This window comes from Rhipicephalus microplus, chromosome 8 (assembly GCF_043290135.1).
Source record: "Rhipicephalus microplus isolate Deutch F79 chromosome 8, USDA_Rmic, whole genome shotgun sequence".
NCBI classification, from domain to species: domain Eukaryota; kingdom Metazoa; phylum Arthropoda; class Arachnida; order Ixodida; family Ixodidae; genus Rhipicephalus; species Rhipicephalus microplus.
This window is the reverse complement of record NC_134707.1, coordinates 81,775,014-82,063,371: the sequence shown is the minus strand read 5'-3', so window position 1 is coordinate 82,063,371 and position 288,358 is coordinate 81,775,014. Positions and strand designations below refer to the sequence as shown.

The following is a 288,358-nucleotide window of genomic DNA, read 5'->3' as shown; positions in this document are numbered from 1 at the left end:
AAAAGTTGGTGATAATGAAAAACGATGGTGGACATGTATGGCATTAGCACAAGTACCTCACACGTTAGTACCCTTGCGTGCAAGGGCCGTGAGGCAAGTGCTTTCCTGTGTAGCCACCGCAGCAAAAACCTCTCTAGAGAGGTCGTGCTACGGTATGCCCGGGTAAATGATATGAAAATTATGAATTTTGTTTAAAAACGCTGATAATGATTTGTGCCTAAAAAGCGGTTCCCTACCGACGAACATTGCAGGGTGTAAAGGTATATGTTGTCGGTAGGATAGTGGGAAGTGTTGTCTTCTTAGAGTGTCTAAATGCTTACATTGAATTAAAACGTGAAGAACTGTTAATGCCTCACCACATTTATCACACAATGGTGGATCACCACCGGACAAAAGATGTGTGTGTGTCGTGTATATGTGTCCTATCCTGAGTCTTGTTAGTGTTACCTCTGTTAGACGTGATTTTGATACTGGTGGCCAATGGCCAAGGTGTGGCTTGATAACGTGTAGTTTGTTTTGTGTGTGTGTATCCCACTTGCTCTGCCAGTAGTCCCTGAGTTTTCGTTTGAGAGACGGCTTAAGATCAAGGGCCGGGATTGATGTCGGTGTAATGGCGGTGCTTTCGTGGGCGGATGCAGCAAGCTGATCCGCCCTCACGTTGCCTTGGATCTCACGGTGCCCTGGCACCCAGCACACTACAACATGTTGTTTGAGTGTGTAGAGTGTGCACAAAATGGAGTAAAGTGAGAGAAGGACCGGGTGTTTTTGTTTTTTAAGACTGCAGAGCCGTTACCACACTGAGGGAGTCTGTATAAATTACTGCTTTTTGTATTTGTAATTGTTTGATGTGTTTAGCTGCCACAAGTATCGCGTAAGCTTCCGCTGTGAAGATACTTGTGTGTGGATGTAGAGGGCCAGCATCCGAAAATGATGGGCCAACAGCAGCGTAGGACACAGAGGAGTTAGTCTTGGAGGCATCTGTGAAGAACTCAGGACGTGTGTATTTGTGTTGAAGTTCCAAGAAGTATGTTCGATTATGGGCAATAGACGCATGTTTTGTAACTTCTAGGAAAGACACATCGCAGTCTATAGTCTGCCACTGCCACGTTGGCGGGTATGCTACAGGAGCCATTAAACTGTGTTCAAGTGACACTGCAGTTTCTTCAGCTAGACACTTCAGGCGAACTGAGAAGGGCTGCCTCATCGAAGGCCTGTTTTGAAACAGAGTTGAGCTCGACAAGTCATTAATTGTAGAGTATGAGGGCTGCTTCTTGTCTGCTTTCACCTTAAGGAAATAAACAAAGGACATGTAAGTTCTCTGCAGATGAAGCGACCACTCATTTGACTCAATATAAAGGCTTTCTACGGGGCTGATGCGAAAAGCACCCGTAGAAAGGCGGATGCCCAAATGGTGCACGGGGTCCAGCATCTTCAAGGCACTTTGAGTAGCAGTCTGATAGACAACGGCCCCATAATCTAAGCGGGTGCGAATGAGGCTTCTATAGAGGTTCATGAGGCACTGCCTATCACTACCCCACGTAGTACGTGACAACACTTTTATAACATTCATGGCTTTTAAACATGTTGTTTTTAAATACTTGATGTACGGTACGAAGGTCAACTTGTTGTCCAAGATTAAGCCTGATAATTTATGCTCGGCTTTGACGGACAAACGTTGCCCGTTCAGTCGAATGTCAGGTTCCGAGTGCATGCCTCTCTTTTGAGAGAACAAGACACACGTGCTTTTTTGTGGGTTAAGTCGAAATCCGTTTTCATCTGCCCATTTAGAGACCTTATTTGAACCCTGCTGAACCTGCCGCTCACACATGGCCAAGTTGCATGACTTGAAGCCAAGCTGAACGTCGTCGACATATGTACAATAGAATATATTGTTGGGAATGGACAAGTGCAAAGAATTCATTTTGACAATAAAAAGTGTGCAACTAAGCACGCCACCTTGTGGCACGCCTGTTTCCTGGACAAATGTTTGGGAGAGCACACTGCCCAGACGGACACGGAATGTCCGGTTTGACAGGTAACTTTCTATTATATGAAACATTCTTCCGCGCACACCAAGGTGGGACGGGTCTCTTAGAATTCCGAAACGCCATGTTGTATCATAAGTTTTTTCGATATCGAGGAACACAGAGAGAAAATATTGTTTATGGACGAAGGCGTCTCTGATCTGTGCCTCGATACAAACAAGGTGGTCTGTGGTGGATCTACTTTCTCGAAACCCGCACTGAAATGGGTCGAGCAAATTATTCGTTTCAAGAAAATGTACAAGTCGGCAGTTTATCATTTTTTCGAAGACTTTGCACAATCAGGTTGTAAGTGCTATAGGCCTATAACTCGAGGGTAAAGAAGGGTCCTTGCCCTCTTTCAAATCGAGAATAACAATAGCCTTTTTCCAGGAGGTAGGAATAGTGCCAGAAGACCAAATAGCTTTGTACAAACAAAGTAAGGTTTTCGGGTTTCCTTTGGTAGGTTTTTTAACATTTCATACATCACACGGTCAGAACCTTGGGCAGAAGTACTGCAGGAGTTTAGAGATGTTCGGAGCTCAGCTAGATCGATTGATTTGTGGGGTTTAACGTCCCAAAACCACCATATGATTATGAGAGACGCCGTAGTGGAGGGCTCCGGAAATTTCGACCACCTGGGGTTCTTTAACGTGCACCCAAATCTGAGCACACGGACCTACACAGCTCAGCTAGACTGAAAGCTTGGTTATATGCCTCGTATCTAGTGGATTTGTGTTCGAGTTTCTGCTTTTCTATTCTTGTTCTGTATATTTGGAAAGTGTCAGTATAGTGAGACGAGCTGGATACCCGTTCAAAGTGTGCCCCGAGGAAGTTTGCCTGATCTTCCAAGGTATCACCTTGAGTGTTTACGAGTGGAAGTGTGTGTACTTGTTTCCCTGCTACTCTACCGACCATGTTCCAGACTTTGGCCTCTTGTGTGTATGAATTGATCCCTGACAAAAACTTCTGCCAGCTTTCTCTTCTGGCCTGCCGACGTGTTCTCCTAGCTTGACACTTTATTTTCTTGAAGGTGTCAAGATTTTCGGCTTTCGGCGAGTTCCGAAGCAGCCTCCAAGCTCTGTTTTGCTGTTTGCGCGCGTTTCGGCATTCAGAGTTCCACCATGGCACACGCCGTTTTCCAGGGTGTCCATTTGTTTGTGGGATGCATTTTGTTGCAGCATCAATCAAAAACGCTGTGAAGAAGTTGACAGCAACATCAATGTTCAAAGTACATATGTCATTCCAACCTAGACGAGCGATGGTATAAAACTGTTCCCAGTCGGCTCTGTTTATGAGCCACTTGGGAACACGTGGTGGACATTCAGTTACTGTATTTGTGCTCAAAACTACGGGGAAGTGGTCACTTCCGTACAGATTACTGACGACTTTCCACTGGAGTAGAGGCACAAGAGATGGAGATACTATGCTTAGGTCTATGGAGGAGTAGGTGTTATTGGCGAGATTATAATAGGTTGGTTCTTTTCGATTTAGGAGACACACGCTCGACGAGAGAAAGAACTGTTCGATCAGTCGACCTCGCGCGTCATACCGAGAGTCACCCCATAGCCTGCTATGCGCATTAAAGTCTCCAAGAAGAACATAAGGTTCCGGAAATTCATCAATTAAAGAATGTAAATCACGTTTTTGCAGCTGATAGCTAAGAGGAATGTAAATAGTGCAGATTGTGATCAGTTTATCAAAAAGAAGCGCTCGAACAGCCACTGCCTCAAGGGATGTTTGGAGTTGTGTGTGCATGCAATTCCTTGATTCACTATGATGGCAACACCTCCGGATGATGTCATGGCATCATCACGGTCCTTTCGAAAAATAGCGTATTTACGTAGAAACTTTGTCTGTTTTGAATTAAGGTGTGTTTCTTGTACACACAGCACTTTTGGTGAGTGTTCGTGTAAGAGTTCTTGGATGTCGTCAAGGTTTCTGAGAAGGCCCCTGACGTTCCATTGTATAATTTGAGTGTTCATTGTGAATGTAAAATAATGCTGTGTGTACGAAAAGCGAGTGGCTGTTTAGACGGGGAGTTTGAGTTCACTTAACAGGGCCGTTACCAGGCCCTGTTATTTGCTTTTTTGTTTTTTTGGCGCGCTCCAAGGAGCCACGCCGCTCTTTCGGCACCAAGGGTGCCGACGTATCCATTGCCTCTTCGGAGGCACTGGATGCCCGCACGTGCGAGCTGGTGGTTCGGATTTTAGGCCTCGCCTGGTGAGGGGAGGCCTTGAGAGCAGAGGACCCTGGAGTCTCCGGCCTCAATTCGCTAGGAGGCGGAGTAGACTGAACTACTGCCGCCTTGGGGGCAGGTGCCACAGCCGTCGGCTCGCTCTGCGCTGGCCGAAGGAGTGACGAGGGCTGGTGCGGCGTTGCCCCCTGACGCGCCGCATCAGCATATGTAGCGCCATAAAATGGCGACACTCTTCGTCTTGCTTCCTTGAATGTGATATTTTCTTTAATTTTCAATGTAATGATTTCCTTTTCTTTTTTCCAAAATGAGCAAGACCGTGAGTATGCGGCATGAGTTCCGCCACAGTTCACACAGTGTGATGGTTCTTCGCAATTGTCAGAATTGTGGCCTGACACTCCACACTGTGCACAAGTTTGGTGACCACGACAGCTTTGTGAGCCATGGCCATACTTCTGGCATTTAAAACAACGACGTGGGTTAGGTATGTATCGTCTGATCGACGTCTTAGTGTACCCTGTTTGAATACTTTCTGGCAGATTACTGGAAGCGAACGTGAGTATTAGGTGTTTTGTTGGTGCTACCTTGTTGTCTCTTCTAATGGTGATCCTTTGTACATTGGTCACATTCTTACTCTTCCACCCCTCCAGAAGTTCCTCTTCAGTCAAGCCGAGCAAATCAGCATCAGATACTACTCCACGGGTTGTGTTCATGGATCTGTGTGGCGTTACAGTGATGGGAGTGTCACCAAAAGTTGAAAGTTTCTGTAGCTTTTCAAACTGTTCTTTTTCTCAAACTTCAAGGAGGAGGTCTCCGCTGGCCATTTTGGTAACTTTGTACCCGGCTCCTAGAGTTTCTGTGAGACATCTGGCTACTACAAAGGGGGATACAGTTCTGGCTTGCTTGCTGCTTATCTCACTATGTATAACATGAAAATGGGGGAAGTTTTCAGTTGATCGGTTGAAAAATCCTAATTCTTCGGTGCGTACGCGCATTAAGGCGGTACGATCACTCAATAATGGAAATGCTCTATGCATGCCAGTTTAATTTTCTTCAGAAGCGTTGACGGCCATCCACCACGGAGCCCAACGAGGGGACGCTACAAGTTTGCGCGTGCTAAAACCTGCAGACGCCCGCCGTACAACGCTACTATAACCCAATGCGCCTAGACCAAGGTAGGCTATTTGCACAGGGTTAACCCTAGCCGCCAGGAAGTTTGGAAGTAAACAGAAGAGAGGAGAAGACAGGACAGATAAAAAGTGAGAAATAAAGACGAAGATGTAGGGAGAGAGAGATAGGAAAAGGCGACTGCCGATTTCCCCTGGGTGGGTCAGCCCAGGGGTCCCATTCTGGTGGGTGGCCTGGGACTAATGTGCATAAGAACTTCAATTCCTTACATGAAAACCAACCATGTCGAGGGACTGCTCTACAGTGATCATTATCAATGCACAGTAGCGATCACCAAGGATTTTATTCGGAAGACCTTAGGGCAAGGACAGGACTTGACCCAATTTGGAGGCGACGTCATTGGCTATGTGGCAGCTACCCGCAAGTACTGGACGAGGAACCTGCATTCAAGTTTTGATGACAGGCCGCTGTCCCAATGTCCCGCTGCCTCCGGTTCAATGGCGTGGCTTGGCGAGAGGACAATGTTTCTGAAAGGAAAGGAGTTTATTGACCTAGCCAAGTTTCACATTGCCACAATCTCCAATTTCACCCGCCTTCAACGTGGCCAGAACATCTCGAAACCCAGTCGCGCTGGATGTGACAAAGACGAGTATTTGGGTCATATTTTGTAGCATTGACACCGTACACATAAAAAAAATACAACGTCACCACATTATAGTTAGTTATTTGGCGAGAACGTTAAGGAAACAAGAATGGCCTGTTCGTGACGAGCCGCATTACCAAACATCGCAGGGTACAAAGATCCCCGACTTAGTGCTTTCTAGAGACGGCCAATGTGTCATTTTTGATGTCCAGGTCGTGCGTACGCTAGCGAACCTTTCGGAAGCACACGGGACTAAGCAAGCGAAATATAGAATTGCCGATATGATAATGAAAATAACAGATGCGACCGGCGCGTCCACCTATCCGACTGCGTCATCAGTCACCTTGGCCTACCGTGGAACATGGGCAAGTGAGTCTGTTAAGATTCTGTGGGACTTGGATTTGGGACGTGAACATCAGCGGACTTGGGTTCAGGACGTGAAGTTCATTAACGATCAACGGCGGTTATAAACCGACTTCGATCAGCACGTGTTGGAATTACATAACCCCTTTGCCGCAAGTGCGGCTTCTTGGCAACTGAAGCAGAGTTGCTAATTGATACCTCTGCCTTATCAGATTTGAATATAACAGTAATCTTAGGGCTGCCTCACTCTATGAGTAGGTGCCCATCGATGATGTTAATAAAAAAATAGGCTTCAAAGCACACACGATACGTGATCCAGCTCCTAAGAGCGTCGTCGAAGGCCGGGGATCCAGATCCCATTACTCTGGTGTCAGAATCGAAGTGCAATCAACGATCCCATCTTCGTCGCCACTGTATCATCGTACATAAAGGCGAAGAAAAGACACTTCAAGACGAGAACAAGAACTGAATGCTTCTGTATTTATACCCTGGCCAGGAGCCACAGCATGCACCGTGGCTAGCAGCGAAGACACGTGGTGTCGGCATGCTTCTCGCGTCTGCATCAGATGATCAACGGTATCTCACAAACAGTCACGGATTTTCCGAGCCTGTGCCGCAGGAAGCGTCCCGAGTCTCACGCCATCCTTGTCGCGAGAGCTCCATGTCCCGGGTTCAACTCTGACCCTCTATAGTTAGAAATCTTCATGCGCTACAACGCAAGACCAACGCGTCTCACGGTACACCAAAACCAAAAAGCAATGCAGTGGTGGCTAGCGTTTGCTACGAGACGCTTTAGCCACTTATGTTGAACTTTTGCGGAAAGTGCAACAACATTACGAGTACATTATTGAGCAAGAGAAAGTCATTCGAACCGCATGTATACCAACTGAAGTGCTTCAAGATACCGCAGCTTTAAAAAAACACCGGATTTGTCTGGAACATATCACAATAAGGAAAACCCACTCTATCAGCTTAATAAGGTATTGTACGCACCCACAACCTTATGTCCCTACTTCCTTCACTGAAGACTTGGTAACCGTATACTTGGCGAGCCATGAAAGCCGTGTATTTAGCCACCCGCAATGCTGACGTTTAAACCATGCACGCAGGCGTGCTTGATTCGCCGAATCACTTTTAAACATTTCATTGTGGCTCATACGCACTACGAAAATCATCTGATACGGTTGCTAAGCAAAGAAAAAATAGACACCAGTAAATAAGCACTGAGAAATAAACGTTATTTGTTGTTCTCTGCGAGAATATCGATGATGTTTAGAGTTTAATGGCGCAAGGCCGACTAAGGGCAAAGAACGCCAAACAGAAGTGATTACATTAAAGTGACAAGGAAGTAAAAGAACATCTCAGTAAAAATAAACAGGAAGTAAAAGAACATCTCAGTAAAAATAAACAAAGTAAAACACAACGTAATGAAAGATGACTGGTCTAAAGGGCCAGGTTGTCAAGCATGATAAGAAATGAGATGTAAAAATTTCACGTCGGTAAGAAATTCTAAAACGCGTTTGACTGAAAACAGTGCTTCGTCTCCTATGAAGTGTGACGGGTGTGGTGGAATATGTCGCGTGTGTAGTTGTGGGAAGTATTTGCGTCGTGTTGTGTCAAGTGCCTTACATTGTATCAGGATGTGGATCACGGATAGGGCCTCTCCGCACCTGCTGCACAGAGGTCTTGGAGACCCAGTGAGAAGGTGCGAGTGCGTTGCATGAGTGTGCCCTATCCGTAATCTGGCCAAGGCGACTTCAGTGTATCTATTACGTGCGTCGGTGGTGTATGGTCCCAAATGTGGTTTTATTACGTGTAACTTGTTGTCTGTTTGTTCACTCCAGTGTGTTTGCTATGTTTTACGAAGTTGTTGTCTGATGTGTGGTTTCACGTCGGTGTAGGGTAATGTGGTTATGTCTACTGTATTTAGGAGTGTAGCAGCAGCAGCCATTCGATCCGCTGCTTCGTTCCCGGCTATACCACAGTGGCCAGGGACCCAACAAAGAACCAGTTCAAGGTTGCGTACATACACAGACATAACAGCTTTGACAATCAGATTGACAACATGGTTTTTCGAAGGCATTGTTGACGACAGTGCCCGCACAACACTGAGGGAGTCTGTATAGATAATGGATTGTGAGATGTCGCTTTGAAGTATATGATTAACAACAAGAAGAACACCATACGCCTCTGCGGTAAAGATACTAGTATGACTATTCAGCGTTTTAGTGACACTAAGGCCGGGTCCATGCGCAGCGCAGGACACAGAGGTGGCAGTTCTAGAGGCGTCCGTATAAAATTCAGCACATTGATACTTATGCTGCAGATGCAAGAAATGCTGCAGAATAGCACATGTGGGAGCTCGGTTTTTATCTATATGTGTAAAAGATGTGTCACATAAGACAGCGCGGAGATGCCATGGTGCTATAAAATCTGTTGGAGAACTTTGGATGGTGTCTAGAAAAGAGACAGAAAGCTCTGACGCTTCCTCTCTAGCTCTGTAGGAGAAAGACGCAGAGAACGATGGTCGGTTTAAAAGGAGTTCAGTCATGGACGTATCATAAAAAACTGATTTAAAAGGATGGTGAGGCATGGATGAAAGTTTAAAAGCATAAAGGAGATCTGTGTATGCTCGCTGACGTTGCAGGTTCCATTTGTTACACTCCACATAGAGGCTTTCGACCGGACTAGTCCGGAATGCACCACACGCCAGGCGGAGCCCCAGATGGAGTACCGGGTCCAGCATTTTGAGGGATGTTTTACTTGCTGACCCATAAACAACGCTACCAATCGCGAACCTATTAGGCTGGTAAAAACACGTAATAAAAGTTGTTTGTCAGCACCAAAAGAAATGTGCGATCCGCGAGAATATCGGTCAGTGGAAATCAGTCCGCGATTCCACTATCGCGGGCCAGTATGCACAAGTAACGCACCCCCACGCTTAATCAAAAACGTCAACACATTTCTTATTCTTCATCGTCTTGTTCTCCTCCCGCTTCTATCGTTCTGTTTCTATTTTCCTTCATCATCACCTCCATGTTCATCAACTATAACAAACACTATCTTCATAATCGTCGTCGTTCACGTCTAGTATCAGCAAGTATATTAGGGCTATAAAACCCTACATCCCTAACCACCGAGGTGGGCGAGTGGCTTGGGCATTATAATAATAATAATAATGACTTTATTTCGCATCAAGGATACATGATGCAGGAGACCTGCAGAAAAAGCTGGTGTGATGCCAGCTTGACAAGGCCGCAGGCCCCCCTTCCCCCTCCCCGAACACATCGCAGCAGCGGTAACACTTTCATAAAAAAACATTCGGGATCATACGCGTAAAATAAACAGGTCTATGACAAGAAAGAAATCATCAGTGTACATGTGTGATGAAAAAGAAACGTCTAATGCTTAAACAACAACAACAAAAAATCTATTTCAAAAGATGCAAAAAATGTTGGCGTATTTACCTTAAAAAAAGGAAGCATTTGCGTAATGCATCCGAGCGAAGCATACAAACATGTATACAACAAAAATGAGCAATCAACACTGTACAGGTGTAACATATTGGTACATATGATGCTATTTAGTTAGTTAGTTATGTTGGGTTTTGTGGCGCAAGAGCAACTAAGGCTATGCTGCACCAGACTCATGGTGAGAATACTTACAGCAAACAAGGCTATGACAATGACTCTGAAATGTCTTAACGGCGATGACATATGAATATAATGAGCGGTGAAGCGTGGCTGTATAAAGGCCTAAAAGGATTGGCTCCGTAAACGCGTGAAGTATATATCTCTTCTAAGATTATGTGTGTGATGCTCGGGGTGGTCAATGTGTATGGTTGGTGCATGAGGTTATGTTAAACCGTAACGGCTTTTACATAGCACTAATACCATACCCGTGTCCTTATACTAAAGGGCAGGGAGGCAAGTGCCTCATTGTAAATTCGAGCTGCAGCAGATGCCTCTCCGAAGAGGCTGTGCTACGAGTCACATCAGTCAAGTTTTGCCATGTCTAGCGGTAGCATAGTTTAGTGTAGTTACACCTTGTTCAGAAGTTGTGCTTCATTTAAAAAGCTGATCACATCAGCTATAGGTATTAGGGCGTCATCGCCCAAGAGTAGCATTGGATGAAAGGGAATATTTAACCTGTAAAACATACGGAAATGTTTTTCTCTTAATGTTTCCATATGTGGGCAAGCTATTAAAATGTGCATTACAGTTAGTTGCTCCTGACACTTATCGCATGTTGGGGCTTCTTCGCCTGCCAATAAGTAATTATGTGTGATGTGCGTGTGACCTATTCGTAGTCGACATATAACTACTTCGATAAAACGCGCTTGATGAAGACAGGTGTTCCATTCACCAAGAACAGGTTTAATTAGGTGAAGTTTGTTGTTTTGTTGTAATTTCCATTCCTGCTGCCAGTGAAAGGTGGTGGCCCGGCGAACAGCTTGAATCCCATCTCTGGCAGGTATGTTGGTTTTCGACTCGCGCATCTCTTTTGCTGTTGCAGCTAGTTGGTCTGCCCTTTCATTGCCTGGGATCCCGACATGACTCGGGACCCAACAGAGGCGTATGGTGTGGTCATCAGGTGTGTGGGATAGCATGTTTAAAATATCGCCTATGAATGGCTCATACTGAGATTTTAATTGAGACTTTTCAGCGCGCTTAACGAGTCTGTATATATTACGGCTTTTTTTATGTTTTGAGCTTATAATGTATCGTACTGCCATCCATAACGCATAGCACTCAGCGGTGTAGATGGATACGAACTGCGGTAGTCTGGTTATTTGCTCGTGTGTTGCTCCTACCACGCTGCTTCCGACATAAGCAGATGTCTTCGAACCATCAGTATAAAATTCTTCGTAAGTGTTGTACGTTTGTTGTAATGTAAGGAATTCTTGTAGTATATGTTCACGTGGGGTGTTTTGTTTTTTTATATGTGTGAGTGAAAAATTTAGGAATTTGGAGAAATCACTCCATGGGGCCAAACTGGGTGGCCTTCTGGCAATGGAGAGTGTCTCGTTAGGAATATTCAGGGCATGAAATTTTTCTTCAAATCTTAGTATTAGTGGCTTAATTACGTTTGGTTTGTTAGCATAGTGTTGTCGTAGGTCAAAGCGTGTGACAATACTGTGGCATATATGATCTGGTGAAGAACGAACTCTAGGGACATACGTGAGCATTAGTTTCGTTCTCCTATATTCCAAGGATGGTTCGTTACTTTCGGCGTATAAGCTCGAAATAGGTGAGGTTTGACAGGCACCTGTTCCGAGGCGTAACTTCTTTGTTATGGATTGGGTCTAGGCGCTTAAGGTAAGAGTCTCTTGCTGAACCGTAGATTATACTACCGTAGTCTAATTTGCTGCGTACTAAAGAGCGGTAGATGAGCAGGAGGCACTTACGGTCGGAACCCCAGTGCTTTGGGGACAAGACTTTGAGGACATTGAGAGCGCTGTTAGATTTCACCTTGAGATTATTAATGTGTGAAAGAAAATTGAGCTTCTTATCAAATACGACCCCCAGAAACTTCTGTTCTTGTTTTATTGGCAATACTGTTTCGTTTATTTTCAGTACGGGGTCTGGTTGTAAGCCTCGTTTCTGGGAGAACGCTACAGCAACCGTCTTTTCCTCAGAAAACCGGAAGCCGTTTTTGTTAGCCCATTGTGTTAGCTTGTTTAGTGCTATTTGAATCTGTCGCTCGCACGTCGCCATGTTAGATGACCGGCACGCTATTTGGAGATCATCCACATATAGTGAGTGCATAAGAGTAGATGGTATGACCTGGTTCACAGAGTTCATTTTGACGACAAAGAGAGTTGTGCTTAAGACACAGCCCTGAGGCACACCGTTCTGTTGAGTAAAAGTTCCTGAAAGTGTGGTGCCCAAACGAACCTGAAAAGTTCGGTTCGATAGGAAGTCGGACAAGCAGTCGAGCATCCTTCCGCGAATTCCAAGATCTGCCAGGTCTCGTAAGACACCGTACTTCCACGTTGTGTCATATGCCTTTTCAAGATCGAAAAATACTGCTAAGCAGTGCTGCTTGTACAGGAAAGCTTCTCGTACTGTATGTTCAAGGCGAACGAGGTGATCGGTGGTGGAACATCCTTTCTTGTAACCACATTGGTGAACATCTATCAAGTTATCGGTTTCTAGGATGTATGTTAGCCTAATATTAATAACGCTTTCGAAGGATTTCGCCATACAACTTGTAAGTGCTATGGGCCTGTAGCTTGTTGGTAATGTAGGGTTTTTTCCGGCTTTAAGAAATGGAATTATAATGGCTTTTTTCTACTTTCTTGGCATTCTTCCAGTGATCCAAATAGCGTTAAAGAAGTGCAGCAATGCCTTCACCGCTTCCTGGGACAAATGGGCGAGCATTTGGTAATGTATTTTGTCTGGGCCAGGTGCTGTTTTTTTACCTTGAGAAAGCACTCTGTTAATTTCCTGCAGGGTTAAGGGGGAGTTGTATGATCTGTCGTGATAACCTGTAATAGGAAGCTTTTGCTTTTCTGTAGATTGTTTATGTTTTAGAAAAGCTTCCGAATAGTTTGCTGAGCTCGAAATAGCGCAAAAGTGCTGCGCTAGCAGGTCTGCCTGTTCGCCTAAAGTTGTCTGGATGCCAGGGGTTGAGAGAATGGGGATGGTATATGAACTGTAGTTGCCGGTAAACTTGTGCACCTGATCCCACATTCTTTTAGATGTGATGGAGCTGTTGATGGATGAAATGTACTTTTTCCATGAGAGTTTTTCAGCCTGCCTGCGAATAAATCTTGCCTTTGCTCTCGCCTTTTTAAATGCTAGGAGGTTCTCTCCTGTGGGATGTTTACGAAAAATGCCCCACTCCTTTTGTTGCATTTTTTTAGCTTGTGTGCACTCTTTTGTCCACCAGGGTTTCAGTTTTTTCTTTATAATGCCGGAGGATTGTGGTATAGTTTGTTCGGCTGCCGCAAGTATGCAGGCGGTGACTGTCTCGTTCATTTCCTCTATGCTTAGGCCATCAAGCATCTCTTTTTTTAGGGCAGCTTTTTCAGTGAACAGTGGCCAGTCTGCCAGATGTAGTTTCCAACGCGGTGGTCGGGATTGAGTGGTGGGTAGGGTTTGTGTTAATTTTATGAGAGCAGGCATATGGTCACTGCCGTAGACATTATCTATCACGCTCCACTTTAGTTCGCGAAAAAGAGAAGGTGAGCACAGCGCTAGATCTAAGCAGCTAGTGGCTCCCGTGCTTGGGGAGCAGTAGGTGACGCTACCAGTATTTAAAAGACATACGTCATTGTTCAGAATAAAATCTTCGAGGGTTTGTCCTCTGGTGTCAGTTGTACTGCTTCCCCAAAGCATTCCGTGCGCATTAAAATCCCCTGCAATAACAAACGGTTCAGGCAGTTGGTCCAAAATATGCTCTATATCTTTAATTGAAAAATGCGTGTGTGGGGGGATATAAATGGAACATATGGTAATAGTTTTGTGAGCTAAAATGGTGACGGCTACGGCCTCGATGTGACTGTTGATGGTGATCTCTCTCACTGCAATTCCACTTTTGACGACAATAGCCACGCCACCGGACAACCGGCTAGCGTGGACGCGATCGCGACGTACTACGGTAAAACCTCTGAGGAAGTTGGTGTGTTTTTCTCCCAGATTGGTCTCCTGTAAGCACATAGCCATTGGAGAGAGACTACTTAGCAAATCTTTTATGTCACCTATGTTGTGAATTAGTCCTCTACAATTCCAATGGAGAAGAAAAGCCATTTTGGGCAGTGAACTTGAGCAGAAAAATGGAGTAAGAATTGATTTGTTGGCAATAAAACCTTGGTGACATGCGTGTGATACTAAAGTCAAAACAGAACGGTACCATAACCTTTCAGGTTATGGAAAACGAAACTTATTTTACAGGGCTTTTTGGAGGCCCTGTAATTTGTCTTTTGTCTTTTTTGGAGCGGTCGAGAGAAAGTCGCCGCTCTTTCGGCGCTGCACGCGCCGTTTGACTGGCAGTTGCGTCCATAGCTTCATGAGAAGCGTTGGACCATCGCTCTGCCGAGCGATCCCTGGGCGTTGTGGGCTTCGGCTCAAGATACGAAGCCTTCAAACCCTCTACACCGGACGTCGACGGGGTTCCCGCAGTCTGCCCGTTGCCTTGGCTCGTGCCAATGCATGTCGACGCCCGTGGTGGGGCCTTGTTGAGTTAGGCCGGAGCAGCCTTGGCTGCTCCCGCAGTAGGGGCAAGCGGCGGTCGCTCCAGCACGCTGAGCGTAGCTTGGGCAGCCACCTGATGCTGTCGTGGTGCTGCCCCCTGTTGCACCACTTCAGCAAATGATTTTGTTGCATAGAAAAGGGAGACCCGATGCCTTGCTTCGCGGAAACTGATGTTGTGGGTGACTTTAATGGTAATAATTTCTTTTTCTTTTTTCCATGCTGTGCAGGATCTAGAATACGCCGCGTGTTCTCCATCGCAGTTCGCACAGTGGGGTTCGGCCTTACAGTCATCATCTGCAGAGTGGCCTGTGATACCACACCGTGCACAGGTAAGCTGCCCACGGCAACTCTGAGAAGCATGTCCGAATCTTTGGCACTTGAAGCAGCGCCCCGGATTCGGAATGTAGGTTCTCACAGACAGTTTTAGATAGCCGGTAACTAATTCTTGCGGTAGTGTGGAGCACCCAAAGGTCACAATTATGTGCTTGGTTGGAATTTCTTTGTTTTCTCTTCTCACTACGATACGCTGTACGTGAACGACGTTTTCGTCCTTCCAGCCAGCCAGAAGCTCATCATTTGTTAGGTCTTTTAGGTCGTCGTCTGACACAACGCCTTTGACAGTGTTCATCGTTTGGTGCGCAGAGACGGTTACGGGCTTGTCCCCAAATGCTACTAATTTTTCTAGTTTCTGAAACTGTGTCTTGTCTTTAACTTCCACTAGCAAGTCTCCGCTTGCCATCTTTGTAGCCTTATAGCCAGTTCCGATAGTCTCGGTTAGGCACCTGGACACGAGGAATGGGGAGATGTTGCGAGCTTTTTTGTCCGAGCTTTCGCAATGAATAACGTGGTACTTAGGGAAATGGTCTTGTTTTTCTGAAATTGGCATTACATTTGCTTCGGTGCGCCACCTTTTGAAGGGGCGATCAATGGATAAGGGGTTTCGTGATCCCATAGAAAGTGCAGTTCCTTCAGTAATGGCGCCTACCACCCACCACGGAGCCCAACAAGGGGACGTGGCAGAACATGTAAACATGTCTGCGCAACGCCAGTAGTACGCCACTGCCATAACCTAATATATCTATCCAAGTTTGGATATTTACACCAGGTTAACCCTTGCCGCCAAGAAAAATTGGAAGTAAAATGAAGTGAGGAGAAGACAGGAAAGATGTAAAGTGAGAACAAAAGACGAAGATGTAGGGAGAGAGAGATAGGAAAAGGCGACTGCCGATTTCCCCTGGGTGGGTCAGCCAAGGGGTGCCGTCTACGTGAAGCCGGGGCCAAAGGGGTGTGTTGCCTCTTCCGGGGGGCCTTAAAGGTCCAATCACCCAGCGTCAGCTCAACCCCCAGGATCCCCTTTTCCCCGGACACGGCAAAGCCACGCACGGCTAGGCGTGGGAGGGAGCCGAAGCTCCCCCGTTAGCTCGGGTCCGTGGTGTCGCTACACACCAAACGCCTACTTGCGCAAGCGCCCCTGCGGGCCATATGATGCTATAAACAAATAATTTCGCAAAGTGAAATACAGGCGCATTTGCCTTGCAAAACACAGAAAAAAAGCATCATAAAAAGAAGAAATATGCCTAAGAGACCAAGAAACATATCATGAAAAAAGAACACAAAGCAGTATACAAAATACACGTCAACAAAAACAAAAATACAAAAATACATTCTTTAGAAATTACAAGTAACAGAAACGAGTGATCATGACGTCTGGAGGAAATGATTCCGCAGTTGTTTAAAGGTGATTTTTTCTAAGTCAATTTCGTTATCCCTAAGTTCATTTAGTAACCTTGGAAGTTTATTTCCCAACGATTGAAGACTGTATGTGGTTCTAAAGGTTCGAACAGTCCGCACTTCATTTTTCCGGGTATTATACTTAGGCTGGTTGAGTATTAAATCTGCCAACTGCTTTAGAAACGGGTTAGAGTTTTTTATGTCTTGCTTATATTTCTTGGACAGAAGAAAATCATACATTTTTATTACTGGCATTAGGTTGTATTTTTCAAATAAGGAACGAGTATGATAAGTATGTGGCACGTTCTCTACCACCCGTACAAACCTTTTTTGCAACATATGAAGTTTGTTTATGTTTTCTTTAGAAGTTAGAGCCCAAACTAGATGGCAGTAATTGATTCTTGATAAAAATAAGGTATTGTAAATTAACAACAAAATATTCCGAGGAAGCAAGTGCTTGTTTCGGTACACAAGGCCGACTATCTGAGAGACCTTCGTAGCTAAGAAGTGTATGTGGTGATCCCATGATAATGATTCTTGAAATATTACTCCTAATATTTTAGGAGAAGGGACTATCTCGACAGGGGGTGGAATTCAAAAAGATCGTTTGTTTTACAATTTCCGCTTTATTTTTAGTATAAAATAACATAGCCTTAGTCATGCAACATTTATTTTTAGACCGTTTTCTCTTGTCCATTTTTCTAATCTAATCAGCAGTAGATTTGCATGTGTCATTAATTCGTTCACTGATTTTCCTGTTAAAAATATATTCGTATGATCTGCATATATTATAAATTTTACGTTAGAGGAGATGTTCACGATATCATTAATGTAAATATTGAAGAGCAAAGGTCCCAAAATGCTTCCCTGTGGAACTCCTGCAACGATTGACAAAGAATCGGAGTTGCAACCACCCAGGCTAACAATCTGATTACGGTGTTGCAAATAAGACTGTATTGATGATCCCACCGTTCCCCGAATACCGTACCGTTCCAGTTTTTCTATAAGTAATTTGTGGCTAATGTGGTCGAAAGCTTTCGTAAAATCGACAAACAATCCCAACACAACGTTTCCCTGTTCGAATTGCTGATAAATGTACTCTTTCTGTGCCATGAGAGCATATTCTGTACTGAAACCTTTGCGGAAACCATACTGCGAGTCATGAAGCAACTGAAACTTCCTTTCAAAATTAGTCAGCCATTTTAATATTAGTTTTTCTAATGCCTTCAATAGGACTGGCAGAATGGACACAGGCCGGTAATTCGACATGTTATTTCTATCGCCTTTTTTGAAGAGGACGGTAACGCGTGCAACTTGCATTTTAGTGGGAAAAACAGCCCGGCCAAGACACAAATTGAATATATGCGTTATATAAGGAAGAAGGAATATAATGACATGCTTTATAGGTTGAACTTGTATCCCGTCAATATCAAGTGCTGTACTGTTTTTTTCAAATTCAAAACTAATTCTTTTACTTCATTCTCACTTGTCGGATCAAGAAAAATGGTACTGTCGATAAATGGGACCCTTCCAAGGTTACTACTCACATCACATTTTTCTGCGACATTTACAAAATATTTAATGAAAGTGTCGGCCAAGGGTTTTCCTGATATGACCTCGCCGTTAAGATTCATGCTATGTACTGAACCCGTGGACACATTGCGATTAAAGAGAGAATTTAGCCTTTTCCACATTATATCTGAACACCCAGAAACTGAACTAAACATATTGTTATAATATTCTTGTTTTGCCTTTTTGAGATCTTTATTTAGGCGATTTCCTTTAACCTTGAATTCTTTAAACAATTTAGGGTCTTTCGTTTTAAGATAGCGGCTAAATAACATATTTTTCTTGTATTCTTTTCCGAAGTTCCCCGTTGATCCAGAGTTTACGAACTTTCCTGTTCTGCTTTGTTTTAACCAGAGGAAACGAAGCAGTATAAATTGGCTTTAGTATGTTCAAAAATTCTTCGTACGCCTTGTTTGGCTCATTCATTTTAAGTATATTCGTCCAAGGAGCCCTCAAAATCTTCTCTGAAAATATTTTCAGAGTTTGTTCGTTTATACGCTGGGTGAAAAAATGTGTTCGGTTTGTTTTTGTCACATAAGTGTTTCCTACAACAAATGTATATTGGCAAATGATCACTCAAATCTACAGCAATAATACCAGCCTTGAGGTTTTCTGTCGATATATTTGTTAAGAACAAAATAATCAAGGACGAAGACATTTGTGTGATTCTCGTAGGGACAGTGATCATAATTGAAAAACAATGAGATTTCAGCAAAATATCAAGTTTTTGTACTATAGCTTCCTGTTTGAGCATATTTATGTTCATGTCACCGCCACACACAACGTCTCAGCGATTTCTGTTAGTGAATGCAAAAAACGTGTCCAGGTAATCCAGAAAGGATGCCGTTTCGCCATTTGGTGGTCTATAACAAACGGCAAGAACCACATTTTGTAGTTTAACTGATAGAAATTCGAAGTCATTGCAAGAGTGGGTGAAATTTTGAATTAGGTCACAGTCAAGGACTTTTTTCACAAGAATACATACGCCACCGCCACGACCGGAAATTCGATTAAGGTAGAACGTATTGTACAAGGGCAAGCGAAACACGCTGGCTTCATCTGTTGACCATGTTTCAGTTAACATTATGACGTCGAATACATGATTTAATTGTTCGAAAAAAAGGCTAAGGTCGGACTGTTTATTATTTACCGATTGCACATTCAAGTGAAAACATTTAAACGAGTTTGAATAGAAATTTCCTAAACTCTGCGAAAACGCTTCCGGAAGCACATAAGAATCGTTTCTTACGCAAGCCATGTTGAGCCGATCATTTCTTCTTTCTTTAGCTTAGTTTGTTTAGATCACTAGCATTTGCGATGCGTATGGCTTTCTCCCCATCAGCTTTACGCACTAGAACTTTCCCGTTTGAGTGCCATGCATACTTGAAGTTCGCTTCTTTAGCCCAGTTCTTTGTCTCAAACAACAGCGCACGCGCTCTTTTGGTCAGGTTTTCCGTCGAGAAGAAGTGCTCATTTAGGCTGCTCAGTTTCTTTCTGTTTTTCCACCAGAAATCTCGGTCCGCTTGCTTCGCAAAACGACAGATAACGACCGGCGTCTTATCTTTTCTGGGCGGAAGCCGATGAATGGCAACCACATCACTTTCTGCGAGTGGCGGGAACTGGTGTTTAGTTGCCATTGCATTGATCGCTTCTAGCAAGTTTTCATCTTCCGTTTCCTGTATTCCATGGAATTCTAGGTTGAGTCTACGGCTCCTCCACTCAAGATTATCTACTTCTGCCTGCACTTCAGCTACTTCTTGGTCCCGCATCTCAACCTTTTGAAATCTGCGCTTAAGGTCCTTGACGTCACGCTCGTTTTGTTCCGTATTTTTTTTAGTATTTCGTCGTATTTCTCACTCAAGTATTGCACCGCGTCCTCAATGCTCTCAACTGTTTCTTTGAGCAGTACTAAATTATCCAGCTTGTCGTTAATAGCTTTCATCCAAATTCTGACATCTTGCATGTCGGCCTCACTGCCCGGTTCTTTTGATTCAGCTGATGCTGCTCGCAACCTCGACCGTCTACAGGTAGGGCAGCGCCATGCATCGCAGTATGCCTGCCCTTTGGACTTGATAGTTGCTTCAGAAATTCCAGCACATTTGCCGGCGTGAAATGCTTGACAACAGTCGCTACATTCAATCCATACGACGTCCCCAGTGAACGGCTTATCACACACAGAACATGTTCCATCTCGGGGCATAGTTGCACAAAGCGACAAAGGAGAACAGTAGTTTACACAGCAGCACCAGATAGCAGCAGTAGTTGCGGCACAACCAAATTTACAGCGGGCATAGAAACAGCACCAACCTGCGAAACAGAAGAAGAGACCGTGTTCGTTTATGCCGTTCTTTCCGCCGCAACCGCTGCTGCCAAGTGGTCTCGGTGATGGCTTAGTCCTCCCTTTAAGAAGCCCAGTGGCTGTACGGCGCAGGTGCGGTAGAATTCATCGCAGGGTAGTTGGGCACAGGCGCAGCGGAGCTTGTTACCTCTCCTTCGCACCGACGGCGATGTGCATATGGACGACGAAAAATGCGCACGGTATCTGACAAATGCCAACAGCCTGCGAAACAGAAGAAGAGACCGTGTTCGTTTACGCCGTTCTTTCCGCCGCAACCGCTGCTGCCAAGTGGTCTCGGTGATGGCTTGGTCCTCCCTTTAAGAAGCCCAGTGGCTGTACGGCGCAGGTGCGGTAGAATTCATCGCAGGGTAGTTGGGCGCAGGCGCAGCGGAGCTTGTTACCTCTCCTTCGCACCGACGGCGATGTGCATATGGACGACGAAAAATGCGCACGGTATCTGACGAATGCCAACAGCCTGCGAAACAGAAGAAGAGACCGTCTTCGTTTACGCCGTTCTTTCCGCCGCAACCGCTGCTGCCAAGTGGTCTCCTTCATTGCGCTGCTCGACCCCCATTTGGCGAGATTGAAACCCGGCCTCGGGGGCTGTATACAGGTGGAGGCTGTATACAAAAATGCCCGTTGTTACACCCTGTAGTCCTCCATGGCAGGGCATTGTTAAGTTTGACTTGTTAAGTTTCTGTTTGATGGGTTCGGGGGGGGGGGGGGGGGTTTCGTGGTCTTAATACCGTACATCCCACTACTCTTCAGCTGAGCTGGCCATAAGACCCTGGTTGTTCCCTATTCACTTAAATAAGGAAGAATGGTTTCGTGCCGCGGACTGCTCTCGAACGATAAACTAAATGAAAAGTCATACCGGGAATGTGCGAATGTTCATATTCTACTAATTTTCTGCAACGCATGCGGCTGCGGAGCTGATGAAATGTAGAGGAAGATGTGGACAAGGTTTCACGGCTTGCTCGGCAAACATTTTTGTTTGTTGGTAGTATTATTTATAAACTACTATTCAGATTGGCTTCATTTTCATTTTAGTTTCATTTAAGTATCCTGCCGCCCGGTTGTTGGCCCATTCTCCTCTGTGGCTGAGCGCCGTCCATCAGAGGTCATTATCATCATCATCACTAACAGCAACAACAACCAAATATGAGATCAGCGGGCGCATTACGTGACAAAATTTCAAGAGAACCATCGGGGTGAATGAAGAAAGCTTTTTGGCGTTGTGAGGCATGGTCTTCAACGCGAAGAGTCCTTTAATTCCTGTGAAACCCGAAGCGAAACGCCAGTTCTTGAAGGCCGTCACAGAGCTTGGCTGCAAGTGGAACAACTCCGAGGGCTTCCCAACAGCTGTGAGGTACAGGACAGTTCATGAAACTCTGTACACCAATGCACCGAGGCGTTGAACGTTACTTCGTGCGTTATTGTTCCTCCACGTGCACGCTGGTTATCATCCGTGTGCAAAGTGAAAGGACTATAACGCAGTTCAGGTTCGAGAAGATATGCGAGGCACTCGAATGATGGAGACACTGGCTGCCTTGCACACACTATTCTCGCACAGTCATACGCTCTATAGAGGTCATAATGCATATATTAAGCATGAATACTACAATGAAATGCACTCCATAAAATTCTAGCTAATCAGTCGTTTAAGCATCAAAGCTTCAATTGACCGGTACGCGTGTGGCATCCAATAAGTGCAAGGTTTTTTTCCTGTTGAGAAGTATGGTACACGTAAATAGAAATATTTCCGTTCCTGCTAAATCAATTGGATATGAAAACTTTAATGAACATTGTGAAATTGGCTGCTCTAAATATGAAGGAAGAGAACCTCGACTTACAATTTCATATTTTCTTGCTGGTCTATTTAGAAACCTTTTATAAAAAAGAAACTTCTCCAGAATCAAGTTGATACAGTCACACATGTTCTCTTTTCGATACAGTATCCGCAATACCAATTGTTATATTCGAAGTGTGGGATAACATAACTTTAATGTTTCCGCACTGAAGGTTCTACAGCGACTGCCCCTGAATCGGGGCACACACACAGTTTTCTTGCTTATTTTGGGCGAGAGTGTTCTCATCGCTGGCGCCCGTGTTTGGAGGCATCGCCACGACGCGCAGGCACAGAAGCGGCACCGACCCGTTTCGCCACACCGCCCCCCAACGCAGATAGGATCCATTAGGGTTGAAGAGGTTTGGGGACCCGCAACTGGCGTCCAAGGCGAGTGGTGTAAGGTGCGAGCCTAGGCGTTGCGGGCTGTTGTCGGCGAATTACGGGAGGCGTGTGGGGGTACGGGAGGCGTGTGGGGGTTGGTAGGCTTTTGGGAAAGGATGTATGATGGCTTTAGGCGGTCGATGGAAACGCGTACATCCTTTCCACTGATTTGCAGGGTGAATGTTTTGTTGTCGCAACAGATGACTTTGTGAGGTCCGGAGTAAGGCGGCTGGAAAGGTGTGCGTACGGTGTCATCGCGGTGGAAGGCATGCGAGCATGTTGCCAGGTGCTTGAACACGAACGAGGTCGGCTTGGTGTGGCGAGCCGCTGGTGAGGGGCGCAGGGCGCCCATTGTCCGACGGAGTCGAGCGACGAAGTCTGCAAGATCCGAGCTGGTTACATCAGAGGTCGGAGCGGAGAGAAGTTCTCCAGGCAGGCGAAGCAGCTCCCCGTAGACGAGTTCCGCGGGCGTGGCTTGAATGTCTGGCTTGAAAGTGGCGCGCAGACCGAGAGTGACGGCGGGGAGAGCTTCGAGCCAGGTTGAGTGAGAGTGGGATATGATGGCTGCCTTGAACTGCCGGTGAAACCGTTCAATCATTCCGTTGGCGCAAGGGTGGTAGCTAGTTGTCCGTGAACACTCGAACCCGGTAGAGAGCCCAAGGAGCCTGAAGAGATAAGATTCGAATTGCCTTCCTCGATCGGTGGTGATTCGACGAGGAGTGCCGAAGCGTGAAACCCAGCCGGAGAAGAAGGCTGATGCGACGTCTTCTGCGGTGATCCTTTCGAGCGGCCTCACCTTGGGCCAACGAGCATAACGATCGATGGCGGTGAGGCAATAGCGGTAAGGGCCGGCAGGTGGGAGGGGGCCAATTATGTCGATGTGGACGTGCTGGAACCGTTCCGTCGGGAGGGGGAATCCTCCGAGTGGCAACGTGACGTGCCGGGTGATTTTGGCGCGCTGGCATTGAATGCATGTGCGTGCCAAGGTGCGGCAGTCCCGTTGCATTGTGGCAGTCCCGTCGTGACAGGGCCATGCGTACCGGTTAGTCACGAGGCGTGTAAAAGCTCGGATGCCGGGATGACTGAGGTTGTGGAACTAGTTGAAGAAGCTTTGGCGGTGCAAAGAAGGGACGTATGGTCTCACTCGTCCTGTTGATATGTCACAGAGAGAGTCCATTGACCCGAGGATGGTAACTTTTTTAAGTTGAAGGGAAGGGCCATTCTCGAGGAGCTGCTGGAGTTCGGTGTCCATTTTCTGAGCTTCGGCGAGGACGTCGGTTTTAACGGTTGGTAGCTCGACAGCCGAGACGCGAGAGAGTGCGTCGGCGACCACGTTTTCCTTTCCGCTGATGTGGAGGATATCTGTGGTGAATTTAGCGATGAAGGACAGCTGGTTCTGCTGGGCCGGTGGAAGTTCTTCGCGGAGTTGGGAGAAGGCGTGATAGGTTTATGGTCGATGTATATGGTGCAGTGCTGTGCCTCAAGAATGTGGCGAAAGTGTTGAACTGCTTCGTAGATGGCAAGGAGCTCTCTGTAGTAGGCTAGCCAGGTCGTCTCCGCAGGGGGCGAGGTTGCATCGCCGATGCTGCCGGAAGGCAGGGGTGGCTTCGGGGAAGAGAGTTTCTTCCGGAAGAATGCCAAGGGGCGCCAGTTTTTTCCCACACGCTGCATGAGAGAGGCTCCGACGGCGGTGCTAGAGGCGTCTGTGAAAAGACCCAGGAGCGCCTCTGCCTTGGGATGGAAGAGCAGCGTAGCGTTGCAGAGGGCAGTTTTGCAATCTTCCAACGCTTGCGTTAAGGCTGGGGTCCAAGTGACAGGATGGTTGCCGCGTTGGCCGGCCAACGCATCATGGAAAGGGCCCTGATATGTGGCTGCTTTAGGCACGAAGCACCTGTATATGTTGAACATGCCCAGAAAACGGTGGAGGTCTTTCGCTATGGCAGGCAGCGCGTAATTTTGCAGTGCCAGGATGTGGTAAGGCAAGGGTCTAGTTCCTTCTGAAGAGGTTTCATGGCCAAGAAACGGGCCGACGCGGGCGCCGAGCGTGTTCTTCCGAACGTTTATGAGTAAGCCGTGTTCGTCGAGACGCTGGAACACTTGACGAAGGTGTTGGCGATGTTCCGTTTCGTTGCAGGAGAAGATCAAGATGTCGTCTATAGGTAGACAAAACAGAAGTCCAGGCCGCGGACGACATCGTCGATGAAGCGTTGAAATGTTTGCCCCGCGTTGCGGAGACCAAAACTCATGAAAGAGAATTCGAATAGGCCGAAAGGCGTGATAATTGCGGTCTTTGGGACGTCATCCGGGTTTACAGGAATTTGTGTGTAGGCCTTTATCAGGTCCACCAGTGAGAAAATAGTGCTGCCGTCTAAGCGGTGTGCAAAGTCCTGTATATGACGGACGGGGTACCTGTCGGGAACGGTGCAGGCGTTGAGGGTGCGATAATCTCCGCAGGGGCGCCAGCCATTGGTCTTCTTTGGTACCAGATGAAGCGGTGAGGCGTAAGGTCCCTCCGAGCGGCGGGCAGTACCTTCGTGGAACATGGCTTCGAATTCGGCCTGCGCGATTCATAGGCGATCCGAAGCTAGCCTACGGGCACAGCATGAGACTGGGGGGCCGGGAGTAGTACGAATGTAGTGCACGGTTGAGTGGCGCACCTCTCGCGGACGCCCACTAGGTCGAGTCAGGTCGGGAATATCTGCGAGAATGTCGTGGTATGGCGACTAGTTCCCAATGGTGAGTGCCTTGACGTTAGGCTGTTGGGTGGTCGCACGTTGGCCCGACGTGAAGAGGCCTGTTGTAGCGTCGATAAGTCGGTCATATCGGCAGTCAGGTAGAAGATTGTAGTACGCCAAGAAGTCGGACCCGATGATCAGCTCTGCGACGTCGGTGATGACGAAATTCAATTGAAAATCTAGACGCAGGTTTTTGAAGTTGATGTTAAGGCGGAGCGAGCCGTAGGTCTTGATGATCAAATGGTTCGCCGCGCTAAGCTCAGAGGACGTGAAAGGACGCTTGTCACGCAGGCAGGTTCGGGGAAAGCAACAGATGTCGGAGCTACAGTCGACGAGGAGCCGCCGCTTTGTGACTTGGTTGGTGACGAATATGCGACGACCTCTAAGTTGTCAGGTTGCGGCCGCCTCTATGGGCTGCCGTTGAAGTTTCCTTGACGTCCAGCTGAGCAAGGTGGTTGACATATCCGGGATTTGTCTCAAAGCGGCGATGGTTGTAACAGGGGCCGTTATCATTTCCGTGCGATGAAGCGGCGTTGTTTTGGCTTTGGGAGCGTTTTTGTGGACGCAGCTTTGGGCTCCGATCCAGGCGCCTTTGAATTGAGTCCAGCTCACGGGTGATTTCGTCGACACGGCGCGCGAGCTCGCTGCTGGACAAACGGGTGTCAACGGCATTGATGGTGAGAGGCGATGCTGGCAACGAAATCTCGACAGTTTGATTAGCGATGTGAGAGAGCTGGTCCAGGGGCAGATTCGGCTGCACCTGGAGGATGGCCTGCGCATGTGAGGGTAGACGCTGAAGCCAGATGATACGGAGGAGGGAGTCGTCGACCGGGGTGCTGCCCAAGAGGTCACACATGTAACGCAGGAGCTGCGATGGCTTGTGGTCACCGAGTTCCTCGTACTGAAGTAGGTGACGCACCTTCTCGTCTTGTGAAGGTGAAAGCCACTGGATCAGTTCCCTCTTCAGATGTAGCTAACGGTCATCAAACGGGGGATTCACAAGTATATCGCGAACCTCAGCCTCATAGCGAGAGTCTACATGGGCGACGACGTAGTCATAACGCGTCCGGTCTTGGGTGGTGCGTGCCGTGGAAAACTGAGCCTCGACTTGAGCGAACCACACGTCACGCGTCTCTACCCAAAACGGCGGCCGCAGCAATGGAGGCGCCCGAGGTGGCAGGGACCGCTGGAGCGAAGTTTTGGGGGTGTGACCCAAGTGGGGTGGTGCATGGTCAGCGGACGAGAGTGCTTCATTTTCATTGCGCTGCTGCTGTTCCCGGAGCTGCTGCTCTTGGTTCTGGATCACTTGCTGCTGGGCCTGCAGTTGTTGTTGCAGTTGTTGTACTTGTTGTTGAAGGGCAGCAAGGGTTTTCTCGTCAGCCATGGTGGTGCGGTACGTTCGTTTTCCGAGTCACCAGATGTGGGATAACATAACTTTAATGTTTCCGCACTGAAGGTTCTACGACGACTGCCCCTGAATCAGGGCACACACACAGTTTTCTTGCTTATTTCGGGCGAGAGTGTTCTTAAAGCTGGCACGCGTGTTTGGAGGCATCACCGCGACGCGCAGATGCAGAAGCGGCGCCGACCCGTTTCGCCACAAAGTATTGACATTACTATCAGAACTCTTCACTTCGGCTTCTATTACATGCTGAAACGCGGAGTTAGAACAAGTTCATATACTTTTCTACACCCTAACTTCGCTTTCACCTTGCACCGTCTTTGTCACAGACGAACACATTGCGTGGTATGAGCTATCTATGGAAACTTTAGATGCTCTTTTTGCCACATTCATGCAGAGCTCTATGGCCGTTGTCGCATAAATATACAGCAGATTTGAAACTCTAACGTAGTAAAACTCGTGCTTTCATGTAGTACATTGGAACATTTTTTAAAATTTTTACATGCACATCTGAGCGGCAAAAACACCTGAAGAGAATTAATGCACGTGCAAATCTAGTTATTCTCAGGTTGTGCTTTAGATGAGACGTTGGGCTGAAGATGGCGTGCTTTAATGATAACTAAACACGACGGTTTACTTCACGTGCTATGTTAAGGTGGGTACAAGGATCACACGGCGCTCTAGCTTCGCTTTTGAACAAATAATCATCTACTTATTATGCGCTTAACATTCGCAATTGATTTCTCTGGAACCGTCTGCCAAATATAAAGTCCCTGTTTCTGGAAAATCAGTTACCGCTATTCCCGCGACATTCTCAAGAAGTGGGAGCCCCAGAGTTGGCTCTAGTTTGGAAGCTCGTGTCTGTGCATATGGTATTTAATGCTTTTTATTATAATTATTTCACACCCCAAAAATAAAGCTTTATGAAGGTTTCTGCATTTTAGAGCAATAGCTGCACTATACTCTCGGAACAAGCAAAGAATACGCCTCGCTGTGTGAATCTGACATTAAGGCTCAACCAAAGTCAAACGAACAACTCCTTAGGATGGCTCTTTGCAGCAGCTATATGGGCTCTGGCGTCGTCCAAGTTTATTGGGCGCTTGCATACAGGTTTCCATTGATGCCAAGCACCGGCTGTGCGCCGTGTTGCGGTTCAACACAATGGCTACGTTGCTGCCGAGTGTAGTCTAAGTGCGTAGGCTTCTCATCGTTCTTTAATAAGCAACGACATACAACCAACGACCACTGCGATCAGCCTAACCCAAATAAACTAAATCGAGCAATCACCTACACACTTAGTTTTGACGGCGTTCCATTATGGTATATTTTAAACAGCACGAGTGGGAAATGTATTCACACATGTACCCACATGCATTCACTCCAACCAAAGGCTAGTCCATCTATCCCTCCGTAATGAACTCAGTCAAGATTCCAACAAAGAAAAAGAAATAGCACATTTTAATGACGCGAGACTGTTCGTTTATTGATTCTCTATACACCACTTGGAACTGTATTTCTTTCTTGGTTTGGTATCAGCCTTTCGGTGTTATATCGGTCTAATCCTTTTTTTTTTTGCCAATTGCTAACACATAGGTTTTGCATTTGCCTATTCGTAACATGTTAGTTTTCTATTTGCCCATTGTTATTCCGAAAGGCTATTAAAATAACTTTTGCATCAGTGTCTCAGAAAGTTGCATGTCTAACTTCACTCACAAGACCCATAATTTTCCACCTCTCCACCACAGACGAAACGGGGATAAAAGAAGCCCGTGACGAAGTATGTTCTAATAATCAAAAGTACAAGCGGTTCTTCTGCCGCTTCGGGATGTCGAAGATCATGAGGGCAATAAAGGCGGCCATCACCATTTAGATTTTCTAGGTTTCTGACGCCAGGCCCCGAGACCCAAAAGCGAGTGTCTTGATACCTGCTATTATGCAGACAGACCTTCGTAGAAGCTGAATACCTTTGAGCTATACGGGGGCGTCGTACTACGCGCAGCACAAATTTCAAGAAGGAATTTTGTACTAAATGAAAGCCTTTGTTGAATTTTGTGATTGTGGATTAGAAGCATTCCTTACGACAAGGTATTAAGCGAGAAAAAGAGTGCCAAAATGTCATGCCGAACTTTAGTTCCGAATGCCACAGGCGACGCCTTCTATGAGGCATTTCGAGACGCTTGCGAACGCAATAAACATGGTGTAAGAAGCCATGACGATGCCGCTCAAGAAGAACGTTCTAAGGAAAGCTGCGTTCTGCCAGAATGGTCTACGCACCACTTACACAACTTCCAAAGAAAACTGTGCGCGTAGCTTGAATATTCAGTTCGTGCTCATTCAACAAGATCACTTAGCAGTGGTCTAAGCTTGAAGGAACATTAAAAAAATTAAGGCAGATATGCTCTTGAAGTGCCTACATAGAACTGCCGGCTGTCCGTCCTTCTTTCCTTCTGCCTCACTCTTTTTTCCTCCACATGATATGCTACACGTATGTAATATACCATACTGCTGATTATATCATACTAGGCTATAGAATACCATACTACACTATCATATACCACACTCTAAGAAGTAAAGGAGGAAAAGTGGTATCATAGTTGCTCTTTTAGAGGAGTAACTAACTTTCCACAGCCATCGCATTCTTTTGGGAGTAACTATGAAGAAGTAATCGTGCTCTCGTGATTACTCCTCAAAGGAGAAACAGTTCGCAAACGAAAATGAGTTTTTTGGTAGGTTTAGCTTACCTTTTGAAGTGTGTACTGGCAATTCATTAGAGGTACAACCGATAGGCAAGCATGACATTCAGAATTCAATTTCGGAAAATTTGCAGCAAAACCAAGGGATTCGAACTCGCAACCACTCAATCAGCATGCGCGTACGCTAACCACTACACCACAGCATGCTACGGCACCGTCTGAAAGGAAACAGGCTTGTGTAGGCACCGATGGGTCATTTGCAGACTGCGCGAACGTTCTTGCAGTTCTTCCAAAAACGGGCGCTTTAATCCACAAGGGGAAAAGTGACCCTCTTTGCCATGCTGTGTGCAATCTTTTGCGCACATTTCGTCTTTTAGAGGAGCAAAGATCCCTCTTCAGGGTAACTGCGCAGTTTGTCCTCAATTTTTAAAGCGTATACTATACTACACTATACCGTATTATACAAGTCTATGATATGCTTTACATACGGAGTCAACCAGACTACGTGGACTTCGACACTGCACACCACGATAAGCTATCAGATAATTCATTGTGAACTCTTGTTGCTACATTATTGTGATATCACAGGCACTCGCCGTGCTGTGTTGCGATCAGCGGCAAACTGCGAAAAGATATTGTAACGAATTCACTGCTAGTTTGGAGTAGATTAACTCTTAATTAAAATTTAATGACTAAAAAAACGACTTTCGCCAGGTGAGGCGATTTACGACAACGACGACAGGCATCGCGTCTTCGTAAATCTGCACGCCCAGAGGTCAGCCTAACGCACGTACAGAACACCCTCCGTCTCATCAGCATCGGTTCCAGAGACAGCAAGGGGTGCGACAGCCACGAATCGATGGCCGTAGTGCACAGGTACTCTCAGTAGCAAAGCAAGTGCATTTCAACACGAACTGCGTTCTCGGTGGGTACGATTCTGCTTTGCCCCCCTGGGATGATGTTGAATAATAATGCGGATCAGAACAACATAGAGTGGTCCAGACTTCATCGAAGTGTGCGAGTCATCTTGGCCCCCCTGGAAGGATGTTGCAGAATAGTCTCTTGGAGCGGGCCAGGCTAACGAAGAGGACGAAGTGGAGATAGACACGCGCTAGGAATGGACAGCTGTTTTCGAGTTCGGACGCGAGAGAAGAAGTCGGAGATATCACCATCGGACACCGTCGGAGAAGCGGCAGTAGCTGGCGCTTTTGATTGCACGTCCTGTGAGAGGGGATTGGCCACACTCATCACCTTTTGTTCCTTATTAGCGGTAGACTTTCTTTTTGCTGATTTTTCAGGAGCCATCAATGCCGCTCTCCGGTCCCGGCCAGGGCTCGCCCTGGGCGGCCAGTCGCCCTGCTGAATCGGTACCACTGGAGTGTTTCCTCAAGAACGTCGTAAGCAGTTTGCCTGTCGCGCTTGTGCCCACTGATGGTGGAGCCATTCGGTTGAGTGAAACGGAGGTGTTTCAAGAAGAGCTTCGCAACATAAGCGGTCATTTTCTGGACATCTCGGAGGTGAGGCGTTTCGGCAAGACTGGCATACTATGCAGGTCTTCAGATATTCAATGCTTAACAGACTTACTGGCCGCCAGGAGATTTGCGTTCATTGCTGTTCGCGCTTTTATCCCCCCTCATCTTGCTTGCGTGAAGGGCATTGTTCGTGGTGTTCCAACTAACATTAGTCCTGAAGAATTCTTAAAGATGGCCTCTCCAGCTGGCGTGATATCTGTCTACAGATGCACCAGACCTGTAGGTGATACGCGAGTCCTTACTGAAACCGTCATCTTTACCTTTGCTGGTCTCACACGCCCCTCTGAGCTGAAGGCCTGGCCTTATCTATTCTATGTAGAGGCATTGACACCTCGCCCACTGCAATTCCGTAAGCCCCGCCGCGGTGGTCTAGTGGCTAAGGTACTCGGCTACTGACCTGCAGGTCGCGGGTTCGAATCCCGGCTGCGGCGGCTGCATTTCCGATGGAGGCGGAAATGTTGTAGGCCCGTGTGCTCAGATTTGGGTGCACGTTAAAGAACCCCAGGTGGTCTAAATTTCCGGAGCCCTCCACTACGGCGTCTCTCATAATCATATAGTGGTTTTGGGACGTTAAACCCCACATATCAATCAATCAATCTATCAATCAATGCAATTCCGTAACTGCTGGCGATTTGGAAATAGCGTTAACGCTTGCAGGTCCTCATTGAGATGTGCGGATCGCGGTGGGGCACATGCCGCATCAAATTGTCAGGTAGACAACTGCAGGTGTTGCCTATGTGATGGAGCACACACAGCCACGGACAATAGCTGCCCTGCTCGAGAACGTGAAGCACAAATTTCAGATATAATGGAGAAACGCCGTTGTTCTCGGTCTGAGGCAGCATCCTTCATTAAAGAGTGCGAAGTGGGGTACGCTGCTGCTACGTCACGCCAGTGTGGGTCAATTGAAGCGACGGTCGCTTCCACAGTGTCGGCAGCGATAGATAAGGCCATGCCGATGATTATGGAACGGCTTTTCAACACCTTTGCTGAAGGTCTGACCGAGATGCTCGCCGCCAGGTTAAACAGCCTTATTCCCTCCTTCGCTGCACACACTGTCACGGTCCAGGGTGAAGCTGCGCATCTAGATAATGAACAAAATAATCGGCGTCATGAAGACGTTACCCCAGAAACGCTCGTCAGCGCCCAGTCGCCGACCCCTGTGGGGCCCAGTGGGTCGTTTGGTGACATGAGGCTTGGTAATATCATTCATAAACGGCGCAATGCTCCATTGTCTCCAACAAGTTTGCCAATGTCGAAACCAAAAAAGTTATGACTTATACCAACAACGAGCAGGACATTTTGCGTTCTGCAGTCGAGTCAACTATAGTAAGCCCATCATAGCGCCTCTAAAAGTTCTCCAGTGGAATTGTCGTTCCGTATCTTCCGCTTACATAGATCTTATTTATCTCATACAGCAAACAAATCCTAATATAATTTTACATCAAGAGTCTTGGCTTTCAGTAAACTAAACATTTACTCTGAAATATTTTCGATATTTTAGACTGGATCGGCCAGGTAGAGGAGGTAGATTATTGGCCCTAATATCTTCAAAAATGTGTCATCATGTTATTGTAACTTTTGAACATATTTGTCTGGATTGTGAATTGTTAGGAATAGATTGTTTGTTACCTGACTCTAACAGGATTACAGTGATTAATGCTTACTTTCCGAATGGAGTAACACACACAGATCACCTGTGACCCCTCACCCTGATTACTCTGGCAGCGACAACACTAACTTAGACGCCGAGTTCTCTATTGAAGATGTGCGCCGAGCTATGCATGAGCTCAATGGCCGCTCAGCCCCTGGCCCCGATGGCATCACCAACAAGCTCCTACGCAACCTGGACGATTCTTCCGTCACTTACCTCACTGACACTATCAACGAGATATAGAAAAAGGGTGAGATACCCGATGCTTGGAAACTAGCTCACACGGTTCTCATACCAAAACCGGGAAAGGCGCCGAGCCTAGATAACCTACGCCCCATATCTCTCACGTCGTGCGTGGGCAAAGTGGCTGAGCACGTCGTCCTCAACAGGGTTGGTCGATACCTCGAAGATAACGACTATATCCCGCACCACATGATTGGCTTCCGACCAGGGTTATTCACTCAAGACGCCATGTTACTCCTAAAGCATCAAATTCTAGATGGCGGAAACACTCGGGACACTCGTGCAATACTCGGTCTCGATTTAGAAAAGGCCTTCGATACCATAACGCACTCGTCAATCTTGAAAGCGATCGCAGCCCTCGGCCTAGGTCATCGATTTTACTACTTTATCCGCTCTTTTCTCACTCGGCGCAGAGCCGTCCTCCGCGTAGGAGACCTAGTGTCGGAAGAAGTGGAGCTCGGACAGCGGGGCACTCCTCAGGGATCCGTCCTCTCACCAACACTCTTCAACCTCGTGATGATCGGGCTTTCTGAACGACTTTCGAAAATAGACGGGCTAAATCACACTATCTATACGGATGATGTAACCATATGGTGCTCCACAGGGTCGGATGGCTTCATTGAGTCCGCCCTGCAAGAGGCTATCGACACCACCGAGTCTTACCTCGACCACACCGGTCTCAGGTGCTCACCTGCGAAGTCGGAGCTGTTGATATATTTGCCCAAACGCCGGGGTGCCAAGCCCAAAGGGTGGAAACCTCCGGCGGAACGCAATATCACCCTCCACACCAGAGATGGTCGTACTATACCCAGGGTAGACAACATCAAGGTCCTCGGCATGATCATCGAGTCCAGCGGAACCAACACCCAAACAGTACACAAGCTCAGGACTAAGACTGAGAATGCCATACGACTCGTACTTAGAGTAGCCAACAGGCACCATGACCTCAAAGAAGACAACCTGCTGCGTCTCGTACACGCGTTTGTTTTGTGCCATTTTACGTACATTGCCGCTATACACAAGTGGCTACGTGCTGAGCGCGATCAACTCAATGCGCTTATTCGCAAGGTGGTCAAACAAGCCCTTGGCCTCCCTATCACCACTCCAACGTACAAACTCCACGAGCTTGGCGTACATAACACGCTAGAAGAGATCGCCGAAGCTTAGGAACGTGTGCAATTGACCCGACTCACTACAACCAAGACGGGCCGCCATATTCTGCGCGAGCTCGGCTTCTTCTCCTCGAGGGCCAGAGTTGACTCTAATTCCCCGTGAAATCCTCGACCTTATTACGATCGCTCCCATACCACGAAATGTACACCTCGAATACAACAGAGGCAGGCGCCTTGCGCGGGCGACCGCCATTCTCAAGCGCATAGACATGGAAGCGGACAACGTCTCGTTCGTGGACGCCGCTGCCTATCGCAACAACCAAGCCTTCGCCGCGGTCGTGGTATCATCCGCGCATCAGACTCTTAACTCAGCCTTAATCCTCACCCGAAACCCCGAAGTAGCGGAGCAAGTAGCTATAGCTATAGCTATGCTCGACAGCAAACGGTAATTCATCTACAGCGACTCCAGGCCGGCCATCAAATCCTTCGAACGCGGAGTCATCTCCGACCAGGCGTTACGTATCCTGCGCAATGCGGACCCGAGTGCCCTGAAGCACCACACTGTCATCTGGTTCCCGCCCATCTCGGCCAGGTGCCGGGTGCCCTATCCAACCTCAACGAGATCGCCCATGATGCAGCGCGCGCACTTACCGAACGCACTGCCACAGGGCAACCTCATCTTGCTGGGTTGGATACCAATCGGGATGCAACAATTACGTACAATGAAATTACAAAGCACTTTTACTTGGAACACCGCATTTTTCCACCCCCACATCCGAAACTTAACCGACCGCAGGCATTAACCCTACGCCTATTACAGACACACACGTACCCAAACCTTGCCACGCTTCACGTTTATTATCCCGATGCATACCCCAGCGACACATGCCCATCATGTGGACACACAGCGACACTCGAACACATGCTCTGGGAGTGTAGAACAACTCCTCCCGACTCTACCTCAAGCAAGTGGGAGAGGTCCCTCAGGAGCTCACTTCTCGCCGACCAGCGATGGGCCGCCCAGCAGACCCACGAAACGGCCGCCAGGTACTCCCTGTCGGTCCCTACGTGGGAGACGCCCGCTACGCGCTAAGCGCGTCCTGCAGGACCGAAATAAAGTTTTTTCATTCATTCATTCATTCATTCACACAGATCACCTAGATTGTGTTATCAAGAATTCTTCGTCAAATTCAATTTTATTGGCTGGGGATTTCAACTCGCATCACACTTCATGTGGGTTTCAAACAGATGGCTGTGGCAAAAGATTGTGGAATTGGTTGCAGGATAATAATTTTCGCTGTCATAACTCTGGACAAGTTACCTTTCTACGCGGGATAAGCTCATCAACATTAGACCTAACATTTTCGTGTGACCAGTTTATGATTTCATCGTGGGAAACGTTAGATAATGGGACGAGTAGTGATCATGTACCGATTACCTATGAAATAATGCTACCACAACTTACCTCTGCTATCCGGCAACAACGGTTCACCAACTATAAAATTTATAAAACTGTTTTAAACTCCGCGCTTTCGTCATTGAGAGGACGCGTCGGACAGCAACGAGCTGCTTCAGTAGTAGCGTGTCTAAGTGACTCTGTCTAGCCGGCAGAGTTTTCTGTTAAATACGGCAGCACACCGTCAAAGTCAGCTTGGTGGAATGAAGATTGTACGCTTGCGTATAGGCGATGTAAGGCTGCTTGGAAACGTTTACGCCACAAACATACTCCGAAAAATTGGGGAGTTAAACGCAGCGCTGTTTAAACGTACAGTTGCTATAGCTAAAGATAAACACAATTCTGACTTACATTCGCGTTTATCAAAACCTGATAAAATATCTGCCCTGTACAGGTTTCTACGGAACAAAAAATTGATGCAGGTACCAGCATATTCGCATTCAGTAGTGCTGTCTCCTAAAGAGACAACAGATTTGTTAGAAGGCATCGCGCAAGGACTTGAAGCGCGTTTCGCTTCGTCATGCTTGAGACCAGTGACATTCAAAAGCGCAACCTCGGACTTTCGGGAAGTCACTATGGCGGAACTGGCAGATGTCATACTAACTGTAAAGCAAGCGGCTCCCGGCCCAGGTCAGATTACAAACTCTATGATTAAATTGATATTCAATTCTCATCCCGATGAGCTTTTGAATATTGTTAACTGCTCCTTACAGCACACATGGATTTCAAGTGCATAGAAAATTGCTAAAGTTGTGTTGCTCCGAAAACATCCAACTCTCAGATATGTCCTGGATAACATTCGGTCAATTTCGCTTACTTCACACCTAGTTAAAGCAATTGAAGGAATTCTTCATAGAAGGCTCATTGAATTCATCGCTCGTCAGGACATCCTTTCACCAAGGCAAGTAGGATTTAGACAGGGGTGCTCAATATGGTCGGCTCATGTTGATTTGGAAAGCCGAATTCGCCTTGCAAAAGTATCTGGTGAGCTTTCTGCATTAGTCACGTTAGATATCGCAAAAGCCTATGATAGTGTGGAACACAGTACATTAATTTCAAGATTAGTGGACTGTGAGGTGCCCAAGTACATTATATCTTGGGTTCAGGAGTTTCTCTTTCAAAGACAATTCTTTTGTTGCCACGAGGGAATTACTTCTGCCTGATATAAGCAAACAAGAGGTGTTCCGCAAGGATCAGTCCTGTCACCTCTTTTATTTATTTTATTATTATCATTCATTCCCGTTCATAAAAATGTTCCTCTTTACGTCTACGCCGATGATATTGCTTTTTCTCGTCATCCCGAAATATCAATAGTTTGTATGAAATCTTACAGTCATACTTGAGTGAGCTTGAGGTATGGCTTGGCGGGCTGTCTTTTTCACTTAATGTTAGCAAATGTGCTCTGCTTGTATTCCCTCTATCTATTCCCGTATTTATTTCACTGCATTATCGAAATGATCTGATTCCACGAGTAACAGCGCTAAAATATCTTGGCATTGTTTACGTGGACATTTTAAATTGGCAGCAACAAATAGAATCAAACACCCGTAAAGCAGAAAGCGCCCTAGGATTGCTACGCTGGTTTTGCAATAAGAATTCAGGGATGCGCAGGGATACGTTACTTATGATCTACAAACTTTACGTACGCCTAATTCTGGAGTTTGGTGGTGTTCTGTTTTCTGGAAGTGCTGAGTACAAATTAAGACCTCTTATATTGCTAGAAAGGCAAGCTCTACGGCTGTGTCTAGGGCTACCTAGGTGTGTGGCGAATAGCGTTCTTTATTTGGAAGCTAGAATAATTCCACTTGATGCTATATTTCGACAGCTTACTGTGCAAACATTTTTAAAACTTTACGATGCGCCCCTCTTCTGTTCACAGACAGTTTTCATCAAACATCCAGTTTCTTTCTTTCAGCGCCCGTGGTTTCGTTATCAAAGACCTCAAGTCATTTTCGTCGAATCTCTGTTATCAAATCTTCACGCTTCCCTCTCGCATTTAACTCCCCAAACCGAAACCTCGGTGCCAGTTGACTTAAATTTCAATGACATTTTTCTGAAAAATGCCAAGTTACTTCCAAAGCATGTTCTGGAGGGCCTCCTTCAAGACCATCTCAGTAATTTTCCTAAACACATAGTAATTTCGACGGATGCAACGCAAAATCTTCAGAAGGCTGCAGTAGGTATTTTTCCTCATAAGCTTAATTGGTCTTTCGCGCTCCGATTGCCTGATTCACACCAATTTATCTCGCAGAAATCCTGGCTATTACATTGACTCTTCGAAAGCTAAATTATCAGCAATCAAAAGCTATTATTATTTTGAATTCTTTGTCTGTATGTACATATTTAGCATCCGCAAAGCAGTCTCCTCTTCTCAGGATATTTTGGTCTCTCGTACGGCATAGCTTATCAGAAGTTCGGGTTATTTGGGTCCCCGGGCATGCTGGAATTGTACTAAATGAAATTGTCGATTTGCTAGCATCGGCATCTTTAAATTTCCCGGTGGGGCTAGTAGCCCCACAGTTTTCTTTTATTACTGCCGAACGATTCAAACGCCTGTTAATCTTAAAAATCAACGAAACGTCTCTCCTACAATCTGAAGAATTTTGGCACTTGCAATTCACATGGAACACCAGAAAATGCCTTTCCCGTCAATGTGAGGTGACCCTCGCAAGCTTTCGCTGTAGAGTTCCTCGGTGAAATTTTTATCTCAACAAATCACGATTTTCATTAACTAATCTATGTGCAGTTTGCAATGAACCGGAAACAATAGATCACTTTCTTCTCACATGCCGCCGCTTCGCCTCACTGCGACGAGTAATTCTTGAAAGACCGATTGGTATGCTCGGATTGCCAGTCAATACATCCAACCTATTATCGTTTTGAGCCAGTCAGTTTGGTGTGGGCCACAGTCTGTTAGCGCTACATAAATTCATTCAGGCAACCGGAAGGATACGCTGCTAGTGGTACTGCCAGATATATCCAATTCTTTGTCCCCCTTCCTCATTCTTGTTAATTTGTTTTATATATTCTTCTTTATCGCATTCTTCTGCACTTTTTTCACGTTTTTAAGGAAGATTATCATTGTTACTATCTAATTTCTCTTTCTTTTTTTCGCAAGCGTTGTAAAAAAATTATCTATTATGAGGCCAATCCCCCATGTGGGTATGAGCCAAGATATCCCAGGTGACAAGACAAGGAAAGACAGCTTGGACTCCATGCAGAAGAAACTGGTTTGCGGACCAGTTATTTTGTTACAGCCACTATCTATTAAGACAGATATTGGTGGTTGGTATATTAGAGTAAAAAAAAATCCTACATCACTAACTACTAAGGTAAGATAAAACTCCGCCTCAGGGCTGTATGCAGGTGGGTGCTGTATACAAAGATGCCGATTGTTACGCCCTGTAGTTCTCACTGGCAGAGTATTGTTAAGTTTGACTTGCTAAGCTTCTGTTTCAAAGGCTGGGGAATGTTTTTCGTGGTCTTTTTATCATACATCCCACTATCATTCTCTAGATGTGCTGGCCAAATGACCCTGGTTGCTGCCCAGTCGCTTAAGTGAAGATGAACAGCTTCATGCCACTAATCATTCTCGTACGAAAAACCAAATGGAAAAGCATGTCAGTAATGTGCGAAGGCTTAAATTCTAGAGAATGTGTGCTACATAATGCGGCAGTGGAGCCGATAGAATGTAGAGGCAGGTGTAGACAAGGTGAGTTGCCATAAACAACAACCAAACCAACCAAACCAACCAACCAAATATCAGACCAACGGGCTCATTACGTGACGAAGTCTCGACTGAACGATCTGGGGGTATGAGGAAACCTCTTTGACGTTTTAAGGTGTGGTCTGTAACGCGAGGAGTCGCTGAAGTCCTGTGAAACGCCAAGTGAAACGCCGGTTGTTGAAAACTCTGAAGGAGGCTGCAGGTGGAACGACGACGAGGGCTTCCTATTGACAGTGAGGAGGTATAGAACAGTCTATGGAACTCGGGAACTCAATGCACTGAGACCTCGAATGAGCAAGTTTCTCGGCACATTATTTCTCGTCCACGAGCGCACCCCATGTCAGCTACCATTGAGCAAGGTAAATTTGCTAAAACAGTTCATATTCGAGAAAATGTACGAGGCACTCGCATTTTGGGGACATTACCTGCCTTGAGCACACTATTCCGGCACAGTCATAAGCTGTATAGAGGTGGTATTGCCTATATTTAGGTATGATAGCGACACGCACCCAATACCCATGCTAAGTTACCTGCCGTTTAGGCATGCACGAGAAACTGCAAATGATTGACGCACGTGTGCCATTCAATAAGTTCAATGTTTATTTCTGCACAACGAGACGGACGCTCCGCGTGCGCGGAAAACCCTCCGTTCTTTGAGATGGCTGTGGATAAGAAATCATTAACGAACTATGTGAAGGTGGTTGGTTTGCATATGAAGGTAGCGAGCCTCGACTTATAGTTTGATGTTTTTTAAATGCGAAGCATTTCTTAGCGAACTTCGGTGACTTTGAGCGTCTCTCTCTCTCTCTCTCTATATATATATATATATATATATATATATATATATATATATATATAGATATATATATATATATATATATATATATATATATATATATATATATATATATATATATATATATATATATATATATATATACACACATATTGTTACGAATAAATATAGCACCTGGTACTATATAAACTCTTTATTTAGGGCGAACTTGTGCCCATAAACTCAAAGCTAAAAATGGTCAGCCAAGAATGCTTCTTGCTCGCTGACTCCAACTTCGTCGGTCTCTTCCTCTGCCCCTCGAGTCTCGTGCCGGTCCCGTGGCGTAGCATCGTGGCGCGTGCAGGACGGCGTTCCATGGCGCGGCTTTCTTGCTACTTGCTTGGCGGCTTTTACGAACGCGAATTGTGGCAGCGTCTTCTGCGATGTTCGAGCTGTGGCATTAGTCCCCCTCCTAGCACGCATCGCCCCGATACGTAGATCCAGCTGACAGTTTCTAAACAATAGGACTTGTCCTTGTGTTAGACGACGTGAGTCAGTTCACTTGTTGAGTTCCTGTCGTAGTACGGTTTCATCCGTACTACATGGACAACTTCCAGGAGATTTCGGCGTCGTGTTGTGCATACTTGACCTTCAGGGATCACTTCGTAGTTTAATGGGCCTAGCTGACGAAGAACCCTGTAAGGGCCGAAATAGCGCCGCATAAGCTTTTCTGATAGGCCACGTGCACGTACAGGCGTCCAGACCCACACTTGGTCTCCAAGGGAGTACTGAACATCCCTTCGTCTTAGATTGTAACGGTGCGCGTCGACGTCCTGCTGTTGAATTATGCGGTTCCTTGCTAGTTGTCGCGCCTCTTCTGCCCTTTCTACATATTCGCTTATGTCAGGGTCCTCTTCATTGGTGCTGTTGACAGGCAGCATCGCGTCTAATGTCGTTATTACTGCCCGACCATAAACAAGTTGAAATGGCGTGAAGTGGGTTGTCTCTTGTGCTGTGGTATTGTATGCAAATGTAGCATACGGTAATATGGTGTCCCAAGTCCGATGCTCGACGTCCACATACATCGCGATCATGTCAGCAAGCGTCCTGTTCAGCCTTTCAGTTAACCCGTTAGTTTGCGGATTGTATGCGGTAGTTCTTCTGTGGTCGGTGTGCGTTAGCTTCATGACAGACTGTACTAGCCTGGCAGTGAACGCAGTTCCTTTGTCAGTTATAAGAACTTTAGGTGCGCCATGTCGCAGCACTATGTGGGTCACAAAAAACTGAGCCACTTCATTTGCCGTTCCTTTTGTGAGAGATGACGTCTCGGCATACCGGGTCATGTAGTCGGTTGCTACAACTATCCAGCGCTTCCCAAACGATGACATAGGAAATGGTCCTAGCAAATCCATTCCGACCTGCTCAAACGGGATTTTCGGTGGCTATATCAGTTTCAAAAGACCTGCTGGTTTTAGGGGTGGTACTTTGCGTCTTTGGCATTCTCGACATGATCTTACGTATTGCTGTACTGAATCCATCAATTTTGACCAGTAATATCTCTGGCGGATTCTTGCCAAAGTCCTACTAATAAGCTACTACTAAAGTACTACTAAAATACTACTAAATGCCCAAGTGACCTGCCGATGGGTCATCATGACACGCTTCTAAAATTTCCGCTCACAGTGATGATGGTATCAGCAGTAGGAACGTTTCACCGGTGTGTTGAAAGTTTCTCTTGTAGAGAACGTTGTTGCGGAGGACGTAGGAACATAGTCCACGGACGAAAACTCGCGGTACTTCGACTTGCTGCCCCTCTAAGTATTGAATGAGCAGAAGTAATTCTGGGTCCATTCGCTGATCATGAGCCATCTCCGTCACATTCACAACTCCAAGAAACGCGGAGTCTTGTTCATGCTCAGGAGACAAGGTCTGGACTGGTGCTCGTGACAAGCAGTCCGCGTCATTGCGCTTGTGGCCAGACCTGTAGACTTCGGTGATGTCATATTCTTGTAGACGCAGACTCCATCTAGCAAGTCTTCCGAAAGGATCCTCGAGGTTTGCAAGCCAGCACAATGAATGATGGTCACTGATGGCTCGGAATGGTCTACCGTATAAATATGGACGGAACTTACTGATGGCCCATATAACTGCGAGGCATTTCTTTTCCGTAGCTGAATAATTATACTCAGCTTTCGACAGAGTGCGGCTTGCATAAGCAATAACTTTTTCTTCCCCGTTCTGCCACTGAACAAGAATAGCACCGAGGCCAACGTTGCTGGCGTCCGTATGAATGTCTGTTTTAGCATCTTCGTCAAAATGAGCGAGTATGGGAGGTGACTGCAAACGCCGTCGTAACTCAGAGAAGGCGTCTTCTTGCTCTTGGTGCCAGATAAATGATACACCTTCCTTCGTAAGCCGTGTCAGTGGTTCCGCAATCTTGGAGAAGTTTTCAACGAAACGCCTATAGTAGGCACAAAGCCCCAGGAAACGTCGCATAGCTTTTTTGTCTCTTGGCCTTGAGAAATTTTCAACCGCAGTGATTTTATCAGGATCTGGGCGGACACCGTGAGAACTGACAATGTGCCCGAGGAACCGAAGCTCCCAGAATCCAAAGTGGCACTTTTCGGGTTTGATCGTAAGTGCAGCCATACGAATGGCGTCCAGTACCGTTCTCAATCTCTGTACGTGCTGCTCGAACGTAGTGGAAAAAATTACTATGTCATCAAGATAGACAAGACATGACTGCCATTTGAGCCCGGAGAGCAGTGTCCATCATCCTCTGGAAGGTAGCGGGAGCAGAACACAAACCAAATGGGAGTACTTTGAACTTGTAGAGTCAGTCGGGTGTCACAAACGCCGTCTTTTCCCGATCTCGTTCATCGACTTCTATTTGCCAGTACCCGCTCTTTAGATCCAACGATGAAAAAAAGTGAGCATTGTGCAGTTTATCCAACGTATCGTCGACTCGTGGGAGTGGGTACACGTCTCGCTTCATGACGAGGTTGAGTTTTCTGTAATCAACACAGAACCGCATGGTGTTGTCCTCCTTCTTCACCAGTACTACCGGCGATTCCCATGGGCTTTTGGAGGGCTGTATGACATCGTCGTCGAGCATCTCCTGTACTTGCTTTTTTATCGCCTCTCTTTCTTTCGGGGCTACTCGGTATGGATGCTGACATACTGGTCTAACATGCCCTTCGATTACAATGCGGTGCTTTGCTACAGGTGTACGTCCGACTTTCGATGAAGAGGAAAAACACTCTGCGAATTCCTTGATCAACTCCACAATCTGGTCTTTCTGCAGAGATGAAAGCTCTCGGTCAATACCTATTTTCTCGAGGACACTGTCCACTGTTGAGGGTGTAGTCGGTACTTTTCCTATGGTGCAAACATCTGAGACTTGTACGTAGTCATGAAGTGATACTATGGCTGCTCCCTTCGCCACATGCTGTACCTCGTTGGTAAAGTTAGTCAATAGCACATCAGTATATCCGTTCCGCAGGTTCACTAGACCTCTCGCCACGCGTATCCCCTTTGTGAGTAGCAGTTCGATATTTCCATCAGCTAGTCCGGCATATTCAAGAAAAACGTCGCTTTTCACAGAAACTGTCCAGCTGCTACGTGGCGGCACTGTCACACCTTCATGCATAATACAAAGAGACAAAACAATTGGTTGCTCCGCATGACACACGGCAACAGCGTTCTCTGTAGAGAAAGAAACTTGAGATTTCTGCAAGTCGATGATGGCACTGTTCGCTTGCAGGAAGTCCATGCCCAGAATTGCCTCACGGGAACATTCGGGGAGAACAATAAAGCTGCAGACGTACACATGGCTTCTTATTCCCACTCTCGCTGTGCACATTCCTATGGGGCTGACTAAATGCCCTCTGGCGGTGCGTATCTGCGGTCCGGTCCAATGAGTGAACACTTTCTTCAGCTTCTTTGCGAGCATGCTACTTATAACTGAGTAGTCTCCACCTGGGTCTATTAACGCTATGGTTTCGACGTCGTCGATTCTGACTTGTAGCTCGGATGTCACGTCACCATTACTGCGCTTGTCCGTCATTGTGTCCATGTCGTCATCTGATCCGGTTAGCGATGGAGGGTTTTCAGTTTTCCGAAAATCAGCGGCCCTGCCTCCACAGGTCGCTGGTTCTAGTTTTCCCGTCGAGGGCTTGGTGAACGACGCCTCGGGAAAGTAGATGATGGGTGTGGACTCGGCGACCTATTGCGCATTGGTGCAATCGACCGCGATTCATGTCGCTGAGTGTTTGGATATGCATAGCGCGAAGATAAATATTCTTCGATTTCGTAAGGGCGCTCACCGTTACGAGGGCAGGGTGCATTCACTGGGAAGCCACGTAGCCCGACCCGACGGTAGTGCCATGTCCTATAAAGATAACCTGCCTCCCCACAGTGGTAGCAGAGGGGCCGCCGGTATGCCGTGTGCCATACATCACTTGTGCGGCGTCTCGCTTCTGGCATCGGCGGTGGCGTACTGCGAGGAAAGGTCGGTGGCATAACGGGAGCTTGTGCAAAGCTCCGGCGTCTCATGTCTTGCCGTACGACTTGCGCGTATGACAGCTGTGGCTGAGGTTCCAATTGCGTGTGGTGTGGCACCTGAGGCTGCGGTTGAATAATTGCTTGCCGCAGTTCTTCACGTACAACGTCCGATATTGAGGGCATCGCTGGAGGACTTTGGGGGAGTTGCAGTTTCTGGAGCTCCTCCTTAACAATGGCCCTCACCATTTCCCGGAGGATGTCAACGTTGGTGGGCAGGGTTGTTGACTCCGCCCTGACTGAAGAGACGCTGAAGTCTCTGTTGTACAGTCGTGCACGTTGTTGTAGTGTCCTTTCCATGGTCGTTGCCTCGGACCGGAACTCCGCCACAGTTCGCGGTGGATTACGCACCAGGCCTGCAGAGAGAGAGACACAAACATCTTTATTATGTAGGTAGAACAAAAAGCATGGGAGGGACCCCTAGTCCGGGGTCCCTAGGACGACTCCGGCGACGTGTCGAGCCCGTTGTATGATGGCTCGCAGAACCTCGGGAGGTCCGTCGCGGAGGGCGTCGTCCCACAGCTCTTTTTTGCGCAGCGGGCGGAGGAGCGGTGGTAATGGAGGGAAAAGGTTTGCCGTGCACTCGATAGTGACGTGGAAGATGGAGGGTGACCCGCCACAGCCCGGACAATTGTCGGCATAACAGTGTGGCCAGAATTTGTTCAGGGAGACAAGATTAGGAAAAGTGTCGGTTTGCAACTGGCGTAGTGCCACTGCTTCCTCTCTCGAGAAGGATGGTGGTGGCGCACGGTGAGTGCAGCAAACGCTTCTATAATGACGGAGAATCTCTCCGTAACGCAGCAAGGGATCCCCCCACCCTGAACTGGTCATTTCACCACGCCGGGCCGCCCGGAGGGAAATATCGCGGGCTGCTGCATGTGCGCGTTCATTGCCCGGCAGCGAGGCATGACCAGGGGTCCACATTAAGTGAATGCGGGAAGGTGTGACTGAATCATTTTTCGGGATCTGTTTGAGAATTTGTTGTGCCGCTCTCGGAATGCCATGTCCTGATAGGAACGCCCGGCATGCCTGTTGCGAGCCCGTCAGTATATACACTTCCCCTGGGACACGAACGGCGTGTCGTATGGCGAGAGCAACGCCGAGAATTTCTCCGTACGTGACATTAGTGCCGCGCATTGCAGCAGAGTCCTTCAGGGATTCAGTGCCATCCAACACTACGGATGTATAGCCCTCTTGAGTGCGCGCCGTGTCTGTGTATAGAGCCTGGGATTCTGGGATGTTTTCGAGCATGCGGTTAAGGTATCCCACACGAGCTTTGCACCGTCCTTTGTCATGCACTGGGTGCATATTACGCGGCAAGAGATGAATATTCAGTACCTTACGTAGGGCGGGTGATAAGGTCGTTGGGCGGGCTTCAGGTTGAAGTGGTGGGACAGAGTACCCTAACCGTGCAAGGAGATAGCGGCCAGTACGTGTGAGCAAGAGGCGCTGGCGGTGACTGACCCGATGCGCCTCTAGAAGTTCTCCTAGTGTGTTATGCGTTCCTAAATTAAGGAGACGGTATGTGGACGTATAGTGCGGTAGGCCATGGGCTAGCTTTGTCGCTTTACGAATGGGGGCATCAATGCGAAGTTGTTGCGCTTGGGTCAACCGCTGAAAGGGAAGATGGTATGTAAGACGGCTGATGATGCATGCCTCCACCAAGCGCAGCAGGTCCTCTTCTCGAAGACCCGAGCGCCTGTTAGAGACCCGCCTGATCATGGCCAGAATTCGCTCAGTTTGTCGGGATAGAAGGGAAACAGTATAGTTAGACCTGCCATCCGCCTGGACGTGTAGGCCGAGGATGCGAGCACGGCTGACCTGTGGTATGGGTATACCATCCACGTGTACAGTGATGGACGGCATAGGTGAGGGGCTGCGGGAACGAATGATTATGAGCTCCGACTTTTGCGGAGCACAATTTAAGCCCCCTTTTCTCGCATACTCAGAGACAGTGTCAACTGCTTGCTGCAGTCGCTCTTGGATAGCACCGTCGCAACCGCGTGTACACCAGATAGTGATGTCGTCCGCATAAATAGCGTGAGCGACATCGGGGATCTGATCGAGAAGCCGGGGGAGCCCTGCAAGCGCGATATTGAATAGGGTGGGGGAAAGAACAGAGCCCTGTGGTGTCCCATGCCCTACAAGGCGGGTTGTACCTGATCGATGCGGCCCGATTCCGATGGTAGCTGTGCGATCGCGAAGAAATGCGCGAATATAGTTGTACATACGAGCCCCACAATGCGACTCTGCAACATTACGAAGGATAAGTTCATGTGCAACATTATCGAACGCCCCTTTGAGATCTAAGGCGACAAGTGCTCTCGTTTGGGCGCGCGACGGTGGTCCTAAGACTTCCTCCCGTAATTGTAAAAGGACATCTTGGGCAGACAAATGAGCTCGATATCCGAATTGTGTGTTAGCAAAGAAAGAGTGTTCTTCCAGGAAAGGTTGCAGGCGCCGCAAGAGTGCGTGCTCCATTAGCTTACCAATGCATGATGTTAGAGAGATGGGCCGTAGATTTTCAACTTTTATAGGTTTACCCGGTTTGGGAATAAGTGTAATGTCAGCATGTCGCCACGCTTGGGGAAGTGTGCCTTCGCGCCAGTATTCATTAAAGATATGGGTAATGTGGTTGATATCCGTGTCACTCAAGTTACGAAGGGTGGAAAATCGGATTTGGTCCGCTCCTGGAGCCGTGTTTCGTCGTAGGTCTTGTAGGACCACCCGCACCTCGTCCGGGGTTATGTCGGCATCCAGAAATTCATTCTCCTCACCCACATACGGGTAATCAGGGTATTGTGGTGGCGGGCCTATGGGATTGAATTGATGTTCTAGTTTCGTGAGGAGCAAGTCAGGATCATCCCGGTACTCGTGCATTAAGATGTGCAGCTGCTGAAAAGTTTTTCTCTTTGATGTGTTGGGGTCTGTGAGCGAACGTAGTATCGACCACGTTTTAGCTGTGCTTAATGTGCCTGAGAGGCGGTTGCAAAATTGTCGCCAGTTATTACTGGTGAGGGACGCTGCGTACTCCTCGGATTCCCGTGTAATTTCTTCTATATGTTTCCGAAGTTTTCTGTTGAGGCATTGTCGCTTCCATCGCCGCGTCAACCCTCTCCGGGCGTTCCAAAGATGAAGTAAATGCGAATCTATGTCTGGTGTCTCAGTTGTGGTACGCACTGTACGCGTGGTGGCCTCAAGATCGTCAGCGAGAGACTCAAGCCATCGTTCGTAGCCCTGGCCCTCAGGCGGGTCTTGGCGGCGTTCCCTGAATTTTGTCCAATCTGTAATGCGCACACTTCGCTCTGGCCTGCGAGCACCTCGTAACGACAGGATGGTTGCGACAATATAGTGGTCACTGCCAAGGTGCTCTTCTAAAGGCCCGTGCGCTACGACTGGGCCAGTATTGCGCACAAAGGTAAGGTCAGGACAGGTGTCGCGAGAAACACTATTGCCTATACGAGTGGCGTGCTCTGGGTCGGTGAGCAGTGTGTATCGCATATTACAGATGGAATTCCATAAGCGGGTTCCCTTGGCTTGCGATTTAACGTAACCCCATGCGACATGTGGAGCGTTGAAGTCACCACATACCACACAAACCCGTCCAAGGCTGCCAAATTCTTTTAACAGACGGTAAAAACAGTGTGTACGCGAACGAGGGGAACTGTATACATTGAGGATAAACAAACTGTCGCCGCGTTTTCCTTGCGTAGTAACTTCCAATATTTGATGAGGAATGTCGCTACTCGTCGTATGCATGCGATATGTAATGCGTTTCGAGACTAGGGCTCCCACAAGAGGTGAGACACCCGAGAGTGGGCTGTAACCGGATAATGAAGGGGTGCAATTGGGTTCCTGCAAGAGGATGACATCCGGAGGGTTTGTGGATGTGGCAACGTACTGTTGCAAGGAACCTCGTTTTTGACGGAATCCCCTACAATTCCACTGCCACACCAATAGCTGTGGCGGGTCACGCGGCGCCATCATCATCACGAGAGGAAGCAGAGGGGCGTGTATAGGGATGTGCGCGTCGGTTACCCCCGTTAGAGTTACCCACGTTTGAATGTTGCGGCCGAGAGATGTGGTAGGGTGGCAGGCTGGCGCTGTAACTGCTAGGTTCAGGAGTTTGTATGTTATTATCTCGCGCGAGAGTACGTTCTATACATAATTTCACTTGCTCCGTAATTCCTATACGAAGTTCTTCCATCTGCCGTTCGATTCGGTCGAGGGCCGCCTGCATACTTGTACCCATGTCTGCCACCAGCGCGTCTATTTGTTTTTGCAAGTGCTCAAAGCGTGCCTCCATGTCACGGCGTAAACGGGCGATTTCTACCAGGGGATTGGGAGCAGAGGATGAGGTAGTGAGAGGGGACGGAGTAGAAAGTGAAGTTTGGGCTATAACGAGCTGTGGGAGATCCGCCGCTCGACTTACCTCCCGAGGTGCCTGTGTGGATGTTTTTTGCGCCGAGATTCTCTGCGTCTCCGTGGGGGCCTGGGCCACCTTGGCAGAGGCGTTGGTAAGCAGGGCCTTCTTGTAGGATTGTTGTGAGGGTGGTGCAGTTTGGTCAGGAGGGCGTTTCTCGGGCGGCCGCATTGATGCTCCGCGGGATCCGGACCGAGACTTGGAACGGGTCTGGGATTTGCGACGGGATCTCGAGCGAGACTTCGAACGCGCTCGCAGTGTCCCCTGAGTCGAGACTTGTGAGTGTCCAGTCGTTGCCATATCTTTGGAAGCAGTAGATGTGCTGGGGGCTGCAGTTAACGCTGTTCTTTCTTCAGAGCTTTGCGCACCCACGCCTTGTTCGGTGTCTGGCGAGCGCGCCGTGGGCAGTTTGGGTCGGATGTAGGATGGCTTCCGTCGCAGGACCTGCAGTGAGGGGTGCACGGATGCGACGGGGCTGGGTTGTCAGTCCCGCATGTTGCACAAATAAGCACGTGTGGCGTGGGACAGTGGTCAGCCCAATGACCGAGCCGGTGACATATCTTGCAAACCAGTTGGCAAGGGCGATGAGGGTAGCAGCGGAGTTCGGTGCCGTAGAATCGCACATGGCGAGGCACTTTCAATCCTTCAAAGGTGACTTACGCAACGTTGGTCTACCCCATCATTCGTGCTTGAAGAATCTGGGTTCCAGGTGTCAAAAGCTCGTCCACTAGCGTGGACGACGGCATGCCGGGTACAAGACCGGGAACAATGCCCTTGCATGAGTTGTCTGGGGCAGCAAAATACGTTGTGATAGGATACACTCGCTGACCAAGCCTTAGTTCCCGCACCTTATATAATGCGTCGGCAACATGTGACTTGGGTGTGCTTATGACTGCCAAGTTCTGCTGGGGCCGCAGGCGGAATATGATGTTCTGACGATCTTCGGTGCTCAAGCCTGCCACGCTCTATAAAGCGTTGGCGAGTTCTGGGCGCGTCCAACTATCGAGGCAAAGTCCGCCGTGGGGTCGCAGAATTATCTTTACATCGTGTAAAGGAAGCGGAGGCGGATTCTGATTCTGGCTCCGCTTGCGTGTGGTTTGCTGAAAGGCATAAGGAATGCTCAATGTATCTTCGGGGGGTTGCGCCTCGGCGTGCATATGGCGGGCGCGTCGCCTGTGTTGGACCGTCTTCCAACAACCTCCCGCGTCGTTGTCCGTGTTGTCGCAAAGAGTAGTGTCCTCCTCCATCCTTTCTCCGGGCGGAGTGTCGACTTCAGGTTGTTGGGAGAAAGAATTGGAGACAGCAGGATCAGTTGCCGGCCTCGCAGTATTCGCCTCGGGTGTCTGCGCTGCTACCGAGGGACGCGCGTCGGCGTTCGCCGTCGACCACGGCATTTCATGTTCGTTGGAAACTGTCGTGGAGGCAGTCAAATGCTCCATTGAAACAGAGCGGGTAATAGGCCGAACGCCCTTGGCGCTCAGGTTGAGAAAACGTACCTTGGACGAGCTGGTAGATGGGCGTTCCTGGCTCATGGTAGGAAAAACACGCCTGGACGGCTATGGCCCCAACAGGGGCGGCTGCCTGGGAACCGCTTCAGAGCTGCAGAGACGTGGGCAGCGGCAAAAAGCAAACGCACAGTAGCGAAGTCGTTGGCTGCTTGCGACGAGGAACGCGGCAACGTCGTAGATTCACAGCTGGGGAGCGGGCATGGCGGAACGCGCCGTAGTCGAAGGAGCCGAGAGACGAGCATCCGCACTCCACGGTTGCCAGGGCTAGAACCCCAGGTCTGCAAAAATCTCTTCTTTGACTCCGAGCATTATGTGCCGCAACTTCTTCTCTTCGGCCATGTTTTGGTCGGCTCGGCGGAAGAGCCGCGACATGTCTTTTATGTACATGGCCACGCTCTCGTTATTCCGTTGGTTCCTTGTCTGAAGAGCAGCCTCTGCCTTCTCTTTGCGGTCCGTGTTGGGATAGGTGGCGATTAGCTCTCGTCGGAAGTCGTCCCACGACAGCAAGGACGCTTCGTGGTTCTCAAACCGCGTACGTGCCGAATCTTGCAGGGCGACGTAAACGTAACGAAGTTTTCGGGCTTTGTCCCAACCATTCAATTGTGCAACGCGCTCGAAGCCTTCAAGCCAGTCCTCGGCATCTTCAAAGGTCTCACCGGGGAAGACCTCTGGTGTACGTGGCGAATCCACAATGAGGTGAGATGGAGATGGTATCGACTGGGTGGCCATCGCAGTGACGCTTGTGCTTGAGGTCTCGACAGGTCTTGATGGGTCAATTAGGGGGCCAAACTCGGGCTGCTCACCACGTAGTCGGCGACTCGTGCGTTGGTGCACAGGTGTCGATTCTGCTGGCTCCAATCTTGTGGGATCTGGGCTTCTCTTCCTTACCTGTGGTGGGCTTGGAATCGTACCCAGCACCTCGACCAGATTGTTATGAATAAATATAGCACCTGGTACTATAAACTCTTTATTTAGGGCGAACTTGTGCCCGTAAACTCAACGCTAAAAATGGTCAGCCAAGAATGCCTCTTGCTCGCCGACTCCAACTTCGTCGGTCTCTTCCTCTGCCCCTCGAGTCTCGTGCCGGTCCCGTGGCGTAGCATCGTGGCGCGTGCAGGACGGCGTTCCATGGCGCGGCTTCCTTGGTACTTCCTTGGCGGCTTTTACGAACGCGAATTGTGGCAGCGTCTTCTGCGATGTTCGAGCTGTGGCAATATATATATATATATATATTGTAACGACGAGAAATAAGAGACAACGCCTTTGCTGCAGGCCGGCTGTTCTTATTCTGCTTCCTCTTCCTCCGCTTCCGTAACCCTGCCTCCCCTTGCCTGAGCCCCACTATTTATTATCATTACACTCGGCCCCGACTGCGAGCCTCGTGGGCTACCGACAATGTCTCCGGTGGGCGGCATTGACTATTCCGGGGTGGCCGGGCTCGGCCAAGCTGATATTTCACATGGAAGTTTGTTGAAGGAGATTCCGGAGGACGACACTGGCTGTGACGTGATGGTCGGTGCAGGCGTCGTCCACGATGGGGCCAACGCTGTTGACTTGGACAAGATGCCGCTAGCAGGAGATACAGGCTCCTGCAAAGTGGCCGCGTTGGTTTAATCTCGTCGGTTTGAGCATCCTGTCGCAGTCGTGTTACAAATGCTGGAAATAGTCCACGCTGCACCGTCACCTGCTGCACTGAGCGTCGACGCCTGCGTTGCTTGCGGTGTGGCAAGGGGCGTCGGGGTGTCTTTGTAGTCATCTGAGAGCCGAGTTCAGGTTGCAGCTTGAGAGGCAACGCGTGCTCTTGCAGCACTGCCTTTGTCGGACTCATGCTCAAGCTGCTTATTCCTATAGTTTCACGTGCAGTAGAGCCTTCATTGTCAGATGACCTGTCACTAACCGGAAGTATTACCTTCTCTGGTAGGTCTTTGCTGACAGTGACTTTGAAGGAGGCGGCGCTTAGCGTGTGGCAGACGTCCGCACACTCGGCCACAGACTGACGTGATATCAGGAGATGTCGCTTCGAAGTGAGGGTCAACACTGTAGGGTTGTTCGTCCCAGGGTAGGTGGTTAAATTGGCTGTCGGGAAGCTGCAAAATACAGCTGAAGCCGCGAGGGTGGTCTCCTTCTGGGATCTATTCTCGGTAGCGGTCGCGTAAGACTGGGTGGTCGTGGAGAGGTGATGGTGACTCCGTCCAAAAGCAGCTATGAGCTTGTCACTCCAGTCCACCCAGGATGTCTGCCGCACGCCTTCGTATCGATGCCAAGCCGCGGCAGCATTCCGAAGGCGGTCTATGGCCATGCCCCACTTCTTTTGGTCCGTCCACGCTGCGTGATCTCCGACAGCGTTGACGGTTGCCACCCATTCCTTGGCATCGTCCTGGAAGCCGCGAAACTCCGGTAGCTCGAAGGAAATCGGCGATGGCGGGACTGCGGGCAAAACTCCGAAATGTGCCCACGCCAAGCAGTTCACTTGCTCTGATACCTCCGTGAGAGAACGCCCGAGATTGCGACGGTTCTCGGGCGAGCTTACCTCGAAGTTTTGTGAGGCGGCCGCAGCCAACATGGCATTGAGTGCGCACAATGTTGGCAAGATGGCAGGACATAGCTGGGAGCTCGACGCTATGAGGGCGTTGGTCGTGACGCGGAGTTGCGCGATGGTATGCTGCAGCTCCGCTGCGCTGTCGTGTGATCCGCACGAAGAGCCAAGGCCCGCCTCTGCGGAGGATACAGTGACTGCGGTACTCGAGGTGGTACAATTGCTGACCAAGGACGCGTGGACGGCGTCCCTTGGAAATCCAGCTGTGGTAGGAATCGTGGACATGGGTTCCAGGGCGCTGGAAGCGTCAACGACGTTCCCAGGCAAGCGGAACCCGTGTGATGAGTTGTGACCTGGTACTGTGGCGTAGATGAAGCGGTCTTGCGCCGCCGGGTAGGCCTCGACGCCGTACACGGTGGGTGCTTGAAGCGCCGACAGGTTGCCAGGTATGGAGGAGGCATGTACGCCATCCCTAGGTGAGAGAGGCCCGTGCGCATGGTTGCCGCGACGTGTCGCGTCCCAGGACAAGTTTCCCGGAACCACAACGGAGGCCTGGACGCCATCCGTCGGTGCTGGGATCGATGCTGGCCGCGACGGACGCCTTGCGGGTTCCATCAGCGAAGAAGCGTGACGGCGTTCCTTATCGTGAACTGGTACCGGTAACGGGTGCTGGAGCCGCCGAGGAGGCCTTGACGCCGTCCCCGAACGGTGGTGTCAGTAAACAGCTGCCGAGGAGGGCTTGACGCCGTCCTCAAGCGACGCTTACCGCGGCTGCACGTCGGCGGGCGTTCTGGATGACGAAACCGAGACGTAAGCCGTTTTCTTCGTCGACTGCGCCATTGTAAGGACGAGAAATAAGAGACAACGCCTTTGCTGCAGGCCGGCTGTTCTTATTCTGCTTCCTCTTCCTCCGCTTCCGTAACCCTGCCTCCCCTTGCCTGAGCCCCACTATTTATTATCATTACAATATATATATATATATATATATATATATATATATATATATATATATTGTAAAGGAGAGAAAAGAGACAACACCCGATTCTGGGCCACCTGTTCTTATTCTGTACTTCGTGTTCCTCCTCCTTGCTCTAGCTATCCGCGCGCCAAAGCGCCAGCGTCTTTCTTGGTCATGACACTCGGCCATGACTGCGCGCGCGCGGAGCTGGCGGCAAAGTTTCTGGTGGACGGCACTGGCTGCCTCGAGCTGGTCGCTCTTTTGCACGTCACGATGTCTTTTGAAAAAATGCTGTGGACTCAGGTGGCGGGCACTGGCTGCCCCGTTGAAGCCGACGCTCTCGGCCGCGATTTGGTCCCGGTATCTGCCAAAGGTAGATCTGGCGGTCAATATAGTGGCTGCATCTTGGAGGTCGGCCTTGGCCACGCTGAAACTGGGTGCCAGAGTCTTCCACAAGTCTATCGGGAGGTCGAGACTGGTTGCTGTCTGCATCTTGAGCGCCAACTTTCTCCTCATGATCTTCGTCAGTGACACCGGCAGTGGTTACCTTGGGCTCTACCGGCGCCATCACCGTAGGCGGTTCAAGCATAGACGATGCTGGTGTCTCCACTTGCCTCAGTAAAGGTGATATTGGGGCTGGCTTCTCTAACTGAGCTGTATGAGGACTGGTATCAGCCTCTTCCACTGACATGTTGGCATCATGTACCGGCACGGGTACTGAGAGCAGCAGTGGCGTGTCGCACCTGTGTCTGACGTCATTCGTAGGACAGGCGAAGAAGCTTTCTGCCGCGCGGCTGGAGGGCTCCGAGGAACCTTTGAGGTGTTGCTTCACTTCGGCTTGGTGTGCGAATGGGGTTGCGTCAGTGAAGGGCAATGCAGCACAGTCGAGATGATTCTCTGTGGCTGTTTCTTCGGAGTAACGCCCTTCAAGAGGTCCGACTTCGGTAGTGGCCTCTGGCCGCGGTGAACTTGCTTCGGGAACTTCTCGTGTGGTAAGCTGCAGCGCACAGCTGCAGCCTCGAGGTGGAAAGCCCCTGGAGATTGCTCCTCGATACCGGCCAGGTTGGACGGGGTGGTGGTGGAGAAGTGGTAAGGAATACGACCGAAAGCAGCTATGAGCTTGCAGCTTTACTCAACCCATGACTGCTGCTTCCATCCTTCATACCGGTGCCACGCCACTGCACCTTCTCTAAGACCGTCTACAGCCACGGTCGATATCTGAGATTCCGTCCAGGCCTCGCACATTGCTAGCACGGTGACGGTTGCCACCCAGCTGTCGGCGTTGTTCCGGACCCCGTCGAATTCCGGCAGTTCGTAGGTGGACGGCGATGGTGGGGCGGCACATGAGAATGCAGATATCACTGAGGCAACGCCGTCCAGCTGGTCTGAGAGCTGCAGGAGGGTGCCCCAAAGCTGCCTGCGTTGCTCCAATGGGCTTGCCTCAAGGTCGTGCAAGGCAGCTACGTCCAACACGGCGTTAGTGACACGCAATTCTGACAACATTGTAGGAGCTCGCTCGGAGATTGACGCTGTCAGTTCGTCAGTCTTGACGCGGAGTAGCGCGATGGTACGCCGCAGGTTCGCGGCGCTGTCGTGTGTGAAGTCTGAAGCGTTGGTGATCGCGGTCTTCGAATGAGTAGCGGTTGCAGCCCTCACGCCGGTGAGGTTGACGAGCAGAGAAGCCTGGACGTCGTTCCCTGGCAGCTCGTATGTTCAAAGAGCGCGGCAACGGCAATGTAGGCCATGGGAAGCGTGAGCGGCATTCCCAAAGGACAGGAGCCGGTGCGGATCCATGCCGTGAAATGGTGGCAGGGTGTCGATAAGGTCATGTCCTACAACCGCAAAGGAGGCCTGGACGCCGTCTACTGGAGGTTTGAAGGGTAGCTGAAGCGACGGGTGGGACCCCATTGCCAAGGAAGCGTGAACGGCGTTCCTCCATGGAGAAGCCCGCACTACCGACGAACCACGAAGACACGTACCGGTGGCTTGCGGCAGAGGGTTCACTTGTCGACTTGCGCTGACGGCCGAATTCATAGCCAAAGACGCGTGGATGGCATCCCTTGTGAAATGATACCGGTAACGGGTACTGCAGCCACCGAGGAGGCCTTGACGCCGTCCCCGAACGGTGGTGGCAGTGGCGGCAGGTGAACCGCTGCCAAGGAGGCCTTGATGCCGTCCTCAAGCGGCGCTTATCGCAGCTGTCCTGGATGACGATGCTGGGACGTAAGCCTTCTTCTTCGTCGACTGCGCCTTTGTAACGGAGAGAAAAGAGACAACACCCGATTCTGGGCCAGCTGTTTTTATTCTGTACTTCGTCTTCCTCCTCCTTGCTCTAGCTATCCGTGCGCCGAAGCGCCAGCGTCTTGCTTGGTCATGACATATATATATATATATATACATATATGCACATATATATGTGCGCTTCCTTTCTCGCTACGTCTATATATATATATATATATATATATATATATATATATATATATATATATATATATATATATACACACACACACATGATTGGGTCAAGTGACAACCACTTCAGCTACTTTAAGCGTATCTCTCTCTATTCTCTCTCTCTCTCTCTCTCTCTCTATATATATATATATATATATATATATATATATATATATATATATATATATATTGTAGTGAAGAAGATGAATGCTACTCAGAAGGGCAGGGGGTATGACTCAGTCGGTGAAGAAGACGACGTTTGGTTGGCTGGCGACTCAGGCTGGTTCCGCCATTACCACTTGACGTGTCGTGACCGCTCTCCTGTTTTATAAAAGAGTGCAACTCTAAAACGCCTCATTATAATTGGTGGAGGTGCTGGGTAACGCCTAATCCTGGAACTGCGAAACCGTACGTTGCCTCCAGTTGCTACGATGTCCACGGACGATGATCAGCACGCGGCCGCCTCGGCTCCAACTACTGCAGCTCCTGTCTGTCTCGGCTCCTTTCGGCAACGCGATCCACCTACCTTCAGTGGAACCGATGACAAAGACGCGGAAGACTGGCTCGACGAATACGACCGGGTGAGCAAGCACAACAAGTGGGACGATGCACACAAGCTTACTGTCGTCCAATTTTATTTGACCGACGTCGCCAGTCTGTGGTACCGTAATCACGAGAGAGACCTCCCCACCTGGTCGGCCTTCCGAACGGCGTTTGCGGACTTAATTGGCCGTCCAGCACTTCGCAAACTACGGGCCGAACAGCGCTTGCGTACCAGGGCTCAGCAGAATGGTGAGCATTACACCAGTTATATCGAAGATGTGGTCGACCTTTGCCGGCGTGTCAACTCGGCCATGACAGAAGCCGAGAAGATCAAACACATCTTGAAAGGCGTGACTGACGACGCATTTCAGATGCTTGTCGCCAAAAGCCCACAAACGGTAGCGGAAGTGATCCAACTGTGTCAGAGCTATGATGAGCTCTGGAAACAGCGTGACACCACTCGTCGTGCTACCGCGCCATGTGCAACCATTTCCGCTTTAACGTCGGCTGGCTCTATAGATCACACCACTTTGCTTCTCGAGATCAAGCAATTTGTACGGGAGGAGGTCGCACGCCAGTTGTCCCTCGTGCCTTATGCCTCCGAAAGTGCCCCATCTACTTTAGCGCCATCAATACAGCGAGTAGTCCAGGAGCAAGTGTCCGAGGCGCTACCAACAGCTCACGCACCACCTGTGGCTGCTCCATTGACCTATGCCGAAGCACTGAACGGAACCCGACGTCCACCTGTCGCGAACGGCCACGTTTCTTTGTCGCGAACGCCTACGTCCACGCGTCCTTTTGTCGTACCGACTGAGCCTATGTACCAGGCTGCCCGTCCTTTCTCCCGACCACCACCTCGACGCTTTCAGAAACCTTGGCGCACTCAAGACAACCGCCCCATATGCTTCGCCTGTGGAATTGCGGGTCACGTGGCACGATTTTGTCGACGGCGTGAGTTTTTCCTGCATGACGACGTCAGGCCCAACAATTATGATTTACCCCCACGACCGGAGCCGGCTGTATATGGCGAGACTACCACCATGGACACATTTTCACCTCGCCGGAACTTCAACAGACACCGGTCGCCTTCACCTCAACGCCGTTGAGGTGAAGGCGACCCGGATGTTGCTGAGTCAACGACGATGTCACAAGCTGCTAAATACACGGAAGAGTGTCGTCAGCTTGCCCGCTCCTTCACAAGTGCTGAACAGCAACGCCAGAAACACCACCGCGATAGCCCGACGCCTCCGGCTTCTTATGCATCGGATGACCTTGTCTGGCTTCGCATCCCTTCAACCAGCCCTGGTCTCTCAACGAAACTGATGTACAAGTATGACGGACCTTACCGTGTGGTTAAACAAACTTCACCCGTCAATTACATCGTGGAGCCGCTTGAACAGCCCCACGATCAACGACGCCGTGGACGTGAGACCGTCCACATAGACCGGCTAAAACCATATTACGATCCTTCTATTGTCTCCTGCCCATGAGTCGCCAGGATGGCTCTTTTCCGGAGGGGAGGAAAATGTAGTGAAGAAGATGAATGCTACTCAGAAGGGCAGGGGGTATGACTCAGTCGGTGAAGAAGACGACGTTTGGTTGGCTGGCGACTCAGGCTGGTTCCGCCATTACCACTTGACGTGTCGTGACCGCTCTCCTGTTTTATAAAAGAGTGCAACTCTAAAACGCCTCATTATAATATATATATATATATATATATATATATATATATATATATATATATATAGCCACCTACGACTTTTACCTCTCCTGGCCGTTTCGTTAACGGTATCGATACGAAACTTGGTATGGCGTAACATGACTGTATCAAGAACATATTTGAATAGTCAAACATTAAAATCATGACATGTATGTCATGATTTAAATTTCGTGGCCCTGCAGCTCTTGCGGTGGTTTCGTTCACATCGCATGTTGCAAAACTGGTACGGTACGACATGACTCCATAGCGAACACAAGCGACAGATCCCAACATGAAAATCATGACATGCCTGTCAAGTAACAACACGACAACATGCCACGCTAATGATGCGCTCGCGGCCGTTTCGCTAGTTTCACATGTACCAAGCTCGGTATTACGCGATGTGAACAGACAACATTGGTAAATGACACATCCAAACGTGATAATCACCAGAATCGAAAGTTTGGCTAGTTGGATATGCATGGTATAACTGTCAGTTCAAGTGCACGAATAAACAGAAAAGAAGAGAGAACAAGCGCTTTTTCGCTGTTTGTTTGTAACAACATGATTAAGAAACTTAAATTTGAAGGGAACCACTCCAGGCGTCGTGATGATAGTAGGAAAGGTAGGAGGATAGCAGTGATTCCTTATCTTCATAAGACATCGCATGAACTGAAGCAACTCGCTAATTGATATAAAGTCGATGTGCTTTTCTCAGCCAAAAGCAAACTGCAGTCCATTTGTTCACGCATGCACAGAGAGTTTCCGCAATGTCGCATTAAACACAGCAAAAGGTTCGTGGACTGCGCAATGGGCGTTGTTTACATGACTCATTTTAGCTGCGGTAAAGTGTACATCGGTCAGTCGGGAAGGTGCGTCAATGTTCGTCTCAGAGAGCACGATTCTTCTTTGAAATCCTTGGGTGCATCGCATCTCGCGGCTCATTGCAGAAAGTGCGGTTGTTATCCTCTTTTTTCAGGATACTGAAGTGGTTTTTCGATCTAACAATCAATTAACTCGTGAGTTGACGGAAGATTTTCACGTAAGAAAAAGAGGGGAACAATGCCTCAGCCAGCCTTCGGTTTTGCTGCACGATAAAGAGTTCCGAGATTATGTTCCGAGATAATCTTTTTTTCTTTTACCCTGTGTTTTCGATGTGCCACGGGTGTACTTTTATGCCTGCTCACGCATGCGTTGTTTCTTGATTGTCTGTTTATATATTCTTTCCTTTCTAATAAACAGTTTGGTTGCGAAAAAGCGCTTGTCCTCTCTTCTCTTCTGTTTATTCGTGCGCTTGAACTGACATTTATACCGCGATAATCACGAAATGCATGTCATGTAACAACATGACTACATGCCACACTTATGATGCACTCGCGGCCGTTTCGCTAGCTTCACATATGCCAAATTTGGTATTACGGGACGTCAATGAATGATGAAGGTGTGTGACTGGTGCAAACATGATAATCATGACATGCGTGTCATATAAGAATATGACGACATGCCACAGTCAGGGCGCCAATATATTTCGACGTGATGTGGTGCGCGAGCTCGCCGGCGTTCATTCGTTGCGTCAAGCCGCCATTTCCACGCCAGGCGCCGGTACTGCCATATACTCGCAGACGCGCACCGCGCTGTGTTGCTTTGACGCATGCGCGTTTCAGCATGTTCGGCGTCCCTCCGTCACGAAAACAGGGAGACGCGGTGTTATCTGTGTGAAGCATCGGCACAAAATGCAGCATGTAGCACTTCGTGCTAGTTGCCGTCGGGCCGCGCCAACGGACGCTGGTCGGGCCAGTCGTGCCTGGCGTCAGACTATAAAGTGCTCGCGTTTTGCTAACGTACCGTCGCTGTGCCCAGCTTGTGTGCGTGTCAACGCTACGTAGTAGTAATTTGGACTTTTCACGACGCGCTTGCGGCAGTTTTACTAGCTCCACATAAAACGAATTTGGCGTTACGTGACATCAATGGATGACGAAATATATGACTGATGCAAACCTGGTAATCCTGACATGTGAGAACATAAAAACATACCACGCTCATAGCGAGCTTGCAGCAGTTTCGCTAGTTCCACGTATACTAAATTTGGTATCACATGACGTGAATAAATAACAAAGGTAAACGACGCATTCAAACATGATAATCATGAGAGGAAAGTCATGTACGACATCATTTACCTCCACCTTGTAGCATTGTGCTGATTTTAAAATGACATGCCAACCTGTCTCATTCGTTGTTTGCATATCGTAAATTCCCCCATTACGTGGGATCTGCCAAATGTTTAGTCAATTTAGTATATTAATATTAAAAAAAAGTACGAAGAACTCCAGGGCAAAATTCATACACTTAGAGATTGGCCGCTAGGGGTCTTGGAGTGCAGCAGCACTTCGCTTCGGCTCCTAACCGCGAGAGCGAAAATTGCCAATCGCTGGTATCTCGAGTGCTCTCAACAACACGAATGCCTTCATACAGGTGAGTGCTCTCCACTAACCCCTCTTGAGGTTTCGGCGAGCCCCAGGAGGGCCACCAGGCCCAAAAAACCAGGCCCCGTCGCGCCACCGCCGTGCTAGGCCTTGCGACGCGTCGCGCCGCAGCCTCCTCACCTTAGGCCAGCATGGAGGTTCGAGTACAAGGCACGGACATGGACCCAAGCCAGTATGACCCTCGGGACTGGACTCAAGTCCTCAGAGCCCAGGCAAACCTCCGGGAAACACGAAACGCGAGCCACAGTACGAACGCCGATCCTTCTGTGCGAGAGACGCCGAGCCAGTCGCGCGAGACTCCGCAGACCGCCACAACTCCCGGGCTACAGAGCTCTTCGACGCAGCTGCGCGTTCTCCATACAACCGCCCAAAAGATCAAGCAACTACCACCCCTTCCACCCGACGGATTTAAAGTGGTGTTCCGCTCCCAGGGAGGCCTTGACCTTACAACGCTCCAGCCACGCTACCTCCTCACCGCTCTCATGCAGGCCGCTGCGCTGACGGACCCATCTACGCCGACCCGCCGGATTCACCCTGTCAATAACACTTGCACAGTGTCTGCGGTGAATGAAAAGGACGCGCTCAAGCTTGTGCAGCTACAGCACATCACCTACGACAAGCATGAGTATGCCATGACGGCATACATCGCACCCCCCGATGGCTCAGTCAGGGGTGTTATTACAAACGCCTACTGGAAGGAATCACCACAAGAACTACTCGCGGACTTGATCTCCCGCAACCCCCACGAAACTATACTAGACGCTCGACGAATGGGACTCACGCGATCGATTCTCATTACCTTTGGACAAGCCACCGTCCCATGAAAGATTGTTTATGGTGGAGGACTGCATCTGTGCACGCCCTATACACCAAGGGTCGAGACGTGCAGTAACTGCCGGACCAAAGGCCGCCGCACGGATGTATGCATACAACCTAGGACGCACAGGTGCCCCAGATGTGGCCAATTACACCCGAAGGAGGCAAATCCAACGTGTAATCCAGTCTGCATCATCTGCGAAAGCCCACATCTGTCGGGGACCCGGGAGTGTAAGCACCGGCACCTACCTAAAGTAACCAGGCCCAAGTCACCACGTGAACCACGATCACAGGAAGGAGTAGACCACTCACTATGCGGTGCAAGCACCAAACGCTCTGAGCCACATGCCGGCCAACGAAAAGGGCAGTCGAAGAGTTCCGACCAACCTACATGGGCGGACAAGCTGAAGACGCCCAATGGGACCAGACCACCGGCAACCAACACTCCGCCTGCCCCGGACCCCCGTGACCAGGAGCTCCGGGCCCTGCGTGTGGAGGTAAGCCGTCTCACGACCCTTCTAACACAAAGCCCTACTCCCCCCTCACCTCCTTCGCAACAGCTGTCCCCAGAACAAGTCACCCCACCCACTGCGCAGTCACCCAACAGCCCCGCCACACACTCCTCACCCCCCCTTAAAAAGAAACACAGCTCAGACTCAGTCGACGATTATCAGGCTGACCTAAGAAACTTGGAAGCCAAATTTGACGCCAAATTGGTAGCGTTGGAGGCGCGCATCGAAGCTAAATTTTCAACGATAGTCGAGCAGCTGTCTACTCGTTTTGAGCAACAGATGGATGCACTATTCACACGCCTAACCCAAACTCTAGAAACTAGGTTTACGCAATTTGAGACCCGCCTTCAGAGGCTCGAAACTACCAGCTCATCACATGAGGGGTCTTCACCTACATCTCACACACACCTGCTCCTTCTATTTCACTTCCACTACAGCAACAACAACCAATCCTAGCTCCGCCCACGCTCCAATATGGCGGGTCGTGATACTTCTACCCACCTATCACTAATCCAATGGAACTGCCGCGGCTTTCGGGGCAAGCGCGCACCGCTGCAGCTTTTAATACCTGCCCTCCCTGCCATACCCAAACTTCTTTTGTTACAGGACACGCAACACCAAGCCAAACTTCCAAGTTACCATGCAGTACACTCAGACCCCACTGACACTCCCCGAGTGTCCACACTTATTCATCGCACCCTTACCTACCAAGAACACACAATCACCTCCTCCACTCCGTGCGTCCTCATAGAACTCATCCCCACGAAACTTAACACACCTCCGATTTTTATAGCCAATATCTACCACACGTCACGCCAGGCCATGGCCCCTCTCGATGTGCTATTGCAGAGAATTCACCGCATCGCGGGCCGAAACCCCCTACTCATAGGCGTCGATTTTAACTCTCAGCATACAGACTGGGGTTATCGGTACACCACAGCACGGGGTCGCAGGCTTTGGACTACCATTCAAGACTTGCGCCTCACTACACATAACAACTTTCTCACACCAACCCGAATCGGCAATAGCGTAACAATAGACACTAGCCCAGACCTCACACTCAGCCGTTCTCTCAAAGATATCTCATGGTCTCGTACACAACACACACTTGGAAGTGACCATTATATTATCGCCATACAAATACCTCACACACCACACAGACCTCGACTCCTCACCCACAATCTGATTCACTGGGACGCTATCCGATCCGCTCGTCGGGAACTCCCCAATACCCCGATACAAGACATTGATCATTGGGTCTCATCTCTCCTAGATGATATAACCGCACACACACAAAAGATTACCACACCACCCAACACCCCTACATTGGACACTCGCTTAGCCCACCTCTGGGAGGCGCACCACAGCATACTGGAGAGATGGAAACGACAGAAACATAACAGAACGTTAAAACGCCGACTGGCTACGCTACAGACACAAATAACTGCGCACGCCGAGGAGTTGTGTCATTCCAACTGGGGTCAGGTGTGCAACAGCATAGCTGGCAACCTCTCTACCAAGTACGCATGGCACCTCCTACGGCACCTTATCGACCCTACACACTCACGCACAACGTCACAACATCACATTACACGCCTACTTCACAACTCCACGCTTTCCCCTGACACCCTTCTGGACCAACTACGCACAACACACATGGCACCCGGCACCTCCTCCCCTCTTCCGCCCTACACGGGAGCCCCGAATGAAGCCCTGGACAACGACATATCGGAGCAAGAGGTCCGTATGACCCTCCAGAACATCCGAACAAGCTCTGCACCGGGGAAAGACGGGATAACTAAACTCCATGCTCCGTAATCTGGATGATCAATCGATTGCACAGATTACAGATTACTTTAATAAATGCTGGAAGGAAGGCACCTTGCCGCAATCCTGGCGCCATGCCAAGATTGTATTCATCCCTAAACCTAACAAACCCCTTACCATATCAAACCTGCGCCCCATTTCACTCACATCGTGTCTCGGGAAGCTTCTCGAGCACGTTGCTTTAAACAGACTGACTCAACACATGCACGACCACAACCTATACCCGCACAGCATGGTGGGCTTCCGCCCGTGTCTCTCCGCCCAAGATGCCATGCTTCAACTGACGCACGACATTCTTGATCCTCTCATCCCCGCTCATACTAAAGCCGTCTTGGCCCTGGACTTAACCAAGGCCTTTGATCGAGTAGAACACCGAGCGATCATGGCGGCTCTCTCCCCCCTCAATGTGGGCGTTCGTATGTACGCCTACATACAAGCCTTCCTAACAGGACGCACGGCCGAGGTTCATATGGGCCCCCATGCGTCCCCTCCATATACCCTCAGTGGTGTAGGCACTCCGCAAGGTGCGGTCCTTTCCCCTTTTCTCTTCAATGCCACACTCATTCCCTTAGCCCGCGCTCTTCACAATATCCCTCACCTTCACCACACCCTCTATGCAGACGACATCACACTGTGGACCACCCACGGTAGTGATGGCGACATAGAGGAAACCTTGCAAACCGCCGCAAACATTACACAACAACACGCACAAAGCATTGGTCTCTCCTGTTCCCCGGAAAAATCTGAGCTGCTTCTCATATGCCCTTCACCACGTACTCTTCCCACTGCCCCTATCACCGTTACTCTGGACGGGCGCCCTATCCCAGAGGTCGACACAATCCGAATCTTGGGCCTTCACATACAAAATAACGGCCGTAACACTTTCACTATCCGGAAACTCAAGCGGGTGACGGATGCGCTCTCGCACCTCGTCCGCAGAGTTTCTGGAAAACACTATGGCATGAAGGAACACGATTTGTGTCGTCTCATTCATGCCTTCATACTGAGCCGCTTCCTTTATACAATCCCGTATCTCCGACTTCGACAAGAAGAAATAGCCACCCTGGGTGCCATGCTTCGTAAAGCCTACAAGGTGGTCTTACACCTCCCCCCTAACACACAGACCACTAAACTTCTTCAGCTTGGGCTCCATAACACCACACACGAACTCATTGAGGCCCACAGACGAGCGCAATACACTCGTTTAGCTCAGACTTTCACCGGACGCTACATACTTAACACCCTCAATATTCACATACCAGCAGCCGACCCCACACTTCTACCAATCCCCCGACCCATACACACACAGATAATAGCTAAACCTCTCCTAAGAAACACCCACGTTACCTACCATTCGGCCCACCGCAAGGTCCGTGCAAAAGCTCTCCACAAATACTACGGCTCTGAAGAGGACACCGTATGGGTGGATGCAGCTTGCACGGGCGACGACGCGGCAGTTGCAGTCGTTGATCGCACACTCCAACCCATTGCAACTCTCCACCTTCCTCCTGCATCCACCCCGGAATCCTCGGAAGAAGCGGCGATCGCGCTTGCCCTCGCACACACTGATGCCCGGTACGTCCTTTCCGACTCGAAAACCGCTGTCCTAAATTTTGCGCGAGGACGAGTCCACGAGAGCGCTTTCAGAATTCTCAGCTCGCCCACCGAAAACCCGGCCCGCCATGTGGAGCTGATCTGGGTGCCGGCGCACTCTGAGAATCCCGGCAACGAAGCCGCCAATGACCACGCCCGAGGTCTCATCAACCAGGTGGCGGCGGAATCGGAGTCAGGCTCTTCCAGGGAGCGCATGCATTCATTCAACGAGATCACCCAGTCATATCGCGCCGAACGCCAGCTATACCCACCACCCCACCAATCCCTCAAAAATTTTCACCAAATATTATGGCGTCGCCTTCAGACCCGCACCCTTCCCTCCCCCCATTTTCTTTCCCGCATTTACCCGGGAGCGTACCCCCACCCCGTCCTGTGCTCAATGCACTCACCCCCACGCTAACCTTACCCACATTCTCATGGAATGCCCGGCGGACCCTCCCCCGCGGGGCCCGGAGCCACTGACCACATGGGAGGAATGGGAGACCTTGCTGCGCTCGACGGACCCGGCCAAGCAGAAAATCGCCACTGACCGGGCCGCCCACGTCATGGAACTGCATGAACTCATGAACGCACAGCGCAGTGGGGTCGTGCGGGGACCCTGGGACGTAAGTGCCCAAATCCCTTGGTCTAATAAAGTTTTACCTCCTCCTCATACACTTAGACAAGTTTTCGTTCAGTGCAGTATAGGCAATGTCAAATGCTATTTGCAATACTGACGATTACATTATTAACTTCAGCTTTGACTACATGGGGGAATGCCGGCTCAGGACGATAATTCAGTTGATTTTTGTACATTTTAATTTAGCTTTCCCTTTTCGCCATCTTCGTCACACGTGAACGACATTGCGCGCCACGAGTTGTGTAAGGAAAGTTCAAGATCCCTTTTTGCGTATTCATGCAGAACTTGATTGCCGTTGTCGCAGAAATATAGAACAGATTTGAAAACATAATTTATTGAAACTCCTGCATTTATATGCCACATTAGAGCACCCATTCATTTTTTACATAAACATTTGTTCAAGTAAAGACCCATGAAGGCAATTATTTGTATTCCTACGTATAAATCAAATTACTCTCAGTCTGTGCTTGAGAGGGGACATTTGGCTGTAGCCCACATGAGTCAACAGTAGCCATACACGAGATTTTACTTCGCGTGCTTAGTGAAACCAGATCTAGGAATACCATGACAATCCAGTTGCGCTGGTGATTATAATAACGATCCCATGAATATGTGCTCAGCAATCACAATCTTCAACTCCAGAAAACGCTCCTTGTGCTGGCAACACTGATTGAAAACAAAAAACAAATTTGGCTACGCTATACGGGGCCAATGCGGCACTTGCACTTGGCGCCGTGCATGCCGAAGCTAGTTGATTATGGCGGCAGATCGCCTTGCTTCATCGAAGGTGAAAAAGTGCCGGCCGCGGAGCACGCCATTCTCATCGGCATAAGGATTTCACTGGCGAAACAGGGGAAATAGTCACGCTATGCGCGCAAACTTTGAGTCTGTTCGGCGAACTGCATAAGAAGAATAAGAATAAATAAGAATAAGAAGAATAAGAAGAAGGTTAAGAAGAAGAACAAGAAGAATAATAGGAAGAAGAATAAGAAGAATAAGAAGAAAAAAAGAATAAGAAGAATAAGAAGAAGAATAAGAAGAACAAGAAGAAAAATAAGACGAAAAAGAATAAGAAAAAGAAGAAGAAGAAGAAGAAGAAGAAGAAAAAGAAGAAGAAGAAGGATGTGAGGAACTAGGCCGCAGTGCACAATGGGTGTTTGCCATTTTATTTAAGGCGCAAACAAACAAACCTTGAGCTCGGTGGTACCATGACCACATTTCGACATTATTTGTTCGTTTGAGCCGTCGAGAAGTTGACACATATCCACTCTGAGGGTTTGGCCAATTTTTTAGTATTAAATTTTGTAAACAATTTCAATAACGCTGAATGGTATTATTTAATGGTGTTTTTTGTTTTTCATTCAAATGTTGTGCGTATTCTCCCATATAATTTTAGTTAAGGGTATGACCCAGAAGTGTTTAAATGCGATTTGGCGAGCCAGCCACGTCATAGTGGTCCACATTCACAAACTGATACCGGGAGTCCTAGACATTTTAAGGGGTCACCGCAAGTCTTTTTTCATCGCTTTGATGGCTCACCTGCTGGGCCATCTCGACAATTTGCCTACAACGCAGTCAAACCATTCTGCAGCACCGCACTCGCAGCGACTCGGCAAAGAGAAACCACACGGTACCTCGAGTGTTCCGGCAGATGTCCTGCGGAATACGCCCTCTGAGATCTCTGTGTTGACCGGACGGCTGTAAGCTTTGTAACGTAGTGTTTCGGCCATGTTAGTACATCACATTTAGCTTTTTAGCGCACGAAAAAAAACACAGACTGAAAAAGGCGGGACAGGCACTACTTGCAACAATGTTTACTCCAGAAAAAGACATCTTATATGCATATATAAGGCAAGATAGACATTCCTTGTATACAGACAACCATATACGGGCAGCATCGAGCAGAGGTCATCTGACCCGTGAAATAATCGAGTCTGAAAAGATTGATATGCTGGCAGATAACTATTTCAAAATCGTCAATTGTCCTTTGATGCATCAGCCTATCAACGGAAAGATATGTGAATTTACACAGTGCGTGCAATCACGACTGAAAAGTGATGTAGCCATATATGGTTGCCTTTGCCTGGAATAATTGTTGCAATTAGCGCCTGTCCCAACTTTACCTGTTTGTGTGCTTTTTCGTGCTCTAAAAAACAGCAGTGTCTCTCTAACCAATATGGAAATCAAAATAGACTACTAGACTGCATGCACACAGAAGTAACGCAATCACTGTGCTCTCACAGACCTGCTACAAAGCTTCGTTGCCGTTTTCTAACTGCCGTGCACTAAACAAGGAATCGGCAATGATCTTCGATGAAGCTTTATTGACCTATAACGGCACCTTGAGGACATCGCACACCTGACAGCGGCATTCCTTGGCGAACATTCCAAACAGCTTAACCAGGGTTCGAATTTCTGAAAAAGCAACATGATATATACATTGCGCATTTGGCCAAGACAACTCCAAGGTGAAAGGTATTGTTGGGCTCGAACTTCGTGCGTTCCCCGAATACCTTATGTTACCCACCCAGCGGCCGGCGACCCCTCGCCAACAAGGAAGCAGGGCCACCGGAATGCGGGACGATGACTGTCTGCTGGCCACAAAGGACGCGACAACTCCCGTGCCGCTGTCGGGCTCAATTATGGCGCCTTACAGGAGACGGAGCCAGGCTGCAGGTGGCCGGTACACGTGAAAGGTACGCGTGGAAGGTACACGTAAGCATCCGCCGGACAATCAGAATCAGCGGAGGCGACGGCATTGGTGCAGGGGCCAATTGTATTGATGGCCTGTCAACCCGGCATCGCGGGAACTTACTCGGAGGCGCTTTTCCACGACCTGGCAACACCCGTCGTCGACCATTCCGGGAACCAGTGTGAAAGAAACCCGAGTTACGGCGGAGAACTGATGAGTGGGCAAGAGGCGGGGAATCTTCGAGGTTGTGGCGAGGAGAGACACATCTGTGCGTTCCGATTGGACTGTAAGAGTGGTGCGTTACGATTGGACTGTAAGAGTGGTTGAATGGGGAGACAGGGGATAAAACCAGGGGTGCAGGGACAGTGGGGGGAGAGAAGAGAAACGAATAAACGTCTCTATATCCAGATGATGTCGGAGCGGTCGTTTCCTCAAGGTGCCAGCAGATGAAAAGTTCTCGTCTTCGGCTTCCTTGGCGGCAGCAGCAAATGTCGCGCAACAAGCGAGAGGCGAGTGGAAAGAACCAAACGGAACGTAACTGGCGCAGTCGGCAGGGTCTGCATGGTTGAACTGAGGAGGACAGCGGGGAGCGACATCGGCCAAGACTGACGCCAACCACCTTTAACTGACTATTACGCTGCGGGATCAACAAAGCAACGCTAGTCCACCGGATTCCGAGGAGGAAGAGCGCACCGCAAGGCTACTTCAGGCGGGTACCTCTTGATTTTCTGTTGGGCGCAGGCGATGACAAAGCATTACAACTTGCGAGACAGCAAAAGGGACAACTCGGAAATGAACAGGGACGGGGCAGGAAACTTGCAGGCGTTCGGAGTCGCCGACAGCGGCACGGGGGGTCATGGTAGTGTCACGTCAGATACGGCATCGGAACAACAGCTAGCGCTGCTCCAGCTTCAATTAAAAATTGCTGAGGCGGAAACGGAGAAGCGGCGTTTGATGCTGGAAAGCCAGCGGCTACGAGCCCGTAATAGGGCAGAGTCCAATGAGAGCGATGACAGCGTAGCGCTCGGCGGAAGGTCAGAGGAAGACAGGCGACTGAAATTCGCAAGCTTGTTAAGGGGTGTACTGGCACCAATGCCGAACCAAGAGGCGCTTGCGCCAATGTGGTTCGAGGATGTTGAGGCAACGCTCGAGTCGTATGAAGCTCCGAGTGAATGGTGGGCCGGGCTAGTTTTGCCACAGTTGAGTGAAAGGGCACGCGGGCTGCTGTGCAGGCTTACAGCAGAGGAGCGCAAAGCTTATGTTAAGCTTAAGTCAAGCATTTTGGAGGGTCTCAGGCTTTCGGCGGCGGAGTACAAGAGGCTGTTTGAGGGATCGAAAAAGGGAGAAATGGAGTCCTGGGATCAGTTTGCCGTACGCCTTGAGAATTATTTCGATTACTATGTCCAGAGTTCAAAGGTAGGTACGTTCGAGGAACTTAAGCAGCTAGTCGTCGCGGATCGCTTGAAAGAATGTTTGAGCCCGGAAGCGAGAGCGCATGTCATTTGTAATCAACATGAGTTCTTTTTGCTGCCCAGTGGCGTGGCTAGCCTCGCCTCGAGATTCGAGGAGAGCGAAAAGTGCAAGGCAGCACAAAAGAAGGCAAACGTAGAGGAGTGGGAAAAGAAAGCTAAAACAGCGGTAGATACACACACGGACAGAAAAGGGAAAAGGCGATGTTTTGAGTGTAATGGTGCAGACCACATTGCCAGGAATTGCCCAAATAAGGGCTCAGGTGCAAGGCAAAACACTAGGCCAGCAGGACAACAAAACGGTCCAGTGGTCGCGAGGGTGACGGCTCCTGCATTCGGGTCAGAAATAGCAATGGCAGACAGGTTGTGGCAGCGCAAAGAGCAGAAACAACCCTCACTGGAAACTGTAACGCTTAAGAGCTCAGGTCGATCATTAAACGCCGTGGTAGACTCAGGAGCGGAGGTGAGCGTCATCAGAAAGGCAGTGGTACCTCAGTACGATGGTACGGGTTCGCAGATAAAGTTGACGGGAGCGTTCGGGCAACAGGTAACCGCTGAGTTGGCTTACGTGCCGCTCGTAGCTACTGAAGGAAGTCCTTACGTGATGTCCGATTGATTGATATGTGGGGTTTAACGTCCCAAAACCACTATATGATTATGAGAGACGCTACGTGATGTCCGAGGTGGTGCAGTCAGCCGTGCTTTGTGCAATCACAGATAAGCTGCTAGACGGCACCGACGCGCTGATGACGCCCAACGATTACACACAGCTTCTCGAGGAAAGGGTTAAACGTGACATAGTGTCAGACGAGTGTTCAGCAGTCGAGGAGACCGAAGCTATAGTAGAGCTGTCAGATGAGGCATGCGAGGAGCAACGGGCGATGGCAGGCGTCATAACCGCGGAGAGCAACAGCGAAGGTTCCGAGCCGGTCAAAAGCAAACGACAGGAGTTTCGTGAGGCTCAGGAAGCAGACCCGGATTTGCGAGATGTTTTGGCGCAGGCAAAGGCCGGAACGCATGGCATGCTCGTTCAAGACGAGCTGTTGTATGATCAGGAACACCGCGCGGGTCGCATCTGCAAACAGCTAGTGCTACCATCGCACAGGCACAAAGAAGTGCTGAAAATGGCTCACGATTCACCATGGGTAGATCATTTAGAAGAGCGGAAAACACTACAACAAGTGAAAAGCTCATTTTACTGGCCGCAGATGTCGCGAGATGTAAAGGAGTACTGTAGGTCGTGCCATGGATGCCAGGTGAAATCGCCGACGAGGCAGATAGATGGGGTTTCGATAAAGCCCCTGGCCAGGCCCAGCGCGCCGTTTCAGACAGTAAACATGGACTGCATCGGTCCTATGGTACCCCCTTCGGCTAGAGGTCACCGCTATGCTCTTTGTGTCATAGACTTACATACCAGATGGCCAGAGGTGGTATGCCTTCGTTCCCTAATGGCAAAGGCTACATGTGACGCGTTACTGCAGATATTTTCTCAACACGGGGTGCCAGAGACAAGTTGCTCAGATCAGGGCACCAACTTTACGTCGAGGTTGACACAGGAGATGTTGCAAAGACTTGGGGCAACTCCGAGATTTCCCACGCCCGATCACCCGCAAAGCAACGGCTCCCAAGTAACCACGGATATCCGTTAGGAATACGTCGGGACGTCCGTCTCGGATATTCTGGACATCCATCAGATATCCGCGGACGTACAATGTACGTCCAATGGACATACTGTGAATGTACAAAGGTAACAAATTTGTACGTTCGCTCGTCATCCGTCTTGGACAGCCGACACAGACATTAAAAGGACCATCAGGGGATATATTATACATATACACAGGTACATATATGTTCATAATAGATATGTATATTGATTTCTTATTCATTGTGCATAAATAATCTACCCCCTAATGGTCCTTCGAATGTCCATGCGGCCTGTCCGAGGCTGATGTTGAGTGAGCACAAATACCTAGCTATATATATATATATGTGTGTGTGTGTGGTAATATCGAGGGTCCTTGAGGTTTTGTGCACTCTCGCAATTGATTCCTGAGCGTCTTTCACAAGAACCCTTTTGCTGCAGATTAAATATCAAAGCGCTAAAATTATTTCTGGTGCAATGCTAAATTAAAACAAGATTCATGGACACAAATAAGGTGACGACTAGGGATCCGGAGTGCCAATTACCAGCTGTGTATTGATGGTATAAGCTAGAAAAAACATTCATGCACAGCGACGTGAAAGAGTACAGCGAACTTTCGTGCCACTGTGCATGCTTAGAAGCTTATTTGTTTTCAAGCTTTTACCATCGATAAAACAGAATAACATATGTTTGGCAAACTTAGGCATCAACTTGCCCAGGAACAAGTGCTAAAGCGTAAAAAGATTGGGCTCACACAAGGTCTCAGATGCAATAAAATGTTTATTATCATTAGGTCAAATCATGTACTCTAGTAATAATGAATAAATAAATTAAGCAAACACTAATTAAATCAAGTACGATGTTCAAGTTGAAGTGTTAACACAATGATGAGAATAGAAGCACAACTCCACACAATTCTAGCAGTGAAGGTAATACAATGAAAGAAGTTAAGTGTGATTATTTTATTTTGTAATATCAAAATTAAAACTTACAGGGTCATAAAGACACAAGCTTTGGTACAAACAAAAAATGTCAAGAACATTTAGCAAGAAATAAAGGTTTAAGTTAAAAACTGACAAAATCCAGTATGATGCAAAACACCATTCCAATACAATACTGCAGAACAGGCGACAAATATGACTGTTGCAAAAATACAAAAACAAACATGAAATGGGAAATACCAAAAAAATGTATCAGACAAATTCACATCATGGAAAGCACAGGGCTGAATTCCATCACATGCTGAAAATGGATGACACAGTTTTATTGTTTATTAAGTACAATAAACATTAATCATACATAAAACTGTCATTCGCCCGGAAGCATTTTAGAGCTCTACATAGAACAATGCAATGGGACAATTAAGATACCCTTATGACATGAATATCTCTTAAACACTATGAACAGTCCTCATATAGACATCAGTTTTAATTCAAGCACAACCAATACACCTCTTTATCTTTGGAGAATGTGAATGTTTATTGCACAATAGTGGCTGTTTCGTTTCACTGCTAGCACAATATGGTGACCAAATAACTGTCATATTAAAGGGGTAGTGCCACCATTTTTTTTGAAGGACAGTTTACTCTGCCCTACAAATCTCCTGTGTATATAGATAGCTCGGAGCAAGTGTGAAGTACAGCAAATGCCGAGATAGATTATTTTGGAATTAAAGCCAGAAGGGTGTCTTGAAGGGCCAGTTGATACACGATTTGCATGAGCGCATGACTCAAACTATGTACCTAAGAGACGACAAAAATTAATTGTCTTTCCTGTGCTAAGCAAAGCACCAGGAAATACCCAGCACAAGACAAAAAATTTCCACCATCCCTTACGCACGCGGTGCGAGCCATGCACTCAAGATCGTTAGCAAAGCAGGCGTAAGGCTTTCTCGGCAGCCTATGCGAAAAAGTAAAGTAACCCCAAAGAGCATGCGTGCATAAAGAAGCACAGGACACAGTACGAGGAATGCATTAACAATGTATTACGACATTCCGTTGTCATGTGGCTACACCTATGCTGGACAGACCAGTCAATGTTTGAACGATCACCTGAATAAGCACCCGTTCAATCTCAAGACTTCAACAAGCAGCACCTTTGCAGCCCATTGTTCCTCGTGCAGCTGCACCCAGCTCTTCCATAATTGAAAGATGCTTTCACGATGTCATAACAAGATCGAGTGCGAAATCAACGAAGTCTTCCATATTAGGAAGAAAGGACACGTGTGTCAGTGAGCCTCCACTTGCCCTCCTCGAAAAAGAGAACATGTTTCTGAGCTGTTAACTTTGGACATTTTGACTCGTGAGAGATTCATCTTGCTTTTCATCTTTACGAGCAAGTGTTGTAGTCCTATTTGTTTTTGCAGCTCTATATTTTCCCGCGTAATAAACACACACACAGTTGTTCCTCAGTTCCATTGTTCCTCAGTGTTGTGCGGTCATTCTTTCTTCGTCCCAATTTAGTGCCATTTTTCCCTCAGTACTAGTAAAGCCAATTTTCCCAAGGTGCACCTCGCGACATCGACACTAGCTTGACGTCAGGCTACAGTACTAATTCAGGCGACATCATACAGGGTACTCGCCTGGCCATGGGAACATCACAATTTCTTGCTCCAGCATGTGAAGAGCTCATATCGCGACTTGAGAGTACAGTAGGAACCAAGACTAGTTTTTAATAACATGTTGTAATTACTTTTTCAGGGAGCACTTACACTTATTTTCTAGGATCAGCAGTGCTTGGCTTAACATTTAACGCAACGGTGGTATAGTGTCTAAGGTACTCAGCTGCTGACCCGCAGGTCGCGGGATCAAATCCCGGCTGTGGCTGCTGCATTTCCGATGGAAGCGGAAATGTACGCCCGTGTGCTCAGATTTGGGGGCACGTTAATGAATCCCAGGTGGTCGAAATTTCCGGAGCCCTCCACTACGGCGTCTCTCATAATCATATGGTGGTTTCGGGATGTTAAAGCCCATATATCATTTAACGCAAGAAAACAACAAATTAAAACTTTCATGTAACAATCACATAAAGGGGAACTCCGGCGTTTTTTCGATAATAACTGATTTCAATAAAACTTTAAACATGTGTTTTCATTGGTACCGTGATAATATGTGCCAAATTATGCACCCTAAGTCATTCAGTTTCTTGGAAAACAAATTTTAAAATTAGTAGCCGATTCTGCAATCACACTAGTAAACTCAGGCCACCCTGTGCATGTGACGTAAAAGCCTACTCTTTTTGGAAAACCCTGCATTCCCCGGCAGACAGATGCAACGTGCGCTTTCTTCTACGAGGTGACAACGCTAGCACAGTTCAGTTTTGTCAGCTGTATACAACGAGTTCGTCATCGTTGATGTCGGTCTTACAATATTGAGCAACAAGAAAATCGATTCGGGGCATGTCAGGTGCTTCACGCGCCGGCGGGACGAAATCAAAAAGCGATGCTTCTGCGCTGAGATAGTAGCTGCAATCATTGCTGAACTTGCCACTCGTAAGTTCAGACGCTCTGGCACAGCTTGCTTCTGCGTCGATATCGCCAACTTGCCTTTCGCGCATCAGAAGAGGAATGTGAGCTATGTGTGCACCCTAGCAAGCCGTGGCGGGGTGTAGCCGATCTCGTGACGTCATCAGCGACGAATTCTCGAGACGTCATCTGATACCCACCATGGATGACAGAGCAGCTTCCCATTTTGGTCTTTGTTTTGACTTGTCGCTTATTGCTTAATTAAATTTACTGACGAGTACCTGGGCAAAATTAACCACCTTAGCCTTTGCAGGATTGTCAATACTATTTGAAAACAGCATTATCTCAGTAAGGTCGAAAATGCACCGGAGTTCCCCTTTAAGAAAACAAAGCATCTCTTCATAGCAAAGCGGTGTGTCAAAAACTGTTGAAGGGTAATCTATCCCAAGTGCAATCAATTATTCTTTTAGTGCCCTCAAGACAGATGAAGCAGTGGAATAGTAACAAATTTTCCGTGCCAGGGTAACCTAGCAACCTTGCATACATTTCTTAATGGCCAACATTTAACACCAGAAAGCTGTGAAACCACAAAAACATCAATGGTGCCAGAAATAAATGGCTTCTCATACAAGTTTTCTTTTACTTTGAATTCACGGCCAATGATGCAGGGCACCTTTCGGCACATATGGTGCTAACAACACATTAAGGTGAGAGAATTGTCTGTGCTTTGCAGGCCCAAGGCGTTATGTCTAGAGGACCATTTAGCCAAGCATTATGCAACTTTTTCGCAATCCCCAAACACAACAGGTGCATATAGTCCAGTGGTGCAGAGGTCACACAGTCTATGGCCAGTGATGTTAATACTGATGCGCCCCGGTGATGGTCAGAGTCAATCTGACGCCTGAAAGAATCATCCGTACGCAAAGTGGATGACGTAGTAGGGAAGCTGAGTCGACTGTTTCTGTATGTACCCTCAGCTGTGCACTTAGGACACCCAGATTAACCTGTATGTCCTTTAATCTGAAACACAAATGATCGTGCTGGGGCATCCAAAACAAAACACTTCAAAGAAACATCAATTAGGCGCCCATGAAAAATCATTCCTTGGGAAAGAAGCTGTTGCAGGTCACTGACAAGTTTGTTGAGAAACTCATTGGCTGAAGCAGGCTTTCCTGGGCCTGCGAAAATTCCAACTACAAAGGGTGGTATTCTTCGATCTTCACGAATCATGCACTGTATGGGCCACAACTGCATGGTGAAACTTTTGGAAATTGGCAGCCCGTCAATGTTAAAGGCAAGAAAAACATGACTGCCTTCATAACGTGCTTTTTACAAAGCATTCTCGAGGCTTTTCTGTAGCCCAAAGTGGCAGTAATGTCCCGGTACCATTGAACTGACAACAGGTGCACGCTGTGTATCTCTAGGCGTGGCGAAAAGAGTATGAGCGTCGCTAGGCAGAGATGAAGAATCGAAAGTACTGACCTTGAGAATTTTTAGAAGAGCGGACAAAGCTGTATGAGTAACATTTTCTTTGATGACCCAACTGCGCAGTGACACAACAAAATCTTTGTGCTTTGACAATGCATCAGTGGAAGATGAACAAACAGGTACCTCCGGGACTCCGCTTACAGGAGAAGGCACATCGCTGAGTTGCATTGGCGAGCCTTCGGGTTCAGTGTGCGATGCTCCCGTGGACGAACAGGGTGAACATTTTGTAGGCGATGTGTCCGTTGAGTCACTTTCGGTGACGCGAGGCGAACTGCCCTCAGGGGGCGCCGAGCTGCAGCAATCCACCTGAGTAGCTGCTGATGTAGCCGCAGTGTTTTCGTCAGCCCCAGGCACGCAAATGCTCGCACACTCACTGGGACAGCATGTGTTACTGCATGCGCGTAGTGTACCACACGCACTACTGCATTGTTCGAAGTTCCCGATTCCTTCAGACGTTGACGGCTGGCTGCCGGCTTGAAATCCGAAATCCCGCGAAATATTGCCTTTGTTTGCAATGACGCTTTCTTGCGCGTGTAAGACTTTTCCTTCGCTTTAGGCATGCTGGCACCTGCGACGGAAACACATTGTAGTACTCATACGAAGTTTTGAAGTCTTTGACTGTATTCTTAACAAATAAATAAATGTAGCTGTCTTACCTCCGTAGCTGGGGAAGAAAATACAATCGTATCTGCACTGGCACTACAAGCACGCCGCCATTATCTACAGAACTAACAGAACAAATCCAGTGGCTTGGCTTGACTGGGCGATGGCTCGCCAAAGGAAACTTTTTTTTTTTCTCCGCTGTTTGGATAGATCACCGTCAATATAAACGTCGTTAAAGTAGCTTTATAATATTTAACAATTAGGCGGTGTATTACAACCGTTTCTGATGATAATTATTATCAAATAACCTGAATTGGAAACGCCATTTTTGTGACTTGTTTCAGTTTTTGAGAGAGACATTTGCGACGCGGCAGCAGTGTCATCGCTAGCACCGCCTTCCTCCGTGGTGTACCGCATGTAACTATTACATTTGTCGGGTTGTCGGGTTGCGCTCGCTCCGTGGCATTTATTTACCTAAAGTATTCTTACACGTGATTTGTAATACACGTTCAGCAGTGAAAAGTTAGTCTATTGCATGATAGATTGAGTGTATGGTTTCATTGTATATCTTTTGCTATAGTGGTCAACGGGATAAAAAAATTTAATTGATTTCATGGAACAATTATTTTAAAAACTGTTGGTCACTTTCCGCTGACAAAAACTAGTAAGATAAGTGCACGATATACTACAAGCAATGCACAGTATACAACATAAGTTATACGAGCACATATATTTTTAACCCTGACAAAAAGTGCACATGCCTTAAAAAACCCTGAACTAGATGCTATATTTTTTTACGTTTAAAAATAAGATTGATATGTGGGGTTAACGTCCCAAAACCACCATATGATTATGAGAGACGCCTACGTAGTGGTGGGTTCCGGAAATTTCTACCACCTGGGGTTCTTTAACGTGACCCAAATCTGAGCACACGGGCCGACATTTCTGCCTCCATCGGAAATGCAGTCGCTGCCGCCGGGATTTGATCCCGCGATCTTTACGTTTCAAATGACCGTCGCATTCAGTTCAGAATGCCGTGAAAATTAAAAAAAACAATACCTCATCCTTGAAGGGCTTTCTGGTTTCCCCAGCGTGTGTGTTGGCCTGGGCATCGGCATGCGAGTCAGCTCATGCCATCCACGGAAACTGTCTGCTCACAGATACACACATACGCCACTACTACGGCCGCTATACAAGGAGATATGAGCTTTAGATCTAAAAGCAGATCACTTGTGGATCACCATACGCAATTAAAGCCCCACTATTATCACAAGATTTAGAAAATTTCTGATGACTGCGAGCATAGGATATGCTCATGCACTGCAGTATTCCAAAACTAATTTCAATTCTCATGTGTTCCAGTCGAGCACTGGAACGGCACGTTCAAAAAAAATGCTTTCTCACATAGTCAGCGAACATGGACGCGAGTGGGATAGGATGATTCCGTTTGTCTTATGGGCATATCGTGAGGTCCCACATGCGACTACAGGGCGGTCACCGTTCGAGCTCATGTACAGGCGGGTGCTGAACGGGCCCCTATCCATTCTCAAAAGGACTTGGTCAGGAGACTGGAAAGTGCCGGAATCATTGGGTATGCCAGCAGCGGAATATCTTGCGAAGCTCCGAAGTAGTTTGGAAGAAGCTAGCGAAGGAGCCGCCCGACAGAGTGAAGTCACTCAGAAGGAGTACGTAGGATGCTATAACTTAAGGGCCACAGACAGTTTGTCACAGGGGACCAAGTACTAAGGCTCGAGAAGGAAGGAGAGGGGAAGCTAGTGGTGAAGTGGAAGGGACCGATCACGGTGGTCTAAAAACTGCGACCGTACAGTTATTTCGTTGAGCTCGAGGACGGTTCACGCAGAATCACTCACGCTAACATGCTTCGCGCATATCACGCTCGAGTAACTGCAGTAGGAGTGATATTCGAAGGCGATCCAGAGAAGGTCAGGGCGATAAAGGAGATCCCGGCTCCCGAAACAAAGGGACAACTTCGTAGTTTCTTAGGGCTAGCCAACTATTATAGGGACTACGTGCCCGAGTACTCCAAAGTCGTTATGCCTCTGACTAACCTAACAGGCCGACGTATTACGCAGAAATTAACTTGGAATACAGAGGTGCAGGAAGCTTTTGACAAGGTGAAAAACTGTCTAGTGCAGGCGTCGGCGTTGCAGGCACCAGACCCGGGGAAAAAATTTATCCTCGCCACAGATGCATCCGATTACGCCGTTGGTGCGTGCCTGGCACAGCAGGATCTGGTGGGCAAGGAGCGCCCTATCGCTTTTCTGAGCAAGAAGCTTAGCCCGGCTCAGACCCGATGGGCCACAATAGAAAAGGAAGCTTATGCAATCATTTGGGCACAGGGGAAGTTGGATGTTTGGCTGTTTGGCGCTAAAATCAAGGTGATTACCGATCATAACCCACTCAAATTTCTGACTCTAACCACTCCGCAGAGCGCTAGGCTGACACGCTGGGCGTTGGCACTACAGAAGTATAACCTGGAAATTGGACACAAAAAGGGATGTCTAAACGCTAATGCCGACGTAATGTCGCGGTTAGTGACTTCTAACGATGACGCAGAAAAGGGACGGCGAGTTAAGGGGGGTGTATGCTTTGTTAGCGCGTGCGCGCGACGGAGTCAACGAGGTACGAGTGACAGTTGGTGCCTCGCGTGTCGAGCCAGTGAACATGTGTGCATATGTGGTTGTGTTTGTGTCGCATGTCATAGATACAGTGCAACACAGTTGGAGGGGAGGTGTTGGGCTCGAACTTCGTGCGTTCCCCGAATACCTTATGTTACCCACCCAGCGGCCGGCGACCCCTCGCCAACAAGGAAGCAGGGCCACCGGAATGCGGGACGATGACTGTCTGCTGGCCACAAAGGACGCGACAACTCCCGTGCCGCTGTCGGGCTCAATTATGGCGCCTTACAGGAGACCAAGCCAGGCTGCAGGTGGCCGGTACACGTGGAAGGTACACGTGGAAGGTACACGTGGAAGGTACACGTACGCGTCCGCCGGACAATCAGAATCAGCGGAGGCGATGGCATTGGCGCAGGGGCCAATTGTATTGATGGCCTGTCAACCCCGCATCGCGGGAACTTACTCGGAGGCGCTTTTCCACGACCTGGCAACACCCGTCGTCGACCATTCCGGGAACCGGTGTGAAAGAAACCCGAGCGACGGCGGAGAACTGATGAGTGGGCAAGAGGCGGTGAATCTTCGAGGTTGTGGCGAGGAGAGACACATCTGTGCGTTCCGATTGGGCTGTAAGAGTGGTGCGTTACGATTGGACTGTAAGAGTGGTTGAATGGGGAGACAGGGGATAAAACCAGGGGTGGAGGGACAGTGGGGGGAGAGAAGAGAAACGAATAAACGTCTCTATATCCAGATGATGCGGAGCGGTCGTTTCCTCAAGGTGCCAGCAGAGGAAAAGTTCTCGTCTTCGGCTTCTTTGGCGGCAGCAGCAAATGTCGCGCAACAAGCGAGAGGCGAGTGGAAAGAACCAAACGGAACGTAACTGGTATGATCCTTCTTTTTTATTCAAAGTCGATCTTACTCACATGCATGCACGGAGCCACGTCAAAATTTCTGTGCATGCTAAAAGTTGTGATTGTATTTCTTAGGTGATTCTTGAAGAGAAAAGTGAGCCCCGTAACTGTCTGCATCAGAGTGCGACAGCTCAACAGTGGCTCACGAGGGATGGAGGCAAGGATAAATTAAAAGAATAGGACTAAATGTACAGAGATATGAAGGGGAAAGTAAAGAGTGTGGCGCAGGGACAGCGACACCCAAAAGCAAGGAGAAGATAGGAAAGATGTCCATCTTTTTTATCTTCTCTGGTCGCTGCAGTCTGAGGACGGGGCACCACTCAGCAAAAGCTCTTGTCGGCGGCAGGAGACGTAGGGCGAGCCTGTCGGCCAGAGTAGCGCTGTCATCGGAGATCATGAGGGCACAACCGGTCGGCACGAAATCCAGAGAGCAGGTCATGTAATTGCATTTCATCGAAATTCATGTACTATACTGATCGTGTCACTGGATTGTATGGCTATAGTGTACTAGTAGGCACTGCACTGTATTATAGTCTATCTATAGTGCACTATAAAATGTCGAAGCTGTTGTACCTGAAATAAACTCTAGATGCCGTGGCGCTTCTGGTGTGTCTAGTGGCAGAACGACATTCCATTTATTCACGCTGAACCCCGAACAAAGGCGCAGAAAGGTAGAGGAAAGCGGTAACGGGTCCCAGGCACACCGATGCGACCGAGATATTACACTGGTTGGCACACACTCGTTGCATCGCGTGAGCTCGGGGATTTTGGACGCGGCGTCGTTCCCTCTCCCTGTAGAGAGCCTGGGTTTACAGTTTCGCGTAGCCACGCACCCTCTCTCTCTATGTAGCAAGAGGGCACGATGAATGCGTGTGGTCAGGCCTTTAGCAACACGTTTCGTTTCTGCGTCGCTATCGCGTACCAACATACTCCACAACTCACTCACACACATATACAATAATATACATGGTGAGCAATAGTTGTCTGTGCCCAAAGTTTTAACACCAAACCCCAAGCCATCAGTCCTCTTGCCCGCACCGTTCCAAATCCGCGATCAGTTGATGTGTTCACCAAGGAAGTCGTGAAGTCCCAGTGGGCCGCCGTCGAGCGAGGATGGCGTCACGGTTCAATTGTGGTGTGTACTCGCAGACAAGGACAGTGCAGAAGGCAGAGGCCGCCGAGGTTCCCACCCTCGCCAGTGTATGGCACACACGACAGCTCCACCTCCACATCATCCCAATCATTCGGGTGTGTATTTGTCCGCTGCCCCCTGTTTTTTTTCTGCGTCTTGGCACGGCCATATAGCGCGAGGAATACTGCAGGCTACGTACACAACTGAGGTCAGGAATGGGGTCTCCTACCAGCCTAACAATTAAAGATCAGCGCGTGGTTCTTTGTGTACCGTGGCAGAGAAACATACCTCTTCTGCTAGTAAACAGCGCGTGGCTGTATTTGTCTTGCCAATTGTCGGGTTTGGGGGCAATCAAGCAGATAATGATCAGTTCCATCGCAAACTGCTCCGCACGAACAGACCGGTTCTGGAAGCAGGTTAAACCTGTGAAAATAGAAGCGGAACCGACCACGCCTCGTAGAGGGGTGATGGGGGCTTTGTTAGGTGGGAACCAAAGAGCTGCATCTGAGACGTCGGGAATCCATTTCAATAGGTAAGTGTCGGCGTTATTATCCTTCCAGTCGAGCTCCCAGCGCCGAAGTTTCTGCCTTCCTAAGGCACTGCGGACAGCCCTCGGAGGGAGGGGAGCCTGCTTCATGTCACTCGATCGGGCCACATGTGCAGCGAGAAAATCAGCCAGTTCATTGCCCTAATGCCCCTAATGCCCTTGCACGTGATAGAGTGCAATAATGCCCTTGCACGTGGTAAAGTCCCTAATGCCCTTGCACGTGGTAGAGTGCAATCGAGATGGCAGCTGAAATATCCCGCAAGATAATATTTAGTTATCGGATTCACGGGTCAGTAGTCCAGAAACATGAGAGTGCCTGGAGCAGGGACAAGCAATCCGTGTATACACGGACAGTGGCGGCCGAGCTCTTGTTCTTTAGTTGACCTAACGCCCCAATTAGTGCGATGACTTCGGTGCAATAAGCGTTTGTGGCGTGGTCGATACGATATACCGGCCTACCTATGTGATTCGCTCACTCAGGCCCAGCACCACGAATGAACACGACAAACGCACTTTCTGACAACTTGAACAAATGCGTGTTGCTGACTTTTACGCTGAGTAAATACGAATATTCGTGTCTTCCGCTTCATTGCCTAATTAGCTAAATTAGAATTCTAAAGCAACAAAGTTTGGCGAAAGAAATCAAATTAGAAAGCTATAGATTGGTTCGCCAAACGTCGGATGGATAGGCTGTGCCCAATAAGTAAAGACAACCATTACCAGTCTGCGAACAACCTAGACTAGGCTGACTAATGTGTAATTGGGAGAGACAAACTGGCCCTCAGTGCTCACTTCTACATCATCAGGGTCGCACAAATTTTGAAGCTTCACTAAGATTTACAAAGGTAAAATTGACCAAACAGACAATAATAAAAAAGCTGTTGCATTTCATGGTACACCTAAGCTCATTTTCTACTCGGACTCCTCGAAAGCACAGTCGCCATAGTCGCAAACTTTTGTTTACCGAAGAAACAAAGTTTATACAACACTAAGAGAGCTCGTTTTGTCAAACTCGATTTTATCGAACACATAACAGAAAAAAGCCGGCCAACAAAAATGGACAGACAAGCTGGTCAATAGAGAGAGACCTGTCTTTTTTTTTTATTTGTTGGCCAGCTCGGTCTTTTCTTTTTTCCCGTTATCCGATGGGCCTGTTTGAGTATTTGAGTACTATACAACACTACTTTGTGCATACGGACTAGCAGAACAATCCCGGTGCACGTTCATTGAAATTGGTGTGAGAACCATTAGGGTGATGGCAAAAGAACTGACTCACTCGCAGCCGACGGGCTTCACACGTTAAGGTGTGCTCAATTGGCTGAGCCAAGTGGCCAAACTATGTGCAACTAAAGCATACAACATCTCTTCATCATCTTCGCATTCCGTTTTGTCGACCACTATTGTCCTAACATGATGGAACTGCGACGCCCACACGACCCTGTTGTATGCGGCTGTTTGCATCTGTGCCATGAGAGACTAGGACTTTTTAAGTGGTCATTCCTCCTGTACTTCCTTCCTTGCTGTTGCTTCTGTACCATGTTGATGCCACCACCTGCAATAATTCCGTATAGAGCTTGCATGTCACGAGCGTCTTCGTTCGCTTCTTCAGAAGCTAAGCCAAATTCTTCGGCCTCTTCACGAGTCAACTTCGTGCGAACCAGCAAGCACAGGCACGCATTATAATACAGAATCCAGCAAATGATTCAGTCCCGCAACATACGTCCAAGTTTTGTTTTGAAATTGCAGTTTACAACTAGTCTTTTTCGATCAGCAATGCAGTCCTGGACGCTTTCTTGCTCTTCTTGCCTTCAGATGAATAACTCTCGACTATTTCGTTTGCTTGAGGGTCGTTATGGTCTTCTAGACAGTTTACAACGTCGCCATGCGTCAAAGCTTGGAGCAGAGGACCCCATGTGGTGTCCTTGCCAAATCCGGATGACGCTGTCGTTCAATGACGAAACTCGGCGTTTATCTGCATCGGTAATTGATTGATATGTGGTGTTTATTATCACAAAACCACCATATGATCATGAGAGACGTCGTAGTGGAAGGCTCCGGAAATTACGCCACCTGGGGTTCTTTAACGAGCACCCAAATCTGAGAACTTGGGCCTACAGCATTTCTGCCTCCATTGGAAACGCAGCCGCCATAGCCGGGATTTGATCCCGCGACCTGAGGGTCAGCAGCCGAGTACTTTAGCCACTAGACCACCGAGGCGAGGCTATCTGCGTCGGTAAACTCGTTGCCCATCAGGCTTGTTTGTCGGCACGGCCCCATCCGGCTCTCAAGTGCCTTCTGTGCAAACCGCGGCGGTTGCGCACGGATCTTCCGGCGGCAACAAAGGGTCAAAATGGCGGAGCACGGGCGCAAGACCAGGACGTCGGTGGATCCTACCACCCGACCTATACTCGGACTCTGAATCTGAGAATGAAAATGAGGACCGCGCGTTCTGCGAGGGTGTCTCCGCTGAAATTCCTCCCCTCACACACATTATTGGTGATACGATGATGGTGGAAACAAACACAGTTGCGGACAATGAGATGGACCGCTACGCCTGCCCTGAATGCGGCAGATCCTTCACGTCGAAAATTGGCCTAAGCCAACATAGACGTCATGCACATATCGAGGCTTATAATGCTGACATCGATATTGAGCGATCCAAACCAAGATGGTCAAGGTAGGAAGGGTACCTTCTAGCAGTCTGTGAAGTCCAACTCCAAAAAGAGAGTCTAGCAGTCTGTGAAGGCCAACTCCAAAAAGAGAGTGGTCAAATATCAACCAGCGATTGGCGAGCAGAATTCCGACAAGAACTTCCGACGGCATCAAGTCTCGCAGCCGGCAAGTGTGCTACCAGAATCTGGTGAAAGAACTGCAAAATAGGAGAGATAGTGACGATCAAAGCCAAGCCAATTGTGGTTCTTCGTCAATGTATATACAGGCTAAAGAGGATACAAGTGCTCCGTGCAACACTATCTACTATCTTCACAGGTGGACCCCCCCCCCTTCCAACTGCTATATGTGATGAGCTGGAAAAATTGGGGAGGGGGGGAGAACCGCTACCTCGTTTCATTCAAGCCTTCAGACTTTAGAAATTAACAAAGAGGTTCCTGGATGGATAGAACGTTGCAATGGCCCTCAAAACTTACCTGCTAAGTGTCTTCATTACAGTAAGGAGGGTCCAGAGCGGTCGCACGCTGGCTATGACTGATGAAAACGGTCGTAAAGCAAAGAAGAGAGTATGCGCACTGCCAAAACCTCTTCAGAAAAAATCACTCGTTTTGTATTCGAAACATCCTGGATGAAGCCGGGTCATCGTCTGATGAAGCCGGGATCTGTACGCCCGTGCTATGCTCCTTTAAAGGGTTCTCCTGAACCTCCTGATCCTCCAGAGACGACTGTCATTATTATTGTGTAATGCCCGGACCATTTTAATTCCAAAAATGTCTGGCGCTTCCTCGGCTGCATTGCATCGCCCAATCACAGTCTCCCGCGCTGTTGCATATGATTTTGATACATTGTCTAATGTCAGTGATTCTACTCGACTATCGTCAGAGAGCCTTCATTCCGGCAGACGGATGTGCAGAGAACCTCCTGTTACTACAAACAGTCATTGACGAGGCGAAGCATAAGCTTAGGCCCTTGGCCATGGCCTCTGTTGACGTAGCAAAAGCATTTGACTGAGTCGCTCACCTCGCTATTCTCCAGGGTATGAGACAAAAAGGAATATCGGATAGTTTCTATGCGTATGTCTCAGATTTCTGTGAAAGAGCCACTACGGTACTCTCATGTGGCAACCAGTCTAAGGTGGTCCAACCAAAGAGAGGGGTAAGGCAGGGATATCCACTGTCACTCCTGCTCTTTAAGCTGACACTGGACGAATTTTGCGAAGAGCTGCCAAGTGATATTTCTTTCAAAGTGATGGCCAGGCAATGTCAGCAATGGCGTTCGCCAACGATATTATTTCATTGGCAAGTACAAGGAGTGGGCTGCCATACCCGCTATATAGACTAGAAGAACATCTTCAACGATGTAGTCTCAAGGCGAACGCAACCAAGTCAATGACCTTAACGATAATACCCAGCGGGCGAGAGAAGAAGGCAAAGGTCGATACCCAGAGGGTATACAGGATAGCAGGTGAACCTATTAGGAACATATTCTATACAATAGTGTGGAAATATCTGGGCATACGATTTGATGGCACAATGCCCAACAACAATACAGTGAGAAACGACCTTCGTATATTACCAGCCCACTTGGCAAGGACGGCTTTAAAGCCGCAGCAAAGGTTGGTTGCCCTACGATGCTATTTGCTTCCCCGCCTGATTCATAGGCTTGTGCTGGGCCCGATATCCGCCAAACTGCTAAAAGCACTGGACAAAATCGTCAGAGCTTCAGTCAGAACCTGGCTGTCACTGCCACACGATGTTTCGATTGGGTTTCTCTACGTCCCCATTCCAGTGGGTGGCCTGGGACTAATGCGCCTAAGATTTTCAATTCCTTACACGAAAACCTACCGTGTCGACCGACTGCTCTACAGTGATCATTATCAATGCACGGTAGCGGTCACCAAGGATTTCATCCGGAAGGCCTTAAGGCAGGCACAGAACTTAACCCAATTTGGAGGAGACGTCTTTGGTTCTGTGGCAGCTGCCCGCAAGTACTGGACGAGGAACCTGCATTCAAATTTTGATGGCAGGCCGCTGTCCCAATGTCCCACTGCCCCGGGTTCAATGGCGTGGCTTGGCGAGGGGACAACGTTTTTGAAAGGAATAGAGTTCATTGACCTAGCCAACTTCCACATCGCCACAATCTCCAATCTCACCTGCCTTACGTGGCCAGTACACCTCACAACGCAGTCGCGCTGGTTGTGACTCAGACGAGTCTTTGGGTCATATTTTGCAGCGTTGCCACCAAACACATCACCAAAAAATCCAACGTCACCACATTACAGTTCGTTATTTGGTGAGAAGGTTAAGGAAAAAAGAATGGCCTGTTCGCGAGGAGCCGCATTACCAAACATCGCAGGGTACTGAGATCCCCCACGCAGTACTTTCTAGAGACGGCCAATGTGTCATTCTTGATGTCCAAGTCGTGAGTACGCTGGCGAACCTTTAGAAAGCAAACGAGCTAAGCGAACGAAATATCTAATTCCTGATATGCTAATGAAAATAATAGATCCGACCAGCACGTCCACCTATCTGACTGTGTCATCAGTCACCTTGGCCTACTGTGGAACATGGGCAAGTGAGTCTGTTAGGATTCTGCAGTACTTGGGTTTGGGACGTGAACATCAGCGAACTTGGGTTTGGGACGTGAAGTTCATCAATGGTCAACGGCGGTTATAACCCGACTTCGATCAACACGTGTTGGGATTACTTAACCCCTTTGCCGCAAGTGCGGCTTTTTGGCAACTGAAGCACACTTCCTAATGGGTGCCCCTGCCTTATCAGAGTTGAATATAACAGTAGTCTGAGGGCTGCCTCACTCTACGAGTAGGTGCCGAATGATGATGTTAATAAAAAAATAGCCTTCAACGCACACGATACGTGATCCAGCTACTAAGGGCGTCGTCAAAGGCCGGGGATCCAGATCCCATGGTGTCAGAATCAAAGTGCAATCAACGATTCAATCTTCGTCGCCACTGTACTATCGTACATAAGTGTGAAGAGAGGACACTTCAAGGCAAAAACAAGAGCTGAATGCTTCTGTATTTATACCCTGGCCAGGAACCGGAGCATGCACCGTGGCGAGCAGCGAAGACACGTGGTGTCGGCATGCTTCTCGCTTCTGCATCTGATGATCAACGGTATCTCACAAACAGTCACGGATTTTCCAGGCCTGTGCCACAGGAAGCGTTCCGAGTCTCACGCTATCCTTGTCGCGACAGCTTCATGTCCCGGATTCAATTCAGACCCTCTATAGTTAGAAATCTCCATGCGCTACAACGCAAGCCCAACGCGTCTCACGGTAAGGAACACGAAAATCGCACAAATCGCCGGCAAAAAGCAATACAGTGGTGGCTAGCGTTGGCTACGAGACGCTTTAGGCCACTCCAGTTGAACTTCTACGGGAAGTGCAACAACATTTACGTGTACATTATTGAGCAAGAGAAAGTTTTTCGAACTGCATGTATACCAACCGAAGTGCTTCAAGAGGCCGCAGCTTTAAAGAAACATCGGATTTGTCTAGAAGATATCACAATGTGTAAAACCCGCTCTATCAGCTTAATAAGGTATTGTACGCACCCACAACCCGATGTACCTACTTTCTTCACTGAAGACTTGGTAACCGTATACTTGGCAGGCGAGCCATCAAAGTCGTGTATTAAGTCACCCGCAATGCTCATGTTGAAACCATGCACGCATGCGTGCTTGGTTCGCCGAATCACTTTTAAACACTTATTTGTGGCTCATACGCACTACGAAAATTACCAGATATGGTTACTAAGCAAAGAAAAGAAAGACACCAGTAAGTAGGCACAGAGAAATAAACGTTATTTGATGTTCTCCGCTAGAATATCGCTCAGTGGAAATCAGTCCGTGATTTCATTATCGCAGACCAGTATGCACAAGCAACGCACCCCCGTGCTAAATCAAAAACGTCAACACATTTCTTATTCTTCATTGTCTTGTTCTCCTTCTGCTTCTATCGTTCTGTTTCTATTTTCCTTCATCATGACCTCCATGTTCATCATCATTAACAAACACTATCTACTTCATCATCATCGTCGTTCACTTCTAGTATCAGCTAGTATATTAGGGCCAAAAAACCCTACATCACCAACCACCGAGGTGGGCGAGTGGCTTGGGCATTGTGCTGCTCGACCCCCATTTGGCGGGCTAAAACCCGGCCTCGGGGGCTGTATACAGGTGGAGGCTGTATACAAAAATGCCCGTTGTTACGCCCTGTAGTCCTCCATGGCAGGGATTGTTAAGTTTGACTTGTTAAGTTTCTGTTTGAGGGGTTGGGGTATTTTTTTCGCGGTCTTTTTACCGTACATCCCACTACTCTTCAGCTGAGCTGCCATATGGCCCTGGTTGTTGCCCCATTCATTTGAATAAGGAGGAATGCTTTTGGTCAGCGAACTGTTCTCGAACGATAAACCTAATATAAAGCCATGTCGGGAATGTGCGAAGGTTCAAATTCTACCTTATTTTCAGCAAGGTATTGCGACTGTGGAGCCGATAGAATTTGGAGGAAGATGTGGACAAGGTGACTTCCCAACATCAACAAGAACCAAACATGAGACCAGCGGGCGCCTTACGTAACAAAATCTCCAGAGAACCATCCGGGTGAATGAGGAAACCTTTTTGACGTTGTGAGGCATGGCCTCCAACGCGGTGAGCTCTTCGAGTCCTGTGAAACACGAAGCGAAATGCCGGTTCTTCATAACCGTCACAGAGCTAGGCTGCAGGGGAAACGACTCCGAGTGCTTCCCGACGGCTGTGAGGTACAGGACAGACCATAGAACTCAGTAACTGAAGACGTCGAGACGTCGAACGTTGTTTGGTACGTTATTATTTCTCGATGGGTGCACAGGGTATCATTCTTGTGCAAAGTGGAAGGACTATACCTCATACGCCCTACGAAAATTACCACATACAGGTATTAAGCAAAAAAAATCCGACACCCGTAAGTTGGTACCGAGAATAAAAGGTTTATTAGATTTTCCCCGCGAGAATGTCTGCCAAGGGAAAACTTATAGTGTGATATCCCATCAAAACGCCCCGAATGCATAGGTAACACCCCCGTGCTCAAGAGCGCCACCACATTTATTACTCTTCATCTTTTCCCTTTTTCATCATGACCTCCATCATCATCATTGACAAAATTTATCATGTTCATCGTCGTCGTCGTGTATATTTATCACCAGCAAGTACACAGGACGAAAATACCATACATCATTAACGTCTGGATCATCTTATGAATGTCACTGAGGTAGTTGATGCGACTGGAGAAGCAGCGGGAGGAGCAGAAGGTGTCTTAAAGGAAGCTGAACACTTGTCCATGGATACCCTTGGCACGCAAAATAACACCGCTAACGACGCCAGTGAAAGCAAAAATGAATGCAATGCAGCAGACGAACAGCACTTGGAAGGCCTTAAAGACAAGCCTCCTGACAATGAGGAACAAGAAGGAATGGATAGCAGTCAGACAAGGAAGCGCCAGGCACCGGTCACCGATGAAGCAACAACGAGTTCACTAGACACGACAGAGCAAGTGTCTTCGTGTGGTCCACGTGTCTTCTTTGAGGACCGAGAGACGCGCCGCCTATGCCAGCGTCCTGAGGAATGTGCTCCTAAAAAGTGCAAAGGAGTTAAAGCCACAGGTTGCCCTGTGCCTCAAGGTGACCTACAAAAGTTCTAAGATATCAAAATGGCTACCGCGCTAACATTTCCCATGTGTGTAGTGACACTCAACGTACGTGGCTTGAGGAATGTAAGGCGTCAGTGGCAGTTGCGCCACGTGCTTGAGCAGTACAACATTGATGTATTTGCAGTGCAAGAGACTAAGATTTCCGCTGCTCGTGACGCCGATCTTGCACTGGAAGTTTTCCGTGATTACAATTTATACATCAGCCCAGCACGTGGTGCATCCGCTGGATGCTTTTTATTAGTTAGAAAGCACTTGAGTCATATTTTGACGTCACTACATGCTGATGGGGAAGGACGCCCCATTTGTTGCGGCTTATCTTTTCATTCCCATAATTGGAGGTGTATCTGTGTCTATGCTCCCTCTAAAGTGAATGAAAGGAGTTCTTTTCTCCTTTCTTTAACTTCGCTACTCAACACTGACAGAACTTTAGTAGTTTTTGGAGACCTTAATTGTGTTTTTGACGCTAGAGATCATTCATATATAACAAATCGTTGTGATGCAAGTGCAGCCTTACTGCAGAAACTATTGAATGACCACAATTTAATAGATGTGGGAGCGCATGCACATTCCTCGGTGAGGTTCATGCACTTTCAAGGCATCTCTCATGCTCGGCTTGACCGTGTATAATTATCTCTAAGCTTATGGTCTCACATTCATAATTATGCTGTAAAGCCCATATTTCTTACAGACCACTGCTTGGTCACTGTTTCTTGGGGTCCTGAAAATTTTCGTAAAACACCTCTAAATTGGGACCTATGGAAGCTTAACGTACAGTTGTTGCGCGAAGATTGTTTTGTTAAAATAGTAAAATAATTGGTACTATAGGTAACACAGTGTCGACAGCTGCCAATTTTCGCTCAATGGGAAAGGTTTAAAGAAAGAGTCAAGTATCAGGCAATTAGTATTTCATGCGAAATAGCGCAAAGAAAAAAGCTGAAAAGCGCTATCTTTATGAATTACTTCATACGCTCCATACTTTTGAAAGTGAACAGCCGGGATTGTACGTGGATGAGATAAATGTGATTCGAGCACAGATACAAAAACATGATACAGATTTATACAGAGGAGCTAAGATTCGTTCCCGTGTTACCCATTTCACTGAAGAGGAACCAACTAAATAATCCCTCAAAGATGAAAAGGAATATGCACTTTCTAAACAGATACTGCAAATTGAGTCGCGGGGTTCCCTTTGCACAGAGTCATGTGAAATAAGAGCCGCATTTGAAGATTATTACAGATGTTTGTTCACCGCGGCTGAGCTTCGGGAGAATTTTGAGGAAGAAGCTGACCACTTCATTGCCCTTGTGCCTCAGTTACAAGATGATGATAGGCTCCTTGTAGAGGGGCCATTAACCAGAGAGGAAATTAGATTTGCAATAACAACATTGCAGAAAAACAAAACTCCTGGCCCAGATGACCTTAGTGGTGAATTTTAAATAGCTTTTCAGGAACTTCAATACCTTTCCTTGAGCAACTTTTCAAAGAGGCTTATGACCGTGGTGAACTTCCTCCTCCTTTCTATCAGAGCCTTACAACATTAATCCGAAAAATTGCTGATCCTGATGCATTAAAGGGAGTTAACGAATACAGGCCTATATCGTTATGTAACGTTGACTACAAAATATTTGCTAAATTGTTGGCAAATCGACTACAGACAGTGATTACTAAATGTGTAGGTGACCACCAAACATGTGGAATTCGTGGTCGCTCTATACAGACAAACATTCATATTGCACATTCAGTTCTTGAGTGTATAGATGGTAGCATGGACCAAGTAGCCCTCCTTCAAATAGACCTTGCAAAAGCATTTGATAAGGTACAGCATGCTTTTTTGTTCCGGCTCCTAAGACACCTGCAGTTGGGTGATGTACTATACAATGATATCTCACTCTGTTATAAGAAGTGCACAACTAGGCTAATTGTGAATCGCACACTTTCCGATATAATAGAGTTAAATTCATCTGTACGTCAGGGATGTCCGCTGTCACCTTTGCTTTTTGCAATTTATCTGGAACCATCATGTTTAAGTGCGCTTTTAAAGTCCAGCATATGAGGCTACCAATATGATGCTGAAGAAGTTAAAGTTCTAGCTTATGCAGATGACATTGCCTTCTTTTGCGCTGATAAACCCAGCGTTCAAGAAGCAGTCAATGCTACTTTACGTTTCTGTGAAGTCACTGGCGCCAGCATAAATTTTGATTAAAGTAGAGAATTTTGGCTAGGCATGTGGGCTACAACTTCTTCGGTATTCGCAAATATTCATTCGAATGCGACTCCTATAAAATACCTTGGTGTGCCTCTCGATAACTATCGTAACAGAGGCCCACACTGGACCACTGCAATAACTACGATCTGCCGAAAGGTGGCAACATGGCACAGACGGGAGCTTTCCATTTTTTCCAGAGCGAAAGCGTGCAATATATTCCTTGTATCGAAGCTTATTTATATTCTGCAGGTGTTGCATTGCTCTTGGGTACACATTCAAGCCTTTCATAGGATATTTGCCTACTTTATTTGGAGCTCTTCCTGGGAACCCATGAGAATAGACAATCTTTTTCTTCCACTTGAAAAGGGTGGCCTCGGCCATGTGCATTTGTTCGTGCGACAGTTGGTGTTGCGATTTTTCTACCTCAAGGATGTGTGCCACCCATTTCTATTAGCGGTTCTTCGTAACCGTCTATGTTACCACCTTCCTTTTATTCATCTCACAACAAGCGTTGCTAAGGAATTGCCGTTGCGGGGATTCCTAAAAGATATTGTTGATACTGTCAGTTTTTTGAAAGCCAGCTTTACCTTAGAGTATTTGTATACTATTGACAGAACAAATTTAACCGCTGCACTTGTGAATAACCTTTTCTACGAACCTGTTTATCGAAAGCCATATCTGCTTCTGCCTGGTCACCATGTATTTCGTGTACGTAGAATGTGTATATCTCCTTCAGCGAAAACATTTTTCTTTAAACTGCACACTTCCACGCTGCCGGTGAAAACATGGCTGAATGAAAAATCATACGTACCCTGGACAGTGAATTGTAGACTCTGCAACCAACCTGAGATTATAGAGCATTGTTTTATTCATTGTCGTGATGCTTTTTATTTTTGGGACATTCTAAAAAGAACGTTAAGAAAAGAACTTCCAATCACAGCCCATGGTATTAGGTTTCTTCCGTTCAAAAAGAGTCTGACTGATAGTACTCCTTACGACTTGTTTATGTTGTTAGGACTTTATTCATTATGGAAAAGTCGTATGATTGATAGACATGTCGAGCCACCACGGTCGACAAGATCTGTGTTCCGAGAATCAGCTGCTCAAGTGCACAGTGTTATCGAGACTTTTGACCCCGTTCCGGAGTGGCTTCCCGTTCTTGATGCTTGTGTGTGTTTGCCTGACTTCTGATGAAGTATGTTCTGTGTACTTTACTGGTGATAGTTTCACTCATTAAAGAAAAAAAACACCAAGGTGGACTAGTGGCTTGGGCTTTGCGCTGCTCTACCACAATTGGCGGGCTAAAACACGACCTTGGGGGCTGTATACAGGCGGAGGCTGCATACAAAAATGCCCAATGTTACGCTCTGTAGTCCTCCATGGCAGGGCATTGTTGAGTTTGACTTGTTAAGTTTCCGTTTGAGTGTCGGGGTATTTTGTTTTTCCTTTTTTTTTGTGGCCTTTTTACCATACATGTCTCTACAATTATCTAGCTGAACTAGCCATAAGGCCCTGGTTGTTGCCCCGGTCATTTAAATGAAGATGAACGGCTTCGTGCCGCGAAATGTTGTCAAACGAAAAACTAAAAGAAAAAGCATGTCAGCAATGTGCGAAGGCTTAAATTCTAAAAAATTTGTGCTACGTAATGCGGCAGTGGAGCCGATAGAATCTAAAAGAAGATGTAGACAAGGCGAGTTGCCAACAACAACCAAACCAACAACGGAATATCAGACCAACGGGCTCATTACGTGATGATATCTCAAGAGAACGATCTAGGGGAATGAGGAAACCTGTTTGACGATTTAAGGTATGGTCTGTAACGCGAACAGTCGCTGAAGTCCTGTAAAACGCGAAGTAAAACGCCGGTTGCTGAAGACCGTCACGGAGGCTGCAAGTAGAATGATGACGAGCTCTTCCCATTGGCTTTGAGAAGGTACGGAACTCGGGAACTTAATGCGCCGAGACCTCGAACGAGCAAGTGTCTTGGCACGTGTTTGCTCGTCCACGCACGCACAACATATCAGCTACCATTGAGCAAGGTAAAGGTACTATATCAGTTCATATTAGAGAAGATGTAAAAAGAACTTGCATTTTGGGGACGTTGCCTGCCTTGAGCACAGTATTCCAGCACAGTACTACGCTGTATAGAGGTGGTATTGCCTATATTTAGGTCTGATATTATCAGCGACATGCACTCTGTACCTATTCTAGGTTACCTGCCGTTTAGCCATGCACAGATAACTGCAAATAGGTGAAGCATGTGTGCCATCCAACAAGTTCAATGTTTATTCCTGCACAACGAGACGGACGCTATGCGTTGATTGATTTGTGGGGTTTAACGTCCCAAAACCACCATATGATGGACGCTATGCGTGCGTGGAAAAGCTGCGTCTCTTGAAATGGCCGTGGATAGGAAATCATTAACGAACTATATGAAGGTGGTTGGTCTACATATAAAGGTATATAGCGAGCCTCGACTTCTAGTTCCATGTTTTTTAAGTGCGATGCGTTTCTTAGCGAAATTCAGCTACTTTCAGCGTATCTATCAATCTATATCATCTAGCCGCCTGCGACTTATAGCTCTCCTGGCCATTTCAATAATAGTATCGATACCAAACTTGGCATGGCTAACATGACTGTATGAAGAACATATTTGACTAGTCAAACATCAAAATCATAATAGGTATGTCACGATTTTAATTTCATGGCCCTGCAGCTTTTGTGGGGGTTTCATTCACATGGCATGTTGCAAAACAGGTATGGTATGGCATGACTGCATGGCGAACACAAGCGACAGACCCCAACATATAAATCATGACATGCGTGTCAAGTAATAACATGACTACATGCCACGCTCATGATGCGCTCGTGGCCATTTCGAAAGCTTCACATGTACCAAACTTGGTATCTCGTGATGCAAACGGTGACATAGGTGAATGGCACATCCAAACATGATAATTACGACATGCGTGTCATGTACCAACATGACTACATGCCACACTTATGATGCACTCGCGGACGTTTCGCTAGCTTCACATATGCCAAATTTGGTATTACGTGACGTTAATGGATGATGAAGGTATGCGACTGGTGCAAACATTATAATCATGAGATGCGTGCCATGTGAGAACATGACTACATGCCACAGTGTAGGCGCCAATACATTTCTACGTGATGCGGTCCGCGTGTTCGCGGCGTTCATTTCGTCGCGTCACGGCGGCGTTGCCACGCCAGGTGCCGGTCCTGCCAAATACTCGCAAGCGTGCGCTGTGCTGCGTTGCTTTGACGCATGCGCGTTTCGGCATGTTCGGCGTCCCTCCATCGCGAACAGAGGGAGACGCAGTGTTATCTGGGTAAAGCCTTGGCACCAAATGCAGCATGTCGAATTTAGTGCAGGTTGCCGTCGGGCCGCGCCGACGGACGCTGTTCGGGCGGGTCGTGCCTGGCGTCAGACTTAAGAGGGCTCGCGTTTTGCTAACGTAGCATCGCTGTGCCCAGCGTGTGCGCGTGTCAACGCTATATTTGAGTATAATGGGTGCTTCACGATGTGCTTGCGGCCGTTTTACTAGCGCCACATATATCAAATTTGGCGTTACGTGACGTCAATGGTTAAAGAAATATATGACTGATGCAAACCTGGTAATCCTGACATGTGAGAACATGAAAAAATACCACGCTCATAGCGTGCTTGCAGCAGTTTCGCTAGTTCCACGTATACTAAATTTGGTATCACGTGATGTGAATATATGATAAAGGTAAACGAAACACCGAAACATGATTATCATGAGAGGAAAGTCATGTACGACATCCTTTACCTCCACCTCATAGCGTTGTGCTGATTTTAAAATGACATGTCTACCTGTCTCATTCGTGCTTCGCATATCAGAAATTCCCACAGTAGGTGGGATCTGCCAAATTTTTGGTCGATTTAATAAATTTATACTAAAAAAAGAACGAAGAACTCCAGGGCAAAGTTCATACACTTAGACAAGTTTTCGTTCAGGGCAGTATAGGCAATGTCAAATGCCATTTGCAGTACTGACGATTACACTGTCATCAGAATTATTAACTTCGGCTTTGACTACATGGGGGCACGCCGGCTCAGGACGATAAGTCAGTTGATTTTTCTACATTTTATTTAGCTTTCCCATTTCACCATCTTCCTCACAGGCGAACGACATTGCGCGGCATGAGTTGTGTATGAAAACTCTTTTTCTGTATCTCTTTTTGCGTATTCATGCAGAACTTCATTGCCGTTGTCGCATAAATATAGAACAGATTTGAAAACATAATTTAATAAATCTCCTGCATTTATATCCCACATTTGAGCACCCATTCATTCTTTACATCAACATTTGTTCAAGCAAAGACCCCTAAAGGCAGTCATTTGTGTTCCTACGTATAAATCAAATTACTCTCAGTCTATGCTTGAGAAGAAACATTTAGCAGTAGCCCACGTGAGTTAGCAGTAGCAATACAGGACATTTTATTTCGCGTGCTTAGTGAGACCACTTCTTTGAATGACATGGCCATCCAGTTGTGCTGGTGATTATAGTAACGATACCATGATTATGTGCTCAGCAATCACAATTTTCAACTCCAGGAATGCTCCTTGTGCAGGCAACACTGATCGAAAGAAAAATTTTGGCTACGCTGAACGGGGTCAATGAGGCACTTGCGCTTAGCGCCGTGCCGAAGTTCGTTGATTATGGCGGGAGATCGCGTTGCTTTATCGAAGGTGAAAAATTGCCGGCCGCAGACCACGCCATTCTCATAGGCATAAAGCATTTCACTGGCGAAACAGTGGAAATAGTCACGCTGTGCGCGCAAACATTGAGCCTGTTCGCCGAACTGCATCAGATTTACTTCAAGCTGAAAACCTGTCTAGCAAACCCGTGTTTGAAGAAGGCAAACGATCCTGCGAAGCGGGCCTCTCAGAAAGGTGCTAGCACTATCACGCTGCGTTGCTATACTGTGACAGGCAATGCCTCAACAGTTCTTGAGTTCTGCGATGCGACTCACGCTGCCGGTAGTGTCTATTCTGTTGAGTTCCGTTGTCCTGTCAAGAGCTGAACGTGCGTATAATATATATATATAGAGAGAGAGAGAGAGAGAGAGAGAGAGAGAGAAAGAGAGAGAGAGAGTCAAGTAGATCCTCCATGAGCAGTCACAACGTGGTTTATTTCGACGTTTCAGCCAGAGTCTGGCTTTCATCGGGATTGAGGGTGCAGTTTGTTGGTGCTCATCTTTGTACAATCTTCAATTAGAGGGGAGAGAGAAAGAGGAAGAAAAAAAATGAGAATAAAAGGTGGACTCCCGTGGGTGCCCCCTTTCACTTTTCCTTCCCCTTCCCTTTCTCTCCCTTTCGTCCTTTTCACCTTTAGGATGTCTGCGGTCTGTCTATCCTTCCTTTCACTAACGTATTGTTCCCGACCAGAAAGCGCCGCATGGCTCTTGTGGTTCGGTGTGTGGGAAAAGAGCTTTTTTAAGAAGTTTAAGCCTTTAACTACTCAGCGCCACGTCGACATCTCGACGTTGAAAGAAGGGCGCCGCGTATTGCCGCAGAGGCTGGCAAGCGGGTGCAATGTCAATTCTTGCCCGCTTGTGGATTATGCGTGCAGTAGGGGCCTCCCGATTGTGCACAGGCTTGCTGTTGGGTATGTCATGCTTGGCACAATTGATTGGATAGTAAAGTATAAACAGAAACAGACGACAGCTGTACTTAGGAAGAGTAGTTACACTTGGAAATATTTTGAGTTGTCTAGTGCCCTTCGGAGCTGCATGTCGTGAACTGAGTTATCATTTTCGTTATTGTCGTTATTCTTTTCTAATAATTTAATTGCTGCAAGAGTATCCGCATTCTCATTTATTCTTCTATGGAGGGTGTTAAATCGGTGAATAAGGTATGACTCTCGTTGTTCACGTTCTCGTTTGATTTAAATCCCGTCTCTAAGAGTGTTACTGATAGTTTGCCGAATGCATGGTCGGAAAGATTGAGATGTTTTAATAGAGGTAGACTTGGGGATAATTTCGCTAGGGCTATGTGATTATTGAAGCGAATGTTAAATGGTGTTTCTGTTTGTCGATGTACTGCATTCTGCACACGTTGCATTCGAGTAGGTAAACCACATTGGAGAAATCGCATGTTAAGTTTCCTCGTATGTTAATCGAAAACTTGGATTGTGTGCTAGTTGGTTTGTGTGTTTCTTGCATCGCTTGACAAACAAGACTTCGTGACTTTAAACAAGGTCGGCATGAATTATTAGGGGGTGAGTTATTGATTTGAGAGTGGACAAGTGTGTCTTTGAGGTTGCGTGGTCGTCGGTAAACGACGCCAGGAGCGGATGGGCATGCTTGCGCGTTTTAGACATTCACTTTGTTCCAGATTGCTGTAATGTTGTTCAAGGATTTTGTTCACGTTGGGGAAGTTTGTCCTGTTAGTTAAGCAGAAGATTGTTCGTTGTGGGTCTTCTTGCGGTGGTCACTTGATAAGTAGGTCATCATGCTTCAGTTTTTTCGCTTTTTGAACGACGTCATGATTTATACGGGGGGGGGGGTATTTTTGTTTATAGAGCACAAGTTTTAGCCTGTGTGAACTCGAGTCTATTGAGCAGATTCGCTTAAACCGGTGAACCTCGCTGTATGGAATACTGTTTTTACAGTGGCGCAGGTGATCGATTTGGTAATGGAGGTACTGTTGTCGATCCGTTGGTTTGCAATATATGGTTGTAGAAAGCTTGTCTTCTTCTATCGTGATGGTAACATCAAGAAAGGTTTTGGTTGCTTGCGAGTAGGTGTGTGTGAAGTGTATGTTCGGATGTACAGCGTTGTAGGTGTCGATAAAGCTGAGAAGTTCATCCTCGCTGTGGGTCCAAATAAGAAACATGTCATCTGTGTATATTCAGTATAACAGTGGTTTCAAGAAACTTTGTGCGAAAAATTTGGATTCTAGCTTTCCCATAAAAATATTGGCATAATTGGGTGCCATTTGGTGCCCTTAGCGGTCCTGCTGATTTGTCAAGAATATCTTTGGTTAAATTCGAATGAATTTAATTCGAGGACCATCTTCGTCAAAGTTGCGATAGCAGATAAATCTGGGGTGTTAGATGGTTTATGGTATGTGTACACGTTTTGTAATGCAGCCATGCCGTCGTCGTGAGGAATAATTGTATAGAATGAGAAGACACCAAGAGTAACCAAGTACGAGTTTTTCGGCACACAGACACCTGCAATGTCTCGAATAAAATGTGTGGTGTCTTTTATGTACGACGCGAGGATGCATGGAATGGGGCTCATTAGTTTGTCCACGTGTTCTGAAATGGGTTCAGTAACTGTACTTATGCTTGATATGATTGGTCGACCTGGGTTACCGGGTTTATGAATTTTGGGAGGATGTAGAAGCTACCTGGACGAGGGTATGCTGCTCGCATTAGTTTGTGGTCAGTGTTGGTTATGTTTTCTGCATCCAGCAGTTTCATTAGTTCTGTTGATACGATACATTTGTATTCGTCTGTCGAATCACCTGGGAGGCATTCAGAAAGGTTTGAGTCGTCAAGCTGGCGGTATGCTTCTTGTAAGTAGTTGGATGTATTAAGAGCTACAATTGCTCCTCCTCTGTCAGCGGGCTTTATTGTAATGTCTGTCCCAGATGCCAGACTTCTCATACTCTTTTTTTTTTTCAGATTTTTTCAAGTTTTCTCGTTTTCCTTTCTGTCTGTGGTATTCGTGTAGTAGGATACGAATTGTTTTACGATGGTGGATTGTTTCGTGGTTAGAAGGCCTGTCCAATAAATATCCGCGCAACCTTAAGCTTCTAGCGAAGTTGTCGAGGTCTCGGAGCAAGTGGAATTCATCGAAAACTTTTGTGGTCGGGCAGAAGCTTCGTCCTTGAGATAGCAATTTTTCTTCATCAGGTGACAAAGTCGTGTCGGATAGGTTCACAACCAGTGTCAGAGGGTGTGTTCATAGATGGTGTCAAGAATGACAAGACGAAGAAAAGAAGAAGAGGAAGAAGTTGTCTTGAATAGGTAATTTAAACGCTGTAATGAGAGAGAAAAAGACGAAAAAAAGGAGCGCGCGGGGACGCCAGATCGGAACAAGAGGGCGCGGGGCGAGTGAGGAACAAGAGAGCTGGGACGTGGCGTTCGAGGGGCCAAGGGCTGCGGAAGTTCAAACTGGGTCTCACTCCAGGCTCCCGCCCGAGCACCTGACTTGGCGAGCAGCTCACAGAGCAATCGCGGATCCTGGTCTGCAGTTTCTCGCCCGAGCATCGCTCTCGGCGAGCAGCCTCGGAACCACCGCCGATCCTGGGCTGCAGTTTCCCGCCCGAGCACCGACCTCGGCGAGCAGCCCCGAATCTACCGCCGACCCTGGTCTGCAGTGTATGCCGCACGAGCACCTGCCTCGGCGAGAAACGACTGGAGCTACCGCTGTAGTGGTTCTTCAACATCGTCGCCACCGTTGAGCACCGATACGGCGTGTGATCACGTCTGAGAGGGACTCCCAGCGGACCGGAGCGCAAGACTTAGAGAACGCAAATGGAATCGGACGTTGAAACACGCGTCATTAAGAAATCTCCTTTTCTGTGTTTTTCAACGTGTGCGTGTTTTTATTGTTGTTTTGTTTTGGGATTTTTATGGTAATGAAGTGGGAGTTTCGTTTGGTACCATCAGCCTCTACGGTTCATTTGGCAACGCCCGACAAGCGAACCAGGCATCGGCATATACGCATGACAGATGGGTGCTCGTTTGTACCGTTAGTGGTTTCCTGGGTGGTGGTGTTGTAGTAATAAGGGACTATATCAGAAAACGCGGGCTTGGGCACATGTTCTCTTTTGAGTTTATGAACTTTAGTGGTCATAATGGCTTAGTATTTATTCTGTTCAAATTCTGTTAACCGGGTGACTTCTTCGTTCGATAAAGTGTTGTAGCGGAGAATGGTGTTGGTCATAGCGACCAGTTTCTTTATCTGCTTATCACTGTGATTGAGAGCGATTTCTGTTTATTTATGAGATGCCTCAAGGAGAACATTTGTTTATGTTATTTGGTCGTGTTCGTTTAGGTTTGTAGCGGCTAGTGTGAGGAAGAGTTTCATACCTTTGATGGCTATTCAAGCACGAAGGTGCACTTGCGTTGTTAATTTATGCATTTCATGTCTAATTCATTTGTCAGCAAGTTTTCGTAACTTAGGAAAGTGGCACTGCTACTGGGAAGCGATGAGCTGGACTTACCATATTGAGGTCAACCTTCCTTTGGGGGCGGAGATGGCACTGATGAAGTCTGCAGATTGTAGTTATGCCCGGCAGGCCTTCGTCGTCGTAGGAAGGATTTCGGCGTTGGACTCCCGCCGAACGTGTTCATAGGGAGTTCCGGTCCCGTGGTCTGCAATAGAGATGATGATGATATATGTTGTTTAATGGCGCAAGGGCCATTGATGGCCAAAGAGCGCCAGGAAATGATATCGAATGAGAGCAATGGTTATGGTAAATGGCTGTAAAAGGGCCTAAAATTCTGTGCTGTAAAGATGCATAAGACATATATTTATTAAAATCATGAAAGTGAAGGGAAGCATGCCTGGTGAGAATGAGTCTTTAGTTATCATGACATCATAAAATAGGAGCGTTATATTAGCACCGATTTCTCGCCAGCACCCTTGGTACCAAGGGCCGGGAGACAGGTGCTCTTTTGGATATAGCATTCGCAGCAGCAGCCTCAGAGGCCGTGCTACTGATCACTTGAGTAGATAACATGGAAAGTATTTATTTCCTTTAAGAATGCATTCAATGCATTATATTTAAAAAGAGGTTTGCGACCAATAAACATAGCTGGGTGAAGGGGTATGTGTTCCTTGTACGCTAGTGGAAAATGTTTTTTCCGGTAAGCCTCTAGCTCAGAGCATTCAAGGAGTATGTGAAGTACGGTAAGTGGAAGGCCACATCTGTGACAGCTGGGTGGGTCACCACCGGACAAAAGGTGTGTGTGCATGCTGTGTGTGTGTCCTATTCTAAGCCGACAGAGACTGACCTCTGTACGGTGCATTTTCGACATAGGTGGCCAGTTATCGAGGTGTGGTTTAATCAAGTGTAACTTTTTATGAGTTTGTAGATCCCATAACTTCTGCCAGTAAGCCGTGAGCTTTTTCCGTATGTTTGGTTTTAGGTCCATTATAGGGACAGCAACTGAAGAGTTGGCAGTGCTTCCAGTAATTGACGTGGCCAGCTGGTCGGCCAACACATTACCTCTGATCTCGCGGTGTCCTGGCACCCAGCACACGAAGATATGTTGCTTGGAAGCATAGGCCACGCAGAGTATTGAATAAAGAATTACAATTATAGGGGTTTTGTGTTTTTTTATTTTTTCAACGCTCTTACGACACTCAGGGAGTCTGTGTATATAACTACTCTTGGCGTATTCAATTCTTTGATGTGTTTAACGGCTACGAATAACGCGTAAGCCTCGGCTGTAAAAATGCTTGTGCTGGTGGACAGAACGCCGGCATCCGAGAAGGATGGGCCGACCGCCGCATAGGACACGCCAGTATGGGACTTGGATGCATCAGTATAATATTCTGGACAGTCATATTTATGTTGCAGCTCTAAGAAATACATCCGAATGTGTATGGGGGAGGCATGCTTTGTAACAGCTACGAAAGATGTGTCACAGTCTATAACCTGCCACTGCCATGGCGGGAGCCGCAGAGCAGGGGGGCTGAGGTGGTATTCAAGCAGCGGGACATCTGTTTCTTCAGCTAGGTCTCTAACATGCAGTGAGAAAAGGCGTGCCATTGTGGGCCGATTGCAAAAAAGTTGAGAGCTGGACAGGTCATTGATGGTGGAAAATGCGGGTTGCTCACTGTTCGCATTTACTTTAAGGAAATATATGAAGGAAGAATATGTTCTCTGCAGATGGAGTGACCACTCGTCCGATTTTACATAAAGGCTTTCAACTGGGCTTGTTCTAAAAGCCCCTGTGGACAGGCGGATGCCTTGATGATGAACAGGGTCCAACATTTTCAGAGCGCTTGGCGTGGCAGAGTGATAGACTATTGCCCCATACTCAAGGCGTGAGCGTATAAGGCTTCTATACAGATTCATGAGGCACTTTCTGTCACTGCCCCACGTTGTTCGTGACAGTACCTTTAGGATATGATTGATTGATATGTGGGGTTTAACCTCCCAAAACCACCATATGATTATGAGAGACGCCGTAGTGGAGGGCTCTAGAAATTTAGACCACCTGGGGTTCTTTAACGAGCACCCAAATATGAGCACACGGGCCTACAGCATTTCCGCCTCCATCAGAAATGCAGCCGCCGCAGCCGGGATTCGATCCCGCGACCTGCGGGTCAGCAGCCGAGTACCTTAGCCACTAGACCACCGCGACTGGGCACCTTTAGGATATTCATTGTTTTCACGCATTTATTTTTAATATGTTTTATGTGCGGTACAAAGGTTAACTTTGCATCTAAAATTATACCTAGGAACTTATGTTCTGTGTTTACGGGTAGACGCTCACCCTTAATGACCACTTTAGGGTCAGGGTGCAAGCCTCTTTTTCTAGAAAAAACGACACAGGTGCTTTTCTGTGGGTTCAGTTTGAACCCGTTTTCATCAGCCTATTTGGACACCTTGATAAGGGCAAGCTGAACTTGTCGCTCACAGATACCAAGAGAACACGATTTAAAACCTATCTGCACATCGTCGACATATGTTGAATAAAAGATATTACGTGGGATGTACAGACGGAGAGAATTCATTTTTATCATAAAGAGCATACAGCTGAGCACCCTACCCTGTTGCACTCCGGTTTCCTGTACAAATGTTCGGGACAGAACGTTACTCACTCTAACGCGGAATGTACGATCAGACAGATAGCTTTCAATGACACTAAAAATATTACCGTGTATATCTATGTGTGAGAGGTCTCTCAATATTCCAAATCTCCACGTAGTATCGCAGGCTTTCTCCATGTCGAGGAACACAGATAAGAAAAACTGATTATGAACAAAAGCCTCATGTATGTGTGCCTCGATACGTATAAGATGGTCGGTGGTAGATCGGGCCTCTCTAAACCCACATTGGTATGGGTCGAGCAGTTTGTTTGTTTCTAAGTAGTGGAGTAAGCGGCAATTGATCATTTTTTCAAATAGTTTGCAGAGGCAGCTTGTTAACGCTATAGGTCTGTAACTTGATACAGTAGAGGGATCCTTTCCCTGCTTCAAAATTGGAATTATAACAGCCTCCTTCCAAGAGGAGGGGATCACACCCGAAAACCATATGTGATTATAAAGAGAGAGGAGGGTTTCTTTAGTGTCGGAGGGTAGTTCCTTCATCATCACGTACATTACATTGCCAGAACCTGGGGTAGATGTATTACAACAGCTGAGTGCTGTTCGCAGTTCTGCTAAGCAGAATGGTTCATTATATGCCTCATTTCTTGTGGATTTTCTTTCTAACTTTTGTTTTTCTCTTCGTGCCTTGTAATTCTGAAAAGATTCGGATTAGTGTGAGGAGCTCGATGTGTGTTCAAAATGTGTGCCAAAAAAGTTGGCTTGATCCTCCAAGCTTTCCCCGAGGCTATTTACTAGTGGAAGGCAATACGTTTGTTGGCCCTTAATTTTTTTTACCTTATTCCACACTTTTCCCTCATTTGTGTATAAGTTGATACTCGATATAAACTTTGTCCAGCTCTCTCGTCTAGCTTGTTGACGCGTTCTTCTTGCCTGCGGTTTGACCCGCTTGAAATTTTCCAGGTTTTCAGCTGTAGGGGAATCGGAAAGCAACGCCCATGCTTTGTTCCGAGTGGTCTGTGCTTTCCTGCATGCGTCATTCCACCATATGACTCGCCCTTTTAGAAGACATGCCGCTTGTTTTGGCAATACATTTAGATGCGGCATCAAGTATAAAAGCTGTAAAATACGTGACAGCGTCATCAATGGTCAGTGCAGACAGCTCAGTCCATGTCATGTGTGTAAGAGTTCTATACCCTTTCCAATCAGCTGAGTCAATCTTCCATCGAGGAACCTGCGGGGGTAGTTGATCTTTGTTCGGCGCACTCAGGATGATTGGGAAGTGGTCACTCCCATAAGGGTTTTTAAGAACGTTCCACTTAAAAGCAGGTAAAAGGGACGGTGATGAAATGCTAAGATCTATGGAGGAGTATGTGTTGTTTGCAAGGCTAAAATACGTAGGCTCCTTTATATTTAAAAGACATAAACTAGAAGAGAAAAGGAACTGCTCAATGAGACGTCCTCGCGCATCACAATGAGGATCGCCCCACAGGACATTGTGTGCATTAAAATCACCTAGAACCAGAAACGGCTCTGGGAGTTCATCTATTAATGATTCTAGATCATGTCTGTGTAGCTGTTGATGCGGTGGTATGTGCACAGAACATATGGTAATGAGTTTATTAAAAAGTACAGCTCGAATGGCCACTGCCTCAAGGGCCGTTTGGAGCTTCAAATGCTGGCATGCTATACTTCGATCAGCTATAATGGCCACACCGCCAGATGGTACGACAGCATCCTCCCGGTCTTTTCGGAAAATAATATATTGCTGTAGGAAGTTCTTGTGCTTAGGAGTTAAGTGCGTTTCTAGCACATATAGCACTTTCGCGTTGAACTTACTCAGAAGTTCTTGGACGTCATCTAAATTTCTAAGTATTCCCCTCACATTCCACTGTATGATGTTGTCCATAGTGGAAGAAAAAAAGGAAGAAGTGCTTTGTGCAGAAAAGACGGAGATTAGCTCATTTTACAGAGCCTTTGTCAGGCCCTGTAATTGGCGTTCCGTCTTTTTTGCGGCGGTTGAGAGAAGCTCGCCGCTCCTTCGGCGCTTCCTGCGCCGTTCGGCTTGAACTGGTGTCCATAGCCTTTTGCGAGGCACTGGACGCCCGCTCTACAGAGCGATCTGTGCGTCGTTTAGACTTCGCCTCGATTGACGAAGTCTTTGTCCCCACCCAGCTGGGGGTCGATAAAGCCCCCTTGGCCTCGTGATTGCCCTGACTGCTGCCAGAGCTTGTAGAGGTCACTGGTGTGGACAGGCTGAATGTGGGCAGGGCAGCGCTGGCTGCTCCTGCCGTAGCGGCTTGTGGCGTTGGCCTCGGCACGCTAGGCGCGGTCCGGGCAACTGCCAAGGACCTTTGTGGTGCCGCCCGTCGTTGTACCACTTCGGCAAAAGGTGTTTTTTGTGCCAATGTTAACGACATCTGTTGTCTTGCTTCCCTGAATTTGATATTTTCCTTTACTTTTATAGTTATTGTTTCTTTTTCTTTTTTCCAGGCTGGGCACGCTCTGGAGTATGCAGGGTGACTACCTTCGCAGTTAGCACAGAGGACCTCATCATGACTACATTCATCAGCACTGTGACCGGTTGTGCCACACTTAGCACAGATCAGCTGCCCTTGGCAGCTCTGGGATGCATCACCAAATCGCTGGCATTTAGAACAACGCCTCGGGTTTAGAATGAAGGGTCGGACATGGAGTTTTATATAGCCAGTTTCGAGAGTCTCAGGTAAAGTGGTTGAGTTGAAGGTGAGTATTAAGTGCTTTGTTGCTATTTCGTTGTTGTTACGTCTGATTTTGATGCACTTGACATCTATTACACCTTGGTCCTTCCATCCATTAAGAAGCTCTTCTTCACTCAGTGTCATCAAATCTTCGTCTGATACCACGCCCTTCACTGTATTCATGGTACGATGTGCGCTCACAGAGACGGGGATGTTACCAAAGGCTACAAGGTGCGAGAGTTTATTGTACTGTTCCTTTTCTTTTAATTCAAGAAGCAGATCTCCACTTGCCGCCTTCGTGGCCTTATAACCGGTTCCAATGGTCTCTCTCAAGCACTTGGCCACAAGGAAGGGTGAGATTGCTCTAGCTTTTGTAGATGATTGTTTGCAGTGGAGGACATGGTATTTTGGTAAAGTTTCTCTATTTTGGGGCCAAAGTAGTGAAGTTACGTCGGTGCATACCCTTTTCGAGGCACGATCAGTTAGAGAGGGGGTCGAGGATCCCATGAGAAAATGTGGATTTTTCGGTAACGGCGCCTACCACCCACCACGAAGTCCAACAAGGGGACGTGGCAGAGCATGTGGGCATGTCTGTGCAATGCCAGCAGTACGCAGTTACTGTCACCCAATGTGGTTTACCCTAGTTTGGATAGCCACACAAGGTTAACCCTTGTCGCCAGGAAAATTGGAAGTAAACAGAAGAGATAAGTAGGCAGGGCAGACTAAAGTAGAGAGATAAAGGCGAAGTTGTAGGAAGAGAGAGAAAAGAAAAGGCGACTGCCGATTTCCCCTGGGTGGGTCAGCCCAGGGGTGCCGTCTACGTGAAGCCGGGGCCAAAGGATTGTGTTGCCTCTGCCGGGGGGCCTTAAAGGTCCAATCACCCAGCGTCGGCTCAACCCCCAGGATCCCCCTTTCCCCGGACATGGCAAAGCCACGCACGGCTAGGCGTGGGAGGGAGTCAAAACTCCCCCGTTAGTTCGGGTCCGTGGTGTCGCTACACACAAAACACTTGCTCTTATGCAGACGCCCTTGCGGGCGGTCTGCAATAGAGGGACGCGGCTTCGTAGTTCAACAGGCTTCCCTTTGAGGAGTGGTGAATTGGTGCTGTCGTGTAGTGCTTTTGGTCTTGACATCTGCAATAGAGGGACGCGTGCTGGCTGTCCAGCAGACTTCCCCCCTAGTAGTGGTGCGCTGTTAATGATGGTGAGGGGGTACTTGTGACTTGCGGAGATCACAGTTTCGCCGATTGTCGGAAACTCGTCTGTGATGCGATTATTAACACTTTCAAAAACAGGATTTAAATCAAACCAAGAACGTGAACAACGAGAGTCATACCTTATCTACCGATTTAACACCCTCGATAGAGGAATAAATCAGAATCCGGGTTCTATTGCAGCAATTAAAGCATTGGAAAACAATAACGGCAATAATGAAAATAATAACTGAGTTCACGGCACTGCAGCTGCGAAGGGCACTGGACAACTCAAAATATTTCAAAGTGTAACTACTCCTCCTAAGTACAGTTGTCGTCTGTTTCTGTTTTTAGCTTACTATACAATCAATTGTGCCAAGCATGACATGCCCAACAGCAATCCCGTGCCCAATCGGGAGGCTCCTACTGCATGTGTAATCCAGAAGCGGGCAAGAATTGACATTGCACCCACTTGCCAGCCTCTGTGACAATACGCGGCGCTCTTCTTTCAACGACGAGATGTCGACGAGGCGCTGACTAGTAAAAGGCTTAAACTTCTTTAAAAAGCTTTTTTTCCCCACACCCACCTGCCAGAGCCATGCGGCGCCATCTGGTCAGGAACAATACGTTAGTGAAAGGAACGATACACAGACCGCAGACATCCTAAAGGTGAAAAGGAGAAAAGAGAGAGAGAGGGAGGGAGAAGGTGAAGGAAGAGTGAAAGGGGGCGCCTTGGGGAGTCCACCTAGTACTCTCTTTTTCTTCCTCTTGCTCTCTCTCCCTTTATGATTTAAGATTGTACAAAGCTGAGTACCAACAAACTGTACCCTCAATCCTGATGAAGGCCAGACTCTGGCTGAAACGTCGAAATAAACCACGTTGTAACTGCTCACAGAGGATCTACTTGACTAGTTGTAACTCTACGGCCACTGAACCACCATGCCTGTATATAGATATATATAGATATACATATATATACATATACACATATACATACATATATATACATATATACTTGTACACATATATACATACACATATATACAAATATACATACCTACATACACACATATACAAATATACATACCTACATACACACATATACATATATACATACCTACATGCACACACACACACGCACATATATATATATAGATATATACATACGAGAGCGACCTTCACGGCACGTTTGCGTGCGCATATATATATGACCATGTGTGTGTGTGTGTATATATATATATATATATATATACACACACACATGTGAAATAAAAATTACCACAGTTTAGTTTGCGAATTGGTAGCCGTATACGTCTTGTGCAGAAAACGAGTACAGGCGAAAAATACGCACTTGACGCAGACAATTTCCTAAAGCGCTTGCTTATATAAACAAACTATGCTCCGTGCTTAGAGGAGCCTGAATATCGATAAAAATGTACACACGATACGTAACGATTTACACACCGATAATTAAGTCGTCGCGAGTGAATCGATAAGAACATACTTTCGTATGGTATTGGTCACCTGCTTTCCAATGCGTCAGTTTCCGATTCGCGCCGTTCTCCATCGCCTGTCGTCTGCAACCTTCGAGAAGAGATAGAACGATACGTTACCATCTTTCCACAGCAGTGTCACACATTGCGGCACCCTTCAATGGTCATTGAACATCGCTTACTTCTTTTTGGGGTTCACACACACGGCATGGCGAAAACAAAGAAACTATGCAGCCGCTTCTCAAAGTGCGTAATGTGGTTACATATAGCTTCTTTCAAGGTCGACTCTTGGCGCCATTTCCAGGCGCAGCCACCAGATGGCGAGCACTTTGTTGGAGACGCACATTTGCTGTCTCTGGAAGAGTATATGCGGATTAAAATTTCCGGATCCTGGGAATCAAGCTAACACAGCTGGCACGATATTTTCTATAATTCAAAGCCTTATAGTCAGCTCCAGGTTGAAACCTCATATCTTAGTACATGGTAAAAGGCGTTTTGTATGATTCTTTTTTGCTTGCTACATTGATCTGGAAGCGAACGCGCCTGGGCGTTCAATGCCACGCACAACGCGCGATAACACCACGCCCAGCCCATGAGCAGAAGCACATATGAGCGGCATTTCTTTTTGTTTTTCGTCATACAGCAACAACACTATATTTAGCAACTACTTACACTGCACGAAATGTCCAGCACACATACGCGACCATTGCAATATACCCCATTTGCGTAGAGGCTATTGAAGTGGTGTTAGTTGTCCAGCCAAGTTAAATAAACATCTTGCATTGAAATTTACCAAGCCCAGAAACGCCCATAACAAGGTCACAATGTAGGTTTGCGTGCTTCAAATACCGCTTTCACATTGCCCGCTGTGGAATAAAGACCGTGTTAGTCTATCTTGTGCCCCAGGTTTAATGTGATTTTTCAACGTATTTCACCACATTTACTCGGATTCCATGCTTGCGCAGAGCCTTTACAACTTCGTTCGTTCAACTGTAGCACTCTGTTAGGGTTTTTACAGCAATAAGTACATCGTATAAGTAACAGGCTGTGCCAGGTATGGTTTGCGAAACCTCATCCATGACTGCCTGAAACATTGAAGGTGCACTCTCAACGCCGTACGGCGACCGCCGGTATATCTAAAGCGACGCATGTGCGTCCTAACAGTTAGAAGTTTTTCAGCACGCTCATCTTACTCCAGCGGTAAATACACTTTGGCCAAGTCTAACACAGTGAACACAGTTCTTCCGACTGGGTACGCAATAATGTCACCTGGAAGAGGTAAGGAATGGTGATCTACATCAATGGAGTTGTTCACACTGACTCTATAGTCTTAGCCACTTTTCTTGGCCAAAATAACTAGCGGCGTCGCTCATGGTGCTGTGCCGCACCCGATAAATTACTCCACCCTTCTCTAGTTTCATCATTTCTTTTTCGCCTTGTTCAGGTAAAGCATACGGTACAGGCCTGGCTCTACAGAAAATAGGAATTTCATACTCTTTTGTGGAAATGCTATACCCCTGTAATAACACCTTGCTCTGCTTGAAAAGCCACACCCTACTGTTGTTTTAATGGTTCTACAGCTTCTAGAGCCTTTACGGGCCCAACTGCTTTAGCTTCAGCTCAACGTCGTGCAATTTCTGCATGGCATCGAACCAGTTCACTTTTGTATTTTCAAGACTATCAGACCGAGAAGCACTGCCATGAGCACACCTTCATACTTGGTGACGACAAATATTTTACAGGACGAAGAAGACGAAGAAGAAGTAGAACAAGAAGACAAAAAAGAAGTAGAACAAGAGGAAGAAGAAGAAGAAGTAGTAGTAGTAGTAGTAGTAGAAGTAGAACAAGAAGAAATAGTAGTAGTAAAAGTAGAACAAGAAGAAGAAGTAGTAGCAGAAGTAGAACAAGAAGAAGTAGAAGAAGAAGTAGAAGTAGTAGAAGTAGAACAAGAACAAGAAGTACAAGAACAAGAAGTAGAAGAAGAAGAAGTAGAACAAGAAGTAGAAGAAGAAGAAGTAGAAGAAGTAAGAGAAGTAGAACAAGTAGAAATAGAACAAGTAGTAGTAGTAGTAGTAGAACAAGAAGTAGAAGTAGAACAAGTAGCAGTAGTAGAAGTATAACAAGAAGTAGAAGATGTAGAACAAGTAGTAGTAATAGAAGTAGAACAAGAAGTAGAACAGGAAGTAAAACAAGTAGTAGTAGTAGAAGTAGAAGAAGTAGAAGTAGAACAAGTAGATGTAATAGAAGAAAAAGTAGAAGAAGCGGAATAAGTAGAAGAAGTAGAAAAAAAGTAGAAGAAGTGGAAGAAGTAGAAGAAGTAGAAGTAGAAGACGAAGAAGAAGAAGAAGTAGAAGAAAAAGCAGAAGAATTATTACACCAAGTAGAAAAAGTAGAAGAAGAAGTAGAAGAAGAAGAGGAAGAAGAAGAAGAAGAAGAAACGTGGAAAACGTGGCCACAATGCACAGCGGGTGTTTACCATTTTCTTTAAGGTGCAAACAAACAAACCTGAAAGAAACCTTGAGCTGGGGTGGTACCATGACCGCATTTCGACATTATTTGTTCGTTCGAGCCTTAGAGAATATGGCACATATTCACTCTGAGGGTTTGGCCAATTTTGTAGTTTTAAATTTAGTAAACAATATGAACAATGCTGAATGATATTACTTACTGGTGTTTTTATTGTTTTGTTCAAATTTTGTGCGTATTTTCCTGTAAATTTAATTGAGGGCATGACCCGGAAGTGTTTAAATGCGATTTGGCGAGCCAGCCACATCATAGCGGTCTGCATTCACAAACAGCTACCGGGATTTCTAGACATTTTAAGGGGGCACCACAAGTCTGATTCCATCGGTTTATTGGCTCACCTGCTGGGCCGTCTCAACAATTTGCCTACAATGCAGTCAAACCATTCCACAGCGCCGCACTCGCAGTGGAGATACCTCGAGTGTTCCGGCAGATGTCCTGCGGAATACGCCCTCTGGAATCTCTGTGTTGACCGGACGACTGTAAGCTTTGTAACAAAGTGTTTCGGCCATGTTGGTACGTCATAGTTAGTTCCTTAGCACACAAAAAACACAAAGACTGATAAAGACGGGACAGGCACTACTTGCAACAATGTTTACTCCAGAAAAAGGCATCATATAAGCATATATACAGGCAATATAGACATTCCTTGTATACAGGCCATCATATACAGGCAGCATCGAGCAGAGGCCACCTGACCCGCGAAATAATCAAGTCTGAAATGTTTGATATGCTGGCAGATAACTATTTCAAAATCGTCAATTGCCCTCTCATGTAACGAGTCAGCCTGTCATCGGAAAGATATGCGAATTTACACAGTGCATGCGATCACGGTTGAAAAGTGATGTGGCCATATATGCTTGCCTTTGCCTGGAATAATTGTTGCAATTAGCGCCTGTCCCAACTTTACCTGTTTGTCTGCTTTTTCGTGCGCTAAAAAAACTGCAGTGTGTCTCTAACTAATATGGAAACCAAAATAGACTACAAGACTGCATGCACACAGAAGTAACGCAATCACTGTGCGCACACAGACCTGCCACAAAGCTTCGTTGCCGTGTTCTAACTGCCGTGCACCAAACAAGAAATCGGCTATGATCTTCGATGGAGCTTTATTGACTTATATTGGCACCTTGAGGACCTTGCACACCTGACAGCGGCGTTCCTTGGCGAACTTTCCAAACGACTTAACCATGGTTCGAATTTCTGAAGAAGCAACATGATATATACATTGCGCACTTGGCCAAGACAGCTCCAAGGTGAAAGGTATGATCCTTCAATTTTATTCGAAGTGAATCTTATTCACATGCATGCACGGAGCCACGTAAAGATATCTGAGCATGCTAAAAGTTGCAATTGTATTTATGTGATTCTTAAAAATAAGAGAAAAATGAGCTTGTAACTGTCTGCATCAGAGTGCGACACGTCAACAGTAGCTCACGAGGGATGGGGGTAAGGATAGATTAAAAGAATAGGACTACAGGTACAGAGATAGAAAGGGAAAACTAGACAGCGTGGCGCAGGGACAGCGACACCCCAAAGCAAGGAGAAGATAGGAAAGATGGACACGGTCACTGCAGTCTGAGGACGGGGCACCACTCAGGGAGAGCTCTTGTCGGCGGCAGAAGAGGACGTAGGGCGAGCCAGTCGGCCAGAGCAGCACTGTCATCGGAGATCACGAGGGCGCAACCAGTCAGCACGAAATCCAGAGAGCGAGTCACGTAATTGCATTTCATCGAAATTCATGTACTATACTGATGGTATAGCCATACCGGATTGTATGGCTATAGTGCACTAGTAGACACTGCACTGCACTACATTATAGTCTATCTATAGGGGATTTGGAACGTGACGTCGTTCCCTCTCCCTGTAGAGAGCCTTGGTTCACAGCTTTGCGTAGCCACGCACCCTCTCTCTCTATGTAGCAAGAGGGCACGACGAACGCATGTGGTCAGGCCTTTAGCAACACGATTCATTACTGCATTCCTATCACGTACCAACATACTCCACAACTCACTCACACACATATACATTAATATACATGGTGAGCTATGGTTGTCTGTGCCCAAAGTTTTAACACCAAACGCCACGCCACCAGTCCTCTTGCCCGCACCGTTCCAAATCTGGGATCAGTCGATGTGTTCACCAAGGCGGTCGTGAAGTCCCGGTGGGCCGCCGTTGAGCGAGGATGGCGTCACGGTTTAATCGTGGTGTGTACTCGTAGACAAGGACGATGCGGGAGGCAGAGGCCGCCGAGGTTCCCACCCTCGCCAGTGTATGGCATACAGGACAGCTCCACCTCCACATCATCCCAATCATTCGGGTGTGTATTTGTCCGCTGCCCCCCCATTTTTTTTTATGCGTCTTGGCACAGCCATATAGCGCGCAGAATTCCGCAGGCTACGCACTCAACTGAGGTCAGGAATGGGGTCCCCAACCAGCCTAACAATTAATGATTAGCGTGCGGTTCTTTGCGTATCATGGCAGAGAAACATACCTCTTCTGCTAGTAAACAGCGCGTGGCTGTAGTTGTGTTGCGAACTGTCGAGTTTGGGGGCAATCAAGCAGATAATGATCAGTTCTACCGCAAACTTCGCCGCACGAACAACCCGGTACTGGAAGCAGGTTAAACCTGTGAAAATAGAAGCCGAACCGACCACGCCCCGTTAGAAGGGTGATGGGGGCTTTGTTAGGTGGGAACCAAAGAGCTGCATCTGAGACGTGGGGAACACATTTCAATAGGTCAGCGTAGGCATTATTATCCGTCTAGTCGAGCTCCCAACACCGAAGTTTCTGCCTTCCTAAGGCACTGCGGACCGCCCTCAGAGGGAGGGGAGCCTGCTTCATGTCACTCGATCGGGCCACATGTCCAGCGAGAAAATCAGCCAGTTCATTGCCAAAAAGTCCCTAATGCCCTGGCACATGGTAGAGTGCAATCGAGGCGGCAGCTGAAATATCCCGCAAGATAATATTTAGTTATCGGATTCACGGGTCAGTAGTCCAGAACCATGAGAAGGCCTGGAGAAGGGACAAGCAATCCGTGTATACACGGACGGTGGCGGCCGAGCCCTTGTTCTTTATTTGATGTAACGCCCCGATTAGTGCGATGACTTCAGTGCAATACGCGTTTGTGGCGTGGTCAATACAATATACCGGCCTACCAATGTGATTCGCCCACTCCGGCCCAGCACGATGAATGAACAACACTTACAGCTAGTCTTCTCCGATCAGCAGTGCAGTCCTAGACGCTTTCTTGCTCTTCTTGCCTTTGAATGAATAAGGAATAGCTTGTGACTATTTCGTTTGCTTGAGGGTTGAAATGGTCTTATAGGCATTTCACAAGGTCGCCATGCGTCAGAGTTGGTGCGAACCCCCCTGTGGTGCCCTTGCCAAATCCAGATGACGCTGTCACTCAATGATAAAACTCCGTGCTTATCTGCGTCGGTAATTTATTTATATGTGGGGTTTACCATACCCAAACCACCATATGATTGTGAGAGACGCCGAAGTAGAGGGCTCCGGAGATTTAGACCACCTGGGGTTCTTTAACATGCCCTTAAATCGGAGCACACGGGCCTACAACAATTCTGCCTCCATCGGAAATGCAGCCGCCGCAGCCGGGATTTAATCCCGTGACCTGCGGGTCAGCAGCCGAGTACCTTAGCCACAAGACCACCGCGGCGGGGCTATCTGCATCAGTAAACTCGTTTCCCGTCAGGCTTGTTTGTCGGCACCGCCCCATCGAGCTCTCCAGTGCCTTCTGTGCGGCCCGCGGCGGTTGCGCACGGACCTGCCGGCGGCAACAAAGGGTCAGAATGGCGGAGCACGGGCGCAAGGCCAAGAGGTCGGCGGATCTTACAACCCGACCTATGCTTGGACTCTGAATCTGAGATTGGAAGTGAGGACTCTGCGTTCTGCGAGGGTGTCTCCACTGGAATTCCTCCCCTCACACACATTAGAGGTGATACGACAATGGTGGCAACAAACACAGTTCCAGACAATGAGATGGACCACTACGCCTGCCCTGAATGCGGCAGATACTTCAAGTCGAAATTGCCCTATGCCAACATAGACGCCATGCACATATCGAGGCTTATAATGCTGCCATAGATATTGAGCGATCCAAACCAAGATGGGCAAAAGAGGAAGGGTACCTTCTAGCAGTCCGTAGAGTCCAACTCCAAAAAGAGAGTGTTCAAAATATCAACTAGCGATTGGCGAGCAGAATTCCGACAAGAACTTCCGACGGCATCAAGTCCCACAGCCGGCAAGTGTGCTACCGGAATCTGGTGAAAGAACTGCAAAATAGGAGAGATGGTGACGATCAAAGCCAAGCCGTTTGTGCTTCTTCGTCAATGTATATACAGGCTCAAGAGGATACAAGTGCTCCGTACAACATTGTATCTTCACAGGTGGACCCCCCCTCCCCCAACTGCTATATGTCATGAGCTGCAAACCTTGGGGGGGAAACAGCCACCTTGTTCCTTTCAAGCTTTCAAACTATAAGAATTAGCAAAGAGGTTCCCGGATGAATAGAACGTTGCAATGAACCTCAAAACTTACCTGCTAGATGTCTTCACCCTAGATAGGAGGGTCCAGAGCGGTCGCACGCTGGCTATGACTGATGAAAGCCATCGTAAAATAAAGAAGAAAGTGTGCGCAATGCCAAAACCTCTTCAGGAAAAATCGCTCGTTTTGTATTCGAAACATCCTGGATGAAGCCGGGCCATCGTCTGATGAAGCCGGAATATGTACGCCTGTGCTATGCTTATTTTAAGGGTTCTTCTGAACCCCCTGATCCTCAAGAGACGACTGTCATTATTATTGTTGTGTAATGCCCGAACCATTTTATTTCCAAAAATGCCTGGCGCTTTCGCGGCTGCATTGCATCGCCCAATCAATGTGTCCCACCTTTTAACGAGGCTGTTGCATAAGATTTTTATGCATTGCCTAATGTCAGTGGTTAAACTCGACTGTCGTCAGAGATCCTTCATTCAGAGCCTGGGACTAATGTGCCTAAGAACTTCAATTCCTTACATGAAAACTAACCGAGTCAAACGACTGCTCTACAGTGATCGTTATCAATGAAAGGTTGTGGCACCAAGGATTTCATTCGGAAGGCCTTAAGGCAGGCACAGGACTTGACCCCATTTGGAGGCGACGTCATTGGTTCTGTGGCAGCTGCCCACAAGTACTGGATGACGAACCTGCATTCAAGTTTTGATGGCAGGCCGCTGTTCCAATGTCCCACTGCCCCGGGACCAATGGCGTGGATTGGCGAGGGGACAACGTTTCTGAAAAGAAGGGAGTTCAATGACCTAGCCAAGTTTCACATCGCCGAAATCTCCAATCTCATCCACTTTCAACGTGGCCAGAACACCTGAAAACGCAGTCACGCTGGATGTGACACAGACGAGTGTTTGGGTCATACTTTGCAGTGTTGCCACCGTACACATCACCAAATAATCCAACGTCATCACATGTGTACCGGATAATTCATGGGTGGGTGCCTTGTGGGGCTGGAAACGGGGCTGCTCACAGGACTGGCGATCATAAGGCGACGGTACCCAGCAGCTCCACCAGTGTCGCAGTTTGCAAAGTACGGGGTCGTTATTGTAACAAACAGAAAGACTCTGTTCTCTCAGAGACACCAAAGATGGACTCGGCCAAAAGAACTTCTGCTTTTCGTGATGAACCTCTTGTGTGGATCGGTCGTCTTCGCGGACGCCAGCGCTTAGATTTGTACAAATAGGGACGCGCAAGTATTTGATATTGCGCGATTGAAATAGGTGATTAGGTACTATGATCGGTAGACTTGGTGTATACTCATTCGTACTTACTGACCAACATTTTGGTAGGCCATGTGCTCACTCGTGTGTTGTTACATTTATGCTTGTGTGTACTCGTACTCACTAATTCTCACTTTCACTATTGCTTCAATTCACAATTATTAGTGTTCATTTGCGTTCATAGGTGCATTTATTTCTAGTCACTAACAGCTACTTGTGTCCACTGTGACTTACCAGTAATCGCTCACAATTGTAAGTATGACCAGCTTTTGTTAATAGTCTTTCACTCACTCTCTTTTATATGTAGACTCGCACCCTTCATCATTGTGAACTCAGTGCAGAGAGAGGATGAGTCAATGTATTCTTTAGTAGGACTTGTAGGTAGCGAGTTCGAACCTCTTCAATACTGGTTTTCAGACCAGCAATTGTCCCGTTTTCTTCTTTCGTGTCTTGTCTGCTTGTGCGCTGCCTAATGAATGTATTTTCACTGCCTATTTTTCTATTGTGTACCGCTCATTCAGTCTTAAATGGTGTTAATAAAATGAGCTTGTGATAAGAAGGTAGACTCTAAAAAGTGCCGTTTGTTGCCGTTTGTTGTTCAGGTTAGAACAGCTCTTTTGTTTCTGTAGGTATGACATCTGAAGAAGGCGCCGTTGCCGAAAGGAGCACGGCATGCTCCAGCCTTCTCCTACTGCCGGTAATGCCTAGTACAAGCTCCGCAGCCTCGAGCAAGGACAGAAAGCGAAGCCTCGAGGCAGAACGCCACACGATGTTATCACAATAACTTCTGACGATGAGGAGGAGCTTGTGCCTGCAGCAAAAATGCCAGAACTTTAAAGAGGTAGTGTAGAAATGGGAAATTCTACTAAAAAAAAGCAGTTTTTTTTTTTTAAATTATACCAATTTCCCAAGTTTAGGTTCTCTACTTAAAGGAAAATCAAAGTTTTAAACTCTGTAGTTAAAATCACTTTTGGATAGATTAAGGCGGCTATAAGAGTGAATAGGGCAACTCACCATAAAACGTATTGCTTATTTGAAATTGGTGCACAAACCTATTTAAAAATTTCATTCCATTAAATATGGATTTAAATAACTTTTTTTTTTGGAATCTCTCTTTTAAATACTGTTTGTTTTGTGTTATAGTCATAACTGCATGGAATACTGCAAAAGGCAATATTCTTTACAGGTATTAGCCGTTTGTGATATCACTGTGTGCAACAATAAACTTAACCAAACTTTTACAGAGATACAGTTGCGCTACTCCCAAACATTTCTGGGACTTAGTACTTTGCCTTTTATTTACTTGAAGTATTGTTGCAAGTTTCGTGTGAGTTTACAATAACTGCAGCTGGTTTCAAAGCTGCTCCTTACCATCGGCTCTCAATGTGTCAATCAATTGTCATGCAATGTGGCTGCGCTGAACTGCGTGGCTATGTTACTGACAGAGTGAGTCATGCAGTCATTCTGATGATCATGTTCCTGATGCTACTCAGGATAACTCTCATTGCAATTAGCAAGATGGAGATCGTGAAGATCAGCTGCTACATTATGGGTTTCCCTGTTCTAATAGCTGGCTTACAAAAGTGAAAGCGTGTTGAGCACTGTTTTGGTTTCTAACTTCCAAGAAATTTGTAAGCTGGTGTATTTCAGTTTAAAGGGTGTCACATTTCGCGATTTAGGCTTTGTGTCATATGCTCGCGTATTACTTTGTATAGGCTGTTGGGCTCAGCCACTTTCCGTACCCTCGAGCACTTGTGTTTACCTGGGCCTTTTTTTTTTTTTCACATGAGTAAGTAAGCTTTTTAGTTTAATGTACAATTACTGATATTAGATTGTGCTTCAGCCATGGAAAGCCCTAGAAGTGGGTGTGAACTTGGAATAGTCCTGAAGTGTGGTTGAGAAACTCTTCTTCACTTTTTGTTTTTCTTTATGAATTAACACTTCATGCGTGATGAAGCACTACCACCGTGTTTTCCCCTGAGACTAGCGGAGTGCAAATGCAAGCCTCAGGAACGTAGACTATAGTAGCACTCAAAGATATCTTTTACCTCAATATATCTAAGAATATTTATCTGAAATTTCATTAAAACAAAGCTTTGCTGCTGCCTCAGAAGCAGGCCAGGGCAGTTGAAACTTCTTCTGGTGGCCAGTGGCCATATGGTTGATTTTCATACGGTTTTTACAAATGCACTTTTCAAATCGCATGCTATGCTTGCTGTGACAGACAATAGCTGCTGAACTGGAGCAGCGCATTTTGCATCAGCTACTGCTGGGAAGGGATGCACGTCAATGCTCATCTTGCCTTCGTATCACTAGTCCGTTGTAGAGTGGCACACTTTCCTCCCTACTACACAGTTTTTCTCACTTTGTAGTTCTATATTCTGGGCCGTACGTTGTATGCATCACCTAGTGTTTTCGTTATCACCACGTGGCAAGTACCAAGCATGAGCATCTGCACAGATTGTAGCATCTAATGTTAAAGGATTTCAGTTATCCCGCAAACAGTTATTCAGAGAATGATGTCAGCAACGAGGCTGCTATTTTACAAGCAACCTTTATCAGCAAGAATGAATATGCTGCCACTTTTTTGCAGACATTGCAGGGCTCACTGTTCACGAAACCAAATGCAAAAAAGAAGGTTTTCTGAACTGTTTTGAACAATTGCCAGCAAAAGTAATCCGAGCTAGGATGCAGTCTATTTTTTTCTGTTTTCTAAGGAGCCCAGCAGTTAAAAGCTTAAGGCATGTTGCCACCCTTTAACTTTTCAAATTCAAGTTTATGTGAAAATATTTGAAGAATCCATAGACATTAGAATTGTTCTCCAGCAAAAATTATGTCTCTATCTATATCACCCCGTACAAATGCCCCAACTTCGAAATGATCCATCATGTTTCAATGAAACTTCCTGTGCTTATTTCTGAAACATTAACCTATGCAATGAACTAGAATAATTTAAAACAAATAAAAACTTTTGATGTCCTAAAATGCGACCATCTGTATTTACACAGTTGTGGTTTTTTTTGGCCGTGTTGTACTTGATATTGATGACAGCTCAAAGATACTAGTTTATTGCACAGCCTCAATGAACTGTTACATTGCTGCCAAGCCATTTTTGCTTAGTGTCACAGGATCACAATTATCACTATATCGCATTTGCTTGTTCCCGTGACATCAAACACTTGAAATTATTATGGTAGTTGGTCTGCCAGTATCAGGGCGGTACTCGGGAATTTTTTTCGGGTGGTGTTTGTGTGTAGAATGGCCAACTTCGGCCACCAGTGGTCGATGTGAAGGCGTTATTTAGTATAAACCTGAAAAGTTCAAGTGCGAAAAGTTGTAGGTGGTGTCAGAACCCCCTCAACTCCACCACAGTTACAGCCTTAGTCAGTACGGCCAAATGTTCGTGTTGCTGTTAATATACCAGAAACACTTTCTGGGCAAATTTTATGAGAGATTTAATAAATATTGCATTGCCAAATGTCGTATTGCCACGTTCCTTCCTCAAGTTTTTGTTATTGCCCCGTTACTGTAGGCGATTCTGAGCAAAAATTATGCCTGCAGTGTTCGCAAAGCTTCGGGGCTGTTGTAGATCCCTTCGTTAAGATCACGCCCACTTCGCGAACAATGCAGATCATTCTAGAATCTATGCAGCCACTAGCTATAACACTAAAATGTTCGACACTACGTGTATAAATGCCAACACGCTTCACCATTTCTAAGTTGATCGAAGGTCAACGCTCCGTTCGCCGCTATCAGTGCAAGTCTGCTACTGTAATCCGACTTTCCGCTTTACCGGGCATGAACATATGCAGTTTCTCTCAACATCCAGTCTCCTGTTTTTGGCCACATCACGACCCCGTGACAGTATTATAGTTAAGAACGACAAACCTTTAGCGCTCAACAGACTGGTATTTACGTTAGCACAGAAAAGAAACTTTGGCTCGAACAAAAATCAGCTTACAACACTCTTATACAGGTGGTTGACATGCGTGCTGAGATTTTGTGGGTGGCCTTTTTATTTATTTTAGGGTTGTAAGCAGCTGCAGTTTGACGCTTAATGTCACAAAAACTGTGGTCACCATCAGCAGAATTGCCGTCGCCTTCCCTTCGTGCAATTTTACATCGTAGCTCTTGTTTCTCCGTCATATGTGACAGTTTTTCCTGTTGTATGTTAATAGGACTCTGTCAAGAGCAATTAGTTTCAAACATTCTGCATGATAGCAGTGGCATCAAATAACTCAGGGCAACACCCAAAATTTTGACAAGCCGTGAAGGCGCAATAAGTGCAATGACTTATTTCAATCTTTATTACCACAGCACATGGATGGGACCTCAATATCTTGGATTTATGCGTGACATACAGTAGCATTGAAGAGTACTTTGTCAGTGCAGCTCGAAATATGGTCTCTGGTTTAGTTCTGAGCTTCAATAAGATTGACTTTTTACGTCACTTAAACTATTTGTTTCTTTTCTTACTGCCAATTTATACGAACATTCCTGCAGCACTTTTCATACCAAAGTGAGTTTTTTAACTCTTATAGTTTGTATGAATTGTCGAAATTCAATCTAACAATCTTTCAATAATGTAAAATAAATTGCATATTTTAAAGAGTGAGGTTTAGTTGTGTTATCTTTGCGTCAGCATGAGCAAAGCATGGCAGAGAATTTTACATAAGCTTTACTTGTACAAAATAGAGTGCTACTAAAATACAATGGGAAAAGGAAACAGAAAAACCAAAACAGTTACAACACAGTTGCCAACTTGGAGTAGTGCGTGTGTGAGGAAAGGGCCACTGATGCACAGTGGCACGAATCATGCTGAAAAAGAATACAAGTGTGCCGAGTTTTTTTTCTTTCCATGGACTGCAATTGAGCTAAAGAAATTGTAATTATCTTTGTTATGAAGTTAACTGTGTAAATAGATGGATAGATAAATAACTGTGAAAACAGATGGATAGATAGATAACATCACTGGGGGAGAAGAGGCGGGTGCTACCTCCCTCCCTCCTTGCGGGCCGCTCCCACTTTAGAAAAGGCAGGGAGCACCTTCTCGCGGCATCATGGTGATGACGTGCTGACGGTGATGATACGTGCTTTTGATGGATGAAAAAAGGTCCTGTTTTGGGAGGATTCGCACTTTGAGTTCCTTCGGTATGTGGAGGTAGTCCCACATCATCTGCTCGAATGCGCACACACACCCACCGTGTGGGTAGGGGGAGGACTTGTATATACTGTAAAAATGTTTGTGTATGTGTGCGCGTGTGCGTGTGGATGTGTGCATGTGTGTGCGTGTGCGTGTGTGTGTGTGTGTGTGTGTGTGTGTGTGTGTGTGTGTGTGTGTGTGTGTGTGTGTGTGTCAACTGAAAGGAGATATATTGCTCTGTATATATTGCTCAGTAGCGAGTCTGTTGTCTTTCTGTCGGTAATCTATAGCAGGTAAGCATGCGAGTAATTCTGAATTTTCCTGTTAACGTTGTTATGCTGCCATTGCAGTTCTCGCCTCCTTCAGTGCTTATTTTATGTCTTTGTCATCACCATTGCAGTTCTTGTGTTCACTTAAGGCAGGGCTGAGCATTCTTACATGTGTATGGATGTGCACACATAAAGAGTGTATCAGTCCCACTGACACGATTGTGCTAGTGTAAGCGGCACTCGAGTTCGCACAGCTGAATTCTCCGGCAGCGTCTCATTCTCCGGCAGCGCCTCCTTCTCTGGTAGCGTCTCCGTGCTTGCTCGGGAAACGCTGCACTGCGTTAACGTGGACTCCGAGCCCTGAGCGCGTCCACTCGACGCGGTTGCCCATTGGTTCAACAAACATTCAAAAAAACAAAAGTGAACCTTCGAGCCAGGCCCACATAGCAACGCATCGCCAGAGAGAGGGGAACGAGCCGAGATTCGAGCCGGGACCGCGAAGCAATGCATCGCAGAGCGAGCCGAGACGCGAGTGGCGTCGGAAGTAGCCGATCGAGCTCCTGCACCGAGTCCAGTTTCCTTATACATGTAACCACTGCCTCACCTGTAACTTAGCACAATACAGTTTTTCTTAAAATTTGAACCTTGCCTTGACTGCATTCATTCGGACATCGCTGACATGGCGCAGCCGACAGGATGTGAATCGACCGAGCTGCATGCGGAGGAAGAAACGACGCCACGAGAAGGAGGGACGTCACTCCGTACATCGTCTCGGGACTCCGAAACGACCATCGTTGAAAGCGTGTTCACGACCCTCGACCACAGCACGATGGCTAATGAAACGAAAAAGCAACTCTTCGACGAGCTGAGAGCACAAGGTCTACGGTGCTCCGGACGAAAGGACGAGCTCATTGCAAGAATCATCCGCGACAACATCACTCGCCAAGCCCTAGAGCCGACGGACTCGTCAACGAAGGACCAGGCTGCCTACGACGACGACAAGCAGGCGCACCTGAAGACACTGTCCGCCTACAACGCGAGGCTTTGCGCTGAACTGAGCAGCCTGCGAGCCCAGCTTAACCGTGTGACCACGAGTGAACGTGAGACATTGCACGAAGCCCATCAGAACGCTTCACTGCCAACGGTACGGGTGACGACTCCAACCCTCGGGCTGCACCATTCCGTCCTTGCTGACATAACGATGTCCTCGGGTTCGACGCGGCCACCGTCACTGAACGACGGCACCAACCAAGACGCGGCACGCCCCGCCGCGCCGATCGTTTCAACGCACGAGGGAGAACCTTCCATGGCCCAGATCCTCGCCGCGCTCGTGAACACACAAGCCCTGCACGCCAACACGCTGTCGAGAAGTCCACCGACGACGAGCTCGATCCAGATTCATTCCACAAGCGACACGTCATCCTAAATCCCCTTGTTCGATGGGACGCCACAACAAAGTGTTCACGAATAGATTACGCAAGTGGAGAGAATCGCAGCGCTCGCCCACTGGACGCCATCGCTGAACGTTGGTGACAGCAGCAAGCCGCTTGACGGGATCTGCCAAGGATTGGCACAGCGCCTACGGCTCACAGTATGACACCTGGGAGCAATGGAACGAAGCGCTCATTCTCCGATTCAAACGAAAGCTGACAATGCAGGAGTTCCTCGAACTGCAGACGAAGCGACGCCTTCAGAGCCACGAGACCGACGTCGAGTACATGTACTCGAAGAACGCCATTCTGAACAAGGCGCCGTACCGTTTAGCAGAGGAAGAACGTATTTCCCTAATTCTCAGCGGCATCGAGGACGACACATGGGCCAACCCACTCGCAGCGCAGCTGTGTGGCACAGTAACCGAACTCATTGACAGAGTGACTTTGCTGACCGTGTGTGCCGAGAACGACAAGAAATTGTCATCGTCTACAGCGCGCCGTGGCCAGGGTTTGAACCATTGGGTGCCAGCCAGCAGCTCTGCCAACTTGCCGAAGGCCTACCCGCGCAGCGATTTCTCGGGAGCTCCACACCCGCGGCCCATCTCTGCTCGTTCGTGCTTCAACTGCGGCGACATCGGTCCCCTGTCCCGTGATTGTAGAAAGCCGAAAACGCCAGCAACGATCAGAGCGGACGAGAAACGAGCGAAGAGGGACAATAGCAGCCACGAAACAGGGACTACGTCACCTAGGCAAGCGAACTGTTTTTTGCATTCGACGGGCGGCACATTACCAATAGTGTCCGGTACTGCTAACAACCGACCCGTCCGCGTGTGCATTGACAGTGGCCCCAACTTATCCATCATGAGTGCCAATGCCTTGACGGACGACATTCTCATGCACGCAAGGGTATCGCGCGAAAACATTGAAGTTCTCAACCACAGCATATGCCCAACTCTCGCTGCAACGCTTGATGTGACACTGGGCACCACGAATGCGCGACTCAAAGACGTCGTGGTAACGGAACTGCCCAGCGGCATCGACCTGATTCTGGGATCAGACTGGCGACGAGTCGCGAACGTCGACGTAACGTTTCACACGTTAAACGATGTGACTATCGTTCCAGTCGAGCCCTCCGGAAAATTTTCATCGTCCGAAGTGCCACCCCCGAAAGAAGGCACATTACACCGCACTGGGGAAACGCTTATTGCGACGTTCTGCCGGCAATTGGACGAGAGTGTTTCCAAAGACGAAGGGTACGTGCGCCTCAACACGATATGTCCCGCACCCGACGAAGACTTCACGAGTCTAGTCGAAGTCGCCACACGGAAGATAACGAAGGATGCCACCGAGGCAGAGAGGGAACAACTTCACGCAATTCTGTTAAGGCATCACCAAGCGTTCACTTCCAAAGGCGACACTTTGGGCGTGTGTCCTCACACCGAGCACAGCATCGAACTCAGAGACAATATACCAGTGTCATCGAGGCCGTACAGGTGCTTAGCGGTTGATCGCAAGTTCATCCGAGAACAAGTGAATGACTACCTCTCCAAGGGCATCATAAGGCCGAGCGAAAGCGAGTACGGTGCTCACACGATAGTCGTCGACCAACCACACCACCCGACGACTCCACGAAGAATGGTACACGACTATCGCAAGCTCAACGAGAAAACCATCAACCCTTCTTATCCAATGCCCGTCATGGAAGACGTTATTGACGATGTCATGCGCAACGGATCGGCTTACTTCACTGTGTTGGACATGAAGACGGCATTTCTGACTATACGAATGAAGCCGGACAACGTACACAAGACCGCATTTGTCACTCCAGACGGAAAGTACGAATACCTTCGAATGGCCTTTGGATTTTGCAAGGCCACTCAGACCATGCAAAGAGTCCCGCGTAGCACGTTCGATGGCTTACCTAGGACAGCTATGTACATGGACGATGTCGGGCAGGGAGCCACAACAGTGAGGAAGGCTCTGGATTTGCTGAACGAAGCACTCAGGAGAGTCGTGATCAACGGCTTGAAGATGGATCTCCGGAAATGCCAGTTGATTCAAGACAAAGTATCTTTCTTGGGTTACGTGATCTTCGCCGAAGGACGAACACTGGACGAATCCAGAGTTGCCGCTGTCGAGAAGTTCGAGCCGCATCGCAACGCAAAGAAGCTGTACTCCTTCCTGCAGTTCGCTAACCACTACCGAAAGTTCATACTGGAGTTTGCAAAGGTCACGCACAAGCTACGGCACCTTCTGACGAAGGACGTTCCTTTCGTATGGACTGACGCTCATGAAGCAACCGTACACACCATAAAACACGCCTTGAAGAACCCGCCGATTTTGGCGAGCTTCCGCCCAGACTGCCCGACTAACGTTCACGTCGATGCTTCGCAAACCGGGCTGGGTGCGATGCTTTCTCAAACTCAAGATGGAAGGGAGCGAATCATAGAGTATGCAAGCAGATCACTAAACGGGCATGATCGTGGTCTACACTCTAATATGCTTGAGTGCATGGCGCTCCACTGGGCGATCACTGAGAAGTTTTCGGTCTACCTGAGAGGAGGCCCTCGTTTTACAGTGTTCACGGACAACTTCAGCTTGTCATACCTCGTCCAGAAGGGAGCCAGCAACCGCAGATTTGCGAGGGGGACGCTCAACTTAGCAGAGTACACCTTCGACGTCAAGCACAAGCCAAAACGCCAGAACTTCGCTGCTGACGCACTCTCGAGGCAGTCGGAATCTGCAGAGGCTTTCGACCAGGGCGTTTTGACCCGAGACCTCTACTGCTACGCAGTAGTGGTCGGCAAACACAGTCGCCTACGCGAGTTTCAAGAGAGGGATACTGACTGCAAAAGATTTCGGGAGGAGGCCAAGCCCAAATCTTCAGACTACGAGATCGAAAACGACATACTGGTAAAAAAATCTCTCGAGGAAGGACGGGTCCGTGGGAGGGTGGTCATTCCCGCTGCCCTCTGAAGCAGTGTGATGATCGTTTTCCACGACAACAACGGCCACCTAGGCGTCGAGAAGACAAGAGACCTGATCCAGCGAAAGTACTGGTGGCCATCGATGAGAAAGGACATACGCGAGTATGTTGACTCCTGCCACACGTGCCAGACTATCAATGCCCGCATGACACGGAATGAAGATTGCCTCATCCCACGCGATATTCCTACTGAGCCAAACGCGGTGATATCCCTGGATCACATGGGTCCGCTAAACGAGAAGGGAGACCACATACTCGTGTGTATCGACCACGCCACGAGATACATGGACGCCGTGACCGTACCGAGCACTTCGTCGACGCACTACCTTGACTTCATGACAAACCGGTGGATTCCGCGATTTGGAGTTCCCAGCGTCATTATTACGGACCAAGCCAAGGGATTCGTGAACAATAAAACCAACCAATTCAGTCACAGACTGGGAATTGCTCATCAGAACTCCCCACCGTACTGGCCACAATCACACGGACTGATTGAGCAAATGGTAGGAACGTTGAAACAGGTGCTATGCAAAATGCTAAACAACAAGGACAAATGGCAGAAGGAACTATTCCGAGCAACGCTAACAATCAACGCCATGAAGCATCGTCACAGTGGCCACAGCCCATTTCGACTCATGCACGGCTACGACCCAAAACTGCCAGGAGAGCTCAATCTCGCCTCAGTCGAGGGGGATATCGACGAGTCTCATAGACTACACGACTTTGCAAGGGGACGTGCGGAGACAAGAGAGAGGCTACTGCAGAGTCAGCGCAAAACAACGGTCCGATACGACAAGAAGCAGCGAACTCCGAGGTTCATAACGGGGGACCTCGTCATGCTTGAGTTGAGCGCTCGAGGCACATTAGACCCTGGCTATGAAGGTCCGTTCGAGATAACAGCCCTCATCGGAGGAAACAGGGCCGAGATCCAAAGAGTACCCCACACACCGGGCATGATCAACCAAAAAATCGTCAACGTGGAGCAGCTTCGTAGACATAAGGAGCCACTCCTAGAAGTTACGGAACCATCGCCATCTAACGACACGCACGCCTGAGGACAGGCGCAATTTTCGGGAGGGCCGTGTCAGCGGCACTCGAGTTCGCACAGTTGAATTTTCCGGCAGAACCTCCTTCTCCGGTAATGTCTCCGTGCTTGCTCGGGAAACGCTGCACTGCGTTCACGTGGACTCCGAGCCCTGAGCGCGTCCACTCGACGCGGTTGCCCATTGGTTCAAAGAACATTCAAAAAAACAAAAGTGAACCTTCGAGCCAGGACCACATAGCAACCCATCGCCAGAGAGAGGGGAACGAGCCGAGATTCGAGCCGGCACCGCGGAGCAACGCATCGCAGAGCGAGCCGAGTGCGAGTGGCGTCGGACGTAGCCGATCGAGCTCCTGCACCGAGTCCAGTTTCCTTATACATGTAACCACTGCCGATTCACCTGTAACTTAGCACAATACAGTTTTTCTTAAAATTTGAACCTTGCCTTGACTGCATTCATTCGGACATCGCTGACACTAGCCCCCCCACCTCCTTGAAAGTCAAATAAAAGGTTTTTTTTTTTTACCGAGGAACAATTATAAAAATTATAAAAATGAGAAGCAGCGATGGCGTAGTGGTTAGAGCATCCGCCTCGCATGCAAAAGGTCCGTGGTTCAAAGCCCGGTGCCGCGCAGCTTCCAACCGGATAAAAAAAAAAATCCGCGTGGAGATGGAACTGCATTACGAGGCCTGGGGTGCGGCTTCACCGGTAACCACCGCCGGGAACGCACTCCCTCACCAGAGAAGGATTGGCCACCCTGGTGCAGTATCTGGCCACCCTGGTGCAGTATCTGGCCACTACCTCCCACATGCATACGTCAAATAACTCACGGCCCTAAGTCCCCAGCAGCTTCGAAGCAACTGACCACGGCGGCGGTCAGATCTGACAGGCAGCAGAGGGTGCTAAGAATCTCTGGATCCGGACAGGCCGCCATTGGAAACTGAACTTGGCAACGTTTAACGCTAGAACCTTATCTGGTGAGGGAAGTCTAGCTGTACTGTTTGAGGAGCTGGAGGGTGGTAAATGGGATATAATAGGGCTCAGTGAGGTTAGGAGGACAGATGAGGCCTACACGGTGCTACAGAATGGACATGTCCTTTACTATCGGGGCTTGGCTGACAGAAGACAACTGGGAGTGGGGTTCCTGACTTCTTTGCGCAAACACGTACACGGACACAAGGAAAAGAGGCAAACAACACGGGCGCAAAACACGTGCAACAATCCGTCTGCAGATGCGTGAACTCTTAAATTTTTGTCCTTTTGTGGTTCTTATCATGACGTAGCGCTGAATAAGCTTTCTTTAGGTTATCTCGTTTGTTCCTGGGTCCACCGATGGGGGGCGTGTGGGCTACGTGAAGATATAAGTACAGTTCGTTGTTCAAAATAAACCAGTTGTGAGTTTGCGCCCGTGTTGTTTGCCTCTTTTCCTTGCGTCCGTGTACGTGTTTGCGCAAAGAAGTCATGAACCAGTACCACCTCGCCCAACTTCCAGTACTGTAGTGGGGTTCCTAATTCACAGAAACATAGCTGGTAACATAGAGGAATACTATAGCATTAATGAAAGGATGGTAGGTATTGTAATTAAACTGAATAAAATATACAAAATCAAGGTAGTACAGGCTTACACGGTTCAATTGAAAGCTTCTAAGAAGACGTGGAATCGGCAATCAGTAAGGTAAAAACACAGTATACTATACTGATGGGAGAATTTAATGCAAAGGTAGGGAAGAAGCAGGTGGGAGACCAGGCAGTAGGATATTATGGCATCGGTACTAGAAACACCAAAGGAAAACTACTAGTGGAACTCGCAGAACGCAAAAACTTACGAATTTTTAATACCTTCTACCGAAAACGAGGAAACCGCAAGTGGACATGGAGGAGCCCTAATGGCGAAAATAAGAACGAAATAGACTTTATAATGAGTGCACACCCAGGCATCGTGCAGGACGTGGAAGTGGTTGGCAAGGTACGATGCAGTTACCATAGAAAAGTACGGTCTCGAATTCGCCTAGATTTGAGGAAGGAACGACAGAAACTGATACACAACAAGCCAATCAATGAGCTAGCACTGAGAGGGAAAGTACAGGAATTCAGAGTCTCGCTTCAAAACAGGTACTCGGCTCTTAGTGAGGAGACCAACTTTAGCATAAATACAATGAATGATAATCTGACGAGTATCATTACGGAGTGTGCAGTGGAAGTTAGAGGCAGGGTAGTTAGACAGGACACTGGCAAGCTTTCCCAGGAAATGAAGAAACTCATTAAGAAGCGTCAAATCGTGAAAGTCTCAAGTACAATAGACAAAATAGAACTGGCAGAGCTTTCGAAGCTGATTAATAGGCATAAGGTATCCGATGTAAGAAGGTATAACATGGAGAGAATTGAACACGCTCTGAAAAACGGAGGGAGCGTCAAAGCAGTGAAGAGGGAACTTGGGATAGGCAAAAACCGAATGTATGCACTAAGGGACAAAGAAGGCAAAATAACTACCAATATGGATAGGATAGTTAAAATAGCGGAGGAGTTTACAGATTACAGATAGTAAAAGTTTACAGTTTACAGATAGTAAAATAGCGGAGGAGTTTTACAGAGATCTGTACAGTAGCCGGGACAACCACGACTTTAATACTATAAGAACTAGCAATAACCCAGATGACACCCCACCAGTAATGATAGAAGAAGTCAGAAAAGCTTTGGAGAGCATGCAAAGAGACAAAGCTGCTGGTGAGGATCAGATGACATCAGATATGCTGAAAGATGGAGGACAAATTATGTTTGAAAAACTAGCCACCCGGTTTACGAGGTGTCTCCTGACGGGAAGGGTACCAGAGTCTTGGAAGAACGCTAATATCATCTTAATACATAAGAAAGGAGATGACAACGACTTGAAGACTTACAGGCCGATTAGCTTGCTCTCTGTAGTATACAAGCTATTTACAAAGGTAATTGCTAACAGAGTAAAGAAAACGTTAGAATTCATTCAACCAATGTAACAAGCATGATTTCGAACAGGCTACTCAACAATCGACCACATTCATACAATCAAACAGGTAATAGCGAAATGCTCAGAATATAAACAACCACTATACATAGCCTTCATAGATTACGAGAAGGCGTTTGACTCAGTAGAAATATCAGCCGTCATACAGACACTGCAGAATCAAACCATCGATAAAGTATATATAAACATCCTGCAAGAAATCTACAGGGGATCACCTGCTACCATAGTAGCAGTTGATCCCCTGCAGAAGGCAGTTTTGCAGTCTTCTAACATTTTCGTTAAGGCTGGGGTCCAAGTGACAGGATGGTTGCCGCACGAACAGACCGGTTCTGGAAGCAGGTTAAACCTGTGAAAATAGAAGCGGAACCGACCACGCCCCGTTAGAAGGGTGATGGGGGCTTTGTTAGGTGGGAACCAAAGAGCTGCATCTAAGACGTGGGGAACCTATTTCAATAGGTCAGCTTCGGCATTATTATCCGTCCAGTCGAGCTCCCAACACCGAAGTTTCTGCCTTCCTAAGGCACTGCGGACCGCCCTTGGAGGGAGGGGAGCCTGCTTCATGTCACCCGATTGGGCCACATGTCCAGCGAGAAAATCAGCCAGTTCATTGCCAAAAAGTCCCTAATGCCCTGGCACATGGTAGAGTGCAATCGAGGCGGCAGTTGAAATATCCCGCAAGATAATATTTAATTATTGGATTCATGGGTCAGTAGTCCAGAATCACGAGAGTGCCTGGAGAAAGGACAAGCAATTCGTGTATACACGGACGGTGGCGGCTGAGCCCTTGTTCTTTATTTGACGTAACGCCCCGATTAGTGCGATGACTTCAGTGCATTACGCGTTTGTGGCGTGGTCAACATGATATACCGGCCTACCAATGTGATTCGCTCACTCAGGCCCAGCACGACGAATGAACACGACTTACAGCTAGTCTTCTCCGAACAGCAGTGCAGTCCTAGACGCTTTCTTGCTCTTCGTGCCTTCAGATGAATAAAGAATAGCTTGTGACTATTTCGTTTGCTTGAGGGTTGAAATGGTCTTATAGGCATTTCACAAGGTCGCCATGCGTCAGAGTTGGTGGGAACCCCCCTGTGGTGCCCTTGCCAAATCCTGATGACGCTGTCGCTCATTGATAAAACTCGGTGCTTATCTGTGTCGGTAATTGATTTATATGTGGGGTTTAACGTCCCCAAATTACCATATGATTATGAGAGACGCCGTAGTAAAGGGCTCCGGAGATTTAGACCACCTGGAGTTCTTTAACGTGCCCTTAAATCAGAGCACACGGGCCTACAACATTTCTGCCTTTGTCGGAAATGCAGCCGCCGCAGCCGGGATTAAATCCCGTGAGCTGCGGGTCAGCAGCCAAGTACCTAAGCCACTAGACCACGGCGGCGGGGCTATCTGCATCAGTAAACTCGTTTCCCATCAGGCTTCTTTGTCGGCACGGCCCCATCCGGCTCTCCTGCGCCTTCTGTGCGGACCGCAGCGGTTGCGCACGGACCTACCGGCGGCAACATAGGGTCAGAATGGCGGAGCACGGGCGCAAGGCCAAGAGGTCGGCGGATCTTACCACCCGACCTAAGCTCGGACTCTGAATCTGAGATTGGAAGTGAGGACTCCGCGTTCAGCGAGGGTGTCTCCACTGGAATTCCTCCCCTCACACACATTAGAGGTGATACGACAATGGTGGCAACAAACACAGTTCCAGACAATGAGATGGACCACTACGCCTGCCCTGAGTGCGGCAGATACTTCAAGTCGAAACTGCCCTAAGCCAACATAGACGCCATGCACATCATCATCATCATCAGCCTGACTACGTCCACTGCAGGACAAAGGCCTCTCCCATGTTCCGCCAGTTAACCCGAGAGAAGCAGCGATGGCGTAGTGAGAAGCAGCGATAGCGTAGTGGTTAGAGCATTCGCCTCGTGCGAAAGGTCCGTGCTTCAAATCCCGGTGCCACGCAGCTCCGAACTGGATAAAAAAAAATACGCGTGAAGATGGAACTGCATTACGAGGCCTGGGGTGCAGCCTCACCGGTAACCACCGCTGGGAACGCACTCCCTCACCAGAGAAGGATTGGCCACCCTGGTGCAGCACCTGGCCCCTATCTCCCACATGCATACGCCATGCACATATCGAGGCTTATAATGCTGCCATAGATATTGAGCGATCCAAACCAAGATGGGCAAAAGAGGAAGGGTACCTTCTAGCAGTCTGTAAAGTCCAACTCCAAAAAGAGACTGTTCAAAATATCAACCAGAGATTGGCGAGCAAAATTCTAACAAGTACTTCCGACGGCATCAAGTCCCACAGCCGGCAAGTGTGCTACCGGAATCTGGTAAAAAAACTGCAAAATAGGAGAGATGGTGATGATCAAAGCCAAGCCGTTTGTGCTTCTTCGTCAATCTATATACAGGCTCAAGAGGATACAAGTGCTCCGTACAACACTGTATCTTATCAGGTGGACCCCCCTCCCCCAACTGCTAAATGTGATGAGCTGCAAACCTTGGGGGGGAAACAGCCACCTCATTCCTTTCAAGCTTTCAGACTATAAGAATTAACAAAGAGGTTCCTGGAGGAATAGAATGTTGTAATGACCCTCAAAACTTACCTGCTAGATGTCTTCACTACAGATAGGAGGGTCCAGAGCGGTCGCACGCTGGCTATTACTGATGAAAGCCATCGCAAAATAAAGAAGAGAGTGTGCGCAATGCCAAAAACTTATCAGGAAAAATTGCTCGTTTTGTATTCGAAACATCCTGGATGAAGCCGGGCCATCGTCTAATGAAGCCGGGATATGTACGCCTGTGCTATGCTTCTTTTAAGGGTTCTTCTGAACCCCCTGATCCTCCAGAGACGACTGTCATTATTATTGTGTAATGCCCAGACCATTTGAATTCAAAAATGCCTGGCGCTTCTTCGGCTGCATCGAATCGCCTAATCAATGTCTCCCACCTTTTAACGAGGCTGTTGCATAAAATTTTTATGCATTGCCTAATGTCAGTGATTAAACTCGACTGTCGTCAGAGAGCCTTCATTAAGAGCCTGGGACTAATGTGCATAAGAACTTCAATTCCTTACATGAAAACCAACCGTGTCAAGCGACTGCTCTACAGTGATCATTATCAATGCACGGTTGGGGCACCAAGGATTTCATTCGGAAGGCCTTAAGGCAGGCAGAGGACTTAACACCATTTGGAGGCGGCGTCATTGATTCTGTGGCTGCTGCCCGCAAGTACTGGACGAGGAACCTGCATTCAAGTTTTGATGGCAGGCCGCTGTCCCAATGTCCCACTGCCCTGGGTCCAAAGGCGTGGATTGGCGAGGGGACAACGTTTCTGAAAGGAAGAGAGTTAATTGACCTAGCCAAGTTTCACATCGCCACAATCTCCAATCTCATCCACTTTCAACATGGCCAGAACACCTCAAAACGCAGTCGCAGTGGATGTGACACAGACGAGTGTTTGGGTCATACTTTGCAGCGTTTCCACCGTACACATCACCAAATAATCCAACGTCACCACATTATAGTTCATTATTTGGCGAGAACGTTAAGGAAAAAAGAATGGCCTACAGCACCAACCTACAGCACCAACCACCGAGGTGGGCGAGTGGCTTGGGCATTGCGCTGCTCGATCCCATTTGGCCGGCTAAAACCTGGGCTCGGGGGCTGTATACAGGTGGAGGATGTATACAAAAATGCCCGTTGTTATGCCCTGTAGTCCTCCATGGCAGGGCATTGTTAAGTTTGACTTGTTAAGTTTCTGTTTGAGGGGTTGGGGGATTTTTTTCGTGGTCTTTTTACCGTACATCCCACTACTCTTCAGCTGAGCTGCCATATGGCACTGGTTGTTGCCCCATTCACTTGAAAAAGGAGGAATGCTTTCGTTTGGCAAACTGTTCCCGAACAATAAACCTAATATAAGGACATCTCGCGAATGTGCGAAGGTTCAAATTCTACCTTATTTTCAGCAAGGTAATGCGACTGTGGAGCCGATGGGATTAAGAAAAAGATGTGGACAAGGTTGATTGGGTGACAAGTCCTTGGTCAGGTGATGCCCACACCTCACAACACGCTTTCTCTACCTTTCCTTTATGCGTCCTCTTTCCTCTCTCCCTCAAGGAGATAAACAAACCATGCTTCCGCAAGGGTTCATCGAACCTAATGGCAGGGTTTTTTTAAAGGAGCACTGACATCAAATTTCAAGATCGCGATGTGCTCATCATTCAATCGCTTGGTATGCGTACGTCTTCTTGGCCAAATTCAAGTAGGTCTTCTTGGTCAACCGCAAAGGTTGCCGAAAAGAGTGCCTGACACTACCTCTTTTCTTTTCTTACGCGTCTGGGCTACGAGCGGACAAGGCCGAGCTGGGGCAGGCGAGTGGTTGGCAGGACTGTACTATGGTCGCTTGCCTGACGAAATAACTCGTAAGCAAGCGGCTACAGGCCTCGCAATAACTCGTAAGCAAGCGACGACAGGCTTCGCACGCGGAGCGATGGCATGTGCCCTTCGCGCAACGGTGACTGCCGGGTCGTTTAATCTCTGCTTCAGATGTGTTTTTCCCTAGCGCTTTCACTCAGGGAACTTTCACTCGCACATAAAAGAGACAATGCGAAACTGATGTTATCGGTTTGGATTCTGTACAGTACAGTTCAGCGGCGACCGCGAAATTCCGCTGGCAGTGTTCGTATAATTGCTATCGCAATACCTTCTCCCCTCCCCCCACGGTCGACATACTGTATACTCCCCCTCCCTCGGGCGAGACATATATATAGCATTGCAAATGTAAGGGCCTGTCCATTCCAATCTGACTTTGAGTTTGTTGGCCAGTGGCTCACTCATGAAAGAAAAGTCAGCGCCAGTCAGAGTCAACCAAGCCCGTCACTTCTTGACCGTCAATCGTCACAGTGAGATCGGCAGTCACAGTGTTCTCCATGCGATTTCCTTTGTCGGTGTCGTCTGCTTTCGGCAATGATGGGTGAATTTAGGCCATTTGAGGACCTGGAACCTTTCCCTCAGAGGTCGCTGCTTTTAGTTTCCCTGTAGTGGGCTGGGAGACCGACCTCTGGTGCATCAGCAAAACTTCGGCGGCTTGGGGAAGAAAAACGAGCTGGTGATGGTGAACGTGTTCGCAGTTTAGAGGAGCTTTGTTGCGAGCTGGTAGAGTCGTCATGAAAGGAGGCACCGCTTTTGTCAAACTTTTGTCGTGAAGTATCTGGCTGACTGATATGGTGTCCAGCTGGCTGATACGAGCTATAACGATAAATATGTCCCAGCTCCCCACAATCATAGCACAAAGGACGGCGATCTGAAGTCCGCCATATATTGGTCTTCCGCAGTGGGGGTCGCCTAACAGGATCCCGTTGGGTCCAGGATGCAATAGGAGGTGGTTGATGGTACTGTGGCACTGGCGCAAACAACGGACTACGAATAGTGTCCGCATAATTGTATGCGTTCGGCTGGTATCGCACTCAGTAGACAACTGGCGACAAACAGCATCTACGTAGCTGTATGCGTTCGGCTGGTATGACACTTCCGAACAAGGCTCGGGTTAAGTGAACGCCTGTCAGATTTTGTGGCGCACAAGTTCAGCGACGAAGGCAACTGTGACCTTCGGCTTCAGTCGTAGTTGCTTTGCATTTTCTTTGGAAATCTCTTCACCCACAATCTGCCAATCATTTGGCGTAGTCAGCTCTCATCAGGCGTGGTCAAAGAGCCGGCACCTACAAAAGCACTAGTCTTGAGGCTATAGTAATGCTCGTACCGCTGTTGCAATGCCCGCTCGATTGCTGTTGCGTCCCTAATAAACTAGTCCACTGTTGTCCGAGGATTGCGCCCAAGGCTAGCGTACAGTTCTTCTTTGACGCCGCGCATGAGATGGCTGAGCCCTTTGGACAAGTTGGGATCCGCACTGTGAAACAAACGTGCCATATCTTCAGCAGAGATCACGACTCTCTCTTTTGGCTGTGGAATGCGCGATTCATGTAGGCGTTGCGCGTTTTCACATCGATCTTGACTCCCGAAGATATCAATTAGCCGACGGCGAAACTCGTCCTACGTTGTCGAAGTTCTCTCGCGGTTTATGAACCACTTCTTAGTGTTATCTTCAAGCGCGAAGTATACCTTGAATAGCTTCTCATCGTCAGAGATCAAATGGTTATACTTTGCTGCTAGATCAAACTGCCCTTGCCAGTCTTCCGCATCTTCGTTTTCGTGACCATGAAAAGGCTCAGGAATTACGAGGGTTCTGAACTGTTACTTGTGTTGGGTTGTTTGATGAGGCCATTTCTTGAACAGGGGTGTCCATTGACAGAGGTGGTCCTTATAAAGGGCTGAATTCGGGGGCGATGGGGGGGGGGGGGGGGGCAGACCTTGAAGACGACGGCTTGAGCAGTGTACCGGATAATTCATGGGTGGGCGCCTTGTGGGGCTGGAAACGGGGCTGCTCACAGGACTGGCGATCATAAGGCGACGGTACCCAGCAGCTCCACCAGTGTCGCAGTTTGCAAAGTGTGGGGTCGTTATTGTAACAAACAGAAAGACTCTGTTCTCTCAGAGACACCAAAGGTGGACTCGGCCAAAAGAACTTCTGCTTTTCGTGATGCGCCTCTTGTGTGGATCAGTCGTTTTCACGGACGCCAGCGCTTAGATGGGTACAAATAGGGACGCGCAAGTATTTGATATTGCGCGATTGAAATAGGTGATTAGGTACCATGATCAGTAGACTTGGTGTATACTCATTCGTACTTACTGACCAACATTTTGGTAGGCCATGTGCTCACTCGTGTGTTGTTACATTTATGCTTGTGTCTACTCGTACTCACTAATTCTCACTTTCACTATTGCTTCTATTCACAATTATTAGTGTTCATTTGTGTTCATAGGTGCATTTATTTCTAGTCACTAACAGTGACTTGTGTCCACTGTGACTTACCAATAATCGCTCACATTTGTAAGTATGACCAGCTTTTGTTAACAGTCTTTCACTCACTCTCTTTTATATAGACTCGCACCCTTCATCATTGTGAACTCAGTGCAGAGAGAGGATGAGTCAATGTATTCTTTAGTAGGACTTGTAGGCGGGCGAGTTCGAACCTATTAAATACTGGGTTTTTAGACCAGCACTTGTCCCGTTGTCTTCTTTCGTGTCTTGTCTGCTTGTGCACTGCCCAATGAATGTATTTTCACTGCCTATTTTTCTATTGTGTACCGCTCATTCAGTCTCAAATGGCGTTAATAAAATAAGCTTGTGATAAGAAGGTAGACTCAAAAAGTGCCGTTTGTTGCCGTTTGTTGTTCAGGTTAGAAAGCTCTTTTGTTTCTGCAGGTATCATATCTGAAGAAGGCGCCGTTGCCGAAAAGAGCACGGCATGCTCCGGCCTTCTCCTACTGCTGGTAATGCCTAGTACAAGCTCCGCAGCATCGAGCAAAGACAGAAAGCGAAGCCTCGAGGCAGCAACGCCATACGATGTTATTACAATACCTTCTGACGATGAGGAGGAGCTTGTGCCTGCAGCAAAAATGCCAAAACTTTAAAGAGGTAGTGTAGAAATGGGAGATTCTACTAAAAAAAAAGCAGTTTTTTTTTTTTTTTTCAAAATTATACCAATTTCCCAAGTTTAGGTTCTCTACTTAAAAGAAAATCAAAGTTTTAAACTCTGTAGTTAAAATCACTTTTGAATAGATTAAGGCGGCTATAAGAGTGAATAGGGAAACTCATCATAAAACGTATTGCTTTTTTGAAATTGGTGCACAAACCTATATAAAAATTTCATTCCATTAAATATGGATTTAAAAACTTTCTTTATAAAATCTCTCTTTTAAATACTGTTTAATTTGTGTTATTGTCACGACTGCATGGAATACTGCAAAAGGCAATATTTTTTACAGGTATTAGCCGTTTGTGATATCACTGTGTGCAACAATAAACTTAACCAAACTTTTACAGAGGTACAGTTGCGCTACTCCCAAACATTTCTGGGACTTAGTACTTTGCCTTTTTTTTACTTGAAGTGTTGTTGCAAGTTTCGTGTGTGTTTACAATAACTGCAACTGGTTTCAATGCTGCCCCTTACCATCGCCTCTCAATGTGTCACACAATTGTCATGCAATGTGGCTGCGCTGAACTGTGTGGCTATGTTACTGACAGAATGAGTCATGCAGTCATTCTGATGATCATGTTCCTGATGCTACTCAGGATAACTCTCATTGCAATTAGCAAGATGGAGATCGTGAAGATCAGCTGCTACATTATGGGTTTCCCAGTTCTAATAGCTGGCTTACAAAAGTGAAAGCGTGTTGAGCGCTGTTTTGGTTTCTAACTTCCAAGAAATTTGTAAGCTGGCTGGTGTATTTCAGTTTAAAGGGTGTCACATTTCGCGATTTAGGCTTTGTGTCATGTGCTCACGTATTACTTTGTATAGGCTGTTGGGCTCAGCCAGTTTCCAAACCCTCGAGCACTTGTGTTTACCTGGGCCTTTTTTTTTTTTTTTTCACATGAGTAAGTAAGCTTTTTAGTTTAATGTACTGATATTAGATTGTGCTTCGGCCATGGAAAGCCCTAGAAGTGGGTGTGGACTTGGAATAGTCCTGAAGTGTGGTTGAGAAACTCCTCTTCACTTTTTGTTTTTCTTTACGAATTAACACTTCATACGTGATGAAGCACTGCCACCGTGTTTTCACCTGAGACTAGCGGAGTGCAAATGCAAGCCTCAGGAACGTAGACTCTAGTAGCACTCGAAGATATCTTTTACCTCAATATATCTAAGAATATTTATCTGAAATTTCATTATAACAAAGGTTCGCTGCTGCCTCAGAAGCAGGCCAGGGCAGTTGAAACTTCTCCTGGTGGCCAGTGGCCATATGGTCGATTTTCATGCGGTTTTTACAAATGCACTTTTCAAATCGCATGCTATGCTTGCTGTGACAGACAATAGCTACTGAACTGGAGCAGCGCATTTTGCATCAGCTACTGCTGGGAAGGGATGCACGTCAATGCTCATCTTGCCTTCGTATCACTAGTCCGTTGTAGAGTGGCACACTTCCTTCCCTACTACACAGTTTTACGCACTTTGTAGTTCTATATTCTGGGCCGTACATTCTATGCATCACCTAGTGTTTTTGTTATCACCACGTGGCAAGTACCAAGCATGAGCATCTGCACAGATTGTAGCATCTAATGTTAAAGGCTTTTCAGTTATCCCACAAACAGTTATTCAGAGAATGATGTCAGCAACGAGGCTGTTATTTTACAAGCAACCTTTATCACCAAGAATGAATATGCTGCCACTTTTTGCAGACATTGCAGGGCTCACTGTCCACGAAACCATACGCGAAAAAGAAGGTTTTCTGAACTGTTTTGAACAATTGCCAGCAAAAGTAATCCGAGCTAGGGTGCAGTCTTTTTTTTTTTCTGTTTTCTAAGGAGCACAGCTGTTAAAAGCTTAAGGCATGTTGCCACCCTTTAACTTTTCAAATTCAAGTTCTTGTGAAAATATTTGAAGAATCCATAGACATTCGAGTTGTTCTCCAGCAAAAATTATGTCTCTATCTCACCACGTCTAAATGCCCCAGCTTCGAAATGATCCATCATTTTTCAATGAAACTCCTGTCCTTATTTCTGGAACATTAACCTATGCAATGAACTAGAATAATTTAAAACAAATGAAAACTTTCGATGTCCTGAAATGTGACCATCTGTAATTACACAGTTATGGTTTTTTTTGGCCGTGCTGTACTTAATATTGATGACAGCTCAAAGATACTAGTTTATTGCACAGCCTCAATGAAGTGTTACATTGCTGCCAAGCCACTTTTGCTTAGTGTCACAGGATCATAATTATCACTATATTGCATTTGCTTGTTCCCGTGACATCAAACACTTGAAATTATTATGGTAGTTGGTCTGCCAGTATCAGGGCCGTACTCGGGAATTTTTTTCGGGTGGTGTTTGTGTGTAGAATGGCCAACTTTGGGGTCGATGTGAAGGCGTTATTTAGTATAACCTGAAAAGTTCAAGTGCGAAAAGTTGTAGGTGGTGTCAGAACCCGCTCAACTCCCCCCTAGTTACAGCCTTAGTCAGTACAGCCACATGTTCGTGTTGCTGTTATTATACCAGAAACACTTTCTGGGCGAATTTTATGAGAGATTTATTAAATATTGCATTGCCAAATGTCGTATTGCCACGTTCCTTCCTCAAGTTTTTGATATTGCCCCGTTACTGTAGGCGATTCTGAGCAAAAATTACGACTGCAGTGTCCACGAAGCTTCGGGGCTGTTGTAGATCCTTTCGTTAAGATCACGCCCACTTCGCGAACATTGCAGATCATTCTAGAACCTATGCAGTTACTAGCGATAACACTAAAATGTTCGACACTACGTGTATAAATGCCAACACGCTTCGCCATTTCTCAGTTGATCGAAGGTCAACGCTCCGTTCGCAGCTATCAGTGCAAGTCTGCTACTGTAATCCGACTTTCGCTTTACCGGGCATGAACATAAGCAGTTTCACTCAACATCCAGTCTCCTGTCTTTGGCCACATCACGACTCCGTGACAGTATTATAGTTAAGAACGACAAACCTTTAGCGCTCAACAGACTGGTATTTACGTTAGCACAGAAAAGAAACTTAGGCTCGAACAAAAATCAGCTTACACAACTCTTATACAGGTGGTTGACAAGCGTGCTGAGATTTTGTGGGTGGCCCCTTTATTTATTTTTGGGTCGTAAGGAGCTGCATTTTGACGCTTAATGTCACAAAAACTATGGTCACCATCAGAAGAATTGCCGTCGCCTTCCCTTCGTGCAATTTTACATTGTAGCTCTTGTTTCTCCGTCATGTGTGACCGTTTTCTCTGTTGTATGTTAATAGGACTCTGTCAAGAGCAATTAGTTTCAAATATTCTGCATGATAGCAGTGGCATCAAATAACTCAGGGCAACACCCAAGTTTTTGACAAGTCGTGAAGGGACAATAAGTGCAATGACTTATTTCAACCTTTATTAGCACAGCACATGGATTGGACCTCAATATCTTGGATTTATGCGTGACATACACTAGCATTGAAGAGTACTTTGTCAGTGCAGCTCGAAATATGATCTCTGGTTTAGTTCTGAGCTTCAGTGAAATTGACTTTTTACGTCACTTAAACTATTTGTTTCTTTTCTTACTGCCAATTTATACGAACATTGCTGCAGCACTTTCCATACCAAAGTGAGTTTTTTAACTCTTATAGTTTGTATGAATTGTCGAAATTCAATCTAACAATCTTTCAATAATGTGAAATAAGTTGCATAATTTAAAGAGTGAGGTTTAGTTGTGTTATCTTTGCGTCAGCATGAGCAAAGCATGGCAGAGTATTTTACATAAGCTTTACTTGTACAAAATGGAGTGCTACTAAAATACAATGGGAAAAGGAAACAGAAAAACCAAAACAGTTACAACACAGTTGCCAACTTGGAGTAGTTTGTGTGTGAGGAAAGGGCCACTGGTGCACAGTGGCACGAATCATGCTGAAAAAGAATACAAGTGTGCCCAGTTTTTTTTCTTTCCATGGACTGCAATTGAGCTAAAGAAATTGTAATTATCTTCGTTATGAAGTTAACTGTGTAAATAGATGGATAGATAACTGTGTAAACAGATGGATAGATAGATAGATAACATCACTGGGGGAAAAGAGGCGGGTGCTACCTCCCTCCCTCCTTGCGGGCCGCTCCCACATTAGAAAAGGCAGGGAGCACCTTCTCGCGGCATCATGGTGATGACTTGCTGACGGTGATGATACATGCTTTTGATGGCAGAACAAAGGTCCTGTCTTGGAAGGATTCGCAGTTTGAGTTCGTTCGGTATGGGGGGGGTAGTCCCACATCATCTGCTCAAATGTGCACACATACCCACCGTGTGGGTAGGGGGAGGACTTGTATATACTGTAAAAATGTGCGTGTGTGTGTGCGCGTGTGCGTGTGTGTGTGTGTGTCAACTGAAAGGAAATTGTATGTGTGGCTACCTCGTGGTTACATTTCTTGTCTGTATACTGGTGGTGTTTGACAATTGAGACAATGCATAATCTTGCGAGGGAGTTTCGCGAGCCTCTCTCACCACCAGTTGGTAGCCCTATTGTTATCAGTGTGGCCATGTCAGTGACCTTGGGGCCTTAGCACGTCTTTTGTGCTTATATACAAGCTCTCTGAGGATATAGAACTAAACCATGAGGTATTTCCTGTGTAAATATAACGCGAAAAAAAGGGAACTTTTTCTGTTCACTTGCTTGCTTCCTTGGTTTTTTCTTGTGTGTTTGTTTATTTATTTTTCTGTAGAGATTCGTATAATGCACTTGGCACTATTAGCAAGTAGTAGCCGCTGCCATTTTAACCATTAATGGGCATGATGGGGGAAGGATGATAAGCTGCACTATATCACCAATGCAGCCTTGGCACCGTATTCTTAGTTTCTGTTTTTTTGTTTTTGTTTTGTTTTGCTTTAAAGCAAATGTAAATGTTAAGAAAAGTTCGCTGGGTGTATAATATAGTACTTCTACTGCCAGGCTTTGATTCTGCTATCATTGTACGAGCCTTAAAGCTACTAAGTAAAAACACCAGTAGCAAGAGAGACCATTTTCCATGTGTATGCCCATCAATAAGAGAGATACATTAAACTCCCGTAACAAGAAAACTGAGGAGCCTCATTGATTTGCTGTTGACTTGTGCCATCTGAGGGCTGCATAGAAATATGTACAAAAGAAGCCTATACATAGTGGTACATGGCTGTAAATCAGACATATGTATTGTCTGCCTTTCGTTTGCATTTATCTATGCCAGTGTCATTTTCTCAGTGGCCTTTTGGGACAAAAAATGCGAAAAAAAAAACAATAATTACTGGCATTGCTAGAAAGGCTCCCCTTAGTCTGTGTAGTGAAGCAATTCCAAGAAGAGGAAATGCCATTGTTGATAGCAGCATGCTTGCAAATATTGGCGGCTCTCTCACGGGAAACACTGCGTTTGATCGGTCTGTTCATTTGCCCTGTTTGATCTCTTTTGCTCTGTATATATTGCTCAGTTGCGAGTCTGTTGTCTTTCTGTCGGTAATCTATAGCAGGAAAGCATGCGAGTAATTCTGAATTTTCCTGTTAACGTTGTTGTGCTGCCATTGCAGTTATTGCCTCCTTCAGTGCTTACCTTATGTCTTTGTCACCGCCATTGCAGTTCTTGTGTTCACTTAAGGCAGGGCTGAGCATTCTTACATGCGTATGGATGTGCACACATAAAGAGTGTATCAGTCCCATTGACAGAGGGTTGTGCTAGCCCCCCCTCCCCCTTGAAAGTCAAATAAAGTGTTTTTTTTACCGAGGAACAATTATAAAAATTATAAAAATGAGAAGCAGCGATGGCGTAGTGGTTAGAGCATCCGCCTCGCATGCGAAAGGTCCGTGGTTCAAATCCCCGTGCCGCGCAGCTCCCAACCGGATAAAAAAAAATCCGCGTGAAGATGGAACTGCATTACGAGGCCTGGGGTGCGGCCTCACCGGTAACCACGGCCGGGAACGCACTCCCTCGCCAGAGAAGGATTGGCCACCCTAGTGAAGTATCTGGCCACTACCTCCCACATGCATACGTCAAATAACTCACGGCCCTCAGTCCCCAGCAGCTGCGAAGCAACTGACCACGGCGGCGGTCAGATCTGCAACGCAGCAGAGGGTGCTAAGAATCTCTGGATCCGGACAGGCCGCCATTGGAACCTGAACATGGCAACGTTTAGTGCTAGAACTTTATCTAGTGAGGGAAGTCTAGCTGTACTGTTCGAGGAGCTGTAGGGTTTTAAATGGGATATAATAGGGCTCAGTGAGGTTAGGAGGTCAGATGAGGCCTATACGGCGCTACAGAATAGACATGTCCATTGCTTCGGGGCTTGGCTGACAGAAGAGAACTGGGAGTGGGGTTCCTAATTCACAGAAACATAGCTGGCAACATAGAGGAGTACTATAGCATTAATGAAAGGGTGGTAGGTATTGTAATTAAACTAAATAAGAGATACAAGATGAAGGTGGTACAGGCTTACACGCCTACATCCAGCCACGATGACGCTTCAGTTGAAAGTTTCTATGAAGACGTGGAATCGGCAACGAGTAAGATAAAAACACAGTATAGTATACTGATGGGAGACTTTAATGCAAAGGTAGGAAAGAAGCAGGTGGGAGACCAGGCAGTAGGAGATTATGGCATCGGTACTAGAAACGCCAAAGGAGAACTACTAGTGGAATTCGCAGAACGCAAAAACTTACGAATTTTTAATACCTTCTACCGAAAACGAGGAAACCGCAAGTGGACATGGAGGAGCCCTAATGGCGAAAATAAGAACGAAATAGACTTTATAAAGAGTGCACACCCAGGCATCGTGCAGGACGTGGAAGTGGTTGGCAAGGTACGATGCAGTTACCATAGAAAAGTACGGTCTCGAATTCGCCTAGATTTGAGGAAGGAACGACAGAAACTGATACACAACAAGCCAATCAATGAGCTAGCACTGAGAGGGAAAGTACAGGAATTCAGAGCCTCGCTTCAGAACAAGTACTCGGCTCTTAGCGAGGAGACCAACCTTAGCATAGATACAATAAATGATAATCTGACGAGTATCATTACGGAGTGTGCAGTGGAAGTTGAAGGCAAGGTAGTTAGACAGGACACTGGCAAGCTTTCCCAGGAAATGAAGAACCTCATTAAGAAGCCTCAAATCGTGAAAGTCTCAAGTACAATAGACAAAATAGAAATGGCAGAGCTTTTGAAGCTGATTAATAGGCATAAGGTATCCGATGTAAGAAGGTATAACATGGAGAGAAATGAACACGCTCTGAAAAACGGAGGAAGCGTCAAAACAGTGAAGAGGAAACTTAGGATAGGCAAAAATCGGATGTATGCACTAAGGGACAAAGAAGGCAAAATAACTACCAATATGGGTAGGATAGTTAAAATAGTGGAGGAGTTTACAGATTACAGATAGTAAAAGTTTACAGTTTAAAGATAGTAAAATAGCGGAGAAGTTATACAGAGATCTGTACAGTAGCCGGGACAACCACGACTTTAATACTATAAGAACTAGCAATAACCCAGATGACACCCCACCAGTAATGTTAGAAGAAGTCAGAAAAGCTTTGGAGAGCATGCAAAGAGACAAAGCTGCTGGTGAGGATCAGATAACATCAGATCTGCTGAAAAATGGAAGACAAATTGTGTTTGAAAAACTAGCCACCCGGTTTACGAGGTGTCTCCTGACGGGAAGGGTACCAGAGTCTTGGAAGAACGCTAATATCATCTTAATACATAAGAAAGGAGATGACAACGACTTGAAGACTTACAGGCCGATTAGCTTGCTCTCTGTAGTATACAAGCTATTTACAAAGGTAATTGCTAACAGAGTAAAGAAAACATTAGAATTCATTCAAACAATGTAACAAGCATGATTTCGAACAGGCTACTCAACAATCGACCACATTCATACTATCAAACAGGTAATAGAGAAATGCTCGGAATAGAAACAACCACTATACATAGCCTTCATAGATTACGAGAAGGTGTTTGATTCAGTAGAAATATCAGCCGTCATGCAGACACTGCGGAATCAAAGTATCGATGAATTATATATAAACATCCTGGAAGAAATCTACAGGGGATCAACTGCTACCATAGTAGCAGTTGATCCCCTGCAGAAGGCAGTTTTGCAGTCTTCTAACGCTTTCGTTAAGGCTGGGGTCCAAGTGACAGGATGGTTGCCGCAAGAACAGACCGGTTCTGGAAGCAGGTTACACCTGTGAAAATAGAAGCGGAACCGACCACGCCTTGTTATAAGGGTGATGGGGGCTTTGTTAGGTGGGAACCAAAGAGCTGCATCTAAGACGTGGGGAACCCATTTCAATAGGTCAGTGTTGGCATTATTATCCGTCCAGTCGAGCTCCCAACACCGAAGTTTCTGCCTTACTAAGGCACTGCGGACCGCCCTCGGAGGCAGGGGAGCCTGCTTCATGTCACTCGATCGGGCCACATGTCCAGCGAAAAAATCAGCCAGTTCATTGCCAAAAAGTCCCTAATGCCTTGGCACATGGTAGAGTGCAATCAAGGCGGCAGCTGAAATATCCCGCAAGATAATATTTAATTATCGGACTCACGGGTCAGTAGTCCAGAACCACGAGAGTCCCTGGAGAAGGGACAAGCAATTCGTGTATACACGGACGGTGGCGGCTGAGCCCTTGTTCTTTATTTGACGTAACGCCCCGATTAGTGCGATGACTTCAGTGCATTACGCGTTTGTGGCGTGGTCAATACGATATACCGGCATACCAATGTGATTCGCTCACTCCGGCCCAGCACGACGAATGAACAACACTTACAGCTATTCTTCTACGATCAGCAGTGCAGTCCTAGACGCTTTCTTGCTCTTCGTGCCTTCGGATGAATAAGGAATAGCTTGTGACTATTTCGTTTCCTTGAGGGTTGAAATGGTCTTATAGGCATTTCACAAGCTCGCCATGCGTCAGAGTTAGTGGGAACCCCCCTGTGGTGCCCGTGCCAAATCCTGATGACGCTGTCGCTCATTGATAAAACTCGGTGTTTATCTGTGTTGGTAATTGATTTATATGTGGGTTTTAACGTCCCCAAACCATCACAGGACTGTGAGAGACGCCCTAGTCGAGGTCTCTGGAGATTTAGACCACCTGGAGTTCTTTAACGTGCCCTTAAATCGGAGCACTTGGGCCTACAACATTTCTGCCTTCATCGGAAATGCAGCCGTCGCAGCCGGAATTTAATCCCGTGAGCTGCGGGTCAGGAGGCGAGTACCTAAGCCACTAGACCACCGCGGCGAGCTATCTGCATCAGTAAACTCGTTTCCCGTCAGGCTTTTTTGTCGGCACAGCCCCATACGGCTCTCCAGCGCCTTCTGTACGGACCGCGGCAGTTGCGCACGGACCTACCGGCGGCAACAAAGGGTCAGAATGGCGGAGCTTCGGCGCAAGGCCAAGAGGTCGGCGGATCTTACCACCCGACCTATGCTCGGACTCTGAATCTGAGATTGGAAGTGAGGACTCCGCGTTCAGCGAGGGTGTCTCCACTGGAATTCCTCCCCTCACACACATTAGAGGTGATACGACAATGGTGGCAACAAACACAGTTCGAGACAATGGGATGGACCACTACGCCTGCCCTGAATGCGGCAGATACTTTAAGTCGAAATTGCCCTAAGCCAACATAGACGCCATGCACATATCGAGGCTTATGATGCTGCCATAGACATTGAGCGATCCAAACCAAGATGGACAAAGGAGGAAGGGTACCTTCTAGCAGTCTGTAGAGTCCAACTCCAAAAAGATAGTGTTCAAAATATCAACCAGCGATTGGCGAGCAGAATTCTGACAAGAACTTCCGACGGCATCAAGTCCAACAGCCGGCAAGTGTGCTACCGGAATCTGGTAAAAGAACTGCAAAATAGGAGAGATGGTGACGATCAAAGCCAAGCCGTTTGTGCTTCTTCGTCAATGGATATACAGGCTCAAGAGGATACAAGTGCTCCGTACAACACTGTATCTTATCAGGTGGACCCCCCTCCCCCAACTGCTAAATGTGATGAGCTGCAAACCTTGGGAAGGAAACAGCCACCTCGTTCCTTTCAAGCTTTCAGACTATAAGAATTAACAAAGAGGTTCCTGGAGGGATAGAATGTTGCAATGACCCTCAAAGCTTACCTGCTAGATGTCTTCACTACAGATAGGAGGGAGGATCCAGAGCGGTCGCACGCTGGTTATTACTGATGAAAGCCATCGTAAAATAAAGAAGAGAGTGTGCGCAATGCCAAAACATCTTCAGGAAAAATCGCTCGTTTTGTATTCGAAACATCCTGGATGAAGCCGGGCCATCGCCTGATGAAGCCGGGATATGTACGCCTGTGCTATGCTTCTTTTAAGGGTTCTTCTGAACCCCCTGATCCTCCAGAGACGACTGTCAATATTATTGTGTAATGCCCAGACCATTTTAATTCCAAAAAAGCCTGGCGCTTCCTCGGCTGCATTGAATCGCCCAATCAATGTCTCCCACCTTTTAATGAGGCTGTTGCAAAAGATTTTTATGCATTGCCTAATGTCAGTGATTAAACTCGACTGTCGTCAGAGAGCCTTCATTCAGAGCCTGGGACTAATGTGCCTAAGAACTTCAATTCCTTACATGGAAACCAACCGTGTCAAGCGACTGCTCTACAGTGATCCTTATCAATGCACGCTTGCGGCACCAAGGATTTCATTCGGAAGGCCTTAAGGCTGGCAGAGGACTTAACACCATTTGAAGGCGACATCATTTGTTATGTGGCAGCTGCCCGCAAGTACTGGACGAGGAACCCGCATTCAAGTTTTGATGGCAGGCCGCTGTCCCAATGTCCCACTGCCCCGGGTCCAATGGCGTGGATTGGCGAGGGGAATGTGTTTCTGAAAGGAAGAGAGTTCATTGACCTAGCCAAGTTTCACATCGCCACAATCTCCAATCTCATCCACTTTCAACGTGGCCAGAACATCTAAAAACGCAGTCGCGCTGGATGTGACACAGACGAGTGTTTGGGTCATACTTTGCAGCGTTGCCACCGTACACATCACCAAATAAACCAACGTCACCACATTATAGTTCGTTATTTGGCGAGAACGTTAAGGAAAAAAGAATGGCCTGTTCGCCAGGAGCCACATTACCAAACATCGCAGGGTACAAAGATCCCCAACTTCGTGCTTTCTAGAGACAGCCAATGGGTCATTCTTGATGTCCAGGTTGTGAGTACGCTTGCGAACCTTTCGGAAGACACGAGGCTAAGCGAACGAAATATCTAATTCCCGATATGCTAATGAAAATAACAGATGCGACCGGCGCGTCCACATATCCGACTGTGTCATCAGTCACCTTGACCTACCGTGGAACATGGGCAAGTGAGTCTGTTAGGATTCTGCGGGATTTGGGTTTGGGACGTGAACATCAGCGGACTTGGGTTTGGGACATGAAGTGCATCAACCGTCAACGGCGGTTATAAACTGACTTCGATCAGCACGTGTTGGGATTACATAACCCCTTTGCCGCAAGTGCAGCTTTTTGGCAACTGAAGCAGAGTTGGTAATGGGTCGCTCCGCCCTATCAGAGTTGAATATAACAGTAATCTGAGGGCTGCCACACTCTATGCGTAGGTGCCCAATGATGATGTTAATAAAAATAAGCTTCAAAGCGCACACGATATGTGATCCAGCTACTAAGAGCGTCGTCGAAGGCTGGGGATGCAGATCCCATTACTCTGGTGTCAGAATCTAAGTGCAATCAACGATTCCATCTTCGTTGCCACTGTACTATCGTACATAAGTGCGAATAAAATACACTTCAAGGCAAGAACAAGAACTGAATGCTTCTGTATTTATAACCTGGCCAGGAACCGCAGCAAGCACCGTGGCGAGCAGCGAAGACACGTGGTGTCAGCATGCTTCTTGCGTCTGCATTTGATCAACAGTCGCATCTGCATCTGATCGACAGTATATCACAAACAGTCACACATTTTCCGGACCTGTGCCACAGGAAGCGTCCCGAGTCTCACGCCATCCTTGTCGCGAAAGCTTCATGTCCCGGATTCAATTCAGACCCTCTATAGTTAGAAATCTTCATGCGCTACAACGCAAGCCCAACGCGTCTCACGGTACGGAACACGAAAATCGCACAAATCGCCTGCAAAAAGCGATACAGTGATGGCTGGCGTTGGCTACGAGTCGCTTTGCGCCACTTCAGTTGAGCTTCCGCAGGAAGTGCAACGACATTTACGAGTATATAATTGAGCAAGAGAAACTTTTTCGAACTGCATCTATACCAACTGAAGTACTTCAAGAGGCCGCAGCGTTAAAGAAACACCAGATTTGTCTGGAAGCAATAAGGAAAACCCGCTCCATCAGCTTAATAAGGTATTGTAGGCACACACAACCCGATGTCCCTTCTTCCTTCACTGAAGACTTGGTAACCGTATGCTTGGCAGGCAAGCCATCAAAGCCGTGTAATTAGTCACCCACAATGCTGAAGTTTAAACGATGCACGCAGACGTGCTTGGTTCGCCGAATCACTTTTAAATATTCAATTGTAGCTCATACGCACTACGAAAACCAGCAGACATGGTTACTAAGCAAAGAAAAAAAAAGACACCAGTAAGTAGGCACAGAGAAATAAACGTTATTTGATGTTCTCCGCCAGAATATCGCTCAGTGGAAATCAGTCCGTGATTTCAATATCGCGGGCCATTATGCACAAATAACACACCACCGCGCTCAATCAAGAATGTCCACACATTTTTTATTCTTCATCGTTTTGTTCTTCTCCTGCTTCTATCGTTCTGTTTCTATTTTCCTTCATCATAACCTCCATGTTCATCATCATTAACAAACACTATCTTCTTCATCATCGTCGTTGTTCACTTCTAGTATCAGCAAGTATGTTAGGGCCAAAAAAACCTACAGCACCAACCACCGAGGTGGGCGAGTGGCTTGGGCATTGCGCTGCTCGATCCCATTTGGCCGGCTAAAACCTGGGCTCGGGGGCTGTATACAGGTGGAGGATGTATACAAAAATGCCCGTTGTTATGCCCTGTAGTCCTCCATGGCAGGGCATTGTTAAGTTTGACTTGTTAAGTTTCTGTTTGAGGGGTTGGGGGATTTTTTTCGCGGTCTTTTTACCGTACATCCCACTACTCTTCAGCTGAGCTGCCATATGGCCCTGGTTATTGCCCCATTCACTTGAAAAAGGAGGAATGCTTTCGTTTGGCAAACTGTTCTCGAACAATAAACCTAATATAAGGACATCTCGCGAATGTGCGAAGGTTCAAATTCTACCTTATTTTCAGCAAGGTAATTTGAATGTGCAGTTGATGGAATTTAAAGAAAGATGTGGACAAGGTTGCTTGGGTGACAAGTCCTTGGTCAGTTGATGCCTACACCTCACCACACGCTTTCTCTACCTTTCCTTTATGCGTCCCCTTTCCCCTCTCCCTCAAGAAGATAAACAAACCATGCTTCCGCAAGGGTTCATCGAACCAAATGGCAGGGTTTTTTTAAAAGAGCACTGAGATCAAATTTCAAGATCGAGATGTGCTCATCATTCAATCGCTTGGTATGCGTACGTCTTCTTGGCCAAATTCAAGTAGGTCTTCTTGGTCAACCGCAAAGGTTGCCGAAAAGAGTGCCTGACACTACCTCTTTTCTTTTCTTACGCGTCTGGGCTACGAGCGGACAAGGCCGAGCTGGGGCAGGCGAGTGGTTGGCAGGACTGTACTATGGTCCCTTGCCTGACGAAATGACTCGTCAGCAAGCGGCTACAGGCCTCGCAATAACTCGTAAGCAAGCGACGACAGTCTTCGCACGCAGAGCGATGGCATGTGCCCTTCGCGCAACGGTGACTGCCGGGTCGTTTAATCTCTGCTTCAGATGTGTTTGTCCCTAGCGCTAGGGAACTTTCACTCGCACATAAAAGAGACAATGCGTAACAGATGTTATCGGTTTGGATTCTGTACAGTTCAGCGGCGACCGCGAAATTCCGCTGGCAGTGTTCGTATAATTGCTATCGATATACCTTCCCCCCTCCCCCCACGGTCGACATACTGTATACTCCCCCTCCCTCGGGCGAGACATATATGTAGCATTGCAAATGTAAGGGCCTCTCCATTCCAATCTGACTTTGAGTTTGTTGGCCAGTGGCTCACTCATGATAGAAAAGTCAGCGCCAGTCAGAGTCAACCAAGCCCGTCACTTCTTGCCTGTCAATCGTCACAGTGAGGTCGGCAGTCAGAGTGTTCTCCATGCGATTTCCTTTGTCGGTGTCGTCTGCTTTCGGCAATGATGGGTGATTTTGGGCCATTTGAGGACCTGGAACCTTTCCCCCGGAGGTCGCTGCTTTTAGTTTCCCTGTAGTGGGCTGGGAGACCGACCTCTGGTGCATCAGCAAAACTTCGGCGGCTTGGAGAAGAGGAACGGGCTGGTGAAGGTGAACGTGTTCGCAGGTTAGAGGAGCTTTGTTGCCAGCTGGTAGAGTCGTCATGAAAGGAGGCACCGCTTTTGTCAAACTTTTGTCGTGAAGTATCTGGCTGACTGATATGGTGTCCAGCTGGCTGATACGAGCTATAACGATAAATATGTCCCGGCTCCCCACAATCATAGCCTAAAGGACGGCAATCTGAAGTCCGCCATATATTGGTCTTCCGCAGTGGGGGTCGCCTAACAGGATCCCGTTGGGTCCAGGATGCAATAGGAGGTGGTTGATGGTACTGTGGCACTGGCGCAAACAACGGACTACGAATAGTGTCCGCATAGCTGTATGCGTTCGGCTGGTATTGCACTCAGTAGACAACTGGCGACAGACAGCATCTACGTAGCTGTATGCGTTCGGCTGGTATGGCACTTCCGAACACGGCTCGGGTTAAGTGAACGCCTGTCGGAATTTGTGGCGCACAAGTTCAGCGACGAAGGCAACTGTGACCTTCGGCTTCAGTCGTGGTTGCTTTGCATTCTCTTTGGAAATCTCTTCACCCACAATCTGCCAATCATTTGGCGTAGTCAGCTCTCATCAGGCATTGTCAAAGAGCCGGCACCTACCAAAGCACTAGTCATGAGGCTATAGTATTGCTCGTACCGCTGTTGCAATGCCCGCTCGATTGCTGTTGCGTCCCTAATAAACTAGTCCACTGTTGTCCGAGGATTGCGCCCAAGGCTAGCGTACAGTTCTTCTTTGACGCCGCGCATGAGATGACTGAGCCCCTCGGACATAATGGGATTCGCGCTGTGAAACAAACGTGCCATATCTTCAGCAGACATCACGACTCTCTCATTTGGCTGTTGAATGCGCGATTCATGTAGGTGTTGCGCGTTTTCACATCGATCTTGACTCCCGAAGGTATCAATTAGCCGACGGCAAAACTCGTCCTACGTTGTCGAAGTTCTCTTCTTAATGAACCACTTCTTAGTGTTGTCTTCAAGCGCGATGTATACCTTGAATAGCTTCTTATCATCAGAGATCAAATGGTTATACTTTGCTGCTAGATAAAACTGCTCTTGCCAGTCTTCCGCATCATCGTTTTCGTGACCATGAAAAGGCTCAGGATTTACGAAGGTTCTGAACTGTTGCTTGTGTTGGGTTGTTTGATGAGGCCATTTCTTGAACAGGGGTGTCCGTTGACAGAGGTGGTCCTTATAAGGGGCTGAATTCGGGGGCGATGGGGGGGGGGGGCAGACCTTGAAGACGACGGCTTGAGCAGTGTACCGGATAATTCATGGGTGGGCGCCTTGTGGGGCTGGAAACGGGGCTGCTCACAGGACTGGCGATCATAAGGCGACGGTACCCAGCAGCTCCACCAGTGTCGCAGTTTGCAAAGTACGGGGTCGTTATTGTAACAAACAGAAAGACTCTGTTCTCTCAGAGACACCAAAGGTGGACTCGGCCAAAAGAACTTCTGCTTTTCGTGATGCACCTCTTGTGTGGATCGGTAGTCTTCACAAACGCCAGCGCTTAGATGGGTACAAATAGGGACGCGGAAGTATTTGATATTGCGCAATTGAAATAGGTGATTAGGTACCATGATCAGTAGACTTGGTGTATACTCATTCGTACTTACTGACCAACATTTTGGTAGGCCATGTGCTCACTCGTGTGTTGTTACATTTATGCTTGTGTGTACTCGTACTCACTAATTCTCACTTTCACTATTGCTTCTATTCACAATTATTAGTGTTCATTTGTGTTCATAGGTGCATTTATTTCTAGTCACTAACAGCTACTTGTGTCCACTGTGACTTACCAATAATCGCTCACATTTGTAAGTATGACCAGCTTTTGTTAATAGTCTTTCACTCACTCTCTTTTATATGTAGACTCGCACCCTCCATGATTGTGAACTGGGTGCAGAGAGAGGATGAGTCAATGTATTCTTTAGTAGGACTTGTAGGCAGGCGAGTTCGAACCTATTCAATACTGGGTTTTTAGACGAGCACTTGTCCCGTTTTCTTCTTTCGTGTCTTGTCTGCTTGTGCGCTGCCTAATGAATGTATTTTCACTGCCTATTTTTCTATTGTGTACCGCTCATTCAGTCTTAAATGGCGTTAATAAAATGAGCTGGTGATAAGAAGGTAGACTCTAAAAAGTGCCGTTTGTTGCCGTTTGTTGTTCAGGTTAGAACAGCTCTTTTGTTTCTGCAGGTATGAGATCTGAAGAAGGCGCCGTTGCCGAAAGAAGCACGGCATGCTTCGGCCTTCTCTTATTGCCGGTAATGCCTAGTACAAGCTCCGCAGCCTCGAGCAAGGACAGAAAACGAAGCCTCGAGGCAGAACGCCACACGATGTTATCACAATAACTTCTGACGATGAGGAGGAGCTTGTGCCTGCAGCAAAAATGCGAAAACTTTAAAGAGCTGGTGTAGAAATGGGAGATTCTACTAAAAAAAAGCAGTTTTTTTTTTTCAAAATTATACCAATTTCCCAAGTTTAGGTTCTCTACTTAAAAGAAAATCAAAGTTTTAAACTCTGTAGTTAAAATCACTTTTGAATAGATTAAGGCGGCTATAAGAGTGAATAGGGCAACTCACCATAAAACATATTGCTTATTTGAAGTTGGTGCACAAACCTATTTAAAAATTTCATTCCATTAAATATGGATTTAAATAACTTTTTTTTTGGAATCTCTCTTTTAAATACTGTTTGTTTTGTGTTATAGTCATGACTGCATGGAATACTGCAAAAGGCAATATTCTTTACAGGTATTAGCCGTTTGTGATATCACTGTGTGCAACAATAAACTTAACCAAACTGTTACAGAGATACAGTTGCGCTACTCCCAAACATTTCTGGGACTTAGTACTTTGCCTTTTATTTACTTGAAGTATTGTTGCAAGTTTCGTGTGAGTTTACAATAACTGCAGCTGGTTTCAATGCTGTTCCTTACCATCGGCTCTCAATGTGTCCCACAATTTTCATGCAATGTGGCTGCGCTGAACTGCGTGGCTATGTTACTGACAGAATGAGTCATGCGGTCATTCTGATGATCATGTTCCTGATGCTACTCAGGATAACTCTCATTGCAATTAGCAAAATGGAGATCGTGAAGATCAGCTGCTACATTATGGGTTTCCCAGTTCTAATAGCTGGCTTACAAAAGTGAAAGCGTGTTGAGCGCTGTTTTGGTTTCTAACTTCCAAGAAATTTGTAAGCTGGTGTATTTCAGTTTAAAGGGTGTCACATTTCGCGATTTAGGCTTTGTGTCATATGCTCGCGTATTACTTTGTATAGGCTGTTGGGCTCGGCCACTTTCCGTACCCTCGAGCACTTGTGTTTAATTGGGCCTTTTTTTTTTTCACATGAGTAAGTAAGCTTTTTAGTTTAATGTACTGATATTAGATTGTCCTTCGGCCATGGAAAGCCCTAGAAGTGGGTGTGAACTTGGAATAGTCCTGAAGTGTGGTTGAGAAACTCTTCTTCACTTTTTGTTTTTCTTTATGAATTAACACTTCATGCGTGATGAAGCACTACCACCGTGTTTTCCCCTGAGACTAGCGGAGTACAAATGCAAGCCTCAGGAACGTAGACTATTGTAGCACTCAAAGATATCTTTTACCTCAATATATCTAAGAATATTTATCTGAAATTTCATTAAAACAAAGGTTTGCTGCTGCCTCAGAAGCAGGCCAGGGCAGTTGAAACTTCTTCTGGTGGCCAGTGGCCTTATGGTTGATTTTCATGCGGTTTTTACAAACGCACTTTTCAAATCGCATGCCATGCTTGCTGTGACAGACAATAGCTGCTGATGCTGAACTGGAGCAGCGCATTTTGCATCAGCTACTGCTGGGAAGGGATGCACGTCAATGCTCATCTTGCCTTCGTATCACTAGTCCGTTGTAGAGTGGCACACTTTCTTCCCTACTACACAGTTTTTCGCACTTTGTAGTTCTATACTCTGGGCCGTACATTGTATGCATCACCTAGTGTTTTTGTTATCACCACGTGGCAAGTACCAAGCATGAGCATCTGCACAGATTGTAGCATCTAATGTTAAAATCTTTCAGTTATCCCACAAACAGTTATTCAGAGAATGATGTCAGCAACGAGGCTGTTATTTTACAAGCAACCTTTATCACCAAGAATGATTATGCTGCCACTTTATGCAGACATTGCAGGGCTCACTGTCCACGAAACCAAATGCGAAAAAGAAGGTTCTTTCTCTCGTTTTCTGAACTGTTTCGAACAATTGCCAGCAAAAGTAATCCGAGCTAGGGTGCAGTCTTTTTTTTTTCTGTTTTCTAGGGAGCACAGCTGTTGAAAGCTTAAGGCATGTTGCCACCCTTTAATTTTTCAAATTCTAGTTTATGTGAAAATATCTGAAGAATCCATAGACATTAGAATTGTTCTTCTAATGGCTTATAATGCTGCCATAGATATTGAGCGATCCAAACCAAGATGGACAAAGGAGGAAGGGTACCTTCTCGCAGTCTGTAGAGTACAACTCCAAAAAGAGAGTGTTCAAAATATCAACCAGCGATTGGCGAGCAGAATTCTGACAAGAACTTCCGACGGCATCAAGTCCCACAGCCGGCAAGTGTGCTACCGGAATCTGGTAAAAAAACTGCAAAATAGGAGAGATGGTGACGATCAAAGCCAAGCCGTTTGTGCTTCTTCGTCAATGTATATACAGGCTCAAGAGGATACAAGTGCTCCGTACAACACTGTATCTTCACAGGTGGACCCCCCTCCCCCAACTGCTATATGTGATGAGCTGCAAACCTTGGGGGGGAAACAGCCACCTCGTTCCTTTCAAGCTTTCAGACTATAAGAATTAACAAAAAGGTTCCTGGAGGGATAGAATGTTGCAATGACCCTCAAAGCTTACCTGCTAGATGTCTTCACTACAGATAGGAGGGAGGGTCCAGAGCGGTGCACGCTGGCTATTACTGATGAAAGCCATCGTAAAATAAAGAAAAGAGTGTGCGCAATGCCAAAACCTCTTCAGGAAAAATCGCTCGTTTTGTACTCGAAACAACCTGGATGAAGCCGGGCCATCGTCTGATGAAGCCAGGATATGTACGCCTGTGCTATGCTTCTTTTAAGGGTTCTTCCGAACCCCCTAATCCTCCGGAGACGACTGTCATTATTATTGTGTAATGCCCAGACCATTTTAATTCAAAAATGCCTGGCGCTTCTTCGGCTGCATCGAATCGCCTAATCAATGTCTCCCACCTTTTAACGAGGCTGTTGCATAAAATTTTTATGCATTGCCTAATGTCAGTGATTAAACTCGACTGTCATCAGAGAGCCTTCATTAAGAGCCTGGGACTAATGTGCCTAAGAACTTCAATTCCTTACATGAAAACCAACCGTGTCAAGCGACTGCTCTACAGTGATCATTATCAATGCACGCTTGCGGCACCAAGGATTTCATTCGGAAGGCCTTAAGGCTGGCAGAGGACTTAACCCCATTTGAAGGCGACATCATTTGTTATGTGGCAGCTGCCTGCAAGTACTGGACGAGAAACCCGCATTCAAGTTTTGATGGCAGGCCGCTGTCCCAATGTCCCACTGCCCCGGGTCCAATGACGTGGATTGGCGAGGGGACAACGTTTCTGAAAGGAAGAGAGTTCATTGACCTAGCCAAGTTTCACATCGCCACAATCTCCAATCTCATCCACTTTCAACGTGGCCAGAACATCTCAAAACGCAGTCGCGCTGGATGTGACACAGACGAGTGTTTGGGTCATACTTTGCAGCGTTTCCACCGTACACATCACCAAATAATCCAACGTCACCACATTATAGTTCGTTATTTGGCGAGAACGTTAAGAAAAAAAGAATGGCCTGTTCCCGAGGAGCAGCATTACCAAACAACGCAGGGTACAAAGATCCCCGACTTCGTGCTTTCTAGAGACGGCCAATGGGTCATTCTTAATGTCCAGGTCGTGAGTACGCTGGCGAACCTTTCGGAAGACACGAGGCTAAGCGAACGAAATATCCAATTCCCGATATGCTAATGAAAAGAACAGATGCGACCGGCGCGTCCACCTATCCGACTGTGTCATCAGTCACCTTGACCTACCGTGGAACATGGGCAAGTGAGTCTGTTAGGATTCTGCGGGACTTGGGTTTGGGACGTGAACATCAGCGGACTTGGGTTTGGGACGTGAAGTTCATCAACGGTCAACGGCGGTTATGAACTGACTTCGATCAGCACGTGTTGGGATTACATAACCCCTTTGCCGTAGGTGCAGCTTTTTGGCAACTGAAGCACAGTTGGTAATGGGTTGCTCTGCTCTATCAAAGTTAAATATAACAGTAATCTGAGGGCTGCCTCACTTTATGCGTAGGTGCCCAATGATGATGTTAATAAAAATAAGCTTCAAAGCGCACAAACTATGTGATCCAGCTACTAAGAGCGTCGTCGAAGGCTGGGGATACAGATCCCATTACTCTGGTGTCAGAATCTAAGTGCAATCAACGATTCCATCTTTGTCGCCACTGTACTATCATACATAAGTGCGAATAAAATACACTTCAAGGCAAGAACAAGAACCGAATGCTTGTGTATTCATACCCTGGCCAGGAACCGCAGCATGCACCGTGGCGAGCAGCGAAGACACGTGGTGTCAGCATGCTTCTTGCGTCTGCATCTGATCAACAGTCGCGTCTGGATCTGATCGACAGTATATCACAAACAGTCACAAATTTTCCGGACCTGTGCCGCAGGAAGCGTCCCGAGTCTCACGCCATCCTTGTCGCGAAAGCTTCATGTCCCGGATTCAATTCAGACCCTCTATAGTTAGAAATCTTCATGCGCTACAACGCAAGCCCAATGCGTCTCACGGTACGGAACACGAAAATCGCACAAATCGCCTGCAAAAAGCGATACAGTGGTGGCTGGCGTTGGCTACGAGACGCTTTAAGCCACTTCAGTTGAACCTCCGCAGGAAGTGCAACGACATTTACGAGTATATAATTGAGCAAGAGAAACTTTTTCGAACTGCATCTATACCAACTGAAGTACTTCAAGAGGCCGCAGCGTTAAAGAAACACCGGATTTGTCTGGAAGCAATAAGGAAAACCCGCTCCATCAGCTTAATAAGGTATTGTAGGCACACACAACCCGATGTCCCTTCTTCCTTCACTAAAGACTTGGTAAACGTATGCTTGGCAGGCAAGCCATCAAAGCCGTGTAATTAGTCACCCACAATGCTGACGTTTAAACGATGCACGCAGACGTGCTTGGTTCGCCGAATCACTTTTAAATATTCAATTGTAGCTCATACGCACTACGAAAATCAGCAGACATGGTTACTAAGCAAAGAAAAAAAAAGACACCACTAAGTAGGCACAGAGAAATAAACGTTATTTGATGTTCTCTGCCAGAATAACGCTCAGTGGAAATCAGTCCGTGAGTTCAATATCGCGGGCCATTATGCACAAGTAACACACCACCGCGCTCAATCAAGAACGTCCACACATTTTTTATTCTTCATCGTTTTGTTCTTCTCCTGCTTCTATCGTTCTGTTTCTATTTTCCTTCATCATAACCTCCATGTTCATCATCATTAACAAACACTATCTTCTTCATCATCGTCGTTGTTCACTTCTAGTATCAGCAAGTATGTTAGGGCCAAAAAAACCTACAGCACCAACCACCGAGGTGGGCGAGTGGCTTGGGCATTGCGCTGCTCGATCCCATTTGGCCGGCTAAAACCTGGGCTCGGGGGCTGTATACAGGTGGAGGATGTATACAAAAATGCCCGTTGTTATGCCCTGTAGTCCTCCATGGCAGGGCATTGTTAAGTTTCTGTTTGAGGGGTTGGGGGATTTTTTTCGCGGTCTTTTTACCGTACATCCCACTACTCTTCAGCTGAGCTGCCATATGGCCCTGGTTGTTGCACCATTCACTTGAAAAAGGAGGAATGCTTTCGTTTGGCAAACTGTTCTCGAACAATAAACCTAATATAAGGACATCTCGCGAATGTGCGAAGGTTCAAATTCTACCTTATCTTCAGCAAGGTAATTTGAATGTGCAGTAGATGGAATTTAAAGAAAGATGTGGACAAGGTTGATTGGGTGACAAGTCCTTGGTCAGTTGATGCCTACACCTCACCACACGCTTTCTCTACCTTTCCTTTATGCGTCCCCTTTCCCCTCTCCCTCAAGGAGATAAACAAACCATGCTTCCGCAAGGGTTCATCGAACCAAATGGCAGGGTTTTTTTAAAAGAGCACTGACATCAAATTTCAAGATCGAGATGTGCTCATCATTCAATCGCTTGGTATGCGTACGTCTTCTTATCCAAATTCAAGTAAGTCTTCTTGGTCAACCGCAAAGGTTGCCGAAAAGAGTGCCTGACACTACCTCTTTTCTTTTCTTACGCGTCTGGGCTACGAGCGGACAAGGCCGAGCTGGGGCAGGCGAGTGGTTGGCAGGACTGTACTATGGTCCCTTGCCTGACGAAATGACTCGTAAGCAAGCGGCTACAGGCCTCGAAATAACTCGTAAGCAAGCGACGACAGGCTTCGCACGCGGAGCGATGGCATGTGCCCTTCGCGCAACGGTGACTGCCGGGTCGTTTAATCTCTGCTTCAGGTGTGTTTGTCCCTAGCGCTAGGGAACTTTCACTCGCACATAAAAGAGACAATGCGTAACAGATATTATCGGTTTGGATTCTGTACAGTTGAGCGGCGACAGCGAAATTCCGCTGGCAGTGTTCCTATAATTGCTATCGATATACCTTCCCCCCTCCCCCCACGGTCGACATACTGTATACTCCCCCTCCCTCGGGCGAGACATATATGTAGCATTGCAAATGTAAGGGCCTCTCCATTCCAATCTGACTTTGAGTTTGTTGGCCAGTGGCTCATTCATGATAGAAAAGTCAACGCCAGTCAGAGTCAACCAAGCCCGTCACTTCTTGCCTGTCAATCGTCACAGTGAGGTCGGCAGTCAGAGTGTTCTCCATGCGATTTCCTTTGTCGGTGTCGTCTGCTTTCGGCAATGATGGGTGATTTTAGGCCATTTGAGGACCTGGAACCTTTCCCCCGGAGGTCGCTGCTTTTAGTTTCCCTGTAGTGGGCTGGGAAACCCACCTCTGGTGCATCAGCAAAACTTCGGCGGCTTGGGGAAGAAGAACGGGCTGGTGATGGTGAACGTGTTCGCAGGTTAGAGGAGCTTTGTTGCGAGCTGGTAGAGTCGTCATGAAAGGAGGCACCGCTTTTGTCAAACTTTTGTCGTGAAGTATCTGGCTGACTGATATGGTGTCCAGCTGGCTGATACGAGCTATAACGATAAATATGTACCGGCTCCCCACAATCATAGCCTAAAGGACGGCACTCTGAAGTCCGCCATATATTGGTCTTCCGCAGTGGGGGTCGCCTAACAGGATCCCGTTGGGCCCAGGATGCAATAGGAGGTGGTTGATGGTACTGTGGCACTGGCGCAAAACACGGACTACGAATAGTGTCCGCATAGCTGTATGCGTTCGGCTGATATTGCACTCAGTAGACAACTGGCGACAGACAGCATCTACGTAGCTGTATGCGTTCGGCTGGTATGGCACTTCCGAACGAGGCTCGGGTTAAGTGAACGCCTGTCGGAATTTGTGGCGCACAAGTTCAGCGACGAAGGCAACTGTGACCTTCGGCTTCAGTCGTGGTTGCTTTGCATTCTCTTTGGAAATCTCTTCACCCACAATCTGCCAATCATTTGGCGTAGTCAGCTCTCATCAGGCATTGTCAAAGAGCCGGCACCTACAAAAGCACTAGTCATGAGGCTATAGTATTGCTCGTACCGCTGTTGCAATGCCCGCTCGATTGCTGTTGCGTCCCTAATAAACTAGTCCACTGTTGTCCGAGCATTGCGCCCAGTGGTAGCGTACAGTTCTTCTTTGACGCCGCGCATGAGATGACTGAGCCCCTCGGACATAATGGGATCCGCGCTGTGAAACAAACGTGCCATATCTTCAGCAGACATCACGACTCTCTCATTTGGCTGTTGAATGCGCGATTCATGTAGGTGTTGCGCGTTTTCACATCGATCTTGACTCCCGAAGGTATCAATTAGCCGACGGCGAAACTCGTCCTACGTTGTCGAAGTTCTCTTCTTAATGAACCACTTCTTAGTGTTGTCTTCAAGCGCGATGTATACCTTGAATAGCTTCTTATCATCAGAGATCAAATGGTTATACTTCGCTGCTAGATGAAACTGCTCTTGCCAGTCTTCCGCATCTTCGTTTTCGTGACCATGAAAAGGCTCAGGATTTACGAAGGTTCTGAACTGTTGCTTGTGTTGGGTTGTTTGATGAGGCCATTTTTTGAACAGGGGTGTCCGTTGACAGAGGTGGTCCTTATAAGGGGCTGAATTCGGGGGCGATGGGGGGGGGGGGGGGGGGGCAGACCTTGAAGTTGACGGCTTGAGCAGTGTACCGGATAATTCATGGGTGGGCGCCTTGTGGGGCTGGAAACGGGGCTGCTCACAGGACTGGCGATCATAAGGCGACGGTACCCAGCAGCTCCACCAGTGTCGCAGTTTGCAAAGTACGGGGTCGTTATTGTAACAAACAGAAAGACTCTGTTCTCTCAGAGACATCAAAGGTGGACTCGGCCAAAAGAACTTCTGCTTTTCGTGATGCACCTCTTGTGTGGATCGGTCGTCTTCACAAACGCCAGCGCTTAGATGGGTACAAATAGGGACGCGGAAGTATTTGATATTGCGCAATTGAAATAGGTGATTAGGTACCATGATCAGTAGACTTGGTGTATACTCATTCGTACTTACTGACCAACATTTTGGTAGGCCATGTGCTCACTCGTGTATTGTTATATTTATGCTTGTGTGTACGCGTACTCACTAATTCTCACTTTCACTATTGCTTCTATTCACAATTATTAGTGTTCATTTGTGTTCATAGGTGCATTTATTTCTAGTCACTAACAGCTACTTGTGTCCACTGTGACTTACCAATAATCGCTCACATTTGTAAGTATGACCAGCTTTTGTTAATAGTCTTTCACTCACTCTCTTTTATATGTAGACTCGCACCCTCCATCATTGTGAACTCAGTGCAGAGAGAGGATGAGTCAATGTATTCTTTAGTAGGACTTGTAGGCAGGCGAGTTCGAACCTATTCAATACTGGGTTTTTAGACGAGCACTTGTCCCGTTTTCTTCTTTCGTGTCTTGTCTGCTTGTGCGCCGCCTAATGAATGTATTTTCACTGCCTATTTTTCTATTGTGTACCGCTCATTCAGTCTTAAATGGTGTTAATAAAATGAGCTGGTGATAAGAAGGTAGACTCTAAAAAGTGCCGTTTGTTGCCGTTTGTTGTTCAGGTTAGAACAGCTCTTTTGTTTCTGCAGGTATGAGATCTGAAGAAGGCGCCGTTGCCGAAAGAAGCACGGCATGCTTCGGCCTTCTCCTACTGCCGGTAATGCCTAGTACAAGCTCCGCAGCCTCTAGCAAGGACAGAAAGCGAAGCCTCGAGGCAGAACGCCACACGATGTTATCACAATAACTTCTGACGATGAGGAGGAGCTTGTGCCCGCAGCAAAAATGCCGAAACTTTAAAGAGGTAGTGTAGAAATGGGAGATTCTACTAAAAAAAAGCAGTTTTTTTTTTTTCAAAATTATACCAATTTCCCAAGTTTAGGTTCTCTACTTAAAAGAAAATCAAAGTTTTAAACTCTGTAGTTAAAATCACTTTTGAATAGATTAAGGCGGCTATAAGAGTGAATAGGGCAACTCACCATAAAACATATTGCTTATTTGAAGTTGGTGCACAAACCTATTTAAAAATTTCATTCCATTAAATATGGATTTAAATAACTTTTTTTTTGGAATCTCTCTTTTAAATACTGTTTGTTTTGTGTTATAGTCATGACTGCATGGAATACTGCAAAAGGCAATATTCTTTACAGGTATTAGCCGTTTGTGATATCACTGTGTGCAACAATAAACTTAACCAAACTGTTACAGAGATACAGTTGCGCTACTCCCAAACAATTCTGGGACTTAGTACTTTGCCTTTTATTTACTTGAAGTATTGTTGCAAGTTTCGTGTGAGTTTACAATAACTGCAGCTGGTTTCAATGCTGTTCCTTACCATCGGCTCTCAATGTGTCACACAATTTTCATGCAATGTGGCTGTGCTGAACTGCGTGGCTATGTTACTGACAGAATGAGTCATGCAGTCATTCTGATGATCATGTTCCTGATGCTACTCAGGATAACTCTCATTGCAATTAGCAAGATGGAGATCGTGAAGATCAGCTGCTACATTATGGGTTTCCCAGTTCTAATAGCTGGCTTACAAAAGTGAAAGCGTGTTGAGCGCTGTTTTGGTTTCTAACTTCCAAGAAATTTGTAAGCTGGTGTATTTCAGTTTAAAGGGTGTCACATTTCGCGATTTAGGCTTTGTGTCATATGCTCGCGTATTACTTTGTATAGGCTGTTGGGCTCAGCCACTTTCCGTACCCTCGAGCACTTGTGTTTACCTGGGCCTTTTTTTTTTTCACATGAGTAAGTAAGCTTTTTAGTTTAATGTACTGATATTAGATTGTCCTTCGGCCATGGAAAGCCCTAGAAGTGAGTGTGAACTTGGAATAGTCCTGAAGTGTGGTTGAGAAACTCTTCTTCACTTTTTCTTTTTCTTTATGAATTAACACTTCATGCGTGATGAAGCACTACCACCGTGTTTTCCCCTGAGACTAGCGGAGTGCAAATGCAAGCCTCAGGAACGTAGACTATAGTAGCACTCGAAGATATCTTTTACCTCAATATATCTAAGAATATTTATCTGAAATTTCATTAAAACAAAGGTTTGCTGCTGCCTCAAAAGCAGGCCAGGGCAGTTGAAACTTCTTCTGGGGGCCAGTGGCCATATGGTTGATTTTCATGCGGTTTTTACAAACGCACTTTTCAAATCGCATGCTATGCTTGCTGTGACAGACAAAAGCTGCTGATGCTGAACTGGAGCAGCGCATTTTGCATTAGCTACTGCTGGGAAGGGATGCACGTCAATGCTCATCTTGCCTTCGTATCACTAGTCAGTTGTAGAGTGGCACACTTTTCTCCCTACTACACAGTTTTTCGCACTTTGTAGTTCTATACTCTGGGCCGTACATTGTATGCATCACCTAATGTTTTTGTTATCACCACGTGTCAAGTACCAAGCATGAGCATCTGCACAGATTGTAGCATCTAATGTTAAAGGCTTTCAGTTATCCCACAAACAGTTTTTCAGAGAATGATGTCAGCAACGAGGCTGTTATTTTACAAGCAACCTTTATCACCAAGAATGATTATGCTGCCACTTTATGCAGACATTGCAGGGCTCACTGTCCACGAAACCAAATGCGAAAAAGAAGGTTCTTTCTCTCGTTTTCTGAACTGTTTTGAACAATTGCCTGCAAAAGTAATCCGAGCTAGGGTGCAGTCTTTTTTTTTTCTGTTTTCTAAGGAGCACAGCTGTTAAAAGCTTAAGGCATGTTGCCACCTTTTAATTTTTCAAATTCTAGTTTATGTGAAAATATCTGAAGAATCCATAGACATTAGAATTGTTCTTCTAATGGCTTATAATGCTGCCATAGATATTGAGCGATCCAAACCAAGATGGAAAAAGGAGGAAGGGTACCTTCTAGCATTCTGTAGAGTCCAACTCCAAAAAGAGAGTGTTCAAAATATCAACCAGCGATTGGCGAGCAGAATTGTGACAAGAACTTCCGACGGCATCAAGTCCCACAGCCGGCAAGTGTGCTACCGGAATCTGGTAAAAAAACTGCAAAATAGGAGAGATGGTGACGATCAAAGCCAAGCCGTTTGTGCTTCTTCGTCAATGTATATACAGGCTCAAGAGGATACAAGTGCTCCGTACAACACTGTATCTTCACAGGTGGACCCCCCTCCCCCAACTACTATATGTGATGAGCTGCAAACCTTGGGGGGGAAACAGCCACCTCGTTCCTTTCAAGCTTTCAGACTATAAGAATTAACAAAAAGGTTCCTGGAGGGATAGAATGTTGCAATGACCCTCAAAGCTTACCTGCTAGATGTCTTCACTACAGATAGGAGGGAGGGTCCACAGCGATGCACGCTGGCTATTACTGATGAAAGCCATCGTAAAATAAAGAAAAGAGTGTGCGCAATGCCAAAACCTCTTCAGGAAAAATCGCTCGTTTTGTACTCGAAACAACCTGGATGAAGCCGGGCCATCGTCTGATGAAGCCAGGATATGTACGCCTGTGCTATGCTTCTTTTTAGGGTTCTTCTGAACCCCCTGATCCTCCAGAGATGACTGTCATTATTATTGTGTAATGCCCAGACCATTTTAATTCAAAAATGCCTGGCGCTTCTTCGGCTGCATCGAATCGCCTAATCAATGTCTCCCACTTTTTAACGAGGCTGTTGCATCAAATTTTTATGCATTGCCTAATGTCAGTGATTAAACTCGACTGTCGTCAGAGAGCCTTCATTAAGAGCCTGGGACTAATGTGCCTAAGAACTTCAATTCCTTACATGAAAACCAACCGTGTCAAGCGACTGCTCTACAGTGATCATTATCAATGCACGCTTGCGGCACCAAGGATTTCATTCGGAAGGCCTTAAGGCTGGCAGAGGACTTAACCCCATTTGAAGGCGACATCATTTGTTATGTGGCAGCTGCCCGCAAGTACTGGACGAGAAACCCGCATTCAAGTTTTGATGGCAGGTCGCTGTCCCAATGTCCCACTGCCCCGGGTCCAATGGCGTGGATTGGCGAGGGGACAACGTTTCTGAAAGGAAGAGAGTTCATTGACCTAGCCAAGTTTCACATCGCCACAATCTCCAATCTCATCCACTTTCAACGTGGCCAGAACATCTCAAAACGCAGTCGCGCTGGATGTGACACAGACGAGTGTTTGGGTCATACTTTGCAGCGTTTCCACCATACACATCACCAAATAATCCAACGTCACCACATTATAGTTCGTTATTTGGCGAGAACGTTAAGGAAAAAAAAATGGCCTGTTCCCGAGGAGCAGCATTACCAAACATCGCAGGGTACAAAGATCCCCGACTTCGTGCTTTCTAGAGACGGCCAATGGGTCATTCTTAATGTCCAGGTCGTGAGTACGCTGGCGAACCTTTCGGAAGACACGAGGCTAAGCGAACGAAATATCCAATTCCCGATATGCTAATGAAAAGAACAGATGCGACCGGCGCGTCCACCTATCCGACTGTGTCATCAGTCACCTTGACCTACCGTGGAACATGGGCAAGTGAGTCTGTTAGGATTCTGCGGGACTTGGGTTTGGGACGTGAACATCAGCGGACTTGGGTTTGGGACGTGAAGTTCATCAACGGTCAACGGCGGTTATAAACTGACTTCGATCAGCATGTGTTGGGATTACATAACCCCTTTGCCGTAAGTGCAGCTTTTTGGCAACTGAAGCACAGTTGGTAATGGGTTGCTCTGCTCTATCAGAGTTAAATATAACAGTAATCTGAGGGCTGCCTCACTTTATGCGTAGGTGCCCAATGATGTTGTTAATAAAAAATAAGCTTCAAAGCGCACACACTATGTGATCCAGCTACTAAGAGCGTCGTCGAAGGCTGGGGATACAGATCCCATTACTCTGGTGTCAGAATCTAAGTGCAATCAACGATTCCATCTTCGTCGCCACTGTACTATCATACATAAGTGCGAATAAAATACACTTCAAGGCAAGAACAAGAACCGAATGCTTGTGTATTTATACCCTGGCCAGGAACCGCAGCATGCACCGTGGCGAGCAGCGAAGACACGTGGTGTCAGCATGCTTCTTGCGTCTGCATCTGATCAACAGTCGCGTCTGCATCTGATCGACAGTATATCACAAACAGTCACAAATTTTCCGGACCTTTGCCGCAGGAAGCGTCCCGAGTCTCACGCCATCCTTGTCGCGAAAGCTTCATGTCCCGGATTCAATTCAGACCCTCTATAGTTAGAAATCTTCATGCGCTACAACGCAAGCCCAACGCGTCTCACGGTACGGAACACGAAAATCGCACAAATCGCCTGCAAAAAGCAATACAGTGGCGGCTGGCGTTGGCTACGAGACGCTTTAAGCCACTTAAGTTGAACTTCCGCAGGAAGTGCAACGACATTTACGAGTATATAATTGAGCAAGAGAAACTTTTTCGAACTGCATGTATACCAACTGAAGTACTTCAAGAGGCCGCAGCGTTAAAAAAACACCGGATTTGTCTGGAAGCAATAAGGAAAACCCGCTCCATCAGCTTAATAAGGTATTGTAGGCACACACAACCCGATGTCCCTTCTTCCTTCACTGAAGACTTGGTAACCGTATGCTTGGCAGGCAAGCTATCAAAGCCGTGTAATTAGTCACCCACAATGCTGACGTTTAAACGATGCACGCAGACGTGCTTGGTTCGCCGAATCACTTTTAAATATTCAATTGTAGCTCATACGCACTACGAAAATCAGCAGACATGGTTACTAAGCAAAGAAAAAAAAAGACACCAGTAAGTAGGCACAGAGAAATAAACGTTATTTGATGTTCTCCGCCAGAATATCGCTCAGTGGAAATCAGTCCGTGATTTCAATATCGCGGGCCATTATGCACAAGTAACACACCACCGCGCTCAATCAAGAACGTCCACACATTTTTTATTCTTCATCGTTTTGTTCTTCTCCTGCTTCTATCGTTATGTTTCTATTTTCCTTCATCATAACCTTCATGTTCATCATCATTAACAAACACTATCTTCTTCATCATCGTCGTTGTTCACTTCTAGTATCAGCAAGTATGTTAGGGCCAAAAAAACCTACAGCACCAACCACCGAGGTGGGCGAGTGGCTTGGGCATTGCGCTGCTCGATCCCATTTGGCCGGCTAAAACCTGGGCTCGGGGGCTGTATACAGGTGGAGGATGTATACAAAAATGCCCGTTGTTATGCCCTGTAGTCCTCCATGGCAGGGCATTGTTAAGTTTGACTTGTTAAGTTTCTGTTTGAGGGGTTGGGGGATTTTTTTCGCGGTCTTTTTACCGTACATTCCCACTACTCTTCAGCTGAGCTGCCATATGGCCCTGGTTGTTGCCCCATTCACTTGAAAAAGGAGGAATGCTTTCGTTTGGCAAACTGTTCTCGAACAATAAACCTAATATAAGGACATCTCGCGAATGTGCGAAGGTTCAAATTCTACCTTATTTTCAGCAAGGCAATTTGAATGTGCAGTTGATGGAATTTAAAGAAAGATGTGGACAAGGTTGATTGGGTGACAAGTCCTTGGTCAGTTGATGCCTACACCTCACCACACGCTTTCTCTACCTTTCCTTTATGCGTCCCCTTTCCCCTCTCCCTCAAGGAGATAAACAAACCATGCTTCCGCAAGGGTTCATCGAACCAAATGGCAGGGTTTTTTTAAAAGAGCACTGACATCAAATTTCAAGATCGAGATGTGCTCATCATTCAATCGCTTGGTATGCGTACGTCTTCTTATCCAAATTCAAGTAGGTCTTCTTGGTCAACCGCAAAGGTTGCCGAAAAGAGTGCCTGACACTACCTCTTTTCTTTTCTTACGCGTCTGGGCTACGAGCGGACAAGGCCGAGCTGGGGCAGCGAGTGGTTGGCAGGACTGTACTATGGTCCCTTGCCTGACGAAATGACTCGTAAGCAAGCGGCTACAGGCCTCGAAATAACTCGTAAGCAAGCGACGACAGGCTTCGCACACGGAGCGATGGCATGTGCCCTTCGCGCAACGGTGACTGCCGGGTCGTTTAATCTCTGCTTCAGATGTGTTTGTCCCTAGCGCTAGGGAACTTTCACTCGCACATAAAAGAGACAATGCGTAACAGATATTATCGGTTTGGATTCTGTAAAGTTCAGCGGCGACAGCGAAATTCCGCTGGCAGTGTTTGTATAATTGCTATCGATATACCTTCCCCCCTCCCCCCCACGGTCGACATACTGTATACTCCCCCTCCCTCGGGCGAGACATATATGTAGCATTGCAAATGTAAGGGCCTCTCCATTCCAATCTGACTTTGAGTTTGTTGGCCAGTGGCTCACTCATGATAGAAAAGTCAGCGCCAGTCAGAGTCAACCAAGCCCGTCACTTCTTGCCTGTCAATCGTCACAGTGAGGTCGGCAGTCAGAGTGTTCTCAATGCGATTTCCTTTGTCGGTGTCGTCTGCTTTCGGCAATGATGGGTGATTTTAGGCCATTTGAGGACCTGGAACCTTTCCCCCGGAGGTCGCTGCTTTTAGTTTCCCTGTAGTGGGCTGGAAGACCGACCTCTGGTGCATCAGCAAAACTTCGGCCGCTTGGGGAAGAAGAACGGGCTGGTGATGGTGAACGTGTTCGCAGGTTAGAGGAGCTTTGTTGCGAGCTGGTAGAGTCGTCATGAAAGGAGGCACCGCTTTTGTCAAACTTTTGTCGTGAAGTATCTGGCTGACTGATATGGTGTCCAGCTGGCTGATACGAGCTATAACGATAAATATGTCCCGGCTCCCCACAATCATAGCCTAAAGGACGGCAATCTGAAGTCCGCCATATATTGGTCTTCCGCAGTGGGAGTCGCCTAACAGGATCCCGTTGGGTCCAGGATGCAATAGGAGGTGGTTGCTGGTACTGTGGCACTGGCGCAAACAACGGACTACGAATAGTGTCCGCATAGCTGTATGCGTTCGGCTGGTATTGCACTCAGTAGACAACTGGCGACAGACAGCATCTACGTAGCTGTATGCGTTCGGCTGGTATGGCACTTCCGAACGAGGCTCGGGTTAAGTGAACGCCTGTCGGAATTTGTGGCGCACAAGTTCAGCGACGAAGGCAACTGTGACCTTCGGCTTCAGTCGTGGTTGCTTTGCATTCTCTTTGGAAATCTCTTCACCCACAATCTGCCAATCATTTGGCAATGTCAGCTCTCATCAGGCATTGTCAAAGAGCCGGCACCTACAAAAGCACTAGTCATGAGGCTATAGTATTGCTCGTACCGCTGTTGATGTGCCCGCTCGATTGCTGTTGCGTCCCTAATAAACTAGTCCACTGTTGTCCGAGCATTGCGCCCAGTGCTAGCGTACAGTTCTTCTTTGACGCCGCGCATGAGATGACTGAGCCCCTCGGACATAATGGGATCCGCGCTGTGAAACAAACGTGCCATATCTTCAGCAGACATCACGACTCTCTCATTTGGCTGTTGAATGCGTGATTCATGTAGGTGTTGCGCGTTTTCACATCGATCTTGACTCCCGAAGGTATCAATTAGCCGACGGCGAAACTCGTCCTACGTTGTCGAAGTTCTCTTCTTAATGAACCACTTCTTAGTGTTGTCTTCAAGCGCGATGTATACCTTGAATAGCTTCTTATCATCAGAGATCAAATGGTTATACTTTGCTGCTAGATGAAACTGCTCTTGCCAGTCTTCCGCGTCTTCGTTTTCGTGACCATGAAAAGGCTCAGGATTTACGAAGGTTCTGAACTGTTGCTTGTGTTGGGTTGTTTGATGAGGCCATTTTTTTAACAGGGGTGTCCGTTGACAGAGGTGGTCCTTATAAGGGGCTGAATTCGGGGGCGATGGGCGGGGGGGGGGGGGGGGGGCATACCTTGAAGACGACGGCTTGAGCAGTGTACCGGATAATTCATGGGTGGGCGCCTTGTGGGGCTGGAAACGGGGCTGCTCACAGGACTGGCGATCATAAGGCGACGGTACCCAGCAGCTCCAACAGTGTCGCAGTTTGCAAAGTACGGGGTCGTTATTGTAACAAACAGAAAGACTCTGTTCTCTCAGAGACACCAAAGGTGGACTCGGCCAAAAGAACTTCTGCTTTTCGTGATGCACCTCTTGTGTGGATCGGTCGTCTTCACAAACGCCAGCGCTTAGATGGGTACAAATAGGGACGCGGAAGTATTTGATATTGCGCAATTGAAATAGGTGATTAGGTACCATGATCCGTAGACTTGGTGTATACTCATTCGTACTTACTGACCAACATTTTGGTAGGCCATGTGCTCACTCGTGTATTGTTATATTTATGCTTGTGTGTACTCGTACTCACTAATTCTCACTTTCACTATTGCTTCTATTCACAATTATTAGTGTTCATTTGTGTTCATAGGTGCATTTATTTCTAGTCACTAACAGCTACTTGTGTCCACTGTGACTTACCAATAATCGCTCACATTTGTAAGTATGACCAGCTTTTGTTAATAGTCTTTCACTCACTCTCTTTTATATGTAGACTCGCACCCTCCATCATTGTGAACTCAGTGCAGAGAGAGGATGAGTCAATGTATTCTTTAGTAGGACTTGTAGGCAGGCGAGTTCGAACCTATTCAATACTGGGTTTTTAGACGAGCACTTGTCCCGTTTTCTTCTTTCGTGTCTTGTCTGCTTGTGCGCCGCCTAATGAATGTATTTTCACTGCCTATTTTTCTATTGTGTACCGCTCATTCAGTCTTAAATGGTGTTAATAAAATGAGCTGGTGATAAGAAGGTAGACTCTAAAAAGTGCCGTTTGTTGCCGTTTGTTGTTCAGGTTAGAACAGCTCTTTTGTTTCTGCAGGTATGAGATCTGAAGAAGGCGCCGTTGCCGAAAGAAGCACGGCATGCTTCGGCCTTCTCCTACTGCCGGTAATGCCTAGTACAAGCTCCGCAGCCTCTAGCAAGGACAGAAAGCGAAGCCTCGAGGCAGAACGCCACACGATGTTATCACAATAACTTCTGACGATGAGGAGGAGCTTGTGCCCGCAGCAAAAATGCCGAAACTTTAAAGAGGTAGTGTAGAAATGGAAGATTCTACTAAAAAAAAGCAGTTTTTTTTTTTTCAAAATTATACCAATTTCCCAAGTTTAGGTTCTCTACATAAAAGAAAATCAAAGTTTTAAACTCTGTAGTTAAAATCACTTTTGAATAGATTAAGGCGGCTATAAGAGTGAATAGGGCAACTCACCATAAAACATATTGCTTATTTGAAGTTGGTGCACAAACCTATTTAAAAATTTCATTCCATTAAAAATGGATTTAAATAACTTTTTTTTTGGAATCTCTCTTTTAAATACTGTTTGTTTAGTGTTATAGTCATGACTGCATGGAATACTGCAAAAGGCGATATTCTTTACAGGTATTAGCCGTTTGTGATATCACTGTGTGCAACAATAAACTTAACCAAACTGTTACAGAGATACAGTTGCGCTACTCCCAAACATTTCTGGGACTTAGTACTTTGCCTTTTATTTACTTGAAGTATTGTTGCAAGTTTCGTGTGAGTTTACAATAACTGCAGCTGGTTTCAATGCTGTTCCTTACCATCGGCTCTCAATGTGTCACACAATTTTCATGCAATGTGGCTGCGCTGAACTGCGTGGCTATGTTACTGACAGAATGAGTCATGCAGTCATTCTGATGATCATGTTCTTGATGCTACTCAGGATAACTCTCATTGCAATTAGCAAGATGGAGATCGTGAAGATCAGCTGCTACATTATGGGTTTCCCAGTTCTAATAGCTGGCTTACAAAAATGAAAGCGTGTTGAGCGCTGTTTTGGTTTCTAAATTCCAAGAAATTTGTAAGCTGGTGTATTTAAGTTTAAAGGGTGTCACATTTCGCGATTTAGGCTTTGTGTCATATGCTCGCGTATTACTTTGTATAGGCTGTTGGGCTCAGCCACTTTCTGTACCCTCGAGCACTTGTGTTTACCTGGGCCTTTTTTTTTTTTTTTCACATGAGTAAGTAAGCTTTTTAGTTTAATGTACTGATATTAGATTGTGCTTCGGCCATGGAAAGCCCTAGATATGGGTGTGGACTTGGAATAGTCCTGAAATGTGGTTGAGAAACTCCTCTTCACTTTTTGTTTTTCTTTATGAATTAACACTTCATACGTGATGAAGCACTGCCACCGTGTTTTCACCTGAGACTAGCGGAGTGCAAATGCAAGCCTCAGAAACGTAGACTCTAGTAGCACTCGAAGATATCTTTTACCTCAATATATCTAAGAATATTTATCTGAAATTTCATTAAAACAAAGGTTTGCTGCTGCCTCAGAAGCAGGCCAGGGCAGTTGAAAGTTCTTCTGGTGGCCAGAGGCCATATGGTTGATTTTCATGCGGTTTTTACAAATGCACTTTTCAAATCGCATGCTATGCTTGCTGTGACAGACAATAGCTGCTGATGCTGAACTGGAGCAGCGCATTTTGCATCAGCTACTGCTGGGAAGGGATGCACGTCAATGCTCATCTTGCCTTCGTATCACTAGTCCGTTGTAGAGTGGCACACTTTCCTCCCTACTACACAGTTTTTCGCACTTTGTAGTTCTATACTCTGGGCCGTACATTCTATGCATCACCTAGTGTTTTTGTTATCACCACGTGGCAAGTACCAAGCATGAGCATCTGCACAGATTGTAGCATCTAATGTTAAAGGCTTTCAGTTATCCCACAAACAGTTATTCAGAGAATGATGTCAGCAACGAGGCTGTTATTTTACAAGCAACCTTTATCACCAAGAATGATTATGCTGCCACTTTATGCAAACATTGCAGGGCTCACTGTCCACGAAACCAAATGTGAAAAAGAAGGTTCTTTCTCTTGTTTCTGAACTGTTTTGAACAATTGCCAGCAAAAGTAATCCGAGCTAGGGTGCAGTCTTTTTTTTTCTGTTTTCTAAGGAGCACAGCTGTTAAAAGCTTAAGGAATGTTGCCACCCTTTAATTTTTCAAATTTTAGTTCATGTGAAAATACCTGAAGAATCCATAGACATTAGAATCGTTCTTCTAATGGCTTATAATGCTGCCATAGATATTGAGCGATCCAAACCAAGATGGACAAAAGAGGAAGGGTACCTTCTAGCAGTTTGTAGAGTCCAACTCCAAAAAGAGAGTGTTCAAAATATCAACCAGCGATTGGCGAGCAGAATTCTGACAAGAACTTTCGACGACATCAAGTCCCACAGCCGGCAAGTGTGCTACCGGAATCTGGTAAAAGAACTGCAAAATAGGAGAGATGGTGACGATCAAAGCCAAGCCGTTTGTGCTTCTTCGTCAATGTATATACAGGCTCAAGAGGATACAAGTGCTCCGTACAACACTGTATCTTCACAGGTGGACCCCCCTCCCCCAACTGCTATATGTGATGAGCTGCAAACCTTGGGGGGGAAACAGCCACCTCGTTCCTTTCAAGCTTTCAGACTATAAGAATTAACAAAGAGGTTCCTGGAGGGATAGAATGTTGCAATGACCCTCAAAGCTTACCTGCTAGATGTCTTCACTACAGATAGGAGGGAGGGTCCAGAGCGGTGCACGCTGGCTATTACTGATGAAAGCCATCGTAAAATAAAGAAAAGAGTGTGCGCAATTCCAAAACCTCTTCAAGAAAAATCGCTCGTTTTGTACTCGAAACAACCTGGATGAAGCCGGGCCATCGTCTGATGAAGCCAGGATATGTACGCCTGTGCTATGCTTCTTTTAAGGGTTCTTCTGAACCCCCTGATCCTCCAGAGACGACTGTCATTATTATTGTGTAATGCCCAGACCATTTTAATTCAAAAATGCCTGGCGCTTCTTCGGCTGCATCGAATTGCCTAATCAATGTCTCCCACCTTTTAACGAGGCTGTTGCATAAAATTTTTATGCATTGCCTAATGTCAGTGATTAAACTCGACTGTCATCACAGAGCCTTCATTAAGAGCCTGGGACTAATGTGCCTAAGAATTTCAATTCCTTACATGAAAATCAATCGTGTCAAGCGACTGCTCTACAGTGATCATTATCAATGCACGCTTGCGGCACCAAGGATTTCATTCGGAAGGCCTTAAGGCTGGCAGAGGACTTAACCCCATTTGAAGGCGACATCATTTGTTATGTGGCAGCTGCCCGCAAGTACTGGACGAGAAACCCGCATTCAAGTTTTGATGGCAGGTCGCTGTCCCAATGTCCCACTGCCCCGGGTCCAATGGCGTGGATTGGCGAGGGGACAACGTTTCTGAAAGGAAGAGAGTTCATTGACCTAGCCAAGTTTCACATCGCCACAATCTCCAATCTCATCCACTTTCAACGTGGCCAGAACATCTCAAAACGCAGTCGCGCTGGATGTGACACAGACGAGTGTTTGGGTCATACTTTGCAGCGTTTCCACCGTACACATCACCAAATAATCCAACGTCACCACATTATAGTTCGTTATTTGGCGAGAACGTTAAGGAAAAAAGAATGGCCTGTTCCCGAGGAGCAGCATTACCAAACATCGCAGGGTACAAAGATCCCCGACTTCGTGCTTTCTAGAGACGGCCAATGGGTCATTCTTAATGTCCAGGTCGTGAGTACGCTGGCGAACCTTTCGGAAGACACGAGGCTAAGCGAACGAAATATCCAATTCCCGATATGCTAATGAAAAGAACAGATGCGACCGGCGCGTCCACCCATCCGACTGTGTCATCAGTCACCTTGACCTACCGTGGAACATGGGCAAGTGAGTCTGTTAGGATTCTGCGGGATTTGGGTTTGGGACGTGAACATCAGCGAACTTGGGTTTGGGACGTGAAGTTCATCAACGGTCAACGGCGGTTATAAACTGACTTCGATCAGCACGTGTTGGGATTACATAACCCCTTTGCCGTAAGTGCAGCTTTTTGGCAACTGAAGCACAGTTGGTAATGGGTTGCTCTGCTCTAACAGAGTTAAATATAACAGTAATCTGAGGGCTGCCTCACTTTATGCGTAGGTGCCCAATGATGATGTTAATAAAAATAAGCTTCAAAGCGCAAACACTATGTGATCCAGCTACTAAGAGCGTCGTCGAAGGCTGGGGATACAGATCCCATTACTCTGGTGTCAGAATCTAAGTCCAATCAACGATTCCATCTTCGTCGCCACTGTACTATCATACATAGGTGCGAATAAAATACACTTCAAGGCAAGAACAAGAACCGAATGCTTGTGTATTCATACCCTGGCCAGGAACCGCAGCATGCACCGTGGCGAGCAGCGAAGACACGTGGTGTCAGCATGCTTCTTGCGTCTGCATCTGATCAACAGTCGCGTCTGCATCTGATCGACAGTATATCACAAACAGTCACAAATTTTCCGGACCTGTGCCGCAGGAAGCGTCCCGAGTCTCACGCCATCCTTGTCGCGAAAGCTTCATGTCCCGGATTCAATTCAGACCCTCTATAGTTAGAAATCTTCATGCGCTACAACGCAAGCCCAATGCGTCTCACGGTACGGAACACGAAAATCGCACAAATCGCCTGCAAAAAGCGATACAGTGGTGGCTGGCGTTGGCTACGAGACGCTTTAAGCCACTTCAGTTGAACCTCCGCAGGAAGTGCAACGACATTTACGAGTATATAATTGAGCAAGAGAAACTTTTTCGAACTGCATCTATACCAACTGAAGTACTTCAAGAGGCCGCAGCGTTAAAGAAACACCGGATTTGTCTGGAAGCAATAAGGAAAACCCGCTCCATCAGCTTAATAAGGTATTGTAGGCACACACAACCCGATGTCCCTTCTTCCTTCACTAAAGACTTGGTAAACGTATGCTTGGCAGGCAAGCCATCAAAGCCGTGTAATTAGTCACCCACAATGCTGACGTTTAAACGATGCACGCAGACGTGCTTGGTTCGCCGAATCACTTTTAAATATTCAATTGTAGCTCATACGCACTACGAAAATCAGCAGACATGGTTACTAAGCAAAGAAAAAAAAACACACCACTAAGTAGGCACAGAGAAATAAACGTTATTTGATGTTCTCCGCCAGAATAACGCTCAGTGGAAATCAGTCCGTGAGTTCAATATCGCGGGCCATTATGCACAAGTAACACACCACCGCGCTCAATCAAGAACGTCCACACATTTTTTATTCTTCATCGTTTTGTTCTTCTCCTGCTTCTATCGTTCTGTTTCCATTTTCCTTCATCATAACCTCCATGTTCATCATCATTAACAAACACTATCTTCTTCATCATCGTCGTTGTTCACTTCTAGTATCAGCAAGTATGTTAGGGCCAAAAAAACCTACAGCACCAACCACCGAGGTGGGCGAGTGGCTTGGGCATTGCGCTGCTCGATCCCATTTGGCCGGCTAAAACCTGGGCTCGGGGGCTGTATACAGGTGGAGGATGTATACAAAAATGCCCGTTGTTATGCCCTGTAGTCCTCCATGGCAGGGCATTGTTAAGTTTCTGTTTGAGGGGTTGGGGGATTTTTTTCGCGGTCTTTTTACCGTACATCCCACTACTCTTCAGCTGAGCTGCCATATGGCCCTGGTTGTTGCCCCATTCACTTGAAAAAGGAGGAATGCTTTCGTTTGGCAAACTGTTCTCGAACAATAAACCTAATATAAGGACATCTCGCGAATGTGCGAAGGTTCAAATTCTACCTTATCTTCAGCAAGGTAATTTGAATGTGCAGTAGATGGAATTTAAAGAAAGATGTGGACAAGGTTGATTGGGTGACAAGTCCTTGGTCAGTTGATGCCTACACCTCACCACACGCTTTCTCTACCTTTCCTTTCTGCGTCCCCTTTCCCCTCTCCCTCAAGGAGATAAACAAACCATGCTTCCGCAAGGGTTCATCGAACCAAATGGCAGGGTTTTTTTAAAAGAGCACTGACATCAAATTTCAAGATCGAGATGTGCTCATCATTCAATCGCTTGGTATGCGTACGTCTTCTTATCCAAATTCAAGTAGGTCTTCTTGGTCAACCGCAAAGGTTGCCGAAAAGAGTGCCTGACACTACCTCTTTTCTTTTCTTACGCGTCTGGGCTACGAGCGGACAAGGCCGAGCTGGGGCAGGCGAGTGGTTGGCAGGACTGTACTATGGTCCCTTGCCTGACGAAATGACTCGTAAGCAATCGGCTACAGGCCTCGAAATAACTCGTAAGCAAGCGACGACAGGCTTCGCACGCGGAGCGATGGCATGTGCCCTTCGCGCAACGGTGACTGCCGGGTCGTTTAATCTCTGCTTCAGATGTGTTTATCCCTAGCGCTAGGGAACTTTCACTCGCACATAAAAGAGACAATGCGTAACAGATATTATCGGTTTGGATTCTGTACAGTTCAGCGGCGACAGCGAAACTCCGCTGGCAGTGTTCCTATAATTGCTATCGATATACCTTCCCCCCTCCCCCCACGGTCGACATACTGTATACTCCCCCTCCCTCGGGCGAGACATATATGTAGCATTGCAAATGTAAGGGCCTCTCCATTCCAATCTGACTTTGAGTTTGTTGGCCAGTGGCTCATTCATGATAGAAAAGTCAACGCCAGTCAGAGTCAACCAAGCCCGTCACTTCTTGCCTGTCAATCGTCACAGTGAGGTCGGCAGTCAGAGTGTTCTCCATGCGATTTCCTTTGTCGGTGTCGTCTGCTTTCGGCAATAATGGGTGATTTTAGGCCATTTGAGGACCTGGAACCTTTCCCCCGGAGGCCGCTGCTTTTAGTTTCCCTGTAGTGGGCTGGGAGACCCACCTCTGGTGCATCAGCAAAACTTCGGCGGCTTGAGGAAGAAGAACGGGCTGGTGATGGTGAACGTGTTCGCAGGTTAGAGGAGCTTTGTTGCGAGCTGGTAGAGTCGTCATGAAAGGAGGCACCGCTTTTGTCAAACTTTTGTCGTGAAGTATCTGGCTGACTGATATGGTGTCCAGCTGGCTGATACGAGCTATAACGATAAATATGTACCGGCTCCCCACAATCATAGCCTAAAGGACGGCAATCTGAAGTCCGCCATATATTGGTCTTCCGCAGTGGGGGTCGCCTAACAGGATCTCGTTGGGTCCAGGATGCAATAGGAGGTGGTTGATGGTACTGTGGCACTGGCGCAAAACACGGACTACGAATAGTGTCCGCATAGCTGTATGCGTTCGGCTGATATTGCACTCAGTAGACAACTGGCGACAGACAGCATCTACGTAGCTGTATGCGTTCGGCTGGTATGGCACTTCCGAACGAGGCTCGGGTTAAGTGAACGCCTGTCGGAATTTGTGGCGCACAAGTTCAGCGACGAAGGCAACTGTGACCTTCGGCTTCAGTCGTGGTTGCTTTGCATTCTCTTTGGAAATCTCTTCACCCACAATCTGCCAATCATTTGGCGTAGTCAGCTCTCATCAGGCATTGTCAAAGAGCCGGCACCTACAAAAGCACTAGTCATGAGGCTATAGTATTGCTCGTACCGCTGTTGCAATGCCCGCTCGATTACTGTTGCGTCCCTAATAAACTAGTCCACTGTTGTCCGAGCATTGCGCCCAGTGCTAGCGTACAGTTCTTCTTTGACGCCGCGCATGAGATGACTGAGCCCCTCGGACATAATGGGATCCGCGCTGTGAAACAAACGTGCCATATCTTCAGCAGACATCACGACTCTCTCATTTGGCTGTTGAATGCGCGATTCATGTAGGTGTTGCGCGTTTTCACATCGATCTTGACTCCCGAAGGTATCAATTAGCCGACGGCGAAACTCGTCCTACGTTGTCGAAGTTCTCTTCTTAATGAACCACTTCTTAGTGTTGTCTTCAAGCGCGATGTATACCTTGAATAGCTTCTTATCATCAGAGATCAAATGGTTATACTTTGCTGCTAGATGAAACTGCTCTTGCCAGTCTTCCGCGTCTTCGTTTTCGTGACCATGAAAAGGCTCAGGATTTACGAAGGTTCTGAACTGTTGCTTGTGTTGGGTTGTTTGATGAGGCCATTTTTTTAACAGGGGTGTCCGTTGACAGAGGTGGTCCTTATAAGGGGCTGAATTCGGGGGCGATGGACGGGGGGGGGGGGGGGGGGGGGGCAGACCTTGAAGACGACGGCTTGAGCAGTGTACCGGATAATTCATGGGTGGGCGCCTTGTGGGGCTGGAAACGGGGCTGCTCACAGGACTGGCGATCATAAGGCGACGGTACCCAGCAGCTCCAACAGTGTCGCAGTTTGCAAAGTACGGGGTCGTTATTGTAACAAACAGAAAGACTCTGTTCTCTCAGAGACACCAAAGGTGGACTCGGCCAAAAGAACTTCTGCTTTTCGTGATGCACCTCTTGTGTGGATCGGTCGTCTTCACAAACGCCAGCGCTTAGATGGGTACAAATAGGGACGCGGAAGTATTTGATATTGCGCAATTGAAATAGGTGATTAGGTACCATGATCCGTAGACTTGGTGTATACTCATTCGTACTTACTGACCAACATTTTGGTAGGCCATGTGCTCACTCGTGTATTGTTATATTTATGCTTGTGTGTACTCGTACTCACTAATTCTCACTTTCACTATTGCTTCTATTCACAATTATTAGTGTTCATTTGTGTTCATAGGTGCATTTATTTCTAGTCACTAACAGCTACTTGTGTCCACTGTGACTTACCAATAATCGCTCACATTTGTAAGTATGACCAGCTTTTGGTCTTTCACTCACTCTCTTTTATATGTAGACTCGCACCCTCCATCATTGTGAACTCAGTGCAGAGAGAGGATGAGTCAATGTATTCTTTAGTAGGACTTGTAGGCAGGCGAGTTCAAACCTATTCAATACTGGGTTTTTAGACGAGCACTTGTCCCGTTTTCTTCTTTCGTGTCTTGTCTGCTTGTGCGCCGCCTAATGAATGTATTTTCACTGCCTATTTTTCTATTGTGTACCGCTCATTCAGTCTTAAATGGTGTTAATAAAATGAGCTGGTGATAAGAAGGTAGACTCTAAAAAGTGCCGTTTGTTGCCGTTTGTTGTTCAGGATAGAACAGCTCTTTTGTTCCTGCAGGTATGAGATCTGAAGAAGGCGCCGTTGCCGAAAGAAGCACGGCATGCTTCGGCCTTCTCCTACTGCCGGTAATGCCTAGTACAAGCTCCGCAGCCTCTAGCAAGGACAGAAAGCGAAGCCTCGAGGCAGAACGCCACACGATGTTATCACAATAACTTCTGACGATGAGGAGGAGCTTGTGCCCGCAGCAAAAATGACGAAACTTTAAAGAGGTAGTGTAGAAATGGGAGATTCTACTAAAAAAAAGCAGTTTTTTTTTTTTCAAAATTATACCAATTTCCCAAGTTTAGGTTCTCTACTTAAAAGAAAATCAAAGTTTTAAACTCTGTAGTTAAAATCACTTTTGAATAGATTAAGGCGGCTATAAGAGTGAATAGGGCAACTCACCATAAAACATATTGCTTATTTGAAGTTGGTGCACAAACCTATTTAAAAATTTCATTCCATTAAATATGGATTTAAATAACTTTTTTTTTGGAATCTCTCTTTTAAATACTGTTTGTTTTGTGTTATAGTCATGACTGCATGGAATACTGCAAAAGGCAATATTCTTTACAGGTATTAGCCGTTTGTGATATCACTGTGTGCAACAATAAACTTAACCAAACTGTTACAGAGATACAGTTGCGCTACTCCCAAACAATTCTGGGACTTAGTACTTTGCCTTTTATTTACTTGAAGTATTGTTGCAAGTTTCGTGTGAGTTTACAATAACTGCAGCTGGTTTCAATGCTGTTCCTTACCATCGGCTCTCAATGTGTCACACAATTTTCATGCAATGTGGCTGTGCTGAACTGCGTGGCTATGTTACTGACAGAATGAGTCATGCAGTCATTCTGATGATCATGTTCCTGATGCTACTCAGGATAACTCTCATTGCAATTAGCAAGATGGAGATCGTGAAGATCAGCTGCTACATTATGGGTTTCCCAGTTCTAATAGCTGGCTTACAAAAGTGAAAGCGTGTTGAGTGCTGTTTTGGTTTCTAACTTCCAAGAAATTTGTAAGCTGGTGTATTTCAGTTTAAAGGGTGTCACATTTCGCGATTTAGGCTTTGTGTCATATGCTCGCGTATTACTTTGTATAGGCTGTTGGGCTCAGCCACTTTCCGTACCCTCGAGCACTTGTAATTACCTGGGCCTTTTTTTTTTTCACATGAGTAAGTAAGCTTTTTAGTTTAATGTACTGATATTAGATTGTCCTTCGGCCATGGAAAGCCCTAGAAGTGGGTGTGAACTTGGAATAGTCCTGAAGTGTGGTTGAGAAACTCTTCTTCACTTTTTCTTTTTCTTTATGAATTAACACTTCATGCGTGATGAAGCACTACCACCGTGTTTTCCCCTGAGACTAGCGGAGTGCAAATGCAAGCCTCAGGAATGTAGACTATAGTAGCACTCGAAGATATCTTTTACCTCAATATATCTAAGAATATTTATCTGAAATTTCATTAAAACAAAGGTTTGCTGCTGCCTCAAAAGCAGGCCAGGGCAGTTGAAACTTCTTCTGGTGGCCAGTGGCCATATGCTTGATTTTCATGCGGTTTTTACAAACGCACTTTTCAAATCGCATGCTATGCTTGCTGTGACAGACAAAAGCTGCTGATGCTGAACTGGAGCAGCGCATTTTGCATCAGCTACTGCTGGGAAGGGATGCACGTCAATGCTCATCTTGCCTTCGTATCACTAGTCCGTTGTAGAGTGGCACACTTTTCTCCCTACTACACAGTTTTTCGCACTTTGTAGTTCTATACTCTGGGCCGTACATTGTATGCATCACCTAATGTTTTTGTTATCACCACATGGCAAGTACCAAGCATGAGCATCTGCACAGATTGTAGCATCTAATGTTAAAGGCTTTCAGTTATCCCACAAACAGTTTTTCAGAGAATGATGTCAGCAACGAGGCTGTTATTTTACAAGCAACCTTTATCACCAAGAATGATTATGCTGCCACTTTATGCAGACATTGCAGGGCTCACTGTCCACGAAACCAAATGCGAAAAAGAAGGTTCTTTCTCTCGTTTTCTGAACTGTTTTGAACAATTGCCTGCAAAAGTAATCCGAGCTAGGGTGCAGTCTTTTTTTTTTCTGTTTTCTAAGGAGCACAGCTGTTAAAAGCTTAAGGCATGTTGCCACCTTTTAATTTTTCAAATTCTAGTTTATGTGAAAATATCTGAAGAATCCATAGATATTAGAATTGTTCTTCTAATGGCTTATAATGCTGCCATAGATATTGAGCGATCCAAACCAAGATGGAAAAAGGAGGAAGGGTACCTTCTAGCAGTCTGTAGAGTCCAACTCCAAAAAGAGAGTGTTCAAAATATCAACCAGCGATTGGCGAGCAGAATTGTGACAAGAACTTCCGACGGCATCAAGTCCCACAGCCGGCAAGTGTGCTACCGGAATCTGGTAAAAAAACTGCAAAATAGGAGAGATGGTGACGATCAAAGCCAAGCCGTTTGTGCTTCTTCGTCAATGTATATACAGGCTCAAGAGGATACAAGTGCTCCGTACAACACTGTATCTTCACAGGTGGACCCCCCTCCCCCAACTACTATATGTGATGAGCTGCAAACCTTGGGGGGGAAACAGCCACCTCGTTCCTTTCAAGCTTTCAGACTATAAGAATTAACAAAAAGGTTCCTGGAGGGATAGAATGTTGCAATGACCCTCAAAGCTTACCTGCTAGATGTCTTCACTACAGATAGGAGGGAGGGTCCACAGCGATGCACGCTGGCTATTACTGATGAAAGCCATCGTAAAATAAAGAAAAGAGTGTGCGCAATGCCAAAACCTCTTCAGGAAAAATCGCTCGTTTTGTACTCGAAACAACCTGGATGAAGCCGGGCCATCGTCTGATGAAGCCAGGATATGTACGCCTGTGCTATGCTTCTTTTTAGGGTTCTTCTGAACCCCCTGATCCTCCAGAGACGACTGTCATTATTATTGTGTAATGCCCAGACCATTTTAATTCAAAAATGCCTGGCGCTTCTTCGGCTGCATCGAATCGCCTAATCAATGTCTCCCACCTTTTAACGAGGCTGTTGCATCAAATTTTTATGCATTGCCTAATGTCAGTGATTAAACTCGACTGTCGTCAGAGAGCCTTCATTAAGAGCCTGGGACTAATGTGCCTAAGAACTTCAATTCCTTACATGAAAACCAACCGTGTCAAGCGACTGCTCTACAGTGATCATTATCAATGCACGCTTGCGGCACCAAGGATTTCATTCGGAAGGCCTTAAGGCTGGCAGAGGACTTAACCCCATTTGAAGGCGACATCATTTGTTATGTGGCAGCTGCCCGCAAGTACTGGACGAGAAACCCGCATTCAAGTTTTGATGGCAGGTCGCTGTCCCAATGTCCCACTGCCCCGGGTCCAATGGCGTGGATTGGCGAGGGGACAACGTTTCTGAAAGGAAGAGAGTTCATTGACCTAGCCAAGTTTCACATCGCCACAATCTCCAATCTCATCCACTTTCAACGTGGCCAGAACATCTCAAAACGCAGTCGCGCTGGATGTGACACAGACGAGTGTTTGGGTCATACTTTGCAGCGTTTCCACCCTACACATCACCAAATAATCCAACGTCACCACATTATAGTTCGTTATTTGGCGAGAACGTTAAGGAAAAAAAAATGGCCTGTTCCCGAGGAGCAGCATTACCAAACATCGCAGGGTACAAAGATCCCCGACTTCGTGCTTTCTAGAGACGGCCAATGGGTCATTCTTAATGTCCAGGTCGTGAGTACGCTGGCGAACCTTTCGGAAGACACGAGGCTAAGCGAACGAAATATCCAATTCCCGATATGCTAATGAAAAGAACAGATGCGACCGGCGCGTCCACCCATCCGACTGTGTCATCAGTCACCTTGACCTACCGTGGAACATGGGCAAGTGAGTCTGTTAGGATTCTGCGGGACTTGGGTTTGGGACGTGAACATCAGCGGACTTGGGTTTGGGACGTGAAGTTCATCAACGGTCAACGGCGGTTATAAACTGACTTCGATCAGCACGTGTTGGGATTACATAACCCCTTTGCCGTAAGTGCAGCTTTTTGGCAACTGAAGCACAGTTGGTAATGGGTTGCTCTGCTCTATCAGAGTTAAATATAACAGTAATCTGAGGGCTGCCTCACTTTATGCGTAGGTGCCCAATGATGTTGTTAATAAAAAATAAGCTTCAAAGCGCACACACTATGTGATCCAGCTACTAAGAGCGTTGTCGAAGGCTGGGGATACAGATCCCATTACTCTGGTGTCAGAATCTAAGTGCAATCAACGATTCCATCTTCGTCGCCACTGTACTATCATACATAAGTGCGAATAAAATACACTTCAAGGCAAGAACAAGAACCGAATGCTTGTGTATTTATACCCTGGCCAGGAACCGCAGCATGCACCGTGGCGAGCAGCGAAGACACGTGGTGTCAGCATGCTTCTTGCGTCTGCATCTGATCAACAGTCGCGTCTGCATCTGATCGACAGTATATCACAAACAGTCACAAATTTTCCGGACCTTTGCCGCAGGAAGCGTCCCGAGTCTCACGCCATCCTTGTCGCGAAAGCTTCATGTCCCGGATTCAATTCAGACCCTCTATAGTTAGAAATCTTCATGCGCTACAACGCAAGCCTAACGCGTCTCACGGTACGGAACACGAAAATCGCACAAATCGCCTGCAAAAAGCGATACAGTGGCGGCTGGCGTTGGCTACGAGACGCTTTAAGCCACTTAAGTTGAACTTCCGCAGGAAGTGCAACGACATTTACGAGTATATAATTGAGCAAGAGAAACTTTTTCGAACTGCATGTATACCAACTGAAGTACTTCAAGAGGCCGCAGCGTTAAAAAAACACCGGATTTGTCTGGAAGCAATAAGGAAAACCCGCTCCATCAGCTTAATAAGGTATTGTAGGCACACACAACCCGATGTCCCTTCTTCCTTCACTGAAGACTTGGTAACCGTATGCTTGGCAGGCAAGCTATCAAAGCCGTGTAGTTAGTCACCCACAATGCTGACGTTTAAACGATGCACGCAGACGTGCTTGGTTCGCCGAATCACTTTTAAATATTCAATTGTAGCTCATACGCACTACGAAAATCAGCAGACATGGTTACTAAGCAAAGAAAAAAAAAGACACCAGTAAGTAGGCACAGAGAAATAAACGTTATTTGATGTTCTCCGCCAGAATATCGCTATGTGGAAATCAGTCCATGATTTCAACATCGCGGGCCAATATGCACAAGTAACACACCACCGCGCTCAATCAAGAACGTCCACACATTTTTTATTCTTCATCGTTTTGTTCTTCTCCTGCTTCTATCGTTCTGTTTCTATTTTCCTTCATCATAACCTTCATGTTCATCATCATTAACAAACACTATCTTCTTCATCATCGTCGTTGTTCACTTCTAGTATCAGCAAGTATGTTAGGGCCAAAAAAACCTACAGCACCAACCACCGAGGTGGGCGAGTGGCTTGGGCATTGCGCTGCTCGATCCCATTTGGCCGGCTAAAACCTGGGCTCGGGGGCTGTATACAGGTGGAGGATGTATACAAAAATGCCCGTTGTTATGCCCTGTAGTCCTCCATGGCAGGGCATTGTTAAGTTTGACTTGTTAAGTTTCTGTTTGAGGGGTTGGGGGATTTTTTTCGCGGTCTTTTTACCGTACATTCCCACTACTCTTCAGCTGAGCTGCCATATGGCCCTGGTTGTTGCCCCATTCACTTGAAAAAGGAGGAATGCTTTCGTTTGGCACACTGTTCTCGAACAATAAACCTAATATAAGGACATCTCGCGAATGTGCGAAGGTTCAAATTCTACCTTATTTTCAGCAAGGTAATTTGAATGTGCAGTTGATGGAATTTAAAGAAAGATGTGGACAAGGTTGATTGGGTGACAAGTCCTTGGTCAGTTGATGCCTACACCTCACCACACGCTTTCTCTACCTTTCCTTTATGCGTCCCCTTTCCCCTCTCCCTCAAGGAGATAAACAAACCATGCTTCCGCAAGGGTTCATCGAACCAAATGGCAGGGTTTTTTTAAAAGAGCACTGACATCAAATTTCAAGATCGAGATGTGCTCATCATTCAATCGCTTGGTATGCGTACGTCTTCTTATCCAAATTCAAGTAGGTCTTCTTGGTCAACCGCAAAGGTTGCCGAAAAGAGTGCCTGACACTACCTCTTTTCTTTTCTTACGCGTCTGGGCTACGAGCGGACAAGGCCGAGCTGGGGCAGGCGAGTGGTTGGCAGGACTGTACTATGGTCCCTTGCCTGACGAAATGACTCGTAAGCAAGCGGCTACAGGCCTCGAAATAACTCGTAAGCAAGCGACGACAGGCTTCGCACGCGGAGCGATGGCATGTGCCCTTCGCGCAACGGTGACTGCCGGGTCGTTTAATCTCTGCTTCAGATGTGTTTGTCCCTAGCGCTAGGGAACTTTCACTCGCACATAAAAGAGAGAATGCGTAACAGATATTATCGGTTTGGATTCTGTACAGTTCAGCGGCGACAGCGAAATTCCGCTGGCAGTGTTTGTATAATTGCTATCGATATACCTTCCCCCCTCCCCCCCACGGTCGACATACTGTATACTCCCCCTCCCTCGGGCGAGACATATATGTAGCATTGCAAATGTAAGGGCCTCTCCATTCCAATCTGACTTTGAGTTTGTTGGCCAGTGGCTCACTCATGATAGAAAAGTCAACGCCAGTCAGAGTCAACCAAGCCCAACACTTCTTGCCTGTCAATCGTCACAGTGAGGTCGGATGTCAGAGTGTTCTCCATGCGATTTCCTTTGTCGGTGTCGTCTGCTTTCGGCAATGATGGGTGATTTTAGGCCATTTGAGGACATGGAACCTTTCCCCCGGAGGTCGCTGCTTTTAGTTTCCCTGTAGTGGGCTGGGAGACCGACCTCTGGTGCATCAGCAAAACTTCGGCGGCTTGGGGAAGAAGAACGGGCTGGTGATGGTGAACGTGTTCGCAGGTTAGAGGAGCTTTGTTGCGAGCTGGTAGAGTCGTCATGAAAGGAGGCACCGCTTTTGTCAAACTTTTGTCGTGAAGTATCTGGCTGACTGATATGGTGTCCAGCTTGCTGATACGAGCTATAACGATAAATATGTCCCGGCTCCCCACAATCATAGCCTAAAGGACGGCAATCTGAAGTCCGCCATATATTGGTCTTCCGCAGTGGGAGTCGCCTAACAGGATCCCGTTGGGTCCAGGATGCAATAGGAGGTGGTTGCTGGTACTGTGGCACTGGCGCAAACAACGGACTACGAATAGTGTCCGCATAGCTGTATGCGTTCGGCTGGTATTGCACTCAGTAGACAACTGGCGACAGACAGCATCTACGTAGCTGTATGCGTTCGGCTGGTATGGCACTTCCGAACGAGGCTCGGGTTAAGTGAACGCCTGTCGGAATTTGTGGCGCACAAGTTCAGCGACGAAGGCAACTGTGACCTTCGGCTTCAGTCGTGGTTGCTTTGCATTCTCTTTGGAAATCTCTTCACCCACAATCTGCCAATCATTTGGCGTAGTCAGCTCTCATCAGGCATTGTCAAAGAGCCGGCACCTACAAAAGCACTAGTCATGAGGCTATAGTATTGCTCGTACCGCTGTTGCAATGCCCGTTCGATTGCTGTTGCGTCCCTAATAAACTAGTCCACTGTTGTCCGAGCATTGCGCCCAGTGCTAGCGTACAGTTCTTCTTTGACGCCGCGCATGAGATGACTGAGCCCCTCGGACATAATGGGATCCGCGCTGTGAAACAAACGTGCCATATCTTCAGCAGACATCACGACTCTCTCATTTGGCTGTTGAATGCGCGATTCATGTAGGTGTTGCGTGTTTTCACATCGATCTTGACTCCCGAAGGTATCAATTAGCCGACGGCGAAACTCGTCCTACGTTGTCGAAGTTCTCTTCTTAATGAACCACTTCTTAGTGTTGTCTTCAAGCGCGATGTATACCTTGAATAGCTTCTTATCATCAGAGATCAAATGGTTATACTTTGCTGCTAGATGAAACTGCTCTTGCCAGTCTTCCGCGTCTTCGTTTTCGTGACCATGAAAAGGCTCAGGATTTACGAAGGTTCTGAACTGTTGCTTATGTTGGGTTGTTTGATGAGGCCATTTTTTTAACAGGGGTGTCCGTTGACAGAGGTGGTCCTTATAAGGGGCTGAAGGCTGAATTCGGGGGCGATGGGCGGGGGGGGGGGGGGGGGCAGACCTTGAAGACGACGGCTTGAGCAGTGTACCGGATAATTCATGGGTGGGCGCCTTGTGGGGCTGGAAACGGGGCTGCTCACAGGACTGGTGATCATAAGGCGACGGTACCCAGCAGCTCCACCAGTGTCGCAGTTTGCAAAGTACGGGGTCGTTATTGTAACAAACAGAAAGACTCTGTTCTCTCAGAGACACCAAAGGTGGACTCGGCCAAAAGAACTTCTGCTTTTCGTGATGCACCTCTTGTGTGGATCGGTCGTCTTCACAAACGCCAGCGCTTAGATGGGTACAAATAGGGACGCGGAAGTATTTGATATTGCGCAATTGAAATAGGTGATTAGGTACCATGATCAGTAGACTTGGTGTATACTCATTCGCACTTACTGACCAACATTTTGGTAGGCCATGTGCTCACTCGTGTATTGTTACATTTATGCTTGTGTGTACTCGTACTCACTAATTCTCACTTTCACTATTGCTTCTATTCACAATTATTAGTGTTTATTTGTGTTCATAGGTGCATTTATTTCTAGTCACTAACAGCTACTTGTGTCCACTGTGACTTACCAATAATCGCTCACATTTGTAAGTATGACCAGCTTTTGTTAATAGTCTTTCACTCACTCTCTTTTATATGTAGACTCGCACCCTCCATCATTGTGAACTCAGTGCAGAGAGAGGATGAGTCAATGTATTCTTTAGTAGGACTTGTAGGCAGGCGAGTTCGAACCTATTCAATACTGGGTTTTTAGACCAGCACTTGTCCCGTTTTCTTCTTTCGTGTCTTGTCTGCTTGTTCGCCGCCTAATGAATGTATTTTCACTGCCTATTTTTCTATTGTGTACCGCTCATTCAGTCTTAAATGGTGTTAATAAAATGGGCTGGTGATAAGAAGGTAGACTCTAAAAAGTGCCGTTTGTTGCCGTTTGTTGTTCAGGTTAGAACAGCTCTTTTGTTTCTGCAGGTATGAGATCTGAAGAAGGCGCCGTTGCCGAAAGAAGCACGGCATGCTTCGGCCTTCTCCTACTGCCGGTAATGCCTAGTACAAGCTCCGCAGCCTCGAGCAAGGACAGAAAGCGAAGCCTCGAGGCAGAACGCCACACAATGTTATCACAATAACTTCTGACGATAAGGAGGAGCTTGTGCCCGCAGCAAAAATGCCAAAACTTTAAAGAGGTAGTGTAGAAATGGGAGATTCTACTAAAAAAAAGCAGTTTTTTTTTTTCAAAATTATACCAATTTCCCAAGTTTAGGTTCTCTACATAAAAGAAAATCAAAGTTTTAAACTCTGTAGTTAAAATCACTTTTGAATAGATTAAGGCGGCTATAAGAGTGAATAGGGCAACTCACCATAAAACATATTGCTTATTTGAAGTTGGTGCACAAACCTATTTAAAAATTTCATTCCATTAAAAATGGATTTAAATAACTTTTTTTTTGGAATCTCTCTTTTAAATACTGTTTGTTTTGTGTTATAGTCATGACTGCATGGAATACTGCAAAAGGCAATATTCTTCACAGGTATTAGCCGTTTGTAATATCACTGTGTGCAACAATAAACTTAACCAAACTGTTACAGAGATACAGTTGCGCTACTCCCAAACATTTCTGGGACTTAGTACTTTGCCTTTTATTTACTTGAAGTATTGTTGCAAGTTTCGTGTGAGTTTACAATAACTGCAGCTGGTTTCAATGCTGTTCCTTACCATCGGCTCTCAATGTGTCACACAATTTTCATGCAATGTGGCTGCGCTGAACTGCGTGGCTATGTTACTGACAGAATGAGTCATGCAGTCATTCTGATGATCATGTTCTTGATGCTACTCAGGATAACTCTCATTGCAATTAGCAAGATGGAGATCGTGAAGATCAGCTGCTACATTATGGGTTTCCCAGTTCTAATAGCTGGCTTACAAAAATGAAAGCGTGTTGAGCACTGTTTTGGTTTCTAACTTCCAAGAAATTTGTAAGCTGGTGTATTTAAGTTTAAAGGGTGTCACATTTCGCGATTTAGGCTTTGTGTCATATGCTCGCGTATTACTTTGTATAGGCTGTTGGGCTCAGCCACTTTCTGTACCCTCGAGCTCTTGTGTTTACCTGGGCCTTTTTTTTTTTTTCACATGAGTAAGTAAGCTCTTTAGTTTAATGTACTGATATTAGATTGTGCTTCAGCCATGGAAAGCCCTAGATATGGGTGTGGACTTGGAATAGTCCTGAAATGTGGTTGAGAAACTCCTCTTCACTTTTTGTTTTTCTTTATGAATTAACACTTCATACGTGATGAAGCACTGCCACCGTGTTTTCACCTGAGACTAGCGGAGTGCAAATGCAAGCCTCAGGAACGTAGACTCTAGTAGCACTCGAAGATATCTTTTACCTCAATATATCTAAGAATGTTTATCTGAAATTTCATTAAAACAAAGGTTTGCTGCTGCCTCAGAAGCAGGCCAGGGCAGTTGAAAGTTCTTCTGGTGGCCAGAGGCCATATGGTTGATTTTCATGCGGTTTTTACAAATGCACTTTTCAAATCGCATGCTATGCTTGCTGTGACAGACAATAGCTGCTGATGCTGAACTGGAGCAGCGCATTTTGCATCAGCTACTGCTGGGAAGGGATGCACGTCAATGCTCATCTTGCCTTCGTATCACTAGTCCGTTGTAGATTGGCACACTTTCCTCCCTACTACACAGTTTTTCGCACTTTGTAGTTCTATACTCTGGGCCGTACATTCTATGCATCACCTAGTGTTTTTGTTATCACCACGTGGCAAGTACCAAGCATGAGCATCTGCACAGATTGTAACATCTAATGTTAAAGGCTTTCAGTTATCCCACAAACAGTTATTCAGAGAATGATGTCAGCAACGAGGCTGTTATTTTACAAGCAACCTTTATCACCAAGAATGATTATGCTGCCACTTTATGCAGACATTGCAGGGCTCACTGTCCACGAAACCAAATGTGAAAAAGAAGGTTCTTTCTCTTGTTTCTGAACTGTTTTGAACAATTGCCAGCAAAAGTAATCCGAGCTAGGGTGCAGTCTTTTTTTTTCTGTTTTCTAAGGAGCACAGCTGTTAAAAGCTTAAGGAATGTTGCCACCCTTTAATTTTTCAAATTCTAGTTCATGTGAAAATACCTGAAGAATCCATAGACATTAGAATCGTTCTTCTAATGGCTTATAATGCTGCCATAGATATTGAGCGATCCAAACCAAGATGGACAAAAGAGGAAGGGTACCTTCTAGCAGTCTGTAGAGTCCAACTCCAAAAACAGAGTGTTCAAAATATCAACCAGCGATTGGCGAGCAGAATTCTGACAAGAACTTCCGACGACATCAAGTCCCACAGCCGGCAAGTGTGCTACCGAAATCTGGTAAAAGAACTGCAAAATAGGAGAGATGGTGACGATCAAAGCCAAGCCGTTTGTGCTTCTTCGTCAATGTATATACAGGCTCAAGAGGATACAAGTGCTCCGTACAACACTGTATCTTCACAGGTGGACCCCCCTCCCCCAACTGCTATATGTGATGAGCTGCAAACCTTGGGGGGGAAACAGCCACCTCGTTCCTTTCAAGCTTTCAGACTATAAGAATTAACAAAGAGGTTCCTGGAGGGATAGAATGTTGCAATGACCCTCAAAGCTTACCTGCTAGATGTCTTCACTACAGATAGGAGGGAGGGTCCAGAGCGGTGCACGCTGGCTATTACTGATGAAAGCCATCGTAAAATAAAGAAAAGAGTGTGCGCAATTCCAAAACCTCTTCAAGAAAAATCGCTCGTTTTGTACTCGAAACAACCTGGATGAAGCCGGGCCATCGTCTGATGAAGCCAGGATATGTACGCCTGTGCTATGCTTCTTTTAAGGGTTCTTCTGAACCCCCTGATCCTCCAGAGACGACTGTCATTATTATTGTGTAATGCCCAGACCATTTTAATTCAAAAATGCCTGGCGCTTCTTCGGCTGCATCGAATTGCCTAATAAATGTCTCCCACCTTTTAACGAGGCTGTTGCATAAAATTTTTATGCATTGCCTAATGTCAGTGATTAAACTCGACTGTCATCAGAGAGCCTTCATTAAGAGCCTGGGACTAATGTGCCTAAGAATTTCAATTCCTTACATGAAAACCAACCGTGTCAAGCGACTGCTCTACAGTGATCATTATCAATGCACGCTTGCGGCACCAAGGATTTCATTCGGAAGGCCTTAAGGCTGGCAGAGGACTTAACCCCATTTGAAGGCGACATCATTTGTTATGTGGCAGCTGCCCGCAAGTACTGGACGAGAAACCCGCATTCAAGTTTTGATGGCAGGCCGCTGTCCCAATGTCCCACTGCCCCGGGTCCAATGGCGTGGATTGGTGAGGGGTCAACGTTTCTGAAAGGAAGAGAGTTCACTGACCTAGCCAAGTTCCACATCGCCACAATCTCCAATCTCATCCACTTTCAACGTGGCCAGAACATCTCAAAACGCAGTCGCGCTGGATGTGACACAGACGAGTGTTTGGGTCATACTTTGCAGCGTTTCCACCGTACACATCACCAAATAATCCAACGTCACCACATTATAGTTCGTTATTTGGCGAGAACGTTAAGGAAAAAGAATGGCCTGTTCCCGAGGAGCAGCATTACCAAACATTGCAGGGTACAAAGATCCCCGACTTCGTGCTTTCTAGAGACGGCCAATGGGTCATTCTTAATGTCCAGGTCGTGAGTACGCTGGCGAACCTTTCGGAAGACACGAGGCTAAGCGAACGAAATATCCAATTCCCGATATGCTAATGAAAAGAACAGATGCGACCGGCGCGTCCACCCATCCGACTGTGTCATCAGTCACCTTGACCTACCGTGGAACATGGGCAAGTGAGTCTGTTAGGATTCTGCGGGACTTGGGTTTGGGACGTGAACATCAGCGAACTTGGGTTTGGGACGTGAAGTACATCAACGGTCAACGGCGGTTATAAACTGACTTCGATCAGCACGTGTTGGGATTACATAACCCCTTTGCCGTAAGTGCAGCTTTTTGGCAACTGAAGCACAGTTGGTAATGGGTTGCTCTGCTCTATCAGAGTTAAATATAACAGTAATCTGAGGGCTGCCTCACTTTATGCGTAGGTGCCCAATGATGATGTTAATAAAAATAAGCTTCAAAGCGCACACACTATGTGATCCAGCTACTAAGAGCGTCGTCGAAGGCTGGGGATACAGATCCCATTACTCTGGTGTCAGAATCTAAGTGCAATCAACGATTCCATCTTCGTCGCCACTGTACTATCATACATAAGTGCGAATAAAATACACTTCAAGGCAAGAACAAGAACCGAATGCTTGTGTATTTATACCCTGGCCAGGAACCGCAGCATGCACCGTGGCGAGCAGCGAAGACACGTGGTGTCAGCATGCTTCTTGCGTCTGCATCTGATCAACAGTCGCGTCTGCATCTGATCGACAGTATATCACAAACAGTCACAAATTTGCGGGACCTGTGCCGCAGGAAGCGTCCCGAGTCTCACGCCATCCTTGTCGCGAAAGCTTCATGTCCCGGATTCAATTCAGACCCTCTATAGTTAGAAATCTTCATGCGCTACAACGCAAGCCCAACGCGTCTCATGGTACGGAACACGAAAATCGCACAAATCGCCTGCAAAAAGCGATACAGTGGCGGATGGCGTTGGCTACGAGACGCTTTAAGCCACTTCAGTTGAACTTCCGCAGGAAGTGCAACGACATTTACGAGTATATATTTGAGCAAGAGAAACTTTTTCGAACTGCATCTATACCAACTGAAGTACTTCAAGAGGCCGCAGCGTTAAAGAAACACCGGATTTGTCTGGAAGCAATAAGGAAAACCCGCTCCATCAGCTTAATAAGGTATTGTAGGCACACGCAGCCCGATGTCCCTTCTTCCTTCACTGAAGACTTGGTAACCGTATGCTTGGCAGGCAAGCCATCAAAGCCGTGTAATTAGTCACCCACAATGCTGACGTTTAAACGATGCACGCAGACGTGCTTGGTTCGCCGAATCACTTTTAAATATTCAATTGTAGCTCATACGCACTACGAAAATCAGCAGACATGGTTACTAAGCAAAGAAAAAAAAAGACACCAGTAAGTAGGCACAGAGAAATAAACGTTATTTGATGTCCTCCGCCAGAATATCGCTCAGTGGAAATCAGTCCGTGATTTCAATATCGCGGGCCATTATGCACAAGTAACACACCACCGCGCTCAATCAAGAACGTCCACACATTTTTTATTCTTCATCGTTTTGTTCTTCTCCTGCTTCTATCGTTCTGTTTCTATTTTCCTTCATCATAACCTTCATGCTCATCATCATTAACAAACACTATCTTCTTCATCATCGTCGTTGTTCACTTCTAGTATCAGCAAGTATGTTAGGGCCAAAAAAACCTACAGCACCAACCACCGAGGTGGGCGAGTGGCTTGGGCATTGCGCTGCTCGATCCCATTTGGCCGGCTAAAACCTGGGCTCGGGGGCTGTATACAGGTGGAGGATGTATACAAAAATGCCCGTTGTTATGCCCTGTAGTCCTCCATGGCAGGGCATTGTTAAGTTTGACTTGTTAAGTTTCTGTTTGAGGGGTTGGGGGATTTTTTTCACGGTCTTTTTACCGTACATCCCACTACTCTTCAGCTGAGCTGCAATATGGCCCTGGTTGTTGCCCCATTCACTTGAAAAAGGAGGAATGCTTTCGTTTGGCAAACTGTTCTCGAACGATAAACCTAATATAAGGACATCTCGCAAACGTGCGAAGGTTGAAATTCTACCTTATTTTCAGCAAGGTAATTTGAATGTGCAGTTGATGGAATTTAAAGAAAGATGTGGACAAGGTTGATTGGGTGACAAGTCCTTGGTCAGTTGATGCCTACACCTCACCACACGCTTTCTCTACCTTTCCTTTATGCGTCCCCTTTCCCCTCTCCCTCAAGGAGATAAACAAACCATGCTTCCGCAAGGGTTCATCGAACCTAATGGCAGGGTTTTTTTAAAGGAGCACTGACATCAAATTTCAAGATCGAGATGTGCTCATCATTCAATCGCTTGGTATGCGTACGTCTTCTTGGCCAAATTCAAGTAGGTCTTCTTGGTCAACCGCAAAGGTTGCCGAAAAGAGTGCCTGACACTACCTCTTATCTTTTCTTACGCGTCTGGGCTACGAGCGGACAAGGCCGAGCTGGGGCAGGCGAGTGGTTGGCAGGACTGTACTATGGTCCCTTGCCTGATGAAATGACTCGTAAGCAAGCGACGACAGGCTTCGCACGCGGAGCGATGGCATGTGCCCTTCGCGCAACGGTGACTGCCGGGTCGTTTAATCTCTGCTTCAGATGTGTTTGTCCCTAGTGCTAGGGAACTTTCACTCGCACATAAAAGAGACAATGCGTAACAGATGTTATCGGTTTGGATTCTGTACAGTTCAGCGGCGACCGCGAAATTCAGCTGGCAGTGTTCGTATAATTGCTATCAATATCCCTTCCCCCTCCCCCCACGGTCGACATACTGTATACTCCCCCTCCCTCGGGCGAGACATATATGTAGCATTGCAAATGTGAGGGCCTCTCCATTCCAATCTGACTTTGACTTTGTTGGCCAGTGGCTCACTCATGATAGAAAAGTCAGCGCCAGTCAGAGTCAACCAAGCCCGTCACTTCTTGCCTGTCAATCGTCACAGTGAGGTCGGCAGTCAGAGTGTTCTCCATGCGATTTCCTTTGTCGGTGTCGTCTGCTTTCGGCAATGATGGGTAATTTTAGGCCATTTGAGGACCTGGAACCTTTCCCCCGGAGGTCACTGCTTTTAGTTTCCCTGTAGTGGGCTGGGAGACCGACCTCTGGTGCATCAGCAAAACTTCGGCTGCTTGGGGAAGAAGAACGGGCTGGTGATGGTGAACGTGTTCGCAGGTTAGAGGAGCTTTGTTGCGAGCTGGTAGAGTCGTCATGAAAGGAGGCACCGCTTTTGTCAAACATTTGTCGTGAAGTATCTGGCTGACTGATATGGTGTCCAGCTGGCTGATACGAGCTATAACGATAAATATGTCCCGGCTCCCCACAATCATAGCCTAAAGGACGGCAATCTGAAGTCCGCCATATATTGGTCTTCCGCAGTGGGGGTCACCTAACAGGATCCCGTTGGGTCCAGGATGCAATAGGAGGTGGTTGATGGTACTGTGGCACTGGCGCAAACAACGAACTACGAATAGTGTCCACATAGCTGTATGCGTTCGGCTGGTATTGCACTCAGTAGACAACTGGCGACAGACAGCATCTACGTAGCTGTATGCGTTCAGCTGGTATGGCACATCCGAACGAGGCTCGGGTTAAGTGAACGCCTGTCGGAATTTGTGGCGCACAAGTTCAGCGACGAAGGCAACTGTGACCTTCGGCTTCAGTCGTGGTTGCCTTGCATTCTCTTTGGAAATCTCTTCACCCACAATCTGCCAATCATTTGGCGTAGTCAGTTCTCATCAGGCATTGTCAAAGAGCCGGCACCTACAAAAGCGCTAGTCATGAGGCTATAGTATTGCTCGTACCGCTGTTGCAATGCCCGCTCGATTGCTGTTGCGTCCCTAATAAACTAGTCCACTGTTGTCCGAGGATTGCGCCCAAGGCTAGCGTACAGTTCTTCTTTGACGCCGCGCATGAGATGACTGAGCCCCTCGGACATATTGGGATCCGCGCTGTGAAACAAACGTGCCATATCTTCAGCAGACATCACGACTCTCTCATTTGGCTGTTGAATGCGCGATTCATGTAGGTGTTGCGCGTTTTCACATCGATCTTGACTCCCGAAGGTATCAATTAGCCGACGGCGAAACTCGTCCTACGTTGTCGAAGTTCTCTTCTTAATGAACCACTTCTTAGTGTTGTCTTCAAGCGCGATGTATACCTTGAATAGCTTCTTATCATCAGAGATCAAATGGTTATACTTTGCTGCTAGATGAAACTGCTCTTGCCAGTCTTCCGCATCTTCGTTTTCGTGACCATGAAAAGGCTCAGGATTTACGAAGGTTCTGAACTGTTGTTTGTGTTGGGTTGTTTGATGAGGCTATTTCTTGAACAGGGGTGTCCGTTGACAGAGGTGGTCCTTATAAGGGGCTGAATTCGGGGGCGAGGGGGGGGGGGGCAGACCTTGAAGGCGACGGCTTGAGCAGTGTACCGGATAATTCATGGGTGGGCGCCTTGTGGGGCTGGAAACGGGGCTGCTCACAGGACTGGCGATCATAAGGCGACGGTACCCAACAGCTCCACCAGTGTCGCAGTTTGCAAAGTACGGGGTCGTTATTGTAACAAACAGAAAGACTCTGTTCTCTCAGAGACACCAAAGGTGGACTCGGCCAAAAGAACTTCTGCTTTTCGTGATGAACAACTTGTGTGGATCGGTCGTCTTCACGGACGCCAGCGCTTAGATGGGTACAAATAAGGACGCGGAAGTATTTGATATTACGCAATTGAAATAGGTGATTAGGTACCATGATCGGTAGACTTGGTGTATACTCATTCGTACTTACTGAACAACATTTTGGTAGGCCATGTGCTCACTCGTGTGTTGTTACATTTATGCTTGTGTGTACTCGTACTCACTAATTCTCACTTTCACTATTGCTTCTATTCACAATTATTAGTGTTCATTTGTGTTCATAGGTGCATTTATTTCTAGTCACTAACAGCTACTTGTGTCCACTGTGACTTACCAATAATCACTCACATTTGAAAGTATGACCAGCTTTTGTTAATAGTCTTTCACTCACTCGCTTTTATATGTAGACTCGCACCCTTCATTATTGTGAACTCAGTGCAGAGAGAGGATGAGTCAATGTATTCTTTAATAGGACTTGTAGGCAGGCGAGTTCGAACCTATTCAATACTGGGTTTTTAGACCAGCACTTGTCCCGTTTTCTTCTTTCGTGTCTTGTCTGCTTGTGCGCTGCCTAATGAATGTATTTTCACTGCCTATTTTTCTATTGTGTACCGCTCATTCAGTCTTAAATGGCGTTAATAAAATGAGCTTGTGATAAGAAGGTAGACTCTAAAAAGTGCCGTTTGTAGCCGTTTGTTGTTCAGGTTAGAACCGCTCTTTTGCCCAACAACAATACAGTACGCGACTTTCGTATATTACTAGCCCACTTGGCAAGGGCGGCTTTGAAGCCGCAGCAAAGTTTGGTTGCCCTACGATGCTATTTGCTTTCCCACCCGATTCATAGGGTTGTGCTGGGCCCGATCTCCGCCAAACTGCTAAAAGCACTGGACAAAATGGTCAGAGCTTCAGTCAGGACCTGGCTGTCACTGCCACACGATGTTTCGATTGGGTTTCTCGACGCCACAATTCCAGTGAGTGGCCTGGGACTAATGTGCCTAAGAACTTCAATTCCTTACATGAAAACCAACCGTGTCAAGCGACAGCTCTACAGTGATCATTATCAACGTACGGTAGCGGTCACCAAGCATTTCATTCGGAAGGCCTTAAGGCAGGCACAGGACTTGACCCAATTTGCAGGAGATGTCATTGGTTCTGTGGCAACTGCCCGCAAGTACTGGACGAGGAAGCTGCATTCAAGTTTTGATGGCAGGCTGCAGTCCCAATGTCCCGCTGCCCCGTGTTCAACAACGGCGTGGATTGGCGAAGGGACAACGTTTCTGAAAGGAAGGGTGTTCATTGACCTAGCCAAGTTTCACATCGCCACAATCTCCAATCTCATCCACTTTCAACGTGGCCAGAACACCTCAAAACGCAGTCACGCTGGATGTGACACAGACGAGTGTTTGGGTCATACTTTGCAGCGTTGCCACCGTACACATCACCAAATAATCCAACGTCACCACATTATACTTCGTTATTTGGCGAGAACGTTAAGGAAAAAAGAATGGCTTGTTCGCGAGGAGCCACATTATCAAACATCGCAGGGTACAAAGATCCCCGACTTAGTGCTTTCTAGAGACGGCCAATGGGTCATTCTTGATGTCCAGGTCGTGAGTACGCTGGTGATCGGAAGACACGAGGCTAAGCGAACGAGGTATCTGATTCCCGATATGCTAATGAAAATAAGAGATGCGACCGGTACATCAACCTATCCGATTGTGTCACCAGTCACCTTGACCTACCGTGGAGCATGGGCAAGCGAGTCTATTGGGATTCTGCGGGACTTGGGTTTGGGACGTGAATATCAGTGGACTTGGGTTTGGGACGTGAAGTTCATCAACGGTCAACGGCGATTATAAACTGACTTCGATCAGCACGTGTTGGGATTACCTAACCCCTTTGCCTCAAGTGCGGCTTTTTGGCAACTGAAGCACAGTTGGTAATGGGTCGCTCTGCCCTATCAGAGTTAAATATAAGAGTAATCTGAGGGCTGCCTCACTCTATGCGTAGGTGCCCAATGATGATGTTAATAAAATATAAGCTTCAAAGCGCACACGATATGTGATCCAGCTACTAAGAGCGTCGTCGAAGGCTGGGGATCCACATCCCATTACTCTGGTGTCAGAATCTAAGTGCAATCAACGATTGCATCTTCGTCGCCCCTGTACTATCGTACATAAGTGCGAATAAAATACACTTCAAGGCAAGAACAAGAACTGAATGCTTCTGTAAACCACAGCATGCACCGTGGCGAGCAGCAAAGACACGTGATGTCAGCATGCTTCTCGGGTCTGCATCTGATCAACAGTATCTCACAAACAGTCACAAATTTTCCAGACCTCTGCCGCAGGAAGCGTCCCGAGTCTCACGCCATTCTTGTCGCGAAAGCTTCACATCCCGGATTCAATTCAGACCCTCTAAAGTTAGAAATCTTCATGCGCTACAACGCAAGCCCAACACGTCTCACGGTAAAGAACACGAAAATCGCACAAGTCGCCTGCAAAAAGCAATACAGTGGTGGCTGTCGTTGACTACAAGACGCTTTAAGCCACTTCAGTTGAACTTCCGCGGGAAGTGCAACGACATTTACGAGTATAGAATTGAGCAAGAGAAACTCCTTCGAACTGCATGTATACCAACTGAAGTACTTCAAGAGGCCACAGTGTTAAAGAAACACCGGATTTGTCTGGAACCAATAAGAAAAACCCGCTCCATCAGCTTAATAAGGTATTGTACGCACACACAACCCGATGTCCCTTCTTTCTTCACTGAAGACTTGGTAACCGTATGCTTGGCAGGCAAGCCATCAAAGCCGTGTATTTAGTCACCCGCAATGCTGACGTTTAAACCATGCACGCAGGCGTGCTTGGTTCGCCGAATCACTTTTAAACATTCAATTGTAACTCATACGCACTACGAAAATTACCAAATATGGTTACTAAGCAAAAAAAAAAAGACACCAGTAAGTAGGCACAGAGAAATAAAGGTTATTTGATGTTCTCCGCGAGAATATCGCTCAGTGGAAATCAGTCCGCGATTTCATTATCGCGGGCCAGTACGCACAAGTAACGCACCACCGCGCTTAATCAAGAACGTCAGCATATTTCTTATTCTTCATCGTCTTGTTCTTCTCCTGCTTCTATCGTTCTGTTTCTATTTTCCTTCATCATGACCTCCATGTTCATCATCATTAACAAACACTATCTTCTTCTTCATCGTCATTGTTCACTTCTAGTACCAGCAGGTATATTAGGGCCAAAAAAACCTACATCACCAACCACCGAGGTGGGCGAGTGGCTTGGGCATTGCGCTGCTCGACCCCATTTGGCAGGCTAAAACCCGGCCTCGGGGGCTGTATGCAGGTGGAGGATGTATACAAAAATGCATGTTGTTATGCCCTGTAGTCCTCCATGGCAGGGCATTGTTAAGTTCGACTTGTTAACTTTCTGTTTGAGGGGTTGGGGGATTTTTTTCGCGGTCTTTTTACCGTACATCCCACTACTCATCAGCTGAGCAGCCATATGGCCCTGGTTGTGGCCCCATTCACTTGAAAAAAGAGGAATGGTTTCGTTTGGCGAACTGTTCTCGAACAATAAACCTAATATAAAGACATGTCGCGAGTGTGCGAAGGTTCAAATTCTACCTTATTTTCAGCAAGGCAATGTGACTGTGGAGCCGATGGAATTTAGAGGGAGATGTGGACAAGGTGAGTTCCCAACATAAACAAGAACCAAATATGAGACCAGCGGGCGCCTTACGTGACAAAATCTCAAGAGAACCATCCGGGTGAATGAGGAAACCTTTTTGACGTTGTGAGGCATGGCCTTCAACACGGTGAGCTCTTCAAGTCCTGTGAAACGCGAAGCGAAGCGCCGGTTCTTCAAAACCGTCACAGAGCTAGGCTGCAAGGGGAACGACTCCGAGTGCTTCCCGATGGCTGTGAGGTACAAGGCAGACCATAGAACTCAGTAACTCAATACATCGAGACGTCAAGCGTTGTTTCGTACGTTATTGTTTCTCAATGTGCGCACTGTGTATCATTCATGTGCAAAGTGGAAGGAATATACCTCATACGCCCTACGAAAATTACCAGATATAGGTATTAAGCCAAAAAAAAAAGCCGATACCCGTAAGTAGGTACCGAGAATAAAAAGTTTATTAGATATTCCCCACGAGAATATCTGCCAGGGGAAACCTTATAGTGCAGTATCCCATCGAAACGCCCCGGATGCACAGGTAACAACCACGTGCTCAAGAGCGCCACCACATTTATTACTCTTCATCTTTTTCCTTCTTCATCATGACCTCCATCATCATCATTGACAAAATTTATCACGTTCATCGTTGTCGTCGTGTATATTTAGTACCAGCAAGTACACAGGACGAAAAGACCATACATCACCAACCACCAAGGTGGCCGAGTGGCTTGGGCTTCGCGCTGCTCGACCCCATTTGGCGGGCTAAAACACGGCCTCGAGGGCTGTATACAGGTGGAGGCTGTATACGAAAATCCCGTTGTTACGCCCTGTAGTCCTCCATGACAGGGCATTGTTGAGTTTGACTTGTTAAGTTTCCGTTTGAGGGGTTGGGATATATTATTTTTGTTTTTCTTTGTGGCCTTTTTACCATACATGCCCCTAGTATTATCTAGCTGAACTGGCCATATGATGAAGCAGGGAAGCAGTTTCTGAAGGGGTTGTTCGAAATTACTGATGAAGAGGCAGGAAGTGCACGCAATTGGCAATGAAACGTTCCATTGGGTCGACTCTGCCGCCATCCTAGTAGGTCCTTGCTGTCCTTGAGGTTTCCTCCGGTGCTTCCTGAGGCCTGAGCGTCCAGTTTCAATTCAGGATCGGCCCCCGCTGCTACTTCAAGGGCACCTTCGTGCTTCCTCCTGTGGGGGAGCGGTCGGATCAGGCGGTGCTGCTAGGCCTATTAACCTAATGTCTTTTTCTCTCCCGGCCAGGCATATTCTGCCTGGTCGGCTTCCCTTCCTAACAGTGATTTGCCAATCGATCTGTTTTTGCGCAGTGGTCTGAGAGCGTTCCTGTGGCCCAAGTTCCAACCAACGGCGAGTCTATTCGCATAAAAAATCCGAAACTAATTCAGGAAGAACTCCGGAAGATTAATTGTTTGATTAATATGTGGTGTTTAACGTCCCAAAACCACCATATGATTATGAGAGACGCCATAGTGGAGGGCTCCGGAAATTTCGACCACCTCGGGTTCTTTAACGTGCACCCAAATCTGAGCACACGGGCCTACAACATTTCCGCCTCCATCGAAAATGCAGCCGCCGCAGCCGGGATTCAATCCCGCGACCCGCGGGTCAGCAGCCGAGTACCTTAGCCACTAGACCACCGCGGCGGGGCTCCGGAAGATTTCTGATTATTACCAAATGATTACTGAGCTACGTCAATTTGAACGTGGAGGCATCCTGCGCTGCTCGCCGGACCATGCCTGCATCACAGATCTTTTAAAATGCACAACGTTTGCCTCAAATCCGGTGGGCTGTTTCGTACTTGTCCATTCGGCCTGTGTGAAGGGACTGGTTCGAGGAGTGGACTTGAGCCTTACACCACCCGAAATACTTGAAATGTTTGCGGCCGCAGGAGCAGTCTCTGTATTTCGATGCTCGCGAAACGTTGAGAACAAAAAGGTCCCCACAGAATCAGTGATTGTGACTTTTGCCGGCACAGCTCGACCGACCGAAATTAAGGCATGGCCACTAATGTATCGTGTAGATGCACTATCCCCTCCTCCACTGCAGTGAAAAAAATGCTGGAGGTATGGGCATACCATCAAGGGATGTAGATCGGATGTGAGGTGTCGCACAAGTACTGACCAACATAAACCGAGAAATGTTCAACCGAAGAGGTGATATGCTCTCTATGCAGAGGAAATCAGGCGGCTGACGATGAAAGTTGCCCCATGAGGACATGTGAGTTGCAACTTCTAGAGATCATCAAACAACTACGATGCTCCCAGCGTGAGGCCCGATCTATTCTTTCTGAGCGCTCACGTGGCTATGCCTCCATTGCCAACCAAGCAAACCAGATGCTTGAGTCGTCGTTGCCTGATTTATTAACATCAACGGTGGAAATGGCCATGACGAAAGTTATGGAATCTCTATTCGTGAGCTTAACGGAGTCATTGGCACAAATAGTGAGCACTCAGTTGAATCAAATATTTACAGGGAGGTAACCAACCTAGCGTGCCTCCTTCTCTACCTTCACCAGTTAAGGTTACTGATATTCCATCGGAACCAGGCCCTTCGAAGTCAAAGCCAGACACGCAGAACACTGGCCATAGAATAATTATGCCTCTTGTACAAGACCTAGATTGGAGCTCGGACTCCGATTCTCATGTCTCACAACAAGAACAAATGGACTTTGTCTCAAGAAATATGAAACGACGTACTTCTCCTGAGGCACAACGCTCCTCAAGTAGTCTTGAATCAAGAAATAAGAGATATCATAAGGAAAACCCATCAAAAAAGGATTTTTTAAAGGATAGCATCTTAGAGAAAGCAGTGAGTGCTGCTGGTATCTTTTCAAAATAGGGAATTTAAAAGTACTACAGTGGAATCGCCGCTCCATTTTTTCAGCAGCCACGGACTTACTTCAACTTTGCGATAATTATTCTTCTGATATTGTTGCTTTACAAGAAACTTGGCTTGTAGAAAATAAGTATTTTAGGATTAAAAATTACCGCACATTTCGTCTAGACCGCCCAACTTGGGGTGGTGGTTTGGCAATATTTATCTCATCTAAAATTGCCCATAGAGCTAAAATTATTTATCAGGCATTGACTTCAGAAAGCGAGCTTTTAGCATTAAGCTGTACTATTCCTGGGTCCCTCTCGTTCTCATTTATTAATGCTTATTTTCCTGCTGGTATTCTAAATTCTTCCGTCCTAGATACTGCACTTTACTATTGCCAAAAAGAAATTGTATTAGTAGGTGACTTCAATTCTCATCATATTTCGTGGGGTTTTAAAACAGATCTGAATGGCAAACGTTTATGGGATTGGGTGAACAAGAATAACTTTATATGCATAAACACAAGACTCCTACTTTTATGTGTAATCATTCTTCCTCGGTACTCGATCTAACTTTTTCTAACGCTAACCTCTTCATCTTATCATGGTCTACGATTAACTCGGGAACAAGTAGTGACCATATGCCAATATTGTTCGAGGTGGTATGTATAATAACCTCCTAGAATAGATCTGCCGTAACACATGTAAACTTTAATACATTCGAGAAATCGTTACGAGGGACTCAATCGAACCAAACGAATGATGCAGAACTAGTCGCCATCAGATTTAGCGACATTTCATAGTCATTAAATAAATCAAAATTCACCATTGAAAGCTCTAAACCGTCTACCAACCCTTGGTGGAATGCGGACTTTTCACGGGCTTATAGACTAAGAAAGGCTGCACGGAAAAAATTAATCTTCAACCAGTGTCCCAGGAACTGGAGTGATTATAAGTATGCGGCGGCTATTTTTAAGAGAACCATCGCTAATGCGAAGGACAAGTTTAACAACGACCGATGTGAGTTCCTGTAAAAGCCGGTCAATAAAAAAGCACTTTTTCGCTTTCTGAGAACTAAGAAAGTTCTTCCGGTACAAACAAAATATAGAATCTGTAGTATCATCACCAGTTGAACTGAAGGCCCTTTTAGAAGATATAGCTCAGGGCCTAGAAAGTCGCTTTACGACACTTTTCTCATACCAAGCCCAGTCCCCCCATAGGGCTGAGGATTTTGAAGACGCTACGCCTACAGAATTAGCAAACGTAGTCAGAACACTACCCCATTCCGCTCCTGTTCCTGATGACATGACGAGGTCGGTGATAAAATCAGTACATAAAATATATCCACTTGGCCTACTCGAAATTATTAATCACTCACTTAGAAGCTCTTGGATGCCAGCTGATTGGAGAATGACAAAAGTGATTCCATTATTAAAAAGCAAGGCGCTGGGTTTACCTTAGATAATATCAGGCCCATTTCACTAACATCGAACCTAGTAAAACTCATTGAAAGAATTTTATATGGACGTATAGATCGATGGATATCAGAAAAACTGACACTGAGCCCATGTCAAATTGGATTCAGGCGTGGTTGCTCCATTCGGTGTGCGCACGTGGATCTCGAAAGCAGAATTCAACTTGCTCGATATCAGAAACAATACTCCGCTTTGGTAACCTTAGATATCACAAAAGCCTATGATAGCGTGGAGCATGTTAAACTGCAAGATTCAGTTCAGAATTTGGGACTGTCTCAATACTTTGTTGCCTAAATTCATGCTTTCTTAGGTGATAGAGAATTTTACTGCTCGCAGTCTGGTGTTATATCTTCAATATACAGGCAAACGAGAGGTACACTGCAAGGGTCAGTACTATTGCCCTTATTATTTAATGCACTACTATGTACCATTCCCATACAGCAAGGTGTACAGGTCTATGTGTATGCCGATGATATTGCATTTTTTGCTGCGTCGGCAAACATTCACACAGTGTACCTGATTCTGCAGACATACATGAATAGTCTGGAAACGTGACTGGAGGATATCAACCTATGCCTCAATACAAACAAAAGTGCAATCATAGTTTTCGCACAAAATGCCCCAGTACGAATTTCACTCATGTACCGACAGGACGCCATACCTCAGGTCGAGTCAGTTAGGTACTCGGGGGTAACCTACACCGAAACACTTAACTGGAGTCCCCACATAGAAAACATGGCTGCTAAAGGAGCACGCACGTGCCGTTGGGATGCCGCGCAGGCTCAGTAATTATCGCGCCGGTCTGCGTAGAGATGTGCTCGTTATGATATATTGCATGTACATTCGACCGATATTAGAATTCGGCTGTGTTTTGTTTTCTGGCGCTCTGGCCTACAAAGTTCGACCACTGATTCTGCTAGAACGCGAATCTTTACGCTTATGCCAAGGGCTACCCAAATAAGTTGCCAACAATATCCTGTACGAAGCATCCCGCCTGCCTTCTCTAATCGAAAGATTCAATATTCTAACAGTACGTACATTCCTTAAAATCTATGCGTCACCTCAGCGGAGATAACATTATGTGTTCATTAACCAGCAGACCTCGTTCGTAACCAATGGCCTAAATTAAGGTGTCCTCAAGTAATCCTTACTCAGAAACTTTTGGAGCCCTTAAGAATTAACCTTTCGGAAACACTTGTGCTCAACACTGTAGATGCAATTAGGCATTACAAACATCCCCTCAAGGGATGTTTGTAATGTTAGGTGTGTGCATGCAATCCCTTGATTGACTATAATGGCAACACCACCGGATGGCACAATGGCATCATTCCGGTCTTTCCGAAAGATAATGTAGTGACGTAAAAAGTTGGTGTGTTTCGGTTTCAGGTGTGTCTCTTGTACGCACAGCACTTTAGGTGTATGTTTGTGTAAAAGTTCCTGGATATCGTCGAAGTTTCTCAACAATCCTCTGACGTTCCACTGTAGTATTTGTGTCATTTTAATTTAGTGTGGTGCTGTGCATACTAAGGTGTTGCGTTAGTTTACAGGGCCTTTTGAGGGCCCTGTGATTCGAGGTTTTTCTTTTTTGGCGCGCTCCAAGGAGTTGCGCCTATCCTTCGGCGTCTGAGGCGCCGAAGGAGTGGGATTTGTATCCATCACCTCGTGTGAGGTGGTGGATGGTGCCTGCTGGGCAGGCACATTCACTGAACTTTCGGACCTGACTGCGCCTGCAGTGGTCCGAGGTTCAGCAGACACTAGGGTCTGCCGGCCCTGTTTGTCAGGTGGCAGAGCAGTACAGGCTGCTCCAGCCGGGGGCACTGGTGGCACGACCGCGGCCACACACTGTGTGGCATTCGCGGGTGCCGAGGCATGTGGCGCGGCGCCACGGCGCGTCACATCTGCAAAGGAGGGATAAAATGGGTTGTGTATTGCGAAGCGTTGGCGCGCTTCTTGGAATGTGAGATTAAATTTAACTTTAAGTTCTACTATTTGTTTCTCTTTTTTCCATGCGGGGCATGATCGTGAGTTGGCAGCGTGATCTCCTTCACAGTTCGAACAATGAGTTGTTTCTGAGGTGCAGTTGTCTGATATGTGTTGAATGGATGCGCACTTTGCGCAAGTGGCACGCCCTCTGCAACTCTGCAATCCATGACCGAAACGTTGGCACTTGAAACATCGACGAGGGTTGGGAATGTATGGTCTTACACGAAGCTTACAATAGCCGGTTTCGATTGATTCTGGTAGGTCACTTGTTCCGAACGTAATTATTACGTGTTTTGTAGGGGTCAGTTTGTTGTTGCGTCTTATTGTTATTCGTTGGACTTTGACCACGTTCTGGTCCTGCCAACCTTCGAGCAGCTCACTTTCAGAAAGCTCAGTAAGATCATCATCAGAAATTACGCCACGGACAGTGTTCATGGACCTGTGTGGGCCCACCGAAACAGGGGTTTCCCCAAAGGCCACAAGCTTAGACAGCTTTTCATACTGGGCTTTGTCACGAACCTCCAGAAGAAGATCGCCACTTCCCATCTTTGTTACTTTGTAACCTGGGCCTATTGCTTCTGTGAGAGTTTTGGAGACGAGAAAAGGTGAAATAGCTCGGACTGTCTTCTTTTCGTTTTGACTGTGAATTACATGGTACTTTGGGAATGTGGGCTTTGGTGTGTTAGGCAAGAAAGTGTCTTCGGTGCGCCACCTTTTTAGGGAGCGATCAGGAAGGGGGGGAAAAGATTTTGCCATAAAATACAATGAAGTTCGGCGGCGATGGTGGCCACCCACCACCGAGCCCAACAAGGGGACGCTACAAGGTTGACTAGTGAACACTTGGAGACGCCAGCCATGCATCGCCGCTATAACCGAATATAACTACCCAAGGTTGGGTAACTACACAGGGTTAACCCTTGCCGCCATGAAAAATCGGAAGTAAATGGAAGAGAGAAGAAGACAGGACAGATTTAAAGACAAGAAAAGACTAAGATGTAGGAAGAGAGAGATAGGAAAAGGCGACTGCCGATTTCCACTGGGTGGGTCAGCCCAGGCGTGCCGTCTACGTGAAGCCGGGGCCAAAGGGGTGTGTTGCCTCTGCCGGGGGGCCTTAAAGGTCCAATCACCCAGGGTCGGCTCAACCCCCAGGATCCCCTTTTCCCCGGACACGGCAAAGCCACGCACGGCTAGGCGTGGGAGGGAGTAGAAACTCCCCCGTTAGCTCGGGTCCGTGGTGTCGCTACACACCAAACGCCTGCTTTCACAGGCGCCCCTGCGGGGAACGAAGCGGGATATAACGAACTAATGGATATAACGAAGGAATTGTAATTCCCCTTGAAATTCCCATAGACGCCCATGTATTTAAAACCTCGTTTTAACGAAGTGAAAATTTCCTCACAATGGATATAACGAACCATTCTTTGACAACAACGAGCATTTACTGATCATTTTGGTATACGTGAATTCAATATCTTATAGCGTGCGCCGGTTCACGTCCCATCACGGCAGCGGTAATTCAAAACTCACGCCTTGCACCGCCTGCCAACACGCGCGTGGGTGCACGTCGCCCTGCCTCCCCTTTCCTCAGGAACTAATGGACTCGCCCGCGCAGCAACTCGCGCGAGCGTGCGCGTCAGCCGACCTCCCCTCTCCTGTGGAACTCGTTGACCCGCCTGCGCATCTGACCTCCTCCTTCCCTCAGCTCCACGCTGGGTCGGCGGAGACTGCGGCTTTGTTGGCTTTGTGCTTAATTCCTTGTCGTTCGCTGTGGAAGAGCAACACCCCTCCGCCGCTAGACATGGACAACGGCAAACGTAAGCGCAAAATCATCACAATTGAGCAGAAGTCTGCAATGTTGAGAGCCGTTGAGTCCGGCGTCAAGAAAAAAAAAGTGGCCGAAGATTTCGGCGTATTGTCCTTTATTATTGCATTGTTCTTTATTATTTTGCTAGTTTTTTGCCTTCCGACGGCCGTTTTTCTCTGCGCGACGGGCTGCTGTGATATTCGGTGGTGAGTACATTCTCTCTTGCTGACTAATTGTCGGTAGAAATGGATATTGGCTATAACGAACTAATGGTTATAACAAAGTAATTACGACTCCCCCTTCAACTTCGTTATAACGAGGTTTGACTGTACGCCATTTTTATCGATAGGAAGCTACGTACGGCCCAGCAGAAGCCTTCGAAATATTTCACGTCACGTTGTTTGGTGAGCGAACCTCAAAGTAGCATCCCCACCCACATTTTCATTTCATGTGTTTTCTAGCTTACTCACTAACCATCGTGTCGCGGTGAGTGTGGCGTTTTCGGGATTGTGAAATAGTTCTTTACTAATACGCGAACGGATGTTTTGCTCTTTAGTGCCACTTTAAGACCTAGGCAAGGTCAACTCCGGTGAAGGATATTAGCGGCAGGCTATGGTGAAGCATATTCGTCGAAATGTATGACAGTTCAGGGTGAATCCTTGCAGCAGCCATTTAGGCTCTTGCTCTCTCGAAGTTTACGGGCGTTTGCGCACAGATTGCTGATGACGACAGGCGGTGTCTCTGCGTCGTGTTGTGGTACACCCTGGCTCCGTTGCCACGGAACGTATAGTCGAATTGCGCAGACTTATTCTCATTCTTGAACAAGCAAAGCCATGCAGGATATATATAGTAAAGTCTCTACGAAGCACTGGTATCATCCTAACCCAAATCAAATGAAACTGACCTATCACCCGACAAATTTACTCTTAGCGGCGTTCGATCACAGTGAATTTTTAAACACACCGAGTGTGTACCGAATAACTTTCAATAATTAAACGAACCATAAAAAACCAGCCCATTCCTTTATCACCAACTCAGCCAAAAGTCACAACAAAAAGCCAATGTTATAATTGATTATTGACACAACCCAAAACCGTTCGACGCCGGTCGGATCTGTGTTTGTCTCTTGGTTCGGTATTAGTCCATTCGAGATGTGTCTGCCTTATTGGCTCTGTATTCGCCTGTTTTTAATGTATGGATTTCGCATTTGGCTCTTGGTAACGTATCAGCTTTGTATTTACCTATTTTTTATGCAATAGGCTATTAGAAAGAGTTTTGCATAGGTGAGCCATGCATGGGTGTCCAACTTCCCACACAATAACCACGATATGCCGGCACTCCTCAACAGATGGAATGTATGAATGGATGAAGCGTACGATAAGGTATCTTGTAATATTCGAAAGCTCGGTCGCTTGCTCTCGACCCACGAAAGATCGGAAGTCGTGAGGGCAACAGAGGCTGCCATCACCGTTTGGTTACGCTGGATTTTGAACTCCAGCCCCTGAGATCCGAAGACGAGTGTTTTAACTACTGGTATGCAGACAGATCTTCGCAGATTGTTAATACATTGGAATTATGCGAGCACGTCGTACAAAGCGCAACGCGCAGTAGAGACGTAAAAGGGGAACGCTTCATCACATGAAGTCTGTGTTAAATTTCACGATAATGGAATATAAGTGTTTCTGAGGACAAAACGTTGTGTGACCCAGAAAATTGTCACGTCAGGGAACAACTTGAAAGAATGCCATGCCGAACTCCAGTTTCGATGATCGCAGGTGACCCCTTTTGTGGAGCGATCGAGAGGCTTGCGAATGCACTAAAAAAGGAGAAAGATGCCATGACGATGCCACCCGAAAAAAAAAAAGAAAAGCTCTGTCCAGCCATAAATTTCTACACACCACTTACACAACTCCCAAAGTAAGCTCTGCGCGTAACTTAAATACCCAATTCGTGCTGCTTCATCAAAATCATTTGACAGTGGTCCAAGCCTCAATGTACGATAAATAAAAACATTTGAACTGCTATGCTCTCGAGGTGCCAAGACTAAGCTGCCGCCTTTCCCTCCTCCTTTCCTTCTTCCCTTTCCTTTTTCACCCTATGGTAAATGATAGTATACCATAACATACTTTACTATACTATACAAACAAGTCTATGATATGCTTAATTTAAATACGGACGATCAACTGAACTACGTGCACTTGGACACTACTGCATCTCGATAAGTTATCAGATATGTCACGGCGAACTCTTATGGTTACACTCCCATGGTATCACAGCCGCTCGCCGTTCTGTATTCTCATCAGCGGCGAACTGTGAAAAGTTAGTGGTGCTAATCGACTGCTCGGAGTAACTTACCTGCCCCACCGCGGTGGTCTATAGTGGCTAAGGTACTCGACTGTTGACCCGTGAGTCGTGAGACTGAATACCAGCTGCATTTTTGGTGGAGGAGAAAGTGCTGTAGGCCTATGTGATCATATTTGTGTGTACGTTAAAGAACCGCAGGAGGTCTAATTTCCGGAACCCTTCACTACGGCGCGTCTTGTAATCACATGGTAGTTCAGGAACAATAAACCCCACATATCCATCAATCAAGAATACATAAACTCTAAATTAAAATTTCAACAATAAAAAAGGATTTTCCCTAGGTGAGGCTCGAACTCACAACCCTGGCATAGCTCACGAGAACTGTCGTATAAGTACCGTGCGCTAACCAATTGCGCCACTGGAGAATACAGTCGCACGTAGGAGCGGTGCCTTAAAGAATGGTCCCTGCACATAACTCCAGTAAACAAATGTTTTCGAGTCAGGAAGTTGACAGAATTGAGTAAACAATTAACCTCATGACTAAATATGAAAACTAATAAAAGGTTCATTCCCCAGGTGAGGCTCGAACTCACAACCCCGGCATAGCTCACGAGAACTATCATATAAGTACCGTGTGCTAACCAATCGCGCCACTGGGGAATACGGTCGCATGTAGGAGCGGTGCCTTAAAGAATGGTTCTTGCACATAACTCCAGTAAACAAATGTCTCCGAGCCAGGAAGTCGACAGGATTAAGTATACAACCTCATGACTAAATCTGAAAACTAATAAAAAGCTCATTCCCTAGGTGAGGCTCGAACTCACAACCCTGGCATAGCTTACGAGAACTGTCGTATAAGTACCGTGCGCTAACCAACTGCGCCACTGCAGAATACGGTGGCATGTAGGAGCGGTGCCTTAAAGAATGGTCCCTGCACATAACTCCAGTAAACAAAATGTTTTCGAGCCAGGAAGTTGACAGAATTGAGTATACAATTAACCTCATGACTAAATATGAAAACTAATAAAAGGTTCATTCCCCAGGTGAAGCTCGAACTTACAACCCCGGCATAGCTCCAAGAACTGTCATATAAGTACCGTGCGCTAACCAATTGCGCCACTGGGGAATATGGTCGCATGTAGGAGCGGTGCCTTAAAGAATGGTCCCTGCACATAACTCCAGTAAACAAATGTTTTCGAGCCAGGAAGTCGACAGGATTGAGTATACAACCTCATGACTAAATCTGAAAACTAATAAAAAGTTCAGTTTGTTCATGAAGCCCCAGGTGAGGCTTCAACTCACAACCCCAGCATAGCTCACGAGAACTGTTGTATAAGTACCGTGCGCGAACCAAGTGCGCCACTAGGGAAAACTGCTATGCTCTGCTGCATCTGGCTGTTGTAAAGCGTAGGAGGTGGATGATAGCATCCCACTGCATCTGGCTGTTGTAAAGGGTAGGAGGTGGATGATAGCATCCCACCGCTGCTACCAGTTGTTAAAGGCTCGAAGGTTGATGGCAGGTACGACGGGTTTTCTTTATGGTAGCTGGCACCCCGCCGTCGTCCACATAGCCAATGCTCGCCAGTGAGGGGGAAGCGTTGAGAGAGGTAGAACGAACATTTATTTACATTATAGAAGAAATATAGAAACTGTGCAGGGATCCATAAGATCCCGCATTATGTACAACAGAGATTCAGTTCATGGTACCGCTCATGATTCCACTCATAATTCTACGCATGATTCTACATAAGATTCCGCAATATGTGCAACAGAGATTCAGTTCATGATTCCGCACAGGATTCACAAAATGCTTCGACTTTTATAACCCACCGTCTCCTTTACACCGAGATCCGAAGAAGGCGGCGGTAAGTACTCTCGCCACAAATCAGGTGACGAAGCCTCAATGGTCCAATGTGAGCACGAGCGCACCACACATTGACGCACACGGCACCCACCTTGAAGGCGCCGCAGGGCGATTAGGTTGAATCTGGAGAGGGAAAGTTGAGCTCTTCCGGGGAGTTCGCCGCTAACCCGAACGTCAGCAGCGGTCCATGCTGCTTTCAGCTTCAGGTAGTTCGAACACTAGATCCCTGAGAACGGCTCCTTCGACGTCTTCCCACGCTTCCGGGCTGTCGGTGCTTCGCGATGTTCTCGCGTAGATGACAATAGACGAGTCAAGAGGTTGACTTAATGAGACCAGCCACATTGGCCCTGTCCCCCCGCTGTTCGAGCCCCCTCAACAAAAGGCTTGTCTCGTGAAGCTTTCGTTGAGACCCGACTGCTTCCTGCAACATCTATAGGACAACGTCTTGCAGACTGGGCGCCGATGGGGTTGAAAGCCTCCCTAGTAGACCGGCTTACGCACAATGGCGTCTGCCCAGACGAATTGCCGGGCCAAACGTAACACTGTACATTGATGCCGCTTATCTGTAAATTTACGGGGGGGGGGGAGTTCCCTTTTTCAATTGTTTTTTTGTTATTTTAGTCAGAGCTATGGGTGTTGATCAATAAGTGCCACGTTTGTACGCGTTCCACCAGAAACACTCGCAAAGTAGCAGCTGTCACTGCTTCCGCAGAAACAAACAGCGGCCTAGCCAGAAATGTTTTAGGGACGAAGCTCCTTATAGCGGCACCCGTTCGTCTCTCGTAACCGTTGTAGTAGTGTGTAACAATACAGTATTTTGACCTCCATCGTGGTGCCGGTGAAAGATTTCGGTGAGAGAACAATAAAAAATAGTGCTCAATGTACATGCCAATGGCTGCTAATGGGGAATGAGAGACAGGAGCTTTCGGCTTCTAGTTAACGCGCACGCTGCGATCCCCATTAGCAGCCATTGGCCTTTCCATTGAGCACTATCTGACAGGAAAAGGTTGCTACGTTATATTCCCTGGGCGTAACCTCCTTGGTTTTAAAAAGGTTTAACGAGCGTTGGGTCGCAGTGCCATGAATACAGTGAACTAGTATATACCATGAACACGAGGTGGATAAAGGTGGGCAGTAGGCCCGAAGTGCAAGCCGTAAGAAAGTGTGCATGTGCCACCTCTCGTTTAGTCCTTGGAATGTCCGCTGGATGGCGGTGCTTCTATATGGGGAATATATGATGAAAAGATGTGAGATAATGGTACTTGGAGTGTTGAATAGATGGACAAACGGACACACAGACAGATGCATGAATGGCCGCATGAACGGACGCGGGGGCGGATGCCTGGACGAACGCAGGGACAGATGCACGAACAGATGGACACACGGACGGGCGGATGTACGCATAAACGGTCACACAGGCGGACGCATGGACGGACGAAAGCAAGAACGAATGGACGGACGAAAGCTTCCCCCCACTCTCCATCATTCACTCCATGGATATGCTGCCAATTTTTTTCTTTCTTTTCAGGGGAGGGGGGGGCGAAGGTGGCGTTTAAACGTACTTTATGTGTTGATCTACCACTGGGAGTACGCCTTCGCTTGCCTGCAAGCAGACCAGCCGCATGGGCTAATCCTGCATTTTCTTGTATATAGAAAAGAATAAGCTAAATATTGCCGTAATGTGGTTATGGCTTACCTATTCAAGAAGTTGGTCGAGAAATGTTGCCGTAAGGTGTACGACTTTCTCAAGGCGCCATTTTGAGCCGGTGAGGTTTCGCCATCTATCATCGCAGATGCCTTATTTTGTGTGCGACAGCTGGAATATGACAACCAATTCTTCTTACAGATCCGTGTATGCACAGTGGTTGCTTACTGGCTGTGTGATCCATTTTCGGACGATTTGGCTGTCTACATCGGTAGAAGAAGCAGCCAGCATTTAGAATTTGAACACCTTGAAGGAACACCGCCGGAAGGCTCACGGCCCCATTGAGTCTGTCAGTGCCATGTCGCTGTGAAGGCGATCTTGTGGGATGCTTTGTCTATAACTGATCTGAGACATAATGGGTGTAAAGTTAAGGCTGGTGCACACCGGCGACTAGCAGCAGTCGCGCGACCATTTGCCACTGGTTGCAAACACTTGCGAACGGTCGCAAACGGTCGCAAAGCGACTGCTTTAGCTAGTCGCTTCCTGACCAATTTTTTAGGCTGGTCAGAAAGCGACTATCGGTCAGCAAGCGACTAGCCAAAGCAGTCGCTTTGCGACCGTTTGCGACCGTTCACGACTGTTTGCGACCAGTCGCAAATGGTCGCACGACAGCTGCTAAGTCGCCGGTGCGCACCAGCCTTTAGACACTATACCGGTATTAGCGGGACTGCCCGAACTTTTCTGGCAGCGTACCGAGTCTCTCCATCCTTGTCCAACAGCTACAAGTCGTGGATTTATTCCGAGCCATAAAGCTGGAAACACTTACGTGATACAACGCAAGTCAAACGCGCCTCAGGGTAAGCAGCATAAAGATCGCATAAATCGCAGGCTCAAAATAATGCAGTAATGGCTGGCGTTCACTACGAGAGGCTTTAGCCACTCCAGTAGAACTTCGGCGGGAAGTACGAACACGTTTACGTGTATGTTATTGAGCAAGAGAAAATGCTTCGAACCGTAAGTAGCCCGCAGCTTTGAGCCCGCAGCTATAAAGAAACAGTGTATTTGTCTGGAAGATATCACCACCACGAAGACTCATTTCACTAGCTAGCTAAAGCAATAATTGTACGCACACCCAACTCTCTGCCCCGCTTTCCTTCACAGAAGAGTCGGCCACCCTATACCTGGCGGGCCAGCCACCGAAACCGTGAATTTAGTCACACGTATTGGTGATCGTTAAACCACCCTAGCCAAGGTTGGTTCCATTATTCACTTTTAAACGTTTGTGGCACATACCCCCTATGAAAATTACCAGATATGGGTACTCAGCTAAGAAAAAATCGGGACGCCAGTAAGTATACGTACAGCAAATAAAACTTTTGTTAGGTATTCCTTGCGAAATTATCGGTCAGTGCAAACCTTAGTCAGGGATACCATTATGGCGGGCTGGTTGCACAAGTTAACATACCCCTGTGCTCAAGAAGGAAGGAAGGAAGGAAGTGCCTGGAAGCTGTGGCACACACCCACGCTGAGCGATTGGCTAAGAACCTGGTAGTTCTGGCGAAATACTGTTAATTTGTTAGCTCACGGTTTTTATACTCTTGAAAAAAGGGCAAAAGATAATGAGAAATGGACAATTAGAAATAACGGATGTAGAGAATGAAGCAGAAAGTTTCACCAAGAACAATAAGTAAACGATTGAATAAAGCATGGAAAAAAGGTAATTTAGGAGTGATATTAGAGTCTACAGTCTGAATATTTTCATTTATTTATTTATTTGTTTGTTTATTTTGTAGCGAAGCCCTCGAACTTTGAAATGGGTCAAACTCTAGATTGCCTACTAATGGGGCTACCCAACAAGGACGCCACTTGCGCTGAGGGTCCGTGCTTGACCGTCACATGCTTGACCATCACTGTCGCCATAGCGTATGATCGCTGGTTTCCGGCTAATAAAGGCCTTAACAATTTGGTGGAGAGTGCTGCGTTCCCTTTCGAAGCCCTTGGAGCTTCGAGCACGTACCCTGCCATCTACCATGCCCCACGACGCCTCTCAGCAAACGATTCCTCCCATGCCATCCCCTTGTCCGGTGTCCCCAGGATCCGTCACCCATCTTCACAGGCGCCGATGGTACTGACATGGAGGACTGGCTCGCCATTTACGAGCGCGTGAGCGTCCCCAACAAATGGGACGAGGACGGCAAGTTGACGAACTTAGTGTTCTACCTCGCGGGCGTAGCCAGTTTGTGGTACAACAACCACGCATCTGATTTCGCAATCTGGTCGGATTTTAAGACCGCTGTAATCAACGTTTTCGGCCGCCCTGCCGTTTGTAAGCTGCAAGCCGAGCAGCGCTTGCGTGAACACGCTCAGCAGGCTGGTGAGTCATTCACCAGCTATATTGAAGATGTACTGGACTTGTGCAACAAATCCAATCAAACCATGCCAGAGTCTGACAAGATCCGAAACATCATGAAAGGCATTGACGATGATGCCTTCACGATGCTGCTTGCCAAAAATCCCGGCACAGTGGCTGAGGTCATCACATTGTGTCAGAGCTACGAGGAGCTCCGCCGGCAGCGTTTGATGACACGTCGCTCCCCACCACGAGCTGCAACGCTTGCTGGCTTGGAGGCCGGTTGTGACGAAGTGGCTTTGATGACAGACCTCAAGTCCTTCATCCGGGAGGAAATTGCGTGCCAGTTCTCTCTCTTTCCCTTTGCCCACCCACCGGCTATTCAACAATCAGCCACTACCATTCTCCCTTCCATTCGTCGGGCGATTGAGCAGGAAATAGCGGAGGTCATGCCTGCGTACCACCCTCAACAATTTCGGCTCCTGCGCCCCTCAGCTACGCCCAAGTTGTCGCCAGGCCGCCTCAAATCGTTCCAGCACCAGCCCTTCTGACTTACGCCGAAGCTGCTTCTCGACCTCCGTCTTTGGCAGCGGGTATGCCCGCTAGGTATGTTGGCGTAACCCCTCAGCCTCATTTACAGCCCACCATGCAGCCTTTTCAGCCACCATTTCGAGCAAGACCCACCCCAGCAAACCGATGGCGCACACCCGACAACCGGCATCTGCTTTGCTTGTGGCTACGCCGGTCACGTAGCCCGTTACTGCTCTCGAGTACAGCCGGCTCCCTATTTTTCGCCTGTTGCTGGCCAGCTTAGTCGTCGATATAATGACGAACTGCCATCTATGCCACGGTCGTCTCGCCCAGGTCCGTCTCCTCGAAGGTCGCCGTCTCCACGACGTCGTTCCCTGTACCCCTTGCGGCCGAGTTCGGCTGCTCATGAGCGGGAAAACTAGTCGTCGCAGTCCCAGAGGCAAGGACTGCGACGCTATTGCAATGTGAAAGCACTCAGAACAGCCCATCGAATGTCATTGACGTGCTTGTGGACAGTGTTCATGCATCGGCTCTTATTGACACTTGAGCTGCCGTAACAGTTATGGACAAAAAACTTTGCCGCTTGTTTCGAAAAGTGACGACGCCACTTTTTGGGTTGTCTCTCCGTACTGCTAGTTTGCATCGTATTCCTCCTACAGCAGGAGGCACAGCTCGCGTTGTCATTCAAGACGTTCTTTATGTCGCCCAGTTCATCATCATTTCGGCATGCTCTCATGACGTCATCCTGGGGTGGGACTTTCTCTCCCGCCACGACGCCGTCATCCATTGTTCCTCCGCCGATATTGAACTGTCACCCTTCTCGCATTTGACGCCAGAAGACAGTCCTGCGACACTGAGCAAAATTCTCATGAAAGACGATACAACAGTGCCTCCAAATTCGACGACAGCTGTGTTGGTCTACTGCGCTGGTCTCTCCGACACAATTGCACTCGTTTCGCCATCCGACCGCGCTTGTAGCAGGAAAGGGTTGTTAGTACCTTTCGCGACCGTGCAAGTCACCCAGGGCAACGCCACTATTTTTGTAACCAACCTATCTCCGTACACTGTTACCTTGCTTCGAGGGGAATGTCTCGGCCGAGTAGAACCAGTCGACGACGCATAAGTCTAGGATGTACCCGATGAATCGCGTTGTCCCAGTCCGCGTACCATCAATGCTATTTCCACTTCTGATCTGTCATCTGCTGAAGTATTTGGCCCCTCCATTGCTGACAACCTTACGGCGGTACAGCGTTCCCAGCTTCTCGACCTGTTGCAAGAATATCGTTCTCCTTTCGACGTCACCGAAGTTCTCTCGATCGCACGTCCGCTGTTACATACCACATCGACACTGGTGCCCATCTACCTTTACGGCAACGTCCATATCGCGTGTTGCCTGCTAAACATCGGGTAATTAACGAGCAGGTTGACGATATGCTCCGACGCGACGTCATTCGCCCCTCGAACAGTCCATGGGCGTCTTCTGTTGTCCTTGTTGCGAAGAAAGGCGGTTCTGTATGAACTACAGACGGCTCAATAAGATCACTCGCAAGGACGTTTATCCACTGCCGCGCATCAATGACGCGATTGACAGCCTTCACGGAGCCGATTTTTTTTCTTCTCTTGATCTGCGCTCGGGATACTGGCAAGTACCAATGGCTGACGACGCTCGACCGAATACCGCCTTCGTCACACCCGACGGCTTGTACGAGCTCAACGTCATGCCAATTGGTCTATGTAATGCACCTGCGACCTTTCAGCGCATGATGGACACCATTCTGCGCAACTCGAAATGGTACACGTGCTTGTGTAACCTCGACGATGTCGTTGTCTTCGCTCCGGATTTCTCCACGCATCTCCAACGTTTGAAAGAAGTTTTCGCACTTGTGAGCAATGCCGGCTTGCAACTAAATCTGAGGAAGTGCCGCTTTGCAGCACGGCAACTCACCATCCTTGGGTACGTCGTGTCCAAGGACGGTATTCTTCCTGATCCAGCCAAGCTTCAAGCCGTGGCCGAATTCCCCAAACCTGCGTCCATCAAAGATCTGCGTAGTTTTGTGGGCCTGTGCTCATACTTCCGACGTTTCATACGAAACTTTGCGACGATCATATCACCCTTGACGAAGCTCCTTGGAGGTAACGGGCCCCTTAATTCGTGGTCATCCGAGTGTGACGACGCGTTCGCAAAGCTCCGCCATTTGTTGACGTCTCCTCCCATTCTACGCCCCTACGACCCTACGGCCCCAACGGAGGTGCACACGGACGCCAGCGGTGTAGGCCTCGGCGCTGTCCTGGCGCAGCGCAAACCCGGATTTCCTGAATATGTCGTAGCATATGCAAGCCGTACGCTCACGAGAGCTCAGACAAACTGCACCTTCACGAAAAAAGAGTGCCTGGCAATCGGCTGGGCCCTTACAAAGTTTCGATCTTATTTGTATGGTCGCCTATTCGATGTTGTCACCGACCATCATGCACTATGCTGGCTGTCATCATTGAAAAATCCCTCAGGCCGTCTCGCCCGTTGGGCTCTTCGCTTACAAGACTACGACATCCGCGTACTGTACCGCAACGGACGCCAGCATGCTGACACCGACGCCCTCTCGCGCTCCCCTCTACCTGAAGACGACGTGCCCCGCTCAGTAACCTCAATTGCTGTTGCCATCGATGTCGACATCCTCGCTACCGAACAGCGAAAGGATAATTGGATCGCCCCGCTGATCGACTAGCTCTCTGATCCATCCGCAACACCATCCAAGCGTGCCTTGCGTCGTCGAGCTCACCATTTCGCCATCCTTCGACGCCGTGGCGAGAAGGCCCCGTCGGGGACTACCTCGTAGTTCAGATCGGTCACGCGTCACAACATTTTGTAGGGTGCAAATTAGCGACTGAGCCGTTTTTCTGACAATCCCTGGCGTCGAACTGGAGTCCACACCCAAACTTGGACACCTAGATGATAGTCAACTTGTCGATGGAAAGCGTCGTAGTGGCATGTGTCTGTACTCTGCTGGTGCGTGATGTGTAGGCGTGCTATCTGGTATGCTTCTTCGGCGTACTGGATAAGCTGCAAAGCGTCAGGCATGATCAAAGCGCCGCGATTGTGTGGAAGCATCGCACCCAGCATGGTCTCAACATCACATCCATAGACAAGACGGCAAGGCGTGAATCCCGTAGTTTCCTGGATGGCAGTATTGTACGTGAATGTGATTGATATGTGGGGTTTAACGTCCCAAAACCACCATTTGATTATGAGAAACGCCGTAGTGGAGGGCTTACGTGAATGTGACGTATGGTAGCACCTGGTCCAAGGTCTTATGCTGGACATCAATGTATACGTGGTTAACATGTCAGCGATGGTTTTGTTGAATCGCTCTGTCAAGCCGTTTGTCCGTGGATAATATGACGTGGTCTTGCGATGGCTCGTGCAGCTGAGCTTGAATACGTCATGAATGAGCTGGGCTGTAAATCTGTCTGTGATTACGCACAGACAGATTTACACACACTCAGACAGATCACGCACAGACAGAAGTGTCTGTGATTACGCACGATCGGGAGCGATGTCGAAAAATGATCTGGTTCATAAAAAAATTGGGCAACATCGGAAGCCGTAGCATGTTGTAGTGCCTTTGTTTCAGCGTACTTCGTCAAATAGTCTGTGGCTAGTACAATCCACTTGTTGCCGGCAGATGACAGCAAAAAGGGCCCCAGTAAATTCTGTCCTATTTGATCGAATGGCACCCTAAGCAGTTCGATTGGTTGAAGAAGGCCCGCGGGCTTCAGTGGCGGGGATTTGCGGCGTTGAATTCCCGGCAGCTTTTCACGTATCGCTCAATGGATGCGGAAAGCTTAGGCCAGTAGTACGCTTGTCGAACTCGAGGGAGAGTTCGAGAGGAACCAACTGACCAGATGTGGGCTCATCGTGGCAGGTGAGAAGAATGTCCTCACACATGTCAGTTGGCACGACTAAAGAATAGGTTCTCTCTTTGCCGTTGGAGTTTTTCTTATACAGAACCCCATCTTGCAGGCAGAATGACGAGAGACCTCGAGAAATACATCGAGGCATGGAAGAGTTACGTCCTTCAAGGTTTTCGATAACTGCGCAGATTTCATCGTCCGCGCGCTGTCTTGTAATCAGATCTATTGTAGTAAGGGCCCCAAGGAAACCACCGTCATCCTCGGTGTCGTGGCCACAAACTTCGACAAGGGCGCGAGACATTGAATGGGCATCTTAGTGCTTGCGGCCCGATTTGTAAGTGATAAAGAAATCGAATGCCTACAGACGAAAACTCCATCGTGCCAGTCACTTGCACGGGTCCCGTAAGTTAGCTAACCAGGACAACAAATGATGGTCTGTCACTACCTTCAAGTGGCGTCCATAAAAATAAGGCCAGAGTTTCATCTTGGCCCATACAACAGCGAGGCACTCTTTCTCTGACGTGGAGTAGTTGACCTCGGCGCAGGAAAGAGTGTGGCTAGCATACACTATCACTCGCTCCATCCGCTTTTGTAGTTGGATGAGGACAGCACCAAGACCCACGTTGCTGGCGTCAGTATGAATCTCAGTATCAGCATCTTGGTCAAAGTCAGCGAGGACTGACCGTGTCTGCAAATGCTCCTGTAGTTCAAAGAAAGCTGCGTCCTGTTTTTCCTCCCAGACGAATGGCACCTCTTCATGAGTGAGTCGAGTGAGCGGTTCAGCAATGCTAGGAAGATTGGCTATAAATTGGCAATAGTACATGCAGAGCCCTAGAAAGCGACGTACTGCCTTCTTATCATGTGGAACAGGAAACGACGCCACGGCGGTGCTTTTGTCAGGGTCTGGTCGAACAATTCGCACTGAAAATATGACCGAGAAACTTCTGTTCTTTATAACCAAAGTGACATTTTTCTGGCTTCAGCATCATGTTACCAGAGCGGAGTGCTTCCAGCAGAGTCTGCAGACGCTTGAGGTGCTCCTCAAAGGTCACAGAAAACACGAGAACACCATCCATATAAACTAGGCACGTGTGCTACTTTATACTGGTAAGGACAGTGTCCATCATTCTCTGGAATGTTGCAGGTGCGAAACAGAGGCCGAAGGGAAGCACCTTGAATTCATATAGGCCATCTAGTGTAACAAAGATGGTTTCTGCACAATCTTGTTCATCAACTTTAATCTGCCAGTAGCCACTTTTCAAGTCCTTTGATGAAAAATACTTGGCTCGCCGCAGTCTGTCGACGGCATCATAAAAGCGGGTCAGTGGATAGACGTCTTTTTTTAGTCACGGTGTTAAGTTTTCTGTAGTCTACGCAGAAGCGCAGTGATCCATTTTTTTCTTTACGAGAACGACCGGCCATGACCAGGGACTCTTGGAAGGTTAGATAACGTCATCTTGCAGCATCTTCTCGACTTGTGCATTTATTACATCATGTTCCTTTGCAAAACGCGGTAAGGGTGTTGTTTTATGGGCAAGGCATCGGTATACATAATTATTTAGAGTTTGGTGATCAGTGTCTGACGAACCTCCAAGTTGGATGCGAAGCACTCTTCAAATTTATATAGCAGTTCACGTAGCTCAGTCTGTTGTTGTTCAGAGAGGGTCAAATTGACATCAGCTTTGGCAAGTAACGAAGTCACATGCCTTGCTGTTGGCCGAAGCCCATTGTCGGTTGATGTAGATGCGAAACATTCAGCAATGTCTGCGACAGGGTAAGCGAAAGCGATGGCCGTGTGACAAAACAAGTGCCGGTGCTCATTACTGAGATTAGTCACAAGTAGGGCAGAGTGTCTGTCATGAAGGGTGACGAGGCTGCGTGCAGCACAGACACATGGCGCAAACAAAAGTGACAAGTTGCTTTCGGCGACAACCTCACCATCCCGTAACTTGTCGGACACCACATTAACTAGGATGCTAGAACGTAGAGGCAACGTGATACTGTCGACAGAAACGCGAAACGTACTGTCGCGGCTGCCGTCAGATTTTTCGGCAGATCCATCTGTCGAAAACGTCACGGTATGCTCCCGAAGATCGATAACAGTGCCGTGCTCCTGTAAAAAGTCAACTTCCAGGATTAGGTCTCGGGAACAGTCACGAAGTATGAGGCAGCTGGCGAAAAACGTACATCCCCGAATGCTCAACCTGGTAGTGCACATGCCGATTGGGAAGACTACATGCTCGCCGGCAGTACGAATTTGTTTGGTACCAAGGCGTAACAACTTTTTTTTTGTGCACCGCTACTTTTCGGCACATGATTGAATAGTCCGCACCTGCATCCAATAATGCACTAACATCGTGGTGACCATCCACTACCACATGTATCTCGAAAAAAAATCTGCTTCCGGCTTTCGTTGCTGTCATCGGTGAATCGATGTGGGTTCGTGCTTGCGTCGATGGGAGGCCTTGCTTGCGTCGAGTGTCAGCGGACTCGCTCCCTAAGGTCCCTGTTGCTAGTTTTCCCGCCTAGTACTTGGCGAGCGCACCTGCGCCACCCATGGGAGGCTCCGAAAATTGGGAGAAGATCGTCTTGGGGATGGGGCTGCCACTGCCGCGGCCGTGGCATGCGCTGTTGTGAGAGGTAATCATGGTACGCATGTTTTGCAATCCTCATAAAGGTGCTCCTAATTCGTAGCAGAGCTTCTAACACAGGTGCCGGAAAATTATAAAAAAGCCTCAAAGTTTGTTCCCCATTTTTGGCAGGTTATGTATGTTAACACCACCAAGAATCTGGGCAGTTAGAATGACATTACAAAAAAAAATGCCACTTCATGGTGTGCAAATATTTGCAGAGAGATAGATAAATACTTGCAGAAACCAAATATCTCAATTTTAAAAATGAATTTTTTTGTCACTTTTTGGTCCCAAAGACCAGTCTGCCCCCTCAGGCTGGAACATAATGGGGCAATTTCAATATTCCTATTATAACAAACATTCAAGATAGAACATCACGGCGAAATTTCGATTTCAACGTTCATTTAAACAGTTTAAGCGGAGATCTCAAACAGTCTCTAAATAACCCTTTAGTTTACCGGCCTAATTTGTTTGTACCAAGTCGCCAAAAAAACCGTTTCAGGGTCCCCTTTAAAGGATCGTACTGCAAGAACGAAAAAACAATCAGTGCATATACCTCCTACTGAAAATCTCCGACGAAATCATACAATGACATACTTGATTTCAGCCTTTCCTGGCCTCCAGGCAGAAAATAACTGTGAATGCAGCACTCCCGGTATTCGAAAATCGCAATTAGCCAGTAAGCACCACTAACCCCTGTTGCAAAGAACACGTCCGAGAGCAGCGGCATAGGCAGTGCTTACAGCGCCTACTGCGATTCGTGTATAAAAGAACATGAGCGGACCGGGCCTCAAGTACTGTCGCTGACAATTACCCAATGTAAAAATAACCTATTTTCCAAACTAAGTTGCTAAGCGATTCAATATTTGATCTAACAATAGCAGCTGCCCACTGCCTTCGCTGGCGCTTCATCTACGCTCGTAGCCAGGAATATTTTACAAGAGGCACTTGCTGAAGGCCTTGACTATTCCCGAGAAAATATAACGAACACGGATAATAACGAAATATCGAACAACGAAATGAAAAACAGTCTTGCAATAGATATAGCATTACAAAAAACCGTTATAACGAATTTTCTGATATAACAAACATACTTTCTTGCAACATGCACTTTGTTATACAGTCGAACCCTTTTATAAGAGACATTGATATAAAAGACCAATGGGTTTAAAGGGACACTAAATCCAACTATCATGTCGACATTTATTCTTGAAACAGCGGTCCAGAAACCTCATAGTGTTACTTTTGCCCCAAAGAAGGGCTTATTTTAAAATAAAATCAAATTTTAGAAGTCCGCATCAGGTTAGCGCACTTAAAATTACCCGCCGGACCATCTCGCATCACTGTTGCCGTGCACAACGTTGCCCTGCTTTACTGTATGGCCATTGACACTAGTAGCAGCAAAACAAAAGCAGCGCGAACCACAGCAGAAGCAATGGCTGCTATTGGCTCCGAGATGGCAGACATGTTTTGGCTCAACTGGGCCCCACTAGATGGCACGAACTGTCCAGTTTAACCAGGCGAAAATTGAATTTTTTAACCACTCACGACATTCCTCGTAGTAACGGCCGGCGTTCCTTTTTTTTTTCACAAATCAAACAAAAACGAACGAGAAGCATTTCATTACATCTCTTGATGCACGAAAGGTCATTTATTTAGAGCAGCTAGTTCGATTACTGATGATTAATTGTAAGCGATTTGTCTGACGTCATCGGGATCATTTTGAGAATTTCCTACAGTAATGCATACGTTCACGTGCATTCACCTAAACCTCTTGCTAAGTAGGGCACTGCTGTTGATAAAATTGTCATTTTGGAAGTCGTCATACATTGAGTTTTTACTCTCACGTAAATTGTTATGTAACTTTAGTGTCCGTTTAAAAGACACCAGTGTGCCTGCAGTAAAATATTGTTTTATAAAACTAGGAAAATGCACACATGGTATCCTGCTTATAGGAGACACCTCATATAAAACACAAAAACTGCTGTCTGGCACACGCCTCTTATAACGGGGTTTAACAGTTCAGAAGTTCGCGTGTATCTATTTTCGATGAAGCACCCCTCTGATGAAGCATCCCGATGAAGCACCTAACAAAAAAATAAGTTCGTTATGTGGAAATTCCTTGCAGCGGTTACTCATAACACTGTCTATTGCAAGATCGTTTTTCATTTCCTTCGTTATAACCGATATTTCATATATTCGTGTTCGTTATATTGAAGTTCAAACGTATACAACACTGAACAAGTGTCGTCATCACTGGTCACAAGGCAAAAGAAAGCTTTAAAATACAACGTCCCCACTTGAGTGCACGTGCGACAATCTGCATGAAAAGCAAGCACCGTTTCCGTACGCTAGATCAACACATCTGATGCTTTTCGTTGTAAAGCGACGACAAAACTGACAAAGAAAACGGTACCCCTGATGAGTCATTTGGTCCCCCGGTTTTTTTTCCCTTCCTCGAGCATTTCCTCAGACATGTTCTTTTTCCTGGCCTCTTGCGTTTCTTCTTGGAAGAGTTGTTCGTTGCACTGTTCCCTTCTTCAGGCAGCACGTGCTCAAGTTCTACGGCGAGCCCTAATGATGTGGATGGCATGCCTCAAGGGAGAAAAAAAGAAATACTGCCTCAGTCGTATGAAACATGTCGGTCATTCAAGAGGACCACAAAAAAAAGAACTGTGCTGAGGCAGAGAGAAACGTTTGCTGCAAAACAATCGAGCCTCAAAATTTAATTCTGCACAATACTTGGTGCACATGGCGGGCAAAAATAGGCAAAGCAAGTGTTCACTAACGACTCAGATGTTTGTTGAATGAAAACAGAAAGGAAACACCAGCTCAAACGAAATGCATGTTTACCACAGCACAACAATTCAAAGGCCTTGCAAAGATGCAAAAGCAAAGAAATAATATTGAAGAGCATGCAAAGAAAAGTATGCAGGCTAAAGCTACCCTGCCGCAAAAATGTAATCTTGCTTCACGATATCGCAACTGAAGGAGAGCTGATGCAGCTACACCAGCAATCTTTATGACGGGACATTCCGTTGTATCGGTTGCTGTGTCATCTTTATGCGTATACCAAGCTGTTGTCTTAGCCTATATAAGCTGGCAATGGAGCACTTTCATGCTGCGCGAAGGCACCACAAAATTACTTTACTGACACCTGAAAATAAAGGCCTTTGAAGCCGTTTATTTCTCCGTCTTCTTGGTGTCATTTTCATGCCAATAAAATTTCAATCAAAGCAAATTTAATTTGTTTACCTCATTATCTTAATTTTTATTACGGCTCTCAACTGTACTGCGTCCTTGTTTTCCTCCACCCCTGCCAGCAAAGGACTTAGATCAAAATACCGATGCTTCTATTCTATCTCATGAAATAACCAGTGTTGTACCTGCTACCGGAAAAGAATGCAACAAAGTGCATTTCTCGTTACATTAAAAAAATGGAACACGTTACGGCCCAGTCTTACCAATAAGAAACGTTAATCCGCTATTAATTAACCACCGATATCCTGGAAATGTAGAAATAAGATCCATACGTCTATGTCTATTGATAACATCTAATCAACATCCCCATGATGTACCATTTTTACAGTCTAGAGAGCCGACGTATTATTAACGTCGCATGCACTTCTCCCTTACACAAAAACTAGATGTTGCAAATGATGTCGCCTGTACGTGCTCAAAACATCAAATGCATCACAGAAGTTTCTGTCATCTAAAACCCCTTAAGATGAATCTTATAACACTAAATTTATTCTGACACGTAAAATATAGAAAGTACTTGGAAATAAATTGACATGTAATGTTCAAGCGTACGTAATATGCATAAACTTACATGTGTGACCATAAAATTAGCATGCGTGGCGTTAGTGCTGCTGTACATGATAGCACGAAATCATGCACACTGAAGGTGCTTTTAGGTGTGAAGCACTTTAGGTGCCTGTGTGGTCGTCGCTTGGCATACAATTAGAAAAGAGGTAGCAAGCAAGAATTAGAAAGAGATGGAAAAAGAAGAAAAGTAGAAAGGGCAAGAGAAATAGATAATTAGAGGAGCAATAAAGACAGAAAAAAACTGAAAAGAAAGAGAAGAGACAAGAGATAGCTCAAAAAAAAAAAAACAAGGCAGACTTCCCCTCTTTCTTCAGGCTTCTTGGCACCACTAGTGCAAAGCTGCCTTAATTTATGTTTTTAACCCCCGTACTGCCCCGTTTGAGCAAACATACAAGGTTGACCACATCCAGAATTCAAGTTAGTAAATCCAGAATGTTTATTCAACCTCACGATGGAAACATATATGTCCTCTGATCAAAGTAACAATAAACACACTAACGATTTTCTTAAAATTATGTATGCAACACCAGCTTCTTCATTCAAGGGCTTCAATACAAGCTAGAATGAGGTGTTCATCTTGGATATAGATAAGCATGCAGGGCATGGCTGCCCTTTGATGCAAAAAAATGTTGGAGAGAGTCCAAAGGTATGTTCTTTCTGGAAATGCTATGCATAAATTCAATATAACCTTACTCTACAGTTTACACATCACACTCTAAATGAAAACACGGGTGTCGAGAACACTAAAAAGAATGCCGGGGTGCCTGAGAATACATTGAATATATTTTTAATACCACCGCATTAAAACTTATTTTGGTTTCGGTATCAAAGGTAGGCTTTGCTGTGACGTGTAAAGTCTTCCCGTGATGTCACGGGCAAACTGCAACTCTTGAAAGATGCGCCTGCTATCCTTTGCTGTCAGTCACACGTGGTTCATGATGAGTGACAGTTGTCCAGCACCCCCAAAAAGTGATTTCTGCAATTTAGACTGCATGCTAGACGCAGATTTCGCAAACCTACTGAGCTATTTCGAAACGGCATAACACTATGATGGTGGTGGAGCTGCTTTGCACATGCTGGGAGGCATGGGCATAGCCAGGGGGTGGAACAACGAGCCCATGCTCCCCCCCCCCCTCCAAATTTTTTTTCACCATAGCACAGAGAGGGAAAAGTGACCATTTCAAAGGGGTGCTCTTCCAGAAATAAAGGTAGCAATAAAAAATAAAAATAAAAAAGCTAGCAATGCGCGCAGGTGACAGCATAGAAGTACTTACACACACTTCGCTAGAAAGCTAGCAATGCAGGAGCAATGGCCGCCGGAGATCACGGGCTCAGTAACAAAACTTCGCAGCACCACTATTCCATGAGCGCCCAAATTCTCACCAGACGTTTATGTGCACGGAGAGTGCAACATTTATTTATCGTCGACTTCGCAAATCACGACAACCGAAATGAGGTACTCGAAAGCAAAGACACTTTCACCTTTGACAAAACACCACACGCAGACGAGAACAACATAAAATAAACTCAAGGCACAGCGCTGATGCACCGCATTTTAACATCGCAATCTAAAATAGGAGTAGTTTCAACAGAAACCCGTACATACGCACATGCACTTTTAGCCCGCTACCATCTTTGCCAGTGTGATAATGATGACAATAGTGAGACCATTTTTTTTTTGTTACAGTGTACTAAACTGTACCTTTGTAGCGGGCGGGCACTATGTAATAATAAATAAATATTACAGTAAAACAAAAAAAAGCTGAAAAACGGCAAACGGGCACTTTTATTTTTTTTACTGCTTGCGGCGTGGTACGCGTGATTAGTTAGGATACTCACGTCTAGTTCGTACCTTCTGCCGCTAGGCCCGTAACCTACGAGCGGCGTGGCTCTAGTCAGCACCTGTTCACTCAACTTCAGTGATTGTGGTGATGTTTTGGCCAACACAGCCCTCATATTGCATAATTTTTATGCGAAATACTTCAAAAATACCTATACTAAAAGTCATTCAGAAACATAGGTTGCCCTACTTAATTCTACCGGTTTCCACGTTTGTCAACCAGTCTGCATTAAATACTTAACCTGCTCACACGACCAGCCATCTAAGCAAAACTATAGTTACATACGCATATATTTCATTAGTTAATCACAGAATCAACATAATGCAGGCCTTCTTATTCCAATGCCATCGGCAAAGTAGCAAAAAAAACAGGTTATGTAGGTAGCACCACCAACAGCGAGCGGTTGAATGAGAGCGGAGACACGCGCTCCTGTAGAAACCCCGCCATCTGGGCAAATCAGGAGTACAGTTGGTCGTGCCTGCTAGGCCTACTTCTAGCACATTTCGAGCAGGCTCTTGTCACCCGGCATTTGTTTCCGATTTGCCCACTCTGAGCAGATTTTCCCCCATCTTTTTCGCTGCAAGGAAAGATCAACAGGAAAGTATGTTTCTGAATATGCGCCGTGGTATTGCTTGTGTAGCATTCGTAGTTGAAAGTTAACGTGTTGTCGTACGCAGGCAGTGATGCCAACTATGCCTTCAGTGTTTCGTGGTGAACAATGAAGGCATAGTCCAAATATACCCGTGTTTCCAAATATACCTGTGTGTCGCGGTATTGCATGAGTAGCGTTAGTAGCTGCTGTAGTTGGCGTACTTCGCGGGCAGAGATGTGAATGCATTGATACTTTGAGTGTTTCACGTGTTAGTCACAAAGAAGTGTGTGTAGTGCACATGTCAAGCTTTTAATCACGAAAGGCTTTTTTGCTTGTTACTTTGTAGTGTCGTACTGGTGTTATAATGTCACAATTTATTTCTCACAGTCATGTTCGGAAAAACGCCCGTTGTGAGGTTGACAGTCTGTTTGAAGCTTTAGCAGGGTGCGACTCTCTAGCGTCACATGCATGGGTTCATGGCAGCCCAGATACGATTGCATATCTATACCAACCAATACAAATGTTCATATATATATATATATATTATTTTGAACATGAAAATAGAGCTAAGGTCAACGAAGGAATAACATGGGGAATATAATCACAGTGTACAAAATATCACTAAATAGGTCACTTGCACTTACAAATTTATTACAAATGTAAAGCTTTAAGTATCAGACTTCTATATAGCTGCCCCCTCCCCCTGGACACAATCTTGTAACTGCCTTTGACAATTGTCATCTGAGAGGAAATCAGGCTGTTGGCCAAATCAGGCTATTAGCTTGATTGAATATTTAAGTTGGTGTCACTTCTTGCCTCTCAATCAATTATTTCTTTGACTTTCTCAAAGGTGCTGTGCAAAAGGTTCACCCTGCAAATGAATTCATCATAGAGGCAGCCGTTTGAGAAAGGTTGTGTCATGCCCCAGCAAGGCACAGGAATGCAGCAAGAGGTACCGTAAAAACCGGAATATAGGTCGAATTTTTTTTCAAAGAGACGCGATGAAAAGTCGACCCCCGTCTTATATACCGGTCATTGGCAGAAAACTTATGGAAGTCTTGCAACAATGGGTTGACAAAAGTCGGTAGGCTCCATTGCCATCGTGAGCATCAGCAACAGCATCGTTGGGCGGCCGCGACGCCCATTTTGCGTTTTGTTTGTCCCGATTGCGAAGCAAGGGTGGCTGCGGTGGTTTTGCGCTGTTTCATTATCCCCATCTGAGGCTATCTCCTTCAATATGAGTGGCAGCCGACGTCAGTTCACGATGTGCTTCAAGAAAAAAGTCATCGAATATGCGGAAGCCCACGGCAACCTGGCGGCACAACGAGAATTCGGCCCGACGGAGAAGAGCATCCGATACTGGAGGAGCCAGAAACAGCGCATCATAAGTTGCAGCAACCAGAAGAAAACGTCGTTTCGTGGACGGACTGCAGTTCACCCCGAACTGGAAACGGCACTCGTCGAGTTCGTACGGGAGCTGCGCGCAAGGTCGCTACCCGTGACAACGGAGTGCATCCGCGTGAAAGCGCTCGAGATTGCGCGCGACTCGGGGCTCACGAGGGCGCAATTCAAGGGCTCGCCATCGTGGGTGCGCCGATTCATGAAGCGGAAGGGCCTTGTTCTGCGGCGGCGTACTTCAGTGTGCCAAAAACTACCCGCAGAGTTCGAGCACAAGCTTGTGGAGTATCAGCGCTTCGTCATCGAGCTTCGTCGACAGCGTTGCTACATGATGGGCCACATGGGCAACGCTGACGAAACTCCGGTCTGGTTCGATATGCCATCGAACACGACTGTGACCGAGAAAGCAGCGAAGCAAGTGAAGCTATTGACAACGGGCAACGAGCATTCGCGGTTTACCGTGATGCTCGCGTGTACAGCAGACGGAAAGAAGCTGCCTCCTTATATTATTTTTAAAAGGAAAACGCTACCGAAGGAGGACTTCCCTCGGGATGTGATCGTGAGGGCAAGCGAGAAGGGGTTCATGAACGAATCCCTCATGCTTGAATGGATCCGGCTCGTGTGGAACCGGCGACCCGGTGCCCTTTTTCAACGACCGAGCATGCTGGTGCTCGACTCTTATCGCGGTCACCTCACGGCCGATGTGAAGCGATCGCTGTCCGATGGCAAGACGGATCTTGTTGTCATCCCCGGGGGACTGACATCTATACTCCAGCCACTGGACGTTGTGCTGAACAAGCCGTTTAAAGGTCGCGTGCGCGAGCTCTACAGTGAGTGGATGCTGGGAGACAATCCCAAGACCCCCGCTGGCCGCCTACGGCGTCCACCGCTCGCAACCGTTTGTGGCTGGGTGTCGTCAGCCTGGAAATCCCTCCCGGAAGAGATGGTTCGCAAATCCTTCCGCAAATGCTGCATCAGCAACGCGTTAGACGGCACAGAGGACGATGCACTCTGGGACATCGCTAGTGAAAAACAAACATCATCCGACTCGAGTTCGGATGAGTCCGAGTAACTTCGTGACCTCCTAGCATTGAACAGTGTCTAAATAAAAATGAATGTTACCACAGTGCAGCTAGTTGCGTTGCGTTTTTATCAAGGTAAGGGTGTGCCGCGATACTTTGCGATTTTTTTAAATTTCTTTTTTTACGATTCGAAGTTTTGGGGGGTCGTCCTATATTGCGGTCCGACCTATAGTCCGGTTTTTACGGTAATAAATCTGCTATGCATTTTGCAGTAAGCTTAAAGGGCCGCTCACTAGGCCCCATACCGAATTTTAGTTAGACAGTGGAAGTTGTTGGGTATCCGATGAGGAACATTTTGCCAAAAAAGTTTTTCAAATCGGTTCATCACGAACGGAGAAAACAGGTTTTTTGAAGCGGCGGGGAACGAGGATGAGAGGAGGCGAGCTCGAAACCCTTGCCGCTCCTCGGCGTAGCCTTTGTAAGCCAAATCTCTTTCCCACGCTCTCCAGCATCTGACCAAGAGGTGACGTGCGCATGACGTGCCCAAACAAGTCCAACCCCCGAGCACGCGAGCAGCGTTGCTTTGTTGACCAGCGTTATTTTGTGGTCTTTTGCCTGTTTCTGCGGGATGGTTTGGAAACGCTGGCTTAGAAGCGGTAGAGTAGATGAGCACATTGAGTGCGCGAACGCATAGGAGCATTCCACGGCGGTCGGCTGCTCAATGTGCTGACCGCGGGGACACGAACGCATGCGAAACGCTGACACATTAGCCCCGCATATCGTAGCATTTCACGGGGAAAAAATGAAAAAATATCGCACACAATTTTTATTGCGTCTCATTATTTATTTCAAGTATTATTAGTCCGTTAAAGCAACAATTACATAAACTACACATGTTGTGTGAAATAATTTTTGCCATGTCACGTGGTATACTGTTGACAGCGTCAGAGCAATGTCGTGACGTAGAGGACTAAAGTCATTGCTTTGCTGTCTACGTAGAGCCATTCCTATGCCCGCGTCATGCCCTCACTCTCTACGCGTGCACCGGCAGAGGGGAGGGGGAGCAGCGTTCATATTGAAAGTTGCCCCATTTCCGCGGCGCGTAGCGTTGCAAGTTTTGGCAGACGTGATCATGAACGCCTCGTCTACACATTGCTCTTGTCAGCTCAAAATTGTCAAACCTGGTGAGTGGCCCTTCCATGGAACTGACAGCTAATTTCTACAGTGCGCAGTTTTTTTCTGTTGTAATCAAAGCTCATTGGTTTCAGTATCCTGTCAGTGTGATGTAATTGAAAAACACTGTAAAAAATTTTGTGTCTGCTGTGTGGATTAGTTCGTGCTTGGAAAACGAGCTACAAAAGTGATGTGCGAGCATGATAACGGTCATATGCCAGCATTTGTGTAAGTTAATAGGCTATATCAGTAGTGCTGCTCATCCAGTGGAGGCACCTATTTATGGTAAAACTAGTATACAGCTTTTCGAATCTCATATAAAGACTACAGTATATGTAATCCCTCTTAAGGTTGCCTACAAAAGCACTCGAGTGCATCTCCATGCAATCTCGGACACCACAGTTCACAACAAGTGTGCTGCTTTACTGTTGCCATGAGGGCAGCTTTTCTTTCTAGATTATTTTATCTCATTATGCTATGGAATAAATAAACTGTACATGGCTGTGTGGCATAAAGACCACAGTTTTAAAGAACAAGTATAATGCATTAAATGACAAGAAAATGCATACATATATCAATTTTGTGTCGCATAGTACCAAGCCATCCCCGCATAGGCGGTACATGCATTTTTTTTAATTTTATGTTGCACTTTATGCTTCCTACTTAAATCACAAGGGGCATGATCGAAACAGTTACGAAAGTTAGTTTTCATTTGCACTAGAATCTTGTGACATGTTCTGATGTATTGTTGATCCCTTTATTGGTTATGTTTCTCATCATACTTGGACGTTAAGTCGCCTCTGAGAAATTCCGAGCAAGATGAATGTTATCGGGATAGCTTTATAACACAATGTGGCAGACAATTACGCATACACTGAATACTCAAGTTTGTGTCCAGTATAGCTTTTATCTGCTGCACTGTTGTACGAGAACATCACTTTCTTTTGTAGTAGGATGTTTCGAAACTGACACTTACAATGAAGCACAAATTAGTGAAACGTCTTTGTATGTATTGATACTCGTAAGACCCGAGGGCATTCCAAATTGCTTTTTAGGTTCTAGAACTAGCTATACTTACATATGCTGAAATGAGTAACATCGTTATTGCTAATGTATGCATTAGTCATCTGCATTTGCTGTGTTTCTGAAGTAGGCATCATCTTTTTCAATTCTTCTGTAAGTTCAGGAGTGCAGCATCACAATTTAGGCCGAGCATTTTTTCTCATGATAATATAGAGTATCAGTACTGTTGGTGTGCTTTTGCTTGAATGTCTTATAGTATTTCTTTTCACTGTTTCTGGATAGCTTGTACTGATTCTCTTTTTTCTTGTATTCTTAGGATCAACTGCTTGTGATGAGTAGCCATGGTGCATTATGAAGCTTCCAAGAGGAACTTCTTTTCAAGAGGAACTTCGTTGAATATTTTCGTGCAGCAATTTTTCATTCACATCACTTGAAGCATTCAAAGAGACTTTCATTGAACTTTTGTACATTCTCATAACTTTGAACTTTCAAGGGAAACTTCGTCGAGGATTTTTCGTCAGCAATTTTTTATTCACATCACTTTGAAGCTTTCAAGGCGAACTTCATTGTAGACTGTTGTACAGTAATTTTTTATTCACATAACTTTAGGCTTTTAAGGGGAGCTTCGTTGAGCAATTTTTCGTTCACATCACTTCAAAGCGTTCAAAGTGAACTTCATTGAAATTTTGTACATTCTCATAACTTTGAAACTTTCAAGGGGGACTTCGTGGAAGATTTTTGGTCAGCTATTTTTTATTCACATCACTTTGAAGCATTCAAGGTGAACTTTATTGTAGACATTTTTGTACAGTAATTTTTCATTCACATAACTTCAGGCTTTTAAGGGGAACTTCGTTGACCAACTTTTCATTCACATCACTTCAAAGCGAACTTCACTGAACTTCTGTACATTCTCATAACTTTGAAACTTTCAAGGGGAACTTTGTTGAAGATTTTTGGTCAGCAATTTTTTTTTCACATCACTTCGAAGCGTTCAAGGTGAACTTTATTGAAGACTTTTGTATAGTAATTTTTCATTCACATAACTTTAAGCTTTCAAGGGGAACTTCATTAAGCAATTTTTCATTCACATCACTTCAAAGCATTCAAAGTCAATTTCATTGAATTTTTGTACATTCTCATAATTTTGAAACTTTCAAGGGGAATTTCGTCAAAGATTTTAGGTCGGCAATTTTTCATTCACATCACTTCGATGCGTTCAAGGCAAACTTCATTGAATAATTTTGTACTATAATTTTTCATTCACATACCTTGACTTACATTCAATGATCGATTTAATTTTATGTTCAATAAATGTGTTTGAAAATAATGTGCTGTCTGCCGCAATAAATCTCTAAGGTTTTAAGGACCCAGCATAAACATGCAGGTTAGACGGCAGCTTGTGCTTGATGATAATGTCAGGCTGTTTGGGCTTTCTTTACCAAATATTGCTAAAACTTTGTGAATGAGAACTTTTTTTCTATGCACATCCTCAGGCTTCCTGCGTGTATAGTGCTGCGTGCCAGACGCCTGCTCTCTCACTGCAGTCTGGCTCTTAGCTGGTGTGGTATACTTACAGAAAGCATCAACGGCGTGAAACTGGCCTTATTAAGTTTGATGACTGACAGAAATCCGGCCAGCTTCACGTCTTTGATGCTTTACCGCATGTAGTTGGTGTGTTAGAGCTGCAGTCCCATGGCAGTCTTGCTCATCGCTGCTCGGGTGTACTTTATAGAGTTCGGTACCCACTATAATGTAAAGCCGAGCACCTATGAGCAAGAATGCCGTGGGACTGCAGGTCTAACACATCTACTACATGCGGTAAGTGCGAACAGTGCATGAAAAAGCTTTTATTTAATAAATGGCAATGTCTGTGTATATCTATTGAATGTCCACTGAGTGTCCATGTGCAACGTACCTACAACCTTACTCGGACGAGCATTTTATAGTTGAGCGTACATCTAATCTTCGTAATTGGGATTTCTATGAATATATAAAAGACGTTTACAATGTCCATGAGAAACATACCATAGATGTCGATACAATATTTGTGGTCCACTGATCGAGTTGTTACCAGAAAAAAAATAACGAACATTACTTCTGCAGTTACACCACAGTCATAAATTCTGATCAGTGAACCTACAACAGCTACTCAATGAAACTAATATTCAAATAACACATCCAAGTTGTCTCTCAAACCAAAATTTGACCCCTAATACCAACTGAACAAGAATAATTGGCACGAAATGCCGCATCTTCAAAGTAGTGCAGTTGCTTGAAGTTGCTTCGTTACATGTGGTGACTTGTAACTCACATGGCACATGGTGAAGCTATTTTTCAGAATGGATCAGTAACAGAAAGTGATCAATTTTGCAGAGGCTCTCCAAAATCCTCCAAACACCTTTTGAGAGCATCTGTTGTTATAGATAATATTTGGCATTTAACCTGCCAAAACCATGACACCATTATGAGACATGCAGTAGTGGAAGGGCACCAGAAATTTTGACCACCTGGGGTTCTTTATAGTGCGCTGACATCGCACCGTACAGGGGGCCTCTACCATTTCGCTCCCCATCTAAATGAGACCACTGCGGCCAGGAGCTAACCCGCAGTCCTTGGGTCAGCAGCCAATCCCATCATAGAGGCACCTTTAAATAGTTTAGATGATTGACAAATGCACTCGAGGGGGTAGTGTAGGGGCCTTAGGTCAATTATAAGGGCTCTACACTTGCTCTAATTTATTGTGACTTTCTGAAACTCGCGCATAACTGAAGTTGACAATGCGCCACCACACCGAGGGTGACGCAGTACTGTTGGGCACTGGAGGATGTTGGCACAAATGCACGTGAGCTGAAAGCAATGATGAAACGCAAACTTCAAAACAAAGCAGTCCAACTACAGCACAAAGTCTCTTAATATTCACCCCAGCCAAACCCCATGTACTACTACACTTCCAGGTTAAGAGCTGACCAGCAGCAAAACACTCACTGGAAACTGTTTCGTGCTTGTCCTGACACACTGCAAACTCCTCGACTCCGTTCATAGGGTTGTTAACATTTTCAAGAACGCGTCCAGCATTTCCCAAAGAGGAAGAGTCCAGAGAGGGAGCCTCCTGCAAGAGCAAGCATTACAAGCAACAATGCAATGCTACCTCTTCCTATGAATAGTACTACTACAGGGGGAATGTTTGAGAAGTGGGCAGCAGACTTCATACAAAGTATACAATTTTAATTAACGTTTGTGGCAAAACACTTTGGAAGTGTAATGATGAATGAAGTGAGTCATGCAAAGCTCGGCAAACACATTGTCAGTGCTAAGCACGAGGCGCTCGGCCCGGACGTTGTCGCTGATTGCGCTGGCTAGTCCTACGCTCCTACCTGTTCTCGAATAACAGTTCTGACTGTCTCAGTTCTTTATTATTATTGGTGGAGTTTGCTGGGTCTCCTTGCAATCCTGGAGTTGCGAAGCCGGACTCGACCTGCCGTCATGACCACTGCATCTGCCACAAGCCCTCCACCTAAGGCTCCCCAGGCCATCATGTGCTCTGGCGCGGTCCGCCAGCGGGATCCTCCCATATTCAGCGGCGCTGACGATCACGACGTCGACGACTGCCTGGCTGCTTACGAACTCGTGAGTGTCTTGAACAAATGGGACGAAGTCACGAGACTGGCCACTGTCGGCATTTACCTCAGTGGCATTGCCCACTTGTGGCTTCGGAACCATGAGACCGGCGTTCGAACCTGGACAGCATTCAAGGCAAAGTTCAGCGAAGTCTTCGGTCGTCCTGCTGTCCGCAAACTTCATGCGGAGCAGCGCCTTCGCCTGGTGATAATTTCACAACTTACATACAAGATGTCATCGACTTGTGCAAACGCGTCAATGCAAACATAACAGAGGTGGACCGCATCAAACATATTTTTAAGGGTATCGACGAGGATGCTTCCAGATGCTCATTTCAAAAAGCCCTGCTACTGTCGCCCAAGTTACCGAGCTCTGCCAAAGCTATGATGAGCTCCGCCGGCATTGTCTCGTCACCTGCCTTGCTGTCCCACATCAGGAATCGATGTCCGGCTTAACTCCCTCACAAGACCCCGTCCTCCTCTCACAGATCAAAGATTTCATGCGCGAAGAAGTTGCCCGCCAACTCACTCGTCTCCGGCCTACCGGAGCGCAGTGAGCCGCTTAGCCCTACACTACGGACTATTATACAAGGTCAAGTATCTGAGGTCCTTCCTCTGCAGCTGGTGCCACCAGTCAATGCACCATTGATGTATGCCGAAGCAGCAGCACGACCACAGACGTTCTAAGCGCCGCCTCCACTGCTCTGCTCCTGTTTATGCCGCCCAGCCGCAACGACCTCCAGTTTGCCGAGTCCCTAATCCATGGCACACTGCCGACAACCGACCGATCAGCTTTCCGTGTGGTCTACCTGGACATGTCACCCGCCTGTGCCGCCGCCGCCCACTCCACTCACAGGAAAACCCACGTCCATATGAGAACGATTACACATACACTCGCTACACTCCAGACCCCAAACTGTACGCTCCTCGACCAAGCCATTGACCAACTCCTGATCGCCGATCTCCTTCTCCACGTCGACGCTCGCCCTCCCCAATGCACCGACGTCCCCTACAATCGACACAGAAAACTAAATGACGCAGTTCTCGAGGCAAGAACTGCGTTCTCATCGCAAAGCACAAGCCCTCTTCGTTCGCCGTCGAATGTAATTAATGCCGTTCTTGAAGGTGTACCCATACTTGCCCTAATTGATACTGGTGCCGCAATTTTGTCAACGCCGAAAAAGTTTGTCGCTCAATTCGAAAAGTGACAACGCCTTACTTGGGTTCATGTCTTCATACAGCCACTTCACAGCCTGAGCAGCCTGTGGCCGCATGTACTGCCAGACTCGTAATTCATCGAGTGCCCTACACAGTGCAGTTCGTAGCACTTCCGCACTGTTCTCATGAAATTATTTTAGATTGGGATTTTCTCTCCCACCACTAAGCCGTCATTGATTGCACCCATGCCGAAGTCGTCTTTTGTCCCCTTGGTGATGCGCTACCAGAGCACGATCGCTCTTCCTACGCGAAGTTAGTCATTAGTGACAACACCCACATCCCTCCACGCGCTACTGTCTTCGCACCTGTGTCGTGTTCCGCCGTCGACGACGCAACCGCATTCTTCACGCCTTCTGCTGCTTTCATTCATCGCCACTTATCACCGCTCCCAACCGCTCTCCTTACTCTTCAAGGTGGTGCGACCGACGTGCCTGTGGAGAATCCGTTCCCATTCACGATTAAGCTGCTTTGAGGCGAATGTATCGGTTCGATAGAATCATTCGAAACCATCCCTACACTTGACGTTCCCAATGGATCATCGAAGTCAGCACCTTTTCCTGTAGTTCCGTGAATGACCCTTCCACTATCGACATTTTCAACCGTGTCGTCGACGAAGGCCTAAACCCACAACAGAGGTGTGAGCTTTTGAGCCTCCTTCACAAGTTTCGGCCATCTTTTGAGAGTCACAGCGCTACTTTAGGTCGAACATCTACCGTATGCCACCAGATCAACACAGGTAATCACCCACCACTACGGCAGGGACTATACCGTGTTTCGCCAACTGAACGCCGTGTCATCGATGAACAAGTAGGTGACATGCTAAAGCGAGGGGTCGTTCAACTATCAAACAGTCCTTGGGCGTAGCCGGTTGCTTTAGTTAAAAAGAAGAATGGCAAGATACGATTTTGCGTAGATTATCGTCATCTAAACAAAATAACACGAAAGGATGTTTATCCTTTGCCTCGAATTGATGACACCCTCGACTCTTTACAAGGCGCAGAGTTCTTTTCCTCCCTTGATCTACGCTCTGGGTACTGGCAAGTGCCCACGAATCCGGATGATAGGCCAAAAACTGCCTTTGTTACACCAGACGACTTATATGAATTTAACGTAATGCCATTCGGCCTATGCAATGGGCCGGCAACATTTGAGCGCATGATGGACACTATCCTACGAGGCCTCAAATGGAACACGTGCTTGTGCTACTTGACGATGTAGTGGTATTCTCGCCCGATTTTCCCGCGCACCTTCATCGCTTGGAACAGGTTCTACGCTGCCTCTCTGCAGCAGGCCTCCAACTAAACTTGGAGAAGTGGGACTTTGGAGCATGCAAGCTGACCATTCTCGGACACGTCGTGTCGAAGGATGGCGTTCTTCCTGACCCCGTTAAGCTAAGTGCTGTTGGCGAGTTCCCGAGGCCCCCATCTCTCAAGGAGCTGCGTAGTTTCATTGGGCTTTGCTCATACTTCCGCCGCTTCATCCGGGGTTTCGCCTCGATCATGGCACCTCTGACAGACCTACTTCAAGGAGACCACAATCTATCTGCGTGGTCTCAAGCCTGCGACAGTGCCTTTGCGAAGCTCCGTGAACTGCTTATAACACCAGTCATACTGCGTCATTTCGATTCAAGCGCTCCCACAGAAATCCACACGAATGCTAGCGGTGTCGGTCTTGGCACTGCACTCGCCCAACAAAAGCCTCGTTACAAAGAATATGTTGTTGCGTACAAGAACAGAAGCAACAACATATTCTTCTTACAAGAACAGAAGCAAATTATTCGGTAACTGAGAAAGAATGCCTAGCAATTATCTGGGCCATTATGAAATTTCAGCCTTATCTGTACGGCCACCCTTTCGATGTAGTTACCGACCACCATGCGCTCTGCTGGTTATCTTCCCTCAAGGAACCCTCCGAACGCTTGGCACGATGGGCTTTACGGCTCCAAGAGTACGACATCCGTGTCATTTATCGCTCAGGCCAGAAGCACGCCGATGCCGATGCCCTTTCGCGTTCGCCTGTTTCTACTGATATTGTGAGTGCCTCCATCCAAGACAACTTCCTTCCACTATCAGGACTCATCGACATGGCTGCGGAGGAACGCAAAGATTCGTGGATTGCGTCTCTGATGGATTACCTATCTGAAACACTCGCCCACCCGCCATCTCGAGTGCTACACCGACAAGTCTCTCACTTCGCCATCCGTGATGGAATACTTTATCAAATGTACTTTTGACGGTTGCAAATGGCTTACTCGTCATACCCAGGAATCTCCGTGCCAGCATATGTGCTGCTTTCCATGCCGATCCGCAATGTCCACACGCAGGTTTGTTTAAAACCTACTCCAGGCTACTTTTTCAGTTTTATTGGCGCGGCATGAACACATTCGTTCAAAAGTACATTTGATCTTGCACAGAGTGCCGACGCCGCAAGCACGATCCTAGCCGTCCTACTGCACCAATGCAGCCGTTACCGGCCTTTATGGCCTTTATGGTCCCCTACTATATACATCAGCTGGGAATCGCTGGATTATTGTAGCGATCGACCATCTCACGAGATATGCAGAAACAGGCGCTCTACCAGTCGCGACGGCACGTGACGCGTCTTTCCTGCTGCAACATTTTGTTCAGCGTCACGGCGCTCCACGTGAACTTTTGAGCGACCGAGGCCGCGCCTTTTTCACGGATGTTATTCAAGAACTTCTTGCTGAATGCCATGTGATTCACCGCTGTACTACCACATATCGCCCACAAACAAATGGCTTGACCGAGCATTTCAACCGTACTCTTGGCGACATGCTTTCTATGTATGTCGCCTCCGACCAACCCAACTGGATCTTATCCTTCCCTACATAATGTACGCTTACAACACGGCACCTCAAGCGACATCAAGCTTTTCTCCCTTCTTTTTATTTTATGGTCGAGAACCATCATCTCCAATTGACACCATTCTCCCCTACCGACCAGACTCATCCGAAGGCACACCAGTTTCTGAAGCCGCTCGGTATGCGGAAGAATGTCGGCAATTAGCTCGCACCCTTACAGCACAAGAACGAGGGCTACAGAAATTTCGTCACGACGATGGGCGGTTTAACTACCAGTTTTCGCCCGACTCTCTTGTTTGGCTGTGGGTGCCCCCTAGTGCTACTCCTGGTACCTCTACAAAGTTTGTCAGCAGGTACCATGGACCTTATCGTGTCGTAGAACAAACTTCCGTTGTTAACTACCTCATCGAACCCCTCAGGGACACTGTGGACCTGCGTCGCCTAGGCCGCGAAATCACACATGTGGATCGCCTCAAACCGTATCACGAACCACTTGTCCTCAAGACACCTTAGAACACTTACTTGGCACCATCTTCAGCGAGGGGGAGATATGTAATGATGAATGTAGTGGGTCGCGAAGCTCGGCAAACACATTGTCAGTGCTAAGCACAAGACGCTCGGCTTGGACCTTGTCGCTGATTTCGCTGGCTAGTCCTACGCTCCTACCTGGTCTTGGATAACAGTTCTGACTGTCTCAGTTCTTTATTTCAGAAGGAGGAACATTCAATGGCTTGACCAGTTTCCTGACATGCAAAATGGGACGATGCCAAAACAAAACAAGAACTGTATATATGTATATATGCTACTTCCGTTTTTTTCCTATTCTTTATTTGTAACAATCAAGTAGAAAGGGGTAGCCGTCACCAAGTAAAGGTGACAAAAACACTTTCATTTATTCTCTATCTCACTAAAAAAAAAAGAACGAAAAATGGAAATAATGAAAAAGAGCTAAAGTTTATATAGTCGGTTACATCACCAGAATACATGTAAGTTCCGGCCACATCGGTCACCGTCCGACCCACGAAGAATTTGCATAAGTGTCCCACAACCTTCAATCATTTATTTTGTAACGTAAAGACCATTCACGTATTTCAGGCATATGAGTTGGCCAATCAGGCACCTGTTCATTTAGGTAAGTTTTCAGTGGAAAAGTTTTGCTTTTTGCGCTAATTTCGTAAAAATCTGCGACTTCAAAGCTCAGCCAACCGCAACATTCTAACAAGAAATGACCAACACTTAATTCATAATATGCGTAGTATTTGCATTTTCAGCAAAATAGTGCTTACGAACAGAGCTCGAAAATCTTTGCTACGCCACACAGAGAAACGACAGGCGCACCGCAATCTGGGGGCGAAGCATGTATTTATTTTTGGGCTGTAAGTGACCATAATTCCTTTCCAGAAAAACAACTGCAAGAGTTGGCATTTCAAATAGTATTATGCCTTCTATTGCAAGAGAAAGCAGCAATGTGACGACGAACGATGACGAACGGAGACTATGTGCTGAGCAACGACGAAGTATACAGATCACCTGTGCAGACAGCTGATAGTATCATCAAAATCGCTCGTTACAATCAAGGAAACACTGACGAGAATGCCAAAAGTGAGAAAGAGTGGGCACACCAACACGAATATTCTGTGATAGAGTGAATTCTTGGAGTGTATTAGAACGTGGGTAATAGAGTGCATTTTGGAAAACATGAGAGAGGTGCATGCAGAGAAATAGCGCTTATGATTTTGAGGGGACCATGCAAAATCGTCATATATCATGGGCATTGTATAATAATAAAACTAGAAATACAGGTAGCGCCGCCCTTACATATATACATATACGATGAGCGCCGGCGATGCACGTGGCAAGATCCAGCAGAGTGCGTCCATATAGTTGCTGTCGCAATGAAAAATATTTTTTCGTTTTCTGGTTAAATTACCGATGCCTGACACGACTACGATGCATGACATTTTCTTATTATATTCTGACTTATCACTCTTCAATATTTTTCCTGTTATTCTTCAATTTTGCAAGAATTTTATGGCCACTTATTTTTGCTTTGCCTTCCGAAAAGAAAAAGCCAAAAAAGATTCCAAACTTATTTTTATCCCCAGGCGATCCTTATTGCAAGCGGATGTGCTTTTGCATTTTGCCCACATAAAAAGAGTGCCACCTTGCCCTGGCATCTAACCCCACCCTAATTATCAACAGCTCAATACTTTAGCCACAAGGTTACCACAGAGGGTGGCACAAAATTAATTACCATCGCCGCAGTGACTCAGTGGTTCAGGTGCTCGGCGGTCGATCCGAAAGACGCAAGTTCGATCCCAGTCGTGGCAATTGCATTTCCGATAGAAACAGAATGCTATGGGGCCACGTACTGAAAGATCTCGGTGCACATATAGAACACAAAGCTGCAAAAAATATCCCCAGCCCTCTGCTGCAGTCTCTCTCTGTTATGAGTTCCCGAGGGACGTGAAATGCCACAAACCACTCATCAAATTGATGACATTGCCTACCTCGTCGCAGTGCCGTTCTGAAAGCCCCAAGTCCAAGTTTTCATCTCTTTCTTCAGTGTGCTGCACAAGAGGCGCACCACTCTTGCACAACTCATCAGCATCCTGGTGTACGAACAGACCGACTGTAGGCTCTGCTTCTCCTATTACATTACAGTCTGAAACATGAAAAAGAAAAAAAAAGAAAGCAGCTGCTGAGTGCTTTAGCCTCACTTAGAACAACCAGAGCAGAACCCGATCACAGATACAGTTGACTCTCGTTAATTCAAACTCGAAGGGACCTCTGAACTTTGTTTGAATTATCAAGAAGTTTGAATTATCAAAAGTTCTCAGATAGTATAATCTGGTTGAGGTGACACCACACATTATGAGTAGGCATTGATTTTATCACATTTAAAAATGTTTGTTTCTAAGCTCTAACTACACGCAATGAACAGAAAGCAGGGGAGTAAAGTCACCAGCTTTATTGGCAATTTACTGCTGATCAGTCCTCTTAATGAATTAGCAACTAGTTCTTTGCTATATGTGCCTTCGGCACAAAGCTCTCTATATTAGTTGAGAAGCATCACGGTTTACCATGCATTTTCTTTGTTTCAAACGCTTCTTTGATAGCGAAGCTTTTTCTTTGAAGGCCTGAGGTGCTTATTTTTTCATTTTTAGACATTTAAGAGGTGGGAAAGCAGCAGATATTTTCTGGTATGAAACTGTAAAAGTATGAATTAACCGAAATATGGAGTTTGAATTAAGAGGCTTTTAAATACACTGAAAGAATAGAGGGTTAACCAAAAACTGCATTTTGTTTTAATTAACCGAAAGTTTGAGTTATCACAGCTTGAATTATCGAGTCTTCTGTACATGTATTTTAAGATGCTATACGAGTATATTGTATTTGTATTGCGATACTGCTCCAATATGGGTATTTGTACTTCCGGTATACTAAACATAGATCATGCATTTGATTATACGAGTTGCTGCCACAGCATCCCACAATGGAACAATAAATGTTGGTTAAACACCCCTCTAAAAAATGATCAAGTAGGAAGGGAGCCTTTTTGTGCCACAACAATAATCATCACCCGGCTTGCTCGCGCTTTTTTTTCTTGAAAACTCTGCACTGGCGACTTTACTATTAGAAAAGCTATGTCACACTGATAATGTGTATATTGTTCATGACCTAAATGTGCTGATTGCACAACGATACTGCAAGAAAAGGAAGGCGAGATAGATGCTGATTATTGTTGTGGGACAAACAGATGCGCTTTTCATCTTTTTTTTTTTTTGAGTGACTTTTTCTCAAGCTCATACTGCCTCACACTAAGCCGCCTCAATGGAACTGACTGAAGCGACATTCCCTTTATCTTTTTGCCAGAACACTCCAGAGACAAGAGCTCATATGAGTAATGAATCAAAGCCACCACAATAAGTGATTTCGGAATGACACTAACGTACCTTGAGCACGAAAAACAATACTTCTCAAATAATAACTAGCATTTCATTTGGATAAAACAATGTTGATCGCATTTAAATACTGAATCACACAATTTGGCGCATGGGCATTTTTGGCTGCACTATATAGATCACAGGTTCTAAATAAACTACCCACAAACCTATCCTTAGTGGCCCGACTCTCACATGAGTGTTTTTGCCCCACTTTCTTTCTTTAATAAGTATTTCCATGAAAAAGTAGTCATGTATAGACATGACTGGTTTCAATCATTTTTTTCTGAGGCAATCCACATCGTCAACTTGTTGAAACATAACAGTGGAACAAAAGCTCTATTTCAGAATACGAGTCGATACTTCAGTTATTGTGTGGATATATCGATAGCACTCGAATCCCGACTCTAAATATACCCAACAATAATGACCTACTGGCAATGTTTGCCGGTATTTAGTTAAAGATCCTCCTCGCCCTTCCACATTTTCCACTGCACCGGCCCTCGCGGCACTACATTTAGTGGTGCAGCCCGCTCGGCGAGGAGAGTTTGAGACACCTGTTATAGATTGATGATAACCAACTCGCGAGCATATCTAAGTATGCTAACGTTCTCACTATGATAAGAAAAATTTTATTGTACAAAATTCATCAAAAGATCTTCTCGCTCTTTTTTTTTCTGAATAAGATGTTACCATCTTTTTTAACTAATGGAGTTCCTTTATTTCCTTAATTGCATGAAAAAAAGGTAATTGCAATAACTGCAGCATGGCTACACCACATAGAAATACAATGAAATACAACTACAAAATGAAAGTAGACACACAGGTTGCACAACATGGATAGGTCTTGCCATCTAGCGCCAAGAAAAAATACTGTGACAAATATAATCGCCAGTGAGATAAGGTAGGACCGATTCTTGTTGATTACATGTTATGTAGTCATTGGTCACATTGGTACAAAATGCCGTGACTATGTTGGTCAACAGGAGCGAAATGATTTATAATTCAAGCCTACGAAATAGACAAGATGAAAGAAAAATGTGAGAGCGTGCCGTGCCTTCTTTAACTTTTACTACGGCTAGCGAAAAGAAGTAGTAGCTAGAGCCATCTCCTCGACTTAGGTTGGTGCAGACTGTGGTGCAATTATTGATGAAGAATACATGCTCTGTGCTGTATCTTTATATGCTGTTGCCTGGGCCTTTATCGACCTCTGCTTTTATTGTATAAATTGCATGCGTGATCGCAAATAAAACCACTAGTCACAATTTAGCACCGTGTGTCCTTTTCCTCTGTCCCTGTTGTGACACACTACGTCGTATCAATTATGAATCCCGACCAACTTACCCAGCAATGTGCCTTAGAGGTGAAGATAGAATTTAAAAGTATCCTATCAGGCAATGTGCCTTAGAGGAGAAGATAGAATTTAAAAGTATCCTATCAGATACAATTACTACAATAGCATCTTCTATCTGTTTTCTCGAATACCTCGAGCCCAATTATAATAATATCTGGGGTATTATGCCTCAAAACCGTGATATGATTCCGAGACACCCCATAGAGGAGGGCTCCGGAAATTTCGACCTCGTCATGTTCTTAAACGTGCACTGACCTCACACAGTACACCGGCCTCTATCATGTGGCTTCCTTCAAGATGCGACCGCCATGGCCAGGATCGAACCTGCACCCTTCGGGTCAGCAGCCGAGCACCCTATGCACTGTTCCACCGAGGCAGGCTACTACTTGCCCAAGTATCTTGTATTGTATCGCAACATGATTTCAAAGCATCTGCCCACCCCTAAGAGCAATGAAATCCAGGTAAGGCTTATACACACCATCAGGTGAGGGCAGATGGGGCGTTTCCATGTAGCCACCGCTTCAGACAGTAGGAAGGACGTTTTGCGGGCCAAAGGCAGTTCTTTCTGGAAAGTCGCCCCACAAAAAAAAAAAAAAAAAAAAGCAGCACCCACACATGGGTTAGACTCTGGTAAGTAAAACATCGCAGTGAACTTTTTAGAAGAAAGCACGATAACCAATTTTCATGGTACTTGTTTTCCTCAGCGCAACGAAAAGCTTACCAGTCTAAGTGCCTGATGATAGAGTGTGCAAGCTCATGAAAGAAACAAAAAATGAAGCCAAGAGAGGTACAGGAGCATTATTTCTAGTCCTTAAATGTAACAGTAATTATGATATAGGTGTAAACAAATTAAATAAAAAAATAAAAACAATCACCTCCCAAGCGATCGGTACAAATGGCTAACCAGCGAAAGCTGGAACAAGCGGCCCCGGTGTTTAGTGGTGCATTCAACCCATTGCTGCACTGAAGCCTTTCGCAATTATTGGTTACAAGTTCCTGCTTTTAAACGAGGTTAGACACACGTTTGGCTTGGGTTTACCTCAGTGTTCATTTCACATGCCGCACAGTGTGCCTAGCATGATCATGGTCACAGAAGCGTGTAATGAGCGGATTTGATTTTGCAACGCGTTAGTTACAGTAATCATTCTCAAACGACAGGTGGTCACAGACGCTGCAGCCGAAGCTAAACTACTGCCGAAAGCGGGCCTCCACCCCAGAAAACTCGCTCCCGCAACCATAACATTAACCATACACCTTATTGCTGCGTTGTTTTAAGCGTTTGACATTGCAAGCTTGCTAGCAACGCAGCCAATAATGCACGTGCTTGGATACAGTGTTGTGAATGACGTAACTGATAACACAGCCAATGGACACTGCTCATGACACCGCTACTGAACAGTTTTTCGTTTCTTCTAGCCACAAAAAAGCTTTCACTGTGAAAATTGCAACTCACAGTATCTGAACCAATATCCTTTGGACAACATATCCAGTCACCCAAAGGTTGTAGTAGTGGACAGTACGATAAACGACGCTGTAGGTGAGCCCGTAAGGCATCGAATGCATTATCTGAAAGTTGTACGTTCGGGCCCTAGCAGCGGCACATTGTCTTTTAGTCCACTTTTACTTGTATACAAACATTTCATAATTACTGCATTACATCAAAACACTACAAATAATGCCCCTGAACTCTCCTTGGATTAAATAAGTTGTACATAGGGTTGCCACCTGTCCCCTTTGAGACCAGCTCGGCCAATTTTTTAGACAGCGGACTAGTTGCAGGTCCACACCCACTGTCAGCCTTTTTTTTTTAGGGGCGAAGCTCCTTAGGGCGTGGGCTGTGCGTCCCCTGTAGCCTGTATGTAGCCACCTCTAGTTTAGGTCTTGCAGTGTTCACTAGATGGCGGTACGGTCCCCTGTATGTAGCCACCTCTAGTTTAGTTCTTGCAGTGTTCACTAGATGGCGGTACCGTCTCCTGTATGTAGCCACCTCTCGTTTAGTTCTTGTAGTGTTTACTAGATGGTGGTACTTGTAGCTGATGATGAAAAGATGCAAGATGTTATAAACTAGAAAGCGGTACTTGTAGTTGATGAAAGACGCAAGATCTTATAAAATAGGAATGATGTCACATATGGCGCGTGTCATTGGTTGAAGGCAATCGTTCGATTTAGTGCGGCGACGTACGCTAGGGGGAACGATGTAATAAAATCGAGTGGGCAAAATGTACAGAGGATTCATGGTTTACCAGGTTTACCTCCGGAGCTTCACCCACTCATCATCATTCACTTCGTGGATATGGCGGAATTTTTTCTTCAGAGCAGTAAACAAAGAATCGTTCTAATCATGGGTATTTTTATGCCAGCAATTAGACTATCAGGCTAGCTTAGTGGGCCATTTTAGCTACACCAGGTTTATTTGGCTCAAGAAAAGCAATGTTAAATTAAATGGCACTGCATGCCACGGACCTGCATTGCGTGCATTGTTCAAGGCTAATTTATTCTGTTGACAGCTCATCCCGACCCCCTTCTCCCTTATCGAAGAGCTGTTTTTTTTTTTTGTTCGAGAAAAGATAGCAACCCTACCTGTACATAATGAAAAAAAAACAAATTACCATACATCAATTCACCTCGCTCTGTACAATTACGTAATGATAACAAGACGCCATGAAACAATTATCAGAATTTTCAGATCCAAGGCAATCGTAGAGCCTCGCATGCAACACATGCTGCAAACAATGACATCTCAACACGACAGCGGTTTGCATTTATGTGCTGTGGTGTCCATTCCACACGCATGTGCAGCAGCTCGACATGTTCAACAAGTCGCGAAAGCCGTGACACTCCTCAGCATAAACTCCTTTTACTGCGTAAGCATAACAGAATTGATTCAGAATGGACAATAACATACATACTCCAATCGTGAGCACTAATTATGGCATGCATAAAAGTCATTAGACTACGTTTGCTAAACATATTGACTCCAAGGTGCAGCATCAAAGCTCCTTGACGGGGCTGTGCGACGGACTTGTTTTTTATGACACTGAAACGTAATTCGAAAATATAACGCTATTCAAATGAAAAAAAAAAAATGAATGCTTAAATCTGTCGCTATTACTCATGGTCTTTTCATTTCCTCTAGTACCTTATTGCACAATCCGGCCAGTGGTCTGACCTTTGATTGAGGCACTGACGAGAAGATTTTTTTCACATTAATGAGTGATAACCCTGTTACACGGCAAATATAATGTCATTTACAGCGAATGTCATTCATTTGTAACGTCATTTGTTTGCCGTCAAGTGGGAAAACTAATGCCATTTGATGAAAATGACATTTTCTGAAGAACGAGTGCCCGAAACACCTTTGCGTTCCATTTCAGACTGAATGAGTGGTTTCAACGCCAGGGCCTTATAGGGAGATGTCTGTTAACTTACGTATACATAATTTTTACAATTTATAAATACCTTATTCTTTACTAGAATAACTTATTACTGGTTTCATGACATAACAGCACGTGCGAAAGTTCCTAATAAGAAAAATTGCTCTCAACTACAACGGCTCAACGCCAGCCATGTTTCGTTTTATGCGATGTAGTCGTCGGTGCCGAGGATGTTGATCGTCCGATTTAACGTGCTGTGGTGACCAAGGTGGTGACTACACGAAAGCACAGATTCCGTCGCATTTCTGCAGCCGGAAATTCAGTCATGCCCCACGTTTGCGGCACAGTCAAAAACAATAATTTTACAAATATTCCAAAAGTTTCAGCAAGAAACGAATTGCAAAATGCAAATGGAAGTCCAAATTATTTTGCAAAGAAGCTTTTTAAACATTTCAAATTTATTTTGGTTACTAAATATCGAACACAACGCCAGAAAATCTTTTTTTTCAATGAGCGGGAATATTCAATTGGACACTGACGCACACATACTAGATAGGCATAGTGCTTCATACAGCATTGTTTTATTGTATGAAACTCTATGCCATGCTAGGAGGGGATGGTACGTCGCGGCTGCGTACGACACAGTCGTCAACGAGCATTCCGTTTAAGTAGACTGCGCTGTAACAATACGTCAGATCACAGAGGAAGGAAAGATAGGAGCGGGCATGCCCAGCCAGCGCGCTACGTGAAAAGAGTGGAGGAAATGATATCATGACGGCCATACTCACCGGGCACAATGGCGGCGTTACTATGGTTACATGTTGCGCAGTGAAGCTGGTCTAGCAGTGAGCGGCCGCGGCGGCATATGTGTGTCTCCGCAGGTCTCGTGCTGAGCCGTTGCGGACAATATACGTGCTCTGCGCCGCGTTATTGGTTACGCAGTGTTTTCCTGGCAGTTACTGTACTCTTAGCAACGTTTACAAAACCTTTCGTCCACTACGGGGCCTGAACAGTGCGTAGAACGAGCGCATATCTGTGTCGTGCGGCGGATGAAGCATTTGAAGTGTTCAGCGAAATTTCGTTGGGCACCATGACGAAGCCGAACGACGACGAACGCCTTGCAGGTCAGCGACGGTTGGACAGTGCTCCTGTTTGTGGCAATGGACGAAACTGTTGTGCCCAGCAAGACACAATGAGGATCATGTGCACATACGTAGTTTTGTGTTCGGTATGTGTACAGTAACAACTTGCATGTGCGTAATAAAACACTTTTTTTTTCTGTACCGCTTGTTACACTCGCCCCGAGCATTGTAATCTCAACGTTAGAGCAACCGCATTCAAGTGTCACTCGCACCGTGCTCTAAGTCACCACGGTCGCACAATGCTGACGCCGGTGAGTTTCACGCGGAACACGGGCACAGTGGCTGGGCGCTGCGTGGGCCTCGTGTCGGAATGCAACCGTAGAAGAAGGCGCACGACCGATCGTGATGTCTGTACAGTGCGTCTATTAATGACGTGAAAACACTCACCGTTGTCAGTACATCCAGCGCGCGTTCTCTTGTACTAGCTTCGTTGTCGGCGAGCTGTTACTCGCTGGTAATACCACAGAACACCTACCAGAACAGCGCTGGCCCAAAGTGTTCAGCGCCGTTCCATTACTAGTTTCGGATCGTCATCCAGTGCGCGCTGCGCTGCCCACGTGCCTTCCAAGCCGGAGAGAGGGTCACCCAGTGAACAAGAACCCTTCTAGTACACGCTAGTCACGCCTATATGCTCAACGCCTCCTCTAGAAGATGCCTGCCGCATGAGAAGAGAAACGGCTACCACACCCTTCCCCTCTTTTATTTTAGATTGTTCTTGGTCGCTAGCGTCACCTGTGGCGGACGGTGCAACAACGCAACATTTTGCATAGCCTCCGAAATAGCGGTGTACAGTTGCAGGTCTTGAACAACTCTCGACTCAAGAACAACTCTCAAGCACAGTTAAAGCTCGTCACATAGCCGATAAGCAAGAACGTCACAATTTTTGTTTTGAAGTAGACACCTAGCTAACAACAATGCAAAACTTTCGTTTATTCATGAGTCGCTAAAACGCTGCATTCACACAAGATTTATTATTCTTCGTCTTTGGGACGACTGCAAGTGCACTTTACGATGGACTTCAGCTAAAAAGCGGCCCCTACACCGACATGATTCTGGCGAAGAGGGGCTACGAGGACGATACAGCCAAGTTTCGGTTCCCCCGGTGGCACGAACCATTTCGAGGCAAAACGGTTCGGTTCACCCAATAGCCGCTTAAAACCGGCTTGACTTGGCTTAAAGTGTATAAATAGGTGGCGTTAAAATCGGTGTGTTAAAAAACACTTTTCAGGCGATTTGGGCGTTCTTTATTCCGTGGTTCAGGTAGAGTTCCTCACTAGCTTGTGACACACAGTCTGTGGCGGGTTCATCGTATTCTAGTCGTGATGCTTTTTTCTCCGATGTTGGTGTTGGATTGGACTGTAATCTGTTTGAAATGGCGAGAAGCGCCTCTGCCCGTGGGGTCGTGGTCGCTTTCTGTTGTTAGAAAGTGATTCATACGCAAGTCGCTGCCGCTTTTCTTAATTCCTGTGATGTCGCCGTGCTTATCGAGTAGTTAACGTCATTCGCCCGAAGCACAGAATTAACACCTACCAGCCCGAAGTGTTTGCCACCAAATCTACAAGCAATGACAACGAGCATAAAATAAAGGCCTTTGGAACGCGATTTGTGAATATTGGTCTGATGCATGTACTACGCGGATGTATGGTAGGTGCATGCGTGTTGCTTGAGGACCGATCAAACAGCTGGTGTCACTTGGGAGGAAGTATATACTGTGCCAACGCTTTCATTGAAGCTTGTTCTTGCTTAAGTGCGTGAGATAGATACGGAATGCACAAGTTGGAATTAGAGAACGTTCTTGTCCGAGTGGCTTTATTAAGCAGTCGCAGATGATGGCAATTTGTTTGCTTAGCAGTGTGTGTTTAGATTGGGGTAACCAACAGTGAAGGTAGTTGTGTGTGGGTGAGGAAATTAGTTTTCTTTGTTGCGGTGCCTTCCAAACAAATCCGTTATTTCTTCTCTTCATTGCGTCGGTCTCTTGATGTGGCACTAAATTTTGCTATGTGCTCTTCGTGACACTTCCTCTCGCTCTAGAATGCTCTAGTAAAAGTTGACGCTAAAGTTCAGCTGAAGTGTTTAAAGTTCCTTGCAGCTAACCACAGCAATATTTCTTTGTCTATGTGATCAGACGGACACTCGTTACTTGGCATGCCTTTTATAACGCAAAACGTTTCTTCTTTTTTTTTTCATTTACTGAACAGTCCGGAAAAAATCGGGGACATTTGTCCCGACTGGGACAGCGCGGGCAAAGTCTTGGACAGTCCAGCGAAATTCGGGACGGCTGGTAACACTAGTTTAGGCAAGTGTATAACAATGAAAAAAATGTAATAAAATAGAAATTTCATTGCTGGGAGCATTGTCGAGCTTCAATTGCTAACCCGTAAAGGTCTTTTTAAAAGTTAACATTGCCGCAATACACCAGTGTCATGGGGTGAAGTGCTTGCAGTGTATTGCAGTAAAGCATACATTATGCGCGCGCGTGTGTGTGTGTGAAATGGAAGCGTAGCACTGCTATTAGGCCTAATGCGATGCGCCGTGCTTTGTCTCATTACTGGTCATGCGACAGACGGCATCAGCACCAACTTCAACCTTTGTAAAGAGTCCATATGTTCCCCCAATAATTATTTTTTTTAATTGTGGCAAGTGATTCACACTGCAGTAAACTTCTAGTATATCGCATGAATAATTTAAAATTGTTGCATGACCCCTAATAAAGAAGTGAAAGATACGTGTGACAGACTCCTTGGTACTCCAGATTTTGTGCCATCAGATATGTGTTCTAAAATGAAAATGATCATTATTAATGAAATATATACTCAGGCTAGGTATTGGAGACGATTGTGCATGTTTTGCAAATTTCCTTTTAAAAGCTCATGCTTCACTTTATCGGGCTTTCTTTAGTTATTAAGAAAAATAGCTCCCCAAGAATGGTCTAAAATTAAACACACAGTTTGTCATGGGGCAAGTTGAGCTTAGCAAGAAAATGGTTTATGAAAACTATTCTGTCGCATAACTAAGAGCAAGTTGGTTTCAGGAAACATGTTGACCTGAGATGATGGCACGTTTCCACGCATCTTACAAAGGCTGCTTGTTGTTATAATGTGGCTGTAATTGGACAAATGTCTGTCATCAGGTGTGGAGATACATCGCAACTCTGATGATCAAATTTTTAAAGAATAGGTTTTCAGGGGATGCTAAAAACTTTTTTTGAAGGGGTGAGCATTAGAGAGCATTACTTTATTAAAGTCTCCAATTTCATTAGGTTAGCACTGAGGCTTGCAGGTATGTTAAATGCGCATGGTCACTTGAGTAACACTCAGAGGTCAATAATTATAGGGTGAGCAGCAAGGTATGTATGAAACAGGATTATGCAAATTGCAGAAATAGACAATGAAGTTGTCGAGAAGACTTTGTTAACAGTACATTTACAGGCTTCATGCAGAATTTGCTTTCCAGCAGGGTGCATTTACTTTTGCTGATGCTTCCGATTGCGTCATTGCACTTCGTAAGCACTGGTTTTATGCACTGCACGTGACGATCTTGTTTTTTCAAGGTTCATGTACTGATTAAAAAGTATAGGATCAAGAAACTTACATGCTGTCTTAAGGCATAACCATGCTCACCATAGAGGTAATTGGTGACATTTCAGTGAGTTGTATGTGGGAGGTCTGTGTACATACCATCATAGTAATCTTGCAATGCTGTAGCTTTATTTGTGTAACGAGTGAAGCTTCTTTTCCTGTTAAAAATTTCTGCCAAGCAAACAAGTTCCAACAGTAGGATTTGCCCTTGGGTAAAGCAGGTGGTAAGAGCGAGCTTATTCAGAAGCCCTTCAAGAGTACCCACTAAAGGAATTAGTACCTATAGGGCAAAAATTCCAGTGCACCAAGAAGGGCAAGGGAGGACGGTGCAGGTTAACATTTCAGGAGGGCATCTTCTGAACATCATCCTTCTCTAGCCACAAGCTTGTATGGCCAATGTTTAGCAGACTCCTACTAACATAAACTAGGTATAAATGTTGCTTCTCTATTGCAAGATGACACACCATATACCTTTTGAGAGTCTCCTCACCACAAGCTCTTACATTAGCCTAAAAATATTTTTTTTTCTACGGTGCCCTTTTTTTGTCCTAAACAGTTGTCTGAAGCAACAATATGCACATTGTGACAGTCTAGCTGGTGACCACAGAGATGGCTCCCGCCATCAGGATGTATACTCCACTCAAAATGTAAGACACTGCAAAATCATAGTCCGGTGTGCGTGTATACGACCTTGAACATGCAAGCAGTGACCACTTCTCTTGTGTTCTCTGCATTGGCGCATGCTTGTTGCACACCTGTTCAAGATTGTGACAGTGAAATTAGTTCTGGCAATGCTGTCTCAGAGGTAAGACTGTGTATGCCCTTAGGAACACCATGGTGGAGCGAGCAGAGATTCATATCAAATGTAGTAATAAACTGGCAACACCATGGTTATACAAGCACACTTGCATTAATTTATTACATTTTTATTGAGGCAGACATCACACAGCTAAGCCTAGTTGTGATCTCTTTTCATTATTGTCTACATTGTTTTCCCATTGGTCACAGCACAGGAAGAAAAATTTCTCTGTGGGAGCACCATGTTTTAAGCTTGCATGACTCCAATGAAGCACTGTGCGAACAAATATATTGAAAATGTCAATACTTCGGGTCCTATAAATGGTGAACTGGTTGTCACATTCAGCCGGTGATCCTGCAGGAGCTTTAGCATATACTCTAAGGTCATTTTGCATCAACAATGCCACATACAATAGCTTAACAATGGTTGTTAATGGGCAAGATGATGCATAGCTTCAGGGAGCTAATTAAGCTAAGGGGGAAAATTATAGACGCCTAAGCACCACTGGAAAAATGAAAAAGCACAGAGAAAGAGCATCGGTCACAGCTGAACTACAGAAAATATTTACACTGCACCACACATTCGCATCGTCTAGAATTTTCCCTAATAATGTTATACCAACCTGCCTAGCAGCAAGTACTTCTAAGGTAATAAAGTGCAGAATGACACTTGCATAAGACAGGGAACAGGACGCGAGTTAACTGCCATATATCTTTGTTTGTGGCTTTGGTAGAAAATATATAAGGAAACAGACACATGTGAAGAGTGACAGTCTGCAATGTCACAGTCATCAAAAACATCACTTAACATTGCCTGCCCGAGAAATTTTCCTGATTTTCAAAGTTTCAACAAATGTGTCACAATTAAATACACCACTTCTTTTCCAGCTTGAACTGCTTCCAACAGTTCACATCTATCAGGACTGCTGCCTGTAATCTTTGTCTTGTATTTAATCTGAACTGACATGCCCTAATACTTACACACAATCAGCCATATTTGTCTATCTACCCTTAACAGCCTGTAAGTTCACGTGTAACAACACATGCTCCACCCTTCCAGTGGTCATAGTCCATACGGGTCATTATATCATTCAGTTAGCTGCCTAACTATACTTTCATTCATTCACTTCATATTTCTTGAAAATAGAGATATGTGAACCCTACAACTGCTTTGCAAAAAACAAATGAAGTACCACACTTGCTATGATGGCTTAATTAAAAAAATTATTTCACGATGATGGCCCAGAAGCTTTCTCTAAAAAACGTGTAAAGCCCATATGGAGAAGTATGCGTCGCAGGGAAATTCTGTAACTGCCAAATTCGAAGAGTGTGCAAAATATTCTACGATTTCACATACCAAGTTGAATACTGTTCTATTTGATTCAGTCGCCATTATTTGTAGAACTAAACATTTTTTACTAGTTTAATAAAATTTAAAATGTTAAGTGCACTGAAATAAAGCGAAAATGTGTAAAAGTATCATAAGTTTCATCCCTGGCAGGTGATACGCATTAAACATGACAGCTTATCTAGTGCAGCTGGCTGCTTCGCTCTAGGAAAGTAATTTTGCTACCTATACAATTGTCACTTACCCTTGCTTAACACTTCTGTAGATTTTAAGGGCTTGATGTTTTCGCCAGATACTTGATTCCTACTTTTAAGATTTCTAGGAGTCCTTATCATAGCTGCAAAGGGAGATACAGCCAGTATTTGATGTACTTGTTTTTATATTGCAATGGAAATAATACATCAACTGGGAAAGAGCAATGAAACATTTTGTGTTAAATTTTATTTCAAATTCGTTTTGCTGCGCAACTTGGGTACCAAACAGTGGCCGACAACCATTGGGTGTATTTGCACCGTGCTCTGCCATGACAAAGCACATGCATGAAACTTGAGAGACAAAAGCTCATGCATGCAGGTGCAATTATTATGTAGTCATCCCTTGAAACATCCTTGGTAATTTTAAATACTTGGCTGGGCAGATGTCTGTTAAATTATTCTCGAATGTCCAGGCTGGCTACAAAATGAGCAATGCTAATAATGTTCTTGGCTTGTGCCACAAATTTTTTACCACTCATTCTTTAAAAATATTTCCTAATGCTGTTGTTGTACAACCAAACAAGAATATGTACATGCTCTTTAGCATACTGTTATTCACAAACTAAATGCCAGTTCATTAAAACTCAAGATAGTTAAACATTCATATTCCATAATTACAATCAAACTGCAGGTGAGTTACCACAACAACCAATCTTTCACTGATCTCATTAAGTTTTCATTATGAATTTAGTAATTTGCATGCTTGCTTCTTTTTTTAAGAGTATGCATATTATTATACAAGACACCACAACTAACTCATTTATCAACTTCAGTATTTTATCACTTTCAATCAACCATCATATTGCAAAGTCTTGAAACAAGTCACTTTTAAGACCCACAAGTTTTCTTGTGCCCTTACAGTGCACTGAAGGCCCTGAAGTGTCAAACAGGCCAAAAGGCATTGGTAAGGCTTGTTCATAGGCATTGGACAAATCTGTTTACAAAATGTGTTAAAGGCACATGCATGCACATGTTTTGGTTTGATTGTACGTTAACATTAAGAAAGGAAGGAGTGGTGCGACATTTCTCGCACAAGCCAAGCATGTGGTTAGCATTGCTAACTTTCACTTCACTTCACTTTATTATCTTAAAGACCCCGGTGAGGGGGTATTACATAAGGGGTAGGTTAACAAATGGAGGTTACAGAGAGTGATCTTCTGACAAGCAATATGTATTTATATTTTGCGCAAACGTTGATGAACACCTTCCCTCTTCCGTTGTAATAATAACAGACCCTTTGTTATTCAAGACTGCAATTACTCAGCAATGTTTGTAACTATACGCAGTTTCCATTATATATCTTTGTCTTGTATGTGCTTGAATTCTTACTTATACATTTTTAGTTGATTTATGTTGCCTTCCTGATTTGCGCATCTGACACTTGTTTCTTTTCTTTGTCTTTTTTTCTTGTGTGTTATAAAATGTTGTACCCACCCCCTCTGTAATGCCCTACGGGCCCTGAGGGTATTCTAATAAATAAATAAATAAATAAATAAATAAATAAATAAATAAATAAATAAATAAATAAATAAACACGTGATGGCTGCAATGTCATGGGGAAGGCCATTCCAGTCCACTGCTGTGCGAAGGAAAAATGAGGCAGCAAAAGTAGTAGTGCGAGCGCGCATGCGATTGAATAAGAATGGGTTGTGCGGTGAGATATGCGCGTTGGTGGGATAATGTAAGGTGCTTGATTGAGGGAACTGTGACAGAACTTGTGAAACAAACAGAGGCTGGCGATGCGGTGATGCACAGAAAGATTATCAATATCAATGTCATGTTTTAGGGATGATATGCTTATTTCATATGAATATGAAGAGTGAATGAACCTAGTGGCACGATTTTGTACAGATTCTATTTAGTTTATTAGGTATATCTGGTGCGGGCTCCAGATGGGCGCTGCATATTGTAGTTTAGGTCTGATGAGCGATTTGTAAGCCAGAAGTTTTATGTCTAGTGGTGCGTGACGCAAATGACGCTTTAGGAAACCGAGGGGTCTGTTCGCGGATGATATGATGTTGTTTATGTGAGTGTTCCAGGAAAGTTCAGATGTTAAGGTGACGCCTAGGTATTTATGACTGAACTTGTTCGATAGCCGAATTAGAGATTAGGTATGAGAATTATAAAGGATTACGCTGGCATTTAAATAAGGCGAGTTTGCATTTAGTAGGGTTAAGCTTCATTAACTAAAGATCACACCACTGTTGCACGAGATCCAGATCCTGTTGGAGTGTAGTTTGATCAGAAATGTTAGTAACTGTGTGATAGATGACACAGTCATTGGCAAATAAACGGATATGGGAAGATACATGAACAGGAAGATCATTAATATATATTAGGAACAAGAGGGGTGCGAGTACAAATCCTTGGGGGACGCCGGATGTTACTGGGAGGGAGCTAGAACGGGTATTTTTAATGGAGACGAACTGAGAGCGGTTAGTAAGAAATTGTGTGGTCCATGCAAGAATGTTGGGGTGCAGGTTCAGCTGGGAAAGTTTTAACAGTAGGTGTTTGTGCGGTACCTTATCAAAGGCTTTTGCGAAGTCGAGAAAGATTGAATCGGTCTGAAAGTGATGGTCGAGAGAAGAGTGTATATCACGAATAAATATAGCAAGTTGGGATTCACTGGATAATGATTTACGAAATCCGTGCTGGGAAAAATGAAAAAAATTGTTGGTGTCAAGAAAGTTCATGATGTGTAATTATATGATATGTTCCATGATTTTGCAGGGGACGCTTGTTAGAGAGATGGGTCAATAATTTAGGGGGGACTGTCTGTTAACTGATTTGTGGATTGGAATGACCTTTCCCTCCATCCAGTCGTCTGGTAAAATTCCTGTTTCGAGTGACAATGAGAACATCATCGAAAAGTACACTGCAATAATTTCCTTAGTATTTTTTAACAATTTAGAGTTAATATTGTCTACGCCAGCTGATGATGAAAGTTTTAATTTGTCAATGAGTGATGAAATGCCACTAACGGATAACACAACAGGGTCCATCGCTGGTAATGTCGTAGTAGGTGGCGTAAGAAATGGTACGTTGGCTTCTTTAGTGAACACTGATGAGAACGCGGTGTTAAAGATATTGGCACAAACAGTGTCGCTTACGTCTTCATTTTTATCGTTTGTAAGCGTGATGTCTCGTGTTAGTTGCAGGTTTATGATTTCCGAGAATTTTCTAGGATTAGATTTCAGAATTGTAGTTAAATCATTGTGATAGAATGTCTGTTTCGCTTTTATAATTTCAGCATAATAAGCATCTTCCGCAGCATAGTACTTGCCCCATGCGCACGCATTACCATTAAACTTCGCAGCTCGGAAGGGGCGCTTTTTTTATTTTCAAATGTTTTCAAACTTGTGGAAAACCATGGTTTATTTTTATTGGCAGTAAAGCTCACTGTGGGGATGAATTTATTAGTCAAGTCAGTTATCTTGTCCTTAAGCATTAGCCAGCTGTCGTTGAGAGAACAGGAACCGAGATTGAGTTCGAAGTATGGTAGGAAATCTTGTAATTCACGATTAATTAATTCATAATTACCCTTATCATACAAGTGAATCGTTTTGCGGAAAATGGAGCGTATTTTTGGGGTGAAGTTAAATATGGTATGGATGACTTTGTGATATCGCTGATTTCACGTAAGTATGCAATAGATTTTAAGCTTTCGGGGCTATTTGTTAATACCAGGTCTAAAACGTTTGAGGATTCACTAGTGATGTGCGTTAGTTCGGTTACCTGTTGGAGGTTAAAGTTGAGGCAAACATCAACGAATTCTCTTGCTTCAGTATTTCCAGAGGTTGGTGAAACCTGATTGAGCCAATTAATGGAGGGAAAGTTAAAATCTCCATAAAGCAGAACACGTGCGTTAGGGTGTTTATTAGTTAGCTGGGATAAGATTTCGTTAAGTTTGCGGGGGAAGTCTGGGTCAGTTCGAGGGGGCCTATAGCATACGCCAAGTATTATTGCTTCGGGAGGGGCACGGCATATTACCCATAATGATTCTAGTTGTGAAGATGTGTTGATTAGAGAGCATGATAGTTCTTTTTTAGTGGCGATGAGTATGCCTCTGCCACGTGAATTTTTACGATCGTGACAAAAGAATATGGTATTTATCCTGCACTAACTTTATAGTTAGTGCTGGAGTTTCAGATTAATTCCAGCCTATTTTTTTAGCAATATATCTATAACATGTGGTACAAATAGTTTCTGTTAGTAATTTCACAAATGACAACACTATTATCAGCAAATCATGACGAAATTTAGATGATAGCAAGGAAGGGGCATTGGCAGTTAAAATGAGAAATAAGCTGGGCTTAGCTGAGCACAAAGTGAGTTCAATTTCATACGAAGCATTCAAAGTACTAAACCTTGTTCGGTAGTGCCAAGGTCCAGATGACTTAATTTTAAAGTAAATGTTTATGACTGACCTTGTCAAATGTGTTAGAAAATTCTAAAATCATTCAGTCTATGAATCACTCCATCAAGAGAATGGCACAATTTATGAGTAAATAAGTGGAGTCTAACTTTGAAGCGTAGTTTTAAATCTACACTGCGTAGTGTTGTATGAAATGTAGGGTGATATAGAGGTACTTAGCTGCTGAAAGCTTTGTTAGAATATAATATTAGTAGTGGTTTTACAACATATGTGCAAGTTAAAATGAGGAAAAATAATAATAAATTTTTAAATTCCAGAAGAAAAAAAGAAAATTAAAAAATTACAGCATATTCCTGGAGTGATTGATGATGAGTGGGGTGAAGCGTCTGTCCATGCATGCGTCTATGCGTTCGATCGCGTTTGAGAATGCAGATGACGCATGGGTAACACCGATGAGACGCGTGCCAAAGGAGCCGAGCGCAAGCGTCTTTAACGTGCCCCCCACTCTGCTTCGTTCATGTCCCACCAACGATCCACTACGTATGGTGACTCTAAAGGACACTGAGAGATCCGCTCATTCTATGCATATCCAGGCACAGCCCCCCATGCAGCCAATCTGAGAGTAGGGGTACAGCGCCATCTAGTTATCTTTACCCAACTGCAGTTTCTATGTAATTCTTAAGAAAGCGCTGTCTAATATACTGTTCGGCAAATACTGCCTTCCTTTCTTTGTTTTCTCTCCTCTCGGTTATGCGTGATGCTTGTACCATATCTAAGGACACAGTGAAAGATGAGGCATCAGTACCAAAAGGACTTATTTGGTTTACATTCTTTTATGGTTTGGGGGAAGTGTGAATATATATAGCAACTTGATTTAAAAATGTATTTATTATGTGTTTGTGAGTTCCTGTAAGGTGTTAACTTAAAATGACAGAAAAAAATTACTTTTGACGTGTCAATGTTTATGTCACTATGAATTAATTGAAACAAAATCTTTAGTTTTGCTATTTTTGCCCTACCTTGTAGTGTTAATAGACCAGCTTTCGTTTGCAACTTAGTAGGAGAATTCGTTAGATTGAATTTGTTATAAATATACCTCGTTGCCTTCCTGTGCACCCCCTTTTAATCCTTGCAATTAGTTACTTTGTATGTGTAAACCCCACAATACTATTATAATCATGTTAATAATATATTTATTATTATTATTATTATTATTATTATTATTATTATTATTATTATTATTATTATTATTATTATTATTATTATTATTATTATTATTATTATTATTATTATTATTATTATTATTATTATTATTATTATTATTATTGCATTGATAACATTGCACTTGATTTGCAGTTTACTTATTAAATCTGTATTTCACTGTTACACTGTTCAAGGCAGTATTTATAATGTCCTTACAAAGACCTACATATTTTAACTGCATTTAATGGACTCAGATATATCAGCCAGTCTTGTGGCACACCCTACAAGACAAGAATATTTTCGTCATTACAGGACATCCCGGGGATGGTTTGGATTTTTGAAGGAGGTATGTATTAGGGAATGACTGATGCATGGCTACCTGTTTCTCATGCAACCTTACCTTATCTCCAAAAGATCAGGTGATGGCAGTATGAGGCAAAGCAGTTAGACCTTTTCAGAGTAGCTTTATGCCTTTCTATAAATTGCAGTGCCATGTCCTCCTCTAGCAGAGAGGTGCTAGGCAATAGGAGGTAAGGGAGTGCCAGCCCGTTTAAACTTCGATGCAGCACACAGCAATATTTGGTTGTGCATATGTCCTGTGCTTTGCACAAACTGTTTTTTAGTTGTTTGCACTGCTTGAAATACCCTGTGCCTTTTTGAAATTAAACTTGTACTGGCATACCATGAACTGTAAATGTCAGCATTAGATGTACAAAAAAAAAACCATCATGAAGGCAATGAGCCCTTATCACTTATTTGCCTTGCACTACAGCTATTCTGGGATGAAGAGAATGGCCATAAGGAAGATAATAATAATAATAATAATAATAATAATAATAATAATAATAATAATAATAATAATAATAATAATAATAATAATAATAATAATAATAATAATAATAATAATAATAATAATAATAATAATAATAACAATAATAATAATAATAATTCACACCAACTGGTTTCATTAAAACAAATGATTTCAGCTGATTCCATTTCCAGGCCAGCTGGTTTCATTTTCAGTCTCGAGTGGTTCATGCTGAGACCACTGGAACATGTTGCTAATGTGTTGGCTTGTACTTAGTCCCAGCTGTATACAGCCATGGTTTCAGTTAAAGTGAACTGAAACCATGGAGTATTTTCACCTGGAAGGGAAAGAATGTAGAAGGTGATGCATCCAAAGGCAGAAAAGAAAACAAAGAGGAAAGATAAAACAGGGAACAGAGCAAGAAAAAAAAAGGCGAGCTCTCAAAGAGAAAGAGAGAAGAAAAGAGAGAAAGAAGGAGGCACACGCACACTGAACTTCTCTCGCCTTCATTTTTGAGGGCTCCTCGTTTTTTCCCTATGCGTCACTTTTTTACCGTTACCTGGCTAAATTTTCGCTCCTATACACAGATCGACTGAATTGACGGTGCACTCAGATTTAGCGTACATGCTCGTTGTCACATCCTCTCCCAAAATTCTCATGCCTGTCGTTCCAGAAAACAGCTTTGCAATGAAAATCACTATCGTGCAGCTGAGGAGCTGTATCATGCACAGATCATAATGTCAGCCTGATCGCACGAAGTAATGGTAATAACTTAGTAGTACACCATGCATAACACAAACGTTCAGTGGGCCCTTAAGTTATGTCGTCTTGACTGCAAAAGTGAAAGTTGTGCTTTCCCAGCATTTTCTTCAACTATGAGCCGTACACTGCAGCTGTGTTTTGTATGAATATAAAAGAGAGTACTGCTTAAAATGTTCAGTACACTGACTATACAATTAAAAATATGGTAATCAGCATTTCTAAGAGTTACATTTTCTTGTAAAAAACTGACACATACTTATGTCAAGATTCATGCCGAAAGTACGTCTTGCCCAAGAATATTTCTGAAAAATTCAGCATATTCCACGTAGCTCCGGAATCGACATTATGCGAAGCATGCGGAGGCATGCTTAGCATGACCATGTTGTGATTTTTTTATAGCGGCACGTCATGAAATTATGCCAAATATACGTCCAAATGTTCCACACACAGACATACATTGAAGAATTCCAAGTGTTTATATAACCAGTTGTTTGCACTTGTGCAATGATGCAAACATGAACTTGAGCATTAGGAACACCAGAATCAATAAGCTGGTATGAAGTGCTGGTGCTAGTGAGGATGGTAGTCCTGGACGCTGCTGCATAAATCAACTTCAGTGCATGGCACCTAGCAACAATTGACGTCAACCCGATATCACAGCTGAATTATAGGAGTACATATGTAATGTTTATAAAGCTGGATTGCCACTACTGCAACCACTATTTACGTTTCATGACCATATGAAGGTATTAAGCTATTTGAAAAGTAGGTCCGAGATCTGGCGTGGCTTTGTTGTAGAATATGCTTGAGTGCCGCGCAGAATGCTTGGGTTTGATTCCTGATGGGACCGCGACATTTATTCTTTGCATTCTACGGGTCAGCACTGCCGATGTAAGGCTTTTTAGATGCGAAGCATCTCTGACTCACGTGTTTAACGCCGTACGTACGTCCGTGCGAACGCACTGCAGCGCGTTTCTCTCGCCGCAGGTATTGGAGCACTGCCAAGTAGGTCAAGTCGCAGATGCACGTTGACGTCACACCCGCAGCAGCTGCCGGCTCCTCCACCCGCTCATAACACACATCTCTCCCACTTCACCCTCTCCACCACCCGCAACGCTCGACCGCACGTCGAGTGGAAACACTTTTTTAGCTCGTTATCTGCGATGAAACTTACACGAAACCCAACCCGCCTCCCATGTCTTTGTGTTTCAAACAAACGTTTACTTGAGTAAACAATACACCGAGTTCGCTTCCAGCCGTTCTTCCAGCACCCGCGTCGACGCCCGTTTCAACTGGGTCAACGACGTGAGCACCACTGCTGCTTCGCATCCCAGCAGGGTTCTCTTCGGGGAAATGGTTCATAATTTCTCAATGCTCACGCGTCAAAATTTTCCACGTGTGTTCTCGTCATTCCTGGGTAGATGCAAAAAATTAAGTGTCAATTACTTGGGGCACATAGCCGCCCGCGGGTATGTGTCACTGTTCAGCAGGAAGCGTTTGACGACACGCGTAACATGATTGTGACCTTATTCATGTCTTCACCGGCGCGTCGTATTCGTCAAACTATGGAACTCTCCCATACTAATTTTGGTTCACGCCAAGTTAAGGAGGTGATCACGAGAGCACCCAGATGTGAGCGGCTAGACAGATAGATAGATAGATAGATAGATAGATAGATAGATAGATAGATAGATAGATAGATAGATAGATAGATAGATAGATAGATAGATAGATAGATAGACAGACAGAACGATAGATAGATAGATAGATAGATAGATAGATAGATAGATAGATAGATAGATAGATAGATAGATAGATAGATAGATAGATAGATAGATAGATAGATAGATAGATAGAAGAAATGCTTCGCCTGTAATATCTTTACTCACATTTGTAAAACAGCAACGGTAAAATTAATATGAATTACCTTTCTTAGGTTTAACCAATCACAAGAAGGCTGTTTGTGTATGACGCCTTTTTGTTGATAATCTGCATGCTGTGAAAGAGCTTTTCGTATTGCTCTTCACATGTGCGTTAATTCGTTCCATTTATGCACTTGGAACTGCATGCATGCTTTCATGACGCGAGGACGCGCGTTGCTGTTACATGCAGCGTTCAGTATTTCTTTTGTCGAGCTACACGATAGGACACGGCACAGCGCTTATAAAGCACTGCGCATTGCGCCATGTCCACTTATACTCTATGAATGAGACACTCACTCTAACTCAAACTGATGTAATATTACTCTGCTGTACTCACTCAAACTCACGACTCGATCATAGTCCAAGTGAGCCAGGCCCCATTAACGTCCAATGTGCCATGCTCGAATCAGCCAATCGCTGATACAATGGCAGTAATGGGTAATTTTTGAGCTTGTAGCGCAATTTGTCGAGTGAAAAGAAAGCAATTTTCAGGTGAACTTGAACATTTATTGAGAAATTGTGGCCTTGTGCTGCACAACAATATTTGGCTCACCTGTTCTCGGGAGTCTTGACTACCGATTGGCCGCATTTTACGACCATATTCAATAAGAGTTGCAGTGCCCCTTAAACTTTGAAGAGGTTTTGCGGCAGTGCGAATTCTCTTGGATAGGTGCTTTCACAGCATAGCACTCTATGCTTCAGTGAAATCACCTTCACAGGAGGTTATGTGCAGATCAATGTTAACTATTTGTTCATTGCAAATACTTCAAAATTTTTAATAATTTAAAATCGAGTCGAAGCGAGTTTGAATACAGTACTGTTCCTTCAAATATTCGAAGCATTTGAATATTTGCACAACCCTGCTTTTTTTAGTTAATATATTTGCATTTTTTGCTCTCTCTACACAATTGGTTTCTCCCCTTGTTTTTTTTTTTCTCTTTCTCCTCTTTCTAATGGTTCTCCCATCTTCTTTTTCACTCTCTCCTTTGCATCCTCCCTTGCCTTTCCCACCCCCTATACTATTTACTATTTAAGGCTATGATTTCTTCTGTCACCATGCATAAATAGCTGAAGAGTTATTATGCTCAGCTTTCAATTCGCTGGTTCAAATGTTGCCTCGGGTAAGCAAAAAAAAAAAAAAAAAACAAGAAGTATTCTTGTTTTCTTTTCTTCTGCTGCTAAGAAGTGGTTCGTTGCAGATGGGACCCGTATTCTAAAGCGGCACAGGTTCGGAGGTGCCAGTTAGCTTGCCAGTATCCATTCAAATGTTATGACTGGCAGTGCAAGGACCAAGTCTGCAATAGACGCTCATTGGCGTACCAGCCAAATGTGGTACGCGTCCAGCAGAAACGCAAAAGGTGTCTGGGTGTGCTGCGGGGAACACGCATCAGCGTCGCTGGGACAGACAGTTCGTGTTTGAGGAGAGGCGCATGCACGGACCGAGGATATGAAAAGCGCGTCGCATGTGCACTCAGGGCTCTCTCTGTGGCCTTCGTTACGGCCAGTCCTGTCTCCTGTAAAAGTGCATTTCGACGCCTTGTGTTTTTTACACCTGTAAATATGTAAATAAATCGTGTGTTTCTGTCGTCAAGAAGCCTCTCAAAGGTGTCTTCTTCCCCGGCACCTGGGTGAAAGCCTGTGCCCCTAACCTCGGTCACATCAAGGTGTGCTTCCCAAAAGTATCGCTGTGGTATGTATTGTGTGCTCACAATTGACAACAATGAAGGCATGGCTAAACTTGTTCCTGGTTTATCAACAGCTTTCTTGCAATATGTGCCTGTTTCAAATATATGAGGACTAGGTTTTCTTTTTTTTTCAAGTCCTAATTTGTTCGAGATAAAACTACAGCGAATTCGAGACGCTCATGTTTGGAAGATTTAAGTAGACTTTCCAGCTGCCCCTTTGCATAGTTGCCACTGCAATTAAGGCATCTGTTCTGGCCCTGTAGCAGCTTTTTTTATGCCCCCCCCCCCCCCCACACACATTAAAGACAGCCAAGTCAATTCTGTATGCCACTCACTGTCTGTAGATTGTTGTCTACACAACCTGCTTCAATATTTTTAAACTGTTTTCACACTTTGCGGCCACCAGGGTTGCCACCTTTTCTTAAACAAAGAACAGGCCCTTCAACGAGAGGAAGAGGGAGGGCCGAGGATACCGGGAAATTAATGTCCAACAATAGACACTATGTCAGGTATTTGGCATACAGTGCCATTTGAAAATAATATTGCTTTTCTTGAGTCAAATAAACCTGATATAAATGCAAAAATGGCTCACTGAGCTAACCTACTAGTCTAATTGCTGGCATAAAAATATTCATGGTTAGAATAATGCTTCATTTCCATCACTTCAAAAAGAAAAATTGGGCGACCCTTAAGGTTCGCTTTCAAGAATTGAACACGATAATTATACCCTGGCGGCCCTAGTGCGTACTTCAAGCACTTGGTGCATGAAATATTTTCGAAGTATGCACTCACTATGTGGTCTGAAGGAAATGTGTTCAAAATGTGTGCGTTTTTGGTATGGCTGGCCACCTTTTAACTATGCAGTCCTTAAGATAATCACATGTTCTGATGCCTGATTACAATGCACACTTGTATCAAGAAATATTACTGTGATATTACATATTGAATTGTGAAGACAGTATACAGGACACATGTGTTTGCAAAGCCTAACATTATTTTCACTGCATTTTCAAGCAGATGAAGTTATTTTCCTTAATTTCCAAGCAGATGTGTGGCTGTGCGGTTGAACGCCTGCTTGCCATGCAAACGGCCTGGGCTTGATCCTCCCGCAAACTGGGAAATTTTTTATTACTTATTTTATTTGCATCTTTCTTGATTTTTCCGGTTGCTCACAAGGTTCATCACTCACAATCAATGATGCCCTCGAGATTTTTAAAACTATCGCGTTAAAACTGGCATAAAAGGGTAACAATGTATGACTGATTGAATAAGCTTTTACAGCTTATGCCAAATCACATTGGTGTGATGTTGAAATCCCTAGGTCCATTGTTAGACTACCAAATGTCATGGTTTTCACTTTTATGTCTGTTTAGGGGTACAGCAATTAACTGGCCAGGAAGTGTAAATAGATCTTTATTTGGAAACATGCAGAAGTATGATAAAGTCAAGCTCCCTTTCCCTTGAGTAATTTGAGTTGTATATGTATTTTAAAATGGTGTTTGAAAATCACAGCAGCTGTGCCATTACACTGCTTCGTGGCAAAAGCTTAGTATCGTGTTCTGTAGAATTTCCGCACGTTGCCTGCTGCACCTCAGACAATCGTTAATCTGGCTTAACATTATATAGTATATATATCGCATTCTCACTTTCAATTTTGCTTATTATGCAATTTAACTTACCCTTCGTGAATTCATCGATATTTTTCACATAATAACAGAAATTTGCAGAACTTCATGCCTAAAAATAGTGTGACACAATCTTCACTAAAATATGGCCATCAATTTATGAGAAAAAGTGGGACGCATGTGTCTCATCGACTCATGAAGCATCTTTGAATAAGTGGGGCAACACATGTCACATTGTCTCATAAGGGCACTAAGCTGTAATTCTGCTGCCAAATTTCCTGCCCAAAAAGGCCCAATGGAAGCAGTACAGAGGAACACTTCTAAAACTGTGGGAGAAAAAGTGCAGTGAACCTTAATTTCAGATTTTCTACGCAATTCTGCGCCTCTGCCTGTGGCATTGAGTCTAGCGGCTCGGTCCCAAGGTCTTCAAATACACGTACCCTTTCAGCTTATGTCTGTCTTGTCGGTAGGTGGCGATAATATTGAAACTCGTCGAAAACAAGGAGAAAACAGCAGGCATAGATGAGTGCATGCATTCATATGAAAATAAAGAAAAAGGAGAATATTGCTTTTCATTCACATTTAACGAAGCTGTGTCTATGCATGTCTTGTCTTGTATCTGCAATGAATAAGGGCTAACATCTCAGTTAAGTCTGCATTTTCGCAAATAATTAAAATTGTGGTAATGAATCATGGCAAGCCACTTTGACGTGGTGTCAATGCACTGAATGCTGTAAGTGTGTTAACAAATGCTGCATCATATTCGTGAACTCTATTCAGGTGTGACATATTTGCTTTTCTCATATATCTTGCATGATTTGATGATCTTGAAAATTCGTGTTCTCTTTGGCTTCCTGGCTGTATGAAGCAGCAATTTTGCCATATTTTTCCTTTGGCACGAAATTTTAGCAACAGTGTCTTAGCCACAGCTTTTGGTCTCATTGCCTCTCCTCATAATGATAAAAAATATCAAAGAATGTGCTGTTTTGTGGCATCCATCAAACATGAAAAAACAGTTATGCATATATGCTATGTTGTTAGGCTATGCAAGGAACTGCTTCATTTTTCATTCGAGTGGACTTCCACAATGATTTTAGGCAGATATAATTTTTGCAATTTAGAAAGAAAATGTATAGTTGCATGCTAAAATTCTTTAAAAAATCTGAACAGAAGAATACCATAAATTTGAAACTTTAGCTACCTGGTACGCAATATGACACCGGCTGAAAAAAAAAATATTAACAAAATAAAAGATTTTAAACACAACGTATCACTGATACATGCATTGTAAATGTGCAATATATAGTTTCTCAGTTTCCTTAATGTTTCTGGTACACCACAACTGGAAGGCATTGTGCTGATGGCAACTTAAAGTGGCAGAGAAAGTTTTACTGAGGAAAAAGTGGGATGCATTCATCCTATTAACCATCAAAAGGTTAAGAAATTGATGCTCAGCAGTGGAGCTTCCTCCACAGCAACAAAAAACCTGCATTGAACCACAGTGCATGCACACACCATTTCTCCAGCACTTTGCTCATGCACTCTGTCATGGCAGAATTTGGTACCAATGCAGTGAACAGCTGTAGGCCACTGTTTTCAACATGTGTTGCATATAAGACTCCATCAGCAACAACGGTTGGTGAAAACTGTTTCATTGCCTTTTTTGTGTTGCCAATGCGTGATTAGATATTCTGAATTACGAGCTTTCCAGTGACATAAAAGAAATGTACATTAAAAAAAATGATTGGCCGTAGGAAATAATCAGGCCCTCGAAATCCACAGAACCGTTAAGAAAGGGTAAGTATTCATTGGTACAAGCACTTTCCTGGAGCTGCGCTACACAACTTCTCAAGTCTTTTTTCTTTTAATGTGCCAGGGCGGATGCTGTGTATCATACTGTTGCACAAGTTTTCTTTTATTTTGGTGTACTTAACATTTTAAAACATTAGTAAACTTTTAAAACATATACAGTTTTGCAAATCATGACTGTTGAATTGAACACAACAAAATTAAATTTGGAGTGTTAAATCACTTAATATTTCTGGAGATCGAATCACACTTGTCTAAAACACCCAGCCGACCGCTTCAGTTGCTGTTTTCTGCAGAAATATGTTAATGCCGACGTCGTATGAATATCTAACATGGCATACGGCGTGCTAGGCCTTTGTGCGATAATTTAAGCGTGAACAGAAGCATGTAGCTAAGGTGACGTAGAAGCCGTCACTAACAAGAGCCATGCGCTCCACTGCTCTGGACAAGTGTGATTCCACCTGTACAGCTGCAGTGTTGGCATTTTTTTGGTGCACGAAATTCTCCATGTTCACTTTACATCTGGTCTATTATATAAAAACATGGAAATAAAAAGAATAACAAATAAAACCTTCTAGGTCTGAGTGAGAACAGAAGCCAAGTTGCTTGTGTGGCAAGCAGGCATTCTACCACAAAGCCACGTGCCTGCTCAAAAATAATTTTCATGCTTTACAAATACACGCGTCTAGTATACATGCTTCACAATACAATATGTAATATCGCAGTATTTCATGGTACAAATGTACATTGCCACTGGCCATCACAACATGTGATTATCATAATGACTTCGTTGTTTAAAGCAGCCACGAAAAACAAAAGGCACAAATGCTACTGGAGTATTCTCTTAGGACCACGTACTGGGTGCATATCAAGTTTAAAAACATTTCATGCACATAGCTGCTCGTGGTTTAAAGCATACTACACAGTACCTGTATTGTGTGGTCTATCCTGTGTCCCATCTCTGCGCTCTTCAAAGTAACTATGTGTACGTATCAACAAGCTCGCTTAGCCACCATTTAGAAATCCATTACGCAGACTGCAACTATATGCGAAACCCTTACTAGCACAAGCCACTTTAAACATTGATTACATAGTAATAATCTGCAGTATAAACTTTTCAAGTAATGTTACCCTGCAAAAAGTATGCACTAGGTGGTTGGAGTATGCACTAGGGATAGGATATCACTGTTGTGTTCTACTCAAACCTTGAGGGTCCCCTAATTTTTTTCACCAAACAATTGTAAGATTCATAGATAGTAATGTTCAACAAGCATGGTATTGTAAATAATCACCATTTTGGCCTATACTGGAAGAGTGGAGGGGGTGTTGTTAGGAGTGAATTTACAAGCTGTTAAGAGTGTATGGAAAATTTGACAGATTGTTGTGTAAGTATGCATGCATTAGGGCATGTCAGTTCATATTAAATACCTGAAAAAGATCACAGGCAGGAGTCCTGATAGGACTCTTGAAAGCATTTCATCCTAGGAAAGAAGTGATGTGTCATTGACACATCTGTTGAAACTTGGAAGGTCAGAAAAGTATTTCAAGCGTAGGTATGTGACGTTTCTTGACAATACATGACTGTGACATTGCACACTTCCATACTGCACATGTGTCTGTTTCCTAACATACTTGCCAGCAAAGCCACAACAGGGTGTTTATCAATTTAAATTTTTTCAAATTTAGTGATTTTTCCAGGTTTTTCACATAGATTAAAAGCAAACTCCATGACCATATTGTCTTCTTGGAAAATGTGCGGTGGAAAGAACACTTTAGCAGTAAAAAAAATAAAATAAGAGGCACTCATATAAAACAAATGAACACATTTTACACACACACTCATAATGTTGTGAGTGTATGTGGTAAATATGAAAAAATGTGTGTATCTGGTGAAAACAAAACTTGTCACCCAGGCACTGAGAAAGTTGGCTGTTTGGTTTTCGGAACAACCAGAACACAACCACACAAATAAAATCAACTGCAGCTGCAAGTTTGAACGAGCCTGCGATAGTCCAACAGTGCAGCCAATGCTGCTAGGAAACGTAAAGGTGGCGCTATCTCGTGGCATTCGTAAAAAACAAGGATGCAACAGCCCTGCCAGTTGGCTTACTGGAGCACATTCTAGTTCATTATAATGGCTATAGCCTGCAGGCCATTTAGGATTGGATTAGATTACCTTGACCTAGACTGCTGTATTTACTAATGATTTGCATCCCCGTCTCATTTGTACATGTCTAAAATATACTTTTCAGCAAAAAGGAGTACTTACGTATTTAATGCGACCTTGTCTTGACAACAACTAACAACAATGTCGCAACAACGAAACTGTACAGCAAAATTTACTTTATCCTTTCTTTCACTCTCTTTTTTTTTTTTACACAATGCACACATGCTTGTTGGTGTTTTATTTCTCTGGGTTCTGACACGTGGAGCACAATGAAAGTACTGAGACACCTGCAATAAAAGCTGCGGTAGCGTTTGAAGCACTGATGTTTGAATATGGGGTGGAAAAAAGGAATCTGTCAGACCACAACTGCTTCCCCGATTCCATAGGTAAATAAAAGATGCAGAATCGTAAGTTAGGCAAACTGGTGAGTGTTCACCGTAGAATATTTTACAAAGGAACGGGTTAGAAGCAGTCAGAGAGGGTCACAGCGCTGATTTCACAACTGAAATTTATTTGGAAAAGGAAAGCACATATATAGAAAATATTGACTCATCAAAACTATGCACATGTACACATGTGTTACGACACAGAATGATTCATGTCTTCTCTAAGACCTTATGTTTTTCATCTAGACGAGTGTTACATGAAATACTTATGCACTTGTTGTTAGACCTAATGAAAATGCTTCGGCTACTTCACACATGCGCTAATCAACATGTCAATATTTGATATTCTACAAGTGGGGCACACACGGGGCTGGGTAGTATCGCAATAGTATTTAAGAGAGACTTTTGAGTGTCTGTATTGCTGTATCGAGGCACTTTTAAAAAATGTATTTGTATCTTAGTAGTGAAATACATTTACGGTGTATCGCATGTATCGCGATACTATCCAGGACACGAGTATCTTGTTACTTTTTTTTTTCGTAAATGAGCTCAGACGTGTTCACAATGGGGAAAAAATTTCTGCTGTGACCTTGGCAGTCCACGGCAAGATATGCACCCACCATTTCTACATTTCTGCTGAGGGCGAAACTGACTCCTATCTTCTTGAAAGCGAGCTAGTTGCTTTGCTACTCGCATCCCATGATGTGTTTGAATGATGGCCTGCTTCAGCATGACAACAATGTTATACTGCTATATTGAATTCCAGCACAGATATTTTCATTGTGAGGAGTATTGTATACTGCACAATGGGCGCCATTTTTTAAATGTATTTCCTCATGCCAATTGAGCGAGTAGTGTTTGTTTTTCTCGTTTTTTTTTACTTTTCTTTTGCAGTGCCCATTTGAAAAACTGGAGCTTATTGCGGAAGCCACAAACCACCCAAAGAGAATTTGGTGCCGTGTGCCATCTACGATACTTCTTTCTGCAGAGCATTTCTGAAAAACGCCAGCATGGCCAAACAGCGATTCGAAAGAGGTCTTTTTGAGTTTCCTTTCGCATTCCTTGTTTTGTCCGTTCTTAATTCTTTCTGCCTTTTCTAAGATGATTCTAGAAAACACTAAACCTTCAACTGGAAGTTCGTTTGTTTATGGTTCCAGCACTTCGTTTGAACTATGCTCCTTCTAGCATAACTAATAGTGTTGCTGTCGAGTTCCGGATTTCAGTGTACAATGCGTGTGACTGATGCTCTCATATGGCATAGTTTTTTATTGCAAGTGATATCTGTAAATATGTGGTTATTAACAATTATGTGCAGTGTAAGCATCCTTTGTAATGCCTTAATGACACTCGGAGAATGGTGAAAATATAATAAATGAATTTCATTTGCAAGTTTCAATGTGCTGCACATTTTAAATATTATGCTGCACATAACAAATATTTGTATGGAGTATAACTATCCCCGGCATAGACAAAAGTATTTTAGTTTATGTATTCTGGAATACTTTTTTGTCTTTTTGCAAACGTATCTCCGAAATATCCTGTCACATGAATTACAAATTTATATCAGTATCTGTATTTTATGCTTCCAAACCACACATTTCGATATCTGCATTCCAGAATACTTTTTCGGGCATCTCTGCCCAGCCCTGAGCACACATCCACATGGCCTACAACGAGCTGCCAAATTCGACGTGATTTTAGCATCTGATGGCATTAGCCCATGCTCTCTTAAGCACACGTTTATGTAATGCCCCATTTCACCTAAATATTCACAGCTGCAAGACAGTGGAATCCCATAAACCACGCCAGTAGTGCAAGGAGCATATCTGTGGACATGACTGGAGACACATTTGTTCCCTTTCCCTGGCTGCTGACACAATGCTCTATCCACCAAAGTACACACATTATGCACTTTATTACATGCTGAGAATGACATGTTTATGCAATAACGAGCACCAACATTTTTCAAACCATGTGCTATCCTGTGTATGTATGGGATAACTGCCTGCCTCTTTTTCTTGCTAATTTCTAGTGCACTAGAATCACAATGATAAAACTTCTCGATCTTTGAAATAAGTTTTTCCGACAAGGAGCAAATCACGTCACTCGGAAAGCCAGAATTTGCAAGGCGAGCAACTTGTGCATCAAATGCATGCGCCATAAGGTGCTCGCGTAACTTCTGAAGAGCGGCACCCAGCAAAGTTGACACAATGGCTTCCTGCATGGTTTTGAGTGGTATGGTATGGTTTTGAGTGGTTTTGAGTGGCCAGAATTGGCTTTATGAATCTAGGTTGGTATTGCTATATATGTGATCTTTTACGAAAGCCTGTCTTAAATCGAGAAACTGTAGCTCATCAATTTTTTGAAACTCCAAAGTGAAACGCTGACATTTCGTTTTCCTTAACATCTTTCTTCATATTAGCAACCAGTAAAGAGCAATTGTTAATGTCCAGTATAAATAAGAAGTCATGGACATATCAAACAGCGTGTGATGATAACAAATTCAAATGCTTTTGCAGCTGCCCGTCTACATACCCAAGAAAAATATAACTAATTACAGGTATATTCATAATTCAATGCAGATACCAGATTTTTGGACAAAATTATTTCCCTTCCAAAACACAACGGCAGAATTTAGGTGGCCAGCATGAGCTCTAAAAACAATGCAATAGAGATGCCACACTGGCACTGAAACAACAACTCATCATTATCTTCTCTCATGCACTGCTTTATACACTTCAAATCTTCACATTGGGGCAAACAATAAAATAAATCTTTTACGTCTATACCGAATGCATTACGGCACAAAGAAGGTTGTTCACTTAGTGATAAGATGATAGAGACTCTGAGTTAGAAATTCTTAGCGGATCACAAGTCTTCAAACGCTCCGAATTTCTTTGAATATACTCTGAAACATTTATTTACCAAGTGTCTTTTTCTGAAACAACAGCTCTTAGTGGCAACATGAATCTTCACTGAAATAAAAACTGATAGTTTTTGCCTTTTTGCTTTTTTCACACTTGCCGCTACATGTTCCTGATTAAGCGTTAGTAACAGGGCATAAACTTATTCGTTCAGTCACCCGCTTTGTGCATCAACACTTTTTTTTATTAATATATACCCTATAGGCTCATTCAGGCATTACGCAGGGGGTTTTAGTTATACAATAAATTTGCAAATCAGAACATTGCCCATTATAAAATTAAAGTGGTAAACAATGTAAAATACGGTTCCATAGACAAAGATGCAAAAGGGAAAAAAAATTGTGGCAGGAATGAAAACTCAATAAGAGAGACACAGCTATAGTACAAAAAAATATATATACAGAAAATTGCCATGAAAAAAATTGCCCCCTATCTGCATATTTGACCAAAAATGTCGTCTAAAGACTATTGTATTTCGCCTGAAAAGAGTGAATAGACAGAAATATTTATTTGATGTTTTGCACGAGAAAACTGGTGAATGGGATCCTGAAGGTGTTGCGTGAGACATGAATGCCATCTGGCGGTAATTTCAGAAAACGAAAGGATGGCCTTTGTTATAGCGAGCACGCAGCACGCAGCATGCGTGCAATCTTGGAGGCCATACTTTGTAGATTTCAAGACAGGTAGCAGCACAGTATCGTCTTAGAAAAGCATAGGAGACTCGCCTTTCCATGCGAAGCGTCGCATTGTCAGCTGCAGTGCTTAGAATTACTTATTTATACCTTTTCTAGTATAAATAAACACAGTGCACAATATTGACGTGTTGATATTGTGCCTCAAATATGCTCAATATTTGCTTTTTATTGACAATCGTACAAGTATGAACGCAGAAACTTGAGCAATACTGGTGGATGCTGTGGATGTGGTCGTACTTGAGCCTTTTTGCTGACAGACAGACCAAAATTTTTGCATTGGAGTATCCCAAGCAAGACTATCATCTTTAAGGAGGAAATATATTTACAATGAAAGAAGAGTAAAAATAAGCACAAACATGCACTTACAAACTCACACAGATAGGTAAGTCATATGTTCAAGAAAATATTGAATTGGTTTACAAAGGCGGCATGATCAATGAATCAAGCGATGTCGCCCGGCAGTGTGTTCCAGTGATGTGTGCTTCGAAGTAATGTGAGTGTTGATACATAATTGTGCATACCAAAAAAGGCTGTATTTTGAATTGGTTGTCAATATGTTTCAAAATATTATGAGGTGTGTTTGTGCAAGCTTTACGAAGGCAGATTTACTACGATGAAATCTATGAAAATGCAACAACAGCAATGACAGTCTGCGTGTTTCAAGAAGGGGTAATGAAAGTGAGTGTGTAATATCTGTAGTGCTGCAGTTGCGAGAATACTACTTGGTGATAAATCCTGCTGCTTCATTTTGTATTGATTCTAGTTAATCGATGAGATATGATTGATGTGGGTTCCAGATGATGGATGCATATTCTATCTTTCAACGGACAAGTGTAGTGTACGCTGGCATTTTAGAGGTATAGTTCACCAAGTAAAGGTTTCTTTTAATAAATCCAAGTGCTTTTGACACCTCACTAGTTATGATATCGATGCGCTTATTCTAAGGCAGGTCAGAAGATAAATGAATTCGAAGATATTTAAATAGGGATACTTTTTAAATGGGGAGAGCTTGAATTTCATATTGACTCAGTTCTGTTTTATGTGCTCTTGTAAACGTCATGGCCTTCGTTTTGGAAGTGTTAATTTGCCATGGTTACACAAAATGCGAGTTTATTAGGGTCCAACTATAATGACTCGTTAGCTTGGGTACTGTCAATTTTTCTATAAATGATGTAGTTGTATGTAAATAATTTGACAGTAGATGACAAACTATGTCCAATGTCGTTGATGTAAATGAGAAACAAAACTGGTCCCATGATTGATCCCTGGGAAACACCAGGCTTTGCCTGTGAAAGTGAAGATGCATGTCCATCCACATAAATTGATTGGCTGCAGTTGCTCAGAAAATGATTTATTCAGCTTTTTTCCAAACCAGTGGCTACCTTATCATTATACATAGAACCATCTAGAGTTGAAAAGAAGCCTTCCTTGTCAGCAACCAAAACATGCAACTTAGCTTCCAGATGCGTCTCAGACAGCATGAACACCGTTGTGAGGAGCGACCAGGCTATGTACAACAAAGGCAAGCTGAAAAAGCCAGTAGGCTTTTTTTGTGAAGCTAAGTTGCGTGTTTTGGTTACCTTCATGCTACCTTCATTTACGTACTCTTCTATGAACATAGTGATAAAAAATACTCATGGATTTAATAACACCATCTCAAGGAAATGAAATGAGAAGAGAGTGTGCTACTCTTGAAATATCTGCAATAAGTGCATAGCGGAGGATGTTTGCAGCTGCATCGCCAATAATAATAATAATAGCAATAATATTATACAAGGCAAAACATAGCCCAGCAAACCTCTTGTGATGGCAGTTCTAACATAAGCACCAAACTAAAAGGCCTTCAAGCCAAGCCGAATTTGTGGCCACGACAAATATGCACAAATTTACCGATGTGAGAAATGCTGTGCTTGGAAAGTCAGATATGATATGTGATATGTAGAAGGAACATACATCAAAATAGTGCATGTACCAACATGGAAGCTAAGGAATGCCTTAGTCAATGGGAAGAATAAGCTGCCGAGCAAACTTTCTGTAGTCTTCTTTACACTGTAGTCTGCCACGAGTGTGACAACATGTCAGTCTATGAGACCTGTGATTTCAATGAAAGAGTTAAACAACACAACAGTTCAAAATGAAGTCGCCAAATCATGGGTGGCCTTGGATGCCCTCGCTGAACATGCGGAATATACAGGCTTTCAAATCGACTGGTCAAGCAACCGTGTTCTGGTCGAAGAAAACAAGCTTGCATCATGCCAGCAGCTGGAATCCCTGCACATTCACACAGCTGCACATATTGCCGCGAACGTAATAACAGACAGCGACGAAACGACGTCTTGCTTGCCCTCAGACCAGGACGCAAAAGCCCTCTTCTTTCTTCACTTCAAAGGGATTCCGCCTACAGTTGATGGCTCATACCCATTACCTGTGACATTACTCCCTCTCCTCGAAAAGCATCGGCTCGATGCTGGTAATGAGCGATGAGAAAAAAAAAAGAGAAAGAAAAGATGCTACCATGGAACCCAACGACTCCGTCGTAAGGGAGAAAAAAAAATGGGCTGGCGTCCTAGAAGTACTCAATAAAGAAAGGAGTAAGTACACAAGACAATAAAAACCAAAGGGACAAAAAATAGTCATTGGATGGTAAGTTAGTTCCCGTTCGATGGATGACGCGAGAAATATGGCTTGAGTCTTGACACGTGCACCACATCACTTTGTGGAAACCGACGGGAACGTCTTGAGGCGCCCTCAGGGAGAACTTCATACGTAACGTCACTGAGTCGGCGCAGAACTTTGTAAGGGCCGAAGTAGCGCCGAAGCAACTTTTCAGAGTGACCACGTTGTCGGATGGGAGTCCACACCCAAACTTCATCGCCTGGTTGGAAGGTAACCTCTCGGTGTTTAAGGTTGTATCGGTGTGCGTCGGCAGTTTGGCGAGCCTGAATACGGCATCGGGCGAGTTGACGGGCCTCCTCGGCGCGTTGAGCGAACAATGCAGCGTCCGTGTTGAACATGCTCAAGTGGTTGGGAAGGAGCATTGCGTCGAGCATTGTGGTGACCTCTCGACCATGAACTAAGCGAAATGGGGTGAAACCTGTACTCTCTTGGACTGCTGTATTGTAAGCAAAAGTTACGTAAGGGAGTATATCATCCCAGTTCTTGTGATCAACGGCCACATACATTGACAGCATATCTGCAATGGTCTTGTTCAACCGTTCAGTGAGCCCATTTGTTTGGGGGTGATAACCCGTGGTTTTCCGATGTTCTGTACCACTTAGTCTCAGCACTTCTTGAAGCATCTCTGCGGTGAAAGCTGTACCACGATCAGTAATTATCACAGCTGGCGCTCCGTGACGAAGTACGATGCTGGTGACAAAAAACTGTGCAATTTCGGCTGCGGTAGCTTTGGGCAGGGCCTTTGTTTCGCTGTAACGCGTTAAATAATCGGTGGCAACCACAATCCACCGGTTTCCAGATGAAGAGGTGGGAAATGAGCCGAGCAAGTCAATGCCAATTTGATGGAATGGTGTCTTCGGCGTGGCGATAGGCTGTAATAGTCCTGCTGGTCGGACAGGCGGAGTCTTACGGCGTTGGCAGTCGCGGCATGTGCGGACATACTGCTTGACTGTCTTCGCGAGGCGGGGCCAGTAGTATGAGCGGCGAATTCTTTCCAATGTGCGCGTGTAGCCAAGGTGTCCGGATGATGGTTCGTCGTGACAAGCATGTAAAATATCGTCCCGAAGCGAGGTCGGCGCAACCAGTAGGTAAGTAGCCTGGGTATGGTCGAAATTTTTCTTATAGAGGACTCCATCCCTGATGCAGAACGAGGCCAGCGAACGTGCAAAGTTTCGAGGAAGGCTGCGTTTTCGGCCTTCGAGGTAGTCAATCAGCGGGCTTAGCTCCATGTCGTCGCGTTGTTGTTGAGCCAAGTCGGTTTCTGACACAGAGGAAAGGAATGTATCGTCCTCTTCAACGTCCGCGTTCGTACTTCGAATTGGTGCACGCGAGAGACAGTCAGCATCAGTGTGTTTGCGTCCTGACTTGTGAATGACTGTAACGTCAAATTCTTGCAGCCGAAGGCTCCAGCGTGCTAGACGACCGGAAGGGTCTTTGAGGTTGGCGAGCCAGCATAAAGAATGGTGGTCGCTAACTACCCTGAATGGTCGACCGTATAAATAAGGGCGAAACTTTGTTATAGCCCAAACAACGGCTAAGCATTCTTTTTCTGTTGCAGAGTAGTTTTTCTCTGCAGATGATAGTGTTCGACTTGCATAGGCAATCACGCGCTCTACGCCATTTTGCCATTGAACCAGTACAGCTCCAAGTCCGACGTTGCTGGCATCCGTGTGTAGCTCTGTGGCAGCGTTATCGTCAAAGTGACCGAGTACAGGTGGGGCTTGGAGATGGTTTCGTAGCGTGTCAAAGGCGTGATGCTGATCATGA

At 46.0% G+C, this 288,358-nt stretch overlaps 2 protein-coding genes, 2 long non-coding RNA genes, 1 other non-coding gene and 1 pseudogene across 9 annotated transcripts; 1 reads left to right on the top strand and 5 right to left on the bottom strand.

The window, feature by feature from the left end:
• Nucleotides 1-19,104: 19,104 nt before the first annotated feature.
• Nucleotides 19,105-20,098, bottom strand: LOC142768630 (uncharacterized; annotated as a pseudogene).
• A 2,348-nt stretch (nt 20,099-22,446) lies between these two features.
• Nucleotides 22,447-23,424, bottom strand: LOC119165077 (uncharacterized). Its single transcript, XM_075870255.1, has one exon. It carries the CDS (start codon nt 23,422-23,424, stop codon nt 22,447-22,449), a length of 978 nt encoding a protein of 325 aa, XP_075726370.1.
• Nucleotides 23,425-72,864: 49,440 nt separating this feature from the next.
• Nucleotides 72,865-258,231, bottom strand: LOC119187112 (uncharacterized). 5 transcript variants are annotated; one of them, XM_075872216.1, is made up of 6 exons: nt 257,964-258,231; nt 253,539-253,625; nt 250,273-250,427; nt 243,092-243,215; nt 102,694-102,844; nt 72,865-77,621 (listed from the first exon to the last, which is right to left on the bottom strand). In XM_075872216.1, exons 2-5 carry the CDS (start codon nt 253,567-253,569, stop codon nt 102,756-102,758), a joined length of 399 nt encoding a protein of 132 aa, XP_075728331.1. In that variant the 5' UTR covers nt 253,570-253,625; nt 257,964-258,231; the 3' UTR covers nt 72,865-77,621; nt 102,694-102,755. The 5 variants fall into 5 exon arrangements, with proteins under 5 accessions (XP_075728331.1, XP_037291258.2, XP_037291259.2 ...); XM_037435361.2 differs by lacking the exons at nt 72,865-77,621; nt 102,694-102,844 and adding an exon at nt 220,584-231,821; XM_037435362.2 differs by lacking the exons at nt 72,865-77,621; nt 102,694-102,844 and adding an exon at nt 237,959-242,953.
• Nucleotides 216,863-216,954, bottom strand: TRNAI-UAU (transfer RNA isoleucine (anticodon UAU)). Its single transcript is given in 2 exon segments — nt 216,863-216,898; nt 216,917-216,954. It is a non-coding gene; the product is annotated as a tRNA-Ile (tRNA).
• Nucleotides 258,232-262,070: 3,839 nt separating the features above from the next.
• LOC142769200 (uncharacterized) lies at nt 262,071-277,151 on the bottom strand. The gene is made up of 3 exons (XR_012885707.1): nt 276,375-277,151; nt 263,545-263,637; nt 262,071-262,226 (listed from the first exon to the last, which is right to left on the bottom strand). It is a non-coding gene; the product is annotated as an uncharacterized LOC142769200 (long non-coding RNA).
• Nucleotides 277,152-278,662: 1,511 nt separating this feature from the next.
• Nucleotides 278,663-282,495, top strand: LOC142769199 (uncharacterized). Its single transcript, XR_012885706.1, has 3 exons — nt 278,663-278,728; nt 281,191-281,331; nt 282,072-282,495. It is a non-coding gene; the product is annotated as an uncharacterized LOC142769199 (long non-coding RNA).
• The last annotated feature ends 5,863 nt before the right edge of the window (nt 282,496-288,358 follow it).

Bases quoted from the DNA above. Each gene is read 5' to 3' on its own strand.
- LOC119187112 (XM_075872213.1), bottom strand. From the start codon at position 253,569: ATGGAAACGCCCCATCTGCCCTCACCTGATG. The intron at 250,428-253,538 runs GTGTGTATAAGC...TTCATGTTTCAG, and splicing joins CCATCTGCCCTCACCTGATG to ACTGTAATGTAATAGGAGAA. The intron at 243,216-250,272 runs GTAGGCAATGTC...TTGCTCTTGCAG, and splicing joins CAGAACGGCACTGCGACGAG to GAGGCTCCCTCTCTGGACTC.
- LOC119165077 (XM_075870255.1), bottom strand. From the start codon at position 23,424: ATGCAACGGGACTGCCGCACCTTGGCACGCACATGCATTCAATGCCAG.